The 288,358-nt window shown below is 40.3% G+C and overlaps 1 protein-coding gene across 1 annotated transcript; it reads right to left on the minus strand.

The window, feature by feature from the left end:
• Positions 1-100,461: 100,461 nt before the first annotated feature.
• MYRFL (myelin regulatory factor like) lies at positions 100,462-238,339 on the minus strand. Its single transcript, XM_010601363.3, has 24 exons — positions 237,382-238,339; positions 217,552-217,619; positions 217,186-217,450; positions 216,177-216,268; positions 209,079-209,229; positions 203,266-203,461; positions 177,153-177,229; positions 175,493-175,603; positions 173,460-173,550; positions 165,704-165,904; positions 154,438-154,546; positions 153,350-153,459; positions 126,786-126,949; positions 125,922-125,985; positions 120,509-120,594; positions 117,674-117,748; positions 117,538-117,590; positions 117,234-117,416; positions 108,688-108,750; positions 107,900-107,987; positions 104,303-104,377; positions 101,509-101,629; positions 100,710-100,784; positions 100,462-100,581 (listed from the first exon to the last, which is right to left on the minus strand). The coding sequence occupies exons 1-24, from the start codon at positions 237,489-237,491 to the stop codon at positions 100,495-100,497; spliced, it is 2,715 nt and encodes a 904-aa protein (XP_010599665.3). The 5' UTR covers positions 237,492-238,339; the 3' UTR covers positions 100,462-100,494.
• Between the last annotated feature and the right edge of the window lie 50,019 nt (positions 238,340-288,358).

Raw genomic sequence — 288,358 nt, forward strand, 5'->3', positions numbered from 1 at the left:
CTCAGAGCTGACAGTGTAGCCTTCAGATTCAGTGTATACCCTTAGTAGGAAATGGAGGCTCTTTTTGATCCTTGGGCCAAGGAGGAACTCCTCCCTTCCAATTAGCTTCAGATAATGTGTGAGCAAGGTGAGCCTGCTCCTCACTGTTATTCCTGCAGGAACTTGTTCTAACTGTGCTTCCCTCATTAGGCAGTTCAATTGCCTGTGGGTGGCCTAGTACAAACAGGAGTAAATAAAACACCTGTATGGGGCTTGGTCTACCACCTCAAACCAGTTTTCAGGCTGGCTATGTGACAAGTGATTGGAAGGTAGTAAGAATAGAAAAAAAGGAAAATATTTTTCTGCCAGCAGGAAATGAGGGCCTATGTATCTAACAAGATGAGAGAACGAGGCTTCTGATCCATAGACTGATGGGCTGGCTCTGCAGGGCCTCAGAGATGGGTATGTTATTGTGCGTGTGCCATGTGTCTATAAGCTGCACTGCACTGTCCATGTGTCTCTGCCTTATTGTGTCTTCAGCTTTTTGTCTTTACCTTTTCATGGGTAATGGGATGTACGTTCATCCACCTGTATTTTCCACCTCTCAGGTTTCTTAGGAAGTTGCTTTCCCACTGATAGTATGTGTTGTCAGCAGGTGGGGACCTATATAACTGTTGGAAATGGAAGAAACAGGATTGTGCCACAAAGTACTGTTTTTACGATATGAGGTGTTGCATCCTGGATGTGTGATTGTGCAAAATTTTTGTTTCGTTTGGCTTTTGAACAGCAAGGGAAGCCTTGTAAGTATATTTCTGGGCTCCTTTGCGTTATTTGGAAGTTGCATTTCTTAGGATGATTCCATGTTCATGTGAATACACCCGTCAAGGAATTTAGAAGGCAGTGCAGAGTGTGTGTAGAGAACTTCTGAGAGAATTCACACCCAGCTGATGATAATAGCAGCAGCCTCTGGTGAGGGCAGTGGGGCTGGGGTGTGAGGCAGGGGAGATACATGCGGACTTGTGCCTTTTACTCTATATACTTTTGCTTGAATTTTTACAAGGAGAATGCTTTTACATATTGCTTATGTACTCAATCCAGTAAAACAAAACAAACAGAAAAAAGAAAATCAGTGGGCCAGAGTGTAACAAATAGAGAACAGGAGTGTCCAGTTCATTACCAGCTTGATTCTGTTCTACTAATGTTGCAAGCACCATCTATGTGCCCAGCACTGTGCTAAAGACTGTGTAGACAAAGATGAAGAAGGAAAAGCCACTACCCTTAGAAACTTCACCAGACAGGCAGATGGGAAACAGTATAATGATGTAAGTGAAAGGGTAGCAACACAAAGCAGTATTATGGGATGCTTTGGGAAGGGACCTCTTAACCCACCCTAGGGAGATTTCTTTGAAGAGGTAACACAACTCTCCAAGTCTTGAATAAGAAAAATAAAGGCAAGAAGGGATTTAGAGTATGCATGAGATATCCACGAATTGTACCCTTGGTAAGTGGGATTATAAATCCCCTGTGGCTCACCCTCAAAAAAGTTGTTTTTACCCACCACAAACTTAACATCCTGCCTGGGGGGTTGGTCAAATATGGACAAGACTGCATCAGAGGGAACTGTCAAAAACTGGAGACACAATCAAAGCATTCAGTCTTAGCCTAAAGAGCTACGAGGCAGCACAGGCAGGTCCCAATGGCCAACTTGGAGACAGCTGCCTCCATCACTGGAAGTAATGCAGAAAGCAAGAGGCTTGCTTGGGGCAGCTCTGTCATTTACCACCCGCAGCAGCCTTTCCAGGCAGTACTTGGGCATTCACTAAGAGAGTTTACTATGTTATAAATTATTGAGGCTGAAAAGAACACAGAATCACATTGCCTAAATTCTGATGAATGAACCAGCTAATGCTTGTCTTCTCTGTCTTGTGCCCTAAACCTGTGGCCCTGTCCCACCTTCCTTGTTATTGTTTGTTGTTGTTCATTGCCATCAAGTGGGCCCCAAATCATGGTGACCCCATGTGCAACAGAATGAAATGTTGCCTGGTCCTATACCATCTTTACAATCGTTGGGTTACTCGAATCCATTGTTGCAATCACTGTGTGTTTTGAGTGCCTTCCAACCAAGGGGGCTGAGCTCATCTTCCAGCACTACATTGTTGTTGTATGCTGTGGAGTCGATTCCAGCTCATAGTGGCCCTGTGTGACAGAGTCAGACTGCTCCATAGGGTTTCCTAGCCTGTGATCTTTACAGGGGTGTATCATCAGGTCTTTTCTCCCAGGGAGCTGCTGGCAAGTTCAAATCACCAACTTTTCAGTTAGCAGGCAAGCATTTAACCATTGCATGACCAGGGTTCCTTCTACCACCATACTGGACCATATTCTGTCATGATCCATAGAGTTTTCACCGGCTAATTTTCAGAAGTAGATCTCCAGGCTTTTCTTCCTAGTCTGTCTCAGTCTGGAAGCTCCAGTGAAACCTGTCCACCATGGGTGACCCTACTGATACTTGAAATACTGGTGGTGTGGATTTCAGCATCACAGCAACTACAAACCACCACAGTATGACAAACTGACGGGCGGTGGTGTTATTATCTACCTTACTCCTTTCACTCACAAGTTCCCACTTGATGTCTTCTTCACACTACTTTCCAGTGGTCAGCACATCTCAAAGCCTGCCCCTAAACTGTACTTTCCAGCTTCTGTTTCAATAACAGACATTCCTTTGACTCAGAAACCAATCTCTGGCACTATAAGTTTTGACTTGTCTCAGCATAGCTGAGTCTTGGGGCCAGTCTGATAAACTCAGCCTGCTGATATGATGGTAAAGGATGGTGGCTTGATGAGTTACTCCCTCCAGGTAACACATTAATATTTTAACCAAGTCTCCTGGGCAAGCAGCCTCTTATCCCAAAGAGAATCATTAGGCTGAGTGAAATTTAATCACAGTTTGGCCCTCCCCAGCAATCCTGGTCAGAATTAATCCCCTTGGCTGTATACTTGCTGCATAAAGGTATCCCCTTGCCCAGTCCAGTTAGGCGCCTGCACCTGTCTCCACTCTAGTTTGTAAGCTCCTGAGGGCAACACTCAGCATGGAGCCTGCAGCGGTGGAGCTCAGTGAAAGTCTGCTTGAACTCTTCATCCAACAAATATTTATCGAGCTCTAACTGTGATCTCACAATGGCCTCTGGTCCCAAGAAATCAGTCACTGTGTGAAAAACCTCCTGCTTCCTGCTTTGGAAGGATTTACAACCAAAGGAAGAGAAAAGATGGTGCAGACATAAATTATATTTGAATAGAAAGATTTTTTTCTCTTAGTTTTCTATTTTATCATGAAACATTTTGAACAGTACAGATTATGATATAACAAATATCTCTACTCACACCACTAAAAAAAACTAGATTCAGTAAATGTTAAAAATTTTGGAATATTTATTTCATTGCTTTTTTTTTTTTTTTAGGAAATAGACTACAGATAAGCCTTTTAAACATCTCTTAATTCTATTCTCTTGCCTCTCTCCACAGAGATTACCACTTTTCTAAAGTTCTTGTGTCTCTTCTTTATATTTTATTCACTTGCTCCGTTTGTGTAAGCCATACATAGTATATAGGGTTGCTATGAGTCAGAATCAACTCAATGGCAATGGGTTTGGTTTGGTTTTTTGGTATTGGTGATGTGTCTTCAGAATTTACATCAACGCATTCATACTGTGGGTATTTTTTTGCCAAAAACTTTTTAGTCAATACCATGTTTTGAGATGTATCCATGTGGATACACAAAAATCTGGTTCAATTATTTTAACAGCTTTATGGTATTTATTTCTTAGATAAATCTCAGTTTATCCATTCATTCATTGATAAACATTTGGCTTGATTCTGATTTCTGCTATCTTCTAGAAGTGAAATTGCTAGGTCTTAGGGTATAGATATCTTCAATGAAAATAATTGGCAAATGATAATTTTCTTACAAACAGCTTTCTGATTTTTATAATTATTTATAAACAGATATTAGCAATATTATTTAAAGATTCTACTAAGGCATAATGCATCATTAATGATAACTTAATTTGCATCACATGTTCAAGTACTACATCATAATATTTCCCAATTGCTTTCATTCCTTTCAAATGACAGGGTCCCCTTATTTAGACAGCCTCTCTAGAGATCAACCCCTTCACCAGATCTTTTGTGTATCAACTTGAAATTATGTATTGTGAAGAATGCCTGGGATCTATGTAGTGAGATACACCGGCGATACCCGGGCAGGAATTATCTGGTGTGTCTGGTTATGACTAGTCCCCCCTGTGAAGAAGCTACATTAGACAAGGTGTGTCTATGAATTAATGTTTCTTATTTTTCCAAATTTTAGAAATTATACCTCCCAAAGCACTCTTGGGGTAGAGGTTACACCACTACTCCAAAATGACACCATTGCTCAAAAAAATTCTTTATAATTACTCAATTTTTACAATGTTAGTCTAATTGATATTTGCACTAAAAACAATTAAACACTTTTCAGAAGTCAGGTATTGTTTTAGGATTTTTAAATTCACTAAGTCCCTCAATCTTTACAATAAAAGCAAAAACCAAACCCACAGCTGTCAAGTCAATTCCAACTCATAGCAATGCTATAGGGCAGAGTAGAACTGCCCCATAGGGTTTCAAAGGCTATAAGGTCCTGGTGGTTTTGAACCTCCCACTTTTTGGTTAGCAGCCAATTGCTTTAACCACTGTTTTGTTTTGTTTTTTTACAGATGAGGACAAGGATGCTGGGAGGAGTTAAGTTATCTGCCCAAGACCACACAGCCAGGAAATTGCAGAGGCAGGATTTCAAACCAATTCTTGTCAGGCTCCATAGCCCAGAGTGCTACTCTAAGAGAGAAGACACATTTTCACCAAGAAATGATAATTCGAGCCTAATCCAGAAAAAACAAACCCAAATTGAGGGACATCCTTCAAAATAACTGAATATACTCTTCAAAAATATCAGTGTCCTGAGACAAAAGCTAAGGAAGTGCTCCAGATTAAGGAAGACTAAAGAGACATGACAATGAAATGCAATGTATCATCCTGAATTGGGGGAAAGAGTGCTATAAAAGTGTTACTGGAACAATTAGAAAAATTAAGCATAAAATACATTTCAGATGATAGTATTAAATCAACATTAAATTTCCTGAATTTAATTATGATCATGATTAGGAAGGAAAATATACTTGGTCTTAGGAGAAACATGCTGAAGTATTTAGGGGCAAGGTATCATGGTATCAGTAACTTACTCTCAATTGGCTATAAAAAAAAAAGTGTGTGTGCGTGTATGTGTGTATACATATATATACACATATATACATATACATATATACATATATATATATATACACACACACACACATACCTGGCCTTGGGAATAGGCAAGTACTTTTTAAGAATAACACAAAAGAATAAATAATAATAAAAAATACATTAATAAATTTACTTAAATTTGTATCAGAAATACTGTAAGCAAAATAAAACGTAAATGAGAATTGGGAAATATATTTGCAATATAAAACATATACTTGTCATTATTGTTGTCATAAATCTATAAAGTTGTTTTGAGCATCTTTGGATGTTAAAAGATAAGGACAGGATATTCATAAAAGAATAAATACAAATGATCCACATATACATGAAATAATTGGTATTATTAATATTCAAAGACATGCAAAATAACACTGGAAAAATTGAAGATTTTTTAAGTGATAACAGTGTTGGCAGCAGTGAAAAAAGTCAGATTCTCTTATAAATTATTAATATGAGTTCAAATTGGTATGAAGACAATTTTAACAATACGTAGCAAAGTCATAAATATGTTTATATCATTTGATCCAGGAATCCAACTTCTAGGTATTTGAGGAAATAATCAGAGATGAGTATAAGAAAATTCATAATGGTGTTATTTTAAAACAGTTAGGTCCTAATGCTTGCTGTTAACATAAAAAAGATTAAACTATGATTTATAAATATAAAATAATATAAATAATTAACTATGTCCTCAAAATTATATAAAAATGTGGGGAAATGACATATACACTTAAAGAAGAAAAAGCAAGATTACAAGAAACATTATAATGCCATTTTGTAAAAAGAAAACAGTTATATAGACAATCAAAAACTCACACCAAAACCTTTACCATCGAGTTGATTCTGACTCATGGTAACATTATAAGACAAAGTAATACTGCCCCATAGTATTTCCAAGGAGTAGCTGGTGGATTTGAACTGCCAACATTTTGGTTAGCAGTTGAGCTCTTAACCATGTTCCACCAGGGCTCCATATAGGCAATAAACCAAAAAAAAAAAAAGACTAGAGGAATTCTATTTCAAGCCAAACTAAGTTGAGCCAAGCCAAAGCAAACCAAACAAGCAAACAAACAAAGCATAGCATACTTGTAGTATAGCTTTTGAATATCAAAGATAAAGAGAAAATCCTAGTCTTCCAGAAAAAAGAAACCTACCAAGTAATCAGTATTGGATTGACAAGACTTATTTTCCTCCCTTCAAACGCAGAGGGATGAGTTAATCATACTCCTCACCCTATGGCAGTACCATCTTAGACCCGGGCAAGTAGGACCTCTGTTTTTCAGGGAACCCCTGCTTTGGAACACCTTTCTTAAAATTTTCTAGATTCCCTTACTGGGGCTGGTACTATCTGGAGTCACCTGTTGCTCCCTTTGGGACACTCTCCAACCTACCACATGGTGTTGACCAGATGTCCCAAAAGTTCATGCCTTTAAGGTTGTTTTCAGGCTTCAAAGGAGTCCTTAGGTGGTACAAATGGTTAACAGAGCTTGACTGGCAGTTCAGGTCCACTCATAGGTGCCTTGGAAGTAAACCCTGAAGATCTGCTTTTAAAAAATCAGCCATTGGAAACTCTACAGAGTACATTTTTACTCTGACACATATGGGGTTGCCATGAATCAGAATCCACTTGATAGTAAGTGGTACTGATCAGGCCTGCCCCAGGTTCCAGAAAGGGGATCATGTGAAATTTGGCCACCACAATAGTACTGTCGTGGTGATTTAGGATGACTCAAATTGTTATGGAGGTGGGGTCCTACAAAAAAATATATGCCTAGGGTCCTGTATACCACATATAGCATGCTATCATCTCTGGGACAAGACCCAGTTCTTATTTATTTCCTTTAATGTTCGTTCCGCATTCACTTTCTACTTCAACCTATAGGTAACAACTCTAATGAGTTTCATATATATCCTTTCATTTGTATATAGCTTTGTAAATTATATAATGTTTTGAAAAGGTGTTTGAATTTTAAATTTATACAGCAAAACCTATGAAAGCCAGAACTCTACAGGACTGCCTTCTTGTTCCAGGTTTTGCAAGTTGTCCACCTTTGACAGGGTACAGTCTTACCACTTTTCCATGGCTCATTTTAATGGAAAATATTTGAGTTTTCCTTCTCTGACAGGTTTCCGCCTTACACAGATTCTAGTTTTTTGCAGGTTTTACTGTATAAGTGGTATTGTACATGTGTGTGTATGTATAAAACCTTCCACATTTTAGCAGAAAGATAGGAGCTTCCCTTTGTAGCAAATGAGCAGAAAATAAGCTTTCAAGAATGCCTACACATCCAGACATTGGGAAAATTTTAAAACATTTAAAATTAACTCTGCAGTATTTAAAATCTAGGTGTTGTATTTTGAAAAATCTGAAGAGCATCTTTTTCCCTCTAAAATTTTTTTCTGCTTCTGTATCTTTTCTTTTCCCCTGGCCTCTCTCTACTCATTTTCCTCCCACAGCACCTCAAGTGTTGCTCACTTAGGCTGTGAAATGGCTGCTGTCTCTCCCCCTGGACTGGAAATTCTTCTCTGGGGCCCAGCACAGAGCCAAGGTCAAAATCCAAACCAAAACCAAACCTGTTGCCATCAAGTCAATTCCGACTCATAGCAACCCTATAAGACAGAGTAGAACTGCCCCACAGAGTTTCCAAGGAGCAGCTGGTAGATTCAAACTTTCAACCTCTTGGTTAGCAGATGTAGCTTTTAACTACTATGCTGCTGGAAAACCGAGTTCTCCCTGGCTCTTTCTGTGTCAGTTTTCTCCCTATTTTCTTTAACACTCTGCTCCCTGTAAATTGTCTAGAATATCGTCTCTCCAACCTCAGAGGACGAGTATAAGCGGACCACCACCAATATATAAATATATATAATGTATTTTAATTGCATTTCGTATTGCTGCTGTCAGTCTTCGAGTTGATTCTAACTCATGGCAACCCCATGTATGCAGAGTAGAAATTCCTCATAAATTTTCAAGGCTGTGAACTTTTGGAAACAGATCACCAAGACTGTCTTCTGAGGGGCATCTGGGTGGGTTTGAACCACCCGTCTTTCTGCTAGTAGTTGAGTGCTTGATCATTTGTGCTACCCGGGGACTCCATATTTCATATTATGTATATTGTATCCTATATTGTGTGTTGTTGTTTGGTGCCATCAAGTCATTTCCAACTCATAGCAACCTTATGTACAACAGAATGAAACATCGCCCAGTCCTGTGCCATCCTCACAATCATTGCTAAACTTGAGCCCATTGTTGCAGCCACCATGTCAACCCATCTTACTGAGGGTCTCCCCATTTTCACTGACCATCTGCTTTACCAAGCATGATGTCCTTCTCCCGGGACTGATCCCTCCTGAAAACATGTCCAAAGTACATGAGATGAAGTCTTCCATCCTTACTTCCAAGGAGCACCCTGGCTACACTGCTTCCAAGGCAGACCTGTTAGTTCTTCTGACAGTTCATGGTATATTCAATATTCTTCACCAACACCATAATTCAAAGGCATCAATTTTTCTTTGGTCTTCGTTATTCATTTTCCAGTTTTCACATGCATATGAGGCAATTGAAAACACCATGGCATGTGTCAGATGCACCTTAGTCCTTAAAGTGACATCTTTGCTCTTTAACACTTTAAACAGGTCTTCGGGTGAAGATTTGTCCAACGCAATGTGCACTTTGATTTCTTGACTGCTGCTTCTATGGGCATTGATTGTGAATCCAAGTAAAATGAAATCCTGGACAACTTGCATATTGGTCCAGTTGTGAGTATCTTTGTTTTCTTTACGTTGAAGTGCAATCCATACTGAAGGCTATAGTTAACCTACATAATTAAGTGCTTCAAGTCCTCCTCACCTTCAGCAAGCAAGGTTGTGTCATCTACATATCACAGGTTGTTAATGAGTCTTCCTACAATCCTGATGCTGTGTTCTTCTTCATAAAGCAAATATGATTATTTGCTCAGCATACTGATTTAATAAGTATGGTGAAAGGATACAACCCTGACCCACACCTCTCCTGACTTTAAACCATGCTGTATCCTCTTGTTCTGTTCACAACTGCTTCTTGGCTCCTCATGAACACAATTATATATTCTGAATCCCCATTCTTCACAATGGTGTCCATAATTTGTTACATTTCACAGAGTTGAATGCCTTTGTATAGCCAATAAAACACAGGGAAACATCTTTCTGGTATTCTCTGCTTTTAGCCAAGATTTATCTGACATCAGCAATGATATCCCTGCTACCACATCCTCTTCTGAATCCAGCTTGAATTTCTGGCAGTTCCTTGTTGATGTACTGCTGCAACTGCTTTTGAATGATCTTCAGCAAAATTTTACTTATGTGTGATATTAATGATATTGTTTGATAATTTCTGCATTCTGTTGGATCACCTTTCTTTGGAATGGGCAAAAATATGGATGTCTTCCAGTCAGTTGGCCAGGTAGCTGTCTGCCAGATTTCTTGGCATAGACAAGTGAGCACTTCCAGCCCTGCATTTGTTTGTTGAAACATCTCAGTTGGTATTCTGTCAACTCCTGGAAACTTGTTTTTTGCCAGTGCCTTGGGTGCAGCTTGGACTTTTTCCTTCAGTACTACTGGTTCTTGATCATATTCTACCTCCTGAAATGGTTGAACGTCACCCACTTCTTTTTGGTACAGTGACTGTGTATTCTTTCTACCTTCTTTTGATGCTTCCTGTGCCATTTAATATTTTCCCTGTAGAATCCTTCAGTATTGTAACTTGAGGCTTGAATTTTTTTCTGCAGTTCTTTTTGCTTGAGAAATGCCGAGCATGTTCTTTCCTTTGGTTTTCTAACTTCAGGTCTTTGCACATTTTGTTATAATACTTAACTTTGCCTTCTGGAGCTGCCCTTTGAAATCGTCTGTTCAGCTCTTTTACTTCATCATTTCTTTCTTTTGCTTTAGCTACTCTATGTTCAAGAGCAAGTTTCAGAGTCTCTTCTGACATCCATTTTGGCCTTTTCTTTCTTTCCCACCTTTTTAACAACCTCTTGCTTTCTACACGTATGATGTCCTTAATGTCATTCCACAACTGGTCTTCAGTATTAGCGTCTAGTGCATTAAATCTGTTCTTTAGATGGTCTGTAAATTCTGGTGGTATTTGCTCAAGGTTGTACTGTGGCTCTCGTGGACTTTTTCTAATTTTCTTCAGTTTCAACTTGAACTTACATATGAGCAATTGATGGTCCATTCTGCAGTCAGCCCCTGGCCTTCTTCTGACTGATGATACTGAGTTTTCTATCATCTCTTTCCATAGATGTAGTCAATTTTATTGCTGTGCATTCTGTCTGGTGGGATTCATGTGTATAGTCACCATTTATGTTGTTGAAAAAAGTATTTGCAATGAAGAAGTGGTCGGTCTTGTAAAATTCTATCATACAATCTCTTGTGTCATTTCTAGCACCAAGGCAATATTTTCCAACTGCTGTTCCTTCTTCTTTGTTTCCAACTTTGACATTCCAATGCCCAGTAATTATCAGTACACCCTGATTGTATATTTAATCAATTCAGACTGCACAAAAAGCTGGTAAAAATCTTCAATTTCTTCATCTTTGGCGTTAGTGGTCGGTGCATAAATTTAAATCAAAAGTTGTGTTAGCTGGTCTTCCTTGTAGGCATGTGGATATCATCCTATCGCTGACATCGTTGTACTTCAGGATAGATCTTGAAATGTTCTTTTTGACAATGAGTGCAGCGGCATTGCTCTTCAATTTGTCATACCCAGCATAGTAGACCATATGATTGTCTGATTCAAAATGGCCAATACCAGCCCATTTTAGCTCACTAATGCCTAGGATAGCTATGCTTATGTGTTCCATTTCATGTTTGACAATTTCCAGTTTTCCTAGATTCATACTTCATACCTTCCACATTCCTATTATTAATGGATGTTTGCAGCTATGTCTTCTCATTTTGAGTCATGCTGCATCAGTAAATGATGGTCCAGAAAGCTTTACTCCATCTAAGTCATTAAGTCAACTCTACTTTGAGGAGGCAGCTCTTCCGCAGTTGTACCATAAGTGCCTTCCAACCTGAGGAGCTTATCTTCTGGCATAATATCAGGCAATGTTCTACTGCTATTCATAAGGTTTTCACTGGCTAATTTTTTCAGAAGTAGACCATCAGGTACTTCTTCCTAGTCTGTATTAGTCTGGAAGCTCTGCTGAAACCTGTCCTCCATGAGTGACCCTACTGGTATTTGAAACACCCGTGGTATAACTTCCAGCATCACAACAACACACAAGCCACCACAGTATGACAAACTGACAGATGGGTGGGGTGTGTGTGTGTGTAGTATATCAAAATGTTACCAGTGATTATTTTTATGTGGTGGGATTATATATCAGGATGGGAGTCCTCCTTATAGTTCAAGATCAACTTCTCTACTCATATATTTGATCCACTTCCCTCCTAGATGTTAAGTCAATAATTGACCTCTCTGGTCAGCAGTTTGAATCCATCGTGTGCTCCTTAGAAACCCTATTGGGCAGTTCTACTCTGTCCTATAGGGTCGCTATATGAGTTGAAATCCACTCTGTGGTAATGGAGTTTGATCTTCTAGATATACATCCCCCCTTTGCTTTCTCTTTCTTCTCAACTTGTAAACATGACCAAATCCCTTCCAATTTAACTACCCCCACCCTCCATCTCCCACCACTTCTTCCGTTTGTCCTGCTTTTTATATCACTTTTTTCTTAATGCAAATGTATAAAGCAATAGGGTTCGTTATAAAAAATATGGAAAATATGTCAAAAAGCAGAGAAGAAATTAACATCTAGGACAGAACTGAATCAAGTTTATGAGTAGAAAAGTTAGCTTTGAACTATAGAAAGAAATCCTTATCCTCATATATAGTCCCACCATATAGAATGGTCACTGTTAACATTTTGATATAATACACACACAATATAGAATACAACATATATAAAATGAAATATAATTAAAATGTATTACATATATTTATATATTGCATTTATTTTAAAAGTAATTCATGCTTCTTATAAAAATTAAAATAGTATCCACAAGTATGAATTGCAATATAAAAATCTCTCTCTGGCTTATTCCAATTCCACCTTTTAAATATAAACACTATTAAAAGATTCTTGTATAGTCGTCTAGATATTTTTTAAAATTACTGTTAGAATTATATGTTCTGAAGTTTGTTTTTTTTAGTTTAATGGTAACTAGTGGAGATCTTTCCAAGTTGGCACCTATAGTATCTGTCCATTCTCTTAAACAGTTGAAGAATGGGAGTTCCAGAACACTTAATTGTGCTTATTTGGGAAACCCTGGTGGCGTAGTGGTTAAGTGCTACGGCTGCTAACTAAAGAGTCAGCAGTTCGAATCCACCAGGTGCTCATTGGAAACTCTATGGGGCAGTTGTACTCTGTCCTATAGGGTTGCTATGAGTTGGAATTGACTCGATGGCACTGGGTTTGGTTTTTTTGGTTATATGGAATTGAGCTCGTTAATTGTGCTCATGCTTTACCTGGATCAAGGCTGTCATATAACAGAACAAGAGGATACTGCTTGCTTTTAAAGTTGGAAAAATGATGCAGCGGGGTTGTGTACCCTTTTACTTTACTTATTCAACCTGTATGCTCAACAAAATAACCCAAGAAGCTAGACTATATGATGAAGAACAGGGCATCAGGATTGGAGGAAGGCTCATTAACAACCTACGATTTACAGATGACACGATCTTTCTTCCTGAAAATAAAGACAACTTGAAGTACTTATTGATGAAGATCAAAAACTATAACCTTTGGTATGGATTACACCTAAATATGAAGAAAACAAAAGTCTTTACAACTGGATTGATAAACATCATGATAAATGGAGAAAAAATTGAAGTTGTCAGTGATTTCTTTCTACTTACATCAACAGTTAACATCCATGGAAGCTAAAGTCAGAAAATCAAATGACATATTGCATAAGGCAAATATGCTGCAGAAGACCTCTTTAAAGTTTTTAAAAGCAAAGATGTCACTTTGATGACTAAAGTACACCTGATGCAAGCCATGTTCTTTTCAATTGCCTCATATGTATGCAAAAGCTGAAAAGTAAAAAAAGAAGACAGAAGAATTGATACATTTGAACTGTGGTGTTGGTAAAGAATATTGAATATACTAGGGGCTTCCAGAAGAAAGAACAAATCAGTCTTAGAAGAAATACAATCAAAATCCTTCTTAAAACCAAGAATGGCAAGATTTTGGCCTGCTTACTTTGGACAAGTCATCAGGAAAGACCAATCACTAGAAAAAGACATCACATTTGGTGGAGTCACCAAAAATGAGGGGAATCCTAAATAAGATGGATTGACACTATTGATGGATTGAGCCACAGAATGAACTTAAGCATACTACTGATCATGAAGATGACACTTTACCAGGCAGTGTTTCATTCTGTTATACATGAGATTGCTGTGAGTTGTAGCCAACTTGATGGCCCCTTGGTATTCTATTTAATGAGTGCAACATAATTTATCAGTTGCATATTGATATATCTCAGTGATGTCTAGTTGTCCCCCCCCCCCGACATAGAATGTAGTTAGGCTTTATGTTCATCTCAACTGAAAACATCTTTTTTATTTTAATAGGTGACCTTATCACATTTATAATTATTGTAATAAAACATTCGCTCTTATTTTGTCATTTTATATTTTCTGAATCTATTGTTTCCTTTGTTTTTCTACAGCCTTTTTTATTTTCTAATTTCTGGTAATAAGACTTTATGTTAACCTTTATAACTAACAATTTATATAAAGATATATTTCTTTAGTTACCAACTTTAGAGAAAAAATCTATTGACAGTATCAATTCCCCATTGTAAAATATGGTGAAATTAGTTGCTTAAACCTCCTTGTGCTCCAATCACCTGCTCCTTCCTTCAGATTTTTCTTGTTTACATAATTACTGTTACATTTTCAAGGATTATAACAGTCACATTATGTTCTGTAAAAATAATTCTAGCAATTGTCTAAGAGGCTCTCTCCAAAAGCTCAGATGGTTAGAGTTCCCTCCTTGGTCACCCCGTAGCACTTCTTGAGCATTTACTTATAACATTTGATTATCTTGTTATGGTCTGTCTCCTCTATAAAATGTATGTGCCTCAAGAAAAGATAACAGAAACAAAACTCAAACCAGTTGCCATTGAGTCAATTCAGACTCATGACAATCCCAGGTGTGTCTGAGTAGAACTGTGTTCCACAGGGTTTTCAAGCCTGTGACCTTTTGGAAGCAGATGCCAGGCTTGACTTCCAAGGTGCCTCTGGGTAGGTTTGAATTACCAACCTTTTGCATGCTCAACTGTTAGCACCACCCAGACTCCCAGGGAGAGAGAATGAGAACTTATTTCCCTTTGACCTCTCGTGTCTAGCCCAATGCCTGGCATATAAGACGAGCTCCATAAATATTTAATGAATTAATCTAAATTTCTAAAAAACAAAAAAGCATGTCCATGTGTGCTTATGTGTGTATCTGTGCCTATGTCTAAAAGTCAGGGTCTGAAACCTCCAGTGGTCATCTGATTACCTCTTTATTTTAGATAGAATTCTAATAATCTAGCCTGTTTTCTTGCCTGCAGTAAGAACAGAAAATGAGAACAAACAAGGAGTGAATGTGTTTCTAGAAAAGAACATTCCTAGCAGTGATAAATGAAAGCCTAGCAGAGATGAATGAAGTAAATTAGAAAAGGCATAAGGGTCTGGAGATGTTTACTATAATTGACTTCTATAAGGACAACATTGATTCACCAAAAGGATGATTAAATGGTACTCCATATACTCGGAGTAAGAAGGCAGAGAAATATGTAATGTTTTTAGACATTAAAAGAAAAATGTTGTGGAACATATAAGTGGGAACATTTAGATTTTGTTTTATGGACATGTCATCATGTCCAAAGTTTAGTAGATGAAAAACTGCTATATGTGCTTTTTATTAATTCTTTTTAGTGAACACTCATATGGTCTCTGCTTTTAATTTTAAAGCAGATCCATTAGAGCATTTTGTATTTCTCTCTTCTTAAAAAATCCCACCCAAAAAAGCAAATTACTTTTGTGGCCTTCGACCAAGTTTTGTCAGAAATAAAACATGACTTTCCTCAGGCACCTTTACAACCTCCCTGAGAAGTGAAAAGAGGCAGGCAATCTCCCTCCTTCTCCAAACACCACCCCCTCTCCCCTTGTAAACACTGCAGGCTGAGGTAGGTCAAAAATCAGGGCTTTCTATCCCTCAATCCTCTTCCCACAATGCTTACTTACTCCTTGCCTCCTGACCTCCTGAGGGGTGACATTCTGGGTACAAGCAGCCTTTGTTAGAATCCACATTCACAGGAAATAAACACCCAGGAGTCACTGGGGTAACAGACACAGAAGCACCAACACATGGGCGCAGAGCAGTTAATCAAAACAGCCTCACAGAGGAGCCCAGTGGAAGCCTCTAACTGGATTTCCAGGGCAGCACTGTGAAGTCCTGGCAAGGCATCACTTTCTCAGATCTTAGAAACAGCTGTTCTGGCAACCTAGTTCCTAATTCCTTTGGCCAGAGTCCTCACACAGAGCTCTCTGCTTCTGGCCTCCAAGTTTTCCAGCCATTCAAAGATCAAGCTGTGCTGTTCTCTAGCCACACCCAGGCCAGCCACCCTGGCTTTCTTCTTCACTGCCTCAGCTCAGCCCTCAGAGCCCCACTAGGGAAGTTGGGGGGCTGATGAGCTCGTTGGGTCCCACCTAGTTTGTCAGTGCTTGGCCTTACTTTGAGGAATTCAACTTCATTCTTCTTAGCAAATGTACCCTTCCTCCTTTGCCAGAGCCCTGTGCACTGACACTGAGGGAGCTGCTGGACCTGTGATCAGGCTTTGAGAGCACATGGAGTCAATGAAGGCCGTAATGGGAACAGTGAACAGTGGGAGAAGCCCCAAATTCTAAGCAGCCTTTTAAGATTAGAAATACAGTAGGGGCCTGTTCATTTTCTTATTTGGATGCTCTTGAGAACTAAGAACTGTGGAACTGTACCCTTATATCCTAATCCTTGTCCTCCAATAAATGTTTTTTAAAAATAAACAACTGAACCTAATTAAGCATATCACCAGTCTCTATACAGCTTCAGAGGCTTAGGGCATTTAGTATACTTTTTCATAGTTGTTAACTAGTTGCAACTGAATGGCTATAAATGTTCAGAGATTGGAAGAGATCTTTTGAAAATATGTTCTCCACATGCCCAGCATCTGTTTAATTAGGAAAGAGCTCATGGAAAGGGCAGAATGGCAAAAACAAGATATGAGGAGGGGGGACAAATGGGAAGAAATGGGATATGATGTTTGCTGCCACTAAAATTTGAATTGGCTGAGGCAGGACCAAGAAGGCAGAGTAGTCAGATGTTTCCAATGATCCCTCTTAAAATAAAGACCCAAAAAAACAAGTGAAATGCTTATATACATGACAAGCTGAGAGCCCTGAATATCAAAGGCAAAGTTAGAAAACAGACTGAGTGGCAGGGGGAAGGAGAGATGATTCAGAATTGGTGAGAATTTGCTGAACCTGACTTGGCAGGAACCCTCAGGCATGATCCCCTGGAGCAACCGTGGCGGGGCTGGTGGTAGCATTCCTGAAGTGGTTTCCTCAGGGAGAGACAGCAAGCCACACAGCCTACTCACACCTCTGGAACCAGAGAAGAATGGCACTGTCAGCAAAAGCTAAGTACTTCCATTTCTTTTACCGTGCCCTCACCCCCCAAGCCAGCTTCAGTGGCTGTCAATTTCCCTGGGCCTGAGACAGATTCTGCTGCATGTCCTGAGCCATTCTCCCAGCCTTAGAGAAGAAATAAATTAACAACTGGGGGACAAGATAATCTGCCAGCTCCACTAAGCTGGGGAACTCAGGACAGAAGCGGCTCCTATCCATGCACAAACAGTCTGCAGACTTTGAGTACCTTTCACCCCTGCATGGACCTGTGTAGGCCCATTTTAGGGGAATAAACCCTTGTTGGCAGACTGCAACAGTTTCAGCTGTGCCATGGAGAGGTGGGTTTTTGATGTTTAACACCGCTTTGCCTATTAAACATGGTCCTCACCTACCCACATCAGGGGCCTAAGATTGGTGGCTACACCCACATCACCTAGCAACCCAAAACATGGGTACAAGGATAAGTGGTACCTCCTAGTCCTTACACCTAAAAGCAATGGGTGCCCATGGTCTGGCTGCAGAGCTCACCTACCTGTGCACACTAGGAAACAGGGATGCACTTTCTTCACAGACACTGGGGTGATGGTTGTCAGCCCCCTGCCTTGTTCAGAGCATGACCCCCTGCTGCAACCAGATACCTATACCTACACCAAATACCCCTGCACCTCTAAGACTGTAGGACAGAGCCTGTACCACACATTTGATGACCAGCTACCTGGACACCTGAGCTGAATCTATACAAGAAAAGTGAAAGGACTCCTGGGCTCGTATACCTGGTAACAGCTCTAGACATCTGGTGAGAGGATGTTAGAGCTTCAAAGACAAAAATAATCAAGCTACCTCACTCAAGCAGCCTATTTGGACATATCAAAACAAAACAAAACAGGATGCTAGGATATAGTCAGCAAACAAAATGAATTAATACAATAACTTCTAGATGGTTTGGAGACAACAGTCAGTATCAAATCACATAAAGAAGTAGACCATGATCACTTCAACAAGCTCTCAAAACAAAGAATCCAAGGAATCTTCCAGATGAAGGTGTATTCCTGGAATTCCCAGATGTAGAATACAAAAGATTAATATACAGAACTCTTCAAGACATAAGGAATGACATCAGGCAAAACGCACAACAAGCCAAGGAACACACAGATAAAGCAGTTGAGGAAATTAAAAAGGTTATTCAAGAACATAATGAAAAATTTAATAGGCTGCAAGAATCCATAGATAACAATCAGAAATTCAGAAGATTAACAATAAAATTATAGAATTAGACAACACAATACAAAGTCAGAGGAGTAGAATTAAGGAAACGGAAGGCAGAATTAATGAGACTGAAGACAAAACACTTAGCACAAATATATTTGAAGAAAAATCAAATAAAAGAATTTAAAAAAATGAAAAACCATAAGAAACATGTGGGACTCTATCAAAAGAAATAGCCTACGAGTGACTGGAGTACCAAAACAAGGAGGGATAACAGAAAATACACAGAGAACTGTTGAAGATTGGTTGGCAGAAAACTTCCCTGATATTATGAAAGAAGAGAAAATATCTATCCAAGATGCTCATCGAACTCCACATAAGGTAGATCTCAGAAAGTCACCAAGACATAATCAAGTTTTCCAAAACCAAAGATAAAGAGAATTTTAAAAGTGGCCAGGGATAAATGACAAGTCACCTATAAAGGAAAGTCAATAAGAATAAGCTCAGAATACTCAGTAAAGACCATGCAAGCAAGAAGGCAATGGTATGACTTATATAAAGCATTGAGGGAACAAAATTGCCAGCCAAGAATCATATATCCAGCAAAACTGTCTCTCAAGTATGAAGGTGAAATTAGGACATTTCCATATAAAGAGAAGTTTAGGGAATTTGCAAAAACCAAACCAAACGCACAAGAAATACTAAAGGGAGTTCTCTGGTTAGAAAATCAATAATATCAGATATCAACCCAAGATTAGAACACTGGACAGAGCAATCAGATGTCAACCCAGGCAGGGAAAACACAAAAATAAATCAAGATATAAAAACACTCAAAATAGGGAAACAGTGATGTCATTATGTAAACAATGACAACATTAAAACAATAAAGATGGACAAAAAATATAGTCTTAGATCTTTCATATGGAGAAGTCAAGACAATATAAAGAAATAAAAGTTAGGTATAAACTTAGAAAAATAGGGGTAAATATTGAAGTAACCGCAAAGGAGACTAACAATCCGACTCATCAAAAGAAAATAAAAGAAAAAAATAAAGACTCGGAAAAAACAAAATCAATGACAATGAATAACAGGAAAAAACAGTATATAAAGATAAGCTACTCAGCACAAAAAATTAAGTGGGAAAAAGAAACTGTCAAAAACTCACAAAAAGAGACATCAAAATGGCAGCACTAAACTCACACCTATCTATAATTATGCTGAATCTAAATGGACTAAATGCACTCATAAAGAGACAGAGAGTGGCAGAAAGGATAAAAAAAACATGATCTGTCTATATGCTGCCTACAAGAGACACATCTTAGACTTAAAAACACAAACAAACTAAAACTCAAAGGACAGAAAAAACATACCAAGCAAACAACAATCAAAAAACAGGAATGGCAATATTAATTTCTGACAAAATATACTTTAAAGTTAAATCTACCACAAAGGATAAGGAAGGACCCTGTATAATGATTAAAAGGACAATATACCAGGAGGATATAACCATATTAAATATTTATGCACCCAATGACGGGGCTGCAAGATACATAAAACAAACTCTAACAGCATTGAAAAGTGAGACAGACAGCTCCACAATAATAGTAGGAGACTTCAACCCACCACTTTTGGTGAAGGACAGAACATCCAGAAAGAAGTTCAATAAAGACACAGAAGATCTAAATGCCACAATCAACCAACTGGACCTCACAGACATATATAGAACACTCCAGCCAACAGCAGTCAAGTATTCTTTCTTTTCCAGTGCACATGGAACATTCTTTAGAATAGACCAAATATTAGGTCATAAAGCAAGCCTTAAGAGAATCCAATTTTCAGACTGCAGCAGCTGTTAAAAATCTTCTATTTCTTCATCTTTGGTCCTAGTGGTTGGTGGGTAAATTTGAATAATAGTCATATTAACTGGTCTTCCTTGTAGGCATATGGATATTATCCTATCACTGACAGCGTTGTACTTCAGGATAGATCTTGAAATGTTCTTTTTGATGATGAATGCGACATTTTTATCAGCTGCTGCAGTCTGAAATAGATCAAACATGCAATCAAGAGGCATTGATAATTACTGGCAATTGGAATGCGAAAGTTGGAAACAAAGAGGAAGGATCAGTAGTTGGGAAATATGGCCTTGGTGACAGAAACAATGCAGGAGATTAAATGATAGAATTTTGCAAGACCAACGACTTCTTCATTGCAAATACCTTCTTTCACCAACTTAAACAGTGACTATACACACGGACCTCGCCAGATAGAACACACAGAAATCAAACTGACTACATCTGTGGAAAGAGACGATGGAAAAGCTCAATATCATCAGCCAGAACAAGGCCAGGGGCCAACTGTGGAACAGACTATCAATTGCTCATATGCAAGTTCAAGCTGAAACTGAAGAAAATCAGAGCAAGACCACAAGAGCCAAAATATGAATTTGAGTATATCCCACCTGAATTTAGAGACCATGTGAAGAATAGATTTGACGCATTGAACACTAGTGACCGAAGACGAGACGTTGTGGAATGACATCAAGGACATCATACGTTAAGAGAGCAAGAGATCAATGAAAAGACAGGAAAGAAAGAAAAGACCAAGATGGATGTCAGAGGAGACTCTGAAACTTGCTCTCGAACTTTGAGCAGCTAAAGCAAAAGGAAGAATGGATGAAATAAAAGAACTGAACAGAAGATTCCAAAGGGCGTCTCGAGAAGATAAAGTAAAGTATTATAATGACATGTGCAAAGAGCTGGAGATGGAAAACCAAAAGGGAATAACGCTCTCAGCATTTCTCAAGCTGAAAGAACTGAAGAAAAAATTCAAGCCTCGAGTTGCAATAGTGAAGGATTCCATGGGGAAAATATTGAACGACGCAGGAAGCATCAAAAGAAGATGGAAGGAATACACAGTCATTATGCCAAAAAGAATTAGTCGATATTCAACCATTTCAAGAGGTGGCATATGATCAAGAACCGATGGTACTGAAGGAAGAAGTCCAAGCTGCTCTGAAGGCATTGGCGAAAAACAAGGCTCCAGGAATTGATGGAATATCAATTAAGATGTTTCAACAAACAGCTCTGGAGGTGCTCACTTGTCTATGCCAAGAAATATGGGAGACAGCTTCCTGGCCAACTGACTGGAAGAGATCCATATTTATGCCTATTCCCAAGAAAGGTGATCCAACTGAATGTGGAAATTATAGAACAACAACATTAATATCACACACAAGCAAAATTTTGCTGAAGGTAATTCAAAAATGGCTGCAGCAGTATATCAACAGGGAACTGCCAGAAATTCAGGCTGGTTTCAGAAGAGGACGTGGAACCAGGGATATCATTGCTGATGTCAGATGGATCCTGGCTGAAAGCAGAGAATACCAGAAGGATGTTTACCTCTGTTTTATTGACTAAGGCATTCAACTGTGTGGATCATAACAAACTAGGGATAACATTGCGAAGAATGGGAATGCCAGAACACTTAATTGTGCTCATGGGGAACCTTTACATAGATCAAGAGTCAGTTGTTCAGATAGAACAAGGGGATACTGATTGGTTTAAAGTCAGGAAAGGTGTGCATCATTCTTTCACCATACCTATTCAATCTGTATGCTGAACAAATAATACAAGAAGCTGGACTATATGAAGAACGGGGCATCAAGATTGGAGGAAGACTCATCAACAACCTGCGTTATGCAGACGACACAACCTTGCTTGCTGAAAGTGAAGAGGACTTGGAGCACTTAATAATGAAGATCAAAGACCACGGGCTTCAGTATGGACTGCACCTCAACATAAAGAGAACAAAAATCCTCGCAACTGGACCAATGAGCAACATCATGATGAACGGAGAAGAGACTGAAGTTGTAAAGGATTTCATTTTACTTGGATCCACAATCAACACCCATGGAAGCAGCAGTCAAGAAATGAAAAGACACATTGCATTGGGCAAATCTGCTGCAAAGGACCTCTTCAAAGTGTTGAAGAGCAAAGATGTCACCCTGAAGACTAAGGCGTGCCTGACCCAAGCTATGGCATTTTCAATCGCATCATATGCATGTGAAAGCTGGACCATGAATAAGGAAGATCGAAGAAGAGCTGAGGCCTTTGAATTGTGGTGTTGGTGGAGAATATTGAATATACCGTGGACTGCCAAAAGAATAAACAAATCTGTCTTGGAAGAAGTGCAGCCAGAATGCTCCTTAGAGGCAAGGATGGCGAGACTGCATCTTATGTACTTTGGACATGTTGTCAGGAGGGATCAGTCCCTGGAGAAGGACATCATGCTTGGTAGAGTACAGGGTCAGCGGAAAAGAGGAACACCCTCAACGAGGTGGATTGACACAGTGGCTGCAAAAATGAGCTCAAGTACAACAACGACTGTAAGGATTGCTCAGGACAGGGCAGTGTTTCGTTCTGCTCTGCATAGGGTCACTATGAGTTGGAACTGACTCGACGGCACCTAACAACAACAAGAGAATCCAAAACATGGAAATTTTACAAAACATCTTCTCTGACCATAAGGCCATAAAAGTAAAAATCAATAACAGAAAAAGCGGGGTAAAGAAATCAAACACTTGGAAACTTAACAATACCTTGCTCAAAAAAGGCTGGGTTATAGAAAACGTTAAGGATGGAATAAAGAAATGCATAGAATTCAATGAGAATGAAAACCCTTCCTATCAGAACCTTTGGGACACAGTGAAAACAGTGCTCAGTGGTCAATTTATATTAATAAATACACACATACAAAAAGAAGCAAGGGCCAAAACCAAAGAATTATCCCTAAAAATTGAACAAATAGAAATAGAACAACAAAAGAAAACCTCAAGCACCAGAAGAAAGCAAATAATACAAATTGGAGGAGAATTAACTGAAATAGGGAACAAAAAAACAATTGAAAAAGTTAACAAGACCAAAAGCTGGTTATTTGACAAAATTTACAAAAGTGATAAACCACTGGCCAAACTGACAAAAGAAAAGCAGGAGAGGAATCAAATAATCTGAATAAGGAATCAGATGGGCAATGTCACAACAGACCCAAATGAAATTAAAAGAATCATATCAGATTACTATGAAAAATTGTACTCTAACAAATTTGAAAACCTAGAAGATATGGTCAAATTTCTAGTAACACACTACACACCTAAACTAACACAATCAGAGGTAGAAGAACTAAAAAGAAAAAAACAAAAGAAGAGATCAAAAAGTTAATTTAGAAACTCCCAATAAAAAAAAACCCTGGTCCAGACGGATTCACAACAGAGTTGTACCAAACATTCAGGGAAGAGTTAACACCACCACTACTAAAAGTATTTCAGAGTGCTGAAAATGATGGCATACTCCAAACTCATTCTATGAAGCCAGCATATCCCTGATACCAAAACCAGGTAAAGAAAGACACCACAAAAAAAGAAAATTAGAGACCTATATCCCTCATGAACTTATCCCTCATGAACTTAGATGCAAAAATCCTCAACAGAATTCTAGCCAATAGAATTAAACAATACATCAAAAAAATAATTCATCATGACCAAGTGGGATTCATACCAGGTATGCAGGGAAGCTTCGACATTAGAAAAACAATCTATGTAATCTATCATGTAAATAAAACAAAAGAGAAGAACCACATGATTTTATCAACTGATGCAGAAAAGGCATTTTTGACAAAGTCCAACACCCATTCATAATAAAATCTCTCAGCAGAGTAGGAATAGAAGGAAGATTCCTCAAAATAATAAAGGGCATTTATACAAAGCCAACAGCCAACATCATCCTAAATGGAGAGAGTCTGAGAGCATTCAGAATGGGAACCAGACAAGGATGCCCTTTATCACCGCTCTTATTCAACATTGTGCTGGAGGTGCTAGCCAGAGAAATTAGGCTAGATAAAGAAATAAAGGACTGGTAAGGAAGAAATAAAAATATCTCTATTTGCAGATAATATGATCTTATACACAGAAAACCCTCAAGAATCCTCAAGAAAACTACTGAAACTAAGAGTTCAGCAAAGAATCAGGATACAAGATAAATATATAAAAATCAGTTGGATTCCTCTACACCAACAAAGAAAACATCAAAGAGGAAATCACCAAATCAATACTATTTACAGTAGCCCCCAAGAAGATAAAATATTTAGGAATAAATCTAACCAGGGACATAAAAGACCTATACAAAGAAAATTACAAGACACTACTGCAAGAAACCAAAAGAGACCTACGTAAGTGGGAAAACATACTTTGCTCATGAATAGGAAGACTCAATATTGTTAAAATGTCTATTCTACCAAAAGCAATCTATAGATACAATGCAATTCCAATCCAAATTCCAAAGACATTTTTTAATAAGATGGAGAAACAAATCACCAACTTCATATGGAAGAGAAAGAGGCCCCTGATAAGTAAAGCATTACTGAAAAAGAAAAACAAAGTGGAGAGGCCTCACATTAACTGATTTTAGAACATATAATACCACCACAGTAGTCAAAACATCCTGGTACTGGTACTAAAACAGATACAAAGATCAATGGAACAGAATTGAGAACCCAGACATTAATCTATCCACATATGAGCAGCTGATATTTGACAAAGGCCCAAGGTCAGTTAAGTGGGGGAAAAGATAGTCTATTTAACAAATGGTGCTGGCATAACTGGATATCCATCTGCAAAAAAATGAAACAAGACCCATACCTCATGCCATACACAAAAACGAACTCAAAATGGATCAAAGACCTAAATATAAAATCTAAAAGAATAAAGATCATGGAAGAAAAAATAGGGACAACCCTAATAGCCTTCATACATGGTATAAACAGTCTACAAAACATTACTAACAATGCACAAATACCAGAAGAGAAACCAGATAACTGGGAGCTCCTAAAAATCAAACACCTATGCTCATCCGAAAACTTCGCCGAAAGAGTAAAAAGATTACCTACAGACTGGGAAAAAGTTTTTAGCTATGACATTTCCAATCAGTGCCTGATCTCTAAATTCTACATGATACTGCAAAAACTCAACTACAAAAAGACAACCCAATGAAAAAATGGGCAAAGGATATGAACAGGCACTTCACTAAAGACATTGAGGTAGTTAACAGATACATGAGGAGATGCTCAAGATCATTAGTCATTAGTCATTAGAGAAATGCAAATCAAAACTACAATGAGATACCATCTCACTCTGACAAAAAAAAAAATTTTTTTTTCACTCCAACAAGGCTAGCATTAATCCAAAAAACACAAAATATTAATGTTGGAGAGATTGTGGAGAGACTGGAACACTTAGACACTGCTGGTGGGCATGTAAAATGGTACAACCACTTTGGAAATTGATTTGGCACTTCCTTAGAAAGCTAGAAATAGAACTACCATATGATCCATCAATCCCAGTCCTTCAAATATATCCTAGAGAAATAAGAGCCTTTACACGAACAGATATATGTACACCCATGTTCATTGCAGCACTGTTTACAATAGCAAAAAGATGGAAGCAACCAATGTGCTCATCAACGGATGAATTGATAAATAAATACGGTATATTCACACAGTGGAATGCTACGCATCAATAAAGAACAATGATGAATTCGTGAAACATTTCATAGCATGGAGGAATCTGGAAGGCATTATGCTGAATGAAATTAGTAATTTGCAAAAGGACAAATATTGTATGAGACCACTATTATAAGAACTCAAGAAATAGCTTAAATGAAGAAAATATACTTTGATGGTTATGAGAGTGGAGAGGAAGGGGGGGAGGGGCTATTTGCTGATTATATAGTAGACAAGAACTATTTTAGGTGAAGAGAAAGACAGCACGCAATACAGAAGAGCTCAGCACAACTGGACTAAACCAAAAGCAAAGAAGTTTCATGCATAAAAGAAACGCATTGAAGGCCAGTGTAGCAGGTGCGGGGGTTTAGGGACCATGGTTTCAGGGGACATCTAGGTCAATTGGCATAATGAAATCTATTGAGAAAACATCCTGCATCCCATTTTGGTAAGTGGCGTCCAGGGTCTTAAACACTAGCAAGCGGCCATCTAAGATGCATCAATGGGTCTCAACCCACCTGGACCAAAGGAGAATGTAGAACTCTAAAGACACAAGGTAATTATGAACCCAAGAGACAGAAAGGGCCACATAAATCAAAGACTACATCATCCTGAGACCAGAAGAACTAGATCGTACCCGGCTATAACCAATAACTGCCCTGACAGAGGACACACAGAGAATCCCTGATGGAGCAGGGAAGCAGTGGGATGCAGACCTCAAATTCTCATAAAAAGACCAGACTTAATGATCTGACTGAGACTAAAGGAATCCTGGAAGTCATGGTCCCCAGACCTTCTGTTAGCCAAAGACTAGAACCATTCCCAAAGCCAACTCTTCAGACAGGGATTGGACTGGACTATAACATAGAAAATGATACTGGTGAAGAGTGAACTTCTTAGATCAAGTAGACACTTTAAACTATGTGGGCAGCTCCTGTCTGGAGAAGAAGTGAGAAGGCAGAGGGTGTCAGAAGCTGGCTGAATGGACATGGGAATACAGGGTGGAGAGGAGGAGTGTGCTGTCTTATCAGGGGGGGAGCAACTAGGAGGACATAGTAAGGTGAATATCAATTTTGTATGAGAGAGTGACTTGATTTGTAAACTTTCACTTAAAAAAAAAAGCACAATAAAAATTTTTAAAAATTAAAAAAAATTTTTTGAATTGGCCAAGAAAGCCCCATCCCTAGTAATTTCTTACCTGCTGTTATGGATTGAATTGTGTCCCTCCAAAAGTTATGTGGGAGTCCTAACCTTTACACCTGTGAGTGTGATCTTGTTTAGAAATAAGGTCTTTGAAAGTGTTATCAGTTAGATTAACATGAGGTCATACTGGTGTAGGGTGGGTCTTAATCCTATGACTGGTGTCTTTACAAAAGAAGAATAGATTCACAGAGAGAAGCAGACAGAGTTAGGATGGTCATGTGACAATGAAGGCAGATGTAGCCACAAGTCAAGGAATGCCAAGGATTGCCAGAAGCCACCAGAAGCTAGAAAGAAGCATGGAAAATTATCTCTTTTAAAGCCCTCAGAAGGAATTGACATGGCGATTTCCTGATTTCAACCTCTAGCAAACAGAACTGTGAGACAATAAAGCTCTGTTCTTATAAACCACCCTGCTTGTGGTTATTTGTTATGGCAGCCCTAGGAAACCAATGATATAGTTCCTTCCTGTCCAATGCTGTCACGTGGAGCCTTCTTCAAAACACAGTCACTGGGCAGGCATGGTGTCAGGCAGGCCATCCTTGTCACCACCTGGAGAATGCTTCTCTACAATAGAAGTGAATGAAGATAAGTGGATAAAAACCAAAGTGAGAGACTGGCATGGGAAAGGGCCTCCTGATAATCTCGTTGAAGGTCCTGAACCTAGTCGTGGCTACTATTTCTACTCTTAGATTTCCCATTTAGTCAACCCAGTTGGGTTAAAGCTCAGTTGAGTTGATTTTCTGTCACATACAACCAGAAAGAACAGAAGAACTTGGTTGCTTTTTGACTTTATGTATTTCTTAGCATTTATGTGAGCAGGTCCACAGAAAGAAAAGCTCATAAATCAAAAAGGCTGGGGAACAGTAATTTAGAGTGTAGAGAAACAGAATAAAAGGGTTGTGGGAGAGGGGGTCATTGTTTCCATAATATAATTTGTGTTATAAATAATGATACCAAATTATATTTACTGTAATCAGGACACTCTTCTGAGTGCTTTTATGTATTAATATACTTAACCCTCACAAAAATTCTAAAAGGGAGTTACTATTATTATTACCCCTATTTTGCAGATGAAGAAAACCAAGGCATAGAGAAGATAAGTAACTTGCCTAATGCTACACAACTAGTGAGCTACACAACTAGGAAATCTGGTTCCACAGCCTTAACCACTACACACATGACACTCTTTAAAAAGAAAAGGCATTGCTTGGAAGGACGGTTATGAATATTGTGCTTCCTTCAATCTATTGCTTTAGTCTCTCAGTGTCTTATTCCATTGGAAGAAGTAGCCACCCAAGAAAATAAAAGGTCATTAGGCAAAATCTCCCCCACGTATGTCTGTCAGTTTGTCATACCATGGGAGCTTACGCGTTGCTGTGATGCTGGAAACTATGCCACCAGTATTCAGATACCAGCAGGGTTACCCATGGAGGACAGGTTTCAGCTGAGCTTCCAGACTAAGACAGACTAGGAAGAAGGATCCGGCAGTCTACTTCTGAAAAGAATTAGCCAATGAAAACTTTATTTCTGATATAGTGCCAGAAGATGAGCCCCCAGGTTGGAAGGCACTCAAAAGACAACTGGGGAAGAGCTGCCTCCTCAAAGTAGAGTAGCTCTTAATGACATGGATGGAGTCAAGCTTTTGGGACCTTCATTAGCTGATGTGGCATGACTCAAAATGAGAAGAAACAGCTGCAAACATCCATTAATAATCATAACCTGTAATGTACAAAGTATGAATCTAGGAAAATTGGAAATCTTGAAAAATGAAATGGAACGCATAAACATCGATATCCTAGGCATTAGTGAGCTGAAATGGACTGGTATTGCCCATTTTGAATTGGAGAATCATATGGTCTACTATGCTGGGAATGACAACTTGAAGAGGAATGGCATTGCATTCATCATCAAAAAGAATATTTCAAGATCTATCCTGAAGTGCAATGCTGTCAGTGATAGGATAATATCCATATGCCTACAAAGAAGACCAGTTAATACAACTATTATTCAAATTTACACACCAACCACTAAAGCCACAGATGAAGAAATAGAAGATTTTTATCAGCTGCTGCAGTCTGAAATTGATCAAACATGCAATCAGGATGCTTTGATAATTACAGGAGATTGAAATGCAAAAGTTGGAAACAAAGAAAAAGGATCAGTAGTTGGAAAATATGGCTTTGGTGATAGAAACAATGCAGGAGATCGTATGATAGGATTTTGCAAGGCCAGTGACTTCTTCATTACAAATACCTTCATTCACCAACATAAATGGCGACTATACACATGGACCTCATCAGACGGAATACACAGGAATCAAATCAACTACATCTGTGGAAAGGGACAATGGAAAAGCTCAACATCATCAGTCAGAACAAGGCCGGGGACTGACTGTGGAACAGACCATCAGTTGCTCATATGCAAGTTCAAGTTGAAACTGAAGAAAATTAGAACAAGCCCATGAAAACCAAAGTATGACCTTGAGTATATCCCACCTGAATTTAGAGACTATCTCACGAATAGATTTGATGCACTGAACACTAATACCGAAGACCAGACAAGTTGTGGAGGGACATCACACATGAAGAAAGCAAGAAGCCATTAAAAAGACAGGAAAGAAAGGAAAGAGCAAAATGGATGTCAGAGGAGACTCTGAAACCTGCTCTTGCATGTTGAGGAGCTAGAGCAAAAGGAAGAAATAATGAAGTAAAAGAACTGAACAGAAGATTTCAAAAAGGACCTCTCGAGAAGACAAAGTAAAGTATTATAATGTCATGTGCAAAGAGCTGGAGATGGAAAACCAAAAGGGAAGCACGCTCAGCGTTTCTCAAGCTGAAAGAACTGAAGAAAAAACTTAAGCCTCGAGTAGCAGTAGTAAAGAATTCTATAGGGAAAATATTAAACAACGCAGGAAGCATCAAAAGAAGATGGAAGGAATGCACAGAGTCACTATACCAAAAAGAATTGGTCAACGTTCAACCATTTCAAGACGTAGCATATGATCAGGATCCAATGGTACTAAAGAAAGAAGTCCAAGCTGCACTGAGGGCACTGGAGGAAAACAAGGCTCAAGGAATTGACAGAATATTAATTGAGATGTTTCTACAAATGGATGTAGCAATAGAAGTGCTCACTCGTCTATGCCAAGAAATTTGGAAGACAGCTACCTGGCCAACCAACTGGAACAGATCCATATTTATGCGTATTACCAAGAAAGGTGATCCAACTGAATTGGGAAATTATAGAACAAAATCATTAATATCACATGCAAATAGAATTTTGCTGATGATCATTCAAAAGCAGCTGTAGCAGTATATCGACAGGGACCTGCTAGAAATTCAGGCTGGTTTCAGAAGAAGACGTGGAACCAGGGATATGGTTGCTGATGTCAGATTGATCCTGACTGAAAGCAGAGAATACCAGAAGGATGTTTACTTGTGTTTTATTGACTATGCAAAGGCATTCGACTATGTGGATCATAACAAATTATGGATAACACTGTGAAGAATGGGAATTCTAGAACACTTAATTGTGCTCATAAAGAACCTGTACATAGATCAAGAGGCAGCTGTTCAGACAGAACGAGGGGATACTGTGTGGTTTAAAGTCAGGAAAAGTGTGAGTCAGGGTTGTATCTTTCACCATACCTGTTCAATCTATATGCTGAGCAAATAATCCGAGAAGCTGGACTATACAAAGAAGAACGGGGATTAGGATTGGAGGAAGACTCATTAACAATCTGCATTATGCAGATGACACAACCTTCCTTGCTGAAAGTGAAGTGATCTTAAAGCACTTACTGATGAAGATCAAAGACCACAGTCTTCAGTATGGATTACACCTCAACATAAAGAAAATAAAAATCCTCACAACTGGACCAATAAGCAAAATCATGATAAATGGAGAAAAGATGGAAGTTGTCAAGGATTTCATTTTACTTGGATCCACAATCAACACCCATGGAAGCAGCAGTCAAGAAATCAAAAGATGCATTGAATTGGACAAATCTGCTGTAAAAGACCTCAAAATGTTGAAAAGCAAAGATGTCACCTTGAAGACTAAGGTACGCCTGACCCAAGCCATGGTATTTTCAATTGTATCATATACATGTGAAAGCTGGACAAAGAATGAGGAAGACAGAAGAAGAACTTATGCCTTTGAATTGTGGCGTTGTCGAAGAGTATTGAATATACCATGGACTGTCAAAAGAATGGACAAGTCTGTCTTGGAAGAAGTGCTACCAGAATGCTCCTTATAAGCAAGGATGGCAAGACTACATCTTGCATACTTTGGACTTGTTGTCAGGAGGGATCAGTCCCTGGAGAAGGACATCGTGCTTGGTAAAGTACAGGGTCAATGAAAAAGAGGAAGACCCTCAAAGAGATGGATTGACACAGTGGCTGCACCAATAGGCTGAAGTATAACAATCATTGTGGGCATGGCGCAGGACCTGGCAGTATTTCGTTCTGTTGTACATAGGGTCATTATGAGTCGGAACCAACTCGACAGCACCTAACGACATCAACAACAGGCAAAATTTGCTAATTAGATTTATTTGTCTGTGTTTTAAGAGAGAAAACTATAAACTGTTTCATTCATTCATGTAAAAATGTTAAGAATAAAGTTTGCAAAACTTGTCAAAAAAGAAAACACAAACAGAATCTACCCTTGGGTCTACATTTTGGCCACTTAATATGGAAAGAAATATGAGGGGAAAAAAGAAGGTAACATGAGAGCAGAAAGAGACCAAAACAGATGAAAAGATATAAAGAGACTGAGACAGCCAGGCAGACATTAAATAAATGAAAAAGAGAAGAATACATACTTTCAGAGTATGTGCTCTGACAAAAAGGTAAATTAAGAGGGCAGAGGAGAAGGCCACAGAAAAACAAAACACATAATCACAGAAACAGGTGGAGCTACACTGTCAGCTCCATCACCACATCAGCTCCAAGCACCACGTCTGTTTGTTTACTGCTGTTTTCACCAGAGCCAAGCACCGTGCCTGACATAGGGTAGATACCCAAGAAGTAGCTGTTGGCTGAATAAATCAAAAAGGAACATATAGAGGGCAACAAAGACGAAAGAAGCCTGGAGTCGTTACAGAATCGAGTAGACTTGATTCAGCCCCGGGCTTTGTATTTTCGGATTCATGGGATCTTGGGTAAGCTACTTATTATTAATTTTGCTATTTTTATGTCTCAGTTTCTTCAAATATAAAAATAAGGATATATTCTAGATATCCAAACCACCTTTCCATACTCCGCTTTTGGATGCTGAGGCTGTAACACTGATGATCACATTTCAGTTTTGCCAGCTGGCTCCCTAGCCAGGCCAATAGCAGGCCCTGGATAGAAATTGGAAGTCTGCAGAAGGAAAATGGGGCTTGTTCCTCTCTGTCTGCTTCCTGTTCTAAGATTCGTTATTCCTGCAAAGCTTCTCCACTCTGATAGCAGACATTCTTTTCTATAGGAGCCACTCAATCCAGTGTACAGGTTTTCCAGCATCTGCAGAACCAGCTTTATGGTGTCCCCCCTCAGAGACACCAGCACCAGCAGAGCAGGCTGAGACCCCTGCACTAGCAGAGATCTGAGGGGTTAAATGGCCCCTAAATTTTCATAATTCCAATCTTCTTCCTTTGTTCCCCCAGCCCTAGAGGTAGTAGCTGCTTCCTACAGTTGCTGCCTCCTTGGTACTTTGTAGTTCTCTTTTTACCCTTTTAGTTACCTACTTAAGGAGCCCAGGTGGCAAAATGGTTAAGCACTCAGCTGCTAACTAAAAGGTTGGTGGTTTGAACCTGCCCAGCCACTCCTCAGTAGAAAGACCTGGCGATGTGCTCCTGTAAAGATTACAGTCTAGGAAATCCCATGAAGCATCTACTCTTTCACATGGGAAGGTTATTAAGTCCAAATAGACTCATAGCACCTAACAACAGCAACCACAGTTACCTACTTATCAACTTTATACCTAGTTAATGATTCATTATATTCTCTTTCCTCCGTTTAAATAACTAGTATGGTTTCTGTCTCCTGATTGAAATAGGATAGTGACATCTACTTCACAGGATTGTGAGGATAATTGTGTAAAGTGCTTAGACTATTGCCTGGCTGTAGTCAGAGCTCAGTAATTGTTACCTTTATAATACAGCGAACCCTCTGAGAGCCGGAACTCCACAGTACTGCCTTGTTTTTTGAGTCTCGCGAGTTTTCCACCTTTGACAGGGTGAGTCTTACAACTTTTCTATTGTTCTCTATTATGAATCCTACCTTGTTTTAGTTTTGAGGTTTCCTTCTCCGACAGGCTTCCACCGTACACAGGTTCCAGCTTTCCCAAGTTTTACTGTTTATAAGGAGCCCTGGAGCCTTGGTGGTGCAGTGGTTAAGAGTTGGGCTGCTAACCAAAAGGTCAATAATTCATACCTGGCAGCTCTGTGGGGAAAAGACCTGGTGATCTACTCCTGTAAAGATTACAGCCTAGAAAACCCTATGGGGCAGGTTTACTCTATTATATGGGGTCACTGTGTGTCAAAGCTGACTCAATGACACCCAACAACAACAGCAACAACATGTGATATACAGAGACACAACAAAACATTTAAACAGTAATACTGGAGATAATACAGACAGGCTTTTAGGGAGCATGACTTTACGCCATCTGGAGATTTTGGAAGATGTGCTCTGCCTTTATAGCTGTCAGCCTAGGTAAGGTATCCAAGTCAGGTAGCATGTCACTGAATCTAAGACACCACTGATTGTCACACACACCATTCATTTTGTGTATCACTAAGAAATTAAAAAATCACTAGCAATTAAACTATGGCACATTATAGATTGTAAGGCTTATCCTGATATCAGATATATTAAAATGTGGGAGAAAATGTGTCTTAGAATTGAAATACAGTACTTACATTGAGCCACAGTGAATTTAAGGTAACCCTTGGATGGACAGATGTTGTTAACTGCTATCAAGTTGTCCCTGACTCATAGAGACCCCGTGCAAAGGAATGAAGGAAACACAGCACCATCTCATGATCAGCTGGGGACCCTGTTGTGATCCGTAGGGTTTTCATTGGCTGACTTTTGGAAGCAGATTGCCAGGCCTTTCTTCCTAATCTGTCCTACTCTGGATGTTCCACTGAAAGAAGTTCAGCATCATAGCAACATGCAAGCCCTCACTAACAGATGGGTGGTGGTTGCACATGAGGGCCATTGGCAGGAATGTGCACAGGTCTCCCTCATGGAAAGCCAGAATTCTACCACTGAACCACCACCACCCAGGATGGGTATATAGGCATTCTTATCCCTTGCTCTACAGTGACAAAGGTAAAAATACACTCTCAGAGGCACGTACACATTATGAAAGGTAAAGAAGGAAAGTATTTCCTGACCCCGTATGAAATCGGCTTATTCTAGGGTTACTGAGGAAACGAACAACTGAAAAATTGGCCCGAACCACATACATCTTTCATTTGGTTTAGTCTGCCTGTCTTAACCAACTGCTTACCTCCCTCACCCACAATGGCTTCCAGTTTTCTGAGCAGAATAACCTAACATGGAAACCACAGACAAATCAGAAGTTTGCTTTCCTTTCAAGCTGAGAAGGGATGGGAGCCTAGAGTGGGAAGTTTCCTTGCCTGTTAGCATGACTAGTGGTCTGAACTAAAATTATAGTGGGTTCAGCACACTCTGTGGGTTTTTATGCATCATGCTTATGCTTCAATCCAATTATGTTTTTGGTGTATGGTTACAATCAGAAAAACAAGGAATGTAAAAATAACACCTTATAAGTCAATGTGTTTCCTATCTAAACTAAGCTCTTGCTATGGCCCTGAACAACCCTGATCACCTTGGAAAAATAGTCTGGAATCAACTCCACGTCATACAAATTCAAGACTGCCTGGCTCTGTATCAAGCCATGGACCTCAAAAAAATGTTGGAGTTGATGGGACAGAGGGAAGGAGGGGAGAGAAATGAATGTGAGACTGATTGGCAGTTGATTTGGAGAAGAAAGAAGACTAAATGAAAAATCTTCAGAAGTTTTTCGGTGTCCAGGGTAGACTTTCTTTTTCTTTTACATTCTGGTCAGATAGAAAGAACTGCAGTCCTTCTCTTTCCTCACCTCCTTCTTCTGGTCTGACCTGAAGGTAGAAAACAGTAGCCAGGCCTCTTCTAAAGCTCTGTACACTCTGCCGATGACACTTTAACAGCCCATGGTACATTTCTCTATCTTAACTTTCAAGCTATTCCCTGAGATATATAAAGAGAAAAAGTCAGCTTCAACTTGTAAGAATGTTGAAAAGGGGGAAGGTGTGGACTGCATAACCAGGCAGGAAAGGGACTTTGTGGAATACTGTGGAAATGCTTGCTTCATGGAGACAAGAGTCTGTCTCAGAAATGCTAAACAAATTGCTGGAAAGAACACAGGGAGGAGGCCTCAGTCTCTTCTGAACAGCATGATGAGGGAGTTAGATTAATCGGGTGCTGTAAGACAAGTCCTGTTTAATGCACATTTACTATGTGACTAGCATTGTGCTAAGCAGTGGAGATGCAAAGATGAATAAAAGACAGTTTTAGCCCCCAGGAGCTCACAGTCTAATCAATGTGCAAACCAATACTTCCTGGAAGTAAAACCAGAGTTGAAAGGTCAGAGCTCAAAGGAGGCACAGAAGAAGGAGGGAATTAAGAGGCTAACACCTTTGCACTTGCTGTTTCCCCTGGCTGCAAGATACCCTCCTAGCTCACTCCATCAGCCATGCCTAGATAAGGCCAACATCAGGGGGACAAGGGAAGGATGGGTGAATCTGTAGGGTCTGTGGCATCCTGAGGCCCTCCAACTAAATACTAAATGACTCAGATCTCTTACCATATCACTCACCAACTTCTTCACTCCAGCACTTTCTCTCCCTACACGTGTCAGCTCTCCTCTGTGTTAAATCTCTCACGTGATCAGTAGTTCTGAATACCATGGATTCTGAGGTCAGTCTCTTGTAGAAACACAAGTCAGGCCCCTTCTATGGCAACTCAATAGTCAATCCCAGTCTCCCAGCTCAGTACAGACATGGCCGCAGGGAGTACAGCAGTGGTGAAGCTCTCAGTGGAGGTCAAGAGCAATGGTGTGCTGGAGCTGCCTTGGGTGGTTCACAAGAACCAGTAGTTATAAGTCTCAAGAATTTTGAGAGGCAGGTGGTGTCATGCTGGCAGCTTGAAATTGGCCACGTGGGCGTAGTCAAATGACAGAAACAAGCAAATACCATGAAAACTGTGACAGTGGGAACTCAACAGGACTGCCTTTTTTATTTTTTATTGTACTTTTAGATGAAGGTTTACAGAACAAACCAACTTCTTATTAAACAGTTACTACACTTATTTTTTTTTTTACACATATTGTTTTGTGACATCAGTTAACAACCCCACGACATGTTAGCACTCCCCCTCTCTACCTTGGGTTCCCTATTACCAGCTTTCCTGTCCCCTCCTGCCTTCCAGTTCCTATCCCTGAGGACTGCCTTGTTTTTCTGAGTCTTACAAGTTTTCCACCTTTAACAAGGTGCACGCAGTCTTACCACTTTCCTATCACTCCTTTTAGTAGAAAATATTTGCGTTTTCCTTCTATGACAGGTTTTCCCCTTACACAATTTCCAGCTTTCGCAGGCTTTACTGTGCAACAGATCAAGGTTTTGTTCCCTCCCAGAGGGCTGGTTGTTAGCATTTACCAGCACACCAATGTCAAAGATGGTCCTTTTGGGTTGCAGGGAACAGCTTTGACCAAACTGTTCCTTCCACAAAAACAAGACGAAGCATGAGGAAGTGACCAGAGAGCAGCACTCTCGCTGATCCTCAGAGTGGAGCAACGGTAACAGTCCCTTCATGCTCCAAGCTCAACACCTTTTGAAAGCTGGGCCGGCAAACTATTTCTCTAACAAGCCAGATGATAAATATTTTCAGCTTTGCAGGCCATGCGCTCTCTGTTGCATCTACTCAACTTTATCTTTTTACGGCAAAAGTGACCGTAAATAATACATAAACACTGGGCATGGCTAAGTTCCAATAACATTTTATTTATGGGCACTGGAATTTGAATTTCGTATAATTTTCACGTGTCACAAAACAGTATTCTCCTTTTGATTTACTTTCAGCCATTTATAAATGGCGCATGGTTACACAAAAATAGGCAGTGGGTTGGATTTGGCACACGGGCTGTAGTTTGCCAAACGTTGCCTTCAAGTATGATATGTTGAGTAGTGTCAAAGAAAGGAAATATCATTTTTATGTCTCAATTAATTAGTGTAGCACTCACCAAGTGCTACACTAAGCTTTATATGCATTAGTTCATCTAATTCTTATTAAAACCCTATTGTAAATACCATTATAGAGGCTTAGAGAAGAAAAATAACATGGCCAAGGTTGCCCAGTTTATAAATGACAGAACTATCTGGGGCTTGGACTTATTTTTGCCTGATTTAAAAGCCTGTGCTCATAGCCTAGAGGTCATTGCAGGCGTTGCAGTTGCAGAATTTTTGACTTACATGCAGGAAACCCAGAGTTCATTTCCCAGCCAATGAATCCATACACAGCCACCACCTGTCTGTCAGTGGAGGTTTATATGGGTTGCTATGATGCTGAACAAGTTTCAGTGGAGCTTCCAGACTAAGGCAGACTAGGAAGATAGGCTGGCACAGGACTGGGCAGCATTTTGTCGTGTGGTAGATAGGGTTGCCGTGAGTCAGATGCCAACTCAATGGCAGCTGACAACAACTCTTAGTCTATGCCACCCCAGGCTGAAAGCCTGGCTCTTTTTTGCAGGGAATAATCTGTAGCATTTGCCATCAATTTGTATGTTTATCCTGCCTCAGCCACCCTCTTTTTCCCTACTTTGTCTGCAGGATGAGGCAGCGACAAATATCATGACTCCCTGGCCTTAAATGTTACCCAGCAAACTTGTCCCAGAAGAACAATAAGATGGACAAAGTCACATTTGCAACTTTGTCTTTTTTTTTTTTTTTTTTAAGAACTCCATATAATATGGAAGTAGGTTTAGCAGCACTTACAATTTATTTCCAAAGATCAGGCTAAAAAGAGGCACCAGGCTCACCTGAGAATGGATGTAGAGTCTCTGGGCTAGACTTTGCCTTTGACTGACACAAAGGATGCTACCCTGTTCCAGCTAACACATGGCTTCTTTATACCTGGAGCTGGCAAGGCAAAGCTAGATCTGCCTCTCAACATTTTTTTATAAGGGACAGAAAACTAATTCTTGGGAGGACAAGTGATTTCTGGCAGGAAAAAAATATATATATATTTGGAAGATAAGTGTGTGTGTGTGCATGTATATATGTTTTAGAAAAGTAGTACCCAGAATATTCAGAAATGTAAAAAAAACATAAATTATAAGGTTTCATTATTCCTAGGAGAGATGAAATGTTATAATGGCTATGATTCTCTTAAAAGTACTTTAGTAAAAAAATAAAAACCCAATGAACCAAATACGAAATGTTAATATTGTTTGATCTAAGTGAGATATTTCATTAATAACAACAAAAAATTTAATGCCTAAAACAAAGAGGATGGTTGACAAAACTTGTTGTTATTGTTAATCATAATCAAGGCAATTCCAACTAATGGCAAAGACGTATGTGCAGAGTGGAACTGCTCTGCAGGGTTTGCAAGGCTATGACCTTTGGGAAGCAGACTGCCAAGCCTGTCTTCTTAGGCACCTCTGGGTGGGTTAAAGATAGGTGTTTTTTTAAAGAGGAACACAAATTATTTTGTCTAGCTTGAGTTCTAAGATAAATCAAAGGGATGGTAACCCAGGTGCGACTGGTTTGTGTCCTGACGATTATCTCCCAGGTTAGGTCGGCCCTGGCCACAAATAACCCTTCACTTGACCGTTAGCTTTACTCTGCTTTGAAATAAGCTGCATCTATCCTTGCCAGTTAAACTCAGAAATCTAGGCACATATCTAAAGGAAAATTTAATTCAACCTTGAAGACAAGGATATACTCTCACTGGCTTATGGAGAAAGCTGATTGATCATGTGAAGTGAGAAGCCAACTCTTGAAATACTGAAGTTCCGTGCCTGCTTAATAATGACCTCTTGGTCAAGTTACTGATAGAATCCAGTCTGCAAGAGAGGCACCAGATATCAGAATGGGAATGATCAAGAAAACTGATGGTATTCAGTGCTCACGAGGGCTTGGAGGTCCAGCACACGCACACACTCTTGGCGAAGGTGCAAATTGGTGCAACCTTCCTACAGGACAATTCGGCAATATGTCAAATGTGGCCTTTTTTAAAAGTCCTTAACTTAGAAGTCCCACCCTTGGAACCTGACCTAAGGAAGTAGTTGGATAAATGTGTCAAGATGAACAAACTAGATGCTAATTACTGTAGAGTTGACAGTATCGATACTTTTGAAATAATCTAAATATTTATCAATAGGAATTCAGTTAAATAATTATGGCATAGGTATACAATGAAAACCATGAAGACATTAACTGGATGACATAGAGCTACACTTACAGACATGGAAAGATAGACGGATATATCTTGCTAAGTAGGAGTAAGTATGTATCCTCTGATTCTATTTGTGAATGTGGGTATGTGTTTGCATAAAAAAGAAATCTGAGGTGCACAGGTTTAACAGAAATTATTTCTGGGTAGTGTCTACTTTAATCTTTGTATTTCCCTGAACTTTCTCAATTTTCGGGAATAAGCAGGTATTATTTTCTTAATTAGAATATAATTTTTTAAACGAACAAAAAGTCTCCAAGAATTGGCTATCTGGTTGTTCTGTCCCTTTAGTTTTGACCCTCCAGTTAATTCTGACACTGCATCTTTATGACACTTACGAGATTCCTTCTATTCAGAGGTTGAGATATTCAGGCTATTTTCATTTTATTGAGGTTCTTGACATTTTTTTCTTTTTAAAAGAAACATCTAAAGAGGGTTATAAAATTTGCAGTCTATAGTCTGTTATAACTGTTCGACTTTTAAAAAAATCAATGCTTTTTTCATCAAAAAGACATTCTATATAACTCTATATAACTAACAGTGTTCATGGAGAAAATTTTATTTGCACTGTACTGCAGACCGTGTGGTCCTGTAATGGGGCACAAGTTTAAAGTGGCCTGATGACATTCTTCCCTTTTGCCTGCGTCAGAGTGTCTCTGGGCCTGGATATATACTCATTTAGTGATCATATCAGAAGTCAAAATATTAGAAATCAAAATCTGATTTTGGGAATGTGTGTCATATGGCCCTCCTGGTCATGTTTGTCACAAGCTCTGCCTGTGTTCCTTGCTGGAATGTTTCAGTAAAATGCCATACTCCATTCCATCCAGCCCCCACAATTCTCTCGTTCCATCATCAGCTCAAGCCCCTTCAAGACTTGCTCAGACTATACTTCAGTTGCCGTCAAGTCAATTCCAACTCATAATGACCTCGTTTGTTACAGGTCCTAAAATGTATTCTGGGTGCTCCTCACAGCATGGCAACCCAATGGCTTTTACACTGGAAAGCCTGGGCTCTATCAATCCCATGCAAGAAGAATGGCAACCTATTGCAATACAGTAAGGGTCCAACTTCACAGCATTGGTGTTGTGGTTTCTGGGAGACAACTAGTTGCCTGAAGAGCCAAAGTTCTGGAATGAGTGACTCAAGAACTGGAGCAAGACTACAGTGTCAATGATGCAGAACTGCACTGTTGGGAACGTACCAAGGAAAATCAGACACCTGCTTGTGTTCAGGAAACTCCTGACATAGCCAAAGACCACAGCTGTACTAAAGTGGCATCAAGCTCCAAATTAAAGTGGGAGTCATGTCAACATTTCTACGTGACTAGGCGACCAGGCCTGCCCCAGATGCCACATTTGAATTATTGAGCAGGCTAGGCTTCAGCATTCACAGCAAGGCAGGGACAGATCACCCACAGTGATTTCCTGGAGCAGAACTAGCTGAGCCAACTGTGATGATGCTCCTTGTTTTGCCAAATGCCCCTGTAAGCCAGACAGAAGCAGACGCTGGAAGCTCAGAGTTTTCAAGCAGCTGCCATGGGGAAAACTGAATGAGGGTGACCATCTCAGAGGAAAAAACAGATTTAGAACACTCCAAAAGCACCTCTACAAGCCATGTGACCCAAAGGTGGCATCAGGGAATGACCACAGACAATTCTGGCAAGCATTGTCACAAACAGGGCAGATTCTCCAGAAAACATTTTTGTTTGCTTTTTTGAACCTTCTGTTCAGTGTCATCATTGGTTCATGCAAGGCCCCTCATTTTACTTATAAATTAATTCATTATATAAATTAATTTGTATTGATCCCATCACCACTCCTACTCTCCTTTTGCCACAAGCAATCATTTTAAAGGGTTCAGTGTGGATCTTTCTATTTCCACATATTTTTGCAAAACACGTAATGTTTGGAATACGTAGATTTTTAACTTATACAAATAGTTACATTAAACATCTCCTTCCATTTTCCATTTTCTCTACTAAGCACTAGTGTGCCTATATGCTGCTAGGTTCCATATTGCTATATCTACATCTAATACACTATTCCTCATTGCTGTATAATATCCAATGGTCTGCCTCTATATTTGAACCACTGACTTTTCAGTTAGCAATGGAGCACTTTAACCATTGCACTCCCAGGGCTCCTCAGTGATGGAGAGACACTCACAAATAATATTGCAGTTAACACTCTTGTATGTATCTTCTTGTGGACCTGTGTGAGAAGATTCCTGGAATCTAGGCCCAGGAGGTATATTGTTGGAGCATTGGATGTATCGTATACTAAATTTGACTAAATTCTGCAAGATTCGCTTTCCAGAATGGCTGCACTAATCCATACTCCCATTAGCACTGTGTAAAGATTCTTGTCTTCATATCCCTCGGGCAGGGGTAATTTACAAGTGGTAGGTCACAATATGGAGCTTCCTATTTTAGACTATGGACCTTTTGTGTCTTGCTCCTAGGCTGGAAGCCTGAGCTCACAGCACCTCAGGAACTCCTAGGAGGTGGTACTGAGGACACCTGTTTCTAGAACTTTCCAGAAAAAGATAAATTAATGTAAGCCACTGCCAGTCAGTCATTCAACAAATACTTATTGAGTGTCTACTAAGTGCAATGCTCTGTATTAATGGAGAAACACCCATGTGGTCTATGCCTTCTTCATATTTAGAAATTAGTGGGAAAGAATGACATTAATTCAAATTGTTACAAATAATAAATAATCAAGCATGCAACATTATGAGGGAGAACTTCAGGATGCTACGGGGAATCTTACCTCAACTTGAATGGAACAGGGACACAGAGTTTTGTCTGCTTGTTCAATACTGTACTCCAGCTTCTAGAAGAATGCCTGACACATATTGGCTCTCTTTAAATATTTGCTGAATGGATGACTAAAATAATAGAAATGTAGGGTTCAGGGAAAGGATTCCAGAGAATGTGATTTTTGACCTGAGCCCTGGAGGATGAGTAAGAACTAGCCAGAGCAGTGTTGTAGTGGTGGTGGTTGTACCCAGAGGTCTCCCAGGTAAGGAGTTGGGTATGGGTGTACAATGTCAGCATCAGCTAAACTCATCTGTGGAAATATGCTTACATGCAATCTCTAGTACATGAGCTCTAGGTTGTTGCCCCTGTTCTTAACAAAGATATAGGGGCCAAGTTCAGATCTATGAAACACAGTCGTAGATAATAAGAAACCCAGAGCCACGGAACAGAAGACAATATTGCTATAGAGTGAAATTGTAAAGTTTTTTGTAACATAGTGAAAAGAGAGCAAGTTTGGAGTCAGAAAGACCCAGATTTGAACCCTCCTGCTGTATCTGTAAGCAGCTAAGCAAACATATGCAACTTACCTAACCTCACAGTGCTTTAGTTTCCACATGAGTAAAAAATACAGAAGATAATAACAGCTTTATAGGGTTTTGAGAAAATTAAGTAAGATGTATGTATGAGAAATTATATAATAACAACATACAATGCACTATAAGGCATAGTGCAAGAAGATGAGCCCTTCAGGTTGGAAGGCACTCAAAATACAACTGGGAAAGAGCTGCCTCCTTAAAGTAGAGTCAACCTTAATGACATGGATGGAGTAACGCTTTCAGGGTCTTCATTTGCTGATGTGCCACAACTCAAAATGAAAAGAAAAAACTACAAACATCATTAATAATTGGAATGTGGAATGTAAGAAGTATGGATCAAGAAAAATTAGAGGTTGTAAAAAATGAAATGGAATGCTTGAAGATCGACATCCTTGGCATTAGTGAGCTGAAATGAATTAAATCATATTGTCTACTATGCCAGGAATGACAAATTAAAGAGGAACTGCATTGTATTCATTGTCAAAAAGAATATTTCAAGATCTATCCTGAAATACAATGCTGTCCCTGATAGGATAACATCCATACACCTACAAGAAAGACCAGTTAAAACACAACTATTATTCAAATATATGCACCAACCACTAATGCCAAAAAATGAAGAAATTGAGTATTCTTACTAACTTTTACATCTGAAATTGATCAAACATGCAATCAAGATACATTAATAATTAGTGGTGATAGGAATTAAAAAGCTAGAAACAAAGAAAAAGGATCAGTAGTTGGAAAATATGGCCTTGAAGACAGAAACAACACAGGAAGTCATATGATAGAATTTTGCAAGACCAACAACTTATTAATTGCAAATACTTTTTTCCAACAACATAAACTGCAACTATACATGTGAATCTTGCCAGGTGGAATACACAAGAATAAAATTAACTACATCTGTGGAAAGAGACATTGGAGAAGCTCAATATCATCCGTCAGAACAAGGCTAGGGGCTGACTGCAGAACATCAATTGCTCATATACAAGTTCATCTTGAAGCTGAAGAAAATTAAAACAAGTTCACAAGAGCTAAAGTATGACCTTGAGTATATCCCACCTGAATTTAGAGACCATATCAAAAATAAATTTAACACAATGAACACTAATGACCAAAGACCAGATGAGTTGTGGGATGACATCAGTGACATCATACATGAAGCAAAAGGTCATTAAAAATAGAGGAAAGAAAAGAACAAGATGGATGTCACAGGAGACTCGGAAACTTGCTCTAGAACGTAGAGTAGCTAAAGCAAACAGAAGAAATGATGAAGTAAAAGAACTGGACAGAAGATTTCAAAAGTCTGCTTGAGAAGACAAAACAAAGTATTATAATGACATGTGCAAAGACCTGGAGTTAGAAAACCAAAAGGGAAGAACATACTTAGAATTTCTCATACTGAAAGGACTGAAGAAAAAATTCAAGCCTGGAGTTACAATATTGATGGATTCTATGGGGAAAAAATTGAACAACATAGGAAGCACCAAAAGAAGATTGAAAAAATAGAGTCACTGTACCAAACAGAGTTGGTCAACTTTCAATCATTTCAGAAGGTAGCATGTGATCAAGAACCGATGGTACTGAAGGAAGAATTTCAAGTTGCTACTGAATACATGGGCAGAAAAACAAGGCTCCAGGAATTGACGGAATACCAATTGAGATGTATCAACACACAGATGCAACACTCATCTATGCCAAGAAATTTGGAAGACAGCTACCTGATCAACGGGCTAGAAGAGGTCCATATCCATGCCTATTCCAAAGAAACTGATCCACTGAAATGGAGAAATTATCGAACAGTATTATTAATATAACATGCAAGTTAAATCACTCTGAAGGAAATTCAAAAACGGTTTCAGCAGTACGTCGACAGGGAACTGCCAGAAATTCAACCCAAATTCAAGAAGATGTGGAAGGAGAGATCATTGCTGATGTCAGATGGATCTTAGCTGAAAGCAAGGAATACCAGAAAGATGTTCACCTGTGTTTTATTGACTATTCTAAGGTATTCGGCTCTGTGGTTCATAATAAATTGTGAAGAATGGGAATTCCAAAACACTTAATTATGCTTATGAGCAATCTGTACATAGAGCAAGAGGCAGTTGTTCAAACAGAACAAGGAGATACTGCGTGGTTTACAGTCAGGAAAGGTATGTGCCAGGGTTGTATCCTGTCACCAAATGTATTTAATCTGTATGCTGAGTAAATCTGAGAAGCTGGACTATATGAAGAAGGCAGCATCAAGATTGGTGGAAGACTCATTAACAACCTGCATTATGCAGATGACACAACCTTGCTTGCTGAAAGTGAAGAGGACTTTAAGTACTTACTGATGATCAAAGACTATAGCCTTCAATATAGAGTACACCTCAACATAAAGAAAGAAAAATCCTCACAACTGGACAAATAAGCAACATCATGATAAACTGAGAAAATACTGACATTGTCGAGGATTTCCTTTTACTAGATTCACAATTATCACCCTTGAAAGCAGCAGTCAAGAAATCTCATTTTTATTGCATTGGGCAAATCTGCTTCAAAAGACCTCTTTCAAGTGTTAAAAACCAAAGATATCACATCCTGAGGACTAAGGTACTCCTGACCCAAGCCGTGGTATTTTTGGTCACCTCATATGCATGCAATAGCTGGACAATGAATAAGGAAGACTGAAGAAGAATTGATGCACATGAATTTTGGTGCTGGTGAATAGTATTGAAAAAAAAAAATTTTTTTTTTTTTTAACATACCGTGAATTGCCAGAGGAATGGACAAGTCGTCTTGGAAGAAGTACAGATAGAATGCTTCTAGAATCAAGCATGGCAAGACTTCATCTCACATACTTTGGGCATATTATCAGGAGGGACCAGTCCTTAGAGAAGGACATTATGTTTGGTAAAGTAGAGGGTCAGTGAAAAAGAGGAAGACCCTCAGGGAGACGGATTGATACAGTGGCTACAACAATGGGCTCAAACATAGCAAAAATTGTTAGGATGACACAAGACTAGTGCTTAAAAAGCATTAGCTGTTACCGCATTTGCTGTTAGGTGCTGTCAAGTTGGTTCTGACTCATGGCTATGAGTCAGAATCGACTTGAAGGCAACAGAAGGAAACACTGCCTGGGCCTGCGCTAACCTAACAATTGTTATGCTTGAACCCATTGTTGCAGCCACTGTGTCAATCCGTCTCAATGAGTGTCTTCCTCTTTTTTCACTGACACTCTATTTTACCAAGCATGATGTCCTTCTCCAGGGACTGATCCCTCCTGCTAACATGTCCAAAGTATGTAAGATGAAGTCTCGCCATACTCACTTCTAATGAGCATTCTGGCTGTACTTCTTCCTAGACAGATTTGTTCGTTTTTCTGGCAGTCCATGGTATATTCAATATTCCTCACCAACACCATAATTCAAAGGCATCAATTCTTTTTTGGCCTTCCTTATTCATTGTCCAGCTTTCCCATGCATGTAAGGCAATTGAAAACACCATGGCTTGGGTCAGGTACACCTTCAAGGTGACATCTTTGCTTTTCAACACTTTAATGAGGTCTTTTGCAGCAGATTTGCCCAACGCAATGCATCTTTTGATTTCTTGATTTCTGCTTCCACAGGCATTGATTGTGGATCCAAGTAAAATGAAACCCTTGACTACTTCAGTCTTTTCTCCATTTTTCATGATGTTGCCAGTTGTGAGGATCTTTGTTTTCTTTATGTTGATGTGTAATCCATACTGAAGGCTGTAGTCTTTGATCTTCATCAATAAGTGCCTAAAGTCCTCTTCATTTTCAGGAAGCAAGGTTGTGTCGTTTGCATATCACAGGTTGTTAATGAGCCTTCCTCTAATCCTGATGTCAAGTTTTTCTTTGTATAGTACAGCTTTTCGGATTATTTGCCTAGCATACAGATTGAATAAGTTTGGTGAAGGATACAACCCTGATCCACACATTTCCTGACTTTAAACCACGCAGTATCCTCTTGTTCTGTTTGAATGACTACGTCTTGATCTATGTACAGGTTCCTCATGAGCACAATTAAGTGTCCTGGAATTCCCATCCTTCGCAATGCTATCCATAATTTGTTATGATCCACACAGTTGAATGCCTTTGCGTAGTCAATAAAACACAAGTAAACATCTTTCTGGTATTCTCTGCCTTCAGCGAAGATTCATCTGACATCAGCAACTATATCCCTTGTTCCATGTCCTCTTCTGAATTCGGTTTGAATTTCTGGCAGTTCCCTGTCAATGTACTGCCACAACCACTTCTGAATGATCTTTAGAAAGATTGTACTTGTGTGTGATATTAATGGTATTGTTCGATAATTTCCACAGTCTGTTGGTTCACCTTTCTTTGGAATGGTACAAATATGGATCTCTTCCAGTCAGTTGTCCAGGTAGCTGTCTTCCAAATTTCTTAGCCCTTCAAATGCTACATCCATTTGTTATCACATAGTTATCGCCATTTTACAGATGAGGAAACTGGTGCTTAGATTTAATAGCTTGCCCAAATTTACACAGCTAACATGTGGCAGAATCAGGATCAAACGCAAGCTTGGCCTTTGCACTCTATTTCGAGGTGGTACCTGGCACTCAGCAGGCCCTCAAAATACATGTGAGCCTCTCTCCCCCCACTTATCTCTTCCCAGCCACCTCTCATCCTCCCACTTTCCTCCTGTGAGGAGTGGTTAGCAATGAGGATCTCCACAAAGACCTTCAAGTGTGGACAGGTCTGTTAGTCATAGCACAGGGCGTTTACGTGTTCCCATGTGCCCCTGCATGAACATGCGCACCCACGTACACAGGCAAGCGTGTGCACATACACACACACACACACACACACAAACAGAACTTATAGTAATTTCCTTCAAATAAGGAAGGCAGGTTATAATTACTGCAACTGGTCCTAAACAGGCACAGCAGAATGTGTCCAGCTCACTGTTGAATGCTTTGAACCTTTATGACAAATGGTGGTGGATTTTATTAACCTTGTTTAAAACTGGAGGTCATTTAAAAGAAGAAACACTGAGTCACTTCCTCACCTTCCCTTGAAGAAATGGGAAAATTCCATCACAGTGCCTGACAACGACTACCTATGTAATTTCTAAGGGAATCCACAATTGCACAGACTCTAGTTTATTGAATTCTGGGTCGTCACTGGAATTTTATTTTAAACGAAATAAACTCAGGACATGAAGAAGCTCAAGCATTCTGAACAGAGGATAAATCATTCGAAACAGACATATGGGAGCCTGAAACATTCCTTTTTCCTATGTGTGTGTAATTTATTTTCCAAGGACAATTTCACCCAGATGAAATAATCTGTTTCTTGAGAGAGCCCAGGGATTCTCTTGGGGTTTCTTGAGGATCTGGTTAAAGGTACTGTGATTAAGTAATTCAGTGCAGATGAAGAACCAGAGTTTTCTCTCCACTTTTCCCAAACTCCTTTCCCTTCATCTCCTTCTCCTCCAGCAATTTGAGTTTTTAACTTGTTATCTCCTTGTTGCACATAGATGTTCAGGGCGTATACTAACAAGAGGTGGAAAGGATTTATTTCACAAGATATTTTAAGTACCTTGGGCTTTCAGCCAGGTACAGAAAGAACTTCTGACAGTACACAAATGTGCAGACCCAGGGAAGAAAAAGAATTCCTCGGTCAGTGTGGAGTTGTTCCTAACTAGATTTATGGAGATTTTACCTGCCAGTCAACTTTTCTGTACACGACTGCCCTCAGTTAAGGGCTCTGTGTTGGACTCTCTAACAAAGACTGATGTGAGGGAGGAATTGCTGAGATCACTCATACACACACACACACACAGAAAAGAAGATGGAGAAAAAAATGGAGACGATTTAGCTTGAGTGACAAACAAAAAATCAAACCCGTTGCTGTTGAGCCAATTCTGACTCATAGCAACTCTATAGGACAGGGCAGAACTGCCCCATATGGTTTCCAAGGAGTGGATGGTGGATTCGAACCGCCGACCTTTTGGTTAGCAGTTGTAGCTCTTAACCAGTTCATGTTAATTAGACAGTAGGCTGGACTTGCCACCACCACCTGTCAATTTGTCACAGTGTGTGGTGGCTTGTGTGTTTGTATGATGCTGGAAGCTATGCCACCAGTATTTCAAATACCAGCAGCGTCACCAATAGTGGACAGGTTTTAGTGGAGCTTCCAGATTAAGAAAGACTAAGAAGAAAGGCCTGGTGACCTACTTTCAAAAATCAGCCAATGAAAATTTTATGGGTCACAAGAGAATATTGTTTGATCTAATCGCAGCAGGCAGGACTTGAGGAAATGCCATGATGAATTATGGAAATAAATCTAAAATAAAATAAACACAAAGAAAATACAGAATCTCTTTCTCTGGGTAGGTATAAAAACTAAGCAGTTTGTGTTTTATCATGACTAAAGGTATATTTTCAACTGGGAATGATTAGAATAATTTGTAAAGCAAGTCCTTTCCATCTCTGGTTAGTACCCTCCCCATTCTCCTGAATTAGAATTTTACATATAATGAAAGGTGTGTTTGACTCTGTATGTGTGTGTGTGTATGTGTGTGTGTGTGTGTTTGGGAGAAGAGTACATTGATAAATGTGTTCTATGTGTCATATTGATTTTCTGGTAATTCAACACTAATTTCTGGCAAAGCATTTTGGGAAATTCCAGATTTATAAATGCCCTTCTGGAAGGTCACAGTCAAAATATATAGAAATCCAACTGTATTTTAAATAATTCCTAGATTTATTTTCAAGTCAAGATACAGAGCTCCTCCATTGCATTTTCTCATCTTTGAGCAAGTACCTTTCGTTAAATTTCTAATCTTTTAAGAATTTGACCTAATCCTCAAAATACTCGGAAAGAAAATGTGAGAAGTGTTACCACTACCATCCTACAGAGATTAAGTGGAATACACTTAACACACTAGCAGTGAAAGTCAACGTAAATGCAGTTTCATGACTTATAGTTTAGTGAGAAGACTTTAACCATGATCACTCTCTTGCCTCTAGAAATTAGAAAAAAGAAAGCTATTCTATTAGATTCTGTTTTCAAGAATTTTTAGTCAATTTAGTGAAGGAAAAAAAAAGACAATCCAATTGAATTGACGTTAAATAAGTAAAAATAACCTTAATTTAAGTCAGTTAGTTGGCATTGAGATAAGGAAAGTGATTCCTCCACCTGAAGAGCCTTTCTTTCCCCCAGCTCGATTTCTCCAATTCTGTGCCTTTTATTTCTGTTCATTTAGATTAAAGTTAACGGATATTAATAATGACAATGCTACTACTAAAAATAATATTCATGAACAAATTCATTAAATATGTTTCTACCTAGGCTCATTGTCTATGGAAATGTGTATATTATCATTCCCATTTTACAAATGAGAAAATAGGCTTGTTGTTGTTGTTATGTGCCACCAAATTGGCTCTGACTCGTAGTGACCCATGCACAACAGAATGAAACATTGCCCAGTCTGGCACCATCCTCACAATTGTTGCTGTGTTTGAGCCTACTGTTGCAGCTACTGTGTCAATCCATCTTATTAAAGATCTTCCTCTTTTTTGTTGACTGTCTACTTTACCAAGTGTCTTAGTCATCTAGCGCTGCAATAACAGAAATATCACAAGTGGATCGCTTTAACAAAGAAATATTTATTCTCTCACAATCTAAGAGGTTAGAAGTCCAAATTTAGGGGGCCAGTTCCAGGGAAAGGCATTCTCCCTCTGTTGGCTCTGAGGGAAAATCCTTGTCATCAATCTTCCCCAGTTGAGGAGTTTCTCAGTGCAGGGACCTCGGGTCCAAAGGATGTGCTATTCTCCTGGCTCTTATCTCTTGGTGGTGTAAGGTTCCCCTGTTTCTCTATTCACTTCTGTCTTTTGTATCTCAAAAGAGAATGATTTAAGACAAAACCTAATCTTGTAAATTGACTACTGCCTCATTAACGTAACTACTGTTAATCCCACTTCATTAGCATCATAGAGGTAGGGTTTATGACACATAGGAAAATCACCCCAGATGACAAAATGGTGGACAATCACATGATACTGTGAATCATGGCCTAGCCAAATTGATACACACATTTTTTGAGGGACACAATTCAATCCATGACACCAAGGATGTCCTTCTCCAGGGACTGGTCCCTCCTGATAACATGTCCAAAGTTCATAAGATGAAGTCTCTCCATCCTCACCCTAAGGAGCATTCTGGTTGTACTTTTTCCAAGACAGATTTGTTCATTCTTCTGGCAGTCCATGGTATATTCAATACCCTTCACCAAAACCATAATTCAAAGGCATCAATTCTTCAGTCTTCCTTATTCATTGTCCAGCTTTTGCATGTATACGAGGTGATTGAAAATACCATGGCTTGGGTGAGGCACACCTTAGTCCTCAAAGTGACATCTTTGCTTTTTAACACTTAAAGAGGTCTTTTACAGCAGATTTGCCCAATGTAATATATTGTTTGACTTCTTGACTGCTGCTTCCATGGCTTAGAGAGTGTTAAGTAAATTGCCTAACTCCATGATACTAATAAAAGTGGAAGAGCAAGGTCCAAATGTAGGATGGAGTAAAGTTCAAATTTTGATGGTAGACCAAAAGCTGACCATTTGCTAACCTTTCCCTAGTAATTGTGCTGTCTATTGAGGTCTGACCCCTCCCATGTCTTTCTTCGGAGGTGCCTCTGGGCAGACTTGAACCTCAACGTTTGGTTAGCAGCTAACCATATTAACCATTTGCACCACCCAGGGACTTCATTTCACTGACATATAAGGGATAAGAGAGCTGATAGAGGCTTATGGGAGAGATTTTTAGGGTCAGACTCAAAAGTGACCTACATCGTTTCCACCCACATTCTCTTGGCCCAAACTCAGTCACATGGTCCAACCTAACTGTAGAGGAAGCTGCTGGCTGTCATGTACTTTACCTTCTAGTAAAGTCTTTTCTGGTATTGAGATAGTCATTGAATTTAAATATAGGGGATTGTTGGCTAATGGTTGGCTTTTGAGTTTACCACACATATTTGAATCTTGCTTTGCAACTTTTACTAGCTATGTGACCTTGGACAATTTACATAACCTTTTCTTAGCCTACGTCCATCTAGCTGTGTGCCTAAACATAAAAAGAAACAGGGTTTGGTGCTGCACAGGTCTTGTCTTATGTGATGTTTTTCTTTATATATATAATGGCTGTCACCTAGGAAGTTGTTATGGATTGAACTGTGTCCCCCAAAATATCTGTCAACTTGGTCAGGACATGATTCCCAGTATCATGTGACTGTCCACCATTTTGTCATCTGATGTGATTTTCCTGTGTGTTGTAAATTCTGGCTGTATGATGTTAATGCAGTGGTGGGATTAGTGGCAGTTATGTTAATGAGACAGGGCTCAACCTACAGAATTAGGTTGTATCTTAAATCAGTCTCTTCTAAGATATAAAAGAGAGAAGCAAATGGAGAAACAGAAGGACCTCATACCACCAAGAAATAAGGGCCGGGAGAATAGCACATCCTTTGGACCTGGAGTCCCTGTGCTGAGAAGCTCCTTGACTGGGGAAGATTTATGACAAGGACCTCCTCTCAGAGCCAATAGAGGCAGAAAGCCTTTCCCTGGAGCTGGCACCCTTAATTCGAACTTCTAGCCTCCTAGACTGTGAGAGAGTAAATATCTCTTTGTTAAAGCCATCCACTTGTGGTATTTCTGTCACAGCAGCACTAGATAACTAAGAAAGAAGTATTCAATGAATATTTGCTGAATGAATAATATAAATGAGGTGAGTTCATTAGCATGGGGTGGATTCCTGTAACAAGCGGAAAGTTCTAAAGTGGGGCCAAGATGGCAGAGTAGTCAGATGCTTCCGGCGAACCCTCTTACAACAAAGACCCCAAAAAACAAGTGAAATGATTATATTTATGACAAGCTAGAAGCCCTGAACATCAAAACCAGCAGTTGGAGGGACAGATGGTTTAGAAGTGGAGAAGAGTTGCTGGAACCTGAATTGCTGGGATCCCTCAGGCACCATTCCCTGGAGCAGCTGCAGCGGGCTGCTGGTAGCATTTGGCTGCAGTTTCCTCAGGGAGAAACAGCCAGCCCCAGAGCCTGCTCACACCTCTGGAACCAGAGAAGAACAGTGCTCTTGGCAAAAGCTAAGTACTTGCGTATGTTTTACCATGCCCCCAGCCCCAAATCCCACTTCAGTGGCTGTCAATTTCCCTGGGCCTCAGATAGGTCTGTTGTGGATTCTGAGCCATTCTCCCAGCCTTTGAGAAATAATAAATACACAATTGGGGAAAAGATAATCTGCCAGCTACTAAACCTGGGGAACTCAGGACAGAACCAGCTTCTGTCCAGGCATAAACTGTCCATGGACTTTGAATATCTTTTCCCCCTGCATGGACCTGTGTGGGCCTATTTCAGGAGAATAGGCCCTTCTTGGCAGACTGCAACTGTTTCAGTTGTGCCATGAAGAGGTGAGTGTTCGATGTTTGACACTGCTTTGCCTATTAAACAAGGTCCTCACCTACCCACATCGGGGGCCTAAGGACTGGTGGCTCCACTCAGGTCACCCAGCCACCTGCAACAGGGGTCCAAGAATAACTGGTACTTCCCAGTCCTTACAACCAAAAGCATTGGGTGCCCATGGTCTGTCTGCAGAACCTACCCACCTGTGTGCTCTAGGAAACAGGGAGGTACTTTCCTCACAGACAACTGAGGGATGGTTGTCAGCCCCATGCCTTGTTCAGAGCATGACACCCTGCTGCAACCAGATAACGATACCTACACCAATCACTCCTGCCCCTCTAAGACTGTAAGACAGAGCCTGTAGCACACACCTGATGACCAACTACCTGGACATCTAAGCTGAATCCATACAAGAAAAGTGAATGTGCTTCTAGGCTCATATACCTGGTAACACCTCTAGCCATCTGGTGACAGGACATTAGAGCTTCAAACGTGGAAATAATCAAGCTAGCTCACTCAAGCAAGCAATTTGGGTATATCAAAACAAAACAAGGCAAGAAGCTAGGATACAGGAAGCAAACATAAAATAAACTAATACAATAACTTATAGATGGCACGAAGACAACAGTCAATATCAAATCACATAAAGAAGCTGACCATGATTGCTTCAACCAGCTCTCAAAACAAAGAATCAGGTGATCTTCTGGATGAAAGTGCCTTCCTGGAATTACTGGATGCAGAATACAAAAGATTAATATACAGAACTCTTCAAGACTTTGGGAAGGAGATCAGGCAATATGCAGAACAAGCCAAGGAACACACAGGTAAAGCAGTTGAAGAAATTAAAAAGGTTATTCAAGAACATAATGAAAAATTTAATAAGCTTCAAGAATCCATAGAAAGACAGCAATCAGAAATTCGGAAGATTAACAATAAAATTACAGAATTAGAAAATTCAACAGAAAGTCAGAGGAGCAGAATTGAGCAAGTGGAAGGCAGAATTGGTTAGACTGAAGATAAAGCACTTCACACTGATATATTTGAACAAAAATCAGATAGAAGAATTTAAAAAACTGAAGAAACCCTAAGAATCATGTGGAACTCTATGAAGAGAAATAACCTATGAGTGACTGGAGTACCAAAACAAGGAGGGATAACAGAAAATACAGACAGAGTTGTCAAAGATTTGTTGGCAGAAAACTTCCCTGATATCATGAAAGATGAGAAGATATCTATCCAAGATGCTCATCAAATTCCACATAAGGTAGATCTCAAAAGAAAGTAACCAAGACATATTATAATCAAACTTGACAAAATCAAAGATAAAGAGAGAATTTTAAGAGCAGCTAGGGATAAATGAAAAGTCACCTAAAAAGGAGAGTCAATAAGAAAAGCTTGGATTACTCAGCAGAAACCATACACGCAAGAAGGCAGTGGGATGACTTATATAAAGCACTGAAGGAAAAAAACTGCCAGCCAAGAATCATATATCCAGCAAAACTGTCTCTCAAATATGAAGGCGATATTAGGACATTTCCAGACAAACAGAAGTTTAGGGAATTTGTAAAAAGCAAACCAAAACTACAAGAAATACTAAAGGGAGTTTTCTGGTTAGAAAATCACCAATATCAGATATCATCCCAAGACTAGAACACTGGACAGAGGAATCAGATGTCAACTAACCTAGGGAAATCATAAAAATAAATCAAGATAAAACAAAGCTCAAAACAGAGAAACAACAATGTTATGATATAAAACAAGACAACATTAAAACAAGAAAGAGGGACTAAGAAATGTAGTCATAGATCTTTCATATGGAGAGGAAGAGAAGGTGATACAAAGAAATAAAAGCTCGGTTTAAACTTAGAAAAATAGGTAGTAAATATTAAGGTAGCCACAAAGGAGACTAACAATCCTACTCATCAAAATAAAACACAAGAAAAAAATAGAGACTCAGCAGAAATAGAACCAACAACAATGAATTAGAGGAAAAGACAATATATAAAATACTCAGAACAAAAAATTAAGTGGGAAAAAGAAATGTCAACAACATACAAAAAAGACATCAAAATGATGCACTAAATTCATACCTATCCATAATTATGCTGAATATAAATGGACTAAATGCACCAATAAAGAGACAGAGAGCGGCAGAATGGATAAAAAAATATGATCCATCTATATGCTGCTTACAAGAAGACGCACCTTAGACTTAGAGACACAAACTAAAACTCAAAGGACAGAAAAAAATATATCAAGCAAACAACAAAAAAGAGCAGGAGTGGCAATATTAATTTCTGAAAAAATAGACTTTAAAGTTAAATCCACCACAAAGGATAAGGAAGGACATGATATAATGATTAAATGGACAATATACCAGGAGGATATAACCATATTAAATATTTATGCACCCAATGACGGGGCTGCAAACAAACTCTAACACCATTGAAAAGTGAGAAAGACAGCTCCACAATTATAGTAGGAGACTTCAACACACCACTTTCAGTGAAGGACAAAACATCCAGAAAGAAGCTCAATAAAGACACAGAAGATCTAAATGCCACAATCAACTAATTTGACCTCATAGACATATACGGAACACTCCACCCAACAGCAGCCAAGCATACTTTCTTTTCCAGTGCACATGGAACATTCTCCAGAATAGACCACATATTAGGTCATAAAGCAAGCCCTAGCAGAATCCAAAACATTGAAATATTACAAAGCATCTTCTCTGACCACAAGGCCATAGTAGTAAAAATCAATAACAGAAAAAGCAGGGAAAAGAAATCAAACACTTGGAAACTGAACAATACCCTGCTCAAAAATGACCAGGTTATAGAAGACATCAAGAATGGAAAAAAGAAATTCATAGAATCCAATGAGAACGAAAACACTTCCTATCAGAACCTTTGGGACACAGCTAAAGCAGTGCTCAGAGGTCACTTTATATCAATAAAGGCACACATACAAAAAGAAGAAAGGGCCAAAATCAAAAAATTATCCGTACAACTTGAACAAATAAAAAGATAGCAACAAAATAAACCCTCAGGCACCAGAAGAAAAACATAATAAAAATTAGAGCAGAATTAAATGATAGAGAACAGGAAAACAATTGAAAGAGTTAACAAGACCAAAAGCTAGTTCTTTGAAGAAATTAACAAAGCTGATAAACCATTGGCCAAACTGATGAATGAAAAACAGGAGAGGAAGCAAATAACCCAAATGAGAAATGAGATGGGCTATATTATGACAGACACAACTGAAATTAAAAGGATCATATCAGATTACTATGAAAAATTGTACTCTAACAAATTTGACACCCCAGAAGAAATGGATGAATTTTTAGAAACACACTACCTACCTAAAATAACACAATCAGAGGTAGAACAACTAAGTAAACCTATAACAAAATAAGAGATTGAAAAGGTAATCAAAAAACTCCCAACAAACAAAAGCCCCGGCTCAGACAGCTTCACTGCAGAGTACTACCAAGCTTTCAGAGAAGAGTTCACACCACTACTACTAAAGGTATTTCAGAGCATAGAAAAGGATGGAATACTCCCAAACTCATTCTATGAAGCCAGCATATCCCTGATACCAAAACCAGGAAAAGCCTCCACAAAAAAGAAAATTACAGACCTATATTCCTCATGAACTTAGATGTAAAAATCCTCAACAGAATTCCAGCCAATAGAATTCAACAACGTATCAAAAAAATAATTCACCATGACCAAGTGGGATTCATACCAGGTATGCAGGGATGCTTCAACATTAGAAAAACAATCAGTGTAATCCATTATATAAATAAAACAAAAGACAAGAACCACATAATCTTATCAATTGATGCAGAAAAGGCATTTGACAAAGCTCAACATCCACTCATGATAAAAACTCTCAGCAAAACAGGAACAGAAGGAAAATTCCTCAGCATAATAAAGGGTATTTATACAAAGCCAACAGCCAACATCACCCTAAATGGAGAGAGTCTGAAAGCATTCCCCTTGAGATCAGAAACCAGACAAGGATGCCCTTTATCACCACTCTTATTCTACATTGTGCTGGAGATCCTAGCCAGAGCAATTAAGCTAGCTAAAGAAACAAAGGGCACCCAGCTTGGCAAGGAAGAAGTAAAAGTATCTCTGTTTTCAGATGACATGATCTTATACACAGAAAACCCTCAAGAATCCTCAAGAAAACTACTGAAACTAATAGAGGAGTTCAGCACGGTATCAGGATACAAGACAAATATACAAAAATCAGCTGGATTCCTCTACACCAACAAAAAGAACATCAAAGAGGAAATCACCAAATCAATACCATTTACAGTAGCCCCCAAGAAGATACTTAGGAATAAATCTTACCAGATACATAAAAGACCTACACAAAGAAAACTAAGATACTACTGCAAGAAACCAAAAGAGACCTACATAAGTGGAAAAACATACCTTGCTCATGGATAGGAAGACTTAACATTTAAGAAATGTCTATTCTACCAAAAGCAATCTATAGATACGATGCAATTCTGATCCAATTTCCAATGACATTCTTTAATGAGATGGAGAAACAAATCACCAATTTCATACGGAAGAGAAAGAGGCCCCAGATAAGTAAAGCATTACTGAAAAAGAAGAACAAAGTGGGAGGCCTCACTCTACCTGACTCTAGAACATATTATACTGCCACAGTAGTCAAAACAGCCTGGTACTTGTACAAAAACAGATACACAGACCAATGGAACAGAATTGAGAATCAAGACGTAAATCCATCCACATATGAGCAGCTGAAACTTGACAAAGGCCCAAAATCAGTTAAATGGGGAAAAGATAATCTGTTGAACAAATACTGCTGTCATAACTGGGTATCCATCTACAAAAAAGACAAAACCAGACCCATATATCACACCATGCGTAAAAACTAACTCAAAATGGATCAAAGACCTAAATATTAACTCTAAAATGATAAAGATAATGGAAGAAAAAATACGGACAATGCTAGGAGTCCTAATACATGGCATAAACAGTATACAAAACATTACTAACAATGCAGAAGAGAAACTAGGTAACTGGAAAAAAACAGGTAACTGGAAGCTCCTAAAAATCAAATACCTCTGCTCACCAAGAGAGTAAAAATATTACCTACAGACTGAGAAAAAGTTTTTAGCTGTGACATTTCTGATCAGCGCCTGATCTCTAAAATCTACAGGATACTGCAAAAACTCAACTACGAAAAGACAACCCAATTAAAGAATGGGCAAAGGATCTGAACAGGCACTTTCCTGAAGGAGACATTCAGGTAACTAACAGATACATGAGGAAATGCTCACCATCATTAGCCATTGTTGTTGCTGTTGTTGTCAGGTGCCGTCTAGTCTGTTCCAACTCATAGTAACCCTATGCACAACAGAAAGAAAAGCTGCCCAGCTCTGAGCCATCCTTACAATCGTTGTTATGCTTGAGCTCATTGTTGCAGCCACTGTGTCAATCCACCTCAATGATGAGGGTCTTCCTCTTTTCCGCTGACCCAGTACTCTGCCAAGCATGATGTCCTTCTCCAGGGACTGATCTCTCCTGACAACATGTCCAAAGCGTGTAAGATGCAGTCTCACCGTCCTTGCTTCTAAGGAGCATTCTGGTTGTACTTCTTCCAAGACAGATCTGTTCATTCTTTTGGCAGTCCATGGTATATTCAATACTCTTCGCCAACACCACAATTCAAAGGCGTCAACTCTTCTTCGGTCTTCCTTATTCATTGTCCTGCTTTCACATGCATATGATACAATTGAAAATACCATGGCTTGGGTCAGGTGCACCTTAGTCTTCAAGGTGACATCTTTGCTCTTCAAAACTTCAAAGAGGTCCTTTGCAGCAGATTTACCCAATGCAATGCGTCTTTTGATTTCTTGACTGCTGCTTCCATGGCTGTTGACTGTGGATCCAAGTAAAATGAAATACCGGTGGCATAGCTTCCAGAATCACAGCAACATGCAAGCTCCCACAGTATGATGAACTGACAGACATGTGGGGGCATTAGACATTAGAGAAATGCAAATAGAAACTACGGTGAGATTCCGTCTCACTCCAACAAGGCTGGCATTAATCCAAAATCACAAAATAATAAATGTTGGGGAGGTTGTGGAGAGACTGGAACACTTATATGCTGCTGGTGGGAATGAAAAATGGTACAACGACTTTGGAAATTGTTTTGGCACTTCCTAAAAAAGCTAGAAATATAATTACCCTATGATCCAGCAATCCCACTCCTTGGAATATATCCTAGAGAAATAAGAGCCTTTACATGAACAGATACATGCACACCCATGTTCATTGCAGCATTGTTTACAATAGCAAAAAGACAGAAGCAACTAAGGTGCCCATCAATAGATGAATGGACAAATAAATTATGGTATATTCACACAATGGAATACTACGCATCGATAAAGAACAGTGATGAATCTGTGAAACATTTCACAACATGGAGGAATCTGGAAGGAATTATGCTGAGTGAAATTAGTTGCAAAAGGACAAATGTTGTATGAGATCACTATTATAAGAACTCAAAAAAGAGTTTAAGAGAGAAGAAAATATTCTTTGATGGTTACAAAAGTGAGGAAGGAGGAGAGAGGGTTTTTCACTAATTTGATAGTAAAAAAACTAAGAACTATTTTAGGTGAAGGGAAAGACAACACACAATACAGGAGAGGTCAGCACAACTGGACTAAACCAAAAGCAAAGATGTTTCCTGAATAAACTGAATGCTTCGTAGGCCAGCGTAGCAGGGGCGGAGATTTGGGGACCATGGTTTAAGGGGACACCTAGGTCAATTGGAATAATAAAATCTATTAAGAAAACATCCTGATCCCACTTTGGAGAGTGGCGTCTGGGGTCTTAAACGGTAGAGGAAGCGGCCATCTGAAATACATCAATTGGTCTCAACCCACCTGGCACAAAGGAGAATGCAGAACACCAAAGACACAAGGGAATTATAAGCCCAAGAGACAGAAAGGGTCACATAAATCAGAGTACATCAGCCTGAGACGAGAAGAACTAGATGGTGCCTGGCTACAACCGATGACTGCCCTGACCGAGAACCCCTGAGGGAGCAGGAGAGCAGTGGGATGCAGACCTCAAATTCTCGTAAAAAGACCAGACTTAATGGTCTGACCGAGACTAGAAGGACCCCGGAGGTCATGGTCCCCAGACCTTCTATTAGCCCAAGACAGGAACCATTCCCAAAGCCAACTCTTCAAGTAGAGATTGGACTGGACTATGGGATAGAAAATGATACTGGTGAAGGGTAGCTTCTTGGATCAAGTAGACACATGAGACTATATGGACAGCTCCTGTCTGGAGAAGAGATGAGAGAGCAGAGGGGGTCAGAAGCTGGCTGAATGGACTTGAAAACAGAGTGGAGGGAAGGAGTGCGCTGTCTTTTTAGGGGGAGAGCAACTAGCACTATATATAGCAAGGTGTAAACAAGTTTTTGTATGAAAGACTGACTTGGTTTGTAAACTTCCACTTAAAGCACAATCAAAAAAAAAAAAAAAGAGGAAAGTTCTGATCTGAGTAGATTTGAAATGAGAGGAGGAGCATTGTGTGGAGAAAATAAGAAGGCAAGGAGTTGACTGGAATTGCTGATTGGCGTTTGTCCTTTCATCTAGTGACTAAGTGCATAATATGTGTACCATGTTGCTCTTCTTTTCTCCATTTCCTTGTAGTGAATTGCTTCCTTCCCTATTAGATTCCTTTCTGCTTATACTTGTCCTTTTCTCCAATGTGTCAAAGGCTTTCCAGATTCTGATTCTGCTCTTTCTATGGTGTCATCAACTGCCTTAAAAACACTTCCATCCTGCAAGTCATTAGTGGCTCAGTAGAGCATAATGAACTTCGGCTTGGCTTTAGGACAAAACAAATGCCACACAGACATACACTTCAATGACAGAGCTTGTATAAAATAAGCAGTCCCCTAAATGGGAAGACTGCAAATGCAGTTCTTACTATTATAGTAGCAGATATTCACCTCCATCCACAAACTTGAGTGTGCCAGAATTATTTCCTTCACATTTCCTCATTTCCTTTAAATCAACTTCATTATTTCTCTATGCTCCCATCCCACCTGGCTGGTGGAAAGTTTCTTTGAATCATTATTGGAACCTGTTTCTAATCTGTTGTAGAGAAAAACTTGAACACTGTTTCATGTTAAAACAGAGAAGTTTATTAAAGGTTTAAAACAATTGCAATTGGGGAACTATATAGCCCATTGAAAATGGAGCCAGATAGTCCTGGGGCAGTTTCGTTACATAAGTATTCTTATGGGGTAAAAAGAGGAATCAAACCATAGGGAGGGCAATTACAGGAAAATCAGTGAACATTGTAACAATCACACTCTGGTTACTGATTATTAATAGTATAGTTAGTGACTACAGCTAGTTTCACAGGATGCTTAGATCATGGTCACAAGACACACGTATTTTCTTTGTCTATCTTGCAGAAATATCTTGTTGGCAACAGCACCCAGACAGCACTCTTCCTGCGTACATGTGTTTTGAGGGGTGCAGATGGTCACTTGATTAAGACCCCTCAGGTCATATGGTTTCACATCCTGGTTTTGACCACCGAGGAAAAACAAGTTTTTTCTTCAAAAAACATAGCTGTTAGTCTAGAAATCCAGATTAAAACTCAATAGCATGGTCAGCATATTATGTCTCTGTCTCACTGACTGCAATAAAAGTTTTCTTTTCCTGAGACATATCCCAGGATGGGACCAGAAACCAGAAGAATTCATGGGACCCAGAATCAGGAGAAGGGCCTCTCATATCTAGTTTGTCCCAATTTCCCCTGAATTTCTTGTTGCCCAAATCAAACTACAAAGGCTCTTGGCTTCCCTGTCTTTCCTGTGGTAAAGACATCTTTATCTGCACTAAGTGCCTCAGTGGCCCAGTCTCCCATGCTATCTGAGATCTTGCCTGCTTGGAGGTGTTCAGGAAGCTCAGGTTGGGAGTTGCTGATGGTGAAGAATACAATCAATGACCACTAGTATGGCTTGGTGCCACTACTTTGGTTCACGCTAAGGCATCAGCAGTTTTACCCAAATTGATACACACCAGTACAAGTGTCCACATAGTGCCTGTCTACTGGCTGACCTCAGCTTAATTAACCTTGCTGAAGGATACTGTCATGGACTGAATTATGTCCCTCCAAAAATGAATATATCAATTTGGCTGGGCTATGATTCCCAGTATCGTGTGGTTGTCCCCCATTTTGTGATTGTAATTTTATGTTAAAGAGGATTGGGGTAGGACTGTATCATTCTTACTAAAGTCGCATCCCTGATCCAATGTAAATGGAGTTTCCCTAGGGTGTGGCCTACACCACCTTTTATCTTACAAGAGATAAAAGGCAAAGGAAGCAAGCAGAGATTTGGGGACCTCATACCACCAAGAAAGCAGTGCCAGGTGCAGAGTGCGTCCTTAGGACACAGGGTACCTGCATGGAGAAGCTCGTAGTCTTGGGGGAGATTGATGAGAAGTCCAACAGAGAGAGAAAGCCTTCCCCTGGAGCTGACACCCTGAATTTGGACTTTTAGTCACTTTACTGTGAGGAAATAAATTTCTCTTTGTTAAAGCCATCCACTTGTGGTATTTCTGTTATAGCAACACTAGATGACTAAGGCAGATACTTTAGGAAGAAAAATCCCATAGCACCTTAGAATCTAAATTCATATCCCAGTGAGAAGGAGTGTGCGTATAAAAAAAAAAAAATCAGTTGCCATCGAGTTGATTCCAACTCACAGCAACCCATGTGTGTCAGAGTAGAAGTGAGCTCTATAGGGTTTTCAATAGCTGACTTTTTTTAGAAGTAGATCGCCAGGCTGTTCTAAGGAAACTCTGGATGGATTTGAACTTTCAACCTTTCAGTTACCCACCAAGTACACCACTCAAGGACTCCGAGTATAAATTAGATGGTGTTAAAGCACAGCATAATGCTGATTAAGATGAGGTAAGCTTAGGCCCAATGGACAGCAATAAGCCTAAAAAACCTTTAACCCAATGCACAAACATGGATTCTTCCAGTCAACATTCCTACTTCCTTTTCCATTCTATTTCATGCATCTGTAATAAGAATTATAGTCCATTTTTAGCTATGTTACGTGAGTCCCTAGATGGTACAAACACTTAGGGGCTAGGCTGCTAATCAAAATTTGGCAGTTCAAACGCACCTAGAGGCAGCTCAGAATAAGACCTGGTGATCTACTTCCGTAAGATGGAAGCCATGAAAACACTATGGAGCACGGAATTGACTTGATAGAAACTGGTTTTGGTTTGGTAGTTCTATTACATTATTGTTATCTAACCATAGTTGTAAGCTCTAAACATGAAAGTAGCAAGAACAGACTTCAGAAATTTAAACCTTACTTAACCTATAATATAAATGTGGGCATTTCTTAAGGAATTAAATTCGGGCTTCTCAAGGATGTTGGATTTCACATCTTTACAGAATATTGTGTAAAAGCCTTTCACTAAGAAATTAGATTTTACATCCTGGATCATTTGATGTGATGGTTAATTTTATGTGTCAACTTGGCTAGGCAATGGTGCCCAGTTGTTTGGTCAAACTCTAGTCTAGATGTTAGTATGAAGGTATTTTGTTAATGTGATTAACATCCACAATCAGGAGATTCTAATTAAGGAGATTACCCTTGATAATGGGGGTAGGGCTAATTCAATCAGTTGAAGGCTGGAAGAACAAAAACTGAGTTTTCCAAGAGAAAAAGTATTCTGCTTCAAGACTGTAACATAGATATCCTGCTGGAATTTCCAGCCTACCTGGCCTATGAATTTTGGACTTGCCAGCTCCCACAATCACGTGAGCCAATTCATTAAAATAAATAAATGAATCTCTCTTTCTCTTTTTCACTCTCTCTCTCATAACAGTAACAGTAACAATAATACCTTGTGAATGTAGCAAAGCAACTATACACCAGCTGGTTTGATAATCAGCACAGCCCAGTGTGATACAGAGTAGATCATTAATCTCATTGTACAGAAGAGAACATGGAGAAGTTATACAATCTGCCCATATTAGGTGACAGAAGTGGGACCATAACCCAAGCCATTGTCCAAGATCCTTTAATCTTTTCTGTTCTCTGTTTATATGTATCTCGGCTCTAATAATTTTATTGTTTTTATTTTCCCATTAGCTCAAGCACAACATCTTAGATGAACATCTGGATTTAATATTATTCCCATAAACTCATAACAGTCCACCCATTTGAAAGAATGGTTTTTGTCAGCAGTTAAACCGTTGGGCTTCCTCTTGGGAGAGAAAAGGCAAAATGGTACAGATTTGGTATAGGATTTTTTTTTTTTTTTAGTATTAAGGAATAGGGGTTACTTTGCATTGTTCTGCAGGATGAATTATTTGAACTCAAGCTCGATCACTGGAGCAAACTTCATCTGCCTTCAAGCACCAGCCATTTACAGAATCCAGAAGAAAGGAGGAATCAGCTGCTGAGGTTGATTATGTCAAAACCCTGATCAAGTATCAACAGAATGGAGGCAGCTCATGAAGCCAGGAATCCAACATATTTGCAGAGCCAGATAAATATCTGGACTCCTGGTATGTGTCTTAGGCTGGGTTCTCTAGAGAAGCAAAATCAGTGAAGCATATATATATATAGAGAGAGAGAGAGAGAGAAATTTACATCAAGGAAATTGTTCATGCAGTTGTAGAGGTTGGAAAGTCCGAAGTCCATAAGTCAGGTGTCAGGTATCAGGTTGAAGGCTTCTCCTGACTCACATAGCTTGCAGGGGCTGATGAACTGAAGATCAGCGGGTAAGGTGCTGGCTCAAGTCCCAAGAACTAGAGTTCAGATGATGATGTGCTGAATACAGGATCCAGAAAGTTCAGGGATCCGGGGCAGAGCAAAAGCCAATGAACTTTGCCAGAAAGTCCATGTATGTTGGATGCTGGCCATACCCCCAAGGAAACTCTCTTTCAACTGATTGGCTGCTCATAGCAGGTCTCATCATGGAGAAGATTACATTATATCAGATCTTATCGTGGAGGTGATTACATCATTACATAACTGCCAAACCACTGAGAATCATGGCCCAGCCAAGTTGACCCACAACTTTAACCATCACAGTATGGGAGGGAGGCCAAGAGAATATCAGTCCTACATAGAGGGGGAAGGCAGATGGTCAATGTATGAATTCAAAGGTAGGTCTAAAAACAGGCCCAGTTCACAGGGGAATGAGACAACGGAATACAAAGATAGGCAGCACCCCAGGGAAATGGTTCAAGCCAAGCTCTGTTCTGAGTTGCTTATAACCTATTATGGGAGCTGTGACACAGCTTGTGAGTGTTGTAGCCAGGTCATGCTCCACAGCCCCCAGGTACTTAAGGGCCTAAGGCATAATAAATAAGGGCCATATTAAAAAAATTAAAACTGTTGCCATCCAATCAGTTCTGACTCATGGGAATCCCACTTGTATCAGAGTAGAACCATGCTCCACAGAGTTTTCAGTGGCTGATTTTTCAAAAGTAGATCATCAGACATTTTTTCTGAAGAGCCTCTGGGTGGACTGAAACTCCCAACATTTCAGATGGCAGCCAAGCCTGTTAACTGTTTTACCATCCAGGGACTTCAAAGGGACTCCATATGAGAAGTGCCAATTGAATGTTGCATGGGAGGAGAGGGAGGCAGGTGGGTAGACACCATTCCTTCTGGAAGAATAAAGAAAGCTTCAGGGAATAAGAAAGGCTTCAGAGAGAGGTGTATATGAACCGGGCTTTAGAGACTGGGTAATGTTTTGATAGATGAAAAATGAATGAGTGATAGCAAACCCTACCCAAAATGGTTTAGGCTTATATGTCAAAAAAATCTAGGGTTGGTCTGGTTTTCAACTCAGCTTGATCAGGGCTTTCCAAACAGCATCATCAGAATCTGGTTTCTCACTTTCCTTCTTAGCCCTGCTTTCAGCCATGTTGACTTCACCCTGGTAATAAGATGGTTGCAGCAGTCTACTGGCCAAGCAGTTTGTCTTCAGGACTACCTTCTTAACTACCCACTTCTTCCAGTGTAAAGGAGGTTAGACTCCTAAGATGAGGAGTTTTTTCTGTGGAAATAATAAAGCAATTGACTGTATGAATCTGTACCCTAATATTAAAATTCTGTATTCAGTAATCTGAATTCACCTTCATACTTGCCCCGGTTGCTGTCCAGTCATTCTCTGACTCATGGGGACTCCATGTGTTTCAGAGTAAAACTGTGCTCCATAGGGTTTTCCATGGCTGATGTTTTCAGAAGTAGATGGCCTTTCTTCTGAGCTGTTAACCATCTGTATCACCCAGAGACTCCATACTGGCCCAGTCTCAAGCTATTATAGGTATACGGGTAGGTGGGGACTGAACTCTTTTGACCAGGCATTAATCTACAAGTAGATACATTAACCCATAAGTGATTCCAGAAACCGATTCTCCAAGAGGAAACACACTTAGAGCCGTTCAAAGGAAACCAAAGGAAATGTCAGTGAACTCTGTAGGTGGTTCATTAGCGAGGCAAACCAAGTAACCTAGATTTTTGATAATCGTGCAGGCAAAACAATAGAGCTAATGGTTTGAGAGTTTAGATTTGATGAGTTAAAAAACCTGTGCAGAGGAGGATTCAGTAACTAGTTTCTACTTGCTCATTTTCCACGCTCTGCATACCTAATAATGCCAGATTAGTCAACCCCAAGGTTTTTTAATGACCCTAATTGTTCCTCTCCAATCGTGTAAGAGTTTTTGTCTCATCTGCAGAGAGAAGCATCAAGCTACCAAAATGTATTCATTCCACAAACACAGGGTCACTTAAATGCAAAAGGACTCTGCTAAGTGCTGGAAACACAGTCGCTGACCTCTGGTGGGATAAACCAACGAGGAATGAACGACTAGTCAAAATAGAACTACAATTAAGAGTAACTGGAGGGGTTTAATTCAGAATTTCAGAACAGGTCTCCCTTCTTACTATAATAAGAGGCTGTAATCTGGGGCTGTATGACAAATTCCTTTAAATAATAACCAAACTGAATGCATGGCCCGACTCCTGAACAAACCAGTTTTCCCTTTAATCTGACGATTAGAACTGAAATTTGTGTGTAATCTTGACTATTTTAGGATCTTTGCCACAATAGTGTCAGGATCTCTGCCCTTGTTGTATTCATCCTTGGAAAGTAACAGGGAGGGTAAGGGTTCAGAGTGCTGGTTCTGGGCTCAGGAGACCTCAGTTTTATTCCTGGTTCCACCACTTGTCAGCTGTGTAAATGTGGCAAGTGTCTTATCTCTAAGCCTCAGTTTACCTGAATATAAAAAAGAAGATTACAATAGTACCTAATTCATAGTATATTGTGTGAAGATTATTAAACAATACCACATATTCAAAAAGTTTACCTTATACCCTAGCATGGTGCATGCTCAATAAATGTTGGTGATTGGTGATTAGAAATATAAAACACTGAAAGTTACAAATATTATCTTGGATTCATTTCTGTCTGGCGCTACTTTTTCCTAAAGGTGATAGGAAATCTAAGTTGTCTTCAGCAGCCAAAGAGGAACTTAATTATTTTTATCATAATATTTTTCACGAGTAGTATTTATTAGGAGCTTTAGGGTTTTTTTTTTTGTTTTTTTTTAGGGTATGCCAAGCCTCTGATATGAGTCCTGGGACTGCATTCTTATAAAAGAGCTTAGACTCCTGAGTTCTACCATCATTATTTTACAGATGAGGAAACCAAAACTTGGAGATGTGAAATGCCTATATGATTAACCATTATGTTACACTACCTTCCTGGTGATGAAGCTTAAGACTAGAAAACCAAATCAAATCAAACCATTGCTATCAAGTCGATTTTGACTCACAGCAGCCCTATAGGACAGAGTGGAACTGCCCCATAGGGCTTCCAAGGCTGTAAACCTTTATAGAATCAGGCTGCCACATCTTTCTTCTGCAGAGCGGCTGGTGGTATTCAAACCACCGACCTTTGGTTAGTTGCTGAGTGCTTTAACCACTGTGCCACCAGAGCTCCTTGAAGACTAGAGTAGAAGAAAATATAGAGGAGGAGAAGGGAGAGAATCCATAGAAATAATCTTCTGTTGAATAATGCCTTGTGTTTCCAAACCAGACCAGTTGGTCTCAGCTAATTCCAACTTACAGCAACCCAGATGTGCAGAGTGGAACTGCACTCCATAGGGTTTGCGTGGCTGTGACCTTTTGGAAGTAGATCACAGGCCTTTCCCCTGGGAAGACTCTGGGTGTGTTCAAACTGACAACTTTTCAGTTAGTAGCCCAGCATTTAACCATTTATGCCACTCAGGGACTCCTGTCTTGTGTTTAGCAGGTACTTAAATATTTGCTGAATGAATGACTGACAGGAAACGAAACTGAATGAACATCTAAGGAGTTCGGTCTTTCTCCTGTCCACAGCTCTTTAGCCATTTCAGTATTATCAGGTCGAGGCCAACCAGAACATTTACAGATTAACATTTGCAAATGTTAATCCCTCCCCTCCCCCCACCCCCCCACCCCCGTACCCCCTCCCCCACCCCCCACCCCCATACCCCCTCCCCCCTCCCCATTTAACTTTAAGGCATCTTCTATCAGGTAATCATAAGAAATTGCTGTGTGTTACATTCTGTTTTACATTTTCCTCTTCCCCCTCCCCATGTGTAATCTAGATGATAGGCCAGCTGGCTGAGTAGATGAAAATCCTTTTCTGCTCTACTTTTAACGTAGCTCTGTGTCTTTATTTTAGTTAGCAGGGCTGAATGGCGTGTGCACACAGTGAAATCTCTCGGAACAAAATGCAATAGCTTTTGCAATCACTCTGCCCCAAAGCACATTTATAAGCAAGCAGGTTCCACTTTGTTCCTTTCAAATTCTCATTTCCATCAGCCAAGCATAGAGCTCTGAGAGATTAGATTATTTTTAAACTATTTAAATGTCATTTGCTGACACTATATGGTTATTTCCCAGGGCCAAATAGTTCAGGTTCATTCAGATTAAGGGCTTCCATTAGCAGTGAAGTAAAGTCTACTCTGTCCTTGACCCTGTGATTAAGACAGTTGAGGCCATGACCCTGGAGTACATTTCTGCGTGGGCTGGAATTCAGTCTGATTGCCTGAGGAACCTCTATAAATGTTAACAGAGAGCCCCAAAGTTGCTTTCAGCTCTCTAGAGAGCGATTTCATATAAGATATGGCTTTGCTTATAACCCACAGGTTTGAGTCACCTCCCCCCTTAAACTACAACTTGGATAACTAAATTCTGTTAGGAACTATTACTGTTTTAGAGAGCTGAGATAGAGAGAACATACCAAGAAGCAATATGGTCACTCCTACATGTCCTCGGATGGGGACATTGGTGGTTCAGTGGTATTCTCATGTTCCATGCAGGAAACCCAGGTTCAATTCCTAGCCAATGTACCTCACACACAGCCATGACCTGTCTGTCAGTGGAAGGCTGCATGTTGCTATGATGCCACATAGGTTTCAGTGTAGCTTCCAGACTAAGACTAGGAAGTAAGGCCTGGTGGACTACTTCTGAAAAGAGCCAATGAAAACCCTATGAATCATAATAGTCCAACAACAACAATAAACGTCCTCAGAGTGAGGAAAGGGTGATTAGGCTGGGAGTACCACCCTTACAACTGGGTAACTAGGGCCTTTATCTTGGACTCCACTCTGGCTTCCTCTGGCCAACGCTTCTCTCCAGATTAAGGAGTCCATAAAGCCAAGGAGATGCCTCCACCTGAGGTCAACCCCTCACTTTCAGACCATGTTCCCCAAGTGGCCTGGAGTGAGCACCAGGCCTTGCTTGGGTCTTGCTTTAGGTATTTAGTACTGCTATAGCAGAAATACCACAAGAAGATGACTTTAACAAAGAGAAATTTATTCTTTCACAGTCTAGGAGGCTAGAATTCTAAATTCAGGGTGCCAGCTACAGGGGAAGGCTTTCTCTCTCTGTTGGCTCTGGGAGAAACCCCTTGTCATCAATCTTCCCTTGGTCTAGATGCTTCTCAGTGCAGGAACCTGGGTCCAAAGGACTCACTATTCTAGGTGGTATGAGGTCCCCGTCTCTCTCTGTTCACTTCTCTTTTTTATATTTTATATTTTCAAAGAGATTGACTGAAGACATAACCTAATCTTATAGACTGAGTCCTGTCTCATTAATATAACTGCCCCCAATCCTACCTCACAGAATCCTCACCATAGAAGTTAGGATTTATAAGACATAGGAAAATCACATCAGATGACAAAATGATGGACAATCACATAATACTGAGAATCATGGCCAAGCCAAATTGACAGACACTTTGAGGGGACACAATCCAATTATAACAGGTCACTTACTTGGATCTGTCCTCCACAGCATAGCTGTGACACTATGAACACCCTTAGACCTAAGAGTTGTCCAAGCGGTAGCTGTTGAACATGCTGGGCTGGGACAAACCCTGGATGTGGCAGCTGGGGTGTCCTCATGTATGTACACAAGGCCTCTGACATGAAGGTTAGAGTCCGTGGTGGGAAGACAATAGGGGTAGGACAAAGGTCTGAGCCCTCCATTTGAACTTTTGACCTGGACTCTGCAAATGGCAGACAAGACCTGAAGAGTGGAGGGGGAGTAAGTTAATTGGATCACCTCAGATTCTCTGGTTAATTAATTTGATTTTGTTAGTATATTATAGCATGATAGCTCTCTGGTAGTCAGGCTTGTGCCCACCCAGCTCTTAAGCACGTGATGCACAGAGACTAGGGTATTTGCAATGAGAACTAAACCTGTCAAGCTGACTGGGACGTTCATGTCAGTTGATTAAATACTTGCTCCCTATAGGAAACTATGGGAAGTCAAATTATAATCAGAAGTTTTCTTGGCCAAATTATCATCAGTGCAAGGGTAGTTAAGAGCAAGGTCCATGCATCAGGTCAATATCCTGGGATATATACCTGTTATGTGAACCCAGTGCTTACAATGCAAGCTTACCAGAGAGTCTTCTCCCAAGAACAATACCAATCATTCACTGGCAATTTTTGCTTTTTAGATCCCGTGTAGACTAACCCTCCTTTTTTTAATGGATCACAAATTCTACCTTCAAGCATATTAATTTCATGGATCGGTCAAAATACTTCTTTTCTTTTTAGACAAGATTTGAATGCACATCTAGGCTTTGTTTTTCCTGCTTGGTATTCGTGTCTTTTAAGGTAGAAGTTTCAGAAAGAAAATAGCAGTTTATACTGTATTGGACTAAATACCAGCAATAAGCCTGGGAGAAAGACTAAGAGTCTCCCTTGGCCATGAGAAGACTGACAACTGTATAAATCTTTTCGAAGTTATTCCCATCCCTATCAGAAGCATGGCGCAGCGAAACTGAAAGAGGGAAACTTTCAGTTTTTATTGAAGTGACTTACTAGCTCTTTTCTTTTCTTGCACTTGACTGATGATTTGGAGTAACTTGCATGGCTATTGCCAATGTTTTGCCATAACCATGGTTTGAAAGCAAAAGTGAGCAGAGATGGTCTTCAAGCTTCCCATTCTCTCTTGCCTCCCAATGCCTTCACCCATTAGTACCTTTTCTATTTCTTTAACCATAAAGAAACAGAAGAAGAGCCATTCTAGAGTGATCTCACCCTTATAGGAATAAAAATAAAGTCTGGAAAAAGCATATACCATGTGATATCTCTTCATTCATCGCCATCTCAAAGTTTAAAATGTGTTCGGATGTGTGAGCCAAAGGTCTAAAGGCTTTGGCTGCTAACCAAAAGGTCAGCAGTTTGAATCCACAAGCTGCTCCTTGGAAACCCTGTGGGGCAATTCTACCCTGTCCTATGGTGTTGCTATGAATTGGAATCAACTCGACAGCAACAGAAATAGGTAAATAGAATTAGAGAGGGTTAAGTGAAAATCCAGAGAAGACTTACGTGTGTTTGTGTGTGTGGGTGCTCACACATATTTTGATTCCCTTTGTGCTTGGTACTTCTGGGATCTGTGATAGAGGCTGGAGTGTAACTACAGGCAGATGCTTGACTTTTCTCAACCAGTGACAAAGAAGAGGTGGACACAGCCCAAAGGGGCCTGGTGGGTAAATATGACATGGGCCAGTGAAGATTTGTGAGTTGAACAGCATGTTTCTGAATTAAGTCAATTTTAAAATTATCTATTAGGCTACACAAATATACACAGCATATTTATGAAGAGAAAATAAAGTCCCACTAGTGATTCTAAAGCTATCCCCTGGACTCGGTGTCCACATCTGCACTTTGGTAAGATTTTATAGCATGTGCCGTCTGAAGACCTCAGAGCACTCTTTCTAGGCAAGTCCATTTATATATGTCATTCCCTCTTCTTGTCATCTCTAAACCCTATTTCTGAATCATATGCTATGGTGGGGCTTTGCATTTTGTTGCCCATTGAGGTTGGACAGAAGCCAGAGGGAATCAATCTAGATGAACGTGCTGCCAAAAGAGACGCTTGTGATAGAGATACCTGTCAACCACAAAAAACCACAAGGCCAGGCAAATTCTGGTCATCAGCCTAACGAAATAAGGGGAGAGAGTATCCAATGAAAACCGTCCCAAGAGCTATGAGAAACAGCCCAGACCAACAAAAACAACAATAAACCCAGGAAATATAACCATACTTCTAGGCTAAGCAACGAATGATATTTGCATAGTCAGAGTAATGAAAACAGAGCATGGACTGTTACAAATCTTGATATAAATATATTGGAAAGTGGGGTAGGAGGTAGGAGAGCTTAATCTTTTTCTACTTTAAGGTCTAAAACTGATGAGTGATAGCAGCATATGACTCAGAAATATGGACCCAAATACAAGCATAAAGAACTAAAAGACTGAAAAATAACTACATCTGGAGAGCGGAATGAGTATGGATGACAGAATTGTGGCTTCTTTCATAAGCTTCTGAAGCTATATACAGGTATTACTCTGAAAAAAAAAAACTTTCTTTTTTTAATTGAACTTTGTCCAAGTCCACAAATCAATGCATTGGAAAGTCAGTTTCTGTAACTTCTCATTCACCCTGTAAAGGTAGAGGATCTCAGTATCTCCCAGCCCGCAATTTGAAGTCCTTCATTTGCTGCAATTCAGAAATGCTGTAACTGGGGCAGTGAATTCCCCTGGGCTAGGGCAAGAGTGAAGGCCTATTTTCAATACTTCTGGATTTTCTCCACACACAGGCTTCATACACAGGAGATATCACAGTACCGTGGAATGAAGAATTTGTGTGATAACATTGAAATAATTGGCAATGAGATAAACATTTGTAGTACAAGCCTTCATTTTTAAGGGAACGTATCCCTAAATTACCACCTATGACCATAAATTTGTGTTCTAAATGAAGATGAAATGTTAAGCAATTCTTGGTTAGTAAAGATGGGGAATAGCCCCTTGGGGGTTTATACAATTCCTCTCTTGCATTCTTTTGCACTTCTTTGTCGTTTATTTGCACATACCTGGCTTCACAGAAGCAATAAAAGATTTTTATTTCTGTGCTTAGTCACACACCAGATGCCTTACCTGAAACTTGAAGACTGAGAGGCTGCTCTAGACAAAAGTAAGCTCTGAGCCAGAGAGCTCTCTGAAGACAAAGGTTTTTAAAAGCCAGTTGAAATAGAGACTTGCATAATGTGGCAGGAGGGTCAGCTGCAAACCATTCCGTACACCTACAGCCCAGGGTAACCAAATTCTTTAGCCTCCTGGGGGAGAGAAATGCCAACGGCACTTAATTCAGCCAGATGAACTATGCTAATTCTAAAACGAACAGTGTCTGGGCAGGGCAGGGAAATTTCACCTGGGAGAACAATACTAAGCACTGTGGCTTTAAGAGCACATTTTGTTGAAATAGCGAATGTTTTGTTATATATATTTTTGCTACAATTTTTTAAAAAAAAGCTCTCCTGACCTGCATGCCCAGGCACTTAACCAGTTCTGCAGCCCCTGTGGCTCAGCTCAAGGCTCCTTGTCTTTCATTCCACACTCCCAGGCTCCGCCATAACAAGAAAGCAAATGCGGAAAGAAGATAGAATACTGCGGCCAGCGCCATCAATGGAGCCAAATGCAGTGCTAGTCATGGAACTGTTTGAAATATCAAAGAACTGTTACAGACCAGGAGTTCCTGGATGGTGCAAACGGTTAAGTGTTTGGCTACTAACCGAAATGTTGACTTTCCAGTCCTCCCAGAGGTATCGCAGAAGAAAGGCCTGGCAATCTACCTCCAAAAAAAAGAAAGAAAGAAAACCCTAAGGAGCACAGTTCTACTCTGACACATACAGGGTCACCATCATTCAGGGTTAACTCATTGGGAACTGGGTTATTACAGACCAAGAGTGGTAGTGAGTATGGTGGACATATACTCACACTCGTCATAATTGGATAGAAATCAGTGGGTCTGCATTGTTGTCTGCTCCATTACTTTCCATCTTATAAAATTAGTCTAGCCACCAACTAGTGTCTGCTACATAGCAAAAGCTCCATTGGTGGTGGTATTGGTTGCCCTCGAGTCAATTCCAACTCATAGAGACTACCTGTGTGCAGAGTACAGCTGCTCCATAGGGCTTTCAAGGATGTAAACTTTCAGAAGCAGATCACCAGGCCTGTTTTCGGAGGTGTCTCTAGGTGGGTTTAAACCACCAACTTTTTAGTTGGTAATAGAGTGCTTAACTGTTTGTGCTACCCAGCTGCCTGAAAGCTCCATAGTTGTTAATGAATGTTGAAACACTTAAGCTTTTGGGCCTCTGTGGCTCGATGTTAAAAATAAGGAAGTTGGGCTATATGAGACTAGCTAATATTTATTGAGCATTTACAGTATGCCGGGCACTGTTCTGAATAATGAAATCTCTTAGTTGTCAAGGAAACCCTGGTGGTGCTACCACTGCTAACCAAGAAGTCAGCAGTTTGAACCCGCCAGGCGCTCCTTGGAAACTCTATGGGGTAGTTCTACTTGGTCTTATAGGGTTGCTATGAGTCTGAATTGACTTGATGGCAGTGGGTTTTTAGTTGTCACAAAAATCTTATGATCTCCTTTTAACATAGAAGGAAGTCAAGGCACAGAGGGACTGAGCAACTTGCCCGAAGTCACACATTTGGTAAGAGGCAGAACCAGGATTCAAAACCCCACTACACTTCCTTTAACTTCTAGCTTATACTATCATTATTATTAATCTCATTTTGTTCACTATTACTATCAATGGGAAGACATTTAATCTTTTATTCCAATTCTCTCTATATTTCCTGTATTATTTTTCATAGATTGATCCTCTATGTATTCATCAGTACTGGAACCTTCAAACATCACTGAAAAGCCTGCATTTGTAATTCAAATATGTGGAAACAGAAATTTTATACTTACCTATGGATAGTATGAAAAGGAATTGTTGTTGTTAGGTGCTGTAAAGTTGATTTGTCCCTCATAGAGACAGACCTTGCATGACAGAGTAAAAATGCCCCATAGTGTTTCCTAGACTGTAATCTTTACAAAAGCAGATCACCAGGTCTTTCTTCCACAGAGCAGCTGGGTGGGTTCGAACCGCCAACCTTTACGCTAGCAGCCAAGCACTTAACTGTTATACCACCAAAAAAGCAAAACAAAACAAAACCTATTGCCATTGATTCTGACTCATAGCAACCCTATAAGACAGAGTAGAACTGCCCCATAGGGTTTCCAAGGAGCAGCTGGTAGATTCGAGCTGCCAACCTTTTGGTTAGCAGCTGAGCTCTTAACCACTACGCCACCAGGGCTCCATAAAAAGGAGAAGGAAAGCAAAACTGTTGGAGGACAGAATCAGAATCCAAAGCATGCTAACAAGCAAGATAAAGGGACAGATCTAACAAGGGACAAGAAATAGGAATAAACATAGCAGTGTGCTAATGAACTAGCTCTCTGAAAACAAAAGCCCTGACTTGTAACTCTTCCCTGAGTGACACCATGGGCCAAGAGCTGATGTATGCAGAGGAGACAGCAATAGTGTGGTGGGGGGGAATACAGGACGTGGATTCAGATGGCTGAGAAATCTTACTGGCTGTACAACCCATAGGCAAGTATATTTATTTGCTGAACCTGTCTCCTCTTCTGTAAAATGGGGATGTGTCAAGTATCTCACAGGCTTGTTGTGAGGACTGAAGGGGATTAAATAGGAAAGGATTTGGCAAACTCTGAAGTCTTGCTACTTAAAATAGGTCCACAGACCAGCAGCATAAGCATAACCTAGGAGTGCGTCAACCAAAAAATGAACAATGAATCCCATTGTCTTCAAGTCAGTTTTGACTCATAATGACCCTATAGGACAGAGTAGAACTGTCCCTTAGAATTTCCAAGGCTGTGATCTTTACAGAAGCAGACTGCTGCACCTTTCTCCCACAGAGCAGCTGGTAGGTTCCAACTGCCGACATTTTGGTTAGCAGCCGAGCACTTAACCACTGAGCCACCAGGAGTGTGTTAAATTAGGAAGGCCAAATTCTCAGGTCCCACCCCAGATCTGCTGAATCAGAATCTGCATTTCAGCAAGATGCCCAGGTGAGTTGGATGCACATTAAAGTTTGAGAGGCAAATGCAGCCTGTTGTGAACTGGAGCTCTGTTTGCCTTTGATATACCACCCATAGGTGCCTATGTAATACAACATGGCCAAATTTAAAGGACTGGGGCCTTTTGAGAGGTTCCCCTACCCCCGGTTCCCTGTGGCCTGATGAGTTCCCCAGGTGTGGGACTGAGCAGGTTATTCCTAGAGAATAGTTCCCTTTGCTCAGGAAAGAATCACTTGAGAGAGTCATTGCCTTATAAAATCCTCTGCCATTTTTGAAGTAGGAGAACCAATAAAATGCAAACCTAAGTTTATAAAACTGTCTCAGCCCTGGGAAAGATTGTTAAATTTGAGACTGAACATAAGTAGAAGTGAGAGTGGAGGTGAAGTACATTTTAATCTTTCCTGCTCAGAGGCCCTGAGAGTAACAGCTAAAGGATGCAACGCAGAGTGGGATGGCTTCTTGTCATAAATCTTTTACTAGCTCCTCGTTATGTAGGAAAGGAGCCCTGTTGGCACAGTGGTAAAGTCACCAACTGCTAACTGAGAGGCTGGCAATTCAAAACCCCTAGCAGCTCCACAGGAGAAAGATGTAGCAGTGTGCTTCCATAGAGATTTACAGCCTTGGAAACCCTATGGAGTCCCTACGAGTCAGAATCAACTGGACGGCAGTGGTGAGTGGGTTATGTACGAAGGAGTCCCTGAGTGGAGCAAACAATTAAGCACTCAACTGCTAAAGGGAAAGTTGATGGTTTGAACCCACCCAGGGGTGTCTGCTTTCCAAAAGGTCACAGCCTTGAAAACCCTATGGCGCGCAGTTCTACTCTAAAACACATGGGGTCTCGATGAGTCAGAACTGATTCTACACATCTGGTTTAGTTTTTTGTTGGTTATGTATGAGAGACACATAGTAGATGCTTCACAAATACCTGTTAAACTAGATTGAGCCATTCTGTTTCCTAACTGTTAAAAGGTCTTTAATGCAATTGTGAACCTGCTAGGACACCAAAAAAAAAAAAAAAAAAAAAAACCAAACCTGCTGTTGTCTAGTTGATTCTGACTCATTGCAACCTTATAGGACAGAGTAGAACTGTCGCATAAGGTTTCAATGCTGTAATCTTTATGGAAGTAGATTGCCACATCTTTCTCCCGTGGAGCAGCTGGTGGGCTGCTTAACCACTGTGCCACCAAGGCTCCTGTTAGGAGGACATCAGGTGTTGAAATTTTGAATTTAATTAAGGGTTCCTTGACTTTTGGCTGAGTATCTCCATTTTGTGTGTGTGGACAAACATACACACGCACACACACACAAGAGCCATTGTTCCTTCTTTTCACCATGGTTATCATTTTCTCCATCTTCCATTCCCTGCTCAAAAATTAACCATGTGAACACACATATTAATAACCTGGCAAAGTGCCATAGTGGAAATGGAATAATTCCATTTGCAAATCACTATTTACAAAAAAAAAAAAAAAAACTTTTATTTCAAAACTGTTTTAAGTGGATGTTCTACATTTGGTTTCTTTAACAAACATTCTGTTCCAGAAAATCTATGACTCAGACATGAATGAAAAACTAAAACATTAATGAAGCATTACTGCACAGACTTAAATAATTGTTCATTGCTCTGAAACTTAAAGGGTCAGAGATCTGTACTGTGCAGAAGTGGACCGGGGAGAGAAAATTTCCCAGCTGGAAAACATCTCCATTGGAGAATATCCCAGTTGGATTACATGTACTTTTTAAGTTTTTTGTTTGCTAGTTCGTTTCTTTCTTTTTGTACTTGCCACAAGAGAAAAAGAAAGCAAGCATATTGGAAGGGACAGTGCACCTTCTTCTTGAGAAGTTAGCTGCTGAGAACCAACTATCTAGGTTTAAGGCATAGAGAGTTTGTTTGGACCTTAGTCACCGAGATCTTCCCAAGTCCAGAAGCACATGAGCTGAAGTAGAGCACTTCTAAAAAAGCTCAATATTAGTTGGCTTTACTCTACCTCAGAGCTGTTGTCATTGGTAGGTGCTGTTGAGTCAATTTCAACTTATAGCAACACCATATGACAGAGTAGATCTGCCCCATAGGATTTCCAAGGCTGCTATCTTCGCAGAAGCAGATCACCAGGTCTTTCTCCCTCAGAGCTGCTAGGTCAATTCAAACCACCAGCCCTTCGGTTAGCAGTCAAGCTCTTAATCTTTACGCCACCAGGACTCCTTTCTCCACAGGTAGGATTATGTAAAGCAGTACTTGACCCCAAAAAAACCCAAACCCACTGCTGCCGAGTTGATTCCGACTCATAGCAACCCTATAGGACAGGGTAGAACTGCCCCATAGAGTTTCCAAGGAGCAGCTGGTGGATTCGAACTGCCGAGCCTTTGGTTAGCAGCTATAGCACTTAATCACTACGCACCAGGGTTTCCAGAAGTACTTGAAAGCAGTAGAAAGTCTGTCAGGAAGTGCCCATATGCTTACATGTATTTATTTGCATTTTATTCTAAAATCTCTATTCACTTAGTATTCAAGAGTGCCTGGGCATGGGGGGAAAACCTGGGGTCTTTTTAGATGAGAGATCAAGGGGCTCATCCTAGAGGAAGCAAATAGGGGCCCACAAGTCTGATTCTAGGACAAAAAGCAGCATCCTGAAAGGGAAGTGTTTATAATTTAGTAATTTCCAGCTTTCAGATCATCCCCTGATCCAAGCAATGTGAATTCAACCAAGGCTGAATCTTCAGGAGGGCACCTAAATAAATAAATAAATAAATCGCTGTCTCCATGGAGGACAAGGCACTGGTATCATTAGTTCCAGCAGCTCTGGAGGCAGTGGTGGCAGAGTCTTCAAAACAGGTTTTGCCAGAAGCTGCCTAAGCACGCAGTCTGATGGGCAGTGACTACAGCAGCTATTTGTGGCATCTGTGGTAGGTATTGGGCAACCCACTAAGTTTGGCAATAGTAGTGACAATAGATGACTCCTCAAGGAGACACAAAAGAGAAAAAGGGCAACAATCACATCATAACTAAGGAGGGGTGCACTAATGAGATTTCCTTCAGGGACCCTAGAGCTATTTAAGGTAGAATTTGAGAGGGGCGGGATTGGGGGTGGGTGAGTCCTGAACAGCAGGTTATATTAGAGACAAAGAAAGACCACCTACCCCGAGTCTGGTGGGACATGGAAAACAAAAGATAGAGTAGAAAAATCTAGTTTGTGGAAGCGTGAGGTATAAATCTGAAATCCATCTATCTGTACTTACAGAAGGCTCAGGCATGGGACCATAACAAGACATCACCATTCTGTTATACATAAGGTCACTATGAGTCAGACCTGACTCACAGCACCCAACAACAACAACCATTCAGCTGGCAGCAATTATTACTCAAACCCATCAATTAATCAAACTCACAGCCCCTTTAAAACCCAAAAACCAAACCCATTGTCATCAAGTTGATTCCTACTCATTAGTGAGTGTATAGAACATAGTAGAATGGCCCCATAGGTTTCCAAGACTGTAATCTTTACAGAAGCAGACTTCCATATCTTTCTCCCCAGGAGGGACCGGCGAGTTCGAACCATCAACCTTGCGGTTAGCAGCCAAGCACTTAACGGCTACACCACCAGAGCTCCTTTACGGTCATCTTAGCTACTGCCAAAACCTCTGCAGCTGCTGATGAGCCACATATGTGCACCACACGCAGCATCTATCATTCTCCAGCTATGTTTTCCTTGAACTTTTCTTAAGAGAATTCTCAAACTCTTGCTCACATTTTCACTAATGGATAGCAGTGCATTGTCCAAGACTCATAGTGTTTAGATTTTTTTTCCTTGACTTTCTCTTTCTGAATCACCACTAATGTTGTTGTCTTTAAAAACAATGAAATGCTATTAAAGAAATCCTTGAAAATTAAGACAAGATACAGTTGTGGTGCTCACGCAAGTGAGACCATATCATTCCACAGCAGACAGAAGGGTACTGAAGAAACAATTTGAGATCTGAAGTAAAAGGTCTCGGGTTTAAGATCCCATATTTGTCGCCCATTAGTCACACAGCCTCAGACAATCCATTTAACATAAATTTTTATGTAAAATAAGGATATTAATAATTTCTTCCTCTCAGAAATGTGAGGAGGAATGATATAGTGTTGTATGTACTGCAAATGCTCATAATTTCCTTCCTTACCATAATCCTTGTAAGAGAATCTGCCCAACCCAGCCTGAAAGGGTAGCCGTACATACCACACAAGCTTTTTACCAGGTCACAGCTGACAAAATCCCAGGTGGATATCTGGGCCAGGCTGGACCAATCAGATTCTCTCTCATGAGAATTTGGAAGTTGAGTGAGTCATTTAACTCTGGAGAACCAAGTTGGAAGTTGATGGAAACTTGAGGGCTAAGGCTGTAATTTTGGGGGTAGCAATGACGGGTGCAAGCAAATGGGTGAGCAGAGAAGCCGATCTGCAGGAAGAAGAATGAAGCAGCCTTACAGAGAGAAGGAGGCAAGATGCTGTGTGATCCCCCAATGAGAAAGGTGAGATGGTGTGAGGAGCCTCTGATGACTTTCCAGTTCCCATGAAGCTCAGCACGTGTCCTACTTTGGCGTGTAATTCTTCTGCATTCTTCTATGATAAACCCACTTGTTCCTTAGCTACTCGAGTAAGTTTTTGTTCCTTGTAACAAGAAAGACAGACACGGCTACAACAATGGGTTCAAACACAGCAACAATTGTGAGGATGATGCAGGACTGGGCAGTGTTTTATTCTGTTGTACATAGGGTCACTTTGAATCAGAAGAGGCTCAATGGCACTTAACAACAAGAAAACCATGAGTCCCAAGAATGGGATGCAATTGAAATCAGGGTTTCCATTCTGCTATGGGTCAGTGCTGTGAGTTTTCTTGAAATCTCTGCCAATCAAAATAAAATGAATAGAGGTTACATATTCAAGGCCCCTACCTTTTCTTCCTTAAAACTCATCAATATGTAGACCCCTTGGGAGTTTTTTTGGAGGGGGGAGTTAGATTTCTCATATTGTACACCAGGCCTTCGCTCGTGAGGTCCCAGGTGGGTGAGTTACGGAAAAGATCCCTGCCATTCCACCTTACCCCTCCAAAAAAGAAGCAACCTGAAACAATGCTTGAGATATAAATGGGGGTGGGGGGGCAGGAGGAAAAAGTAGGGCAGAAAGCGTACATGGTAGGGTGCTGGAATAGTGCAAGAATAAAATCTCTTAGATTTCATTGTGCAGATAAAATTCTATAATTTGGACTAAAACATCCTAGACTAAAACTGACTCTGGGAGAGAGACTTTCACAAAAACTGTACAGGAAGTCCTACACTGCCTTACTTCCCACTCTCTTCTCACCAATTGCAGTCACATGCCAACCATTTGCTATAATTAATTATTCCAGTCCATGTCTTGGACGCTGAATCAACTTTTCCAGGACCTTCTACCCCATCCTGTTTTTCACGTCTATTGCCACTGTTAATCTAGTTTACTCTTACAGTGCTCATAACCTAGAGAAGGTGGCCTCCTGAGATATTAATTTATTCACATATCCATAGCCAGCATTTATTAAAGGACTTGGGGTTTTATGGATGCTCAAAAAAAAAAGACAGACAGACAGAAAGAGACCAGATGAAAAGAGAAGGGAAGAAAAGGAAGGAGAGAAGGAAGGGAGAGAGCGAAGGAGGAAGGGAGGAAGGAAAAAAAGAAAGGAGGGAGAGATGGGGGAAGGAAGGAAAGAAAGAATGGAAAGAGGGAGGGAGAGAGGGAAGGAAGGAAGATTTTAAGATTGTAAACTGGAAAGCACCATGCAAATATGAACTGAGTTTTGTCTTTGATTTTCACCTAGGACTTAGCATCTTACAAGTAAAAAATGAATCCAGACTTTGATAAGGAGAAGCTTTATTTAGAAAGAAAAGGGGGAAAGAAACTGTTGTAATAGTGGGGGAGGGGGACTAGTACAACACGGAGAACACTCTGACCATAAGATCTGCAAGTGTCTCAAAGAGTTAGGGAAAAGGTATTTTCTCCTAACAAGGCTAGAAAAAAACAGGTGTGGGAAGTGGGATGAGCAGGTCTGGGATGAGGGATGAACAGATGATATCATTGGGTTGTAAATCAGAGTGTTATGACGCTGAGGGCAGCCTCTTCTCCAGGAGGGGCCATTAAACAGGGGTAGTATGTTGGTTCAGGCTGAGGGTGGGCCAAAGTTCAAGGATTTGGGGGAAGCACTTTGTTTCTGATTGATCAAAGAGGACAAGCAATTCAATTACTATTCATGAGGCCAAAAATGGGAACTGAGAGGGTCTGTGCCTGGCCTTATCATAAGTAAACAAGGGAGCATCTGTGAGTTTTATCTAAGCCATATGGCAAGGGCGGTTATTTGCAGAAAGCCATTCTTCTGAACACAAATGGTGGGGAGATTTCTTTAACCGTCACTATTTTCCACTATCAAAGAGTTCAAGTAAAATTCAACATTAACACATCCACTAGGGAAGAGGAACGAGTAAACAGCCCGGTCTTCCAGGCAAGAGCAGTTCCATGTGCCACCTTTAAAACCCCGAATATGACCAACACCTTCATAAATGAGGTATTAAGATCTGGAGTCAGTCAGTTGGGCATACTGTGTAGAAAATTTTCAACTGTTCTTGATAAGGGCTGGCATTTGTCAGCATTCTTTTGGTTTTGTGGCAGAATCCAAATTCAATCCAGCTAAAGAAAAACAGAAATTTATTAGCTCCTGCCAAGTCCATGGGGATATACCTGGCTAAGAATTCTGTATTCTCTTACCTCAGCTCCACTTTTCTTTGTGTTGGCTTCATTCTCAGGCAGGCATTCTATCATGATGGTCCCCAGCAGCTTCAGGCTTAATCCTACCAGTTTAATAACTCCCAGAGAGATTACGGGCAGTCCTCAGATTACGAACAAGTTCTGTTCCTAAATTTGTTTTTAAGTCAAATTTGCATGTAAATTAGAACAGTTAGGTACAGTTCATATCTAACATCAGTTAATCAAATGTTTATCTTATTGTTGTGAGGTGCCATTGGGTCAGTTCGGACTCATAGCCACCCTATATACAACAGAAGGAAACATTGCTTGGTCCTGTGCCATCTTCACAATCGTCATTATATTTGAGCCCATTGTTGCAGCCACTGTCTCAATCCATCTCATTGAGGGTCTCCCTCTTTTTTAATGACCCTCTACCAAGCATAATGTCCTTCTCCAGGGACTGGTCCCTCCTGACAACATGTCCAAAGTATGTGAGATGAAGTCTCGCCATCCTTGCTTCTAAGGAGCTTTCTGGCTGTACTTCTTCCAAGACAGATTTTTCTTAGTATATAGTATATAGTGTATCTTTCTATGTGTAACAAACATTAAAGAAACACTTCCAGATACACTAAAACATCTTTAACATAATAATACAGTAATAATAATAATAATGTTTTGATGCATGTTGAAAAGTAGCACCTGTTTGTTTTTATGAACCATTGTAAGTACCTTCTCCACAGTTGAAGAGATACCTACAAGGCAAACATTACCCAAAGTACGCAGAAGATTCTGTTCTGTAAAATCTTTGAGACCAATTAGATACTTGATTGTAGGCTCTGAAGGAAAACATCTAGGTTGTAGGACGGTGCTGCATTTCTGCTGGGTTTCAAACACTCAGCAGAGGGAGGGGGGGTTGGAGGCAGAGGTAGGATGGTGCTAGGCCAGACAGGTCATTCCCCCATCACCTCCTCACCAGACCTGTCAAAAACATACACCAGGTAGGAGGCCCCTGCTTAGGGGTGTAAGGGAGAAAGTACCGCACAGGATGTGCTAAGAAGGAGCAGGAGCTCAAGGGCGGAGAAGAGGATGCTTAGGGAAACCAAAGTCCAAAGTTCTCCACTGACTACAGGAAACTGTATAGACCATACAGAGGTCAGGAATCTAAGACTACTTCCACCCTACCCCGTTCCAGCCACCAAAACTGCTGTAATACTGAAATTCCACACATGTAAGACAGGGAAAACAGAAGCCCAGAGAGATACCGCGATGGCCCCAGGCTGCACAGCATGAAGGGTCCAGCGGGATGGGGTGGGGCGGAGCTGGGTAAGGGGGCACCCTGAGGCCTGGACTTGTGCCCAGCACGGCACACTGACCGGTTGTGCTCAGAGAACAAGTAGAGTGTGGTACCGGCATCCCAGCCACCACCTGCCATATGCAGGCCTGCCATTGTGGAGAGCAACAGAGGTGTTTGGGGCACAAGAATGGTAGGACTAGCGGTTTCCAGTCTCTGAGGGAGGCTCTCCGCTAGCTGCTGCGGACTGCGGCTGGGTGTGTATATACCTTGTCGTAGGGGCCTTCTGCCAGTAGCCACCCAAGGACCCGCTGCAGCACCTGTGCATGGGAGAAGTGCAGGCCTCAGTGTGGGAGCCCAGGGGCCAAGCACCAGTCAGTTTTATCCTAATAGGCTTAATGGGAATTGGTTCATACCTAAGGGTTGTAGGTTAAGTCAGAAGTTGGTAACCTGGAGGCTGCCTGTACATCTTTGCCTATAGTTCCAGTCACACTCCCAAGGATGGTTCTGATTGGCCTGACTCAGGATGTGCTAAGCTAATCTGAAAGCAGAGAATACCACAAAGATATTTTCCTGTGTTTTGCTGACCATGCAAAGGTATTGGACTCCATGGATCATAACAAATTTTAGATTACCTTTCGAAGATTGGGAATTCCGGAACACTTAATTGTGCTCATGCTGAACCTGTACATAGACCAAGAGGCAGTCGTTCAAACAGAACAAGCAGATACTGCATGGTTTAAAGTCAGGAAAGGTGTGCATCAGGGTTGTATCCTTTCACTATACCTACTCAGTCTGTACGCTGAACAAAGAATCTGAGAAGCTGGACTATATGAAGAAGAATGGGGCATCAGGATTGGAGGAAAACTCATTAACAGCCTGAGATATGCAGATGATACAACCTTGCTTGCTGAAAATGAAGAGGACTTAAAGTACTTACTGATGAAGATCAAAGACTATAGCCTTCAATATGGAATACACTTCAACATAAAACAAAAATCCTCACAACTGGACCAATAAGCAAAATCATGATAAACAGAGAAAAGTTTGAAGTTGTCAAAGATTTCATGTTACTTGGATCCACAGTTAACGCCCAAGGAAGCAGCAGTGAAGAAATCAAATGATGTATTGCATTTGGCAAATCTGTTGCAAAAGAACCTCTTTAAAGTGTTAAAAGGCAAAGATGTCACTTTGAGGACTAAGGTGCACCTGACCCAGGCCGTGATATTTTCAACTGCCTCACATGCATGCAAAAGCTAAATAATGAATAAGGAAAACCGAAGAATTGATGCCTTTAAATTACAGTGTTGGAGAAGAACACTGAATATACCACAGACTGCCAAACCCAAAACAAACAAGCCTATAGGACAGAGTACAACTGCCCCATAGGATTTCTTTCCCAGGAGCGGTTGGTGAATTTGAACTGCCAACTTTTTGTTTAACAGCCAAGCTCTTAGCCACTGCACCACCAGGGCTCAATAGACTGCCAGAAGAACAAGCAAATCTGTGTGCCCCTTGGAAGCAACAATGGCAAGACTTCGTCTCACATATGTTATCAGGAGGGAACAGTCCCTGGAAAGGACATCATGTTTAGTAAGGTAGAGTGAAAAAGAGGAAGACCTTCAATGAGATAGATTGACACAGTGGATACAACAATGGGTCCAAACAAAGCCACAATTGTGGGGATGGCGCACGACCAGGCAGTGTTTCGTTCTGTTGTACATAGGGTCGCTATGAGTCCGAACTGACTTGACCACACCTAACAACAACAACAACAAGCCAATCACTGTTGCTACGGGAATGCAATATTCTCATCGGCCGGGCATAGGTCTTGTGTTCTCTGGAGCGAAAAAGTGCTATCAAGCCTCATCTGATTCAAAAATGTTGAGAATGGGGCAGAATAGATTTCCAAAGGAAAATTGGGTGCTGTAACCAGAAGGGGAAAGGCGTGCTGACAGGACTTCCTCAAGGGATATTCCCAGCCCTTCCTGCTATGAGCATCTGTGACTTAAAAAATGACAAGCAAACTTTCTTTAGAAAGGAAAACTTTATTCTGAAAAGGGAAAAGTAACCAAAAGACTTGTGGGCATATACTGCATACAGCTGGCCCTCTCTCCCTGCACAAATATTTATCCAGCCCCTACCATGGAGAGGCAGTGGTACCTGTAGATGAATCAGTCACTGTCCTGAGGCTCGGCTTCCCCACCCACACCCTCATTGCCAGTTCATTGAGTCATCCCAGCCCAACCCAGTGTGTTTCATTTTTCTCACAGTTTCCTTGACTCTACTGGAACAGATGGCCAGCTCTTTAAGCTGAGGAAAAGAATGGGTGTTTCAGAAACAGGAGTGCCTTGCTGTAAGCAATGCCAGGAGAAGAAGAGTTGGCTAAGGCAGGTGGGGTAGTAATTATTCACTTTCAGTTCCTGGTGCACTTAAAATCAGATTCCTTTTTTTTTTTATTGTGCTTTAAGTGAAAATTTACAAATAAGTCAGTCTCTCATACAAAAATTTATATACACCTTGCTATATACTCCTAATTGTTCTCCCCCTAATGAGACAGCACACTTCTTCCCTTCACTCTATTTTCGTGTCCCTTCAGCCAGCTTCTAACTCCCTCTGCTCTCTCATCTCTCCTCCAGACAGGAGATGCCAACATAGTCCCATGTGTCTACTTGATACAAAAAGCTCATTCTCCACAAGTATCATTTTCTATTCCATAGTCCAGTTCAATCCCTGTTTGAAGAGTTGGTTTTGGGAATGGTTTCTATCTTGGGCTAACAGAAGGTCTGGGGACCATGACCTCCAGGGTCCTTCTAGTCTCGGTCAGACCATTAAGTCTGGTCTTTTTATGAGAATTTGGGGTCTGCATCCCACTGCTCTCCTGCTCCCTCAGGGGTTCCCTGTCAGGGCAGTCATCGGTTGTAGCCAGGCACCATCTAGTTCTTCTGGTCTCAGTCTGATGTAGACTCTGGTTTATGTGGCCCTTTCTGTCGTCTCTTGGGCTCATAATTACCTTGTGTCTTTAGTGTTCTTCATTCTCCTTTGCTCCAGATGGGTTGAGACCCATTGATGCATCTGAGATGGCTGCTTGCTAGTGTTTAAGACCCCAGAAGCCGCTCTCCAAAGTGGGATGCAGAATGTTTTCTTAATAGATTTTATTATGCCAATTGACTTAGATGTCCCCTGAAACCACGATCCCCAAACCTCACCCCCACCCCCTGCTATGCTGGCCTTCGAAGCATTCAGTTTATTCAGGAAACTTCTTTGCCTTTGGTTTAGTCCAGTTGTGCTGACCTCTCCTGTATTGTGTGTTGTCTTTCCCTTCACCTAAAATATTCTTATCTACTAAAAATCAGACTCTTTTTTACCAAAAAAAACAAAAGAGATCTATATGTAACTTCTACCTTTTTACATTTTTCTGTTTAAAGAACAAAAACAAAATGCCCCTACCAGACTTTGAGACCAAGATAGTTCAGATGTTTCCTCCTCTTGAAGCCTTCCCCTTCCCTCCCTTCCATCCTTTTTCTCATTTACCTGCAAGGCAGAATTAATCATCTCCTTTAGAGCCCTGGTTGCACCGTGGTTAAGAGCTTGGCTGCTAACCAAAAGATCGGCACTTCAAATCCACCAGGTGCTCCTTGGAAACCCAATGGGGCAGTTCTACTCTGTTCTATAGGATTGCTATGAGTCGGAATCGACTCAAGGCAATGAGTGTGGTTCCTGCGCTCTCAGAGCACAATGTCAATGCCACAGTTACAGAGCTTTTCATATTGTGTAATGGCTGTGTGATTATGTTTAGCTCACTAGGGTACGGATACCTAAAAAAAGATCAGGAATGACGTCATGCTTCGCGCATACCCTACCACTCTGTACAGAGTCTGGCACATAGTTCTCAGCAAATGTTTGTTAAGTGAGTGAGTCTGTATCAATCTTTACAGAGCTCAGGTTTTGGACATAAGAGAGATCATCTATATGCAGTGTTTTCTTAGAGGAAGAGGAGCCCTCCCTGAAGTAACTAAGGGCCTTTTTATTTCTAAACATAATCTTGGATAGCTTCTCTTCCATAGGCAATTCTGGATACAGCTCCTGAAAGCCAAGAATGTTCACATTGGAAGGAAATCTTTTCAGTAATTATGTAGAATGGTGGGACTGAGATCTGACAACTCTCTTTAGGGGAAATACCACAGCAGACTAACTATAGTAATAATGAATTCAATGTTTGGATAGCATATGAAACACTCATTAAATATATTACAGTTAATCCGCAGTTAATTTAGATACACATGCAGTTGTGCTGTACCAAATTCCATGTATCAGTATACATGTAAACAATGAATAATGAGCTGTAGCTGACTATCAGGGCTCTGGAATCATCTAACAAAAAAGAGGCTATCTGATTTTCTACTTTCTACTGGAAGTCATATAAAGGTGTTTAAATGTGCTTGGAGGAGAGAATAATAATATTCTAATATATTGGTGATTCGGTGGTAGTATTCTCACCCTCCATGCAGAAGACCTGGGTTCAGTTCCCAGCCATTGCACCTCATGTGCACCCACCACCCATCTGGGAAGCTTGCGTATTGCTATGATGCTGAACAGGTTTCAGCAGAGCTCACAGACTAAGACCGACTAAGAAGAAAGGCCTAGCAATCTACTTCCAAAAATCAGACAATGAAAACCTTATGGATTGCAACAGTCCACTCCACAACCAATCATGGAAACAGCCCAGGACTGGGAAGCATTTAGTTCCATTGTGCCTGGGGTCACTATGAATCAGGAGCTGATTTGAAGGCAGCTAATGACAGCATTATTCCAAATAGCGGCAGTAAAACAAACAAACAAATCATAAATGAATCATCATCATCAGAGCCCTGGAAGTACAGTGGGTAAAGCACGGGCTGCTAACCCAAAGGTCTGCTGTTTAACCCACCACGGCTCTTCAATCTGCTTCCACAAAGATTTACAGCCTTGGAAACCCTATGGGGCAGCTCTACTAGGTCCTATCAGGTCACTAGGAGTTGGAATCAACTCAACGATAGCGGGTTTGCTTTTGGTTTGGTATCATCATCATCATGGTAAAAGGGTGAGAGGAATTCAAATCTGTTTTAATACGCCACCTTAACATAAACCAGCAAAAAGGAGGGAAATGTTTCTATTTACTCACTTTTCACTTAATAAATGTTAATTGAGCATCTATTATGTGCTAGGCAATGTGTTTTCAAGCTAAGGAGGATGATGATGGAATGTAAGTAAATTACCCTAAGCATAATGGACCGAAAAAAAAAAAAAAAACCCACTGCCGTCAAGTCAATTCTGACTCATAGCGACCCTATAGGACAGAGTAGAACTGCCCCATAGAGTTTCCAAGGAGCGCCTGGTGGATTCGAACTGCCGACCCTTTGGTGAGCAGCTATAGCTCTTAACCACTATGCCACCAAGGTTTCCTAGTGGACTGAAGCTCATTAAAATAAGTGAGAATTTCCAATGTCTTACTTACTCATTCAAAATAATGTCTTCCCAGGGACCACATTTCATGCTTCTTTTATTCATACAGCACCTTCCACTTTAGAAAGAGATCCTACGTAAATGTCTCATTTGGTGTCACAATAACCCTGGGTGTAGGACAACTATTGTGAATTCAATTTTGCATGAAAGTGAAACCCAGAGAGGCTCAGTGAATGATCCAAGACAACACTGGTACAAGTGATTGAGACAGGACTAGGCCAAAGTCTCCAGGCTCTGAGTCTAGTTCTCTTCCCAGTCGTTATGTATTTAAACAGTAGGTCAGGCGGTACAGCTAAAATGGCTTGAGAACTCTCCTCTGGCAAAGACAGGTTGTCAAGAGTCTTTGTAAAATATGATCTCGTTTTATATCCGTGTGAGGTCATAAAGAAATTGAAGAATTGGTACTGTGATCTTCGACACCCATCCCTTCCCTCCAATTATATGTCTCAAGACTTGGCAAGACTTCCCATTCACAGAAACCAGCCAAGAAAAGATGGAGTTGTATGCTGGGCACTGTCGGTAAATGACAGGCCTCCACTGCTGTGCTTCTACAAGCTTTAAACAACCACTCACCAAATATGCACTAGATTCAAAATCCTTGGATGCTTCTTGAGAGCTCAGCTGGCTCTTTAGAATCAGACACAAAAATCAATGACACATGCCCTTGAAGAAATGAAAGCCAAAACACTTTTAGCTTTGCCAAGTGAAGATTTTACTGAAGTGTTCCTCAGAGTGAGGTTGATATTCAGCATTCTTAAGTGAGCCGCTAAGATCATGAGCAGTATAAATAGATACAGCTTAGTGGCTGGTGACAGGAGATCCCACCCATGTCTGTCCTTCTGCCCTTCCCCCAGCCCGTTTCATAACTAAATGGCCTCTAATAAACCCTATCAGCTTACAGGGCCTGAAGAAATATCACTTACCAGAGTCAGTAGTGTGTTAGTGCCTTTTTGGTGGTCAATATCTGAGTTGGTGGGTCTCTGGCAAATTCCAAAGAGTCATGAAGAAAAGAAAACATTCCCAAAGGGAAATAAGTAAACCAGTTGATCAAGTTAATTCCGACTCACGGCGACCCCGTGTGTGTGTAAAGTGATGTAGTATAGAGAAAAGGAACGAAATTTAGCACGAGAAAACCTGGCTCACATTTTGTCCTTACTTTAGCCTCTGTGCCTCAGTTTTCTTATCTGTATAATGGGGAAACATGAATAATTTTCCTTACTCCCAGCATCACAGTGTGTTGTGATAATCAAACGAGAGGAAGTCTATGAGAGTGCTTTGTAAACTACCCACAGAATTGCTTTTTGCTTTTCTTTTAAAGATCTTTGCAATTTCATGACTCAAATAATGTGTGGTTGGGAATCTGCCATTAATGTTGAAATTCAAAAATTGCGTATGAAAAATAAAAATAGATGAATTTTGGGTTTAAAAAATGCTGAAGGGTTGAAACCATGAATGCAATTGTTTAGTTGAATTTTTATAATTCAGCTGTTTCAAAACCTCTCCTGAATGCCTATTGGGAACTCATGAAAAAGTGCTGTAATTCTATATATTTACCTTACATGATTATTTTATAACACTCTATACTATTTGGGGGATAATTAAATTGATATAAGTAACCTGAAGTTAAAGAAAAAAACATTGCCATCAAGTTGATTCCAACTCATGGCAACCCCACAGAACAGAATAGAATTGCCCCCATGGGGTTTCCAAGGAGTGGCTGGTGGGTTCCAACTGCTGACCTTTTGATTAGCAGCCAAGTTCTTAACCACTGTGCCACCAGTGTTCCAAAGTTAAAACTGGTACCTATTTTTCAGGCTGGAACTTATCTTGAAATCATAAAATGGCACCTGGTGGCAGTATGTGATATTTCAGCCCAGCTTTTTTTTTTTTTTTTGCAGTTTCTAATTTGTTTTAAAATAGACTGTTTCCTAGAGCAGTCACAGGTTTACAGAAAAACTGTGCAGAAAGTAGGGAGTTCCCGTATACTACCCCTCCCCACTGCACACTGTTCCTCCTACTATTAATATCTCACATTCCTATGGCACATTTGTTACAACCGATGAACCAATACTGATACGTTATTATTAACTAAAGTTCATAGTTTATATTAGGTTTCACTCTTTGTGTTGTACAGTCGTATAGGTTTTGACAAATGCATAATGTCATGTGTCTACCACTACAGTATCATACAGGATAGTTTCACTGCCCTTAAAATGCTCGGCACTCTACTCATTCACCCGCCCCCCCCTTTCCCCTCCTCAGCTCCCGGAAACCACTGATCTTTTTACTCTTTCTATAGTTTGACATTTTCCAGACTTTCATATAGTTGGAATCACACAGTATATATCTTTTTCACACTGGCTTCTTTCACTTTGCAATATGCATTTGTATTTCCTCCACCTCTTTTCATAGCTTGATAGGGCATGTCTTTGGATCATTGAATAACACTCCATTGTATGGCTCTACCAGTTTTTTCTAATCCATTCACTATTGAAGGACAGCTTGATAGTTTCCAATTTGGGGCAAACCAAAACCAAACCAAACCTATTGCCGTCGAGTTGATACCAACGCATAGTGACCCTATAGGTGAGAGTAGAAATGCCCCATAGAGTTTCCAAGGAGGGCCTGGTGGATTTGAACTGCCCACCTTTTGGTTAGCAGCTATAGCACTTAATCACTTCGCCACCAGGGTTTCCGAATTTGGGGCAGTTGTGAATAAACTTGCTATAAGCACACATGCGCATATATGTGTAAACATACTTTAACTTTCTAAGAAATTACCCCACGCGTCTGTCAGTTTGCTGTACTGTGGGGGCTTGCGTGTTGCTGTGATGCTGGAAGCTATGCCTCCGGTATTCAAACACCAGCAGAGTCACCCATGGAGGACAGGTTTCAGCTGAGCTTCCAGACTAAGACAGACTAGGAAGAAGGACCCGGCAGTCTACTCCTGAAAACAATTAGCCTGTGAAAACCTTATGAATAGCAGCAGAACATTGTCTGATATAGTGCTGGAAGATGAGCCCCCCGGGTTGGAAGACACTCAAAAGATGACTGGGGAAGAGCTGCCTCCTCAAGATAGAGTCAACCTTAATGACGTGGATGGACTCAAGCTTTTGGAACCTTCGTTTGCTGATGTGGCACGACTCAAAATGAGAAGAAACAGTTGCAATCATACATTAATAATCGGAACGTGGGACATATGAAGTGTGAGTCTAGGAAAATTAGAAATCGTCAAAAATGAAATGGAATGCATAAAGATCCATATCCTAGGCATTAGTGAGCTGAAATGGGCTGGTATTGGCCATTTTGAATCAGACAATCGTATGGTCTACTATGCCGGGATTGACAACTTGAAGAGGAATGGCATTGCATTCATCACCGAAAAGAACATTTCAAGATCTATCCTTAAGTACAATGCTGTCAGTAATATGTTAATATCCATACACCTACAAGGAAGACCAGTTAACACAACTATTATTCAAATTTACGTGCCAACCACTAATGTCAATGTTGAAGAACTTGAAGATATTTACCAACTTCTGAAGTCTGAAATTGATCAAACATGCAATCAGGATGCACTGATAATTACTGCTGATTGGAATCCAAGGCTTGGAAACAAAGAAGAAGGATCGGTAGTTGGAATATATGGCCTTGGTGATAGAAATGATGATGGAGATCAAATAAGAGAATTCTGCAAGACCAACAACTTCTTCATTGCAAATACCTTTTTTCACCAACATAAACAGCGACTATACCTCGCCAGATGGAATACACAGGAATCAAATTGACTACATCTGTGGAAAGAGACGATGGAAACGCTCAATATCATCAGTCAGAACAAGGCTAGAGGCTGACTGCAGATCAGACCATCAACTACTCACATGCAAGTTCCAGTTGAAACTGAAAAAAACCTACGAGAGCCAAAGTACAACCTTGAGTATATCCCACCTGAATTTAGAGACCATCCCAAGAATAGATATGACACATTGTACACTAATGACCGAAGATCAGACAAGTTGTAAAATGACATCAAGGATATCATACATGAAGAAAGCAAGAGGCCATTAAAAAGACAGATAAGAAAGTAAAGACCAAAATGGATGTCAGAAGAGACTCTGAAACTTGATCTTAAATGTTGAGTAGCTAAAGCAAATGGCAGAAATGATGAAGTAAAAGAACTGAACAGAAGATTTCAAAGGGCAGCTTGAGAAGACAAAGTAAAGTATTATAATGACATGTGCAAAGACCTGGAGTTAGAAAACCAAAAGAGAAAAACATGCTCAGCATTTCTCAAGCTGAAAGAACTGAAGAAAAAAGTCAAGCCTCGAATTGCAATACTGAAGGATTCTACAGGGAAAATATTAAACGATACAGGAAGCATCAAAAGAAGTTGGAAGGAATACACAGAGTCATTTTACCAAAAAAGAATTGGTTGACATTCAGCCATTGCAGGAAGTAACATGTGATGGGGAACTGATAGTACTGAAGGAAGAAGTCCAAGCTGCACCGAAGGCATTGATGAAAAACAAGGCTCTGGGAATTGACGGATACCAATTGAGATGTTTCAACAAATGGATGCAGCACTGAAGTGGTTGCTCATCTATGCAAAGAAATTTGGAAGACAGCTACCTGGACAACTGACTGGAATAGATTCATATTTATGCCTATTCCCAGGAAAGTGATACATATGCAAGCAAAATTTTCCTGAAGATCATTCAAAAGCAGCTGCAGCAGTATATCAACAGGGAAGTGCCAGAAATTTAAGCCCGTTTCAGAAGAGGACTTCAAACCAGAGATATCATTGCTGATGTCAGATGACTCTTGGCTAAAAGCAGAGAATACCAGAAGGATGTTTACCCGTGTTTTATTGGCTATGCTAAGGCATTCGACTGTGTGGATCATAACAAATTACGGATAACATTTTGGAGAATGGGAATTCCAGAACACTTAATTGTGCTCATGAGGAATCTGTACATGGATCAAGAGGCAGTCGTTCAAACAGAACAAGCAGATACTGCATGGTTTAAAGTCAGAGAAGGTGTGCATCAGGGTTGTATTCTTTCACCACACCTATTCAATCTGTATGCTCAGCAGATAATCCGAGAAGCTGGACTATATGAAGAATGGGGCATCAGGATTGGAAGAAGACTCATTAACAATGCATTATGCAGATGACACAATCTTGCTTGCTGAAAGTGAAGAGGACTTGAAGCACTTACTGATGAAGATCAAAGACCACAGCCTTCAGTATGGATTACACCTCAGCATAAAGATAAAAATCCTCACAACTGGACCAATGAGCAACATCATGATAAACAGAGAAAAGTTTGCTGTTGTCAAGGATTTCATTTTACTTGGATCCACAATCAACGGCCATGGAAGCAGCAGTCAAGAAATCAAAAGACACATTGCATTGGGCAAATCTCCTGCAAGAGATCTCTTTAAAATGTTAAAAAGCATAGATGTCGCCTTGAGAACTAAGGTGTGCCTGACCCAAACCATGGTGTTTTCAATCTCCTCATATGCATGTGAAAGCTGGACAATGAATAAGGGAGACCAAAGAAGAAATGACACCTTTGAATTGTGGTGTTTGCAAAGAATTGTGAATATACCGTGGATTGCCAAAAGACGGAACAAATCTGTCTTGGAAGAAGTACAGACAGTATGCTCCTTGGCAGTCAGGATGGCGAGACTGCTTCTCGCATACTTTGGACATGTTATCGGGAGGCATCAGTCCCTGGAGAAGGACACCATGCTTGGAAAAGTAGAGGGTCAGTGAAAAAGAAGAAGACCCTCAACAAGATGAATTAACGTGGTGGCTGCAACAATGGGCTCAAACACAGCAACTATTGTGAGGATGGCACAGGACGGGGCACTGTTTCATTCTGTTGTGCATGGGGTCTCTATGAGACAGAACCACCTCCACGGCACCTAATGACATCAACAACCAGGCTGTCTTCTAAATTGGCTGTTCCATTCTGCATTCCTACCAGCAATGAATGAAGGTTCCTGTTGTTTCACATCTTTGGCAGCATTTGGTGTTGTCAGTGTTTTGGATTTTAGCCATTCTAACAGGCATATAGTGGTATCTTGTTGTTTTAATTTGCAATTCCTTAATAGCATATAATGTTGAGCATGTTTTCATATGCTTATTTGCCATCTGTATATCTTCTCTGGTGAGGTGTCTGTTTAGATCTTTTGCCCATTTTGTAATTGGGTTGTTTGTTTTCTTATGGTTGAGTCAGGCATTTTTTTTCATACTTTTTAAAAAATAAACTTTTTATTTTAGAATAGTTTCAGATTTACAGAAAAATTGCAAAAATAGTATAGAGAATTCTCATAAACCCCACATCCAGTCTTCCCTATTAGTAACATCTTACATTAAAAGCTCAGCTGCTAACTAAAAGGTCGGCAGTTCAAATCCATCAGGCACTCCTTGGAAACCCTATGAGGCAGTTCTACTCTTTCCTATAGGGTCACTATGAGTCGGAATCGAATTGATAGCAATAGGTTTGGTTTTTGGTTTGGTACATCCATTAGTATGGTATATTTGTCACAATTACCATTAACCATTAACTAACCATTAACTAAGCCACACTAATGAATGTACCAAACCAAAAACCAAACCCGCTGCTGTTGAGTCAATTCGGACTCATAGTGACCCTATAGGATGGAGTAGAACTGCCCCATGGTTTCCAAGGTTGCAGTCCTTATGGAAGCAGACTGCCACAACTTTCTCCCTCAGAACATCTGGTGGATTTGAACTGCCAACTGGTTAGCAGCCCAGCACTTAACTACTGCACTACTAGGGCTCCTTACCATTAACTAAAGTCCATGTTTTTTTCAGTTTTCTTTACTTTTTACCTAATGTCCTTTTTCCTTTCCAGGATACCACACTACATTTGCTCATCATGTCTCTTTAACCTGCTCTCAGCTGTAATAGTTTCTCATATTTTCCTTGTTTTTGATAACCTTGACAGTTTTGAGGAGTACTGATTAGGCATTTTGTAGTATGTCCCTAAATTGGTATCTGTCTGATATTTTTCTCATGGCTAGACAGGCTATGAGATTTTGGGAGAAAGACCTTGAGTTTGGGGATATTCCAGAAAGGCAGATAATCAATTCTCCAACATAAGGGTAAGTGTTTTGTCCTGAAGCAATGTGGTCCATAGTAGAGGGCGTGTCTCACAAGTAGGAAAATGCCGCAAACACAAAAAAATATTCCAGGAAAATCTGTTCTCCCAATAGGCTTAAATAATCTCAGCATGCCAAACATAGGTTGCCACAGGTCTGTTCACTCACTATCTTAAATCATTTCTCTCCGGAGGTCTTCAACACAATCTCTTGGAGAAGGTTTTCTGTGAGAAAAAGTCTTCTAGTTTTAGGGTTTTTTTTTTTTTAATGGATTTAATGGAAAAACAGTACTCATTTTACAGAAATCCCTTTCTAGGCAAAATCACTGAATTGCATTTGGCATCTGAACCCCCCATATAATCCTGAACCTAAGCACGTGAATAAGAAGACCATGGGATTTATGTACTGAAAAGACCCCTTATAAATCTGCTGCTAACAAACATTCCTTTACCAGTAGAAGAAGAGTCGAATTAATGGATTCTCTCTCACACACCAAAAACCTGGGATTCCATTAAACGTCCAAGTGGTAACTACAATATCTAGCCTCAGGTCATGCTAGGACAGGCTGGCACTACAACTCAGGAAAACCACATTTGAATTTGAATCTAAGAAAATGAAAAAAAAAAGGAAAACTAAACCCATTGCTGTCGAGTTGATTTTGACTCAGAGTGATGAAGGAATCCTGAAATACTCCACCTTAGAATTAACCACCTCGTTTCATTTTCTACAAAGGCTACACTGTCAGTAAAAGGGAAAACAATTTTCCAAATATAGAAAAAGTATAAACAGTATGTAATACACATGCATATGGGCTATTAGAACTTTGGCTTTTACAGTTGGCCAAAATGCCTCAATGTGAGTGTTTAGTTACACAATCTCCTTTATAATCCCATTACAATCTTTGCAATAATTCTGCTCTGTGCTGGTTTAACAATAAACCCAGAACCAAACCCAGTGCCATCGAGTCGATTCCGACTCATAGTGACCCTATAGGACAGAGTAGAACTGCCGCATAGTTTCCAAGGAGCACCTGGAGGGTTCGAACTGCCGACCCTTGGGTTAGCAGCCGTAGCACTTAACCACTACACCACCAGGGCTTCCTTAACAACAATTAAAAAAAAAAAAAAGCGCACATGTTTATTTAGAGCCTATCATGTGCTTGGGAAACCCTGGTGGTTAAGTGCTACGGCTGCTAGCCAAAGGGTTGGCAGTTCGAATCCGCCAGGTGCTCCTTGGAAACTCTACAGGGCAGTTCTACTCTGTCCTATAGGGTCGCTATGACTCGGAATCGACTCGACGGCACTGGGTTTGGTTTGGTTTTGGTATCACGTGCTTTACATATTTTATCTCATTTAACTCTGTCTGTTATATATACTCACTGCCCTCTTGTATAAGTGAGGAAATTTCAACTTAGAGAAGTTAGGTAACCTGCCTAAGGATACACAGATAAAATCAGGACTGTAACTCAAGGCTAGGACTGTCTAGACTGTCTAGCTGTAGAGTCTCAGCTCCTAAACACCAGGTTGTTTTGTTGTTCTGAGTTGCTGTTGAGTCAGTTCCAACTGCTGGCAACCCCATGTGTGCAGAGTAGAATTGCTCCATAGGGTTTTCAAGGCTGTGACCTTTTGGAAGCAGATTGCCAGGTCTAGTTTCTGAGGTGCCTCTGGGTGGGTTCAAATCACCAACCTTTGAACTAGTAGCGGAGTGCTTAACCATTTACTTCACCCAGAGATTTAACTACCTTGTGTTAATAAGTTTATTTCAAAATGCCTTCCATGACAGCAAAGATCATGACTTTACTTTTCTTAGTAGTTGGGGTCTCCCAATTAATTTCCATCCACCTGGCATATGTTTAATAAAATCTGAAAATAAGGAAGAGGTGGGTGTATTATTACTGCTAATTACTGCTGCCGAGGTAAAAAAATTCAATTTTCCCATCCTAATTGACTCACAGACCAACAGTAAGATAAGAGACAGCCAGATACCCAGCCAGCCTGTTACCTGCAACTAGAGTTAGAGTCGCTTGGCTCTCCAGGTGGAGGATTTCTGGCCATTCTGAGTTGGGAACGGTATACAAATCCACTCATAACCCAGGTAAAAGTATCTGAAGCTAATTCAGCAGTAAAGAATCGAGATGGGTCTTAATGCCCTATTAGAGGATCCCTCATATGTAGAAGGGGAAAAAACTCAAAAGCTAAAACAACTGGAAGGTCAAATGCAACTATTTAGGCTGGCTGAGCTACCTAAAAACCATGTCACCAGTTAGTACTTCCATCTTCATAAAAGGGCCTGTTCCACTGGTACAGAAAGTTTACTATCCATCAGGCATCACAAAGCAGTTGCAACTATTTCTTTTAAATCCATTTTACCAGCAAGCTACATTCTGCATTCTAGTATATGTGTGTATGTAATACAAATACACACACGCACACACAAACACACAGCAATAGTCTGCCTAAATGAGAAGTCAGCATCAGATACCACCTGCTCCTTCCCCCCAAACACACACTGTATCACACATTCTCAACTAAGCCCACGCTTAGTGGGTCCAAGTTGACCCAGCTAAAATGGGTCTCTTTACTTTTCTCAAAAGCTTTGAAATACATCAAGCAAAATAAAGTTGGAGCTGTCTATTGTGACCTCACACTTTCCTCAATACCAGAATCCATATTTTCAAATCCAAGAGAGCTGTTTTCTTCAGGAAATATCTTCTTTATAGTCATGGAAAAATCAAACACCACATTATCTCAAGTTCCAGCAAACACTTTATTCTCCTCATTAATGTCTCAAAACTGTTAGAAGCCAAAGCCTGAAAAAGTCCTTCAGCAATAAATGTGAATGTTTTACAAAAAGAAGAAAGAGACTTCAAGAGGATGTAAGTTTCTGTTAAATGTATTTGGAACGTTTTTCTTTGGTAGAGTTTCCAACCAAACTTGAATAAATTAGGTACAGCGTCGATAGAAGTAAAAGATGTAATCTGTAAAGAATACCCCAGCAAAATAAGGATCCGTTGAACAGTCAGCTAAATCCTGTCAGAACAGAAGAAAAGAGAAAGATTAATGTAGGCATTAACTGTAGTTAAAGTGTTATATATATAGTGGTCCATTTGTTTCTCACTGAAAAGAAAATGAAAAAAAAAGAAGGAAAGAAAGCTTACCGGTGCCGCTACACGAAAATGGTATGCGCTGTCAGAGAAAGGAGCTACAGGGAGGCTCCAAATGTGTTGATATCCCTAAATAATGATGAAAAAAAGGTCCATTTCATAACCACATATTATACTCAACTGGAAAGGATATAGGCTGAGAAAGCATTTCCTTGACTATAGGAAGGTATCTGGAATAACAGTGTTTGATAAGTGTGGTTATAACAGTCTGCAGCATCTTAAGGACACAAGAAAGATGCTGATCAAAACTCTGGGACCAAAGTCAGCCAGCAAGGGAAAACACTAGCATTTGGCTGAAGGTCAGCTTATTGTACTATGGTGGCTTGAGAGTTGCTATGTTGCTAAAAGCTACACCACCAATATTTCAAATCCCATTAGGGTCATCCATGGTGGTCAGGTTTCAGCAGAGCTTCTAAATTAAGACAGATTGGGAAGAAAGACCTGGTCATCTACCTTCAAAAATTAGCCAATGAAAACCTTATGGATCACAATAGAATACTGTTTCTTATAGCGCTGGAGACGAGCCCCCTAGGTTGGAAGGCACTCAAAATACACAGTGGCTGCAACAATGGACTCAAGCATACCAACAGCCATGAAGATGGTGCAGGATGAGGCAACATTTTGTTCTGTTATACATGGGGTCACTAGGAATCAGAGTGAACTAAATGGCAACTAATAACAACAGCATCCCTCTCTTAGAGGTAAGCATAAAGTTTACCATAACGCTAGACACATTTCCATGTAGAATAGGGGCACAAAGAGCCAAGAAACCAGAAAACCGTGGAAACATTACCTGTGTCATCTCCTGGGAGATTGCTCTGTAATTTTGGATCCCACTGGCTTCCCTTTTACTACGGAAACATATATTTCCAAGGGTGAATCTGCACTGGAAGACTATCAATGGCTCTGTTGTGCTTCAAGAGACAAAGGAAACAGGGCAAATGGAAAAGCAGTTACCAGCTCCTACTTTGTTACACCTCACTAAGAAGAGGAACTAAGGGGACCATGACTTGAAAATCCATTCAAACTTCATGGTAGGCATTTTATTACATACACTGACACCAATATGATGGCTCATGTCTCATTATTACAGAATGAAACCCCATTTCAGATGACTACTGAGATAGCACCTGCCAGTTTCTAAAACCAACCCTGATGTCTTAAATCATCTCAGCATCAGAACTTCTCATTGCCATACATTTTTGAAAATAGTTTTTGGATATAAGATTCTACCAACTCCTGGTCTGGAGTGATACTGTTTGAAACAGCAAGGCAAACAAACCCAGGTAGGGATTTGAGGGTGAGCTCTATTAGAGATCACTAGCCTGCAAAGATATCACAGAGTGGAAGGCCTATGAGAAAGGATGTTTCCCCTTCTCTGGAAGCCAGCCCATTAATTATCACCAAGAGGACGAGATCTATTTGTCTTTAAGGACAATCGTGTACACAACTCAAAATCTCAGTTGAGTATATATGTTATTTTGAAATCATCCATATTAAAAAAATGGCTCTTAAACTAAAAGGCTTAATTCAGTAGTTCAAGATGGCCTTCTGCCACTTCAGGGAAATACCATTTAAGCTTATTTCCCTCCCTCGAAGCTAACAGCAAATGATGAAATGCATTCAATGTTATTGAAGGACTGCTGGTGACTAGTACATTTAGCCTGCAAGAATAGTACATTTAGCTTTTGCTGTTCCTTGAAATACAGCAGGTTTTGAGTCATGAAATATTAGCTACTCAGAACAAACCTTTCCAGGGTAAGCAGTTGGGTCGAATGTCATTAGCTCCTCATGGACATAAAGTTGACAAGAGGAGTGTGAAGTCTGAGTGAAACAGAGGAAGAGACAGAGAGTGGGAAAAAATGATGCAGGAAGAATAACAAAATTGGAGAAGCAGAAGGAGAATGAGCAGGGCTGAGGGAAAGAGGAAGAAAAGGAAGGGAAGAAAAAAAGAAATGGGAAGGGGAAGAAAAGGAGAGACTAAAATCAAGAGACACAAAATAAATACTATAGGCACACAACAACAATTTTCCTGGTGAGAGGCTTATAGCATAATTTTTAAATTAGGTGTATTGAAAGTCTTAAAGTATCATAATTATTTAAAATATCTGATGAGAATAAATTAAAATTAGAGCTTTGCGATTTGGGTGCAAAGGTAGTCCTAATAATATCTACCATTTATCAAGTGTTTACTGTTATGGATTGAATGGTGTCCCCTAAAAGTGTGTGTCAACTTGGCTAGGCAGTGGTTCCCGGTATTGTGTGATTGTCCACCGTTTTGTCACCTGATGTGATTTTCCTGTGTGTTGTAAATCCTATCTCTCTGATGCTGATGAGGTGGGATTAGCAGCAGTTATGTTAATAAGGCTGGACTCAATCCACAAAATTAGATAGTGTCTTAAGCCAATCTCTTTTGAGATATAAAAAAAAGAAGCACAGAGATACATGGTGACCTCATACTACCAAGAAACAAGAGCTAGGAGAACAGTGCGTCCTCTGGACCCGGGGTCCCTGCACTGAGAAGCTCCTCAAACAGGGAAGCCTGAATGACAAAGACCTCCCCTCAGAACCGAAAGAAGGAGAAACTTCCCCCAGATCTGACACCCTAAATATCCACTTTTAGCCTCCTAAACTGTGAGAGAATAAATTTATGTTTGTTAAAGCCATCCACTTGTGGTATTTCTGTTATAGAAGTACTAGATGACTAAGACACCTACCATGTGCCAGGAATGGGCAAAATCGTCCTATACCTCATCTCATTTGGGAGGCAGGAGAGTGATGGTTAAAAGGATGGGCTGAGTTTTAAGCCCAACTCCATCACTTACTAGTTGTGAGATTTGGGACAAGTTTTTTGACCTCTCTAAACCCAAGTGTTCTCATCTGAAAAAATATACATTAGTGGGGAGGAGGAGGGAAAAACCAATCTCAGGGGGTTGTTTTAAGGATTATATGACCCAGTACACAGTATTAAAGTGTAGTATCTGGCATATGGTCTGTGCTAAACAAATGATAGCCATTAATTTCACTACTATTAACAATACTTATTATAGCAGCTCCGTATTTTATGGTATAATGTTATACTCATTTTATGGATAAGGAAAAGTAGCTCAGACAGAATAAGTGGCTACTCCAAAAGATCACATAATTAATAAGTGACAGAGACAGAATGTGAATTCTGGTCTGACCAATTTCAAATTCTGGCTCCTTTTATTTCCCCCTGGGAGAAAATGTGCTGTCTAGGTTAGCATTGTGGCCCAATTTCACCAAAATATGCAGTCTTCCGTCTAGGGACCAAGCTGTTATCCTTGCTCCTACCCCAGCTCAAAGGGAGACAATCAGGGAAGTCTGCAACTCATGAGCATCAGACTCAAGGTCATCCCCTTCTCAGGCCTGAGTGTACAGCCCAGAGCCTTCCCACTGCACTGAAGCGTGCCTGGAAGACAGCCCGCCTCTCAACTCAACCATCATCAGTTAACACGCACTGAGCGCTTTCTACTTCCTAACTTACTGATCAATTGTAGAGAAAATTCAGACTTACTCTTCAACAAATGATAAAAGCTGATTTTTTTTTACAGCTATGTACTTACTTGATTTCCAGAGAGAATTTGACATTAGTGGGTGTGTGCTTATTAACAGGAATATTGTAATTGTAATTTCCAGACCTAATTATGAAAAAATAAATAAAATTACAAATCAAAATATGTAGGAAAGGCTTCAAAGGGCTTTTTGCCATTCATTATATATAATGTCAGCTGTTAAATATTATATGAGAAATAATAGAGAACATCAAATTTAACACGGTATACCCATTTAAAAATAAATAAATAAATAAATAACAACAACCCGTTGCCATCAAGTCCATTCCAACTCATAGCAGCCCTACAGGACAGAGTAGAACTGCCCCATAGGATTTCCAAGGAGTGACTGGTGGATTTGAACTGCCGACCTTTTGGTTGGCAGCCGAACTCTTAACCACTGTGCCCCTAGGGCTCCTAACATGGTATAGTTTTATGTTTTTCAAAGACATACCTGCCAAATTTTACAAAGTGATCTCTTTCAGTTCTTAATATAAACAGTGCCACAAAGATCTATATTTTTTTAGGACACACAGACCAAATGATGGAAAATCAAATCTCAGGCCAAACATACAAAGCTAAACACGTAGGAAATAAAACTTCAGTTCCCCTTAAGGAGATACAGATTTCAGAAGACAAACGAGACAAAAGTCTCAAGCTAACAATCCCTCTGGAAAGAAGGATTGAAAACAATAAATACCAGCTTTTCTACCATAAATCATTCTCTTTAAAGCAGTATTAGCAGGAAATATCATGCACTTTCAAAATCGAATCAACTAAAATTGTTATAGTCCTAATGACTGTTTAGTTATGAAAAAATTACAAGACAGAAGTGATTATGCACAGATTTCCCCCCTTTTAAGAGAGATACTTGGGGAAAAAAAGAAAGAGTTCTTTTGATTCTTATTGCGAGGGAAACTCCAGCAAAAAGGCATATTGTATCTAATACAAGTTCTCCTTAGGATCTGGCCATCCTTCTGAATTACATGGAAAAAACAACTTAAAACTAGATAAATGGGGAAAGAGGGCCAGTCATTTTAGATTCTCTTTAATGTTAAAAATGTAAAAACAAGCTGTTAAAAATGGGAAAGCAAAAGTAAATAGAAAGATCTGCACTAGGGTCAGGAGAGATTTGTTCACCTGGGGGAAAGCTTAGATGAATGGAATGCATTTCCTACCTCCCAATACCTATACCTGTGTTGGAATCGACTCGACAGCAACGGGTTTGATTTTTGGTAATACCTACACACTTTGCAGCAACCCAACTCAGTAAATAGTATCCCCATCTTACGGATAGTGTCCCCTTCTACGTGGGGAGAATAAGCATCTTGCTGAAGTCCTGGGATTTGAACCTGAATCATCTGACTGTACTTTATTATGTCACTCTACCATAGTAATTAATGGTCTGTCTCAGCCACTTACTAGGTGGATGACTTCAGGCAAACTTTCTCAAGCTCACTGAATCTCAGGTTTCTTAACTACAAAATAGGGGCAAATAATACCAATCTTGCAAGGGTTTTATGAGAATTCAACGACTTTATAAAGGTAGAGATCACAAACTAATCATATATCAAAAACCAAAAAAAACATCCCTGTCGAGTCGATTCCAACGCATAGTGACCCTACAGAACAGAGTAGAACTGCCTCACATGGTTTCCAAGGAGTGGCTAATGGATTTGAACTGCCAACCTTTTGGTTAGCAGCTATAACTTGCTGTAGCTCTTAACCATTGCACCGCCAGTGCTCCATATAGCATCATACAGGTTATTTTATAACCCAGGACCATCAACTCGAAGCCTAAAAATAGTTATATCAAGTTGAAAAGGAAATAATCTGATAACCCAGAGGATTTGTGATACCAGTTCTAAAGACGGTGCTTAGCATCTTGCTTCTAACCTAGCCCAAACCTAAATCCATTGCCATCGAGTCGATTCTGACTCATAGCAACCCTATAGAACAGAGGAAAACTGCCCCATACGGTTTCCAAGGCGTGCCTGATAGATTCAAACTGCCGACCTTTTGGTTAGCAGCCATAGTTCTTAACCACTATACCACCAGGGTTTCCTTAAACCTAGCAGGCACTCCAAAAATAGTTATTTGATTAAAAAACCTCCCCATTCTTAATGCCTACAATTTTCACACTATGCTGGCTGAAGCTACTTGCGCTCCCTGCTTCGAGATGCATCGTTACCTCAGTGCAGGGGATACAACATACAATGGAGATGGTTGTTGCTTATAAGTTTTACAGTACCCAGATTTTTCCCTCCTAACTGAAAATCTAAGAAAAGCTATATTTTTTCAACAACTAAAATAATGATATCCCTTCTTATTAAATTATATAAATGTCAGCTCACTTATAACCTAGAGTCATTGGTAACAATGTCTTTCCTGTCTGTAAAATTACCTATCAGCTCTGTGCCTATGGTGCGTGCCCTCAGAGAGGCAGCCACACAGCTGCTCCCCAGGCCTTTTGCTTTGGCCTTATCTATAAAAATTTTTTTTTCTTTATAAACCATGAGACTGAAATCATTGGAGCTGTGGTTTATTGACATTTACTAAAACAAATCATCTTATGATTCCCTCTTCCATAATAATAAGCACACATTGATTTCACCAGAAGCATCATCGTTCCGGTTTCAAAAACCCAGAGCCCTACAACAGATACTAGTGATGGTTGCACAACATGACTGATGTAATTGGTGTCACTGAATCGTACATCCAAAAAATGTTGAACTGGCAAACGTTGTGTTATACACACACATACACACACTGTATATTTATGCAAATAACGTACACTGTCTGCATTTGTCTGCTGGCTGTGCCCTCCCCCTGCGAGGCACCCTTGCAAGTGCTGCCATACCAATTCTTTTCCACATGTTGCTATAAAAAAGTTAACAGAGCATGCTTATGAAAATACCTCGCAAGGAGGAAGGCACAGCTAGCAAACAAATGCAGAAGGTGTGTTATTTGCATAAAAAACATATATGTATATGTGTATGTATGTGTAAACATCCACTCGAGCAACATCTGACTGCATATATGTCCGTGGTCCCATAAGGTTATAATAAAAACAAAGAAAAAAAAACAAACCTGTTCGCATCGAGTTGATTCCGATTCATACATAACAACCCTATAAGACAGAGTAGAACTGCCCCAATAGGGTTTCCAAAGATTAGCTGGTAGATTCAAACTACTGAACTTTTGGTTAGCAGCCATAGCTGTTAACCACTACGCCACCAGAGCCCCAGCATTATAATAGAGTTTAGAAATCCTGATCATAGTAATAATACAGTAATAATAATAATGTTTTGATGCACGTAGCAAAGTAGCACCCATTTGTTATTACCATTGTATGTACCTTGAATTTTTAATATAACAGGCTTTACAGGGGTTGGTTCTTAACTACAGGTTATACTTAAATCAGATGCTTGTAACCCAAGGACTGCCTTATATAATATGGTGTTCACACAATGCCCAAATCACATAATGTAATATTTCACAGAACGTATCACGGATGTTAAGTGACACATGACTGTATTAAAGTAATTAAATCCCAGAGACCTGGATAAATTCTAGAAAGAACAGGAGCAGAATGGGAGGCTTACCCACCCGCACTGGAGGCTTCTACTACAATACCGATGATCTATCCTTTGCTGGATTTCCATAATCTGAATAGAACTGATGGTTGTATCAATCCCTGAATTGAGAAGAAAAAGAGAAAAGGAAGTAAACTCTTCGGGGCTGGGGGGGGGAGGTGGGAGGGAGTTGTGCTTCATCACAGTTATCAAACTGTAGAATGAGAAATAAGAGTTTCCTAGATAAATGGATTCCATTTTGCATTCAAACTGGAAAAAGGAGGAGGAGAAGAGGAGAAGCCTTTTTTGTTACAGAAAGTTTTAAGAAAACTAATAAAAATTCAGGTCCCAATAAACAACCACATAATATCCAAAAGAATTGCTGGACCATGAAAGTTCAACTAAATCGAACTTTAATGAAAATGGAGGATGTAGTGTGAAATCTAATCTAGACACAGAAAGCTTTTAAAAATCAGAAAACAAACTAAAAAAAACAGAACAGAAGATGAGGACAGGGGACTCAAAATAAATGATGACAAACCATGGAGATCAACCACAACTTGTCTGATAGCGAGTGGCGATTTCCAATGCCTCATTGTTAGTTTGGCTGGCATCAATTACAAAGCTTAACTTCATTGGTGTGCGTAAGTGTGTGCATGTGTATCTGTGTGCATGTGAGCACGTGTGTGTGTGTATGAATGTGTGTGTGCACAGAGCCTTTGTCCCTGTTTCTCACTCCAGTAATGCTTTTATACTTCATTATTACTCTACCTGGCCTCACACACTAGGCCCAAGTATACAGTCACTTCGACATAAACTTACGGTCACTTCCCCAGTCAGGGCTGGTCTGTGCATTTCTTGCCAGGGATGTTTTCCTTCTATCTTCTGAGGAGGAAAAAGTTTGTCAGTCTTTAAAGCTTATTCAGGATGAGAAGAACCCAATGTGGTACCCTAGTTTGTCACTCTGAGCTAATCATTTCCCCACCCTTTCTCTCTCCCATCTTTTGACTCATTCAATCCCTGCCCCTCATTACAGAAAAAAAAAAAAAAAAACCTGTTGCAATCGAGTCAATTCTGACTCATGATTCCGACTCATAGTGGCCCTTAAAGGACAGAGCAGAACTGCCCACACGGTTTCCAAGGAGGAGCATCTGGTGGATTCAAACTGCTGACTTTTCGGTTAGCAGCTGAACTCTTAACTACTGCACCTTCAGGGCTCCAAAAGCCATCCAAAATCATACCGCCGAGGCTAACAGCTTCCTCCCTTCTGACACTATAGCATTTATTATGGAAATGAACTATGTGGTGATCAACCAGTGATACACTTGTCACTATTCGAAGTGCATATTATCTGTGTAATTACTTCACCTTTCATGTATTTTGCCCTTTCTTGACAACTCCAGAGTAGGAACCCTCAATTAACCTTCTTTGAATCCTCTGTAGCTCCTGGCATAGTGTCTTACTCATATTACGGAAACCGTTTTACTTTGACTAATGATGGTTTTCTTATCTAGTTTGTGAATGAGAAGTATCCTTAACCCAAACTATTTGGAAAGAAATTCTCCCATCAAGTCTACGTGGGTTCTTTTCTAGGCACCTTAGTGTTACTATCTTAACATTATACATAGTAATGGAAAAAAAATGGAAATAAGGCATCAGAGAATCCGTGATGGGGGACTCTCTAACTCCTGAGGCAGCCCATTCTGTAGCTGGGCAGCTCTGAATACCAGGTTTTCCTTTTATTGAGCCAGTATTCACCTTCTTGTTGATCCCATTTTGATCCAGTTCTACCTCTTGAGTGAGTACAACAGGCCCCAAAGGCAACCTCTCTGCCCAACCCAAACCTTACTCATATAAAGCTGCTGAGGGGCAAAGAGATACTTACTAACCACATTTCTTTTCCGAAGTGAAAACAAAAGTCATTTAAAATATAGCATTTAGAAAGCAAGAAGGAGAAAGAAACAATAACATGCATGCCTGGGATCTGATTTCTGAACTATTCCTGGAGATCCAAGGGACAGGCAAGGAGACAGAACTGTCTATTTTAATAATTCCTTTAGAATTGAGTCCAAGTCCCACCAAGTACTGCTTAGTGTCAAGTGTATATTGGTCCCTGTTAGTTTCCCAACCCTGCCTGCTTCCATTGTATCCCTGCAGTTTGATGAACCCTGTTAAAATAGAGAATTTGGTTCAAGAATAGCAGAGAAAGTGGGTAAAAACTAAGAAAAATAAGAGCAAGACCATCTCTGTGGTAAAATAATGAAATAACATTTTCCACACAAACAAAGCTGGGGGTCTCTGAAGATTGGCAAAACTTATAAACTGAGTCTGAGTGCCTTCCTAATTGTTTAACAACCCGAATATGAAATGTTGGAGAAAACTCTATGGGGCCTACACATTCTTTCATTGAAGGATAATAATGATAATTACAACTACTACTCATTGATCACCTACTATTTATTAAACACTATTCTGAGGAGCCATGGTGGTGCAGTGGTTAAAGCACACACCTGCTAACCAAAAGGTTGGCAGTTTGAACCCACCAGATATTTTGCAGGAGAAAGACCTAGCTATCTGCTCCAGTAAAGATACAGCCTCGGAAACCCTATGGGACTGTGGACTCAATGGGAGCAGGTTTGGTTCTGTTTATTCTGAGTGCCTTACACCAGTCCTAGGAGGGAGGTCATCCTTACTTTAAAAACAAACAAACAAAAAAAACAAACCCATTGCTATCAAGTCAATTTCCAACTTACAGCGACCTCTAGGACAGAGTAGAACTGCCCCTTAGGGTTTCCAAGGAGTAGCTGGTGGACTTGAACCACTGACCTTTTGGTTAGCAACTTTAGCTGTTAAGCACTATGGCTGCCTAAGAAACTGAGGGGTAATTCTGTGAGTAAGGAATAGAAGAAGAATTCCAATCCAAACAATCTGATTCCAGGGTCCACACTTTCGCTTTCCTGGAAATGTATGAAATGTGATCCATGCAGGAAAAAAAGTGAGCTCAAAGTCTAAGGTGAGTCCCATCCACAACCAGCAGAATAAAGGAATTCAATCACTGGGGTGGGGCCAGAGCAGGCTGGTGGGGAAGGAAGATGGGGGAGTGGCTGTGCCCCTTATAATTCCACAGAGGCTTTTTAAAGTAGTTCTGAAAAATGTAACCATTCAAATGAGTGTTGTCAAAGCTATATAAATATATATATATATATATTCTTTTAAGTGGATAGTGACAGCAATCATTCAGTGAGTTGCTAAACAAACCTAACAAAAGAATTAAAAATTTTTTGCCATCTTTTTCTTTTTTTGCAGATTTAGATCTAGGTTCAAGTTTCTGTCTTAAATTTCAGTATGGAAAGCAAAAGCAGCAGTGCACATTACTTGGGGACAATCACTCTTAGTACCTCTGTCCTAGTTAGTGCTTTTCACAGTCAGGTGGCAGGGCTTGTTTACTTGACTGCTCACCTGGCTGTGAGCTCCTTGACTAAGGCGTCTTGTTCACTGTTGTATTCCCAGGTAACGCAGTACCAGGCTCACTGCAGGTGTTCAGTAAATATTTATGGAAGAGAAGCAGGGAAAGAGGAAGGAAGGGAAGAAGGAAGGTCAATCACATAACCTCTAGTAAAATGCTTCCTCTTATGTATGTGCTCAGGGTGAAAACTCCCAGTGTGTGCAGAAGGGAAGCTGGGCTCCTTCTACTTATTAGCAAATAGGAGGGAGTGGTATAGAATTTGAAGGCAGACAAGTTTCCTTAGCATCCTGCTTAATGTGATGCTTTCTGTTCAGGAGAGTGGGATCTTGACATATGAGGATTTTCTAGAAAATTGAGTATTTCTTTCCCTCAACAGTAAATATATGCGCTGCCTAAAAGGCTCCCAGATTTCTTGGATTCCAGCAATTCTAATAATTTTCAAGCTCCATGTCTCCTGCTATTAGTTTTGCTTATGATAGCTCCCACACAAGACTGTAAATTTACAGGGCAAAGGAGATACTTAAAAAAAAACCAGTGCCATCAATGTCAATTCCGACTCCTAGCAACCCTATAAGACAGAGTAGAACTGCCCCATAGGGTTTCCATGGAGCAGCTGGTGGACTCAAACCGCCAACCTTTTGGTTAGCAGCCTAGCTCTTAACCACTGCGCCACCAGGGCTCCACAAAGATGTTAAGAGAAGGGAAACCAGAACCTCTCTATCCTGTCTAGTTTCTTCCCCCACCTTTTGCTCTACTTTCCCTGTGAACTTGCAGGAAAGGGGCTCATTTTAAATTCTGGCTATAGAAGTACAGATTTGTCTCATTTTCACAGGACCATGTTTTCAGGTTCCTGGAGACACAGACCATAGACTAGGGTCGGTATGGGTCGGAATTGACTTGACAGCAGCGTTTTTTTTTTTTTTTTTTTTTTGAGACACGGAACCTTATAAATAGAGCTGAGTATCTGATGCAATAAAGTATTTTTTTAACGGTAATAAAATGGTGAGTTTGAGGATGTAAAATTAATCTTGAAGATTAGAATTATGAAAATGGCTTTTCAAAATCAGGTTTTGAGAACTAACAATTTTTAAATCTCCTATAAAATGCCCCCAATTTGTCACTGCTCTGAAGCAAGCCCATTTAATTCTGAAAGGCTGATTATTGGAAAACCATAAATTCTCTTGTGGTCATACAAGGGTAGCTCTCATTTTACAAATGCCTCTCAGCAATATTCACTACAAAGTTAATAACGCATTCCCAGTGGGTTTCATTGTAAAGTTGGGGGTATATTTCACAACTGGGGGGGAGGAGACTGTAAAAACTAAATTAGAAGATTCTGATGAGGAGAGCTCCGCAAAAATATCCAACCAAAACATATATTGTCATGGTAAAAGGTACATATCGCACTACTTGTAAAACTGTGTTGATGGCTAGGTTCCAATACAGGGTCTTGGCTAACTTTCTCTTCCCCTGATTAAACCAGACTAATGCCAAGAAGACGTCATTGAGTCCCACTAATCAGTGGCTGAGTCATTTAACATAGGGGACATTTTCTTTTGGCCATTTTGTTCTCCTGAGAGTTCTGGTTTTCAAAGTAAAATGAGCGTGAATTCCTGATGCCCTTTTGTTTTGTGACATATTTTTTTAAATCTTCACCAACTCACAATCTGAAGAATTCCATAGATTTTTGTCCTCCCACAGGTTCTTTACTTTTTAATACCTAAGTCTGCCGTGTACTTAAATCTTTATTGGTTCTATGGATTAAAATCTAATCCATCTCATTCAGTCAGTTGTTTAGAGTAAAATCTCAATATTCCATAATGTACTTTGTGATTAGTCTTACCCAAACTTTTTATTAAGTGTGGGGGAAAAAATAACCTTTCTGAAAGATACTTTACACAGATTTACAAGATCAACTTAGGCCCAAAAGAGAATAAGGACTTCTGCTCAGCATGTAATAAAAATTTAAAAAATACTTATTTTACCTGTAGTGTTACTCCTCGGGGAGAAGACATATAAACATGTTTGGGGCTTGATAAGCTATATTACTCTGTATCACACTGAGAGCTTTCCTAAGTTTTTTGTTTTTAATCCTTGAATTTCTTTTTTTATATTTATTCCTTATTTTTAAATTGGTCTATAATGACTCAGAAACATCGGGCTAAAATAGTTGCCTGGGTTTCCTGTCTTTTGGATTTAGGAACCCTGGTGTTATACATCATCATGAGTCAGAATCGACTCGACGCCAGTGGGTCGGTTGGTGTTATACAGTGCCCTGGACAGAGGGGAAGGGTGGATCAGCAGAATAAAAGTGCCTACCCTCAGACTCCCCCAGAAATACCCCACACTGAGTTGGAATAGACTTGACGGCACTGGTCTGGGTTTTTAGGGACCTCTCAATGGCTGGGAGCAGACCTGGGGGATGAAGGAGCTGTCATGGAGTGGAGAATTTCTGCATCTTCTAGAATTGATCCCTGGTACATGAACACCCCATGCTCAAATAAGTGAAGGCAGGATGGTAGAAGGAACCCAGATCCAACTTTGCTACTAACTCACTGCAGGAACCTAAACAAGGGCCTGGCCCCCATTTTATCGGATGTACAATGTTAGTATAAATAAGAGGTTCTCCTGACTTTGGAACCTTGGGTGACTGCATAAAGGAGTCTGTAGTATTCTCTCTGGACTTGAAAAGCAACATCCCTGTCATGGATTTGTACTATTTTTCAAATGATGCTGTTAATAAAAATAATTTACTTAAAACCTTAGTGGAATATATAGTTACATTCTCCCTTTATGTGTTTTCTATTAAACAATTGTAAAAGTGTGTTAATAATGGATTCTCAGGGTCAAGAAGTTGGGGTGCTACTGGTCTAGCAGCTCTCTGACATTTTATGACTTTAAATCCCCAATAATTTTCAGGCTTACTGAAGGTAAAAGTGAATAGAACATTTAAGTCCATTCCATTTTTTTCCACTTGAAAGAGGGACAAGGGAACTACTTTCTCAGTGTACAAGGGAGCCTGGTAAAGCAGAAGCTAAATTTCATTTTTAGCCAGAGAAGCTACTAGTTCTGTCTAGGTAGACATACTAGGCACCCTGGAGCAGATCTGCTTTCTTCAGGAGTCACTTCAGTACCTCTCATAGAAGCATAAGATCCACAGTCACTCATGTTCCAGAGAAGAGAGTCACAGACCTTAACATGATTTTTGATGAGGGTTGCCTTTCCCAATATTCCCTTGATGTGAAGAGCTGCTGGCACAGCAGTACATTTGCTCAAGGGTCAAGAAACCTCTTGAAGGGGAACCAGATTGGACCATGACCCCTTTCTATTCAGGATCCAACGTCATCAGCACATCTGTTTCAGGTGTGATGGTCTCTTCCAAGGGCTGGTTTCAGGAAAGGACTCCAAGTGTCCCTAAGTTGGACTCCCAAGGCAAGAAAAGGATTTATCAGCCTCCAGGTTCCATGGGCTTTTGCAAGGGATGAAGGCTTTGGGGGAAGTTTTGTGATACTACAAGATTTTTTCAGATTAAATAATATTAAGAGCATGATGTCAAACAAATTCTTCAAACTGAACCTATATTCTCACCCTGTAGTGAGTCATCTGTTCCCAACTTCAATCTAGAACTGCCTTCATGAGAAAAAGAGTACAAACATTGTTTCTTCCAGGTGTGGGGAAAAACTTCTCCATGCTTCAGCTTTCTCATTGGAAAAAATGGGGGTAAGAATAGTGCCTATCTTATGGCTTGTGAGGGTTAGATGACTTATTCACATAAACTACTTATGACAGTGCCTCACATATAGTAATACCCCATTACATGAAGATAATGATGTGATGATAATAGTACTGATGACTTATAAAAGGTATTTATTGAAGACTGGAATATGGAATAATATGAAAAGGAAATAGAAATTACATATCAGCCCCCAAAAACTTTTACTACTGACCATATTCTCTGTGTCAGTCATTAGGGCTGCTTACAAATATTCTGGTTCATTTTCTTACACCACATGTTAAGAGTCCACTTCTCCACTTATTTTAAAATTATACAGACCAGTGTGGCTTGCTTTGGCCAATAAAGCATGAGCAGAAATGACATGTATTATACACACAGGCAGAAGCTTTAAGAGCCAGTGTATCATTTGCCTCATTTGCTTACCACTGCTAGAGATTGTGGAAATATGTATTGAGATGGAGCCTCCATCAGTTGAATCCCGAATGACACGATGAGCAGAAGCCCTGTTTTGATCCATCTTTGATATACAGAGTGCGGGAGAAGTAAATTTTTACCACGTTAAGCCACTGTGGTTTGAGGGTTATTATCGTTACTACACCATTCTAACAGACAAGCTACATTGTCATGACTAGGTGCCATCGAATCAGTTCCGACTCACAACGACCCTATGTACAGCAGAATGAAACACTGCCCAGTCCTGTGCCATCCTCACAGTTATTGTTACGCTTGAGCGCGTTGTTGTAGCTGCTTTGTCAAACCATATTGTCAAGGATCTTCCTCTTTTTTGCTAACGCTCTACCAAGCATGATGTCCTTCTCCAGGGACTGGTTCCTCCTGAGAACATTTCCAAAGTACGAGAGATGAAGTCTCACCATCCTTGCTTCTCAGGAGCTCTGGCTGTACTTCTTTCAAGACAGATTTATTTGTTCTTCTGGCAGTCCATGGTATGTTCAATATTCTTCACCCACACCATAATTCAAAGGCATCAATTCTTCTTCAGTCTTCATTGTCCCGTTTTTGCACGCATATGATGTGATTGAAAACACCACGGCTTGGGCCAGGCGCACCTTAGTGTTCAAGGTGACATCTTGCTTTTTAACACTTTAGAGGTCTTTTGCAGCAGATTTGCCTAATGCAATGTGTTGCTATTTCTTGACTGTTATTTCCATGGGTGTTGACTGTGGATCCAAGTAAAACGAAATCCTTGACAACTTCAATCTTTTCTCTATTTATCATGCTGTTGCTTATTGGTCCAGTTGTGAGGATTTTTGTTTTCTTTACGTTGAGGTGACATCCATACTGAAGGCTGTGATCTGATCTTCATCAGTAAGTGCTTTAAGATCACTTCACTTTCAGCAAGCAAGGCTATGTCACCTGCATATTACAGGTCGTTAATTAGTCTTCCTTCAATCCCGTTGCCATACCAACATGCATTTATTGTTATTATTAGTATCATTATCATTATTATTTTAGACACTCATTAATATGTATGTAAGGGGCTTTCTGAAAACAATAATGAATTAGTATATAATTGAATATATTGTATTTGATCTTATACAGATAATTAAAATTTTAGGCCTTGATCAAGTTTCTGTAATTAATTTTCTACCAAAAAAATTCTGTTACTTACAAAAAAAAAAAATCTCTGTGTGGTGTGTGTGTGTGTGTGTGTGTGTGTGTCCCTAGGAGGAAGAGGAACATATTCTGAAAATGAAATGCCAACCCAGTGTTTTTCACTAACTTAAAGCTTACCTTGAGCTCCTCAAAGTTTCCGAAGTTGCTTACATCTCACCCTGATTAGTTGGGGCAGAGAGCCCAGATAGCACATCGTTTTTTAAGTTCTAAGCAAGCCAAAATATCTACCCACATGCACATAATTATTGTACTTGTACCAGTATTACTGTCTTTGTTGGCAACAGACAAATGAGACCCTTTTACTTGGTGAAAATTATAAGGATTTGAATCAACTGAAATTCATCACTGGACAGGGAACTCAATATTATAGATGATTACCAGTTGGTGTCTTTGTGTTCTTAAAGATTTTGTCACCCTAAATAGGAAAGCAGAACCATTATCTGGAATCATTAACAGACTATCCAGTAAACATGGACGTGGAAAAAAACTCAAGTTCAGATCCCTAGCTGATTTTCTTTGAACATCCTTTACCTGCCCATGGCCTCTGACGGAGTTCCTTCTCCTGCTCAGATTGTCTTTGCACAGGACTTGAAAAGGCTCTTCCGATTCCCCAGATGGGGCAGCAGTAAGTCTTCTGACATGGCAGGACCTCACAGAAAGTTATTTCCGGTACTTGGAGGTAGGGCTGTGTGGTTGCCAGGGACGTATTAAGTGCTGCAAGGCATTGGGCAGAGGGGAGGGAAGCAACAAGGTTAACCAGAAAGGCTGGTTTCTTCTGTTGACAATTCACATGAAACTAGGCTGAATTTGAGGGTGAGGAATGTGAAGGCCTTACCTGAGGGGGAGGCCGCAGGTGACAGAGCTGGCTCCTGAGAGCTTGTGATATTGCTGAAGGAAGAGAACAAGTGATTAATGAAGGAGGCCTTTTAAGCATCCTTCTCCCCAACGGAAAACAAGACCTGAACTCTCACCTTGGAAGGAGATTTGGGACACATTGATCTTGATCTTTCAAGCTAAGTATGTAAAGGGAGACTATTGTCAAGGCACTGTTTAAAAAAAAAAAAAAAGGCATTATGTGGCAGATTTGACTCCAGACATATCTCACACATAGGATGTGCTCTAACAGGCCACACGGATGGGAGAGAAGGGGGTGGGGAAATCATGGCTAATAGAAGAACCACGGAAACCAGCACAGTTATGCCTTCTGCCCTGGTGAGAGAAAGCCTTGAGCTTCCTGGAGCTCAGAGGCTCCTGGAGTACTCCAAGCTGATGGATTTTTCCACAGAGCAGCCCCCTGGCCCTGGCAAGTGTCTGTCACTAGTGGAAGATTACAAGGGGAAGCATGTGGATAGCTGGAGGCAGCCCTCTGCTCCTTGCAGGAAAAAGTCAGGGCAAAGTTCACATCCCACTGATGGAGGTCATCTGCACCGTCACATTCTGAGATGAAAGGATTAGTCAGCTGCTGATGCCAAACCCTTCGGCCACTTCTCTGACATCTTCCTGCTGCCTGTCCTTTCAGAGCACAATGCAACAAATTGGGCAGCGGAAGGAAAAGACATGCATAAAGGATCCTGTTCCACACTACGTGACTTCAAAAGAACAAGTGTATCTCCCCTCCTCCCCACTCAATTATCAAAACATGTATATCCAAAAGGAAGCTCTCCTTAAAGGTGCTGAGCTTTAGGAAGCTATTCCCAACAATGCTCACTAGTCCAAGCAGTTAGCATTCTCCTCGTTTGGGGGTGCCTCTCACAAGAAAGTCTGTCTGATGACTTTACAGTCACACTTTGTGCTGGACTTAAAACAGCGTTCATTACCTAACTTGATTTCTTGCCAGCTTGACTTCGCACCTTGTTCCACGTGATTTCATTGTCTATCAAAGGTGATGGATTTACCACTATTTCACACCTAGGCAGGGAACTCAATACTATAGATGGCTGCCAGTTTGTACATTTGTATTTGTGTTTTTAAAGATTTTGCCACCCCAAATAGGAGAGCAGAACCATTATCTGGAATCATTAAGTATACACAAAGAAATGTGTTGCATGTTTGAATTCCATTCATAAAGAAAGGATTGCCAAAGTGCTCTCAGCAATAACTTGTTACTGCCCAGCAGGCACAACCCCATCTAGGAAAAGTGGTGCTGAGCCCCAAAGATGTTGTCAGACAGAATTTGTAGTGTTGCCCTAGCAACTACTTGCTGTGGTTCAATCTCCCTTACGTTGTTCTCCAGGTCCTTCCACTCTCTACCTTACCATCATAAGTAATACTTAACTACTACTCCTCATTTGTCTCTGTTATCTACCTTAATACATAGCCCAGGGACTTGCCAGGGCCATAGAATGAAATAGATATCTGCTGTCTTCATTGAGGGAAAATTCTCTGGTTTTGGAGGATAGTGCAGCACCAGGCAGTGTTTCGTTCTCTTGTACATAGGGTCGCTATGAGTCAGAAGTGACTCGATGGCACCTAACAACAATGAAGGATACACCACAGGCCAGAAACAAGATAATAAGCCTAATACGTCCATGTATGGCATTGGACAGTCAACAATTTTAGGATTCATAAGATCTGATAAGCCCATTCAAAAGCAGCATCTTTACCTCAGAATTGGCCTTTCCCATTGGATTTTCCTGGACTCGGCATCTCTAGACAACACTAAGTATGCCTGCCAAAGGTAGGTGCTTGCACTCTCCTGAGTTGGGAACTCCATCAGGGAAAGACAAGTGCACTTAGAGTGAGAAAAGTATCAAGGCTTCTGTGAGAATTCTGTGTAGTGGTATGATACTTGGGTGAGTGTCCCACAGTGGGCAGTAGCAAGTCAAAAATGGAAATGCTAAAGAAAGACAAGAGTACAGAGAGACCGCCACTGTCTCCTATAGCTGGGAAGCTGCTTTAGATCAAGGAACCAGAAGCACCTTCGGAAAGTAGCTTGCTTTGTCTTTGAGAATGATTGTCTCCCCTGAGACAGGGCCCAGAAGCCAGTCTTTCTCACACCAACAAAGCAGTTTTTGAGGGATAAGTACATTTCTCACCATGTGAATGGTTAGATTACAAACAAGAAAGGAGTATTCAAATGTCTGGAGAGCACAGGCAAGAGCAGGAGGCCCAAAGCGGCACAGGTTGACCAGGACTCAAAGGCAGAGGGGGCATCACTGCAACAGCTGAAGCCTAAAGACCAGAGGCCAGAGAAAGATTCCTGCAACCTAGAAAGAGATTACTCCTACCACCCAGGGGAGGAAGGATGGCTGGACAAAAGTCACCTAATACTTCCACAGCAAACACTGTACTTGCTTAACTACTTAGTAAATTTGACTTCAGTTTTATCTTACTGTACATTTTAGGATAATGTCATAATACCTTTGGTGTAAGATCTTCACTGAAGAATCCAAAAGAATTCTAATAAATAGGGTAGAGGGAATTGCCTACTTACTCCATTCCCACAAGAAGACAGAAAGGAGACCAAAGAATTTGAGAAAGTTATTTGCAAGACTGAGAAAGACACACACACACAAGTGAAATGTACAGTGAACTGCTAAGAAGATATCAGTTGACTGAAGAAAATTCTCCATGTTTAAGAAAGCCTCCTTCATTCCATATTTAAGTGCAGAAAGTCTGTGTTTTTTCCTTCAAACTGAGTTCAAAAAGGGCTCTCTCATCTCTAAGCTAAATAGGTCAGTCCCTGGTTTAAAGGGCTTCTTCTCTTCAAAGTAAATAAAAGGTCAGGCCCCAGTTCATACGTGAGAAAAGCAAAGATAGGAAGAAAAAAGAAACTTGACATAGCATAATATTGAAGTTTTTCTTACCAAAATGCCATCACAGCAATTAGAGCTATAACCAAGGTCTGGAAAACCCAGTTAGGACACGACTGTTTTTTTCCTGAAAAATAAACCTACAAAAATGTTCAGTAATGAGCAGTGATAAATCAGAAACACTAACAGAAGAAAGAAGCCCGAAGAATTGCAGTGACCTTTCCTGCTCCCTTGGGATGGTGGGCGTGCTCTCCTCAAAGGACATTTCCCTCCTCCTCTCTGCTTCTCTGAAGATGACTTTTTTTCAAAGCCTACCTCAAGTCACTCCTTTTCCTTGATACTCCTGGCTATAATAGTCTCTCTTTTCTTCAAAATCCTGCAGGACAAATTGTCTATGCCACTTATTTGGCATTTGTTCTTGCAGTCTATGAGCTTATCACCCTACCAGCCCTAACAATGTCAGAACCCAAGTGTTCATCTTTTTTAAAAGGATTCTTTTGAAAATCAAAAGGTCCTCAAGACATGAAGGAATAAATTCCAGTGGAAGAATTTCAGGCTTTCTGATGAAGTGTGGGAAAGGTATTTGTGGCATGAAATCCTACTAAGCACTTGTTAAATCATATACATCAACATCCAATTCTACCACCCATTTATAAGGACAGTTCTGGGCCTATGTCTTATTTATTGTTGTATCCAGTCAATAAATATTTATTGACCACTACTATTTTTTTTTATTTACAACATTATAGGGGATATAAAAATAAGTAAATTACAGTCTCTAGCAAGTGCATGTGGCAAACCCTTAAGACTGATACAAACTGGTATAGAAACTTATACATGGGGTATGGGACAAGAGCTACATGATAGATCGGTGTGGAACCGGTGGGGAATCCAGCTGAAGAGATGGGCAGAGGTTTCCTGACCACTTGAATAAGGGGACACATGAAAGCAGCTCACATGTTTCACACACAGTGGGTGCTTGTTAACTACGTGGTTCCCTTGTAATGTATTAGGGAGTATTATGTTTGCTTCCTCTTAGGGGTACAGGGTAGAGCTATGCTTTTGGTCAGAAGGGTCTTGGAGGAGGATGGTACTTAAGAAATAGCTTTAAACTGATCTTTGGTTGAATTTCTTGGGCTGGATATCTGACTAAAGAAACAGTTCTTCAATGAAATATTGCGGGGAAAATTAACCACACCCTTTTAAGCAAGTACACAGAACCTTAGGGCTATTGTAATGGAGTCCTCCAGAAGTGCAGCTGGAAGCCACTCAATACCACGAAGTGAACCGTTTATACCATCCCTACAACTCACTGGAACTGTTCTGTAGAAGTCCTAAAAGTGGCTTCACAGAAAAGGAACTCAATAAAATTTGTTGAATTGTTTGGAATTCAATAATATAGTCACAGGAGAAGCACTTCTCCCTCCAACTTATCCCCCACAGCTGCCAGATTATTTTAAATCTCCACACTTTTGCTCAAAATCCTTCAACCTAGAATAGGGAAATGGCCTAACCAAGACCCAGAGTCAGACTTTGAGTTGAGCCCTGAACAAGTCACCTGAACATTAAACATTATTGATTCTAATTTTCATCATCAATAAAATAGGAATAATAAAATAATACCTGCCTACCTTTCACAGTTATTGGGTGTATCCAATTAACAGTTTAATGGTTCTCAAATTCAGGTATGCATGAAAATTACTATGTTGTAATTCTGTTATATAGAAAACCTAAATGCCCTGGGAAATTCTGATTCAATAGGTTTATTTGGGGTGGGGTGGGAGCTGGGAACCTGTAAGTGATAGGATACTGAAAAGTATTTATCAGTATACATTCCTTCCCCCTTCCTCTCCTTCTCCACATATTCAGTAAATTCTTACTTGAACTGTGAGGGCTTTTCTACCTCACTCCAACACCTACACATAGCAGATATCACTCACCTACCTCTTATAGGGTAGAGAGACGGAGGGAAAAAACAGGAATCCTATGGACTAGATGAGAGCTAGATCAGGAAACCTCAATGTTCCTTTACAACAAGCGTCATCTGGGCCAGTGTTGGGAGCTGTGTGGAAGTCCAGGCAGGGCCAAGCCATTCTTCTTACCATCTGATAAGGTCACTAACTGCCCACAGCCTGCTCTCTTACTCAAAAGCTCTCCCCACCCAACCAACCTTGGAGGCTCCTAGGAACAGAGGACACCTGGGGGTTGGTCATGGTATGTAAGGGAAAGTCAACATTAAGGAAATAGGAAGCAAAACATTCCTATTACTTGTACTTTATCAAGCTCCCTGATTCTGATATACACCACACCACAGTACGAGAACCACCGAAATAGAGGGTTTGAAAATAATAGTAACTTATACAGCACTTGAGAAGCCCTGGTGGCACAGTGGTTAAGCGCTTGGCTGCTAACCAAAAGATTGGCAGTTTGAACCCACCAGCAGAAGGAAGATGTGGCAGTCTGATTCTGTAAATACTTATAGCCTTGGAGCCCTACAAGACAATTCTACTCTGTCCTATAGTGTTGCTATGAGTCAGAATGGACTCAATGGCGGGGGGTTGAGGTTTTGGTTTGGTATAATTGTGAGGATGGCGCAGGACGAAGCAGTGTTTCATTCTGTTGTACATAGGGTCTCTATGAGTCGGAACCAACTTGAAGGCACCTAACAACAACAACAACATGCAGCACTTACATACCATGCACTCTTCTGAGTGCTTCACATATACTAATGTATTTAATCCTCAACAACCCTATGAGGCAAGTACCGTTATCATCCCTACTTTAGAGATGGAGAAAATGAGGCACAGAGAGATTAAGTTCCTTACCCAAAATCACATACCTAATAAGTCACAGAGCCAGGATTTGAACCAAAACAATTTGCTCAGGAGTCAATGTTCTTAACTACAATGCTATGCTGCCCCCTTTTTCTGTCTGTAAAAAAAGGAAACACTATACAATATATATATTACTATGATTAATCAAAAAGTCTTCACGGCTTACCAAATAAACTCCATAGCTTGGTGGTCCAGGAGAATCTGGGCCTAACCTATATTCTCAGCCTATCTTCCGCTATCCGCCCCACTCATTTCCCACCCAATCCTTCAATGAAGCCCGGTGAGGCTTCCAAACCTGTGCTTATGTCATTCATCTGAAACCTCTCCCGAAGCTGCCATGACTGTCTAGCCAATGGCTCCCCTAATACTCCTGCAGCACTCTGAGCCTCAGCAGCTCTAATCACATCCAGCTTCATACAACAGTTGTTTCCTTCTGCTCTGCGCCGGCTACCTTTTAATTCCTTTGGAGAAGGTACTACATCTGACTCATCTTTATCTGCCTCCTACAGGTCCAGAACAGTGACTACAAGAGGTCTCTGGATTGAATGAGTGTTCTTTAATACCCACGTAAATCCCCAACTCTGTCCACACCCCAGTCTCCCACCCCATTCACCACATGCCCAAGACACTGAACCACTTAGTGTTTTTAATTTAATTTGTAAGTCTTCAGGAATATTTTCAGTCTACGCTCTCCATACATGCATTTATTTTACAGATATTTCCTGAGTACCTACTCTGTGCTAGTCCCTGGAAATACAGAGTGAGGAAGGCCGACCCAGTATCTGCTCTAGTTAAGATGCTCAAGTACTGCAAAAGAGAATCTTTCGGCACAGCTACAGAGGTTGCAGGTGGCCTTACAGTACATATCAGGGCTGCCACTGACGCAGATACTATTCCCTCGATCCCACTGGGAACTCCTTAGTACAAAGGGCACCTTCACTACACAACATTTTTAGTCTTTCGTGTTTGTTGAGCACCCTATCTGCCAAGCACTGTGCTATCAGCAATCTTTGGAAGGTAAAAAAAAAAAAAAAAAAAATTGGCATGTAGTAGATAACATCAATATCTTCATTTTTCAGTGCAATTAAGTATCTTGTCCAAGTATACTTATGTTTATAGGTATACTGAGAAGCTTATCAGCAGCACTTTACTAGTTTTCAACACAGAAGAATTCTGAACTCTTTTTGAATCAAAGCCAACTGGGGTAGTGACCCAAACATCGGTCAGCCCTTAAAAAAAAAAAGCCCTTAACAGGGTATCAATTAAGATCATGATTGTCTTCACCTGGGAAGGGCCTCCTTGCTGGAACACTAGCGGGCCAGAGGGAGCGAGTGGCATATCACAGCTCAGGAGCCCTGGTGGTGCAGTGGTTAAAGCCCCAGCCAAAAGGTTGGTGATTCGAACCCACCAGCTGCTCTGCGGGAGAAAGATGTGGTACTCTGCTTCCCTTGGAAAACCTACGGGGCAGTTCTGCTCTGTCCTTCAGGGTCACTATGAGTTGGAGTTGACTCATTGGCAGTGCGTTATATACCGCAGCTAGCAAGAAAGTATTGCAGCTTCACCTCAATCCCTGTCTTCACTGACTGGCACTAACCTGCAATGGAGACGGGTCTCACTTTAAGTTAATAAATGATTAACCTTGACATTTGTGCTGCAAATGTTATCCTAATTGATAACTTGCCAACTCACAGCTATTTTTTAGTTACGTAGCAGTTATCGTACACTTTGGACATGTTATCAGAAGGGACTAGTCCCAGGAGAAGGACATCATGCTTGGTAAAGTAGCTGATCAGCAAAAAAGAGGAAGACCCTCAACAAAACGGATTGACACAGTGGCTGCAACAATAGGCTCAAGCATAACAATTGTGAGGATGGTGCAGGACCAGGGAGTGTTTCCTTCTGTTGTACATAGGGTCGCTAGGTGTGGGAACTGACTCGATGGCACCTAATGACAACAACAAAGTTATCTTTATTCATTAATAAAACTATCACATTTTAACCTTTGCAAGCAAGTGGATATCTCAATCTCCATATACGGTACTAAATATCAAAGGGAAAAAGGGATTTGAGGATTAGCTGAAGTCCCTCTGGGGTCTTCCGAAGCCAAAGACAAGGGATTCAGTAGAGTCAAGGCATGTACACAGACCTTGCAGCCCAGTGCCATAGGCATGAAGAGGCTGATGAGTTTCACCTGATGAGGACAATATAAACAAAAGCTGACAGAATAATATTTGTGAAATGGGTGTGTTCCATACTTATTTCAACCAACTCATAGAGACCCCATGGGTGTCACAGTTGAGCTGTGCTCCATAGGGTTTTCAATGACTGATTGTTCAGAAGTAGATCACCAGGCATTTCTTCCTAGGTACTTCTGGGTGGGTTCAAACTTCCAACGTTTTGCAACACCAAAAAAAAAAAAAAAAGCAACACCAAGGGACTCCTAAAAACCTGCTAGTATCTGTTAAAGAGACTGTATTTAAACACCTGAAATGCACAGGATATAAACTAGGGAATCTACCAACAAATAAAGGGAAAAATTATTCTTGATCCATTTCTCTAAAGATTCGTGTGTGTGTGTGTGTGTGTGTGTATAGAAAATATCATGTGTACATTATAATTTCAAGTCCATTTACCTTGTTGGGTGCTTTTGGAACGGCCCTTCTTGGGGAAGATACACTAGCAGCTCTGCTAAATTTGCTTTTTAAAAAGAGAGAGAAAATTGATTACAATTCAAATGCCTCTTCAGGCTTTATAGGACAAAGGCCCAGGCTGTCACTAAGGCAGCAGTATGGCTTTCTTTTGCATTACAGTGGTGTCATTTAAAAAAGGAAAAATCAAGGTAATTGACAGTTCATTTCATGGAAAAGAATTCTAGTAAGCATAAAAGAACGCATTAAACATTACATTTATCTTTTTCTCAAAACTAAACCCCAGGAAATATGCATTTATCTCTTTAAGTAATAATTTAAAAAGAAAAAATGGTTTTTTTCCCTGACAACTAAACATGGTTTTCTAAATTTATAAATGGTCACCTCTCCTCGTTAAAGGAGAAGCCACCCTTTTGCTAAAATTTTAACAATTGCTATTAAGCAGATGTCTCATGTTTTACGTAGCTAAAAAAAAAAAAAAAAACGGAAACCCTGCTAGTGTAGTGGTTTTGTGCTACGGCTGCTAATCGAAGAGTCGGCAGTCAAATCCGCCAGGCGCTCCTTGGAAACTCTCTGGGGCAGTTCTACTCTGTCCTATAGGGTCGCTGTGAGTCGGAATCGACTCGACAGCACCAGGTTTGGTTTTTTTTTTTTTTTTGGTTAGTAAAAAAAAGGAAAATTATCACGTAAGACAACTGTGTTCCAAAACATTCTAAAAAGGAGAATAAGAACTACATTATGAGAAAGTAACGGGTACTGCTTAATCAAAAAGATCATTTACGTTAATCTAGCTCTGAAAACATCCCACTCTGTCCTTTTCCCAAATCTTTATGGCAATCCTGAATATACCTGATTGAGCTTGCTTCACTGACCGAGGACTTCAAACTACTGAGCCGCTTTAGCCTGGCCAGCTTCCTGTTCCATATTTCTAACTCTTCTATTCTTTCTTCAAGGTTGTTGGTTAGTTTGCAGAGCTGCTTCACTGCACCTACATTTTCCATAAAGATCTGGTCCTAAAAGGGAAAATAATACAGACTGTAGAAATTTGTAGAAATTTACAATTTGAGACCGCCAGGGAACTGTCCATAGCCCATTCAAATCGGTTGGAACACACCATTAAAAATGCTTATATACACACACACACCCTCAAGTTCATTCAGGATAAATCTGGGGAGCTTTGAAACTTAAAGTGGGCTTGCTGAACTGCTGGCTGTGTTGTAAAACTGCTTATGTTCAATTTGCAATAAAATGAAAATATGTCCTTGTAACCCAAGACAGAGAATGGAGTTGAAGGGCATTGTCAAGCTTGGAATCTGAAGATTGATTTTCAATGGCCATTATGCTATATTTAAAACTCATAAAAAGAAAGTCAGAACAGACTTCTGAATGTTGATTTGTGTGTTCATCCCTAAATCCCCACATGACTCCAGCTCTCCCTGGTAAAATGCATATCAGACTGCTCAGGTGAAGGAGAGAGGAATGAAGACCTGGGCTTTTCTCTGGGCTCTGACACCTGCTAGATGTGAGACCCCAAGTAAAACATAACAACCTCTTTGGGCTTCCATTTCTTCATCTATAAATGAGAGGATAATTCCTGAGGAGCTTGTTTTTGCTTTAACATCCCACGTGCTATTGTGGACAATTTATATTTTAGCCTAATTTCCAAACAAGATACAAAAAATAAAACAACACTTAATATGTCCATGTTAGGAAGAGCAAGAAAGGCGGGGCCAACCAAAGCCAGAAAGATCTTGCCGCCCTCTCCCCACCTACACATTTACTGATAATATGAACATGTGCATCTATCCCCAAGCCTTAAAAGAAACCCCAAAAAGCTTTCATCAGCTCCCACCCCAAGCCCCCATGACCTCTCCTCCATTTCCCCCTCTCTGCTTATAAGCTCTTCAAAATCCCTGGCACTCTCTGGGCCTCATGTTGTTGTTGTCCGATGCCATCAAGTCAATTTTCGATTCGTAGCAACCTGATGTGACATAGTAGAATTGCCCCAAAGGATTTTCTAGCCTGTAGTCTTCAGGGGACCAGATCGTCAGTTCTTTCTCCCCCAGAGCCACTGGATGGGTTTGAACTGCCAACCTTTTGGTTAGCAGCCAAGTACTTAACAGTTGGGCCACCAGAGCTTTTTCTGGGCCTCGTACTGGTCCAGGGAGAGCTGAAGGCCAAAAGAGAAACACTGTCTGTTTTGTGATTGGGGGTCAAATTCAGGACTGTGTGTCTTGCGATTCTCATCAAGCAAACCAAAGCTTTAATGGTTTCAAACATCATAAAATCACTCAGAAAGGACCCGAAAGATGAAAATTGTGGATTTAAGGCTGAATTTATGTAATTTAAAAACAGATGTATCTCGTGAAACATTGGAAGACTTATTTAAAGTCTTAGAACAGCCACACAGACCTAATGATGCCCCCTGAGCATGCCGCACTCTCCTATGTCTGAGTCTTTATTCACATAGTTACCACTTATAAAAATGCCTTTCATCAAAGCCAATTCATACCCCGTTTTACCTAGGAAGACTTCCCAGAGGCCGCTGTTGTGGTAAGTGCCTGTCTTCCTGCTTAGACTGTGAATTTGAAGAGGGCAGTGATTATGTTGATTTATCTGTGTATCTTACCAACAGTAGTACATTGCTTTGCCCCTAGTAAACGCTTAAAAAGAACGTACTAACTGAATCAAAAGGTGTTATGAGTTAGCAGTTTAAGAAAGCAGAAAGCTTTTGTACAGTAAGGAGTTTTACTTTACCCAAAGAATTTGGTCTTTGTGCCGGGTTCATGGGAGATGCACTCTAAAACCTTGAATTTCCCCAGTGATTGAAGTGTCTTTGATGAAGCCTCCAGATCACACCTGAAGGTTTAATAAGTTAATGAGGTTGAGGCTGGCCAGGCCAGAAAGACCCACTGCATGATATCAGCCAACCTCAGGGGGGAGGGATGATTCAATCAATCATACCTACAAAATGAAGCCCCAATAAAGGCTCTGGACACAGAAGTTCCATGGGCTTCCTGATTGGTGATACACATCGGTGCACATGGGAGGTAACACGTCCCTTTTTGAGACATGGGAGCCCCATATCCAGAGCCCTCCTAGACCTCACATTATACATCTCTTCATTTGCATCCTTTATGGTATAATAAAAATGCAACAGTAAGTGCAGTGCTTTCCACGAGTTCTGTGAGCTGTTCTATCGAATTATCAAACCCAAAGGAATAACAGAAGCCAGCAGGTCAGAAGTGAGGTGTTCCCGGGGAACCCCAAGCTTGTTGCTGGCAACCTGAGGGAGCAGTGGAAAAACCCCAAATTTGTGGCCAGCAGGTCAGAAGTGAGGATATCATGGGGTCTTGCAATCTTGTGCTAGTATCTGAGTTCTTCCACAGACTTGGCGGTCTGAAGGGCTGTGTCTCTTAACTTGTGAGGTTTGACCTGGGTTTGGGTGGTTAGGGTCAGAGGAAGAAGTGCTGAATGTGCAGCTGGTGTCAGAACAGAAGTGGAACAGAGGGGAACAGAACTGATAGTGAATTGAATTGATGCCCATAGCTTTCGTTTGAGAAAGCCAAGTGACTAAAAGCTTGATCTCTGAGGTCTATGCTTACTATACAGAAACTTATAGTAAGGAAAAGGGGGGGGGGGGGCGGGGAACACTGTATTGGCTTCTCAAAAGTCAGCGGAAAACTCTAGATTTTTCCTGAAGTCTTGTCAGATATCCTTCAAAAATCTACCCAGAGAATGCAAACTGATAAAACCCTATGGAGTGGAATTTGGCAACATCTAGCAAAATTACATATATTTTTATCTTTGACTTGCCAGAACCCCTGGTGAAAATAAACACAATAATAACAAAAACAATACCCAGGCATATCCATAAACTACTCATTGAAGCACTACTTGTAACTGTAAAAGATTGAAATCAATCCAAATGTCCATCAACAGATTGTATGTTCACCTAGTGGCACACTAAACCCACTGCCATTGAGTCAATTCCAACTCGTAGTGACTCTATAGGACAGAGTAGAACTGCCCTGTAGAGTATTTAAGGAGCACCTGGCGGATTCGAACTGCTGACCTGTTGATTAACAGCCGTAGCACTTGACCACTATGCCACCAGGGTTTCCAGTGGCATACTGTGCAGCTGTAAATAGGAATGAGGAAGTCTAAGGTAAAGCATAAATAGAAAAAGCAGGTACAGAAAACTGTTTACAGTATGCTATCTTTTACCCAAGAAACACGGAGAATTCAAAAATATACACACTATTTTCTTATATTGGGAAAAAAAAAGGATAAACCGGAAACTAATTTTAAATGATTACACATAATAGGAAGGAACAAGGTGAGCAAAAGAGATAGAAGCTAGGCTACCTGAATGTACTTTGTTTTATAGTTTGGCCTCTGGAATAATGTAACTATTTTAAATAATGATTAAAAAAAAAAAAAAACTAAACCAAAATTAAAAAAAAATACCTAAAGATAAAAAGGAAATTTAAACAAGTGAACCTAATTGGTTATTGAGTTTCTGGTTTAACCTTGCAGACAGGATTTATTTTAAATGACTTTAAAAATTCAAAACACAGTAATTTAACTGCCCATCCCTAGGGGGATATATCATAAAGACCAAAATAAACAAATGAACAAACGAACCAAAAAACCTGCAAAGAAATTAAACTTTTCAATAATACTGTTAGCGATAATACATAATTATGTTCAACAGTGTTATGAACCAAGAACTTCAGCATTTAAGAAAAGTAGTATAAAGCAAAAAAAATTAAGTAAAGCTTAAGTTTGAATTAGAAATATTAATATGAATTATTGATGTACTTTATTCTTTTTTTTTTTTAATTTTGCTAGCTATGTCTAGCAAAATTCAAAAAAGAAAAAAATAAGCTATGTCCACTAAAAAAGACTGGAAAAAAATCCCAACCTACTATCAATGAGTAGCCCTCATTGTATTCTTTAAATATCATTCCACATTGAAAGGAACCAGGAATCCTGGGAGACCTAGTAATTCCAGGTTTGGGCAAGATTGTATGAGATAAACCTGGAATATCTTAGAATACCAGAAAACAAGAAAGCTCTCAAAGACTAATTTCATTGTGTCAAAATGACTCTGGAGCTAACTGAAGAAGGTCCCATTGGCCCAAGCAAGGTAGGACAATTTGAACACCAAAGGCTAATCACTGTAATATACCAAATAAGCAGTCCTTTTCTTTTAGAAAAAAATATTGAAGTATCTATGATGAGATGATATAATTTTGAAGTTTGTTTCAAAACTATCCAGTTGGTTGGGAGGAAAATGAGGGGGAGATGTGTAAGACTGGCATGTACTGATAAATGTGGAATCTGAGTGAGGCATACACACGGTTTCACAATACTACTCTAATTTTATAGATGTTTGAAATTTTTCATTAAAAATGTTAAAAAATAAATAAAGTAAACCACAAACCAAAACAAAAACATCTCCCTTCAGAAGTCCTTCTAAACTGTATAATTCTGGTACAAGTTTTCCTTTAACAACTAGATTCACTTTAATAAAAAATAAGGCAGAAATCAGGAAGGTAAGAACAACATTCTATGATTTTAAGTCAGTAAATGTTACATGATTATTTACAGTGTTTATACTTTAAGGAGCCTTCTGCTATAATTACAATTGTACTATTAATTGTGGATTAAATGGCTGGTTGATGTCCATGCAACAATCCAAACCAGAGTCCCTCCCCTGCCTGCCTTTCCCACAGGGAATATACCAACCAGTGCTGTCAGCTCTCCATCCTAAATCTCCTGAATCTACCCACTTCTCTCCGTCCTCATTGCTACTACCACAACCAATACTCTTCTTTTTCTTGGTAACTGGCTTTTTCTTGGTAATTGGCTTGATACATTAATTTACAATTTAGCCCAAACCAAAGCAAACCACAGAGAATGATGATAAATTCCCCCTCTAAACCACAATAAGTTCTTTCTTTGATGTGTTCCCAAAAGGACTTTTAATGCTGCCTCATGAAATGCGAGCAATAACCTCAATTGTCCAGTTATGTCAATAATGATAAAGAGCCAACTCTAATTCCTCCAACTCAATTTTGCTGGACCATACATCTTCCAGTAGATCCAATAGGCAAGAAGATGAGCTTTCCTATTTAAGAGGAAATAAAAGTGAAGAGGGAATTTACTGTCTTCCTGATTATAATTATGGCCCTAACTTTATGGATCCAGTAGAAAATTACCAAAAAATAAATTTCCAGGACATGTTATAAAGATTGACTCTTACTAAAATACTTACAGTTCTCACTGCTGTTCTCCAGCATCACTGTGAAATCAATAAAAATATGTTCAAAAATGTAGTTTAGAACTTTCTGAAAATGTCCTTTTCTGTACAAGTGATAACCAAGAATATACATTATAGTCACCTGAGGAATTTAAGTACACATGCCCTGGCCCCATGTAGAGAATAGGATTTATAAGGGCTGAGAAGGGCATAAGGCCAGGTCATTTTGAAGCTTCCCCATCTAACGTCCACCCTTGATTAAAAACTATTTTGTAATTGAACTTAATTTAAATACTAAATTCTGTCCAGCTATTATTAACAGCTTTAAATGGGGCTCACTCCCTCTGCTGAAGTGTAGCTTCACAAATTGTGTTTAAACTAGCTTGTCACTAAAAATTGCTGATAAGACTGTGGGGGAACTTTGGTGAGTGGCATCTGGGATCTTAAAAGCTTGCAAGTGGCCATCTAAGATGCATCAATTGGTCGCAATCCACCTGGAGCAAAGGAGAATGAAGAACACCAAAGACACAAGGTAAATATTAGCCCAAGAGACAGAAAGGGCCACATAAACCAGGTACTCCATCATCCAGAAAAACTAGATGGTGCCCCACTACCACCAATGACCACCCTGACAGGGAAAAAAACAGAGTCCCTGACGGAGTAGGAGAAAAGTGGGGTGCAGAAATCAAGTTCACATAAAAAGACCAGACTTAACATTCTGACTGAGACTAGAGGAATCCCAGGAGGCGTGAACCCCAAACTCTCTGTTAACTCAGAACTAAAATCATTCCCAAAGACAACCCTTCAGGCAAAGATTAGACTGGACACATAAAATGGTACTCATGAAGAGTATGCTTCTTATTTCAAGTAGATACATGAGACTAAACGGGCAGCTCCTGTCTGGAGACGGGATGAGAAGGCAGAAAAGGATAGGAGCTGGTTGAATGGACTTGAGAAACCCAAGTAGAAGGAGTGTGCTTTCACATTACAGGGATTGCAACAGGGTCACATAACAATATCTATATAAATTTTTGCATGAGAAACTAACTTGAGCTGTAAACTTTCACCTAAAGCACAATAAAAAGACTGTGGGAGGGAAAATGACAACTACTTCAAATCACCCAAGAAACTTTATCCCCTATTTGAAAGACTTGTTATGGAGTGAGGATACACACAGACAGCATAAGCATGTTTTCCGAATAGACCCTCAGAATAATTTGACAAGTATGTATGCACATGAAAAGAACAGGGAGGATTTATGAAATCAGAGCCATTATTTTAGCTTAGAATAGGTCCCTTACTTAAGCCTCCTCTTTCATTATAGCCCCTTTCACACTCTAATCTCTAACCATAATGAACCATTGGTTTACTGAACATATCAACATGCTTTCTCTGGTCTGTCTGGAACTAGCTGCACCTGAACTACCTATTCTCCCCTTTACACTCACCTTCCTTACATTTAGTATCATACTTGCTTATATTATAAACACCTTGACACCAAAGACAGCATCCACGTCTTGCCCACAGTTTGCTCTCCAGTGGAGAACAGTAACTTAGTACATGTTGATGAACGAACGAATGGTCTTACAGCGGTGGTTCATGCCATGAGTTATTCAAAGGTTACAGTATGGTTCAAACCCATCCAGTAGCTCTGTGGGAGAAAAGACCTGGTGATCTGCTCCTGTAAAAATTACAGCCTAGGAAGCCCTATGGGAAAATTCTACTCTGTCATATAAAGTGGCTCTGAGTTGGAATCAGCTCAATTTCACACAACAATAAATATTACTCTCTAATGAAATGAAGAGAGTGGCCTCCATTTTATTTTCCCATCTGAGCTTTCTGTCAGAGAGCCCAAAGAACTAAGATCTAAGTTCCCTTTCTACATTAGGAAATGCTCCTTGAAATGCAAGTAAACTAAACAAAGAAACACCAGTGCTTATCACCTTCAGCAGGCTGGTGGTTCTTTTTAATATAATCCTGAAAGGAACGATAAAGGCACATGTGGGTAATCACATCATTTGGGATCATAAATCATCAGTTTTATTATTTCGTGCTCGCCAGGAATCAATTAGCTTCTCACCATTCCGATATAGGGAGAAGGTGAAAGGCTCTTTACATTTAGTCATTTCCTGAAGAAGTTAAAAAAAAAAAAAAAAAGCTTGCGGAGTACAAACCAACAGTGGCAGACTCCTTATCATGCCTCTCAGATACGCGAGGGCACAATACCCCAGAAGGACTGTTATGGTGTAAGAAGACTTTTGGGGAAATTGAACTGACAGATGGAGTGATGGTGATGCTCCGTGAGCTGTGCTGGCTGCTTGATGGGCAATGCCCACCTGACAGGGTCAATGGCAAGGGGCTATGGCAGTGGTTCTCTACCAGGGCTATTTTGTCCCTCAGGGGACATTCGGCAGTGTCTGGAGACATTTTTGGTTGACACAATTATTGGAGATGCTACTGACATCTAGTGTGTAGAAGTCAGGGAGGTTGCTAAACATCCTACAAAGCATAGGACAATCCCCACAACAAAAAAATTAGTCATATGGTCTCAGAGAACATCCAGCTCAATTGGCATAACACAGTTTATAAAGAAAATGTTCTACATTCTACTTTGGTGAGTGGCGTCTGGAGTCTTAAAGGCTTGTGAGAGACCATCTAAGATACTCCACTGGTCTCACCACATCTGGAGCAAGGGAGAATGAGGAAAACCAAAGATACATGGGAAAGATTAGTCCAAAGGACTAATGGACCACAAGTATCACAGCTTCCACCAGGCTGACTCCAACACAACTAGATGGTGACTGGCTACCACCACTGACTGTTCTGACGGGAATCACAGCAGAAGGTCCTGGACAGACCTGGAGAAAAAGGTAGAACAAAATTCTAAATCACAAAAAAAAAAAAAACAGACTTACTGGTCTGACAGAGACTGGAGAAATCCCAAGACTATGGCTCCCAGATGCTCTTATAGCTCAGTTAACGAAGTCACTCCTGAGGTCCAACCTTTAGCCAAAGGTTAGACAGGCCCATAAAATAAAAGGAGACTAAATGGGCACACCGGCCCAGGGGCAAGGACTAGAAGGCAGGGAGGGGACAGGAAAGCTGGTAATAGGGAACCCAACGTTGAGAAGGGGAGAGTGTTGACATGTCATGGGGTTGACAAATAATGTCACAAAATAATATATGTATTGTTTAATGAGAAACTAGTTTGCTCTATAAACCTTCATCCAAAGAACAATTTTAAAAAAAGAGAAAAAATATATATTATCTGGTCCAAAATGCCAACAGTGCTAAGGTTGAGAAACCCTGGGCTATGGGAAGAAAGAATAAAACTAAAGGAGTGGTACTATGTGACAGCATAAAGGAGGCCGATATATGTTAAATCACTGATCTCATAAATATTAATTCCAGCACAAGGGTTGGACCATCAGTGGAGACAGAAAGGCAACGAAATTTATTCTCTGTCTTAATGGATTTATGGTCACAAGCTGGAAGCCCATAGGCAAAATTCACCAGCTGACTTTTCTGAAGTAGTTGCCAGTATTTAAAAATTAGGAGATTTCACACAAAATTCAGGATTTCTACCCCCTCCTGAAAAACAAAAATCTGACCACACTGGGTGTCTGTTACTGCACCATTCCTGCCTCGCAACAACCCCTGCAGAGCTGGGCTAGCTGGTGGCTGCCCACTTCAGGACATGCGCTCTTCAAGCCTCCACAGTCCTCAGTTCTCTGGTTATCTGGCACCAAGCTCAAGTGACTCATTTGAGGTAGCTCACTAGGCCTCAAAGATACATTGGTTTGGAACCCTTGATCTAGCTAGTTAGTGTGGGGTCATGTAGCAGATGATCCTAACTTGAGGTTTGTGAACAGATGGCACAGTTTATGAACCAACCTCCTGAGATGCACAATTATATCTGGATGTGCTAACGTGCATTTTTCCAAGGAGGAAGTTCATAGTTTTCATTAAATTCTCAAAAGAAAGAATGAAAAGAAGGAATGGAGACATTTTTGGTTGACAATTTTGGGAGGGAAGAAGAGAGGGAGAAAAGAATCTAGTGATTCAAAACAGGTTAAGAACAACTGGTTTGTAACAAGCAAGGAACCAAGCACTCCAATTAGATTTTATACGGATTATAGAAAATTAATTTTTATAACAAAAATAGATTTTTCTACACAGAATTTGTATCGTTAGATATATTGGAAACTGTTAAAATTTTCTCAACCACGTAATTAGATCAAGATTTTTGGCAAATAGCCTCAAATGAGAATCCAACTCAGTTGTTACACCATTTGTAATGCCACATGGAGTGTGTGAATTTAATGTCTTAGTTGTAGGACTGGAAAATTAGTCTGACTCTTTGGTTTAATGTCTTACTAGGTAGCTGAGGTCATTCAGCATTATTTAAAATGATAATCATGTGCTGACAATGGACGCCTTAATATGTACACTGAAAATTGCCATGTTTCTAAACCATAGCTTTTTATATAGGTTTTTGGCAACCAGATGAGTAATTCCAGCCAGATAAGCATATGAAAACCCCTGACTGATGTTATGTACAATCTGTTAAATTGTTCATATGGTAAAACTTAGAACTGTTGATTGCCTGTCCAACAGCCAGTCACCTCTTCTTCCCTGATGACTGAAGCTCCTATTCAAATTAAATATCCCTGTGCTTCATGGGTTCCTCCCCATTTCTAGGGAGGGAGTTAATTACCTGCGATATGCAGATGACACAACCTTGCTTGCTGGAAGTGAAGAGGATTTGAAGCACTCACTGATGAAGATCAAAGACTACATGTACGACACAACAGGCCACTGCCCAGTCCTGCATCATTCCAATAATTGGTTGCAGATTAGATTTGTGATCCATAGGGCTTTCACTGGCTGATTTTTAGAAGTAGATCACCAGGCCTTTCTTCTGGCTGTCTTAGTCTGTAAGCTCTGCTGAAATTGTTCAGCATCATAGCAACACCCAAGACTCCACTGACAGGTGAGTGGTGGCTACACATTAGGTATATTCGCCAAGAATCAAACCTGGGTCTCCACATGGAAAATAAGAACTCCAGCACCGCCCTACTTAACAGATTAAGTGTCTTAAAACAATGTGGAGACATCCATTCCAGCATGTTTCATGTAATTGAAATCACTTAAGCACGTGTCCATAGAAAGTATTTTCAAGCAATGGCAGAGGGAGACTAGTTGCCATCAAGTCAGGGGGTTGTAAACCTAAGCTCCATGAGATATATGCTTCAAGAGAGCTTGTAAACCCAGGGAAGAAGCCATCATTAAGAGCTGAGAACTGGACATTATCACCTGGTCAGAAAACTTAGACTTCTTGGACATGGGAGCCTAGTATTTAAGAAAATAGGCTTTGGAGTTAGACAGTGTTGAGTTTCAGCTCTGTCATTATCACAAGGCCATTTTAGTCAAATTAGTTAACCTCTCTAATCCGATTTCCTCATCCCATATTATCTAGGGAATGAAATAGTTCTGATTTTCAAAGAACTGATATAATGAATAAACAAGCTACAGCCCTTTTGGTCAAGATATCATATATGGTTCAAAAAATCTTCATGGCTTCTCTATCTACTTGCACATCTTCCCCAGATAGCTTACCACAGTGGCAGGTGTGGTGGTTCTTGGTGGAAAAGCTCTTTTGTAGAATTCTAGCTTTTTTCTTAAGGTCTGTATACACTGCTAAGACTTTCTTTTAAATTGGCCTTACAAGGTAATGCAAGGGACTCCACCAAATGTCATCATTGGCTCTATGCACCCTTTTTGTCAATATTGTCATATACTGGAAAAGTATTTATTAAGTAACTTATATCAGGAACTATGTTAAATGCTAGAAGTACAATAATAAGCAAGGCAGACAGAATCTTTCCCCCCACAGAGCTTACAGATATAATCATTGGACAAATAATATCTTAATTACAGTTGTGATAAGTCAGTGGAGATGAGGAAGAATGTTGAAGTACATGGAACACATTTCAAAAGATAGAGGTGGGAGGTTGGAAAAACAGGAAAAATATACATGTGACCTGCCAGTTGGGAAGATGATAGTTTCACAAAGGGATTAAGCATTCCCTTGGCCATGATGGGAAAAACTGAGATGCTTCCAAGACTGGAAGAAGCATCATCAGTAGCCAGCACACTGGTTTCTGCCACAGTTTAGATCCTTTCTGTGTTGGGAGGGAATATGCACAGGGAAGAGATGAAAGCTCATTCAGTATCCCTGCATCCCCCAAGGAACACTCAGGCTCTGGGGGGCAGAGTTTGCAAGCTCCTCAGTCCCTTACAGGTATGACAATAAATAAGGCTGTGACATAAGGGAGCAGCTAGGCAGTAGAGTTGATTCCTCTTCTCTTTGGGAACCAAAGCCTGTCCTCTGTCTTACAACACTAAGTAAGAGTAGGTAATCTTTTTTTTTTTTTTGTACTTTAGATGAAGGTTTACAGAACTAGTTTCTCATTAAACAGTTAGTATACATATTGTTTTATGACATTGGTTAACAACTCCACAACATGTCAACACTCTCCCTTCTCAACCTTGGGCTCCCTATTACCACCTTTCCTCTTCCCTCCTGCCTTCTAGTCCTTGCCCCTGGGCTGGTGTGCCCCTTTAGTCTTGTTTTGTTTTATGGGCCTGTCTAATCTTTGGATGAAGGGTGAGCCTCAGGAGTGACTTCCTTACTAAGCTGAAAGGGTGTCCGGGGGCCATACTCCCAGGGTTTCTCTAGTCTCTGTCAGGCCAGCAAGTCTGCTCTTTCTTTTTGAGTTAGAATTTTGTTCTACATTTTTCTCCAGCTCTGTCTGGGACCTCGTATTGTGATCCCTGTCAGGGCACTCAGTGGTGGTAGCCAGGCACCATCCAGTTGTACTGGGCTCACTGTGGTGGAGGCCATGGTAAATGTGGTCCATTAGTCCTTTGGATTAATCTTTCCCTTGTATCTTTAGTTTTCTTCATTCTTCCTTGCTCCTAAAGGGATGAGATGAGTGGAGTATCTCAGATGGCTGCTCACAGGCTTTTAAGACCCCAAATGCTACTCACCGAAGTAGAATGTAGAACATTTTCTTTATAAACTGTTCTGCCAGTTGAACTACATATTCCCCAAGACCATGGTCCCCACAGCCCTCAGCCCAGTAATTCGGTCCCTCAGGAAGTTTGGATGTGTCTATGGAGCTTCCATGACCTCAGCTTGGATAAGTTGTGCTGGCTTCCCCAGTATTGTGTACTGTCTTACCCCTCACGAAAGTTACCACTTATCTATTGCCTATTTAGTGCTTTTCAATCCCCACCGCTCCCCTCCCTCGTAAGCATAAAATATTGCTTGTTTTTGTGTATAAAACTTTTCAGGAGTTTTTACAGTAATGGTCTCATACCAGGAGTTTTTACAGTAATGGTCTCATACAATATTTGTCCTTTTGTGATTGACTTATTTCACTCAGCATAATGTCCTCCAGATTTATCCATGTTATGAGACACTTCACAGATTCATTGTTGTTCTTCATCGTTGCATAATATTCCATGGTGCGTATGTACCACAGTTTGATGATCCATTCGTCTGTTGATGGGCATCTAAGTTGTTTCCATCTTTTCGCTATTGTGAACAGTGCTGCAATAAACATGGGTGTGCATATGTCTATTCATGTGACAACTCTTCTTCTCGTCTGCCTTTCCCATGAATTTCTTTTTTTTCCTCATTCTTGTTTGCTTTTCAATTCAACTCTTGGATAGCTCTGAATATTAGAGATTTGAATTCCCTGTAAGGTAGTTCTAGTGTCTTTTTTTCTACTGGGAAGTCATCTGGTGTTTTATTTTGGATGCCTACTAGAACCATCTTATCTTTTTTTTATGTTTTGGTATTGTCTGCTGTCTTCAGGACATTCAGTAGTTACTTTCTTTGTTTATTGATTGTAGACCTGTTTGTCCCATCCTCCTTTTTTTTCTTTTTAATTTGGTTATGTCTGAGCAGGCAGACTGTGCATTCTTTGTTGTTTACTTGTCATGACACTTTTCACCTCCTTGGCCAATGGGCAGGGCCGGTCACTCAGCTATGGTGCAGCAGGGCAGGTCCAGCTGAAGGGGAGGGTCTGGGATGGGTTGTTTTTGGCACATACTAGGGCCAATAGCGTGGGCCAGGAATCAGTACTGGACAGGTTCCAGTAGGCAGTGCCTGTGCTGCTCGAAGATGTGATGTTCAGTGCACAGTGCAGGTAGGCAGGAAGGAGGGAGGAGTTTGTGATGTGTGGAGCTAATATGGGTATAAGAAAGAGGAGGTAGAGGAGAGAGAAACAGCGGCCAAAAGCAAACAAACAAACAAAAAGAGTGCTAAGGAAGTTTGCCATTGGAGTGGAGAGATGAGAATCCGAGAAACGGAGAAAAACAAAAAGAAAGAAAAAGGAAAATGAAAAAAATAGATAAAAATTTGGAAGAAAAAAAGATGGAAAACTAAAGCCTCCTGTGCCCCCTCCCCCAACCACCACCACCCCAGTGCAGCTGCAAAAACTGGGGAAGCGTCTCCCTGGCAATATAGCCAGGTATTCAGGAGACAGGAAAAGGAGGTAAGTATAGAGAGATGAGAACTGAGAAATGAAGAAAGACAGAAGGAAAAAAGAATAAAAGAAAGAAAGAAAAAGAAATATCCCCCAGGAATCCCAACTACACGGCTGCGCAGATTGGGGGAGTGGCTCCTAATCCGTACAATGCAGCCCAGCTAGAAGGGGCTCCCAAGCCACAAAAAGAAAAAGAAAACAAACAAAGTAAAACAGAACAAAGCAAAGGAAAACAAAGCAAAAAAAAAAAAAGCCTCAGGGATCCCATCAGTGGGATGCTGCAGGCCGGGGGAGTGGCTCCCAGTTGAGCAGCACTTCAGAGCCTTTCAAGAGGAAGCAAAGATGGCACAGGGAGCAAGGTGTTCAAGGAAAAGGAGGGGGAGGTGGCGGGGGGCACAGAACCAAAAGAAATGGAAAAAAACAACAACAGCAACAGAAAAATGGCACTCAGGTAACCGGCCAGGGTGGGTGCAGTGAATCCAAGCAGCCTCGGGTCAAAACAGTTGCCTCCGGGCCGAGTCTGCAGCCAGTGGGAAGCAGAGGAGGCGGCGGGGCGGGGGGGGGGGGGGGAGGGCGGGGAGGAGAAGGATGGGGGTTAGAAAGCATGTATCACTGGTTACCGGGTCCTCTGTCTCCTGCTGGGAACCTCGTGAAGCTGCTTCCCCATACTCCCTGTCCGCTGATCTCCGATGTGAGTGGGGCAAATCCAAGTGGCAGGGGCACTGCACTTCCCATCCCACCAAGCCACCGCTGCCAGCCAGGGAGCACGGAGGTAGAGCAGCAGAGAGAGGATGGGGATGGGAAAGGGTACACCTCTAGTTACTGGGTGCTCTGTCTCCTGCTGGTAGCTCTGTGAAGCTGCTTTCCCGTGCTCCCTTGTCTGCCAGTCTCCAATAGGAGCCCAAGATGCTGCGTTAGCCAATAGGGGACCTCCATGCTTATCTCTCCTCTGGCTCTGTTCTCTGTCAGTTTTTTATTCCATTCGGTGCTTAGCTGAGTTCTTTGTATCTTTATTTGACACTTCGGGATCCAGGACTGATGTTTGCCTCTGTTTTGCTTAGTTTCTTGGGTCTTTGCTGTGGAGGGAGGATGTGGTGCTTCTGTCTATGGTGCCATGTTGGCCAGAAGAGAGGAGTAACTAATCTCGATTGCAAAAAGGCCTTGAGAAGTTGAAATAGGCTCTCAACATGAAAATCTCTCCTGTGGCAAGTGTCACATCTGATTTTGCATGGACTGAAGTTTTATAATAAAATCATGGGAATAAAGTAGCTGTAATTGAGCATTGTAAAAATAATTGCCAAAGGGAGAAAAACTGTCTTTAGACAACAGGTGTGTCTGGCAATTGCTTGGGCTTTGGGCAGCTTTAGGTCTTTGTCCAAAAGTTTATTTTGTGGATAGCTTACCAGGCCCTGACATGGATTAAAAAAAAAAAAAAGAATCCTAAAATCAGAAAAGCAGGCTGCTGAGATAGTGTGAAAGCTCTGACTTAAAGCTGAATTTTCGACAGGTCTCTGGAGGAGACACGTCCCTCACTTGCATATTTCTCTTGCAAAGAGGACAGCTGTTGGGCTCATTTCCCTGGATGTTGTGTTTTGACCTTCTGCCTTACATGGGAAGTGTATGAGGCTTCATAAGTCTGTTTAAAATTATGTGTCTTATTGTTGTTCTTTGTTTATTTGCCTTAGAATTCTTGTTTAATTTTTTCTTAGGTTCAGTTTTCTGTGGAAGAGCCTTGAGTCCTTTAACTGCGACAAGTTTCCAGTTGAATTATTACATGTCACAGTTTGCCGTAATTCTTTGATTTTTTTGTCTTTTCTTTGTGATCTATGAGCTTTGTTTAGAAAAATGACTATGACTTGTGACTCCCCAGGGCCAACCTGGAGGTTGGCACATGTAGATGCTCAATATTTAATCAATTAGTAGAATCAATAGCTCTTTATCAAGCACTTATGATGTGCCAGACACCTCCTACGTGCAGGGGTACAGCAACTACATTAGACAGACAGGGTATCTGCCTTCATAGAGCATATATTCTAGTGGGGAGATTGAGCAATATCAAGTAATCTACAAACTAATAGTTTTAAGTTATAATTAGCTCTAGGAATAAAACAAACAAGGTATTAGATGGAAAATAATTGTCACTATTTTAAGTCATTGCTATCAATTTGGCATATTCATTTTAGTTTTGAGAGCACTGGGAAAGAATATAATAATAGAGTCAAGTGAAAATTTACATTATTATCCTGAAAAAGACAGGTAACCCCATGGAAAATTGGACCAACAATTCACAGAAGGGGAAATCCAAACAGCTAGCATAAGAAAGAGATGTTCAGCTTCATTACTAATCAGAGAAAAGCAAATTAAAATAATAAGAAGCCACTTTATCCCATTTGGAATTACAAAAATTAGAAAGTCTGATAATGCCAGGTGTAGGTGAGGGTGTGAGGAAACAGTAAGCTACATGTACTGCTGCTATGAATTAGAACAGAACAGAAATCTGGTATTATTTCATAAAATTAAGTATGTGTATATCCTATACCCCACTCCTGAGATACATCCTGGAGACAATCTCCTATGGATTTATAAGAAGGCCTGTGTGAGAACGTTCACCACTGCATAGTTTGTGGTCCACAGAGTTGGAGGGGTCTGTCACTTGAGGAATGAATACTTAAAAATCAGAGTAATGCCAAGGAATTCTGTGCATCAGTTAGAAGCTGTGAGTGAGATGTGCATATAAACAGCATGGTTGCATGTTTAAAAGAGTGTAGAGTGAAAGAAAAAGTAAGAATATAAGCATCACATGATACAATTCATATATATTTAAAACATACAAAAGACCACACTAACAGTATTCCGTAAAACCTGAACATCCAAGGATGTATATGAAATGCATACAGTAGCTGTCATTGCTGTGGGAGTTGAGTGGAAATGGGGATGGGGGCAAGTACAGTAAAGTTAACAAGCAGTAAAATGAGGAGTGTAAACATCAACTTCTAAGTTCCAATAATAAAAACAGAGGGAAAAATCTTCTGAAGAAAAAATGTGAGAGGGATGTGACATCATCAGAAACACCACTCTTGTATAAAGTGAATTTATTTACTCGTGAACACTTTAAGGAGCCCTGGTGGTACAGTGGTTAAGCACTCAGCTGCTAACAGAAAAGCTAGCAGCTAGAACCCATCAGCTGCTCCACAGGAGAAAGATGTGACAGTCTGCTTCCATAAAGATTACAGACTTGGAAACCCTATGGGGCAGTTCTACTCTGGCCTATAGGGTCACTATGAGTTGGAATCAACTTGAAGGAAATGAGGAACCAGTTTAAATAGCTTGGAGGCACAGTGATAGACTCTCAGTAGCTCAGACAGAGCTCAGTGGTCCAGGGGAGCTTTGTGGATATCGATGCAAGGAAGGGTATACCTATGGGAAGCATGTGACTCTGACCTAGGAATCAGACTTCATAGATAAAGTTATGATTAATTGAAAAGGGACTGAATTATACTTAAAGACTTCTTTAAATATTACTCCGAAATATTATCTTTGAAAACTCTGGCATAAATTCAGTCTTTTTAACAAAGTTAATTTTGGTAAAAACCACCAAAACCAAACCTGCTGCTGTCAGGTCGATTCCAACTCATGATGATGCTATAGGACAGAGTTTCCAAGGAGCACCTGGCAGATTCGAACTGCCAACCCTTTGGTTAGCAGCCATAGCACTTAACCTCTACTCGACCAGGGTAAAGAAAGTGTGAAATTCCAGGTACTAAACCAGTGAGGGGTTGAATTCGTCAGTGATTAAGAGCTTGGCTGCTAACCAAAAGGTTAGCAGTTTGAATCTACCAGGCGCTCCTTGGAAATCCTATGGGGCAGTTCTACTCTGCCCTATAAAGGGTCGCTATAAGTATGAATCGACTTAACAGCAACGGCTTGGTTTTGGTTTACACGAAATTCAAAGCATTAGCACTGCCTACTGGAAGAATATTTAAATTGCAAATTTAGCTGTACTGACTTCTTTTCCCAGCATTTTATTACTAAAAATTTCAAGCAAACAGTAAAGTTGGAAAAATTGTAGTGTAAATGTCCATATACCTGCTACTTAAATTCTACAGATAGTTTTTTGCTCTATTTCTTTTATCACTATCTACCCATCCATCCATCCATCCATCCCTCTCTTCATCCATCAATCCATCTTCTTTTAAATACATTAAAAAACACAAAGTAAATGAGGAATAACTTTTTTTAAAGAAGCTGTAACTACAAAAAAATAATTCACCAGATCTAATATTTCAAGGGAGCCAGAAATCTAAAACTTGTGTGGAAGTCTCCTACTTTTTTAAATATGTCCAACCAATTGAAAAAATTTTAAAACGCTATGAGAAAAAAAAAAGTTGGCAGGCCAGATTTGGCCCCCAACTTCCAATGTGTTACCTGTCTCCATCCCCTTTCTGTTAATAATTACTGCCTACATCCATGCCTACAGCTTCACCTCTATCCCAGCTTCTCTCTCAAGTTCCACATCTCCAGTTCCTCAAGTCACCTTCTGGACATTTTCATCTGAATGTTCAGCTGACATCTCACACTTAACACTGAACTCATCTCTTCCCCAGAAACCACTTCTCCTTCAGACTTCTCTACTTACGTTAATGGAATCACATCTCTTTCTTTCACTGAGATTCAAATGCTCGGGTATTAAAGTAAACATTCATTCTTTTGTTCAACAAATTCTTATTGGTTACCTACAATGTATCAGATATTGTACTAAGCATCACAGGATTGACAAGGCATGTTCTCTGACCCCAAGAAGCTCACAGTCTGTTGGCGGAGACAGCTAATAGAAAGATAATGACAACACAATGTCTTGTGATTCTAAAAGATTTATCACAATGTGATAAATCTTTTAGAAGATATGTAATCACAGGCAGTATGGAGACAGGATCAACCAAGGCATCACAGAATTCACTAATTCATTCAACCAATATTTACTGAATTCCTACAATACTCTAAGACCTGGGGTTAAAGCCACAGATAAAGTATTGGGGATATAGTTTTTAAAAATATAGATAAGGTTCCTGCTGTCACACAAGTTAATTGGGGAGATAGGCAGAGAACAAGAAGGCAAATAAACAAGACAATTTCAGTTAGGGACAAATACTCTCCAGTCTGCAGTTTGTTTATTGCAGAGAGACCCAGCAGAGGGAGCGGGTGGAGTCTGCATCAGCCAGGGGCTGGGGAGAGAACCTTTCTCTCATTAGTGTGAAGGCACTATACACCCTTGCAGTGATCCTGAATCTTACAAACAAAATAAACTGGAGTGATGTAAATACTATTCTAGATAGGGTGGTCAGGGAAGACCTTGGCATGAGATCGAAAGGATGAGATCCTTTAGAGGGAGAGTTTTTAGGGCAGAATCACTCAGTTGGACAGCTCTGAGGCAGAAACAAACTCAAATGCTTGAGAAACAGAACAAAAGATTGGTGTGGCATGTAAAATGGTACAGCCATTGTGGAAAACAGTCTGGAAGCTCCTCCAAAAATTAAAATCAAACTATCATATGACCCAAGCAATTCCACTCCTAGGTGTATACCCTAAAAAACCAAAACTAAACCCGTCGATTCCAACTCTCTCCTTCTTCCGAACACAAACAGGCACATGCACACCTATGTTCTTTGCAACACTATTCACAACAGTGAACGCTGGTGGAAACAACCCAAAGGCCCATCAATGGATGAATGGATAAACAAATATGGTACAAACATTCAATGGAATACTACTCAGCCATAAAGAGAAATGAAGTCCTGATGCATGCTTCGGCATGGATGGACTTCAAAGATATGCTGAGTGAAATAAGTCAATCACAAAAGGACAAATACTGTATGATCTCCCTTATATGAGAAGACAAGAATAAGTAAATACATAGAGACAAAAAAAAAAAAGCTGGTGTGATAGTGGTTAACAAACAAGAGGTGCCTTGTGTCATGGTAATGAGAGCAAAGGAAAACCCTGGAGAAGGAGGTTAAGCAGCTCGTGGAAATGCGCTTTTGTTGTTATTGGCATTTCTTCTGAAAGGATACACAGGAGCTTTCAGTGGTGAGAGGTAACAAAGGTTTCCAAGTTAAGGACACAGCATGTGCAAATACATAGTATTCTGAAAGGTCCCAGCTTACTCCGGAAATGGGAGATCACTGTTCAGTCTAACTACACTGTAGGCATTTTGGGATTGGGGGGTGGCGGTGGGAGGGGTGTGAGTGTTACAAAGTGTGTTAGAAGGAGAATATTTGATCCAGATTGTGGAGAGTTTTAACAGCCTGTAGCCAATGAAATGTCAAAAGTAGAAAGGGGAATAATGTAATCAGAGATTTGCTTTGTTTTGTTTTGGTTATGGCTTTAAAGAAGATAATTCTAATGGTGGCTAGCAGGCCCGTTAGGAGATTGTTATAATAATCTGGAAGAAAATTGGAAAAGATAAAGAAAATTAAAAAGGGTGCCAATATACAAGAGATATTGCCAAAATAAGAAAAACATGACTTGGTGCCTAATTGGATGTGGTAAATGAGAGAAAGGGAGGCTTGAGAGGCAACCTTTGACACCTTCCCTCCTCCTTTCCCTCCCTCACTCATAACAGTCCCCAGTGTTTTCCTTCCCTTGCCTCTCAAGTCTCTCCCCTTCCTTTTCATCCTGTGAACCCTTGCCTAGCCTCCAGATGGTCTCTCTCCTTCTTCCGAACTGATGTAGTACTTTATTTATATCTCCCATAGAACTTCTTACATGGAAACTTACCTTTATCACTTGTATACCTGTCTTATCAACCCTCTTAGATTGTAAGCAACTTGAAGACAGGAGCCAAGTATTACTTATCTTTGGATGATTGAAATAGACATTCTTGGCACATTATGATGAAGGAAAGATAGAATAAATTGATAGAAAGTAGCCACATGCTAAATTGTAGCAGGGTGGTTTACCGCATGCTTTTATAAGGGAGGGAGGGAGGAAGGGAGGGAGGGAAGGAGGAAGGAAGGAAGGAAGACAAGCTTGGCCAATTTCCAGTTATTCAGAAGATAAACTTCATCTATATATGGCTCAATTGTGAGTTCATTTAAGGTAGTTCGTACATTTTTTAGGTACATGCAGTGAAATGAGTTTCTTTTACATATGGTCTTTTTGACCCTGGGTTTATAATTCTGCTAAAAATGATTGGCTTGGCTACAGTCTTGCAAGGGATTGGTTAGTCTACTATGCAAATAGGGTGTGTAAAACCACCCAATAAGATTAAGTGACCTTGCAGGAATTGGTTGATTATTATGCAAATTGGGTTATTTGCAGTCTACCAGGGGATTGGTCAGTTTGTGGTCTGACTAGGAGAGGCATGCCTTGAAATTGAATATAAGGGCCAATAGGGGTTGAGGGGGGACCTCACTACCATCAAGAAGAGTCTGGAGCAGAGCACATCATTTGGACCCAGAATCACTGTACTGAGAACCTCCTAGATACAGGAGAGAGAGCTATAACACTGAAGACAGCACCAGATGGCAAGAAACGGGGGCATCCACAGCAGAGCCCAGTGGCAGAGAAATGGCCACAGCAGTACAATTGGTAAGAACCAGGAGACCTGCGTGAGGCACCTGCAGTGGGCTTGCTGACCCACAGAGAGAGCTGAGCACCTTCAGGAAGGAGGCTTTCTGGCAGAGTGGGGCACCTCTGGGTACTTGCCGGAGGAGCTAAAGAGCTGTAACCCTTTCCCGAGCGTGGTAGAGGCCCAGAGAAGACCCTATCAGCTGGCACAGCCAAAAGAAGGACCACCTGCCTGCAGACATGTCCGAGAGAAAGGCCTGCCTGCAGACGCAGCCAAGAAGCAGCTGAGAGCTGTCTTGGTTGGAAGTCCTGATTGAGGAACTGTATCCTGCCTCTTGAGTTGTATCCTGTTATTTCCAAGTTGATCCTATTCCTGAGTTGTTGCCTGTTATTTCCCTAATAAACCACATAATCGTGAGTATGGTCCGTGAGTTCTGTGTGGCCATTATAACAAACTATCGAACCCAGCAGAGAAGTAGAGAGTGCTGTGGGGGGCAGGGGGGCAGCTAGTGTCAGAAATGGTGAAAAAGTTGGAGAGGGGAGGTATATCTGACATCCACCTCATAGGAATGAGCTTTGTGCTCATCTTGATTTTCATCCCTCCTTTTGAATGTAGACAGGCCATGACGCTAGTAGATTCTAGTACATTTTTCTTACGCCAAGAACACCTAATAATAATGCTCAAAAAATATAACTATTTGCTCCCAAATAATCACAGAAACAAAGATGTAAAATAAAGAGATGAATAAGCCAAAAGGCCTAATTCAGGATTAGGCTACAGGGTCCACCCCCTGTGGCCCCAGCCTCCGAGCATCAGCCCTGAGCTCTCTAACTCTGCCTCCCATCCTGGAGCATTCTTCACTGAGGCACATGGAAGCCATGAGGAATTTATAAGAAGTGCAAGTTATCCCAAATAAGAGAAGTTTATCTTGCAATGTCATTTCTCCTGTTAAGAGCAGAAAGAAAAGCTGTTTTTACCCACTTTGAGGGACATCACTAATCTCAAACTTGGTTGATTGCATGAACAGCCTATAAAGGCCTAGCCATTCCTTTTTATATTTTGGAATAGTTTCAAAGTATATGTGCAAATAATATAGCAATCATGGAGAGCAACATTTCAACATTTTCATACATGTTTCTAGCTTGCATTGTAGCCTTAAGAAAAAAATTCTTTATTAAAAAGGGATACATGGATAGCAGTGAAATGGAGTAAAGAGTGGAGAGATTGTGTCCTACTCTGACCTCCACCAGTTACTATAGCCTATGATGCCTGAACTATGCTCTTGTTGTTATTAAACTGATTTGATTTTCAGTCTGCCCAACTGAAGTGAAAGCTCTAAGATATCCTTTGAAATTCAGGGTTACCTCCTTAAGTGACAGAATACAAAATTCAGGCAATTCCAGCAGAAATGGCCTGAAGCTAATTACCATATTTGTGATGGTGACAAAATGGAATCAACCTAATCTGTGCACTGGTGGACTGTCACTGTGACATGTCCAAAATACAGAAAATCCAAGGAAGCATGAGCCCAGTCACAGCCCTCAAATGTTCACGGGAAAAGAGAAAAAGGTCAAAGGAAAAAAATATGTCTTTAACTTAATTAATATAATTTAACCTTACTTCACTTAAACTAAAATAACTTACTCTGCTATAATGCACCATGATTCAAGTGTTAAGTGTTACGGATAAGAAGCAATGTTGCCTAACGAGATGATCAGGAGACTCAGGTTTGATCTGGGCTTCGGTGTCCTCAACTGTGAAAGAAGAGGGTTGGGCTAGATGTCCTTTAAGTTCTCTTTCAGCTTAAAAATTATATTACTTTATTTTCCAAAGTCACTGTTTTCATAGAATCCCAAAGTAAGAAGTCCTCACCTAGGAATTTCTGTAAGTATGGTGTTATAATGCTGTTTCGCATTCTCATTTCTTAGAAGTAACCAAGGCAATTATATCAGGAGTCACATGCAGTCCTGGAAGGTCAGGTTGATCTTCATTTTGAGAAGAGACAAGGCCCTTCTATGAGTTAGAGTCTTATTATTTAGAAATAAACTGTCATTTGAGATGATCTAGTTACTCACCTCCTTTGATAGGTGAAACAAATGAAGCCTAGAGAAATTAGGTAATCTGACCAAATTACCCAGCTCACTAATCTCTTGCTTGGTTGGCTGATGCTCTTCCTGAAATTTCATGCTGCTTTCTGGACTATGCAGTATATTTCAGATAAGAGCTAGAAATACTTTCAAGTAGTACTTAAGGAAAGTGGAATAAAAGACATGAAAGTGTTTTGAGCTTAAAGGCAGTTTCTGCTGAAGTGAATGAGAAGTCTCTTACAACAAAGACATGAGAAAGGAAGACTGAAACCCATCCTAGCAGAGCCTAGGAAGTCCTAGCAAATTTCCTCAAAGCACAACATCCCTAAACATAGTCATCAAAACCACCACACTGCCCAGGAGGGTAGGTGGGAGGCAAGAAAGCAAGAGGCTCCATATATATTTTGTTTGTTTTACAACTAGCAAAGAGCTCGGGATAACAGCAACCACCTTCCCTGTGTTCTTAATAAGAATTAAGAAGATTCCCAGTGGAGTACATATAATTTAGAAGAGGTATTTTTTATAGCATATCCCACAATGTGGAGGTTTAAACCAACAACTGAAATCTATCCTCAGAAACAAGCCAAAGAAGAAAACTGGCCTTCTCCTATGTCATCAGAGTGGGGAGATGGTCACCTGCTTTTGCTGTTACCCATTCTGTAAATGAGTGTGGCCTTGGTGACGCCTCCGTAGATTGTATCACTGCAAGGTCCTGTTACTAAGAGAATGGCAACTTTTCCGTTCTGGACTACTATCAGTTTTACTTATTTGTATACTGAATGCTGCCTTGGCATGGTTTTTTCCTCAGGTGATACATGAACCTGGCTGGCTAGAATAGGAATTCCACCCCCTACTTTCCCAGAACTCTAGGCTTGCCTTCCCAGAAATAAGCTTGAGCTAGGAGAAAAGGGTAAGGCCTTGGAAGTATGGTCACTAATAATCCCAACAATCCTCATTCAACTCAACTGCGGAATAGAAAGATACTGGGGGGTGGACCAGTTGCTGTTGAATCAATTCTACCTCATGGTGACCCCATGTGTATCACAGTAGAATTATGCCCTATAGGGTTTTCAATGGCTGATTTTTCAGAAGTAGATCACCAAGAATTTCTTCCAAGGCACCTCTGAGTGGTCTAGAACTGCCAATCTTTTGGTTAGCAGTTGAGCACATTAACTGTTAACACCACCCAAGGACTCCACTGGGGGGGTAAACCAAAACCAAACCCATTGCTGTTGAGTCAATTTCAACTCATAGCAACACTGGGGGGTAGGGAGGACTAACTATTATGCTAAACAGTGACACTTACAAGATCTTGGGCAGATGTTACCTACACAGCAAACACAGAAATCTTCTCCCTGAGTGTTCTAGAGGAGGGTCATAGCCAGAATGATGTACCTGGTACCACATAGGTGATTCCAAGAGCCTCCATCTTTGCAGTCTGGTGAGTCTGGTGGTTATGAATATGCTCCTTTCTCTCTCAACCCAGAAAACTTACGAAAATACAAATGAGTGAGAGTGACTTTATTACATGAATAACTCTGACTATGCCCTATTTTATTTTTAGGTAAGTTATTGGAAAACTTCAGTACTTTATTATTAAAAAATAAATGTCTCATGATATACCTCTCAAGTGAAGCGACAGCTTAGGTCTAGGAAAGAAACTAAAGAACTTCTTCTAATAAAGATGCGTTCCTGAAGATCAAAAGGAAATGAGCCAACTTCAGCTTTTCCAGCACAGGGCTGAGCTGGCCATCCAGACTCTGTTATCTAAGTATCTGTTGCCCATGGTTTTGGAGTTAGAAGACTATGGAGAGGCCCAGGATGAAAATGCACCCTCTGCCTTGTTTCTTCAAGTGTGGCTTGCTGACCAGCAGGACTGGCAATATTGGCCTCACCTGGAAGCTGGTTAGAAATGCAGACTCTTGGGTCTCCCCATAGTCTCCCCAAATCAGAATCTGCGTTTTAACAAAATCCTCGGGGACTTGTGTGCACTTTACGGTTTGAGACGCACTACCTCGCAAACTGACAAATTATAGTCTCCACTCAAACATCTCTCCCCACTTATCACAAAATACTTACGTCTGTTTGTCTCTCCTCCCTGCATCAAATATTATAATGGGACGTAAGGCAATCCAGCTGCAGGGGGAATTGGCAAATATCGCAAACGATGCAGTATTTCACGTAATTGGTGGAAATGCCATCGGAGAGCTACTCAAGTCACACACAGAGCGTCAGCAATCGAGGAACTGGCAGAGTTAGACCCCTGGCAGCGTTAGACCCATTAATGTTAACGTTAACGAGCGAAGGGAATGATGACATTACTTCAAAGGAGAAGGATTTGAATATCAAAGAATTAAAAAAAGGCCCTTGGGAAAAATGATGAGGCCCATGAACATCTTTGAAAAAAAATGACCCACTTGATAATAGCGCTGTGAAAGTGAAATGTACAATTTTGTCAAAAGACTACACTCAAAAAAATCAACACTTCATTTAATCCTTAATTATTCTAAGAAGTAGCACATTTTTAAAATTAACACTTAAATCACATTACCAAAGATAAAATAAATTTTCATAAGTTTTAATTCATTAGTTCCATTGTTAAAGATAAACGTAGAATCCAAACTTTTTGTCACTATTTATCAGGAACATTCGGTCCCTGTTTTAAGGGCATTTATCTTAAGTGGGCTTTCCCAGAGCCGGTTGTCCTCCAGCAATGAGAACTCACTGACCTCTAATTTTTATTTTTGCATATTCCTTTTTCTTATTCCTTTATGGGGCTTCTTTTTATGACCAATGTGAGATAACTGATTCCAACTTACTCCACAACTCCGTGAAGAATTCTTTTTAATGTCCCATTTCTCAGTCAGATGTTCCAGCCCAAGGGTTATCCATGAGGCTATAGCTAAAGCAGCAGATATTTATTCAGCATTTACCTTATCCACCATGAGGAAGTTCTCCAACTTCTCTCCATTTTCGCAGGTGACATCACCAACCTCTCTCACAGCTCTGGGCAGGATCTTTTGTACCTCCTGGGCAATCATTCCTACATACAAAACACTCCAACAGGTTTAATCAGGAAAAGGTCTTTCCAAAGAAAATTCTCTAAGGCCTACATCAGAATAGAATACAGACAGCCACTCAGGATATCTTTGGAAATAGATGTTTACTCTTCTAAGCTTTTCCTTTGATCTACAATGCATTTAAGGTAAAGGAGAAATTTTCAGCCAAGAACGAATATAGAATTAAAATAAAGGTGTCTTTTTCTCCACTTTTCTTTTAGGCTCTGAGCCAAGGGGCGAGTAAATACGTTAAAATCTCTGCACACAGGTCCCCGGGTGGCACAAAAGGTGAAGTGCTGGACTACTAGGTGAAAGGCTGGCAGATCAAACCCACCCAGAGGCATCTCAGGAGGCCTGGCGGTCTGCTCCTGAAAGGTCATAGCCTTGAAAACTATGTGAAACAGTTCTACTCTGCACACGTGGGGTAGTCAAGAGTCGGAACCCACTCGGAGGCAACTGACGACAACAACACAGAAGTAAGGGTGGGACATAGCTCGGGCTCCTTTCTTTTTCTGTAGGCGATTTGTGCCCCAGCATGTTCCTTCTTTCCCGAAATCCCTGGATTGCAGCATAAACACCATTTTGCTCACCCCTTCTCTGACCTAGAGCCATCTACCCTTCCACTTTCTCCGTGCCAGGAGCAACGCTACTCTTCAAACAGTTGTAGCCTCTATCTGCCCATGCACACTCCGTCCAAGAGAAAGAGGGCTCCAGTGAAAAAAAGTGTATATTCAAAATACTCCAGAAGTACTTTGGGGTGAGGGAGTAGAGGTGGGGGAATTAAGGAAAGATGACACAGGAATTCCTTAACCATTCCTTTTCCAGTGATCATGGATTTCACAAAGGACAAGATAGACCACCAGGTGTTGTCAAATGCCATAGCACACAGCTTCAAAATAAAGGAGAAATTAAAATTTCAATAGTTGACAATACAAAATCAAGAGGGAAATTAGTCTGTGTACCTGTTTGATGGACAGTGTTTATTCCCATGGCAGATGCAAATTCAGGTTTGTAGTCGTATTCAACAATCCTCATTTGGGCGATTCTTTTCAGCTGTTCATTTGTATCAACCTAATTTAATTAAAGAAGAGCAGATTTCATAGGCTTAGATATTTGCTAATCAAATCAATGCCCAGAGTGACCTAGAGGAATTAGGAATGTTGACAGTTGGACCATCCTTCTCTCTTGTTCACACTGTTTTAAAAGAAATGTATTTTTTTCTCCTGAGAGGAGCCTCAGTTTCAAGGTCCACTAACTAACAAACTGAGCCAGAGTCTTTGTGTCCAAATGACAGGACAAAAGCTCCATTACTTGCTACTCTTGCCTCACTTCTCTCCTCTGAGAAAGGAAGTTGCTCACTCTGGAAAGAAACAATTGTTGTTCAAGATTGCAAGATATCATTTCCAAATGAACACACCAGTTCACAGGCAAAACTTAACTTTGCAAATTGAAAACGCAATGCTTCCTTCAGATAACGGTCTTTGGGTTATGGATATATACCATTAAATTGCTTTTGTACATTTTGCTGGGGAAACTTTGTTTAAGATGACAGATTGCAAGCTAGGATTAGTCAGCTGCTGGTTCTTCAGAACTCAGACCTCCTCCTCTTACAAAATCTCCCTCCCAGAGACCACACCAGTCAGTGATGGCGTCCTCTTCTGAGCTTACTGCTCTTAATGGGCTGTTAAAGGCATTCCCAACTGTCACTGTAGATTCCTCAAAAACACTTCATTGGGTCACAGCAAAATGATTAAAATAAACGCAATCCATTGAATTTTTCTTAAAATGAAATCTATTTTATTCAAGGATTCTCCTTTGAGTTTGAGGATTTTAAAAATTATTTTTATGAGATGATGGTAAAAGCAGAAGATCAATTTTTTTTTTTAATGACCACATTTGACAAGGAAAAAGTTGGCAGCCCTATGTTGGTCCCAATTTTTCTTTTGGAACATAACTGGATTATAGAACCAGTGGTCTCTTGGCAATTAAAAATATACTGCCTGGGCATTCATCCATATGTTAGAGCAACCAAAACTACTTTTTCTTTTTAAACCCTGTCTTGGCCCATAACTCCTCCCTTAACCCACCCTGTATGAGATGGGGGTGAAGCTCCTCCACTGTTATTAAGGACTTTCAATCTTCCCTAGTTTGGCTGGTTGTGAAAAATTGTGGCTTGGCACTTAACTGGCCAAATAGAATAGTTTTACTTCACATAATTTTGAGCTTAATGCAGTCAAAGGTTATCAAAAGCTTGGTTTAATTCAGTCATTCACTGTTTTATTCAGTTAACATTTACCAATTACCTTCAATATTCCATGCACTACACTAAGTGTTGGGGATACAAAAATGATTGCCCTTTAAAAGTTTATGGGCTGTTTTGACTTCATGTACTTGGATGGGAGAAACTCTATTTTGTATATTCATTCAAAGAATGTGTTAGTAGTGTTTCCATCTTAGTTACATGTGATGTACTGTGTAAGCCTGGACAACTTTAAATTCATGTGTTTGCACTGGAGAATCTGTGTAGGGTTTTCTTAGGCAAAGAATATATTACGAACATTCGCATTCTTGCTACACATGTACTTTGAAAATTGAAATACTGTTTTGATTTCATTTACTTGAATGATAGAAACTCTTTATTATATTTTCATTCAAAGAAAGGTTTGGAAATTATTCTCAGTTGTCAACACGATGTATTTTAAAAATGTGCACAACTTTCTTGACGTTGTACACATGTATGGGAGAATCTTTGTAGTGCTTTCTCTTTAAAAGAATATATTGGGAAGTTCCCATCCTTGTTACACCAGATGTACTTGGAAAACTCTGTAAAGTTCGTGTGCTTGCATCTGAGAATCTGTGTGCAGTGTGTTTGTCACCAAAAAATGTTTTGGGAATTTTCCCACCTTTGTAATACAAGACAAGCTGGAAAACTAAACAAAAGTTTGTGGTATGGACAGGAAGAGACACACATCACACATGATTATATTACAATATGAGAAATGTAAGATGATGATAGAATTATGAACAAAGGAAGTAATTAATTCTTAAAATAAACCAGTTGCCATCAATTTCAACTCATGGCGGCCCCATGTATGTCAGAGTAGAACTGTGCTTCATAGGGTTTTCAATGGTTGTGACCTTCCAAAAGTGGATCACCAGGCCTTTCTTCTGAGGTGCTTCTGGATAGATGGAAACCACCAACCTTTCAGTCAGTAGCAGAGCACTTAATCATTTGCACCACCCAGGCTGTCACCTAATTCTGAGAGAACATAAAGGAAGAATTCCTAGAGATGGTATTCTGCTCCTTTCACTTCAGAACCAATGCTCATGGCATTCTCCTTGGCTAAAAACTCTACCATCCCACTCTCCTACCTTCTCCTCCCCCAATTTAAACATCCCTTCCTCAAAGATGTTATAGGGTCACTATGAGTCAGAATTGACTCGACGGCAGCGGGCTTGGTTTTTTTGGTTTTTCCTCAAAGCAGCATGTCTTGACCTCCAAGAATAAGAAGGGTCCCTCCTGTTTATGTGCTCATAGCACCTGCTTTTTACTGTCATAGCATTAATCACAATTATAACCAGACACCTAATTGTGTCACCTTTATCATCTTCCCCATAACCAATATCTAACACAGTTCCTAGCATGTAGTAGGTGCTCAACTAATGTTTCTTAAATAAAGTAATAACTTTAAAATAGGAAGCAGTAGGGAAAGATGTGGGGTAGGGTGGCAGGTGCGAAGGTTGGGACATGTCTGTCAATTTGTCGTACTGTGGAGGCTTGCATGTTCCTGCGATGCTGAAAGCTATGCCACCGGTATTCAAACACCAGCAGGGTCACCCATGGCAGACAGGTTTCAGCTGAGCTTACAGACTAACACAGACTAGGAAGAAGGACCCAGCAGTCTCCTCAAAAGATTTAGCCAGCGAAAACCTTATGAATAGCAGCAGAACATTGTTTGATATAGTGCTGGAAGACAAGCCCCTTGGGTTGGAAGGCACTCAAAATGCGACTGTGGAAGACCTCCCTCCTCAAAGTAGAGTTGACCTTAATGACATGGATGGAGTCAAGCTTTTGGAACCTTCATTTGCTGATGTGGCATGACTCAAAATGAGAAGAAACAGCTGCAAGCATCCATTAATAATCAGAACCTGGAATGTACAAAGTATAAATCTACGAAAATTGGAAGTCATCAAAAATGAAATGGAATGCATACACATTGATATCCCAGGCATTGGTGAGCTTAAGTAGACTGGTCCTGGCCATTGTGAATCAGATAATCATATGGTCTACTATACCAGGAACAACAACTTGAAGAGGAATGGTGTTACATTCATCCTCAAAAAGAATATTTCAAGATCTATCCTGAAGTACAATGCTGTCAGCGAAGTACAAGGAAGACCAGTTAATACAACTTCTATTCAAATTTATACACCAACCACTAAGGATAAAAGCTTATTATCACCAGTCAGAACAAGGCCAGGGGCCAGCTACGGAACTGACCATCAATTGCTCCTACGCAAGTTCAAGACAAAACTGAAGAAAATTAGAACAAGTCCATGAGAGCCAAAGTATGGCCTTGAGTATATCCCACCTGAATTCAGAGACCATCTCAAGAATAGATTTAATGCATTGAACACTAATGACGGAAGACCAGACCAGTTGTGGAACAGCATCGAGGGTATCATACGTGAAGAAACCAAGAGGTCATTAAAAAGACGGGAAAGAAAGAAAAGACCAAAATGGATGTCAGAAGAGACTCTGAAACTTGCTCTTGAACATCAAGTAGCTAAAACAAAAGGAAGAAACGATGAAGTAAAAGAGTTCAACAGAAGATTTTAAAGGGGGCCTTGAGAAGACAAAGAATTATAATGACATGTGCAAAGACCTGGAGATGGAAAATCAAAAGGGAAGAGCGTGCTCTGCATTTCCCAAACTGAAAGAACTGAAGAAAAAATTCAAGCCTTGAGTTGCAATACTGAAGGATTCTACAGGGAAAATATTAAACGATGTAGGAAGCATCAAAAGAAGATGGAAAGAATACACAGAGTCCCTATAGCAAAAAGAATCGGTCCATGTTCAACCATTTCAGGAGGTACCATATAAGCAGGAACCAATTATGCTGAAGAGAGAAGTCCAAGGTGCACTGAAGGCAGTGGCGAAAAACAAGGCTCCAGGAATTGACTGAATACCAACTAAGATGTGTCAACAATGGATGCAGTGCTGGAAGTACTCACTTGTCTATGCCAAGAAATTGGGAAGACAGCTACCACCTGTCCAACTGACTGGAGGAGATCCATATTTATGCCTATTCCCAAGAAAGGTGATCACCAAATGCAAAAATTATCAAACAGTATCATTATTACTACACACAAGTAAAATTTTGCTGAAGATCATTCACATGCAACTGCAGCAGTATATCAACAGGGAATGGCCAGAAATTCAAGCCAGATTCAGAAGAGGAGTCAGAACCAGGGATATCATTGCTGATGTCAGATGGATCCTGGCTGAAAGCAGAGAATACCAGAAAGATGTTTACCTGCATTTCATTGACTATGCAAAGGTATTCAAATGTGTGGATTATACCAAATTATGAATAACATTGCCAAGAATGGGAATTTCACAACAATTAATTCTGCTCGTGAGACTTATAGATCAAGAAGCAGTCATTCAAACAGAACAAGGGGATACTGCATGGTTTAAAGTCAGAAAAGGTGTGCATCAGTGTTGTATCCTTTCACCATACCTATTCATACCTGAGAAGCTGGACTATATAAAGGAGAATGGGGCATCAGGTTTGGAGGAAGACTCATTAACAACCTGCGTTATGCAGATGACACAACCTTGCTTGCTGAAAGTGAAGAGGACTTGAAGCACTTACTGATGAAGATCAAAGACCACAGCTTTCATATGGATTACACTTCAACATAAAGAAAACAAAAATCCTCACAACTAGGCCAATAAGCAACATCATGATAAACAAAGAAAAGATTGATGTTGTCAAGGATTTCAATTAACTTGGATCCACAATTAACACCCATGGAAACAGCAGTCAAGAAATCAAAAGACACATTGCATTGGGCAAATCTGCCACAAAGACCTCCTTAAAGTCTTGAAAAGCAAGGATGTCACCTTGAAGACTAAGGTGTGCCTGACCCAAGCCATGGTGTTTTCAGTCGCCTCCTATGCATGTGAAAGCTAGATGATGAATAAGGAAGACTGAAGAAGAATTGATGGCCTTGAATTGTGGTGTTGGAGAAGAATATTGAATACACCATGGACTGCCAAAAGAACAAGCAAATCTGACTTGGAAGAAGTACAACCAGAATGTTCCTTAGAAGAAAGAATGGCAAGACTACGTCTCATACTTCAGACATGTTGTCAGGAAGGATCAGTCCTTGGAGAAGGACATCATGCTTGGTAAAGTAGAGGGTCAGTGAAAAAGAGCAAGGCCCTCAGTGAGATGGATTGACACAGTGGCCGCAACAGTGGGCTTATGCGTAGCAATGATTGTGAGGATGGCACAGGAACAGGCAGTGTTTCATTCTGTTGCACATAGGGTCACTATGAGTCAGAAATCAACTGGATGGCCGCTAACAACAACAATAACAAGGCAAGGAAATTAGGAAGAGAGAACAGCATGAGTCAATTTCCAAGGCAGCAAGTCACCAGAATGACGTCTGCACAAAAAAAGCAGTTTGGCATTGCTAAACTATAAAGGTTAAGGCTACAGCAAGGAGGGCCTTGTAGGCCAGGCTATGAAGGATCATTTGCAATTCCCTATTGCCCTGTGCACATATCTATCATTGTGAACTCCTTCATTCATTTGACAAATATTTAATGAGCAGCTGCTATGTGCCAGACACTATCCCAGGTACTGGAGATTCAATGAGTGAATGAAATAAGATTCTTTATTTGGAGCTAAAGTTTAATAAAAGTTTCATCCACAAGGGTGAGGCCATAGCTTGGTCATCTTGGGGCCTGCATAGTGCCTGGAAAAGTGTCTGACATGCTTGCCACTCAAAATCTTTGATGAAGGAATGAAAGAGTGAAGGTAGTGGAATGGCAGGACAATCCTGAGACTAATTAAAGAAGGGGTCAACCAGGAGCCAGCCTGGATCATCCTTGCACTACCCAGAACACATCCAGTTACTCAATTCCTGGACCCTGGTGGTCTTGTACTCACTTCTTATTATCCCCTTTGTCCCTGCTCAGCCTGCTTAATCCCCCATCAGAGACCAAAGTGGAAGCAGTGTTGGTTTCTTTACTGTGGATGGAACACAGAAGAGAGGCCCTTACTTGGGCCATCCAGGTTGCAGAGAGGGAAAATGGTCCCTGGTGTCTAAGTTGAATCCTCAAATGCATTTTACCAAAGACATATTATTGCTAGACATAGCAATTAGGTTGTATAGTGCTATTACTATTGTACTTCAGGCAGATTTTTGGTTAAAGAAGCTTTTTGAGGGTTGGCTTGGGGACCTAAACACCTTATATGCTCTCTGATTTCTAATGCCGGCATGTAGACTTCCACGGCTAAAAATAAACTGCCTGTATTTCACGTTCCTTATGCGTACACTGGACCCCTAGTGCCACAGTAGTGAAGAGTTCAGATGCTAACCAGAAGGTTGGTAGTTCAAATCTACCAGTTGCTCCTTGGAAACACTATGGACAGTTCTATTCTGTCCTATAAGGTAGCTAGACTTTGGAATTGACTCGACGGCAACGGGTTTAGTCTTGATTTGATTTGATGTGTATATTTGACCTAAAGAAAACCCTTCAGGCAAGGAATGTGCCTTCTTTGTATCCACCTCTGGGAATCATACACAGGCCAGCACTTAACACTACAGAGTGCCTAGCTCATCAGTGTGAGTTGAGTAAGAAGCTAGAAACTGAATCCAAGTTTCTGATTTGATCTTGCCCATAGCAGTTTTGGAAGGTGTGGACCATGAATGCAAATGACCATCACAGTCATGCTGCCTCATGCCCAAGGTTTCTATATCATTAACTCAAGAACTGCGCCACAGAGGAGGTGTGCCAGCCTGTGGGACTCCAGTTGACTCAGGGAGCAAGATCTCCCAGATCTGTCCTTGGTCATGGCTCACAGCCCAGCCTTTCAGTCTTGCATCAGGAGCAGATTGAGTGACACCTGCTTGCTCAGAACTGACTGAGGAACTTCTGCATTTGGCTCATGGCCCTTCGAGAAAACTTTGTATGTTTGGCCTTCTTGAGCTCTTCACATGTCTACTTTCGTCTTTAGCACACCGCTGATGAGGTTGGGAGAAAAACAGAATAATCTTCGAGCATTTCATTTTAACTGATCTCTCCTCTGGCTTTTATTTTTAAGTTGCTTACTGTTTTCTTTTCAGCCTTCACCACAGAATTTGACTGGTACGTTCAACTCTCAACTTCCTCTTTCTTTTTTTTTTTGTATTGACATCAATGTTCTTCACATCACTTTGGTTTTCAGCATATAATTTTCATCTTAATTTTTCTCAGTTTCCATTGTAAGAGCTGCTTTACTTCTCCAGTCTGTATTTGCTTCAGTAAACATGATGCCACTGTCTGGGTAAGTTAAACTGCTTCTCACTTAGGCCAACCTCGTTTTGCCAGTTCTTTAGTTTCATAGGTTTCAATCATATGTTTCTTACCTCCTCTGTTTCTTGAATATGTGTCCAGATGAGCAGCAGGAATCTCCTCCACCAGGGCTCTCTACGCAGACTGCTCAATTGCTTAATTTCCACAAAATTACCTATGTTGCCTTGAATGAGGAGACGGTCCTAACCCTAACGCTAACCCTAACCCTAGTCAGAGCAAGGCTGTAGCCCATATTCATTTTCCCTAATTACAGTGTTTGGGGCAATATGCTTGGCCACTACATTTTGTACCAGTTCATCCATAACCAGTCAGCTGTGGTTACCATGCATCCTGAAAGAATGATAAATTGCCTCCTGTCCTATGCATGCAATCAACTCTACACAGGGGCAGCTTCCCAGAGCATTTGGAATAATGGTTCTCTTTTTAAAAGTTGAAAAAAAGTTAGGGAGAGGTGAAGATGAAGTTCACGTGTCTGCCAGTACCATCATTATCATTACCATCATCTGGCTTGTCTCTAGTAAATGGAGAATGGGGCAGACAAGATTTCTAGGGAGATATATTTCATAAATATGGATATATCTATTAGGAATATATTAATATGAAATAACCATAAATGAATTTAAAATCATTTATATTTTGTACAAGTTAATAATATCTATTTGCTTAGCATTGTGCAGTAAAAAAAAAAAAAAAAAAGCTTCACGTATACGAGTTGATCTTACCCACAGCAGTTCTGGGAAGTGTTGACTGTGAATGCAAATGACCTTCACAGTCATGCTGCCTCATGCTCCAGATTTCTGAATCATTAACTCAAGGACTGCCCTGCAGAGGAGGCATGCCAGTCTACGGGATCCCAGTTTGCTGGGGCAGCATAATCTCTTTTAAGAAAAACCCTTAACACAGACAAGGTGAATAGGAGCTTCTTCTGTTTACAGATGAGAACACAGAGGCACAGTGTCTCTGGGCCAAAGTTACTAGGTTACTGACTGCCAGTTGTTGTTGTTGGTTGCCATCAAGTCAATTACAACTCTCGGAGACCCCACATGTGCAGAACCGAACTGCTCCGTAGGTTTTTCAAAGCTTTGACCTGTCCGAAGTGGATCACCAGGGCTTTATTCTGAGGCACCTCTGAATGGATTCAAACTGCCAACCTTTCAGTTATTAGTCAAGCCCCACAGGGAACCTAGTGATTGCCAGAGTCAGGACTCAGACACTAGTCTCTTGATGCGTACTAAGACTCTCTTTATTCCATCATGCTGTTGTGAGCAGGGAGGGAATATAGAAACTTCAGATTTAGAGCCTGGACTGGGGTGACATTTCATTTATATAGAGATGGTGTCTTAGAAGAGATTTGAGAAGTTCCAGGGATTTTTTTTACTTGGACCCATAATCATTGCTCATGGAAGCAGTAGTCAAGAAATCAAACCACGTATCTCGTTGGGCAAATCTGCTGCAAAAGATCTCTTTAAAGTGTTAAAAAGCAAAGATGTCACTTTGGGGACTAAGGTGAACCTGACCCAAGCCATGATATTTTCAATTGCCTCATATGCATGCAAAAGCTGGAAGACCAAAGAAGAACTGATGCCTTTGAATTATGGTGTGGGCAAAGAATACTGAATATACTATGAACTGCCAGAAGAAACTCTGGTGGCATAGTGGTTAAGTGCTATGGCTGCTAACCAAAAGGTGGGCAGTTCGAATCCACCAGGGGATCCTTGGAAACTTGACGGGACAGTTCTATTCTCTCCTATAGGGTTGCTATGGGTTCGGTTTGGTTTTTTTGGCCAGAAGAATGAAAAAGTCAGTCTTGGAAGAGGTACAGCCAGAATGCTCCTTAGAATCAAGGATGACAAGACTTCATCTCATGTACTTTGGACATGTTATCAGGAGGGACCATTCCCTGGAGAAGGACATAGTGCTTGGTAAAGTAGAGGGTCAGCGAAAGAGAGGAACACCCTCAATGAGATGGATTGACACAGTGGCTACATGGCTGGGCTCAAGCATAGCAAAGGTTGTGAGGATGTCACAGGACCGAGCAGTGTTTTGTTCTGTTGTGCATGGAGTCACTACGAGAATTTGACAGCACCTAACAACAACAGGGAACCTTATTAAGAAAACATATTTTCTTCAAACCAAGGAGCAACATTTAAAGATGTTTGGTAAATGAAGTTCTGTAGAAAACCTCACAGTAGCAGGAGGGGTTGTGGAGGCTTTCTCTCAGTCATCATATTTCATTTACATTTAGAAAAAACTCGGTAGGGAGTTGTATAGCCAATTGCAAAGATAAGTTTGAGTTGGTGTGATCTGAAATGCAGACACTTTATCTGCCTCTAAAAGTCAAAGCCACAATATCTAGGGCTGTCATCTGGAAACGTGTGTGAGAACTTTCTAGCCCTAAAAGTTCCCATCCTACTAGTAGGTCACAGCTTCTAATATGAACTGCAGCTTCCCATCAGTATAAAAGTCTACAATTACAACCATTCTTTGGCATCCTCTCAGCAATGGAAGACATTCCTTGGCTGGTTTAGAAAAACCAGTGCAAATTTGCACTGAGAAAGAAATGCAGTCTGGATGAAGAGCCAATGATTAACAGATTAGTTGAAAAAAGAAAAAGGAAAGGAAGAGAAAAGAGGTTTTGAGAACACAATTCTGCTGCAACCTCGAAAATGCTTAAGGGAGGGAGAAGTAGTCTGAGTGAGAAGGTGGGGAGGTGGCAGAGCAGCCAATAGGAAACAGGATTAAATGGAGGAAGAGCTGTCACCAAGAGCGGCCTGGCTAAAGGATTGGAGTCTTAATCGCTGTCCCTTAGGTCTACATAGCAGTTGTAACTTTCCAAAACTATCCACACTTATTACCTCAACTGGTTAGAAAAAAAAAAAAAAACTCAGCAGAGTCAGGCAGGCAGGCATTGTTTCATTTTATAGATGAAGACACTGAGTTTTGGTGAAGTTAAGCATTTTATCCAGGATCACAATGCAGGGACAGCCCAAAGTGGAGGAGCAGTCCCCTGATTCTTAGGCCAGGTCCCTTCCACCAGGGGACACTGCCTCTCCACAAAGGAAAAAGGTCTTGATCCAGGCACCTGCGTAATAGGATTGGCCCATTAAGAGCTGAGGAGGATGAGTTCCTTGAACTGCTCATCAGAAAAAAGATGATGGATGGCGAAGAACATGCCCGGCAGGGCTGGTGCCAGGGACTCTGTGAGGAAGGGGCTGGAGAGGTCTAGAAGAAATATGAACAGGAACTTGTCTGAGACACTGCTCGAAAGAGGAACTGGGAGATTCCAATTCGGTAGATGGAAAGGAAAAGGCCAGCTCTGGCAGTTGACAAAGCGTGGAAGGAAGGGCAATGGCCTGTGGAAAATAACTCTGAGACTTCCTGCTTGAGGAGCCGATGATATACTGCCATTGCCCACGGCTCCTGTCAGGTAAATCCATTCTCTTGAGTAGGAATTACTTTACAGTTTCAGCAGAGATGCCTAACTGATTACACAGTCATAATTTTTAAACAGAGTGTCCATCTCACACCAACAGGTGACACATCAAGATGCCCTGTGCAGGTGTATTGGAGACCAGAGGTGCCAGCACAGCTGACTGAGGTGTCAGTGGAGGTGCCCCCTGCAGCCCCGTGCTCACCTCCTGGATATTCTGCTTCACCCGGCTGTCAGAGGGATGCATGATTGTCCCCATCACTTTCACATTGCCACAGACAACCAGGGCTTCATCTGGTGCCTCCGTGTTTATTCCTACTCGGCCATGACAGACAACAGATTCTGGAACTTGTCCCCGCTGCCATAATGCATCAATGTCATTTTCAAACTGCCCAGGGTTAGAGGCCTAGAAATATATAAATCAATATATTACAATTAAAGTTACAGTAGTGGGAATGGATGATCACTTTATTCTGCATAGCAAGGGAAAGCAGAATGTTATCCAAGTCTCTCATATAAGAATCATACACTGGAATGTTCTGACATATGCGAACAGCTCTGTGGTCTCAGGAGAGCCGGGGAGGCTCCCTAACTACTCTGCCTCCCCACCAGCCGGAGCTCTGTATGCCATGGTTTGGAGCATGGAATCTCTATTGCATACATCTGGAATTGAGAATATGGTCAACCATTCTGGATGAATGATAAGGCAGAAGGTGAAAACTCAAAATGACTATCTTTTAAGGAATAATAATAACAATTTAAAACCAGAACATTACATCAGACTACATTGCAAGTCTATTAAAGCTCAGATAAATAAGAATACCTTGCATTTATCTAGCCCTTTTATAGTTTCAAAACACTTTCATATTTATGACTTGATAGTTATCAAGCAAATGACAATACAAATATATTTAATATACTTCAGCTATTCCCTAAACATAGAAGGTGCTGAATAACAATAACAGCTACATTTGTTATGCATTAACCTCAATTCTTTGAGCTCCATACTATCTTGCTCATTTTATTGATACTGAGGCTCAGGAGGGATAAATAAATTGACTCCAAGGCTACAAATCTAGTAAGTGATGGCGCTGAAACTATACTTCCTCTGATTATTAAATAATGATTGTAGCTGTGTTTGTGGTGTTGCTTAGAAGTAGCCATGGCCAAATGCCGTCTTCAAAGAAAATCCAAGTAAAACCATTGGTCTACACAAACTTCTGGAGACTTTTACTCAAAATTCCTTACTGAAGAATTCTCAGTTATACCCCTTTTCTTCCCTCCACCCCCTTCCTGACAGCAGCTGAATATATTTCTAAGTATCTTTAAGTTGGGATCTCTAAATCCCCCAGAATCCTCACAACGAAATTAATTTGTCTGGTAAATTATGACATATTCCTCTAAATGTGATTTTTGTGGGTTTGAGGCAGGTTGTCACGCATTGAGATGAACAGTAGGAACTCTAATTACCTAAAAAGTTAGCGCTAGGACAACTTCACTTTTTGCCTTTATGGTATATGGGAGCCCCGGTGGTGCAGTGGTTAAGAGCTCAGGCTGCTAACCAAAAAGTCGGCAGTTCGAATCTACCAGCTCCTTGGAAACCATATGGGGCATTTCTACTCTGTCCTATTGGGTCGCTATGAATCGGAATCGACTTGACGGCAGTGGGGTTTGGGTTATGGTATATGAGACACCGCACGCTCAGCACCTCTTCTGCATAAACATCTCTGAAAGAATGCTCGAGAAACCTACGACAATGGTTTCCTCAAGGATGGGAACATGGAGATGGAGAAACTGGATGGAAGATTCACCATTCACTACATACTATATCTTTTGGTATTGTTTCAGTGTTTTTACCACATGCATGTGCTACCAATTTAAGAAATAATTAAAAGAAACTACAAAGAGTAGCTCTTAGTTTGGGTTCATTTCAGAACTTTCAGATGTTTTCAACTTCCTATTTTGCTCCCACCTGTCTGCACCCTGAGCTGCTTGAAGACACAACCACTGACATTTGATAGACAAAAGCAGTGAGAGAATGTAAAGTAACAACTTTGAACATTATTTTATGTGAATTCACCTGAATAAAGAGCTTTTCTGCAAAGTCCCTAAAGCCCCCCTGGGTGTAAATAGCAAATTGGCTTTGACTCAAATCCTTTTATAGCAAGCAATCAACTAAATCCAAAGGTACACCATATAAAACGTTGATATATTTTGCTTTGCTCTGAACATAATGAGCCACTTTGAGGAAACAAAACAGTACAGTGATGGATTTTTTTCCTTAATGAGCTTTGGGATAATTATTATCCTGTTGGTAACTTGTTGCAGGAACAGCAGACGTAAGTAGATTTGATTTTTTGGAATAATTACAACAATCTCACTTGGCTAATATCAGATAAAAACTCAATCCCTAGTCTTAAAAGCTAGCAAGTGGCCATCTAAGATACATCAATTGGTCTCAACCCACCTGGAGCAAAAGAGAAAGAAGAACACCAAGGACACAAGGTAATTACAAGCCCAAGAGACAGAAAGGGCCACACATACCAGAGACTACATCAGCCTGAGACCAGAAGGACTAGATGGTGCCTGGCTACAACAAATGACTGCCCTGACAGGGAACACACCAGAGAGCCCCTGAGGGAGCAGGAGAGCAGTCGGATGCAGACCCCAAATTCTCCTAAAAAGACCAGACTTAATGGTCTGACTGAGACTAGAAGGAACCCTGTGGTCATGGCCCCCAGACCTTCTGATAGCCCAGTACAGGAACCATTCCCAAAGCCAACTCTTCAGACAGGGATTGGACTAGACAGTGGGTTGGAGAGGGATGCTGGTGAGGAATGAGCTTCTTGGATCAGATGGACACTTGAGACTATGTTGGCATCTCCTGCCTGGAGAGGAGATGAGAGGGTAGGGGAGTTAGAAGCTGGCCAAAAGGACACAAAAAGAGAGAGTAGAGGGAGGTAGTGGGCTGTCTCATTAGGGGGAGAGCAATTGGGAGTATGTAGTAAGGTGTATATAAGTTTTTGTGTGAGAGACTGACTTGATTTGTAAATTTTCACTTAAAGCACAATAAAAATTAAAAAAAAAACAAAACTGAATTCCTAAAATATATTCATATCATTTTGGAAAGGGCCACAGATCTACAATGTTCCAAGTACGTAACACAATGAAAGGATTCTCATCACTAAGAGGAAATGTTATTATAAGATCTGTGAACTTACTACCCTTCTCTGGAATCCATAATCTTAATTATGTCAAAGCAAACTGTAATATACTACTTTTGGAATTATTAAGTTGGTGGCACAAAGAGTTATGCGCCTAATTGCTAACCAAAAGGTTGTTAGTTTGAAATCACTCAACAGCTCCTTGGGAGCCAGACCTGGTGATCTGCTTCCATAAAGATTACAGCCAAGAAAACCCTATGGGGCAGTCCTACTCTGTCACATGGGGCCACAATGAGTCAGAATCAACTTGATGGCACCTAACAACAACATTCACATGTAGCCCAATAGTGGCTGGTTATATCAAAACACAAAAGTGGATTACTTGAAATTTCTAAAATACTCTTATTATTTGTCTCATAGCCTCATATAGTTAGGGAAAACCTGAACGTTCTAGTCTAAGTTATGACACAAACTGGCTGTGTGGCCTTGGGGCAGTCACTTAACCTTTCTGTACCAGTTTCCTCTTCTGAAGAATAAAGATAATAATTTTTTTTTTACCCATCTCACAAGGCTATTGAGGAAATTAATTGAAATCATGTGCACTTTGCGAAAACTTTTGAGAAGTCTCTTATACATGTAAGGAAGTAAAACAATATAATAGTCTCAAATGCAGCCTCAACACTCTGTTAGGTACAGCAACGTCTTTCAACCTGTAATCATTTAGTCTGCTCTCCTCAGCAACACATCTGCTGTCTCTCTTTACTATACATGGGACTGGGCTTCAAAGCTGCATAATTCTATGACACTCCGTTCACAAAGGGGCCCTGGAGACACAAAGGTTAAGCGCTCAGTTGCTAGCCAGAAGGTTGGAGGGCCAGGAGAAAGACCCGGCGACCTGTTCCCTTAAAGATTACAGCCTAGAAAACTCCATGGGGCAGTTCTACTCTGTCAACATGCGGTTATGAGCTAAAATTGACTGTACCTAACAACAATTCACAAACAATACAATGCAAATGGTGCCCCCTGCAGGTGCTCGGAATAGGAAACAGCATTAGCAGTAATTTGAGGCTGACTCTGTTTAAGCTGGAATGTATTTGCTGTTGTTTGAACTTCTAAAGCAGCAGCTCAAGAGCACACAATAGGAGAGCTTGAGCTGAGGAAGGCAGCTCACAGGAAATCAGTTTTTGCTCCTTTCTGAAAAAGCTACAGAAAATGAGCCTAGAAATGCTCTCTGCCAATGCTACTTAATGTGTGGTCCTCAGACCAGCAGCAGTAGCATTACCTGTTAGCCTTTCAGAAATGCACATTCTCAGGCATTCCAGACTTACTGAATTTAAAAATATGGGGATGGGGCCTAGATATCTGTGCTTTAACAAGCTCTCCAGGGGATTCTGATTCACAGCAAAGTTTGAGAAGTACTTCTTTATGCCGTACACTCCTGGTTAGCAGTTACCCCTTCCATGATTGACAGGAAGCTCTGGAGCACAGAGCGAAACAGACATTGCTCCACAAACTGACTCCACTGGGTAAATAAAACTGTCTGAACTTTAGGAGAGGTTTGTGTGTTGAGGGGGGAGAGGGAGTTTTGTGGTCAGAAATGGAAAGCACCCATGAAAAGGGAGATGGTACCTGGGACAGCTCTATGCTAACCCCCATCTCTTGCTATCCTTGCATATGCATGATCTCCGCTGTCTTTCCTCGCCCCCTGAGGGTCGGTTTCCCACCTCACGGCAGTGTGGTTTGCAGAACAGTAAAAGAGAAGTTCTTGGGGATGTGCCCATTTCTATTCTTCTGGAAAAGAAACTGGAATAATTTATTAGGTTCTAAAATGAGGAAACCCTAGCAGGTCTTTGAAAGGCAAACAAAAGTAGTCATCTCTCCTGCTTGTAACACAGCACTCCCAACCAGGTTTAATTATGTGTTTAAGAAGGAAAATGGAGCTAAAGTAAAGCCTAGTAATTAACAAGTGGATGCTGAAACAACTCCACTGGGGATTGCTCCCAAAAACAAAGGCCTGGGGAATAAATCTGTTCTTTGGTCATAAACCTTAATTTCCATTAAATTGGTCGATTTACACTACAGGACCATAATATATTTCTAAAGCTGTTTTGATTGACAACTCAGATGAACAGTTACTTGGTCCTGCCCACCACTACCACTCTCTCTCCAAGGATAATTCAGACAAGTTTAGTCTCTGGAGCCCCTCCTGGAGGCCTGATACTCACCTAGGTAGAAACCTCATACAATCATCCTCACCAAATAGTAAAACGTTAATCTCTCTCTTTGGAGGAACAGATTCTTAGGCCACAAAATTAATCAAGATTTGCTAAATGCAGTTTGCAATTCTCCATCTAATATGGTCAGGTCTTGTAACATTTTAAGTGCCAAATGTTCTTCCCATCCTAGATTCTGGAGCTCTAACAGACCAGGACATGGTCAAAGAGGCCCTTTTACAGAAGGTGGACTAGTCTGCCCTCTGCCTAGCCCATGAGGCCGATAGCTGTGAGTGCCCTCTGGAATCTCAGGGGCAGGAGATGTGTTCTATACCTGTTCTTAAGGCTCACTGATTCAATAGTGCTGTTTCTTCAGTTCAGGTTTTCTTTTGGTTGGTTTAAACATCAAATGGTTAAATAGACTCAAAAGTTTACATTCATTTTCACTTCTGTGTTTTAAGGTGAAAATGCAATAATATCAGCAAGATATTTCACGTTTGGGGGCCCAAGGGTTTGTGTTATTACCATTATTATCATTCTCACTGATATTAGGGCAAACTTTGTATTACTCAGCACACGTGTAGAACAGGACATTATCTCTAACCCAGAAGTATGGCTAGGAAAAAGCTACCAAACCTGAAATATAATCTCTTTTTTAAATAAGAATTCAGTGAATAACACAACAACAAATCTATACTAAATATAATTTGTTTAGAATATATGTTTGGGAAATAGACATATTATATGAACATATTATATATGAACATATATAAAATGTTCATATACATGCCGAATATGAATTGCAGAATCCTTCAGCTCCTCTAAGTTATCATCATGAGCTAAAGTATCAATATGCTCTGGGATTAAGAGATGCCAGCTAATAAAGAGTTCTGGTTAACAGAACGCAGGGGGTAGAGAGTTCCCTTTAGTATTGTTGTGTGACCACACAACAGCCATTGCACGCCTGTTCAAGGGCGACCAGCAGGAAGTGGAGAGACCTTGCCACCAGGTAAATTATTCAGAGTATGCAGGCTACTAGCAAACTGTCTAATTCAAGTGTGAGCTACTCAGCTCAGCGGAGCACTTTCATGATATCCAGTTTATGCTAATCCTAAAAAGAACAGCGTTGTCTGTCTTTATTCCTTCCTATTGTTTTTTTATTAGAATTCAGAAATCAACAAGCAGCCTGGGTTTCCAGGTTTTACTTTGAATCGAATCTGTTAGTGAAGCAAAGCAATACCAGATTGCATTAGGCGAGATTTCTAAGATGATCCTGAACCCTGCTAAGGGATGGACCGGGCAGCTTTGCAATTGGCTTATGACCAATGGGGGGAGCCCCACCTCCGCTTGCCCCAGAGGAACCTCATTTGCCACAGGTTATATCAAGGCTCCCAAAATACAGCTTGGGGCATGCATCCTCCCAGGCCTATAGCCCAATCCTCCCGAAACATCTGTACACATAAGTGTTTTACTTCATTTTCATCATTACTTCACCTCCATTAAAACTTTGAGATGCAGTTTAAGGATTTCCACTAATAGGTGGCTTATTATTTTTAAGAGACCGAAAGAACTACACAGAGGGCCCTTTGTTTCAGAATAGCTTGAGGCAAGCAAAGAAAGAGTCTACTTCCCAAACAGGCAGATTTTCTCCCCGGGGTCTAAGGTTAACAGCCACACACCTGGGCAGGCCCATAATCAACAATTTTCCCTGTTGGAGTCTACATGTTCTCTCTGTCTCATTTCAAAGACCATGACAACACAGCCCCTCCCAGGGCTGCTAGGCCATGTGGTTACCTGTTACCTCATGCCCCTGGCATTCTGGGCAGCTGCCAGCCTGGCCTCACACAGCTGCAGCTGCAGCTGCCAACAGCTTCATGTTTTTGTGGCTGCCAAGGCTCGTGTCCACAGCTGTGGCCAATCATTCATTCAGCTAAATACACTGAACCATGACTCTTTAATAGGCAATGGCCCAGGTGCCCCTGGGGTCACCAATCACTTTTAGGCAGGGAAATGGCTTCCTGCCACCTTCCCCACCCTATGGGGTGCCCTGTAGGTTTTCAGGTCACGGAGAGCTGGGTTCGTAATCCAGGCTCCAGCATTATAAACTGCATGATCATGGATGAGTGAGTTAGCTTCTTGAGCCTCACTTCCTCTGGATGCAAAGAATAAAATGATGCTATATACCCGGTGCCTAGAACATAGTGTAGAAACCAGGGTTTCTCAACCTCAGCACTACCGATGTATTGGGTTGGGCAATTCTTTGTCATGGGGTCTGTCCTACATATTGTAGAGTATCTAGTGGCATCCCTGGCCTCTACTCACAACACACCGGCAGTAACCTCCCTCAGTTGTGACAATCAAAAGTGTCTTCAGATATTGCCAAAGGTCCACTGAGGGACAAAATCACCTTTGGTTGAGAACTACTGTGTAAAAACTAAAATAATGGGATCCACTATTACTATCATCATCTTCATCATCAATGAAGAAGAACTAGCATATTTCACACATGCCATTGAAAATATAAATTCCACCTACAGGAAAGAAAGGCATGTAGGATCCAGAGAAATCACAGAACTAAACTTACCCGCACAATGATCCTTTCAGAGATGTGGGCAGACAACAAATAGAACTGGTCTTGATTAGCAGCATATAGTCCAACCACCAACATGAAGTATCTAATTCAGGAACAGCAGAACAATGCAAACACATCAGGGACCAGAAGCATAATTTGTACAATCAAAGACCACCCACCAGTTATTTAATACTGAATTTACCTAGAAAGGTTTGTGAATGTAAAGGTTGCCTTTTCTTCTGCTCTAAGTTGCCCCTCTTGTAAAATGAGAGTAGTTGGTTCACTCGCTTATGTTCTGGGCCAGCCCTTTGCCTGGCTTGGGTTATTCGCAAATTGCTTTGCAGGCCCAAAAGCAGCAGGAATGCAGACTTCACTGGGGAGACATTGCGGTGGGAACTTGGCTCTGCCCATCCATGCTGACTTGATGCAAGCCTCACCCTGCTGTGTTTCAGGGCCCTCAGCACAGCACTGCTCACACAACACACACACACACACATACAACAGGAAGCCACCTTACAGATGCCTTTTTCCAGAGCCCCCAAGCCACACGTCCTAGACTTAATGGAGGGCAGCCCAGCACTTTGCCCAACCACACAGGACCCTTGCTGCCACATCTGCTATGGACCCTGTACCCTGCACCTTCCACATCCTTGGTCATGTCTTTAGCCAAAGACCTGAACCTTCCCCTCCAATTGTTTCCTAGACAATCTCCATCACTATCATTCATCACCATGATTTCAATTTCTTCTTCCCATGTAACACCTATAAGAAGTTTAGGCCATCTTGTGAAAGTCAAAACAAAAATGATCCCTATCAGAGAAACTTTTGCTTTAACAACTACATGAAAAAGCTCCAGCAACTTCCCCTATAACACCCTGTAGGTTCTCCAATCCCCAGAGAACAAGAGTTCTTCCATCTATCTAAAGTAAATCAATAATAGTGATATTTGTTACCATTATCATTATTATTGTCTACCATCTATTGTATTCCCAAACTATGTCACTCACGGACAGTTTACCTACATTATGTCATTTAGATCCTTAAAACAACCCTATTGAAGTAGGATATTGTTACTGTTTCCATTTTACAGAATAGAAAAGTGAGTCTCAGAGAGATTAAGTGACATGTCCAACTTCACCCAGCTAGTAATGGCAGAATCAAATATTCAAACTTAATTCTGCCCAACTCCAAAACCTATGTTCTAAACAAGTGTTTCTCAAACTTGTACCTGCATCAGAACCACTGGGGGGCATGTTAAAATACAAATGACTGGGCTGCACCCCTGAGTTTCCGATTCAGTATGTCTAGGATGAAGCCCGAAAATTTGCATTTCTGACAAGTTCCCAGGTGATGCCAACTCTTCTAGTTCTGAGACAATGCTTTGAGAACCACAGGTCTAAATATTAATGCAAATCTCTCTCTCTCTCTTTTTTTTTTTTTTTTAATCAAAATTGTTATAGGAGAGCTCCAGGCCTCAGAGCATAATACTGGCAACCAGCACACAGATGTGTGAAATTCAGTCAATCCTCAACCCTCAGATGGCAATGAGACATAAACAAATGGTGACAGTGGAGAATCTTGGAGGGAATCACAGCAAGCAGATTTAGGACTGGGCAGGAGAGTGGGCACTGCAGGGAGTGAAGGTGGAAGAAGAAAAGTGTCCAACGGACAGCAAGTGAGATATGTCAAAAAGCTGACAGGAATTCCTGGGTGGTGCAGATGGTTAATGTCCTAGGCTGCTAACCAGAAGGCTGGAGGTTTGAATCCACTGAGAGGCACGTTAGAAGAAAGACATGGAAATCTACTCCTGAAAAATGAACGATTGAAAACTTTATGGAGCACAGTTCTACTCTGACACACACGAGGCGCCATAAGTCAGAATTGAATTGCCGACAAAAATGTTTTTTTTTTCCATAAACTGACAGAGTCAGAGAAGAGAGGAAAGTGAGTCAGGGAGGCCAAGAAGATTAGAAGGGCGTCAGAAGGGCACTGCCCTCTCTATTAAACCTCCCGCCAACCTGGAGTAGACACAGTGATGCCAGTACCTCTGATCGGGATTTGGTTTTCCCTTCTTTCTCATGTTATTTGCTGTGGTTTCACTGAAGTGTAATCTTCCCAGTGTAACTTTGGTTACCTGGTCAGCCTGTAGGTCAATTCTAAAACAAACGGCAGAAACACCAAGAGATTGTAAGAAAACAGAGTCTTTGATCATATCTAACCTGTTCTTAGATTCTCAGGTATGTTCAATTCCCAGTTCTCATCACATTCCTGAGGACAGTTCATCTCAGTCACAGGTTACTAATAAACTATCCACAGCATGGTCAGGAATGGCTGCCAGGGAAGGCCACAGAATAACGCTCGAATGGTTAAGAAATGCTCATTCAGCAGAAGAGCGAGTCCAGACTTTCTGACTCATAAGTGTCTTATGTTCCATATACCACAAATGGGCTCTTTCACCACCACAAGGGGGAGAAAAGATATAATTTATATATGTCTCTCTGCCACTGCTACCGCAGCATCATCTCCTGACTAAAGGAATTTCTCTAGGTTTGCTGTGAACTCCTTCACATCTTCACACATTTGCCCTCTCCTGGAGACCACACACAGCCTGCCAGATTGAGATGTCCCAGGCAAGTTTAGAGCTGTGTTTGCCGAAGTGGCTTTTGTTTGAATGTCAGAAGGAGCTACACTCTGGTCTGGGCAGGCAGTCGGATAATCATCTTCCCAGTCCAAATGGAATTGACTCAGGGTCAAAACAGTGAGATGTTCCAACTGCATTAGATGCCATCAAGTCAATTCTGACTCATGGCAACCCCATATATGACAGAGTAGAACTGTGCTCCATAGGGTTTTCAATGGATGATTTTTCAGAAGGTCTCCAGACCTTTTTTCCAAGGTGTCTGTGGGTGGACCGGAATCTCCAACCTTTCAGTTAGCCGCCAAGTGAGTTAATCATTTATACCACCTCAATTGTACCCCTCATCCCTTGCCAGATCAGTCAAAAAGGAAATCCTACTCCAGGTCATTCTATGGAGAGAATGCTAGCTTTGGACCTCCGTATTTCTTTGTATAGTCCAAGTCATGTATGTTTTCTACCTTGTAGGAAACTATCAATGTAGCTTTAAAAAAGAAAAAATGAATTGTAAGTATAGCATGTATTCAAAAAAAACTCAAACCAAACCTGTTGCTGTTGAGTCAATTCCAACTCACAGTGACTCTATAGGACAGAGTAGAACTGCCCCGAAGAGTTGCCAAGGAACAGATGGTGGATTTGAACTGCTGACCTTTTTGGTTAGCAGCTAAATGCTTAACCACTGCACCACCAGGGCCCCAGCATGGATCCAGAGCCTTAAAATTAATTCAATCAGCATTGTACTGATTTAAATGAAAAAATAAAAGAAAAATCTACCCATGGTCTATCTGGAGGAACTAAAGTTGTTAGCAAGGTTGTTAACAAGGTTGTTAGTAATAAATTATTATAAAAATAATAATGATAAAAATGGACCTTTTTATAAAGAATTTTTTGTAATTACTTCAATGCATTTTACCAATTCTAATTTTGTTGGTAAACACATCTTCATGATACTAACATATTCTTACTAATTTAGTTTCTAATGCAGGTTTGGTTTAAATAAGCAAGATAAATTGGACAACAGGTCTTCTTCCTAAAACATTCACAAAGGCATTCAGAAAACAAATTCTTACTTAACAGGGTTGAAAATCTTTTTGCTTCTATCTGCTTGGGACTGTTCAACAGTAATTATTTGATTGGTGGCTTCTACCTGTACGGAACAACAAAAAAGAAAAATTCATTAATAAATAATGTTCAAGAACTTAAAAAGTTTTCCAAGATACCGTGGTAGGCACTGGGTGGGAGAGGCAGGTCACTGAAAAAACATATAAGGCAATGTACCTGCCTTAAAACAGTGTGCCATTGCTGAGAAAAGAAATAAATAGCTGTAAAATTAAACAATGGAAACACAAGACAACAGAGTATTTCAGATAAGCAATGTGTACAGAGAGGGCTATGAAATGATCAAAACATCAGAAGCCAGACCAGATTCAAGATGGCAGCCTACTCAGATTCACTATGCCTTCCCTTGATAGCGAAGATCCAAGAAACAAAGTGAAACAAACACAGAGGACAACCCTGGAACTCTGAGCATCAAATGAAAGGATATAGATCAAACACTGACTGGCAAAAGAAACTGAATGATAGCAATGAACGGGGAGAGATACAGAGTAGAGGTACCCTGCCAGACAGCCCGGCACAGTGGAGCCATTTTGAGACAAAGCCAGAAGCAACCCAGGTAAGAGGAGTATAATAGGAAGACAACATCACAGAACTCCCAAATAGGAGAAAGGAGACACAGAAGCTGAGTCGACATACCCAGAGTGAAGCAAGGCAAGCAGAACATGAACTGGAGCTAAGTAGGGAAAGCACAGAAGGAGAATGAGAGTTTCAGGGTTCCTGGCATACACAGAGCAGGGAGGGAGCCAGGCCCAGAGACAGGGTGACTCTCCAGCAACAATACCTAACCGGTAGAGTGGGTGGTGAGAATGGAGCAATAGATGAACACCACCTTTTTTTCTTTTCTCTCCCCTCCTCCACAGCTACCACTCCACCCCTCCTCACTGGAGAGGGTACCTACATGAACCCTAGTTGCCCACCCCACCCCCACCTCAAAGAGCACCAGTGTGACCCTGGCTGCCTGCCCCCACACCACCCCGACCTACAAGAGCACCTGCGCAACCACCAACCTACTACTCTTCCTCTCCTCTACTGCAAAGAGTACCTGTGTGACCCCCAGCTGCCTACCTTGCCCCTTCCCCACTGGAGGGAGCATCTGGGCTCCCCTCAGCCATCTGCTCAACCTCCTTTCCCACCAGAGAGAGCTCCTCATGACCCCCAGTCACTCACTTCACCCCTTTTCTGCTGGAGAGCACACCTGTGCAACCCCTGCTCTCCCATCCTGCCCCGCTCCCACCAGAAAGAGTGCCCACACTTCCCAACACCACCCATCCCACCCCTCCGCCACTGCAGAGAGTGCCTGCATGACCCCCAGTCACCTGCCCCCCCCATCAGGGAGAGCACCTGTGTGCCCCTCAGCTGACTGCTCTGCTCCTGCCCAACAGAGGGGGCACCTCAGTGTACCCTGAATACCTGCCTATCTCCTTGCCCATCGCCCACCCCCCTGGAAAACAACTGTGAGCATTCATTCCCATACCACTGAATAGCACTTGCCCAGTGTGCCCTCAGCCATCTCACACATACAGTGAACAGAGACAAGAGCTCGCCCAGCCTGCTGTTGCCCCATCCAACTGGGGGCAGGAAGTAAACTTCCTGACATTTGCTGACATACATCCAGCTCACCTGCACTGATAAATCAAAACAAAACAAAATGAAAAAAAAAAATCAAATTAAAACACCTTAATGCCTCAGAGACAGCAGACAGTATCAAATCACATAAAGAAACAAGACAAGATGGCTCAGTCAAATGACCAAAATAAAGGTGCAGAAAACCTTTTGGAGGAAGAGATCAAAATGGAACTGCCTGATAAGGAATTCAAAAGGCTTATCTATAAGGTCCTCAAGAGATCAAGGAAAGCATAGACAAAACCATAGATGAATTCAGGAAAACAATACAAGAACAAAAAGACAAATTAAATAGATAATTAGAAATCATACAAAAACAGCAACTAGAAATTCAGAAGATTAACAGTAAAATATCAGAAACATATAACTTTATGGGAGGACACGGAAGTAGAGTTGAAACAATGGATGATATAATTAGTGAAATAGAGAACAACAGAAAAAATAATGAAAAGAAGAAGAAGAAAGTCTAAGACTTATATGGGATACTATGAAGAGGAATAAATTATGTGTGATGGGAATCCCAGAACAGGAAGAGACAAAATAAATGAATAAAAAGCATCAAATTTTTGAAAATTTGTTGGAAGAAAACTTCTCCAAAAATGATGAAAGATGAGAAGATTTCCACCCAAAATCTCAACAAACCCTATGCAGGATAGACCCCAAAAGAAAGTCATCCAGACATATCATAATCAGACTTTCCGAATACAAAGATAAAGAATTCTGACAGTAGCTCAGGAAAAAACGAAATATCTCCTACAAGGGACTCCAATAAGGCTAAGTTCTGATTTCTTGGCAGAGGCCATGCAAGCGAGAAGAGCATGGGATGACATACATAAAACCCTGAAAGTAAAGGACTGCCAACCAAGAATCATATACCCAGCAAAATATAATGACAAAATTAGGATATTCCCAGATAAACAGAAATTAATGGAATTTGTAAAAAACCTTACAATAAATATTAAAGGGAGTCCTTCAGATAGAAAACCAATGACAACAGACAACAACCTGAGAATGAGCCACACTATGGCATCACCAAGATGCCAAACCAGGTAGAGAAATCTCAAAAGTAAAATAAAACTACAGAACCAAAAACAGGGAAACAGAGATGTCAATCTGAAATCGAGACAACTTTAAAACAAAAAGGGTGAATGAATGGTATAAATACAGAACTTCCATGTGGAGAAGAAGTCTAGGCAATATCTAAAAATAACAGACTGTTTTAAACATAGGATGATAAAAGTAAACCTCACAGTAATCACAAAGAAAATTAACAAACCTACCCACCAAAATAAAAAAGAATATTAAAAAGACTCAGTGTTTCAGTTATCTAGTGCTGCTATAACAGAAATACCACAAGTGAATGGCTTTAACAAAGAGAAGTTTATTCTCTCACAGTCCAGTTCGCTAGAAGTCCGAATTCAAGGCACCAGTTCCAGGGGAAAGCTTTCTCCCTCTGTGGGCTTTGGAGGAAAGTCCTTGTCATCAATCTTCACTGGTCTAGGAGCCTCTCTGCAAAGGAACCTCAGGTCCAAGGGATACACTCTACTCCCGGCGCTGTTTTCTTGGTGGTATGAGGTCCCCATGTCTCTCCATTCACTTCTGTCTTTTATATCTCAAAAGAGATTGGCTCAAGTTGTTGATTAATCTTGTAGATTGAGTCTACATAACTGCTGATAATTCCATCTCGTTGACATCATAGACACAGGATTTACAACACATAGGAAAATCACATCAGATGACAAAATGGTGGATAATCACACAATACTGGGAATCATTGTTGCTGTTGTTTGCTGCCGCCCAGTATGTTTGATTCATAGCAACCCTATGTACAACAGAATGAACCACTGCCAGGTCCCGCACCATCCTCACAATCATTGTTATGCTTGAGCTCATTGTTGCAGCCACTGTGTCAATCCATCATATTGAGGGTCTTCCTTTTTTTTCACTAACCCTCTACTTTACCAAGCATGATATCTTTCTCCAAGGACTGATCCCTTCTGATAACGTGTCCAAAGTATGTGAGACATAGTCTTGCCAGCCTTGCTTCAAAGGAGCATTTTGGTTGTACTTCTTCCAAGAAAGATGTGTTCATTCTTTTGGCAGTACATGATATATTTAATATTCTTCACCAACCCCTCAATTCAAAGGTGTCAATTCTTTGGTCTTCCTTTTCATAGCTCAGCTTTTGCATGCATACGAGGCAATTGAAAACACCATGGCTTGGGCCAGGCGCACCTTAGTCTTCAAGGTGACATTTTTGATTTTCAACACTTTCAAGAGGTCCTTTGTAGCAGATTTACCCAATGCAATGCATCTTTTGATTTCTTTACTGCTGCTTCCATTTGTGTTGATTGTGGGTCCAAGTAAAATGAAACCCTTCACAATTTCAATCTTTTCTCTGTTTATCATGATGTTGCTTATTTGTCCAATTGTGAGGATTTTTGTTTTCTTTATGTTGAGGTGTAATCCATCCTGAAGGCTGTGGTCTTTGATCTTCATCAGTAAGTGCTTCAAGCCCTCTTCGCTTTCAGCAAGCAAGGGAGTATCATCTGCATAATGCAGGTTGTTTATGAGTCTTTCTCCAATCCTGATGCCCCATTCTTCTTCATATAATCCAGCTTCTCGAATTATTTGCTAAGCATACAGACTGAATAAGTTTGGTGAAAAGATACAACCCTGATGCACACCTTTCCTGACTTTAAACCACACAGTATCCCCTTGTTCTGTTCAAATGACTGCCTCTTGATCTATGCACAGGTTCCTCATGAACACAATTTAGTGTTCTGGAATTCCCATTCTTCGCAATGTTATCCACAATTTGGTATGATACACACAGTCAAATGCCTTTGCATAGTCAATAAAACACAGATTAACATCTTTCTGGTATTCTCTGCTTTCATCCAGGATCCATCCGGCATCAGCAATGATATCCCTGATCACACCCTCTTCTGAATCCAGCTGGGAATCATGGCCTAGCCAAATTGATACAAATATCTTTGGGGGACATAATTCAATGCATGATACTCAATAAACACAAAATTGACAAAAACAAAGGAAATGAAAAGACAATGCATGAACAAAAAGAACTCAGCACAGAAAATTAAGTGGAACAAAGAAACTGTCAACACCACACACAAAAAAAAAGCATAACAAAATGACAGCAGTAAATTTATGTCAACCAATAATCACACTGAATGTAAACAGGTTAAATATACCAGTCAACAGACAGATAATGGCAGAATAAATTAAAAAAAAACATGGCCTATCAATATGTTGCCTAAATGAGACACACTTTAGACACAAAAACATAAAGACGTTAAAAATTAAAGGATGGAAAAAATACATCAAGCAAAGAGTAACAAAAAAAAGAGGAATAACAATATTAATCGCTGATAAAATAGACTTTAAATCAAACTCCATCACAAGAAACAAGAAAGGACATTATACGATGATTAAGGGATCAATCCACCAAGGGGCATAACCATAATAAATATCTATGCTCCCAATGACAGCTCTGAAATACATAAACTTCAACAGAAACAGAGAAATAGACAGTTCTACAATAATACTAGAAGAATTTAACGCATCACTTTTAATAACGGACAGAACAACTAGAAAGAAGCTCAACAAAGAGAGCGAAGGACTAAATAATACAGTCAATCAACTTGAATGCATAGACGTATACAAAGTATTCCACCCAGCAGCCCCACACTACACATTCTTCTCCAGCACACATGTATCATTTTCTAGAATAGAATATATTCTAGGCCACAAAGTAAAATTCAAAAAACTTGAAATGATACAAAGCTTCTTCTCAGATCACAATGCTATAAAGTCAGAAATCAGTAACAGGAATAACAAGATAAAAATCAAATACTTGGAAGCTGAACAACATCATGCTTAAAAGACACTAGGCAATAGAAGAAATTAAAAAAGAAATTTAGAAATTTCTAGATTCAAACGAGAATGAAAATACTACATACCAAAAGCTTTGGGACACTGCAAAAGCAGTGCTCAGAGGCCAATTTATAGCAATAATGTGCACATCAAAAAAGGAGGACCAAAATCAATACTTTAACCCTACAATTTGAACAAATAGAAAAAGAGCAGCAAAAAAGAAACCCATAACCACCAGAAGAAAGGAAATGATAAAGATTAGAGCAGGAATAAACATGGGTGTGTTTATATCAGTTCATGTAAAGGTTCTTGTTTCTCTAGGATATATTCCAAGGAGTGGGATTGCTGGGTCCTATGGTAGTTCTATCTCTAGTTTTTTAGGGAAGGGCCAAATTGATTTCCAAAGTGGTTGTACCATTTTACATTCCTACCAGCTGTATAGAAGTGTTCCAGTCTCTCCATAACCTCTCCAACATTTATTATTTTGTGTTTTTTGGATTAATGCTAGCTTTGTTGGGGTGAGATGGAATCTCATTGTACTTTTGATTTGCATTTCTCTAATGGCTAATGATCGTGAGCATTTCCTCATGTATCTGTTAGCTAACTGAATGTCTTCTTTAGTGAAGTGCCTGTTCATATCTTTGTCCATTTTTTAATTGGGTTATTTGCCTTTTTGTAGTTGAGTTTTTGCAGTATATGTAGATTTTAGAGATCAGACGCTGATCGGACATGTCATAGCTAAAAATTTTTTCCCACTCTGTAGGTAATCTTTTTACTCTTTTGGTGAAGTCTTTGGATGAGCACAGATGTGTGATTTTTAGAAGCTCCCAGTCATCTAGTTTCTCTTTTGCATCATTAGTAATGTTTTGTATACTGTTTATGCCATGTATTAGGGCTCCTAGCATTGTACCTATTTTTTCTTCCATGATTTTTATCATTTTAGATTTTATATTTAGGCCTTTGATCCATTTTGAGTTAGTTACTGTGCATGGTGTGAGGTATGGGTCCTGTTTCATTTTTTTGCAGATGGATATCCAGTTATGCCAGCACCATTTGTTAAAAAAAGACTGTCTTTTCCCCATTTTACTGACTTTGGGCCTTTGTCAAATATCAGCTGCTCATATGTGGATGGATTTATGTCTGGATTCTCAATTCTGTTCCATTGGTCTATGTATCTGTTTTTGTACCAGTACCAGGCTGTTTTGACTACTGTGGTGGTATAATAGGTTCTAAAATCAAGGGAGAGTGAGGCCTCCCACTTTGTTATTCTTTTTTATTAATGCTTTACTCATCCGGGCCTCTTTCCCTTCCATATGAAGTTGGTGATTTGTTTCTCCATCTCATTAAAAAATGTTGCAATTTGGATCAGAATTGCATTGTATCTATAGATTGCTTTTGGTAGAATACACATTTTTACAAGGGAGCAAGGTATGTTTTTCCACTTATGGAGGTCTCTTTTGGTTTCTTGCAGTAGTTATCTTATAGTTTTCTTTGTATAGGTCTTTTACATCTCTGGTAAGATTTATTCCTAAGTACTTTATCTTCTTGGAGGCTACTGTAAATGGTATTGATTTGGTGATTTCCTCTTCGATGTTCTTTTTATTGGTGTAGAGGAATCCAAATGATTTTTGTATGTTTAGCCTATATCCTGATACTCTGCTGAACTCTTCTATTAGTTTCAGTAGTTTTCTTGAGGGTTTTCTGTGTATGAGATCATGTCATCTGCAAATAGAGATACTTTTACTTCTTCTTTACCAGTCTGGATGCCCTTTATTTCTTTATCTAGCCTAATTGCTCTGGCTAGGGGACCTCCAGCCTAATTTTGAATAAGAGTGGTGATAAAGGGCATCCTTGTCTAGTTCCCAATCTTAAGGAGAATGTTTTCAGGCTCTCTCCATTTAGGAGGATGTTGGCAGTTGGCTTTCTATAAATGCCTTTTATTACATTGAGGAATTTTCTTTCTATTCTTATTTTGCTGAGAGTTTTTATGAATGTGTGTTGAACTTTGTTAAATGCCTTTTCTGTATCAAGTTTTAAGATCATGTGGTTCTTGTCTTTTGTTTTATTTATATGATGGATTACATTAATTTTTTTTCTAATGTTGAACCATCCCTGCATACCTGGTATGAATCCCACTTGGTCATGGCAAATTTTTTTTTTTTAAGCGTTATTGAATTCTATAGGCTAGAATTCTGTTGAGGATTTTTGCATCTAAGTTCATGAGGGATAGAGATCTGTAATTTTCTTTTTTTGTGGTGTCTTTACCTGCTTTTGGTATCAGGGATATGCTGGCTTCATAGAATGAGTTTGGGAGTATCCTGCCCTTTTCTATGCTCTAAAATACCTTTAGTAGTAGTGGCATTAACTCATCTCTGAAAGTTTCGTAGAACCCTGCACTGAAGCCATCTGGGACAGAGCTTTTTTTTGTCGGGAGTTTTTTTATTATCTTTTCAATTTCTTCTTTTGTTACGGGTTTATTTAGTTGTTCTACCTCTGTTTGTGTTAGTTTAGGTAGGTAGTGTGTTTGTAGAAATTCATCCATTTCTTCTAGGTTTTCAATTTGTTAGAGTACAATTTTTCCTAGTAATCTGATATGATTCTTTTCATTTCAGTTGGGTCTCTTGTAATATCGTCCATCTCATTTCTTATTCGGATTATTTGCTTCCTCTTCTTTTTTTTTTTTTTTTTGTCAATTTGTCCAGTGGTTTATCAATTTTGTTACTGTTTTCAAAGAACCAGCTTTTGGTCTTGTTAATTCTTTCAATTGTTTTCCTGTTTTCTATTTCCCTTAATTCTGCTCTAATTTTTATTATTTGCTTTCTTCTGGTGCCTGAGGGTTTCTTTTGTTGCTCCTTTCTATTTGTTCAAGTTATAGGAATAATTCTTTGATTTTGGCCCTTTTTTCTTTTTGGAAATGTGCATTTATTGATATAAACTGACCTTGGAGCATCGCTTTATCTGTGTCCCAAAGGTTCTGATATGAAATGTTTTCATTCTCATTGGTTTCTATGAATTTCTTTATTCCATCCTTGATGTCTTCTACAACCCAGTCGTTTTTGAGCAGGGTATTGTTCAGTTTCCAAGTGTTTGATTTCTTTTTCCCTGCTTTTTCTGTTATTGATTTCTACTTTTATGGCCTATGGTCAGAGAAGATGCTTTGTAATATTTCAATGTTTTGGATTCTGCTAAGGCTTGCTTTATGACCTAATATGTGGTCTATTCTGGAGAATGTTCCATGTGCAGTAGAAACGAAAGTATAGTTGGTTGCTGTTGGGTGGAGTGTTCTGTATATGTCTGTGAGGTCAAGTTGGTTGATTGTGGCATTTAGATCTTCCGTGTCTTTATTGAGCTTCTTTCTGGATGTCCTGTCCTTCACTGAAAGTGGTGTGTTGAAGTCTCTTACTATTATTGTGGAGCTGTCTATCTCACTTTTCAATGCTGTTAGAGTTTGTTTTATACATCTTGCAGCCCTGTCATTGGGTGCATAAACATTTAATATGGTTATATCCTCCCGGTATAGTGTCCCTTTAATCATTATATAGTGTCCTTCCTTATCCTTTGTGGTAGATTTAATGTTAAAGTCTTTTTTGTCAGAAATTAGTATTGCCACTCTTGCTCTTTTTTGATTGTTGTTTGCTTGATATATTTTTTTCCATCCTTTAAGTTTTAGCTTTTTTTTCTCTAAGGTGTGTCTCCTGTAGGCAGCATATAGATAGATCATTTTTTTTTTTAATCCATTCTGCCACACTCTGTCTCTTTATTGGTGCATTTAGTCCATTTATATTCACTGTAATTACGGGTAGGTATTTTTATGTTTAGTGCTGTCATTTTGATGTCTTTTTCTGTGTTGTTGACAGTTTCTTTTTCCCACTTAATTTTTTGTGCTGAATAGTTTATCTTTATATATTGTCTTTTCCTCTAATTCATTGTTGTTGATTCTATTTCTGCTGAGTCTCTATTTTTTTCTTGTATTTTATTTTGATGAGTAGGATTGTTAGTCTCCTTTGTGGCTACCATAATATTTACTACCTATTTTTCTAAGTTTAAACCTAACTTTTATTTCTTTGTATCACCTTGTCTTCCTCTCCGTATGAAAGACCTATGACTACATTTCTTAGTCCCTCTTTCTTGTTTTAATGTTGTCTTCTTTTACATAATAACATCACTGTTCCCCTGTTTTGAGCATTTTTTTTAATCTTGATTTATTTCTGTGATTTCCCTATCTGGGTTGATATCTGATTGTTCTGTCCAGTGTTCTAGTCTTTGGTTGATATCTGATATTATTGATTTTCTAACCAAAGAACTGCCTATAGTATTTCTTGTTGTTTTGGTTTTTACGAATTCCCTAAACTTTTATTTATCTGGAAATGTCCTAATTTCACCTTCATATTTGAAAGACAGTTTTGCTGGATATACGATTCTTGGCTGGCAATTTTTTTTCCTTCAATGCTTTACATAAGTCATCCCATTGCCTTCATGCCTGTATGGTTTCTGCTGAGTAGTCCGAACTTATTCTTATTGACTCTCCTTTGTAGGTGACTTTTCGTTTATCCCTAGCTGCTCTTAAAATTCTCTCTTTATCTTTGGTTTTAGGAAGTTTGATTATAATATGTCTTGGTGACTTTCTTTTAAGATCTACCTTATGTGGAGTTCGATGAGCATCTTGGATAGATATCTTCTCATCTTTCACAATATCAGGGAAGTTTTCTGCCAACAAATCTTCAACAATTCTCTCTGTATTTTCTGTTATCCTTCCCTGTTCTGGTACTCCAATCACTAGTAGGTTATTTCTCTTGATAGAGTCCCACATGATTCTTAGAATTTCTTCAGCTTTTTTAAATTCTTTTATCTGATTTTTCTTCAAATATATTGGTCCCAAGTGCTTTATGTTCCATCTCACCAATTTTGCCCTCCACTTGCTCATTTCTGCTGCTCTGACTTTCTAGGGAGTTGTATGATTCTGTAATTTTATTGTTAATCTTCTGAATTTCTGATTGCTGTCTCTCTATGGATTCTTGCAGCTTATTAAATTTTTCATCATGTTCTTGAATACCCTTTTTAATTTCCTTGACTGCTTTATCTGTGTGTTCCTTGGCTTGTTCTGAGTAATGCCTGATCTCCTTCCTGATCTCATTCCTCTTGGAGAGTTCTGCATATCAATCTTTTGTATTCTGCATCCAGTAATTCCAGGAAGGCACCTTCATCCAGAAGATTCCTTAAGTCTTTGTTTTGAGAGCTTGTTGAAGCAATCATGGTCTGCTTCTTTATGTGATCTGATATTGACTGTTGTCTCCAAGCCATCTGTAAGTTAGTGTATTAGTTTATTTTATGTTTGCTTACTGTATCCTAGCTTCTTGCTTTGTTTTGTTTTGATATGCCCAAATGGGTTGCTCGAGTGAGCTAGCTTGGTTATTTTCACCTTTGAAGCTCTGATGTCCTGTCGCCAGATGGCTATAGCTGTTATCAGGTATATCAGCCAGGAGTCCATTCACTTTTCTTGTATGGATTCTGCTCAAGAGTCCAGGTAGCTGGTCATCAAGTGTGTGCTACAGGTTCTGTCCTACAGTCTTAGAGTGGCAGAGGTGATTGGTGTAGGTACCAGTACCTCTTTGCTGCAGTGGGTCATGCTCTCAACAAGTCAGGGGGCTGACGACCATTCCCCAAGTGTCTGTGAGGAAAGCACATCCCTCTTCCCTAGAGCACACAGGTGGGTGGGTTCTGCAGCTGGACCATGGGCACCCAATGCTTTTGGTTGCAAGGACTGGGAGGTACCAATTATCCTTGGACCACTGTTGTGGGTGGCTAGGTGACCTAAGTGGACCCACCAGTCCTTAGGTCCCTGATGTGGGTAGGTGAAGACCCCGCTTAATAGGCAAAGCTGTGCCAAACATCAAACACCCACTTCTCCACCACACAGCTGAAATAGGCCCATACAGGTCCATGCAGGGGGGAAAGGTATTCAAAGTCCACAGACTATTTATGCCTGGACAGGGGCCACTTCTGTCCTGAGCTCCCCAAGTTAGTGGAGCTGATAAATTATCTTTTCCCCCAACTGTGAATTTATTTGTTCTCCAAGGTCAGGAGAATGCCTCAGAGCACTCAGCAGAGCCTATCTCAGGCCAGGGAAATCAACAGCCACTGAAACCAGCTTGGGGGTGGGGGGGGCACAGTAAAATATAAGCAAGTACTTAGACTTTGCCAAGAGCACCATTCTTCTCTGGTTCTGGAGGTGTGAGTAGACTGTGCAGCTGGCTGTTTCTCCCAGAGGAAACTGCAGCCAAATGCTACTACCAGCCCGCCATAGTTGCTCCCAGGAATGGCTCCTGAGGGGTCCCATCGATTCAGGTCTGGCAGCTCCTCTCTGCTTCTGAACCATCTCTCCCTCCACCTGTCACTCAGTCCGTTTTCTAACTTTGTGTTGGATGTTCAGGCTCCTAGCTTGTTATAAAAAAAATCGTTTCACTTGTTTTTTTGGGTCTTCGTTGTAAAAGGATCACCGGAAGCATCTGGCTATTCCACCATCTTGGCCTCGCCTCTCCCCTGTCTTTTTAATGACCTCTTGCTTTCTTCATGTACGATGTTCTTGATGTTATTCCACAGTTTATCTGGTCTTCTTTCATTAGTGTTCAATGCATCAAATCTATTCTTGAGATGGTCTCTAAATTCAGGTGCGTTATACTCCAGGTTGTACTTCGGATCTCATGGGCTTGTTCTAATTTTCTTCAGTTTCAACTTGAACTTGCATAAGAGTAATTGATGGTCTGATTCACAGTCTGCCCCGGCCTTGTTCTGACTGATGATGTTGAGCTTCTGCATTGTCTCTTCCCACAGATGTAGTCGATTTGATTTCTGTGTATTGCATCTGCCAAGGTCCACACGTACAATCGCCATTTATGTTGGTGAAAAACTGTATTTGCAATGAAGAAGTCATTTGTCTTCAATCATGCAATCTCTGGCATCGTTTCTATCACCAAGGCCATATTTTCCAACTACCAATCCTTCTTCTCTGTTTTCAAGTTTCAAATTCCAATCACCAGTAAATATCAGTGCATCCTGATTGCATGTTCGGTCAATTTCAGGCTGCAGAAGTTGGTAAAAACCTTCAATTTCTTCATCTTTGGTCTCAGTGCCTGGTGCGTAAATTTGAGTAATAGTCGTATTAGCTGGTCCTCCTTGTAGGCTTTTGGATATTATCCTATCACTGACAGTGTTGTACTTCAGGATAGATCTTGAAATGTTCTTTTTGATGATGAATGCAAAGCCATTCCTCTTCAAGTTGTAGTTCCCAGCATAGTAGACCATATGATTGCCTGATTCAAAATGACTAACATCACTCCATTTCAGCTCACTAACAACTTGGATATAGATCTTTATGTGTTCAATTTCATTTTCAATGATTTCCAATTCTCCTAGATTCATACTTTGTACATTGCAAGTTCCAAATATTAATGGATATTTGCAGTTGTTTCTTCTCATTTTCAGTCATGCCACATCAGCAAATGAAGGTCCCAAAAGCTTGACTCCACCCACATCATTAAGGTCAAATCTGCTTTGAGGAGGCAGCTCTTTTCCAGTCATATTTTGAGTGGCTACCAACCTGAGGGGCTCATCTTCTGGCGCTATATCAGACAATGTTCTGCTACTATTCATAAGGTTTTCACAGGCTAATTCTATTCAGTAGACTGCCACAGTATGACAAACTGGCAGATGCATGGTGGAGGGACAACACTAGGGGCCATAATTTATGGCATAAATAGAATATCAAACATAACTAAAAATGTACAAACTCCAGAAGATAAGCTAGATAACTGGAACCTCCTAAAAATTATATTACTTATGCTCATCAAAAGCCTTTTCTAAGAGAGTAAAATGAGAACCTACAGACTGGGAAACAATCTTTGGCAATGACATATCTGATAAAGTTTTAATCTCAAAAATATATGAAAAATTTCAACATCTCAACAATAAAAAGACAAGCAAAACGATCACAAAATGGGCAAAGAACATGAACAAACACTTCACAAAAGAAGACATTCATTCAGTCGGCCAACAAATACATGAAAAGATGCTTGCAATCATTAGTCATTGGAGAGATGCAAATTAAAACCATGATGGGATACCATCTCACCCCTGCAAGAATGGCACTGATCAAAAATTCAGACAACAATAAATGCTAGCAAGGTTGTGGGGAGATTGGCACTCTCATACACTGCTGGTGGAAATGCAAAATGGTATAATCACTATGGAAAATGATATGGCATTTCCTTAATAAGCTAGAAATGGAAATACAATATGATCCAGCAATCTCACTCCTAGACTATATCCTAGAGAAATGAGAGCCATGACACTAATAGACATACGCACACCCATGTTCATTTCAGCATTATTCACAATAGCAAAAAGATGGAAACAACCTAAGTGCCTATCAACAGATAAATGGATAAACAAATTATGGTACATACACACAGTGGAATACTATGCAACAATAAAGAATAATGAATCTGAAAAACATATCACAACATGGATGAATCTGGAGGGCATTATGCTGAGTAAAATAAGTCAATCACAAAAGGACAAATACTGTATGACACCACTATTATAACAACTTAAGAAAAGGTTTACACACAGAAACAATCTTTGATGATTATGAGGGAGGGGAGGGATGAGGACGGAAAATCAATAACTAAATAGTAGACAAATGTCAAATTTGGAAAAGGGGAAGACAAAATGCAATATAGAGGAAATCAGCACCACTTGACCAAGGCAAAGGAAGAGACTTGGAGGAACACACACACACAAAAAGAGGCAACCACAGTAAATACTAAAGCATATACAACCCTACAAGAACAGTAAAAACAAATAACTTACAAGCAGATATGTAGGCAGATACGAATGCTGAATAGGGAAAGGAGGGCATATAGGAGCATACCCACATACATATATAGGTTAGGCTGTGGATATTTTTACATACATATTTATATTTACAGTATGTATATTCATATAAGTAATACAGCACAAAGGTGGCACAGTCATAGAAGCACCTAGATGCATCCAAACACCTTAAGGGACTGAGTTACTGGGGCTGAAGGCTGGTGACCATGGTCTCAGGGGACATCTAGGTCAATTGGCATAACATATTTCATAAAGCAAATGCTCTACATCCTACTTTGATGAGTAGCGTCTGGTGTCTTAATAGCTTGCGAGTGGCCATCTAAGATACATCTATTGGTCCCATCCTGTCCAGAGTAAAGAAGAACGAGGAACACCAGAGATACAAGGAAAATATTAATCCAAAGGACTAATGGACCACATGAATCACAGCCTCCACCAGCCTGAGCCCAGAAGAACTAGATGGTACCTGGCTACCACCACTGACAGCTCTGACATGGGTCACAATAGAAGGTCCTGGACAGAACAGAAGAAAAATGTAGAACAAAATTCAAATTCACAAAAAAGACCACTTACTGGTCTGCAGAGACTGGAGGAACCCCTGAGACTATGGCCCCTGGACACCTTGCTAAACCAGAACTAAATCTACTCCCAAAGTTCACCTTTCAGCCAAAGATTAAAAAAAAAAAAAATTAGACAGGCCTATATAACAAACAGTAACACACATGAGGTGTGTGCTTCTTAGTTCAATCATGTATACAAGACCAAATGGACAACACCTGCTCAAAAGCTAAGACAAGAAGGCAGGAAAGGACAGGAAAACTAAACTAATGGAAACAGGTAACCCGGGGTGGAAAGGGGGAAAGTGCTGACACGTTCCGGGGATTGCAACCAATGTCATGAAACAATTTGTGTATAAACTTTTGAATGAGAAATTAATTTGCTCTGTAAACTTTCACCTAAAGCACAATAAAATAAAATAAAAAACCATCTGGAACAAGACAGCTCGAAGCATGCATGCATGCTTTCATTCATTCTATAAACACTTATGGAGTACCTACTATCCAGTCGGCACTGCTCAAGGCATTAAAGAAGTGAATGAAAATTTTAAAAATCTCTGCCCTTGTAGAACTTACATTCTAATAAAAAAAAATTTAAAGAAAACAATAAATAAATAGCCTCTAGGAAATCACATTTATTCAGTAATTGCTAAAATGTTTTCTTGTTATTCTTTAAATTGTAGCAAAGGCTTGATGAGACCAGCCCTCTGGGTGCTAACATTCTGACAATCTTTCTAGAAAGCAACTGGGCAATCTACATCAAGATCTTTAATAATGCTCAGTCACTCCTGAGGTTCACCTTTCAGCCAAAGATTAGACAGGCCCATAAAACAAAAAAAGACTAAATGGGCATACCAGCTCAGGGGCAAGGACGAGAAGGCAGGATGGGACAGGAAAGCTGGTAACAGGAAACCCAGGGTCGAAAAGGAGAGAGTGTTGATATGTCATGGGGTTAGCAACCAAAGTCACAAAACAATATCTGTATTAATCATTTAATGAGAAACTAATTTGCTCTGTAAACCTTCATCTAAAGTACAATTAGAAAAAGAAAAAAAAAAAGATCTTTAGTAATGTTCATATTGTTGGTGTTCAAATTCTCCTTCCAGAATTTATCCTTATGCAAAGATGGGTATACAAGGATCTTCTACTGCAGGATTATTAATTATAACAAAAAATTAGAAATAAATAAAATTTCCAATAAATCAGGAATTAATATGATACATTCATGTAATAGAAAACTATATTACCTTTGTGAATAATACTTTAATAGTATACTATAATGTTATTTTCATAATATAATATTACCAATTGACAATTAATAATAGAAGAAAAGCCAGGACAAATTAAGCTAAATGGTAGAGTCAGTAGGATTTCAAATAACAATACCAAATAAGAATTTTGTATCTTCTTCATATTTTTCAATTATGTTCCAAAATCTTCACAATGGACTTATATTACTTCCACAATCATAAAACATATTTTGTGTTGTTGTTGTTATGTTTGTTTTTATTTTTGTTTTGTTCAAGAACTCAGTTTGGAGCAAGAGTAGCTGATAAATCCAATAGCCAAACTCCATTTTAGGAGACTTAGTGCTTAACCCAGGTTAACCGTCTCAATAAAGTGCTTAACCCAGGTTAACCATCTCAATCAAGTGTGCAGGTAATAGGTGCTGTTCTCCCAAAGGAGCTGGATATAAGGCAGTCATTTAATAAATACCTGTTGACTGCTCAGAAGTCATACTACCTGTGTTCTAAACCCATTTACTATCGCGGATAAATTGTATAATGTTACTGTCCACTAACGGGTATAGGACTTCTTTTTGGAGCGATGAAAAAATGTTTTAAATTAGATAGTGGTAATGGTTGCACACTTTATAAATATACTAAAAGCCACTGAATTGCACACTTTAAAATGCTGAATTTATGGTATATGAATTATATCTTTTTTTTGAATTATATCTCAATAAAAAATGCATAACAAAAAAAGAAAGAAAACACATCTACACACCCAAATGCGAATTTACATACAATTTCAACATGTTTATGTATTTGCAGTCAGTAGCATAGTACTCAGAAACCAAAATTTAAAGGCAAACATGGGATGGCAAGATAGAGTCAATGGAGGAACAGCCCTGGAATGGGTGCTGCTATCTAATGTTGGCTTTTATGTGTCATATGGCAAGAGAGAGATGAAAGCGACACTCCCCAGATCTTCCTCTCAGGCCTCAGTCAGCAATGGGAGCCAGGAAATGCAACAACACTTTGTCCATCTTTGTGCCAGTGCCTTTACCCAGCTCACCTACTGGTTGTTGAATGTCTGATACAGTGTGCAACACTTAATATGTGTTCAATACCCATTTGCTGAACGAATGGTGCATTTCTGCTCAACTCCAACAATAACATTCTCTTGGAAAGCATAAAAATGATGGCATGTTAAAGCTGAAACGGGACCTTAGAGATTATCTAGTTTTACACTTACATTTTACAGATAAGAAGACTAAGGCCAAGAGAATTTAAAGGATTTGCTCAGAATCACATTTCTGGTTAGTGCAGAACCACGTCTAGAAAGTGAAAAGCCTGCCAGCTATAAGGTAAAGAAATTATACTTTGCTGTCTCCTTCTCACCATTGCCACCTGAAAGCATGAGTCTGAAACAGAATTCATTTTTTTTTTTAATAAGTTTTATTAAGCTTCAAGTGAACGTTTACAAATCCAATCAGTCTGTCACATATAAGTTTACATACATCTCACTCCCTACTCCCACTTGCTCTCCCCCTCTTGAGTCAGCCCTTTCAGTCTCTCCTTTCTTGACAATTTTGCCGGCTTCCCTCTCTCTCTATCCTCCCATCCCCCCTCCAGACAAGAGTTGCCAACACAATCTCAAGTGTCCACCTGATATAATTAGCTCACTCTTCATCAGCATCTCTCTCCCACCCGCTGACCAGTCCCTTTCATTTCTGATGAGTTGTCTTAGGGGATGGTTCCTGTCCTGTGTCAACTGAAGGTCTGGGGAGCATGGCCACTGGGATTCCTCCAGTCTTAGTCAGACCATTAAGTTTGGTCTTTTTATGAGAATTTGGGGTCTGCATCCCACTGATCTCCTGTTCCCTCAGGGGTCCTCTGCTGTGCTCCCTGTCAGGGCAGCCATCGATTGTGGCCGGGCACCAACTAGTTCTTCTGGTCTCAGGATGATGTAGGTCTCTGGTTCATGTGGCCCTTTCTGTCTCTTGGGCTCTTAGTTGTCGTGTGGCCTTGGTGTTCTTCCTTTTCCTTTGCTCCAGGTGGGTTGAGACCAATTGATGCATCTTAGATGGCCGCTTGTTAGCATTTAAGACCCCAGACGCCACATTTCAAAGTGGGATGCAGAATGATTTCATAATAGAATTATTTTGCCAATTGATTTAGAAGTCCCCTCAAACCATGTTCCCCAGACCCCCGCACTTGCTCCGCTGACCTTTGAAGCATTCATTTTATCCCGGAAACTTCTTTGCTTTTGGTCCAGTCCAATTGAGCTGACCTTCCATGTATTGAGTGTTGTCTTTCCCTTCACCTGAAGCAGTTCTTATCTACTGATTAATCAATAAAAAAAAACCCTCTCCCACCCTCCCTCCCTCCCCCCCTCGTAACCACAAAAGTATGTGTTCTTCTCAGGTTTACTATTTCTCAAGATCTTATAATAGTGGTCTTATACAATATTTGTCCTTTTGCCTCTGATTCATTTCGCTCAGCATAATGCCTTCCAGGTTCCTCCATGTTATAAAATGTTTCAGAGATTCGTCACTGTTCTTTATCGATGCGTAGTATTCCATTGTGTGAATATACCACAATTTATTTACCCATTCATCCATTGATGGACACCTTGGTTGCTTCCAACTTTTTGCTATTGTAAACAGAGCTGCAATAAATATGGGTGTGCATATATCTGTTTGTATGAAGGCTCTTGTATCTCTAGGGTATATTCCCAGGAGTGGGATTTCTGGGTTGTATGGTAGTTCTATTTCTAACTGTTTAAGATAACGCCAGATAGATTTCCAAAGTGGTTGTACCATTTTACATTCCCACCAGCAGTGTATGAGAGTTCCAATCTCTCTGCAGCCTCTCCAACATTTATTATTTTGTGTTTTTTGGATTAATGCCAGCCTTGCTGGTGTGAGATGGAATCTCATCGTAGTTTTAATTTGCATTTCTCTAATGGCTAATGATCGAGAGCATTTTCTCATGTATCTGTTGGCTGCCTGAATATCTTCTTTAGTGAAATGTGTGTTCATATCCTTTGCCCACTTCTTGATTGGGCTGTTTGTCCTTTTGTGGTTGAGTTTTGACAGAATCATGTAGATTTCAGAGATCAGGCGCTGGTCGGAGATGTCATAGCTGAAAATTCTTTCCCAATCTGAAGGTGGTCTTTTTACTCTTTTGGTGAAGTCTTTAGATGAGCATAGGTGTTTGATTTTTAGGAGCTCCCAGTTATCGGGTTTCTCTTCATCATTTTTGGTGATGTTTTGTATTCTGTTTATACCTTGTATTAGGGCTCCTAGGGTTGTCCCAATTTTTTCTTCCATGATCTTTATCGTTTTAGTCTTTATGTTTAGGTCTTTGATCCACTTGGAGTTAGTTTTTGTGCATGGTGTGAGGTATGGGTCCTGTTTCATTTTTTTGCAAATGGATATCCAGTTATGCCAGCACCATTTGTTAAAAAGGCTATCTTTTCCCCAATTAATTGACACTGGTCCTTTGTCAAATATCAGCTGCTCATACGTGGATGGATCTATGTCTGGGTTCTCAATTCTGTTCCATTGGTCTATGTGCCTGTTGTTGTACCAGTACCAGGCTGTTTTGACTACTGTGGCTGTATAATAGGTTCTGAAGTCAGGTAAAGTGAGGCCTCCCACTTTCTTCTTCTTTTTCAGTAATGCTTTGCTTATCCGGGGCTTCTTTCCCTTCCATATGAAATTGGTGATTTGTTTCTCTATCCCCTTAAAATATGACATTGGAATTTGGATTGGAAGTGCGTTAAATGTATAGATGGCTTTTGGTAGAATAGACATTTTTACTATGTTAAGGCTTCCTATCCATGAGCAAGGTATGTTTTTCCACTGAAGTATGTCCTTTTGAATTTCTTGTAGTAGAGCTTTGTAGTTTTCTTTGTACAGGTCTTTTACATCCTTGGTAAGATTTATTCCTAAGTATCTTATCTTCTTGGGGGCTACTGTGAATGGTATTGATTTGGTTATTTCCTCTTCGGTGTTCTTTTTGTTGATGTAGAGGAATCCAAGTGATTTTTGTATGTTTATTTTATAACCTGAGACTCTGCCAAACTCTTCTATTAGTTTCAGTAGTTTTCTGGAGGATTCCTTAGGGTTTTCTGTGTATATAATCATGTCATCTGCAAATAGTGATAACTTTACTTCTTCCTTGCCAATCTGGATACCTTTTATTTCTTTGTCTAGCCTAATTGCCCTGGCTAGGACTTCTAGCACGATGTTGAATAAGAGTGGTGATAAAGGGCATCCTTGTCTGGTTCCCGTTCTCAAGGGAAATGCTTTCAGGTTCTCTCCATTTAGAGTGATATTGGCTGTTGGCTTTGCATAGGTGCCCTTTATTATGTTGAGGAATTTTCCTTCAATTCCTATTTTGGTAAGAGTTTTTATCATAAATGGGTGTTGGACTTTGTCAAATGCCTTTTCTGCATCAATTGATAAGATCATGTGGTTTTTGTCTTTTGTTTTATTTATGTGATGGATTACATTAATGGTTTTTCTGATATTAAACCAGCCTTGCATACCTGGTATAAATCCCACTTGATCAGGGTGAATTATTTTTTTGATGTGTTGTTGGATTCTATTGGCTAGAATTTTGTTGAGGATTTTTGCATCAATGTTCATGAGGGATATAGGTCTATAATTTTCTTTTTTTGTAATGTCTTTACCTGGTTTTGGTATCAGGGAGATGGTGGCTTCATAGAATGAGTTGGGTAGTATTCCGTCATTTTCTATGCTTTGGAATACCTTCAGAAGTAGTGGTGTTAACTCTTCTCTGAAAGTTTGGTAGAACTCTGCAGTGAAGCCGTCCGGGCCAGGGCTTTTTTTTGTTGGGAGTTTTTTGATTACCGTTTCAATCTCTTTTTTTGTTATGGGTCTATTTAGTTGTTCTACTTCTGAATGTGTTAGTTTAGGTAGGTAGTGTTTTTCCAGGAATTCATCCATTTCTTCTAGGTTTTCAAATTTGTTAGAGTACAATTTTTCATAATAATCTGAAATGATTCTTTTAATTTCATTTGGTTCTGTTGTGATGTGGTCCTTCTCGTTTCTTATTCGGGTTTTTGTTTCCTTTCCTGTATTTCTTTAGTCAGTCTAGCCAATGGTTTATCAATTTTGTTAATTTTTTCAAAGAACCAGCTTTTGGCTTTGTTAATTCTTTCAATTGTTTTTCTGTTCTCTAATTCATTTAGTTCAGCTCTAATTTTTATTATTTGTTTTCTTCTGGTGCCTGATGGATTCTTTTGTTGCTCACTTTTTATTTGTTCAAGTTGTAGGGACAGTTCTCTGATTTTGGCTCTTTCTTCTTTTTATATGTGTGCATTTATCGATATAAATTGGCCTCTGAGCACTGCTTTTGCTGTGTCCCAGAGGTTTTGATAGGAAGTATTTTCATTCTCGTTGCTTTCTATGAATTTCCTTATTCCCTCCTTGATGTCTTCTATAACCCAGTCTTTTTCAGGAGGGTATTGTTCATTTTCCAAGTATTTGATTTCTTTTCCCTAGTTTTTCTGTTATTGATCTCTAGTTTTATTGCCTTGTGGTCTGAGAAGATGCTTTGTAATATTTCGATGTTTTGGACTCTGCAAAGGTTTGTTTTATGACCTAATATGTGGTCTATTCTAGAGAATGTTCCATGTGCGCTAGAAAAAAAAGTTTATTTTGCAGCAGTTGGGTGGAGAGTTCTGTATAAGTCAATGAGGTCAAGTTGGTTGATTGTTGTAATTAGATCTTCCGTGTCTCTGTTGAGCTTCTTACTGGATGTCCTGTCCTTCTCCGAAAGTGGTGTGTTGAAGTCTCCTACTATAATTGTGGAGGTATCTATCTTGCTTTTCAGTTCTGTTAAAATTTGATTTATGTATCTTGCAGCCCTGTCATTGGGTGCGTAAATATTTAATATGGTTATGTCTTCCTGATCAATTGTCCCTTTTATCATTATATTGTGTCCTTCTTTATCCTTTGTGGTGGATTTAAGTCTAAAGTCTATTTTGTCAGAAATTAATATTGCTACTCCTCTTCTTTTTTGCTTATTGTTTGCTTGATATACTTTTTTCCATCCTTTGAGTTTTAGTTTGTTTGTGTCTCTAAGTCTAAGGTGTGTCTCTTGTAGGCAGCATATAGATGGATCGTGTTTCTTTATCCAGTCTGTGACTCTCTGTCTCTTTATTGGTGCATTTAGTCCATTTACATTCAGGGTAATTATAGATAAATAAGTTTTTAGTGCTGTCATTTTGAGGCCTTTTTATGTATGTTGTTGACAATTTCATTTTTCCACATACTTTTTTGTGCTGAGGCGTTTTTCTTAGTAAATTGTGAGATCCTCATTTTCGTAGTGCTTGACTTTATGTTAGTTGAGTCGTTGCGTTTTTCTTGGCTTTTATCTTGAGTTATAGAGTTGTTATACCTTTTTGTGGTTACCTTATTATTTACCCCTATTTTTCTAAGTAAAAACCTAACTTGTATTGTTCTATATCGCCTTGTATCACTCTCCATATGGCAGTTCAATGCCTCCTGTATTTAGTCCCTCTTTTTGATTATTGTGATCTTTTACCTATTGACTTCCATGATTCCCTGTTATGTGTATTTTTTTTTTATTTAATCTTAATTTGTTTTTGTGATTTCCCTATTTGAGTTGATATCAGGACGTTCTGTTTTGTGACCTTGTGTTGTGCTGATATCTGATATTATTTGTTCTCTGACCAAACAATATCCTTTAGTATTTCTTGTAGCTTTGGTTTGGTTTTTGCAAATTCTCTAAACTTGTGTTTGTCTGTAAATATCTTAATTTCGCCTTCATATTTCAGAGAGAGTTTTGCTGGATATATGATCCTTGGCTGGCAGTTTTTCTCCTTCAGTGTTCTGTATATGTCGTCCCATTCCCTTCTTGCCTGCATGGTTTCTGCTGAGTAGTCTGAACTTATTCTTATTGATTCTCCCTTGAAGGAAACCTTTCTTTTCTCCCTGGCTGCTTTTAAAATTTTCTGTTTATCTTTGGTTTTGGTGAGTTTGATGATAATATGTCTTGGTGTTTTTCTTTTTGGATCAATCTTAAATGGGGTTCGATGAGCATCTTGGATAGATATCCTTTCGTCTTTCATGATGTCAGGGAAGTTTTCTGTCAGGAGTTCTTCAACTATTTTCTCTCTGTTTTCTGTCTCCCCTCCCTGTTCTGGGACTCCAATCATCTGCAGGTTATCCTTCTTGATAGAGTCCCACATAATTCTTAGGGTTTCTTCATTTTTTTTAATTCTTTTATCTGATTTTTTTTCAGCTATGTTGGTGTTGATTCCCTGGTCCTCCAGATGTCCCAGTCTGCACTCTAATTGCTCGAGTCTGCTCCTCTGACTTCCTATTGCGTTGTCTAATTCTGTAATTTTACTGTTAATCTTTTGGATTTCTACATGCTGTCTCTCTATGGATTCTTGCAACTTATTAATTTTTCCACTATGTTCTTGAATAATCTTTTTGAGTTCTTCAACAGTTTTATCAGTGTGTTCCTTGGCTTTTTCTGCAGTTATCCTAATTTCATTTGTGATATCTTTAAGCATTCTGTAAATTAGTTTTTTATATTCTGTATCTGATAATTCCAGGATTGTATCTTCATTTGGGAAAGATTTTGATTCTTTTGTTTGGGGGGTTGGAGAAGCTGTCATGGTCTGCTTCTTTAAGTGGTTTGATATGGATTGTTGTCTCCGAGCCATCACTGGGAAACTAGTTTTTCCAGAAAATCCGCTAAAAAAAAATGCAGTCAGACCCCTATCAGAGTTCTCCCTCTGGCTCAGGCTATTCAGATGTTAATGAAGCCGCCTGGGGAGGGTGGGGGAGGGAACAGAGAGATAGGAGAGTAGCACCTCAGAATATAGCCAGAGTTGCTTGTCTTGCTTGGAATGACTATTTTATCTGAGATTCCCGCGGGCGCGTCGCCTATGTGTGCTGGCTGTGTGGAGATTGCCCCCGGGGGGTCTGGCCCGCTGGAGTCACGGTCAGATCCTCCGCTTCCAGCCCCACGCCCAGCGTCAAGGCTCCCCTACTGGGACGGTGCACTCTCGACTCCAAAATCAGTCGCTGCCTCCCGGGGACTTCCCGTCCCTCCAGCCGCGTGGCCGTGCTGCTCCCGCGAACCAGGTGGGCCCCCTCCCGGGGTTAGTTCAGATGGGTGGAGCAGCTCCCCGTGCTTGTGCAGTGACCGAGTGTCCTGGCTGGGACGCTGTTCTCCCCGCTCCAATACCAGTCGCTGCCTCCCGGGGACTTCTCCTACCGGCTGCGTCCCACTCCGCCCGCGCGACCCGGCTGGGCCCCTTCCCGGGGTTGGTTCAGGGGGGTGGAGCAGCTCTCCGTGTTTATGCCGTACCTGCGTCCAGCCCAAATCCCGGCGAGACGGTTCCCCGGCTGGGACGCTGCTCTTCCTGCTCCAAGACCAGTCACTGCCTCCCGGGGACTTCTCCTACCGGCTGCGTCCCACGCCGCCCGCGGAACTGGCTGGTCTCCCTCCCGGGGTTAGTTCAGGGGGGTGGAGCAGCTCTCTGTGCTTGTGCTGTACCTGACTGGTACGCTGGCTCCAGGCTCTGGAAACAATCGCTGCTTCCCCGTATTAGTTTGTTCTCCGTCTCTAAATCTGTGTTTGTTGTTCAGGGTTCGTAGATTGTTATGTATGTGATCGATTCACTTGTTTTTCCGTGTCTTTGTTGTAAGAGGGATCCGAGGTAGCGTCTGCCTAGTCCGCCATCTTGGCTCCGCCCCAGCAGAATTCATTTTTATGAGGTGGTTGGAAATGAGTTAGAAATAGTTTCAGGAAGAGAGAATTTGTAATCACACTAATATTTACAGAGTTACCAAAACTCAGGAAAGTCTTGGCTACTAGTTCAACATCATTACCCGATATCTGAAAATCACTTGACCTCATCCTATGGAAAAATTTTCATTTGAATCTGGAAATATCCATTTTTATTTATAAAGTCACCCCACATTCAAGTAGCATCATCCAAGCACAGTAAACACTTAGACAGGAATGTACGTATATAGAAAAGTAATTGTTATTGCAAGGAAAAATATGGTATATTCAAAGATATTAAACTGTATTTTTTAGTACGTCTCAAAGACCAAGCAATCCCTAGAAAAGGACATCATGTCTGGTAGAGTGTCAGCAAAAATGAGGGAAACCCTCAATGAGATAGGCAAACACAACAGACACAACAACGAGTTAAAACATATTAAAGATCGTGAAGATGATGCAGGACCAGGCAACGCTTAGTTATGTTATACCTAAGGTTACCATGAGTTGGAGTAGGCTTGACAACATCTAAAAACAATGTGGTGGATTAAAGATGGCTTCAAATTTCTTTGACCCTCCTCTCATGGAGAGGTGGGTTCTACATTCCCTTCTCTTGAATCTGGGTGGTTTCTGTGGCTGAAGTGATGCTGTGCCAGTTTCTGAGACCAGGCTTACGAAATTGGCAGCTTCCACATCCTTTGTTATGGAACACTTGTTCTTAGAACCATCCACCATGGTATGAGGAAGCACAAGCTATCCCACAGAGAGTTCCATATGGAAAGGAGCCAAGGTCCCCAGCTACAGCCCTGTTTGAGCTCCTTGCCAGTGGCCAGCACAAACTTGCTGGCATGTGAGTGAGCCGTACTGGAAGTGGATCCAGCCCTATTTGAGCTGCCCCAGCTGATGCCTCATGAACATAAATGAGCCTTCATGGGCCAATTCCTGACCAAATTGCAGATTTGTGAGCCAAATAAATGATTGCTATTGTTTTAAATCACTATGCAGTAACAGATAATTGGAACACTTCATAAATACTGGCTGAATGAAATTGAACTAAATAAAAGACTTACCTTAACTCCAAAAGCTTTCAAGTAAAACATTTCTATTGGCTTTACGCCCATTTCGGTTTTGACAAATTTTGGACTTCCCCAAATTTGGATATGGATAGATATTTGAAAGTGATTCTTCTTTTGGCAAACAAAAGCTTCATCTGCTGGTGAAAAATTAAATCCTTTGTCGCTGATAACTCGATAGCCTACATCAGGTCTATGAAAAGAGGAATAAAAAAAGCAGCTGTACAAATATTTTCTACACATTTTCTTTCATTAACCATATTAATTGTATAAACATTTCAAGAAAATGTATTGTAGAAAGTACCTTTTGCTATATTTAATCTACCAATTTCTTGAGCTTTTACTAAGGAAATGAAAATGGTATTTCAAAACACAGCTGGCTCTTGTTTTTTATCTTCTCACAGGGGAGAAGTGCAATTCTTGCCAAACAGAAGCATTGTTTTCTCAGACTGCCTTACCCCTTTGTGCTTTCTAGGCTTTTAATTTGATGTCATAATATAATAGCAAGATGTAGGCTAGAGTTTGGAAAGTCACTATATTACTAAAATTTGGGAAATATCTGGGATATAATTATTCTCATTCCTCCTTTAAAAAAGTTAACCTCTACATCTAATCAGTAACATCACATTCAACAATAATAATTATTAATAATGTTAATAATAACAATAATCACTCATATGAATGGATATTTAGGTGGGGTCTGAAAAAAGTAGTAGACTGGCTAGAATTACCAGGAATAGCTTTAAACCAGGTAAGATTAACTAGAGCCAGTCATACTACTTATTAAAAACTTTTTTTCACTAGAGTGTGATCACTTCTTTTTATTTTCCCAATCCGTTAGTGGAGCCCTGGTGGTGTAGTGGTTAAGAGTTCGGCCGCTAATCAAAAAGTTGGCAGTTCAAATCCACCAGCTGCTCCTTGAAAACCCTGTGGGAGAGTTCTACTCTGTCCTATAGGATCGCTATGAGTAGGAATCGACTGGAGGGCAATGGGTTTTGGTTCAATCCGTTAGTAACACTGAAAACCTACTACGGTGGTTGTTTCTGTAGAAAGGAATAAGATGGTGATGGGGTGGCTAACCAGACTTTTGCTTTACCTGTAGTGTTGTATTATTTTCAATAACAACGTGTTGTGTATTACATGCTTAATACTATTAAAATGTTAACTAAAATATATTAAAGGCATAACAATAAGTAGAGAAGAGAATGCAAAAGTTGAAAATTTCTTTGGTATTTCCTATGCACGTTATAAGTATGGAAAGTAATTAATTCATTAAGGTTCCTATACATGGGTTCTTCCTTAGGAAAGAAGATTCTTCCCAGATTTAACACAAACAGAATGGGGCAATACTCATTCTTGTGCTAAATCTCTACCACTGTGTGGTTCTTTGCATCCGGGGATCTCAATTTGGATGGCTGCCTTTAAGATGAACAATATAGAGTTGCTAAATTTTCCTCTAATTCAGAGACAGAAAACATTAATGGGTCTTCTGGGAAGAGTGTTCATATTCTTTGCAAGTTAAGCACGTTCCCAATGGATCAAGTTACTGGGCAATTGATTACCCTCAAGTAGATGATCAGTCAAAGGCTCCAAAATAATAGTGCCCCCAAGCAGAAATCATACTGCCCACCAGCAGAAATCATACTGCCCACCAGCAGAAAAAGGAAAACCCATCAACTGAAGGATTTGATAAAGACAACATATTTTATGCCATCTGGGAACTTTATATTGACTCAGGTTTCCAGAACTAAACTGCTAATTTGCTCATTTAAAGGCTAGATAGACTGAATTGTATAGATTTTAGTACAGAGGGTAATAAACACTGTCTTGGTTAAGAAAAAAAGTAAATATCTTTTTGTGATGTTGCAAGTTTCTCTGTCAAAAATGCTGAAGAAGCTAAGATTTACAACGCAGATATGAGCATTACCCTGAAATTTAAGGACAGCTGTAAGCAGAAATTTAATCAAACAACAAGCATTCTACTGTTGAAGATTATTCTGAACCATACACACCAATCTCTGATTAAACAAATCTATTCCATTTATTGAAGAATGGCAAATCATCAAAAATGAAATGGAAGGCATAAACATTGATATCCTAGGCATTAGTGAGCTGAAGTGGACTGGTATTGGCCATTTTGAATCGGACAATCATGTAGTCTACTATGCTGGGAATGACAACTCATAGAGGAATGGTGTTGCATTCATCGTTAAAAACAACGTTTCAAGATGTACCCTGAAGTACAACGCTGTCAGTGATAGGATAATATCCATACACCTACAAGGAAGACCAGTTAATACAAATATTATTCAAATTTACACACCGACCAGTAGGGCCAAAGATGAATAGAACATTTTTACCAGCTGCTGCAGTCTGAAATTGATCGAACATGCAATCAAGATGCATTGATAATTACTGGTGATTGGAATGCGAAAGTTGGAAACAAAGAAGAAGGATCCGCAGTTGGAAAATATGGCCTTGGTGATGGAAACAATGCCGGAGATCGAATGATAGAATTTTGCAAGACCAACGATTTCTTCATTGCAAATACCTTCCTTCACCAACATAAACGGCAACTACACACATGGACCTCGCCAGATGGAACACACAGAAATCAAATTGACTACATCTGTGGAAAGAGACAATGGAAAAGCTCAATATCATCAGTCAGAACAAGGCCAGGGGCCGACTGTGGAACAGACCATCAATTGCTCATAGGCAAGTTCAAGCTGAAACTGAAGAAAATCAGAGCAAGTCCACGAGAGACAAAATACGACCTTGAGTATATCCCACCTGTCCATATACTGCTGCAGCCGTTTTGAATGCTCTTCAGCAGAATTTTGCTTGCGTGTTATATTAATGATATTGTTCTATAATTTCCACATTCGGTTGGATCACCTTTCTCGGGAATAGGCATAAATATGGATCACTTCCAGTCAGTTGGCCAGGAAGCTGTCTTCCATATTTCTTGGCATAGATGAGTGAGCACCTCCAGTGCTGCATCTGTTTGTTGAAACATCTCAATTGATATTCCATCAATTCATGGAGCCTTGTTTTTCGCCAATGCCTTCAGAGCAGCTTGGACTTCTTCCTTCAGTACCATCGGTTCCTGATCATATGCCACCTCTTGAAATGGTTGAATATGGACTAATTCTTTTTGGTATGACTCTGTGTATTCCTTCCACCTTCTTTTGATGCTTCTTGCATCATTTAATATTTTCCCCATGGAATCCTTCACTATTGCAACTAGAGGCTTGAAATTTTTCATCAGTTCTTTCACCTTGAGAAACGCCGAGCATGTTCTTTCCTTTTGGTTTTCCATCTCCAGCTCTTTGCACATGTCATCTAATACTTTACTTTGTCTTCTCGAGAGGCCGTTTAAAATATTCTGTTCAGTTCTTTTACTTCATGAATTCTTCCTTTTGCTTTAGCTGTTCAATGCTCAAGAGCAAGTTTCAGAGTCTCCTCTGACATCCACCTTGGTCTTTTCTTTCTTTCCTGTCTTTTCAGTGACCTCTTGCTTTCTTCATGGATGATGTCCTTGATGTCATTCCACAACTTGTCTGGTCTTCGGTCACTAGTGCTCAATGCGTCAAATCTGTTCTTCAGATGTCTCTAAATTCAGATGGGATATATTCAAGGTCATATTTTGTCTCTTGTGGACTTGCTCTGATTTTCTTCAGTTTCACCTTGAACTTGTCTATGAGCAAATGATGGTCTGTTCCACAGTCGGCCCCTGGCCTTGTTCTGACTGATGATATTGAGCTTTTCCATTGTCTCTTTCTACAGATGCAGTCAATTTGATTTCTGTGTGTTCCATCTGGCGAGGTCCATGTGTACAGTCGCTGTTTATGTTGGTGAAGGAAGGTATTTGCAATGAAGAAGTCGTTGGTCTTGCAAAATTCTATCATTCGATCTCCGGCATTGTTTCTATCACCAAGGCCATATTTTCCAAAAACGGCTGCAGCAGTATATTGACAGGGAACTGCCAGAAATTCAGGCCGGTTTCAGAAGAGGACACGGAACCAGGGATATCATTGCTGACGTCACATGGATCCTGGCTGAAAGCAGAGAATACCAGAAGGATGTTTACCTGTGTTTTATTGACTATGCAAAGGCATTCGACTTTGTGGATCATAACAAACTATGGATAACACTGCGAAAAATGGGAATTCTAGAACACTTAATTGTGCTCATGAGGAACCTTTACATAGATCAAGAGGCAGTTGTTTGGACAGAACAAGGGGATATTGATTGGCTTAAAGTCAGGAAAGGTGTGCATCAGAGTTGTATTCTTTCACCATTCCTATTTAATCTGTATGCTGAACAAATAATCCAAGAAGCTGGAGTATATGAAGAAGAACAGGGCATCAGGATGGGAGGAAGACTCATTAACAACCTGTGCGTTATGCAGATGACACAACCTTGCTTGCTGAAAGTGAAGAGGACTTGAAGAACTTACTAATGGACATCAAAGACCACAGCCTTCAGTATGGATTACACCTCAACATAAAGAAAACAAATATCCTCACAACTGGACCAATGAACAACATCATGATAAACAGAGAAAAGATTGAAGTTGTCAAGGATTTCATTTGACTTGGATCCACAATCAACACCCATGGAAGCAGCAGTCAAGAAATCAAAAGACGCATTGCATTGGGCAAATCTGCTGCAAAGGACCTCTTCAAAGTGTTGAAGAGCAAAGATGACACCCTGAAGACTAAGGTGCTCCTGACCCAAGCCATGGTATTTTCAGTCGCATCATATGCATGTGAAAGCTGGACAATGAATAAGGAAGACCAAAGAAGAATTGACGCCTTTGAATTGTGGTGTTAGCGAAGAATATTGAATATACCATGGACTGCCAAAAGAACGAACAAATCTGTCTTGGAAGAAGTGCAGCCAGAATGCTCCTTAGAAGCAAGGATGGTGAGACTGCATCTTACATACTTTGGACATGTTGTCAGGAGGGATCAGTCCTTGGAGAAGAACATCATGCTTGGCAGAGTACAGGGTCAGCGGAAAAGAGGAAAACCCTCAACGAGGTGGATTGACACAGTGGCTGCAACAATAAGCTTGAGCATAACAACGATTATAAGGATGGTGCAGGACCAGGCAGTGTTTCGTTCTGCTGTGCATAGGGTCGCTATGAGTCAGAACCGGCTCGATGGCAGCTAACAACAACAACAACAAAGATGAGCCCAAGAGACAGAAAGGGCCACATAAAGCAGCGACTCCATCAGCCTGAGACCAGAAAAACGAGATGGTGCCCAGCTACCACCCATCACTGCCCTGACAGGGAACACAACAGAGAATTCCTGATGGAGCAAGAAAACAGTGGGATGCAGATCTTGAATTCTCAAAAAAAAAAAAAAAAAAAAAAGACCAGCGTTAATGGTCTGACTGAGACTGGAGGGACCCTGGATGTCATGGTCCCCAGACCCTTTGTTAATCCAAGATTGGAACCATTCCTGAAGCCAACTCTCCAGACAGGGATTGGACTGGACTATAAGATAGATAATGATACTGGTAAAGAGTGGGCTTCTTGGCTCAAGCAGACACGTAAGACTATGTGAGCAACTTCTGACTGGAGGCAAGATGAGAAGGAAGAGGGGGACAGGAGCTTGTTGAATGGACACGGGGAATACAGGGTGGAGAGGAGGAATGTGCTGTCTCATTAGGAGGAGAACAGCTAAGAGTACACAGCAAGGTTTGTATAACTTTTTGTATGAGAGATCGACTTGATTTATAAAGTTTCACTTAAAGCATAATAAATTAATTAATTAATTTTTTAAAAAGTCACTTACAATTTTTCATATTGGCTGTTTAATAAGCTGTGCCAGGAGACACTTTGGTACGGCTGCCACTTCAGAGCAGGAGAGCACTGGTCCATGAGCATTGCACTCTGCCCCTCACTTTCATGGTCTTGTACTTCGCTGCTGTAACTCCTACTTGTCACTGCAAAGAAATAGGTGGGTTAGAGGTCTCTGCCAGGCCAGTTTTCGTAGACTCACAGACAGATGCATGGAACTTATGAATAGGCCATGTATGAGGGAGAATGAGGCATAAATGAGGCAGAATGACCACGTGGAAAGTGTCACGTCTGGGGAGGCAGGAGGCATGCTGCTAGCCTGTTTCCCCAGCTGCCAAAAGATGATTGGGCTCAGTCATCCCTAAGGACCTCTGGTGGGTATTTGCTGGAAACTTTGTCCTCTATTGTCTATCTATCCTATATCCTGCATAGCTTCTTCTCACTTCTAGTCTGTATGGTTCCAGTGATGTCCACTGCCAGCTCCAGGACAGTAGGCAACCCAGCTTGATCAATCAAAGTACAGCATTCAGAACTTGCATCAAGGTTGGACACATGGTCTAATCAGTCTAAGTAGAGCGAACCTCAGGATTTCAGGGAATGCGGTTCAAGGATGCTCACTCTGTTCCATTGGATTTGAACCTGTGGGAAACATCCCCAAGAATTGCTGGCACCATAATGGGATCATGAGGAGAAAGCCTGTCTAGAAATTATGCCAGCATTGCAGAAGGCAGACTTAAGAATGGAGGGCACCCAGTTCCTGATGATGTGACTTGAGTTCTGAGATCCAGCCCTAAGATCTTGGGTTACAGAAGCCAATAAATACTGCCCCCTCCTTTTTCTCTCTTGTTTAAGGTAATCTGAGGTACTTGGTGTCTTGTTTTTGTTTTAGTGAATTGCAACAAATACATACTAATTTTTTTCAGGCCTATTGCAGCCCCCCAGTTCTCACCTAGCTTTTTGAACTTAGATGAGTTATTCACTTAGTGTCTTATTTCCCTCCTCTGCAAAATAGAAATTAAAATCACGTGTTCTGCTGTCTTACAACATTACACAAGCAGAGAGCATAAGGTAACAGAAATGAAAGCATGTTCAGAAGTTAAAACCAAGATAAAGTCACAGGGAAGATCTTGTTAGTAGCAACATCAACCATATGAAATTCCCACTTGTGTAGGTCAAAAATGGTCAAATAATGACAATTTCACATGAACAACCTAACCATTTTCGCATAGTCCTGGTAATAACTGTTTGTCTTGAGTATGCCTCCCAAATTGTATAATTCCAACTCAGATAATTTTTATGTAAAATGCTATTCCTACTTTTGCTGTTTCCCTTTTAGCTCCTTTATTACCACTCATGCCTGACATAAGACACGAAAATGAACTGGTGGAGGTTCAGACGATCAGGTGCAGGCTGTAAGCAACAGTGCAGAAATATGACATTAGCTCCCGTGGAGTGTGCACTTAGCCCACATCTTAGAAAATTCAGGAGAAAATGGCTGGGCTTTCCTTGATTCATCCAACCTTTCCTTTCTTTATCCTTCCACTGAGAACTTCCCAAAACAAATAACAGAGCTGTTTGGGGTTTTCTTTTGATCCCTAATATCATGAAAAAGGTATTTTTCTTAGAGCATCACTATTAAATAACATGCAAGCAAAATATCTTTTTTTTTTTTTTTGTAGCATGACTTTTTGGAAAGATTTTTCAAAAATCTTGAAACATTTTCTTTCTCAGCTTAGAGTGCTGGAGGTGGGCAGTGTGAGGCACTTTTCTTGCCCTCACCCCTCCAAAGGAAAAAAAAAAACCCTTTCCATGGTTTTCCTGCTGGCACCAAATTCAGAGAAAAATGGAAAGTAGTTCTTTCATCTTTCATCTTTCCTTTCTGTTTCCTATAATGGAGAGAGGGGAAATGAAGGGTCAAGAGTCTGGAGTTTCGAGTCAGACAGAGCTGGGTTTGAATCCAACTCTGTACTTAATGGCTGTACAGTCTCAGGAAAATGATACAAGCTTTCTGAGCTCCAGTTTCCCCATTTGCAAAATGAGAGTAACAAAACAATACCTTCCAGGATTGCTGAAAGGACTCAATGGGTAACGTGTGCAAAACGCGGAGCAGTGTCTGCCACCAGTTAATGGTTTAAACAATGGTGCCTTTACTTGTTATTAATGTACTGTATTTGTTTCAACTCAGGTGACTCAGTTATTCCTAAGTTTTGGCAAATATTTCTGTTCTATGCCTCCATGGTAACTCTACCTGATTTGAAATAACTAACACTGTATGCCTGGCTGAATACCAGCTAACTCAGGCCCTTTCCCACTCAAGCATGACAGCAAGGTCAATGTGCCAGGGAAGCCGCCAAAAGCTGACTCCACTGCTCCAGATGCTGATGGGGAGGGTCAGCATTGGGCAGGGGACATTGTCCTCAAGGACAATTGCATTTCCTGCCTTTTCCCATACAGCAGCAAGAGTATAGGGGGGGGTCTACCCCAAAAAGAATGACATAGCTGGACTTCCCTGGGTACTGGTTATCGGGTTGTGAGACATGAGGGGACAAAATCTGGGACCACAAGCCCACACTGAATTCTAGGAACAAGCTTGAGCCCAATGCTGGAACTTAATATTATTATTGATAGTAATAATAATAATATCTACCACTATGGAGTGCTTTCTGTACCACAACTCCTTAAATCACCTACAAGGTAAGGATCCTTTTTTCAATTATCTTTTTTTTTTTAAGATGAAGTATAATATACATAAAGAAAAGTATATGAATACAACACAGTTTGACACTTTTTTATAAAAAAAGAATTCTGTGTAACTACCACTAGATCAAGAAATAGGTGGCCAAAGCAATGGCTTGTGCTCAACTACTAACCCAAAGATTGGTGGTTCAAATCCACCCAGATGTGATATGGAAGAAAGGCCTGGCAATCTGCCTTCATAAACATTACAGCCAAGAAAACCCTATGGAGCTCTTCTACTCTGTAACACAGGGGTTGCCATGAGTTGGAATCAACTTAATAACAATGGGTTTGGTTTTTGGTCTGAGGACCCCAGAAGGCACCCTCACCTTCACCCCCTTCCAATGACTGACTATTCCCTCTTGCCCAAGAATAACCACTATCCTGAAGTTTAACACCAGAGAGGAGTTTACAGAAATGAAATCATATGGTATGTTCTCTTATGTGCTGACATCTTTTGCCCAACATTAGGTTTATGAAAGTCATTATTATTGCAAATGACAGCATATTCATTTTTATTCCATTGCATGACTATACCACAATTTATCCTTCTGTTATTTTCATTTTTTAGTTATTATAAATCCTGCTGCTATGGACTTTCACGTGCATGGCTTTTGGTAGGCATATATAGATATGTTAGGTACGTTCCTGGGGGTAGAATCTCTGGGTCATGTTTTAGCAGATGCTGCCAAATAGACTCCTAAAGTATTATGAGTTAAAGATTCTTAATCTAATTTAACAAATGTGGAAACTGGGGTTCAAAGACCTGAAACAACCTGCCCGGTGTCACAGCTATCAAGTGGAAGAGATGGAATTCAAACCTTCCTTTTCCTTTCAGGTACTGAGGATTTCCTGAGAAGATCTAACAGCAGAGAAGCAGAAGTGCGAAAGCAGAAAGCTGCCCAAGCCCTAGCCTTTTGGAGAAAACTGAGAGCTAGCGTTTGACTACCTTTTAAAATAGTTTTTTCTTGTGCATTACTTTATAAAAAACCTTGGAGATGAGTAAAGTAGAAATTATGATTCCCACTTGAGAATCAAGAAAAGGAAGGCTTAGAAAGTCTCCAGTTACAGGCGAGATGAGACAGGCACTTTTTCTGACCCTGTGATGTGAATTTAGCCCCTTCATTTCTCACTGTGTTTCAAAAGGCCATGCCTATTGGGCTGGAAAATACTTTTCTAGTTGGAGTTCAGACCATGTGGGGCCAAAACCAAAAATCAAGCCAGTTGCCATGGAGTCAATTCCAATTCATCACAACCCAATGTGTTGCAGCGTAGAACTGTGCTCTACCATAGGGTTTTCAAAGGTGCGACTTTTTGGAAGCAGATCACTAGGATTTTCTTCCGAGGCACTTCAGGGTAAGTTCAAACTGCTAAGCTTTTGTTAGTAGTTTAGTGCTTAACTGTATGCACCACCCAGGGACTCCATGTGGGTCTAGGAACCCTTTTGAACTTGGGGTTCAGAAAGGTGTGGCCAGGAACCACCCAGCAGGAGCCTACCCACCTGCTGCTTTCTATCTAAGCAAAATTCCACATCTGCCCACACCAACCTAGTAATCCTACATTGTGAGCCTAATGGGGATCTTGCAACCCTGAGCCAAAGCACGCTGCTTGGGAGAAAACCCCAAAACCAAACCCATTGCCATTGAGTCGATTCCGACTCATAGTGACCCTATAGGTCAAGGTAGAACTGCCCCATAGATTTTCCAAGGAGCGCCTGGTGGATTTGAACTGCCAACCTTTTGGTTAGCAGCTGATCAATTTAGAATATTTTCTCCCATCAAAACCCAACAATCTTACTGTTGCCTACAAGACTGGCATGAGCTCCTCCTTCCTCCACCAATGTGCCATTTCCCCACAACCTTTGTGACAACCCCTGGCCTCTGTAACATCAAACGAGTTCTCCATTAGGAAAGCTTTTGCTGAAAATATAAGCTGTAATTAAAATGCAGTAACTGGAGTAACAAGTTTTTGCCTTTTGTCTTTTTTTTTGACCCTGGGGGCCTGCTCATTTTCATTCTGGAACTATTGTCTCGAATAGGACTTAAACAAGGAAGGGATTTAGGATTTCCTATCTGATGGGACATTTTGGTTACTCTTCTACGGCTGATCTCTGGAGACTGTGAAAAATCAATGCCTCCTCAGGGAACAGGAAGAATAAAGCCAGCAAAGGATGGAGCTCTAGCTCTACAATGGCTGGGATGATCCGAACAGCCATCTGGCTTGGTGAGGACAGTCTTGGAGGGTCTGAGTGACTTGCCAGGTATACCCTCAGTGAGACGGTGCACCTGTAGGAGACTGAACAGATGGTTCTCTCGTCTGGCTAGGAATTTACCCAGCCTTTTGTAAATTTTTTTTTTTTTTTTTTTTGTGTCTGCAAATCATAAAGAAGGTGCCAAGTGATTATAGAGATTCCTGAAGAAATTAGGGTAACCTGCATAGGACAGGGCATACAAAACCAGAAACCAAACCAATTGCTGTAGAGTCGATTCCAACTCATGGTGACCCTATAGGGCAGAGTAGAACTGCCCCATAGAGTTTCCAAGGAGTGCATGGCGGATTCGAACTGCCGACCTTTTTGGTTAGCAGCCATAACACTTAACCACTACACCACCAGGGTTTCCAGGAAAGGGCGTGGAGAGCTGTATATTACTGCAAAAAAGGAAAGAAAAAAAAAAAAAAAGTTGCCATCAAGTTGATTCCAACTTATAGCAACTCTATAGGACAGAGTAGAATTGCCCCATACAAGGGTTTCCAAGGAGCGGCTGGTGGATTTGAACTGACAACCTTTTGATTAGCAGCCAAACACTTAACCACTGTGCCACCAGGGCCCCAGCTATATTACTGAAAGGGAGCTTTAATCAGCATTCTGTGTTTCTAGGGTAGAAAAAGAAAAGTCAGGCAACTGCTGGCCATGGTGGATCTATGTAAGAGGAAAGGAGGTAGTAAGAGGCTTAGTAAAGGCTAGATGCCCAGTACAATTCTGACACAACATTCCTGGGTGGTGGCAATGTGTGAGATTTGGCTGAGGGGTGAAGTCATCCACTGAAGGATTACCCCAGCCCATGCTGGAGCTGAGGCCAGGCATCCCCCAAGGGGACCAGCAGGCTCTGTGAGGCCCAGAGGACCAGGTCTTATTATGTGGCTCTGAGGGGCAAAGGCCGCAACCGGCACTGGTTAGACTGCGTCTTTCCCCACTCAGCTGATAAAGCCACACTCCCCTCCTTTCGGGGCAGTGTAAACCTCAGCAGTTCATGGACTATAGTGTGGGGACTTGGGGGCAGGGGGCAGGCAAGAGGGATATCTTGGACTTCTTGCCAAGCTGACACATGGGGGTAGAAGAAATGTGACTTGGTGTCCTGAATTTGAAGCACTGCACACTGCCTACATTTGAACACTTATAGTGGCTAATAGAATTAACCTGGGATGTAATCTTTTCCACCAGTGTCACAGCATTTACCCTAGAACCAATTCGTCCTCAACCTGATGAGGTCTGTAAGCTCAAAACATGATGTGCCACATGTTACATAAGACAAAGAGCAAAGACTCATCTGACCACTGAGGCATCAGATGATTCTCATGAAAGATTTCTAAAATAATTTTACAGGATTGAAAAGATCTCCTGGGAACATGCGGGGTTGAAATGAAGGCTAAGAAAGCACAGCTTTCCGCCCTCCTGCTCTACTAGCGACATCCTTTCAAGCCTTGCTTCTCGGAGTTCAAACTAGCAGCATTGGGAAGACCTGCAAGTTTGTTAAATGCAGGCTCTCAGACCCCACCTGAGACTTACTGAATCTGAATCAGCATTTTAACAAGATCTTCATGCTATTCGTGTGCATATTAAAGTTGAAAAGCATTTCACCAAACAAAACAACAGACACATCAGTAGGCTCTTAAGGGTGCTGTCCATCTTGCCTTGGGCCCAGGGATGGAGTACCCAATAAGCAAGTTTCACTGCGGTGAAAAGCCAGGTAAAATTGTGCACTACAGATTAGTAAGTAAGCACAATTAAGCCTGTGGGTACCTTGTTTACTGTAAACCGGTGCATACCATGCTTACTGGTTAGTCCACCCCTGCCTGGTACCCAGCTCCCTGAGACACTCCTGAAAGGACTGGCATTTCACCTCCCCCAGAGAAAGAGAACAACGCCTCTTTCTGAGAGCACTTGTACAACCCACCTAAGACTGTCCGTGAAATGTTATATCAGCAGGGAGGAAATAAACTTTCAGAACCCATCATGGCTTTTCTATAACAGAAAAAATAATTGTGTAGGGCTGCCCAAAGGCCAGTTTGAAATGCCTTGATTTAATGGCTAAGGCTGTGCAGCCATTGACTCGGTTCACGGCCCACGCTTGCTTACTTGGTCTGGGGTGATGGGCCCACACTCGGCAGTCCCCGGAGTCTTCCAGCACCTGTGTGTGCTTCCTCTTCTTGGCTGGTGGCAAGGAGTCTCTAAAATCAAGAAGCCAAAGTGAATGTTAGGCTCTTTGCTCTCTGAGCTGCATACAATCAAATTTAATTTCCCAGGGCTCTCCTCTCTGCCTTCCTAAGCCTAATTCCAATTAATTAAAGTTCCTTGAACCTGATAGCCTGAAGTTTAGTTTTCCTCTATCCAACAGATCTGGGATTCATCTACTTGAAAAGTAAACTGACAACATTGTCAAAGGCAGAGGGCTCATCCAGACAGAGGAGATACAAAACTAAAATATCTGTATCCATTTTACACCTGAAAATTTTGTTCACGTGAAATTTTACCACAATTTTTGAACCCTGGTGGCATAGTGGTTAAGTGCTATGGCAGCTAACCAAAAGGTCAGCAGTTTGAATCCACCAGGCACTCCTTGGAAACTCTATGAGGCAGTTCTGCTCTGTCCTGCAGGGTCACTATGAATCAGAACCGACTCGATGGCAATGGGTTTTTTTGTTTTTTTACTCTTTTTGCCAACCTCTAGTTCTAGAATGAGGAATAGAAAGGAGGAAAGGAGACAAGGAAAAAAGAATTTTAATTAATGCTTAATTGACAGATTTTTTTCTGAGTGCTCATTCAAAAACTCCCCTGAGTAGACTAGCTAGCTAAGACTGTGCAAACAAACAGTGCTTCCTCCATCACCCAGAATCTCTCTCCATATTTCTGACATTTTAAGTTTTCATTGAATGTGGACCTAGTGGGTTTTAATTAACCTTGTCTAACGTCAAGAACATCAAGAACAAGAACATTGGGTTCTTGCCATATCTGATATGTGTCTTAACACTGCCATCTGCTGGAGAGTTCGCTGCTGTTCCTTCTTTCAACTATCACTGCCCAGGGGCTCTGGCTGCTCTGATGTTTTCTGCTATTGTCTTTCACATCTAAACAGCTTGCCCATTACCCAGGGTTGTGGCACAGAAGCTGCTGATGGTAAGAACAATTCATCCCCAGATGGGAGGACACGGATTGGTCCAGCAGAGTTGCAGGATGATTGATGCTTGGGTAGCAGTTGTGAAAGCCACTGTGGGTATGGTCAGAGTTGCTCATTTCAGATATGCTCTGTGGCGGTTGTGAAGGCACCATCCCAGGTGCAGCTGCAGCTGACGAGTGGAGAAAGGTAGCTGGAGTCCTCCCAGCTGTAGGCCTCAGAGTTCGGGAGCATGCACCTGGGGGAAGACACAAGTGAAAAGCGCCTCTCTTTCTCACCGCTCAGAATCCAAGAAGAAGAATAATGGTGCAAGATGTGCTGAAGGTGGGTCTCACTCACCTTTGATCTGTGGAGGAGAGCATGGGTCTGATGCACAGTAGGGTGGGGTATCTGGTAGCTGGCGTTGCCTGAGGATCAGAGACATGCTTTAATCTAGTCCATCGTTATATTATTTTTCTCACAAACAGGAGGCAGTCCTCAGTGTACAGCACCAGCACCCACAGTGATGGTTATCAGGTGCTCCCAAGAAGCCAAAAGGCCCTCAGACCATGCCCAGTGTCATATTGTGGGAAAGTAAGTAGACTTTTTGTCACACAGACCAGCTGGGTTTGAATCCCAATACTTCCATTTCCTAGTTGCATATCCATGGCCAAGTATTTAACCTCTCCAGGCCTCAGTTTCCTCACCTATGAAATGGGAATAATTATTACACCTACTTTATAGCATTGTTGTGAGAACTAAACAAGATACTGTATGAAATGCCTAAACATAGTCAGTGCTCAATAAATTTTATTTAATATTATTATTGCTTTTTAACATTCTCAAAGCAGTTAGACCAGAGAGATGGTTGCACATGTCGTCTGGGCTAAGGCAATGTAAGATGCCACCACTAAGGTAGTGGTTTTCCCTCTGTGCTCTGGGAAATCTTGAAACTCTTAAAAGGAGCTTCAGGGATTTTACAAAAACTTTTTAAATACCTGGAGAAAATTCAAAGTTTTTATCTGTTTTCCACACTGAAGTGCCAAAGTGTGAAAACCACTGTTCTAAAAAAAAGACCTGCAAGTGCCTTATAGCTCAGAAAGTCTGGGATCCTACATCATACACAAGTACCACCACCCCTCACACGTTTGATTCTGTTGCTCGGAGAGTAAGCTCTCTTGTTTTTCCTGGACTAAGGTTCCAAACTAATACAATGAAGAGAAAAGTCTGTCTTTATCATTCACTAAAAATGTTATGTTTTCTCCTCGAATTGGTCCTTTTTAATTTATTCACTTCCTATTAATCAGGGAAAAAACAACATACATTTATCTCCCTCCAAAAACTCCATCCAAATAAAAGTAAAGAAACAAAGAAGCATAAACACAAAAGGACAAAGAGTACGTAAGAGGAGACCACAGCAAATCAAATTTCAATAACATTATGGCAGGTAGAAATAGGGTGGATGCTAACTGAATTAGCAGAACGGGAAAAAAAAAAAATGTAACTGCCTGGAGATAGTGGAGGAGGCATAGGAGCCAACTAGAAGTAGTCCAATTTGAACAACAAAACTCCAGAAAAGCTCAAAACACTGGAGTCACCAGGAATTTCTGAATTCTGCAGTGAGGATTGGGCTAAAAACAAAAGGATTAGTAGAAAGTTTGATTAAGAAACAGTTAAAAAAAAAAAAAAAAAAAAACCCTTGCCATGGAGTCAATTCCAACTCATAGTGACCCTATAGGACATAGTAGAACTGCCCCATAGAGTTTCCAAGAAGTGCCTGGTGGATTTGAACTGCCGACCTTTAGGTTAACAGCTGTAGCAATTAACCACTACACCACCAGGGTTCCCAAGAAACAGCTGGACCCTAAAGTACACTTCCTCACTCCACAGAGTCAGGCAGCTACCTCCGTTACCCAACAGAAGTTGAAAAGATATTCTCTCTGGGGAAACTGAACCAGAGAGACTGTGGATACATGGTTACCCATCACGGCTGAGGTCATGGATGAGCTGCTGGACTAAAAATGAAATGATTAATTAAAAGTCTAAATGCTGAACTGTGAGATACTTCCTCAAGTCTGCTTTGCATGTATCCACACAAATTCCCCACAGGTAAGAAACTGAAAGATTATTCCATAGAAAAATGGAATGTCCTCAAGGGGAAAAATTATATTTTGAAGTCACTCAAAGAAACAGGCAGTCCCTGTCTGATCACTCATCCTTTGAGATTAATGGTTCGCACACAGAACTTCTTAAATAGGAACAAAGGACCATACAGTTTCAGAAAGCCTTTAACATTAAAGACAGAACAACCAACCAGAGAAATAAACAATGCAAAAGAATCACAGAGAGCTTTTCCACTTCTGATCTGACTGATAAACTCCTACTAAACCTGACCCTCCCACAGAAAAAAGTATAAACTCTGGAAAACAGAAAAAAAGATCAATGTTTAAAGCAAAAACTATAACATTATCTTTTGGGGTTTGTAATGCAGGAAGGTGTAATACAACAATTAGCATGAAGGATGGGGGTGGGGAGTAAATGCAATATACAGTTGCAGCTTTCTGTAATTTATGTAAAACCAAAAAACAAACCCATTGCCATCAAGTCAATTCTGACTCATAGAGACCCTATAGGACAGAGCAGAACTGCCCCATATGGTTTCCAAGGAGCAGCTGGTGGATTTGAACTGCCAGCCTTTGGGTTAGCAGCCGAATGCTTAACCACTTCACCACCAGGGCTCCATAATTTATGTAAAGTGGTACAATATTAACTCTAAGTACACTGAAAAATTAAATAATGCAAAGAAGTATAGCTAAAGTTAATAAATAAAATGGAATTGTAAAATCATTCAAAGAATACAAAAGAAACCAGGGAAGGAGTTACAGAGGAATAAGAAACAGAGGATACAAAAAGAAGACAAATAATAAAATTGTAAGACCTAAATACAACCATATCAATAACTACATTAAATGTTAATGGACTAAATACTCCAATTAAAAGCAGAGCTTGTCAGAATAGCTCTTTTAAAAGAAAGACTCAACTATAGAAAAAAAAGTAGACTTCAACATTGAAAGTTAAATGGCCTGGACAGAGCAGGAGAAAAATGTAGAACAAAAAATCAAATTCAAAAAAAAACAGATTTACTGGTCTGACAGAGACTGGAGCAACCCCAGAGACTACAGCACTAAGATACCCTTCTGACCTGGCACTGAAGCCATACCCAGAGACCATCTTCCTACCAAACAATAGGCAAGCCTATAAAATAAACAACACCTTGATGGCAACGGCTTTTTTTCAATGGCAAGAGGAATGTGCGCCTTAAAACAATCAGCTACACGAGATCAAAAGGGCAATATTTGCACAAAAGCAAAGATGAGAAGGCAGGAAGTAGTAGAAAATCAGGATGAAAGTAAACCGGAAACCCAGGACAGAAATGGGGAGGGTGCTGACACATTGTGTGGAGTGCAACCAATGTCATGGAACACTTAATGTACAAACTATCGAATGAGAATCTAACTTGCTCTGTAAATTTTCCCCTAATATACAAAAAAACAAATAAAAGAAAGTTAATGGGTGGAAAAACGTAACATGCAAATTATAAGCATAAGAAGGAAGTGGCTTTATGTACATCAGCTAAAATCGACCTCAAGATAGAGTATTACTACATATACAGATGGACATTGCATAATGATAAATGAATCATTTCATTAAGAAGGCATAAAAATCATTATTGTTTACCTGATAATGGCACTTCAAAATAAATGAAGGAGAAATTGACAGTACTAAAGGGAGAAATAGACAATTGCATAATCATAGTTGTGAATTTCAATACCCTTCTCACAGCAGTTGATAGAGCAAAATAGAACAAATTGATAGAACAAAAAAGTCAGTAAAGACAGATCATTTGAGGAAAGTCTAAGAACAAAAGGAGCTGTATTTTAATATCAAGAGAAATTTGCAGTTCTTTTCAGAGAATTTGAGGGAAGAATTCATGACAGCTAAGCCAACCATTAAAAACAAGGCAATGATTAACTTCAAGAAAAACACTGTAATTTGGATTGTTTCTGAGCTGCTAAACTCCCTGATCACAATCACCATAACAGGAATCCCAGCAATGCATGTGAATTTGGTTCTGGCCTTCATGCCCTGCATTTGTCTGTTACACCAAGGGATTTCCATAAAGTGGACCTAGGGAGCAAAAAACACCCTGGCTCACTTTTTGAGTAGCCATCTCTGTCTCTACCTTCTGTAGGAAATAGCTGCAAAAATCAAGAGATTATTACTGTACCCACTGCCCTCTAGTTGATTCCAACTCATAGCAACCCTATAGGACAGAGTAGAACTGCCCCATAGAGTTTCCAAGGAGCTCCTGGTGGATTTGAACTGTTGACCTCTTGGTTAGCAGCTGTAGCACTTAACCACTACACAACCAGGGTTTCCATAGCTACTGACAAAAAATAGAATAATCAAAAGCATGGCTACCAGTTGACGTAAATGCCTTCTACATCTTCCTTTCTGATACACAACTTGTTTCTGTCTTTTGGAGGGTGAATGAAGGAACACAGTTTCCTGGAGGTTGAATGCCATGCAATCCAAAAGACAGGGTACAAAACATACATTAGCCAGCAGTCAGCTGAGGTTCCAGGTACATCCATGATATCTGCATGCTGCCCTCAAAGCAGATAGTATCTTTCTCAGATTGCAACCAGTCTTAATCAAGTATTTACTGAGTGCCTTATGTGCTCCTATATGTAATAGACACTATGTTGGTGTTAGGTGCCATCGAGTCGGTTCCAACTCATAGCAACCCTATGTACAACAAAGAAACATTGCTCGGTCCTGTGCCATCCTCACAATCGTTGTCATGCTCGAGCCCATTGTTGTAGCCACTGTGTAAATCCGTCTTGTTGATGGTCTTCCTCTGTTTTGCTGACTCTCTACTTTACCAAGCATAATGTCCTTCTCCAGGGACTGATGCCTCCTGAAAACACGTCCAAAGTATGTGAGACATAGTCTTGCCATCTTCGCTTCTAAGGAGCGTTCCGGTTGTACTTCTTCCAAGATAGATTTGTTCATTCTTTTGCCAGTCCATGGAACATTCACTATTCTTCGCCAACAGCACAATTCAAGGCATCAATTCTTCTTCCATCTTCCTTATTCATTGTCCAGCCTTTGCATGCATATGAAGCGACTGGAAACACCATGGCTTGGGTAAAGTGCACTTTAGTCTTCAAGGTGACATCTTTGCTTTTCAACACTTTAAAGAGGTCTTTTGCAGCAAATTTGCCCAATGCAGTGCATCTTTTGATTTCTTGGCTGCTGCTTCCATGGGTGTTGGTTGTGGATCCAAGTAAAATGAAATCCTTGACAACATCAATCTTTTCTCCGTTTAGCATCATGTGGTTTATTGGTCCAATTGTAAGGATTTTTGTTTTCTTTATGTTGAGGTGTAATCCATACTGAAGGCTATGGTCTTTTATCTTCATCAGTAACTGCTTCAAGTCCTCTTCACTTTCAGCAAGCAAGGTTGTATCATCTGCATAACGCACAGATTGTTAATGAGTCTTCCTCCAATCCTGATATTCCGTTCTTATCATATAGTCCAACTTCTCAGATTATTTGCTTAGCATACAGATTGAACAGGTATGGTGAAAGGATACAACCCTGATGCACAACTTTCCTGACTTTAAACCACACAGTATCCCCTTGTTCTGTTCAAACAACTGCCTCTTGATCCATGTACAGGTTCCTCATGAGCACAATTAAGTGTTCTGGAATTCCCATTCTTCACAATGTTATCCATAATTTGTTACGATCCGCACAGTTGTATAGTCAATAAAACACAGGTAAGCATCTTCCTGGTATTCTCTGCTTTCAGCCAGGATCCATCTGATAACAGCAATGATGTCCCTGGTTCTACATCCTCTTCTGAATCCGGCTTGAATTCCTGGTAGTTCCCTGTCGATATACTGCTGCGAGTGGTTTTGAATGATTTTTAGCAAAATTTTACTTGCATGTGATATTAATGACATTGTTTGATAAGTTTCACATTTGGTGGGATCACCTTTCTTGGGAATAGGCATAAATATAGATCTCTTCCAGTCAATTGGCCAGGTAGCTGTCTTCCAAATTTCTTGGCATAGACAAGTGAGTATTTCCAGTGCTGCATCCATTTGTTGAAACATCTCAGTTGGTATTCCATCAGTTCCTGGAGCCTTGTTTTTCACCAATGCCTTCAGTGCGGCTTGGACTTCTTCCTTCAGTACCACTGGTTCCTGCTTACATGGTACCTCCTGACAGGGTTGAACATCAACCGATCCTTTTTGGTATAGTGAATCTGTGTATTCCTTCCATCTTCTTTTGATGCCTCCTGAATCCTTCAATATTACAACTTGAGGCTTGAATTTTTTCTTCAGTTCTTTCAGCTTGAGAAATGCCAAGCAAGTTCTTCCCTTTTGGTTTTCCAGGTCTTTGCACATGTCATTTTAATACTTTGTCTTCTGGAGCTGCCCTTTGAAATCTTCTGTTCAGCTCTTTTACTTCATCATTTCTTCCTTTTGCTTTAGCTACTTGATGTTCAAAAGCAAGTTTCAGAGCTTCTTCTGACATCCATTTTGGTCTTTTCTTTCTTTCTTGCCTTTTTAATAACCTCTTGCCTTCTCCGTGTATGATGTCCTTGAAGTCATTCCACAACACATCTGGTCGTCGGTCATTAGTGTTTAGCGCATCAAATCTATGCTTGAGATGGTCCCTAAATTCAGGTGGGGTATACTCAAAGTCATACTTTGGCTCTTGTAGACTTGTTCTAATTTTCTTCACTTTCAGCTTGAACTTGTATATGAGCAATTGATGTCTGTTCCACACTCGGCCCCTGGCCTTGTTCTGATGGATAATATTGAACTTTTCCATTGTCCTTTCCCACAGGTGTAGTTGATTTGATTCCTGTGTATTCCATCTGGTGAGCTCTGTGTGTGTAGTCACTGTTTATTTTGGCGAAAAAAGGTATTTGCAATGAAGAAGTCATTGGTCTTATAAAATTCTATCACGTGATCTCCAACATTGGTTCTATCACCAAGGCCATATTTTCCAACTACTGATGCTTCTTTTTTTCCAACTTTTGCATTGCAATCACCAGTAATTATCAATGCATTCTGACTGCATGTTCGATGAATTTCAGATTGTAGAAGTTGGTAAAAATCTTCAATTTCTTCATCTTTGGCCTTAGTGGTTGATGCATAAATTTAAATAATAGTCATATTAACTGTTTTTCCTTGTAGGTGTATGGATATTATCCTATCACTGACAGTGTTGTACTTCATGATAGATCTTGAAATATTCTTTTTGACGATGAATGCAATGCCATTCCTCTTCAAGTTGTCATTCCCGGCATAGTAGACCACATAATTCTCTGATTCAAAATGGCCGATACCAGCCCATTTCAGCTCACCAGTGCCTAGGATATCAATGTTTATGAGTTCCATTTTATTTTTGATAACTTCCAGTTTTCTTAGATTAATACATTCCACATTCTGAGTATTAATGGATGTTTGCAGCCATTTCTTCTCATTTTGAGCCATGCCACATCAGTAAATGAAGGTCCCAAAAGCTTGACTCCATCCACGTCATTAAGGTTAACTCTACTTTGAGGAGGCAGCTCTTACCCTGTCATCTTTTGAGTGCCTTCCAACCTGAGGGGCTCATCTTCCAGCACTATACCAATGTTCCGCTGCTATTCATAACGTTTTCTTGGCTAAATCTTTTCAAAAGTAGACTGCCAGGTCCTTCTTCCTAGTCTTTCTTAATCTGGGAGCTCAGCTGAAACTTGTCCACCACAGGTGACCCTGTTGGTATTTGAATACTGGTGGCAAAGCTTCCAGCATCACAGCAACACACAAGCCCCCACAGTAGGACAAAATGACAGACACAAGCAAAGAAATATAGCTAAGGTCAATAGATAAAATGGGTGTGATCTTCACGTGACTGTCCAGCTGTGACTATTCACAGTTCAACGGGCCAATTCGCAAATTTCTCCAATGACTCCCCTGGGTGCCTTCACAGAATACCAACCTTCCCTTCTCTAAAGCTCTATTGTACCTTATAGTGAGTATTGCTCAGCACAATGCCTGGCACAGAGTTGGTGCTTAATCAATATGAATTACTGCTTTTTTACACTTCATATGGCCATGCATAGGCTGTATATATATGGTGTTATGGATGGAATTGTGTCCCCGCAAAATGTGTGTCAACTTGGCTACGCCATGATTCCCAGTATTGTGTGATTGTCCACCATTTTGTCATTTGATATGATTTTCCTATGTGTTGTAATTCCTACCTCTATGATGTTAATGAGGCAAGATTAGAGGCAGTTATGTTAATGAGGCAGGACTCAATCTATAAGATTAGGTTGTGTCTTGAGTCAATCTCTTGAGATATAAAAGAGAGAAGCAAGCAGAGAGACAGGGGGACCTCATGCCACCAAGAATGAAGAACCAGAAGGGGACCATGTCCATTGGACCTGGGATCCCTGTGCTGAGAAGCTTCTCGACAAGTGGGAGATTTATGACAACGGCTTTCCCCCAGAACTGAAAGACAGGCACAGCCTTCCCCTGGAGCTGGCGCCCTGAATTTGAACTTCTAGCTCCCTAGATTCTGAGAGAATAAATTCCTCTTTGTTAAAGCCATCCATTTGTGATATTTCTTTTATGGCAGCAGTAGATAACTAATGTTGTTGTTGTTAGGTGCCGTCAAGTCGGTTCTGACTCATAGTAACCCTATGCATAACAGAACAAAACACTGCCCGGTCCTGCACCATCCTTACAATCGTTGTTATGCTTGAGCTCATTGTTGCAGCCACTGTGTCAGTCCACCTCGTTGAGGGTCATCCTCTTTTCAGCTGACCCTGTACTCTGCCAAGCATGATGTCCTTCTCAAGGGACTGATCCCTCCTGACAACATGTCCAAAGTATGTAAGATGCAGTCTCGCCATCCTTGTCTCTAAGGAACATTCTGGTCATACTTCTTCTAAGACAGATTTGTTCGTTATTTTGGCAGTCCGTGGTATATTCAATGTTTTTCACCAACACCACAATTCAAAGGCGTCAACTCTTCTTCGGTCTTCCTTATTCATTGTCCGGCTTTCGCATGCATATGATGTTATTGAAAATACCATGGCTTGGGTCAGGCGCACCTTCAGGGTGACATCTTTGCTCTTCAACACTTTGAAGAGGTCCTTTGCAGCAGATTTGCCCAATGCAATGTGTCTTTTGATTTCCTGATTGCTACTTCCATGGCTATTGATTGTGGATCCAAGTCAAATGAAATCCTTGACAACCTCAGCCTTTTCTCCATTTATCATGATGTTGCTCATTGGTCCAGTTGTGAGGAGTTTTGTTTTCTTTATGTTGAGGTGTAATCCATACTGAAGGCTGTGGTCTTTGATGTCCATTAGTAAGTGCTTCAAGTCCTCTTCACTTTCAGCAAGCAAGGTTGTGTCGTCTGCATAACGCAGGTTGTTAATGAGTCTTCCTCCAATGCTGATGCCCCACTCTTCTTCATATACTCCAGCTTCTTGGATTATTTGTTCAGCATACAGATTTAATAGGAATGGTGAAAGAATACAACCCTGATGCACACCTTTCCTGACTTTAAACCAATCAGTATCCCCTTGTTCTGCCCGAACAACTGCCTCTTGATCTATGTAAAGGTTCCTCGTGAGCACAATTAAGTGTTCTGGAATTCCCATTCTTCGCAGTGTTATCCATAGTTTGTTATGATCCACACAGTCGAACGCCTTTGCATAGTCAATAAAACACAGGTAAACATCCTTCTGGTATTCTCTGCTTTTAGCCAGGATCCATGTGACGTCAGCAATGATATCCCTGGTTTTGTGTCCTCTTCTGAAACCGGCCTGAATTTCTGGCAGTTCTCTGCAGCCATTTTTGAATGATCTTCAGCAAAATTTTGCTTGCGTGTTATATTAATGATATTGTTCTATAATTTCCACATTCAGTTGGATCACCTTTCTTGGGAAGAGGCATAAATATGGATCTCTTCCAGTCAGTTGGCCAGGAAGCTGTCTTCCATATTTCTTGGCATAGATGAGTGAGCACCTCCAGTGCTGCATCTGTTTGTTGAAACATCTCAATTGATATTCCATCAATTCCTGGAGCCTTGTTTTTCGCCAATGTCTTCAGAGCAGCTTGGACTTCTTCCTTCAGTACCATCGGTTCCTGATCATATGCCACCTCTTGAAATGGTGGAACATCGACTAATTCTTCCTGGTATAATGACTCTGTGTATTCCTTCCATCTTCTTTTGATGCTTCCTGTGTCATTTAATATTTTCCACATGGAATCCTTCAGTATTGCAACTTGAGGCTTGAATTTTTTCTTCAGTTCTTTCAGCTTGAGAAACGCCAAGCATTTGTTTCTCAAGAAGACAAAGACATACAGTAAATACATAGGTAAATTCATTTATCAAGAGAGGGCTTTCCTAGCCACCCAATCTACAATAGAAGCCTTCCTCCACTCTTAACTTTCTACCCCCTTATCTTACTTTACTCATATTTTTCTTCATCTTACTGAATGCCTTTATTCTATACGCCGTTGTGTTTCTCCTCCCACTAGAGTGACATGACAGCAGGGGAGTGCCACAGAGCGGCAGTACAAGTAGAGTACTAAGGATGACAGCATGAGAACAGTCTACCCCAGGAGCAGGCAATAAAGAAATGCATTATCTGTAGAGAATTTTAAAACAATAATTAAACCTACTAAAAGTCAGCCTGCTTTTTATTATCGCCATGCAGCACCAATTCTGAGAAAACACTTGGGTGCTCTGCCAAGGCAGACTACTACCACCCTGCCCCTGGTTGCCATTGGCAGGGGTTTCTCATCAGTTTTGTTCATTGTTGTACCCTATCACTCAATTATAAAAATGGCTGCTATTGAAGGTATTTTCTCCAATTCTTCATGGGCATGATTTATCCTCCTAGTTGGAGATTCACATTAAGACCGTGTCTCAATGCTGGTGTATGTAAGTGTGTGTGTTCTGTATAGTGTCCAAGTGATGTGCACACAGTACCCAAAAAAATTCAAATTCATTGCTGTCAAGCGATTCTGACTCATAGTGACCCTATAGGACAGAGGAGAACTATCCCATTTTTCGTTTAGCAACTGTAACTCTTAACCACTGCGCTACCAGGGCTCCAAGAACATGGTAGGCACTCAATAAATACTTGCTCAATCTTTGTTGAAGTACCTGCCACCAGGAAGCTGGGGTGGGAAAGGGCCTTGGCAGAAATGTCAGTGGATAAGTAGCCCAAGGAAACCACCTCATGACAGGTCAGAGAGAAACAAGCGAGCTGCCATCCCTCACCCCCAGCTCTATATTGGAAAACTGCAAGGCTCCTGACCCTTTTTCCTCCCCTCCTCTGCTGCTTTGGAAATAGATAACCTCTGTTGAAAATCTACTGTTGGCGAGGCACTGCTAATCCTTTGCATGTGTTGTCTCATCTAATCTCTTCAATCACCCTGTGAAAAGATACAATTATTGTCCCCATTCCACAGGCAATGAAACTGAGGCTTGATGAGGTGAAATAACTTACCCAAGGTTTTTCATTTGGCAACAGTCAAGCTGGAGTCAGAGTTTATGCATTAAAGAGCAGGGTGTTTTAAGTACAGAGCATCCTAATCAACTCAATTATTACAGGTTATTTCATTTTACACTAATATCCTTAGAAGTCTGGGTTATGTTTTCATCCAGCATTCCTGTTTAGCCTTTGCTACTTAAGTTTGAACTCAGAGGTCAAACTGGTCAATGAACTCGAACAAGTTTTAACAAGCTCTTCTGACAGAACTACTTGTACTCCCTCACTCCCTTTTACAACATCACAGTAAAGAGTTTCTCGGCCCCACTCTATTGGCAGCAGACCTGAAACATGCTGCTGGTAATTACTCCTAACTCATTTTGCCACTGAACCCCATTAAGCCAAGTCCTAAGTACAACCCAGATACTCAAGCTCATCCATCAGAGTAAAATAAAATGAAACTTGGAGTTGGCTCTTCACAGACCTAAGTGTGTTTCTAAAGCCCCCTCCTGAGAAGCCACCCATTCAAACATCCTGACAGGTGACATCAGTGCCCTCAGCTAGTTCTCTCTTAGCCCATACCCAGGGCCTCAACACCACTCTAGAGCTCATTATGATAGGTACCCCCACTGAACACACTCAAACCAAACTGTATTAATTATTCCACTTGAGACTTAGGAGGTAGTAGGGAAGGAGACCTACCTTTGGTGTGGTCTAAAGCTGGGCTTCTAAAACTATAATATGCATAATAATCTGCTTCGGACCTTGTTGAAAATTGCAGATTCTGATTCAGCGGGTCTGGGGTGGGGCCTGAGAGGCTACATTTCTAGCTCCCAGGTGATGCTCATACTGATGTCCCTCAGCCCACACTTTGAGTAAAGGAAGGAAGCAGGTAAGCTTCGGGGCATTTTTAAAGGAAATAAAGCGGGCCTTGAAGATTCACTCGTTTCTCTTCCAAAGTCTTTCGCTGTTCACACATACACACACACACAGAGACTTCTTATCCCTTTTTACCACAACATCCGAGAGTTTTATGCTGTCCCCAGATCTGCAGTATCCCTCCCTCCAAGCAGCATCCCATATCCTGGATGTTTCCTAGTATGGCCCATCACCACAGCTCACCTCACCTGTGTACCTAGTAGGTAACTGGCTACCAGCTGGGTAACCTACAAAATTAGAGGACTTCAGCCTGCCCCTCCTGGGCAGATAGCTGCCCTGGACTCTGCCACACAAGGAAATAAAGAATTAATGGCAACTTGCAGAAACTACATGCTGACAGGACTGGCTCCAGCTCAGCAAGCCATTAGATTCACAAGGCAAGATAAGAAAGTCCTGAGCTGCACATTTCAATACTCATACAGGGGCACTTGTCTCCCAAAAGGGATCCATGGCCAAATAAGTTTGAGAAACACTGCAGACTATTTTCCCTCCTCCTTCCTCCTGGTGGAGCCCTGGTGGCTCAGTGGTTAAGAGCTTGGCTAATCAAAAGGTCAGCAGTTTGAACTCAGAAACCCATGGGGCAGTTCTACTCTGTCTCATAGTGTGGCTATGAGTCGAATCGACTCAGCAGCAATAAGTTGGTGTACATTAGCACATCAAAGGCTCTGAGAAGTCCTACAGTAAAGAAGCTCATATAACTTTATTCAAGCCAGAGAGTAAAACATAAATATATATTTTCCCACTGCCATTGAGTTGATTCCGACTCATAGCGACCCTCTAGGACAGAGAACAACTGCCCCATAGAGTTTCCAAGGAGCACCTGGAAGATTCGAACTGCCGACCTCTTGGTTAGCAGTCATAGTACTTAACCACTACACCACCAGGGTTTCCATATATATATATATATACACACACATACTAAACTACCCAGTCCCATCGAGTCGATTCCAACTTATAGCAACCCTATTTTTTTTTATAGGACAGAGTAGAGCTGCCCCATAGAGCTTCCAAGGACCACCTGGTGGATTCGAACTGCTGACCTTTTGGTTAGCAGCCATAGCACTTAACCACTACACCACCAGGATTTCCACATATATACATACAATCATGGAACTTTGTTTTTCCCCACTGTATCTCATGGGATAAGTTTTCCATAGAACATTTATGGAAATCTGTTTTACAGGACCACAAATTCCATTTTTTAAATATATTTGAGGTCTGACAATCTGCTAATGAAACTAGTTCTCAGCAATTTTGCAGCCTAGCAGTCTCTTAGATCACTTAGGTAGAGAGTTGTCATTAACATTTTTTGAAAGCACAATTTGTGGGCAATATACTAGAGGGGGGAGTCCCTGGGTGGTGCAAATGGTTGACACTTTTGGCCTCTACCTAAAAAGTTTGAAGTTCAAGTCCACCCAGAGACACCTCAGAAGAAAGACCTGGCAATCTACTTCTGAAAAATCAGCCACTGAAAACCCTATGACACACATGGGGTCGCCATGAGTCAAATCAACTTGACAGGAACTGGTTATCAACAGAGGGGAAGTAACCCAGGTTTGAATCCCAACTCCACTACTTATCAGCTCTGTGACTGCAGGCAAGAAGCTCATACCCAGAGCTGCTGTGAGAAATGCCACTCATCTATATAAAGAATCTGGTATTTAGAAGTACTCAAAGCTTGGAGTATTTGAACAGGTTGTACAGATATAATAATCATTGAACCAGCTCAACATCCTTGCGGTCATGGACTTGAATGTTTCTGCTTGTTCTTTCCCAGATCTTTATTACAGCCCAACTTAATTGCATGCACCTAAGCAGTTTTTATCAAGTAATGACAGGTTAAGCAGTTTTTATCAAGTAATGACAGGTTATCTGATCATAGGACTTGTCTTTAACGAACGTGAACTCTGATAATCTTTGTAAACTATATGACTTGGCTCCATTCTGAATCACACCTTTAGTAGAGGATTTTAGACACATTTAATATATTTTCCTGAAATTCACATTCCCCTAAAATATCAATTAATCTAAAAGTAATGTGTAGGAGAAAGAACATGTATTCTGCAGCCAAGTAGAGCTCATCCCAGCTACGCCATTCACTGATTTATGGAGAGTTGTTTCACCTCTCTGCCCCTCAGCCTCCTTATCTGTAAATTGTGGATAACATTGTGCCTATTTGGCACAGTTGTTAAGAGAATGAAGTGTGTAAAATCAAATATGTAAGTAAATATGTAAAAGTGCAAAGAACAAAGCCTAACACTTAGTAAGTGCTCAACAACATTAACTTCCATCTCTTCCTAATTTCTGCACACCTGCAAACCCCACCCACCCCATCCTTGAAGGTAGAGCATGAATTCTATTGGGCAAACGGGGCCTGAATTGCAATAGCAATGGGGAAGCCTTTTGGTGGAGATCTCTGGTTCTGTAGGAAGGACAAATATGATGGAGACTAAAATCAAATGACAGATTTCAGACCTCCCTGGTAAGGAGAGAGTCCAACATATGACACTTTTGTTCACATTTCAAAACAACTAAAGGTTTTCCTGCTAGCTATGAAAGTGCTCCAGATAATGAAACAGAATCCTGGTGGAATCAGCTGTGCCAAAGACACTTAAGGAAGAGAGACTAGACAATTTCTAGTTGTTTCCAGGCCAGAAATGTAAGGATACATTCATTGCCCACCATTCCACGTGAATTCATGCTAGCTGCTTGGGTAGAGTAAGGGGACTGTGATGGCAAGCACAGGAGCAACTGGTGTCTGAGTTTGGCCCATGAAATGCCTGGAGCAGCACAGTCAACTCAGAGTGTAGGCTCAGAATATCTGGCAACATGCTAGCTACTGTGTGTGTGTGCATGTGTGTTTAACTAGCTTGCAAAATTTTGAGCCTTTCCTCTTCCCACAGTGATTTGGTGAAGATGATTTGTTGGCAAAGAGAAGTGAAAGGCAGGGGCCAGAAATATCTGCAAATAGGTTTCCTCATTGCTATTAAGATCTACATCTGCTATTACTCTCTGCCTTTGAGGGAGAAAGGGTTGAGGGGGAATGTTTGCAGGTATGCAGAATTGGGCTCAATAACACGGTGGAGATAACAAAGAAGAGTCACTGACCTTGAAGATAGATCAATAGAAATTATCCAATCTGAATAATGGAGAGAATAAAGACTGAAAGAAAAAATGAGCTGAGCCTCAGGAACCTGTGTACAATATCAAAAGGTCTAATATTTATATCATTGGCATCCCAGAAGGAGAAGAGAAAGACATTGGTGAAGAAAAATAAATGTAAGAAATAATGTCTGAAAACTTTTCAAATGCAGTAGAAAACATAAATTTACCAGTTCTAGAAGTTGAGCAAACCCCAAACAATGTAAACTCAAAGAAAACTATGCCCATGTCCAGACACATTATAATCAAACTGCCAAAAACCAAAGATAAAGGAAATACCTTGAAAGCAGCTGAAGAAAAATGACCTATTATATCATAGAGAACAACAATTCAAAAAGCTATTAATTTCTCATCAGAAACCATGGAGGTCAGAAGGCAGTGGATCGACATTTTTAAAGTACTGGGTAAAACCCAGCCAAACAACAACAACCTATTAACCCAGAATTCTATATCTAGCAAAAATACCCACGAAATCACAGCTTCTTCTATCCTGAGATCAGAAGAACAAGATGATGCCCAGCTACAACCCCGACCATTCTGACCAAGGACACAATAGAAGGTCCCAGATAAAACGGGAGAAAAATATAGAACAAAATTCCAATTTCTACAAAAGGCCAGACTTACTGGACCAATACAAACTAGTGAAGCCTCCAAAACTATCACCCTAAGATACCCTTTGAACCTGAAATTGAAGCTACTCTCAGAGGTCACATTTCAGCCTAATGATAGATTGGCTTATAAAATAAACAATAGCACCCATGAGTAATGTGTTCCCTTAAACAAACTATGTAAGACCACACAGTCAACATTTACCCAAAACCAAAGATGAGAAGGCAAGGAGGGGCAGGGACATTAGATCAATGGAAACAGAACAAACAGAATGGAAATAATGAGAATGGTGGCACGTTGTGAAAACTGTAACCAATGTCACAGGACAATTTGTATAAAAATTGTTAAAGGGGAACCTAATTTGCTGCATAAACTTTCATCTAAAACAATAAAATATTTTTTTAAAAAGCAACAGATACATTAAAATGGAGTATTAAAAATATTCAACCAGTCTAAAATAAGGCAGGAAAGGGAGAAAGAAGCACTAAAAAACATGGGACAAAGGTTTTTTTTTTTTTTTAAATAAGATGATAGACCTAAAGCCAAGCATATCAATAATTAAACATAAATTGTCTAAACAGAGACAGAGAATGTTGGATTGATTAGATGATGTTGTTCTTATTGTTGTTAGGTGCCATCAAGTCAGTTCCAACTCATAGCGACCCTATGTACAATAGAACGAAACACTGCCTAGCCCTGTGCTATCCTCACAATCATTGTTATGCTTGAGCTCATTGTTGCAGCTACTGTGTCAATCCACCTCGTTGAGGGTCTTCCTCTTTTTTGCTGACCCTGTACTCTACCAAGCATAATGTCCTCCAGGGACTGATCCCTCCTGACAACATGATTTACAATAGTTCAAAGAAAAGTATGAAGTACTTTGGTATCTGTGATGGCTAAGGTTGTATGTCAAAACTTGGCTGGGCTATGATTCTCAGTGGTTTGGAAGTTATGATGTAGTTTGGCAGTTGTAAGATGTTGTGATCACCTCCATGATGGGATCTACTTTGAGCAGCCAATTAGTTGAAAGGGAGTTTCCTTGGGCATGTAGCCTGCATCAAATATAAGTAGACACTCTAGCAAGGCTCATGGGCTTTTGTTTGTTCTGGATCCTGCAGCTGGCTCCTATTCGTCTGACCTCCAGTTCTTGGGATTTGAGATAGCAGCTTACCTGCAGTCTTGCCTGCTGATCTTGGGATTAGTCGATCTTCATAGCTTGTGAGCAAGAGCCCTGCTCTCTGACCTGCCGATCTTGGGTTCACCAGTGCCTGCGGCTATGTAAATCATAAGCCCCTATAGTGACCCACAGACTTGGGATGTTCCAGCCTCTACAACTGCATGAACCATTTCCTTGATACAAATTTCTATATATATTTATACACTTTACTGGTTTTGCTTTTCTAGAGAACCCAGCCTAGGACAGTATCCTAAACCAAACCAAGCCCACTGCTGTGGAGTCGATTTCAACTCATAGTGACCCTGTAGGAGAGAGTAGGGCTGCCCTATAGGGCTTCCAAGCTGTAATCTTTACGGAAGCAAACTGCCATATCTTCCTCCTGTGGAGCCATCGGCAGGTCCAAACTTCAGATCTTTCAATTAGCAGCAGCGTGCTTAACCACTGCACCACCAGGGCTCCTTACTTTGGTATAAATCTAACAAAATATATGCAGAATCTATATGCTGGCAATTATAAAACACTGATGAAAGCAAGACTAAATAAACAGAGACATATGCCACGTTCAGGGACTGGGAGACTCAGTTTAGTTAAGATGTCGATTCTCAAATTGATCTCTACATTTCATACAATCCTAATAAAAGTCCCAGAAAGATTTTCTAGATGTTTACAAGCTTATTCTAAAATTTTTATGGACAGGCAAAGGAACTAGAACATCCAAAACAATTCTGACAAAGAAGAACAAATGTGGAGGACTCACACTATCCAATTTAAAGACTTGTGATAAAAGTAGAGTAATGAAGATAGTGTGGTATTGATGAAATGATAGGCACATACGTCAATGGAACAGAAAAAAGATTCTAGAAATAGGACCACCCAAATATGATAATTGGTTATTAACAACAGTGCAAAGGAAATTCAATGGAGAAAGAATATTTGACAAACGATTCTGAAACAAATGGACCTCCATACACAAAGAATCTTGGCCTACATCTCACACCTTACTAAAAAATTAATTCAAAATGGATCATAGAGCTAAATGTAAAACTCTAAAAATTTTAGGGAAAAAAAGAGAAAATCTTTGGGAATTTGAATTAGGCAAATATTTCTCAGATATAACACCAAAAGCACACTTATTTAAGAAAAAAAATGATAAACTGAACTTAATCAGAATTTTAAACTTTTGCTGTAAGAAAGACACTGGTTAAAAAAAAAAATGAAAACACAAGCGACAGATTGGGAGAAAATATTCACAAATCATATATGCAGCAAAGTTCTTATATCCAGAATATTTCATGAATTCTCAAATTCCTAAAAATAAGAAAACAACACAATTTTTTTTAAATGGGCTAAAGATTTGAACACGCACTTCATCAAAGAAAACGTGTGAATGAAAAATAAGCACATGAAAAGATGCTCAACATTATTAGTTATTAGGAATATGCAAATTAAAATATATTGAGATACCACTACGAACCCATGAGAATGGCTATAATTAAAATTAAAAAAAAAAAAAAACTTTAAACTTAAGACTATAAAGAACTAGAGATGAAGAGGGGCAACTGATGGCTCATGTATTACTGGTGGTAATGCAAAACCTCAGCAATTTCTTATAGAGTTAAACTTATAATGTAACCCAGCAATCCCTATCCTAAGTATTTATGCTAAGAAATGAAAACTCTCGCGCACACAAAAACCTGTACATGAATATTTATAGAAACATTATTAATAATTGCCAAAAGCTGGAAATAAGCCAAAGTCCTTGAACAGGAGAATGGGTAAACAAACAGTTATATGCATTCAACAGAATGCTTCTTGGCCATAAAAAGGAATGAACTATTGATCAAAAATATTATGCTAAATGAAAAAAGCCAGACTCAAAATGTTACATACTCTATGGTTTCATTTATGTGACACTTGAGAAAGGCCAAAACTATAGGGATGGAGAACATCAGTGGTTACCAGGAGTTAGGGGTGGGAGGAGGATTTGCCCGCCTGGGCAGCTTGATGGAATGTTTTCAGGTAAGGGAACTGTTCTGTATCCTAACCCTGGTGTTCATTACACAATTTTATGAATTTGTCAAAACTCACAGAACTATATAAAAAAAAATTACTGTAAAAAATTAGAAAATAAATTTTAAAAAAGAAAGCTAGTGTCACTATATTAATATCAAATAATAAGAGCAGAAATTGATGAAACAGAAAACAAACAATTCAACCAAAAGCTGGCTCTTGAAAAGGGTAAAAAAACTGATAAACCTCTTGCCAAATTGATCAATAAAAAGAGAGAAAACACAAATTACCAGTATTGAGAATGACAAAAGAATCATCACTATAGATCCTACAGACATTAAAAGTATAATAAGGAAATATTATGAACAACTTTATGCCTTTGAATTCAATAACTTAGATGAAATGGAGAAATTGATTGAAAGACTGCCTAAGCTGATTACCAACAGATAACCTGAATAATCCCATATCTATTAAAGAAACTGATTCTGTGGTTTTCTTTAAAAAAAAAAAAAAAAAAAGCCTTCCCACAAAGAAAATTCTAAGTCCAGTTAGCTTCACCGGTGAGATCTGCCAAATACTTATAGAAGAAAAAATATAAATTCTATCCAAGCTTTTCTGGAAAAGAGAAAAGGAGGGACACACTCAAACTCACTTAATTATTTCATAATCTTTAAAACATCAAATGGAAAACAGTGTTCTCATTACTTACAAGGCCCCCAAATCAAAGTCATGGCCCATTAACTCTTCCAGCAAGCTGGTATCCACAGCTGTGTTCCCCAATGCACCGTTGGCCCCCTGAGCTGCAAAAGCAAATTCCATTTTTAAAAATCTTTAAACACTCTGGAAAGATATTTTGAACTACTTTGCTAATAACATTTAAAATTTGGATAAAGTGACTTTCTAAAGCAAATAACCAAATTACCAAAACTGACTCAAAAATAAAGCCTAAAATGACCAGTAGCCATGGAATAAATTGAGAAAGTTTTCACCCATGGCCATCACTCTACTCGTGCATAAAAGAACAAGGTCCAAATGGTACGATCTGTCATGCTTTTAAAACTTTAACAAAATGATAATTCCTCCACCATTTTCACAATTCTAGAGTACAGAGAAAGAAGAAAAGCCTCCAAATTGTTTTTATGAAGCCAGCATAAAACTGATACCAAAATATGACAGAGATGAAATGCATAAAGAAAACTACAGGCTAATATGATTTGTGAATATTATACCAAAATCCTGAATAAAATATTGTCAAACAGAATCAAGCATTAAGAGAAAAATTAATCATCAAGGAATGTGAAGATGATTTGATATTGGAATTCATATAGCAAAGGTAAAATAGTATTTGACCTTCTTGATTGAAGCCAAAAAAGCATTTAATATTCAACTTCTATTCTAAAGAATACATCCTTAAGATTATATATATTCACACCCATGCATACACATACATATATATTTGTTATATATGTGTGGTGATAGAAAACTCACATCAAATCACAGCCAAAATCGTGCTTAATGGTTAAAATAATTAGGACTATTTCCATTAAAGTTAGAAATAAGATAAGTATTCTCATTACCACCCCATTACACAATGCAATACTAAATGTTCTAGCATTCCACTTAATCAAGAAAACAAATACATGTCAGGCAAGTGGAAACAATGTTTTTATTTACATATGACACAAATTTTAAATTTATAAAACTGATGAATACCAACTGAAACTTATTATAAAAAATAGACAATTTCAATAAAGAGACCATCAGAGAAGCTATATACACTCAATAGATTTCTATACAAGTAATAGCTAGTTAGAAAAATTTAATGCAGGCAAGAGCCCATTTATAATAGAAATATAATTCCTAGGAATAAACTTAATAAAATAAAAAGGAAGAACTCTAAAATTCTACGATGCCACTAAAAGAAGCTTGAACGAATGAAGAGAATATTATGTTTGGAATAGGAGGAAGCAATAGTGTAACAATGTAAACACTCACTAAATTATTCTATTAATTTAATAATCAGCAATCAAAAGTTTCAAGTAGTTCTTTATAAGTAGCAAAATAATTCTAAGTTTATGTCAAAGAATAGTCTCCTAGTCCAGGGCAAGATTGATGAGAAGGACCTTCCTCCAAAGCCATCAGATAAAGGAAGCCTTCTCCTGGAGCTGATGCCCTAGGTTTAGACTTGTAGTCTACCGGACTGTGAGACAGTAATTTCTCTCTGTTAAAGCCATCCACTTGTGGTATTTCTGTTATAACAGCACTAGATAACCAGGGCACCCAATGACTCCTTCATTGTAGCTCCTGATCACCACTAGCTTCTAGCCAGTATCCTATATCTGGAAACTGATATCCAGGGGTTAAACTAAGGCCACAGTTTATTTGTGCTAAATACAGAGGGGAGCCAGTTTTGCTGAAGTCAATTGCTCTTGAAGCTACAATGGATAAACACATGCACTCAAACCCATCATTCAGAAGGCCTTGAAAGGCACTGTACAGTGAGGGTATTATCTACGGCAAATTCCAATCTCCATTCTGTGTGGCGAATTTTATTGGGTAAAAGAAAATGCTTTTCTAGAAGATTATAATAACCACAATACAGAATTCAAAACAACTGGTATTTTTTGTCTTTTGCCAACAGTGAGAAGCCAAAAGGTTATTCTTATTAAAACTGGAAATAGATGACAGATAATTTAATGAGGCCCTTACTGAATTGTGCTGCCCCCCCCATACTATTTAAACATAAAGTACTTCAGCTCTCTATCCCCACACCAATATCCCACATGTAATCCAGTGCCTTGTTTTCTTCCCATGTGGAGAGCAGGCTTAAGAGACACGTTGGGCCATGTCTGGACAAGTGTGGCTGTCATCATCAGTTCAGTCTATAATGAGGGGAGCAGGCCCAAGAGGTAAACAGACATTGTGAGGAAGACAGTCATATCAGGACAACCAGAGATACTGACAGACTTTATCAGGAAGAAACCCACATAACGTCACCAGATTTTATCAGCATCAACCAGATGAGCTCAAAGAGCTCCAACGAGTACGAAAGAAGCAACAGAAGGAGACAACGGTGCTCGGAGCCTTCCGAGAGCCACTTGGTCATATGTTGAGAACTCAGGAAGCAGTGGGCAGCGGCAGCTCGTCCCAGGCTTACTTCTAAGTTCAAGAGACGTTGTCCTCGGTCATACGTGAGAACTAGGAAGCAGTGGGCTGTGGCAGCTCACCCGGGCTTACTCCTAGTTCATGAGATGTTGAATGGAATGGTCACGGAGCAGTGGGCAGCGGAAGCTCATCCCAGGCTTACTCGTAGACCTTCCTGCTACCAGGCTCACGAGCCCACAGGGAGCTATATGTGTTCCAGAGACCATCGCTAACCATGGAGACTGAAGATCATCATCAACCGTCAAATGGCATCATTGAACTGCACCATCAAATTGCTGTCCTCACTTGCTGTAAGCTTGACCTGTTTCTTTCATTTCTCCCCGCTTTGGTGATCTGAGATCTCTGGCATCCAGGAGAGCCAAGGACCTGCTAATATGTGTTTGTGTTTAATGAATTGATGAAATTAATGTGAGACCTAAAGCAAACCATTTAATAAAGACATTGTGGAAAGACACAAATAGTGTAGTCTATAAGACTCTTCCTCAGGACATTCCCAGGAACAAGGTAACAAGGTATTTTCAAGTTCAGACCACTGCACTCACTATATGAGAGCCATTTTATGTTTAGCTTTTGGTTTACTACCTCATCATCATTAAAAATTTTTTTTTTTTTTTAAATCTTGAGCATCTCCCAAATGAGAAAATTTTCTGGGTGCCAGAAACAGGTCAGAGCGGGAAATGGAATAGAAGGAAAGGGAAGAGAATTGAAGAAAAGGGAAGAGAAGGGAGGGAAAGAAAGGGAAGGGAAATAAAATGAAAAGAGAGATCACCAACTACATTCTGTGGCATGAATTAAGAGATAAATGGGTGGAACATATTCCAAGTACCTCCTGGATTCATAGGAAGAAAAGATTGCTAAAGTCAAGACGGTCACATCATAGTGGAGTCAAGTCTTGACCTAGGCTTTGATGAAAGGATAGGATGAAGAAGAGTAGAACAACACATATTCATTCTTTTGTTCATTCAACAAATGTTTATGAAGCACCTCCTCTGTGTCAAGCACTGTACAAGGTGCTGGGAATGTAATGGTGAAGAAAAAAGACACAATCCCCTCAGGGTGACAGTATTCTAACGGGGAATGTGGGGGTGGGGCAATTGTAACCTAAGGGGGGATATGGGGGGGAAGGAAAATGGCCAGGGGAGAGGATATACATAATTTATGATAAATAAATAAACAAGACATTTTCAGATAGTGATAAAATAAAACAGGGTGGTATGACAGGCTGTGGGGAGGGAAAACTTTTGATTTGGAGGCCTCTCTGGGGAAGGAGCCAGCTATGCAAAGAGAAAGGGCAGAGCGTGCCGGGCAGGGCGTGCCAGGCAGAGCGTGCCGGGCAGAGCGTGCCAGGCAGAGTGACTAGCAAGGGCAAGAGCCCTGGGGCTGAACTTAGAATATTTGAGAAACAAATCATTCCAGCGTGGCTAGGAGCTGAGGTCAGAGCAATGAAAAGCCTTTGGAAAGTGAGGTGATGCTTTACATTTTTAAAAGATCACTGTGGTTAAGGAGCCTTGCTGACACAAATGGTTACGCACTCCATGGCTAACTGAAAGGTTGGCAATTCACTCACCCAGCCGCTTCGTGGGAGAAAGACCTGGCAATCTACTTCTGTAAAGACTACAGCCAAGAGAAGCCTATGGGACAGTTCTACTCTGTCACATCAGGTCACTGTGAGTCAAAATCTACTCAGTGGCACCTAACAACAACAACAATAAAGTGATAAAATAAATTAACAACAACAAAAAAGACCACTGGTTGCCTTGTGGGAAAGGATTACAAGGCGGCAAGAACACTATTGCAGTTGTCCAGGGACACTCGGGCAGTTTAGATTTCTTACTCTCAGCCAAGCAAAAGGATAAGCACTTGACCTGCATTATCTCATTTAATCTTCATAATAGCCCTGTGAAGTGGGCGTTAATATTACTTCAGTTTACAGATGAGGTAAATTGATAGTTAGGTTAAGTAGCTTGACCAGGGTCACACAGCCAGAGAGTGGCACATCAGGGATGTCCACCCAGGCTGACTCCAATTCTTGAGCATTCTCTCTCTGTTTTTTTATTGCTGTAAAAAAAGTACACACTATAACACTAAGCAAAAACCAAACCCATTGCCATCAAATAGATTCCGACTCATAGTGACTCTATAGGACAGAGTAGAACTGTCCCACAGAGTTTCCAAGGAGCACCTGGTGAATTCCAACTGCCAGCCTTTTGGTTAGCAGCCAGCTCTTAACCACTACACCACCAGGGTTTCCCACTATAACACAGCATTTGCCAATTCCAACATTTCTCTGGTGTACAAGTAAAAAAAAAAAAAATGAACCTGTTGCCATGGAGTTGATTTCGACTCATAACAACCCTATAGGACAGAGTGGAACTGCCCCATAGAGTTTCCAAGGAGCACCTGGTGGATTTGAACTGCCGACATTTTGGTTAGCAGCCACAGCACTTAACCATTATGCCACCAGAGTTTCTGGTGTACAATTTAGAGATATCAATTATATTAATCGTGTTGCTCAAGCACCACCCAATCGGAGCATTCTCTTCCAACTTCCAGACAAGGCCAGCCAACTGCACAGTGGGTGGACCTTCCTACTACCTCACTGGGCTTTGTCAAGCCGACTGCTGCGACTGCTGCGACTGCTGCGACAAGCAGATGGAGGGAGGGATCTGCTTAGTTTCCTGCTGACACCCCTGCTGGTGTCCTGTCTGCTTTACACAATCTCCCCTTCCTGTCCCAAATTCCCCAGGTAGAAATAGGAGGTGGCCTGTAGATTCTAAGGCCTGACTACCATGTGACTTGCTTTACACTGCCTGCCCTCCTCACCCCACCTTCAGGTACATATAGGAGGACCCACCGATGTGGCTTGTCCAGACACCGTGATGAACGAGGAAATGTGATCCTGCAGGAGCTGGCTTTCTCCAGGACTCCAGAATCACATGTGTGCTTTCCAAACCCAAAGGAAATTACTCAACAAGATAAATCCATAGTGTCAGGTAAAATTGTTTTCAGGGCATTTTACACACAAAGGGCAACTCTCAAATGGCTCTTAAAATAAATCTCATGCTTTTAAAAGTAATCACTTTGCTCTAAATGTCTTAAACACTTGTTTATTATACACAAGCCTGCAAAGAGAGCATCCTCTGGCAACCCATCCCCTGTCAGGGAGGCTCATTTTCAAACCTTAATTCCATACCTTTTCTCCACTTTTCTTTTGTGGCTGGAAGGGATGTATCAGTAGGCACTGGCTATGGGCCAGGCATCAAACCAAATGCTAGAGACACAAAGACAAAGGAGCCTCAGCAGGTAAGTGTCTTAGTTCTATAGTCAGGTTTGAGTTCAAATCCTGACTGAGATTCTTCCCAGCTGTGCAACCTTGAACAAATTACCTAGCCTCTCTGTCCCTCAGGTCCTTTATCTATAAAATGAGGCTAAGAAGAGCATCTACCTTATAGATTAAATAAGGATTAAATGAGATAATGTGAGGATTAAATGAAATAATGCATATAAAATGCTTAACATAATTCCCAGCTCAGTAAATGCTGCCCTTTGTCATTACCATCATTCTCATAGACCAGTGAGGAAGACTGACATAAAAACAGACCATAGCAATGCATTGGTGACAACAGAGATATGCACAGGGCATCATGGGACACCTAAATGACACAGCAGGAGCAAAGAGGTTCTGGGAAGAGCTTCCAGGAGGAGGAGTAGATAAGGCTGGAACTGTCAGAGGAGCAGATCCTGGGGCCTTGAACACTATGAGACTCTGACCTGGAGCAGTGGATGCAGGATCAAGGAAGTGGAAGAATATGTAGTGGTGTGCTGGAGCCAGTCTGTGCAGGCTTGTGAGAGTCAATTTCGCACATCTCTTCCCAGCTCCACATTTAGTAACAACACATTGGAGGCTTCAAATCAGCGATAGTGGAAGTATTTACACCATGGAAATTGACAAACACTACACAGCAGGGCTCCCCAACACAAGAGCTGGTTGATTACATTTACCAGCACACCACTGGATGTGAGCAGTATTAGGGAGAAGAATTCAGTGAACATTGTGAACAACTGAAAGGACTCTGGACAATTCCCCAGTCCCTGTCTTGGTGGCTGGGTGGATGTTTGTGCTGATGCCCTGAGACAGGAAATATTGAGAGAGCTGAGAGAAGTGCAAGGTAGGGAGCATGAGAGGAGTTCACCTGATCAAGATCATGTCAATTCTGTGTTTGCACTCTTAGAAATGAGCAACAGGACACTGCCCCCAAGGAAAACTCCACCTAATGACCTGGAATCCTGGAAATCTCCCCAGTCTTTCTCGCTCAGGTAGTCCTGTTACCCAGAAAGAATCTAATCAGTTCTTCTAAGCAGAGTCAACATGACTCACTATTAGAAATAGTGACAGAGTTAAAAGACTGTCTTTGGACTTTAACATAATATGAATCACATGAAATTTATGTGCCTGATACCCTCACAGATAAAATAAAATCAACCTTTATTCAACTTGAGTAAGTGAATAGCTCCAGCACATTTTGTAACAGGGTGGCAACACCCACGTGAGTTTTCTATAACTGCCACAGATGCAAAATTCCAGAACAGGTTGTTAAAATATGGCTCCCGAACTCTGAGAATGGGAGCAGGCATCAAGAAGCCTGCATGTGCCCACCAAGAACTACCCATGCAGAAGGACTTCCGTTTCCTTTCCTGATTGCTGCCTGTCACATCAGGAGACTATCAATGAAAATACGGGTCTTGATTTCAATGAGACACTTGACAAATTTCTAGTTCATTCATTCAACAAACAACAAATATTTAATGAGGTGTTGTACACTAAGCACTGGCTATTCTATACATACAGTGAGCAATGTACAGTCCCATCCTCCAGGTAGGGTAGGGGAACATAGATGAGTAAACAAGCAGTAATGATACAGTGTGAAAAGCAAGCCCATGGAAGCACATGGAAGTGGCTTCTAATCCAATTGGGTGGGGAAGAGGGGGCCAAGAATGGCTATATTTATAGCTAAGATGGAAAAAGATAGAGAATTACATTAGAATTAGGTGAACTTGTACTTGGAAGGACAACTGTACATCAAAATCCTAACGTGGAAGAAATTCTAAAATTCAGTATAAAATGGCTCTGCTCTTTCTCAGTAATGTTATTTGTGATTTGGATGAATATATTGTTGTTGCTGTTGTTAGGTGCCATCGAGTTGGGTCCAACAGAAAGAAACACTGCCCGGTCCTGCGCCATCCTCATGATCATTGTTATGCTTGAGCCCCTTGTTGCAGCCGCTATGTCAACCCATCTCATTGAGAATGTTCCCCTTTTCGCTGACCAAGCATGATGTCCTTCTACAGGGACTTGTTCCTCCTGATAATGTCCAAAGTATGTGAGACAACGTCTTGCCATTCTCGATTCTAAGGAGCATTCTGGCTGTACTTCTTCCAAGATGGATTTGTTCATTCTTTTGACAGTTCATGGTATATTCAATATTCTTTGTCGACACCGTAATTCAAAAGCGGCAATTCTTCTTCGGCTTTCCTCCTTCATTGTCCAGCTGTCATGTGCATATGAAGCGATTGAAAAGAACATGGCTTGGGGCAGGCACACCTTACTCTTTAAAGCAACATCTTTGCTTTTTAACACTTTAAAGAGATCTTTTGCAGGGGATTTGCCCAGTGCAATGCATCTTTTGATTTCTTGACTGCTGCTTCCATGGGTGTTGATTGTGGATCCAAGTAAAATGAAATCCTTGACAGTTTCAATCTTTTCTCTGTTTATGATGATGTTGCTTATTGGTCCAGTTGTGAGGATTTTTGTTTTCTTTATGTTGAGGTGTAATCTACACTGAAGCCCATAGTCTTTGATCTTCATCAGAAAGTGCTTGGAGTCCTCTTCACTTTCAGCAAGCAAGGTTGTGTCATTCGCAAGATGGCAGGTTGTTAATGTGTCTTCCTCCAATCCTGATGCCCCATTCTTCTTCATATAGTCCAGCTTCTCTGGTTACTTGCTTAGCATACAGACTGAATAAGTATGGAGAAAGGATACAACTCTGATGCACACCTTTCCTGACTTTAAACCACACAGTATCCTCTTGTGCTGTTCCAATGACTGCCTCTTGATCTATGTACAGGTTCCTCATGAGCCCAATGAAATGTTCTGGAATTCCCATTCTTTGCAATGTTATCCATAATTTGTTATGATCCACACAGTTGAATGCCTTGGCATAGTCAATAAAACACAGGTAAACATCTTTCTGGTATTCTCTGCTTTCAGCCAGGATCCATCTATTATCAGCAATGATATCCCTGGTTCCACATCCTCTTCTGAATCCAGCTTAAATTTCTGGCAGTTCCCTATTGACATATTGCTGCAGCTGCTTTTGAATGATCTTCAGAAAAATTCTACTTGCATATGATATTAATGATATTGTTCAATAATTTGTGCATTCACTTGGATCACCTTTCTTTGGAATAGGCATAAATATGAATCTCTTCCAGTCAGTTGGCTAGGTAGCTGTTTTCCAAATTTCTTGGCATGGACAAGTGAGCACTTCCAGCACCGCATCCATTTGTTGAAACATCTCAATTGGTATTCTGTTAATTCCTGGAGCCTTTTCGCCAATGCTTTCAGTGCAGCTTGGACTTCTTCCTTCAGTGCCATTGGTTCTTGATCATATGCTACCTCCTGAAATGAATGAATGTCAACCAATTCTTTTTGGTACAGTAATTCTGTTTATTCCTTCTATCTTCTTTTGATGCTTCCTTCAGAGTTCGGTATTTTGTCCATAGAATCCTTCAGTATCGCAACTTGAGGCTTGAATTTTTTCTTAAGTTCTTTCAGCTTGAGAAATGCCGAGCGTGTTCTTCCCTTTTGGTTTTCTAACTCCAGGTCTTTGCATGTGTCATTATAATACTTTACTTTGTCTTCTCAAGCTGCCCTTTGAAATCTTCTGTTCAGTTCTTTTATTTCATCATTTCTGCTGTTTGCTTTAGCTACTCGACATTCAAGATCAAGTTTCAGAGTCTCTTCTGGCATCCATTTTGGTCTTTACTTTCTTTCCTGTCTTTTTAATGACCTCTTGCTTTCTTCATGTATGATGTCCTTGATGTCATTCCATAGCTCCTCTGGTATTTGGTCAGTAATGTTCAGCACATCAAATCTATTCTTGAGATGGTCTCTAAATTCAGGTGGAATTTACTCAAGGTCATACTTTGACTCTTATGGACTTCTAATTTTCTTTAGCTTCAACTGGAACTCGCATATGAGTAACTGATGTCTGTTCCCCTGGCCTTGTTCTGATTGATGATATTGAGTTTTTCCATCCTCTCTTTCCACAGATGTAGTCTATTAGAGAAGGTAAACTGGTCAAGTATGCAGATGGCCTGATTGAGGCTAGGCAAGGTACAGCATAGTATGAAAGACTAACCATCTAATCTGACTGGCTTGATGGCAGAGTCTGACAAAATTAAATTTAGTAGGCTAAGCATACAGCTTTGCATTTACTTTTTTTATCATGTAAACACAAGATGAGAAGACTTGGCTTATGAGTGAATGGTGATAAAGACATAGATCTTTTAGTTGACTATATCATGATATAATAGTGGGCTATGATAATAGTCATTGAGTTCAGAACTAGGATGATGAGGTCCTTGTTTATATGTGCCCAGGTCAGATCTTGACATGGGCCGCACACCTTTAGAGACATGTTAGCAAATGGTAAGGTGTCTAGAGGAAATCCATCAGGATGCAAAAGAATTAAAAGCCATGCCATTTGAGAAGCGGCCAACACAGAATAATAATAATAACAATACTTGGTAACTTCACTGAGCACTTATTATGTATCACATACAGGGCTAAGAATTTTACATTTACCTTCTCATTTAATCCTCAAAACAATTAGATTATATCAAATAGGTACTATTAGTATCCCCATTTTCAGAAAACAGTCTTTGTGAACTTAAGTAACTTGCTCAAAGCCACGCAGTTGTTATTTCAGGGGGTTCAAATGTTTTCTACTACAATACATGTGTTTCTGAACAACCTTGCTCTTACAAAATAATAGAGAATAATTCACTCAAAATTAACAAAGACAATAACACTCCTGGGATGGTTAGTTTTTGTGTTGACTCAGCTGGGCTATAACGTTAATTTAGGTGTTCCTGTGAAGGTTATTTTGTAGATGTGGTTAACATCTATAATCAGTTGGCTTTAAGTAAAGAAAATTAGCCTTGATTATATGACTAGGCTCCATCCAATTACTGGAAGGCCTGGAGAAGGATTCTTGGAAAAGAAGAAACTTCTTCTGGTTTAGCTCAAGACTGGTTTAAATCAATTACAATCCATTTGAGGGGGCTGGGGTCAGAGCCTACTCTCTTTGGGCTCAAGGACTCTCCTCCTCTATTTGAACAGATACAGTTCACGGGAAAGAAGGTGGTGTACCAATGTTGAGCAGACAGCTAATGGTATCTTCCAGATATAGCTTTAAAAATGTTGTGAATCTAAGATTCTTCAGCATTAGCATTATCAAAATTCCATATAAATGTGTCCTGTGTTGCTTTCTCACAAACTCAAGTTCCACTCTGGGTAAATAATAAATGATGGTGGCATTTGCAAAGCTTCTCTGTGAATTACCTAAAAATAAGCATAGGCTTCAAAATAAGAGAGCGAAATTGTCAGTTCATTGCACTATGTAACCTCTATTTTGATAAGAGTATTACAAGGTCTTCAATAATAGATTCTACCACTCATCTGTTAGTTTGTTATACTGTGATGGCTGCCATGTTCCATTAATGCTGGAGGTTATGCCACTGGCATTTCAAATACCAGCAGAATCATCCATGATGAACAGTATTCGGTGGAGCTTCTAGACTAAAACAGACTATAAGGACGGGCTTGGTGATCTACTTCTGAAAATTAGCCAGTGAAAATCCTATACATTACAATAGAATATTTTCTGATACAGTGCTGGTAGATGAGCCTGTAGATTGAAAGGCACTCAAAATATACAGTGGCTGCAGCAATGGATTCGGCACGCCAACAATCACAAAGATGATGTAGGAATGGACAGTGTTTCATTCTGTTGCACGTGGGGTTGCCATGAGTTGGAGGCTATTCAAAAGCAACTAATAATAACAACAAATAGATTATCAAGCTCACACTTCTCCTTTCAAAACAATAATTTAAAATATAAATTAAGCAAGATCCTACGGCATCTCGGAGTTTGGGGATCCATTTTTCCAGGAGTTTTGGAACCTTATAGCTAAGCCTTCTCCCATCTCTACAATTTGAGGATTAAACTTTCCTACTTTGTGTATTTTCTCTTCAAAAGCACATACTAATGTTAATATTTACAGGAAAAAAGAAAAAACATGTCAGAAGATAAATAAAACACAAGCGACTGCATGTTAATCAATATTAACTTTGACCATAGGAGATAAATTTGAGAAACAGAAGCTGAGAAAATGTTTTAAAATGGTATAGGAACACACCAAGTAATCTCATCGATTTTCTGTCCAAGGTTTTGAAAAACTGTTATGCTTTTGGTTTATTAGAAAGTCTAATTTTGTGAAAGGCAAAGGAAAAAGGAAGAGAAAAAACAAAAGGAGGAGAAAGACCATCCCAAATAAAGGACAGCTAAAGAGGTCTACCCATCCACAGACTTTACATATGGGTTTGGCTCACCTGGAGTCTACAGTGTTGTATATTAACTCAGCACCCCGTGGACTGACCCTGCATGGCACAAACTCAGGAAAATGTGACAAGAAAGATGCCCAACCTGTGGACAGGAAGAGTGCTGGTCCTGCCTCCACAACATCCTGCCAAGCGAGGCACATATGGGGGGGAAGTGGCCAGCAGAGCACTGTCTGAGGGCTGTATTCAGCCAGTTGCAAGACAAAGACTCATGACCTCTTAGTTGTAAGAAATAAAGAAAGGAAATCCCGAAGCCTTGAAGTCCTGGAAAGGCTTGGAGTTATTTATTTATCGACTCAACAAGTATGTTTGAGTGGCGACTATGTGCCAGTTCCTAGGAACTGAGCTACAGGAATGAATGAGACATTGTTCTTTCCACCTGGTTATTCGTAGAAGACAGATACAGAAAAAGGCAGTTGATGCGGTTCTTTGAATAGAGAAGTACAAAGTACTGTGGAAATACACAGGGAGCCCCTGAGGGGATAGCATGAAAGCTGGGCCCTAAAAGGTGAACAGGTGAACAGATGAAGAGGGAAGGGAGTGTGTTCCAGAAGGAGGGAGCCTCATGTGACCTGAGGAAAGAAAATCAGGGTAGATTTGGAAATTGCAAGTCAGGTAGACCTGAGTTTAAATTCCATCTCTACTTAAATTTAAATTTCTACTTAAATTTCAACCTGTTTCCTCATCTGGAAACAGGAGATAGGTTTTAACACTTTTAAAGGTTGCTTGCAGATTAAAAGTGATATCATATATAACATATAGAATGCAAGTCAGGGGAGGAGGAGAATAAAATTTCAAGCAAGATACTCTAATCTGCTCCTGCATTGCTTCATATGCATGAATATAGAAATACCTATGCAAATAAAAATAGTTTTCCATACACGTGTTTATGAGTTTTTAAGGTATAAGTTGTATTGGAGTTCTTTATAAAAGAAATGAAATAGTAATATCTTCTTTAAATTCTATTTGGACTTCTAAACTTTTACTTACCGGTTATGCAAAAACAAAAACAACAGAAGTAATTAAAAGCTTTGAGATCTTTTAAAGAAGTAGAGAATTAGTTTTAGTTATGAGCCTAGAAGCCAGCTTCCCCAAACCCTGCCAATGCATGGCTGAATGACCAATTTGAGGTCAGTGGTTACAGAGGTCAGCAAATAATATTTTTCAGTTTCCATTTGACGCCACCCCAGACTTCCCCCAAGACAACTGACTGAAAAAAAAAAAAAAAAAAAACCTGGTACTTTTACAGAGGGAGAGTAACAGAACATAGATGAAATGAAAAAGTTCTCTCCTTCAAATGAATCAACAGTCTCCCAACTTTAGAACTTCTTACAGATTTACTGTGTAATTAGTACAAAGTGCTTTAGACTATCCGAGAACAGAACAATAATGGCAATGTATTCCTTTCAGCTTTGATCTAATCCCCAAACAAGGAATGCCAACTAAACCTTGGAAATATGGGAAATATGGTATTAAGTTTCACTGTTCTGTCTTTTCTAAAAAATGTTGATTTCAAGACCAACATGGAAAAGTTGAACCTTTTGCAATGAAAGGAAATACTCAGTACTTTGTCCTTTGTTGCTTGGCAACTAAGGGCTATAAATGGATTTTATGATTATAAAGACTCTGGAATTAATGTGAACATGTAAAAGTTGTAATAACTCCCTGGGGAGAGGAGTCTTTCTTTGGAAAAGAAATTTATGAATATTTGTATGTAGTTGATACGCACTCTTGTTTCAAAATAAGTGAAACGAGCAATGTAGCTTCTTTCATGCTTATAAACATCACAATAAAAATCAATAGTAACTACAATTTATTATGACATTTCATCATTTAATTCTCACAGCCCTAAGAAGTAGGTGTTATTATCCCCATTTTATAGATGGAGAAAACAGAAATTTAAAATGTAAAATAGATAAGAAATGGAAGAACCTGGATTGGAACCCACATTTCCTGAATGAAGGCCTATGCCCTAGCCAGCACACCACAGAGATTCCTAGGAAGGAAGTATGTTTCTCAGCTCCTAGTGTTTGAAGACACTGATAGCTTCAACCCTATGGGAAAGACACTAATTCCAATTATCAAGTCATATGATGCTCTCCTTAGAATACATTATTACCTATTGCTAGGTAACATTTGTTTCTTATGTTGCTATACCAGGGTATCATACTAGAGTGCCATCTTATAAGACTTTTGTCCTGAGTCTGCTTACCAAATGGGATGAGATTGAGTCAGTATTTCCTCCTACACTTCTGAGCAAACTCAGCTGCCTAAATGCCCTTTAAAGATAGATCCTGGATATGTACCAAGAAGCACTACAGACCAGTGTTGGGGTTCTTATACTTTTGCATTCCCCTTAGTGGCCTTGCCTTTTCATTTTCTGTAGCTGCCTGCACTATGAACATAAGCCATTGCCTTTTACCACTAGCACCTCATTGTATGGTGCTGGACTTAGATGTTGCCAAAAAGTAACAGATGGCACTAAAGAACCAACTGCTCACACTCCAGAAGCATTTTATCTACAGAAAGGAATTACATGCAAACTGTAAAAAAAAAAAAAAAAATCACTTGTTATTTTAACAGGAACCATAAGTTCCACAACTGCCTCTACAGATGTTTCCTTGCAACCTATACTAGAAGACAGTGTGTACGGGAGGTAGGAACACAGGCATTTAGACAGCCTTCTGTTCAAATCCAAGCTCTGATACATACCCACTGTGTGGCCTTGGATGCAGTTCATAACCTCTCTGAATTTCTGTTTTGTCATTTGTAAAATGGTGGTAACATTATCTACCTCCTCACTTTGCTGTATGAAATAAGAATTGATATAGCTGAGAGTCAGTGCAATGTCTAACATAAAGCCAAGCATTCATTAAATGGTAGTGGTTTTCTTATTCATCATGGGCTGCTTCAGGGCTTTTTTATAAGACTAAACATTTTTATTTAGCTATAGAATACTACTAATAAAACTTTATTGTGCAATAACTATGTGTCAGGTACTATACAAAGTAACTCACATACATTTAAGAAAAAAAAAAAAAGTTGCCATCGAGTCAAATCCAACTCATAGTGACCCTATAGGACAGAGTAGAACTGCCCCATAGAGTTTCCAAGGGTACCTGGTAGATTAGAACTGCCAACCTTTTGGTTAGCAGCCGTAGCACTTAACAAGTATGCCACCAGGGTTTCTCTTATTTTACGTATATAAAAAACCCAGTGCCATCTTATTTAATTCTTATTTCTCTCTTATTAAACCCCAAAAACCCATTGCCATCTAGTTGGTTCTGACTTACAGTGACCTATAGGACAGAGTAGAACTGCCCCATAGAGCTTCTGAGGAGCACCTGGTGGGCTCAAACTGCTGACCTTTTGGTTAGCAGCTGTAGCACTTAACCACTACGCCACCAGGGTTTTTTTTATTATGTAGGTATTATCCCCGTTTTATAGATGGAGGAAAAGGTCCCTAAGTGCAAACACTTCGCACTTGACTATTAACCTAAAGGTTGTCTATTCGAACCCACCCAGTTGTGCCATAGAAAAAAGGCCTAGTGATTTGCTTCCATAAAGATTACAGCCAAGGAAACCCTATGGAGCAGTTCTACTCTATAACATATAGGTTTACTACCAGTTGGAATCAACTCGAAGGCAATGAGTTTGCTTGTTTGTTTGTTTTTCTTTTTATAGATAAGAAAGCAATCCCAAGAGGCCCATTCATTTGCCAAGGCGGCATCTTTAGTACTCAGTAGAAGTAAGATCTGAACACAGGGCAGTTTGACTCTAACCAGCCTGCCACCCATCACCACATATGCAGGCTGGAATCGGGAGGGTGCCATGTAACCCCAATTCCCAGAGCTGATGTGGGTGACCTGTTAAATGCAGCCTCAGATGAGGAAGATGCTATAATCAGACCATCCCCAACATGGTTCCCACAACCTCAGGTCCATTACATTGACTATATTTCCTGCTTCCCGGATCTCTACTTTGCTCAGGACTACGGCTTCTAACCCTCCGCTTGACTTCTAAACTCTTCTAGTAACTTCCAAGTATTGATCCTGATTCTCAGCTCATGACCCAGTTTTAGTTTCCACCTGAACCTCTGACCTGTGGACATTGGTTTCAGATTCTCTCCCTCTCCAGTTGGCATCTCTGCCGTGTTTTGCACTGAGCACCACACCACCTCCATTACCCGCCTAGCAATAAAGAGTTCCTTTTAAGGGGGGCTAAAATTACCAAGGAGCCCTGGTGGCAAAGCAGTTAAGCACTCGGCTATTAGTCAAAAGGTCAGCAGTTCGAATCCACCAGCCACTCCTTGGAAACCCTATGGTCCAGTTCTGCTCTATCCTATAGGGCCACCATGAGTCGGAATCAACTCAATGGCAAGGGGTAAAGTTACCAAGATGGAGCCCTGGTGGTGCAGTGGTTAAAGCACTTGGCTGCTAACCATATGTTAGCAGTTCGAAACCACCGTTGACTCTGCAGGAGAAAGATGTGGCAGTCTACTTCTGTAAAAGATTTACAGCCTTGGAAACCCTATGGGATAGTTCTGCTCTGTCCTATAGAGTCACTATGAGTCGAAATTGACTCAATGGCAGTAGGTTTGGTTTTGGTTTTTAAAGTTACCATGAAGGAGCCCTGGTGGCACAGTGATTAACCATTCAGCTGCAAACCAAAAGGTCAGTGGTTCAAACCCACTAGCTGCTCCATGGGAGAAAAGACCTAGATATCTTATCCTGTGAAGATTTATAATCTAAGAAATCCTACGGGGCAGTGCTACTCTGTCACACAGGGTCGCTATGAGTCAGAATTGACTTGACAGCACACGACAACGAGGTTCAATACCAGATGATCACTATTACGGGTAACATATCTGAGAGTAATCTACATGAAAACATTGATGAGGAACAATATTCTAACTCACAAAAAAAGACCAGACTTACTGACCTGACAGAGACTGGAGAAACCCTGAGAGCATGCCTGGCAGACAGCCTTTAAGCTCAGTAATGAAGTCACTCCTGAGGTTCACCTTTCAGCCAAAGATTAGACAGGCCCATAAAACAAAGCAAAACTAAAGGAGCACATCAGCCCAGGATTAATGACTAGAAGGCAGGAAGGGACAGGAAAGCTGGTCATTGGTAACCCAAGGTCAAGAAGGGAGAATGTTGGCATGTTGGGTTGGTAACCAATGCCACAAAACAATACTGGTACTAATTGTTTAATGAGAAGCTAGTTTGTTCTGAAAACCTTCATCTAAAGTACAATAATAAAAAAGAAAAACATTGATGAGGAGCTGTGACTTCCTCCCCAGAACTGATTCTCATATTAAAATATCTGTAAAAGAAGGAAGCACAAACTGGGATACTTGGTATAATGCAGTAAAGGCCTCTGTTTTTCCACGAGAAGTTTTGGTCAAGAATCTCATTCATTTAACACATATTTAACATGTGTGTTTTCAGTAAATACTACATACCAGACAGTAAGCATGCAAATATGAATAAGACAAAGTCCAGTCCTCACCTGGAGGCATTCGCTTTCTTCTGTGGGAGTCAGATTTTGCCAATTTTTATGTAAGTCGGCAAAAAATTTATGTAAACACATGAATTAAACTTTGATGGGAAGAGTGCTATTGCAATGTAGACAAGGTACTAAAGAAACATGGAGAACTTAGCTTCTAATTTTGCCCAGGGAACTTTGTTAGATGAAAAAGTTAAAAAAAAAAAAAAAACCACTCCAGGCAGAAGGCACAGTAAAAGATCCAGTGCTAAGAAAGGGCATGCTATATTCAAGAAACCATGAAAAGCTCAGTATACAGACAGTGATAACAACATTAGTAGTAATAATAACAAATGCACAGTAATACAGTTACTATTCTAAACTCACGCATATTCAATCACTTAACCTTCCCAATAACCCTATTAGATAGGGACCAGTATTATCACGCTTGGTAAAGTGGTGAATCAGTGAAAAAGAGGAAGACCCTCAACAAGATGGATTGACACAGTGGCTACAACAATGGGCTCAAGCATAACAATTATGAGGATGGCGAAGGACCGGGCAGTGTTTCATTCTATTTTACATGGGGTCACCATGAGTCAGAACCAACTCGATGGCACCTAACAACAACAGTATTATCCCAATTTTATAGATACAGAACTGAGGCACAGGGAGGTTAAGTAACTTGCCCAAGATCACACAACTAGTAAGGGGTAGAATCAAGATTAGAACTCTGGCTCTGGAGCATATTCTTAACCACTATACCAAACTACCTCTCACAGATTTTGAGTATGGGGGAGTCCCCAGAGAGAAGGCTGTTACATTGGGATCATTACACTAAGGTCGAGTAATGGAGATTCAACAAAATTTTTAAGCAATGGCATTTGTATAAGCCACAGCAGGTGGTCAACACAGGAGAGAAGTTAGGAAGCTCTTGCAAAAGATAAGTGTCCAAACAAAAGGGAGATAGCAGCCAAGAGACATTTGAGGTTGAAGCAACAGAACATGGTAAACAATTAGCTATAGAGAGTGTAGGAGGAATCATCAACGGGACATCCCAGTATCTAGTTTGTGAGGTTTGTTGGAGAGTGAAGGGAATATAAGGGACAGTGAAGATTGGCATCATGGAAGGAAGGAAAATGAGTTCTATTTTGAATAAGAAAAGAACAACCAGGCACATACGAAAGCACAGTAAGCAGTCGTAAATATAGGTCTGAATGTTAGCAATATCGTTTAAGATATGCTGATCCGTGGGAATAAACGAGACCATTAGTGTAAGCGTCTGATGCTCAAATAGGAGTTTCAGAAACGAGACTCCATGGCAGACAAAGAGGAGGGTCAATTACTAAAAGAGACCAAGAGGAAACAGAGAGGATGGAAGAGATCCAGAAGAGAAGATGCCACGGAAGGGAATAGGAGAGATTTTCCATGAGTAAACAGTGAGTGATGGTCATGAATCCCAGAGTGAACTCCAGGAGGACTAGGGCTGAATGCTCTTAATTATGGAATCTAGCAATTAGGAGCAATTTCTGAAGAGTAAGTAGGAGCAGAAGTCAAATGAAATTGGATTGAGAAGTGAATGGGAAGCGAGGAATGAAGAGAATGGGTATTTCACAGTTTGGTGATGGTAGGAAAAGAAGACAGACGGGTGTTTGGAAGGAGCAGTAGAGTTGAAGAAGAGATAATAAATCTCTCTGCTGACACACTGATACCTTAATTTTGTTATTACCCTCTCCCCACAGCGGGCCTATTACTCTCCCCTTTTCCCTCATATTAACGTTTTAGATCAGTTTTTAAGGTAGCCCAGAATGTAAATTATTCCCAGAATCTTTTTGAAAGCAGCATAGGCATAAGATGACCAATAAATAAATGTTGACCCATTGCCAAAGAGCTCTGCCTATCAAACTGGGCACCAGCTTGACCCCTAGAAGTATCTCTTCAAGTGCCTCTGGCACTGGGTTTTCAGCAACAGCCCCTGGGGGTAGGAGGAAGTCCAGCACTAAGGAAATAATCACCTTTTCCTGGTCAGGTCAACTACTCAGGGAGAAGTTAACCTAGTTTTCTACACCTACTAGTAAAACTGAGAGCAGGCTTTTAAGGATTCACCCCCTTTTTGAAGTATTGTTGATATAAGTGTTTACTGATACTGTCATTCACAACTTGGAATATAAACATGAAGCAGTAATTTTTTCATCACTGCTTTTAATCATATTGCAACTCTCCCTTTCCCATCCCATCTCTTCTGAGTAGAATTCAAAAGTTTCTACACTCTTTGTGGAAACTTGACCCAGACAAGAATCTCCTACCCAATTCAGAGAGCACCCTCCCCCATGGTTGGCTGATCCAGCTCCAGCTCCTCCGGGAGGGGGCCAGTGAGAATAGCCTGTGAATACAGCAGTGGTTCATAACTTCTCCCAGGTTATGGACCTCACTGAGAAACTGATGAAAGCTATGGAGACTTTCCTTATATGTGTGTGCATACAAATATATATTTTCCACCCAGTTTTGGAGGATTTAATTTCTCCCTGAAGCTTATCCCAGGTTAAGGATCCTTGACTTACAGGTACATAAAAAACCCACTGCTGTCAAGTCGATTCTGACTCATCGCAACCCTATAGGACAGAGTAGAACTGCCCCATAGAGTTTCCAAGGATACATATAGTAAATAGAAATTTATATCAGGCAACAGTGTTAGCGAGGGTCAGCAGATTGATTTTTTTTTTTTTAATTCTTAGCAGGTAATCCTCACACTTGATAAAGCAGAGGGTCAGTGAAAAAGAAGAAGACCCTCGACAAGATGTATTGACACAGTGGCTGCAGCAATAGGCTTAAGGATAACAATGATTGTGAGGATGGCACGGGACTAGGCAGTGTTTTGTTCTGTTGTACATAGGGTTGCTATGAGTTGGAACTGACACAACGGCACCTAACAACAACAAACAGATAATTTGGCAATAACTACCAAAACCTAAAATTTTTAAAAACACTATGAGCCAACAATTCTATTTCTTGAAGAATTTACCCAAAGAAAATATTTAAGGAGGGGGGGTGGCACGGGGCGGGGAGTGTATTACAGTACCACTTATAACAAATAAAAATCTGGAAGGAGCTTAAATGTCTAATTACAGGAAATGGTTAAATCAAGAGGCATCTCAAATAGAGATTGTTAACCCAATCAAGAAGTGGGCAAAGGATATGAACATGCACTTCACTAAAGAAGATATTCAGGCAGCTAACAGATACATGAGAAAATGCTCTTGATCATTAGCCATTAGAGAAATGCAAATTAAAACTGCGATGAGATTCCATCTCACTCCAACAAGGCTAGCATTAATCCAAAAAAACACAAAATAATAAATGTTGGAGAGGCTGCAGAGAGATTGGAACTCTTATACACTGCTGGTGGGAATGTAAAATGGTACAACCACTTTGGAAATCTATCTGGCGTTACCTTAAACAGTTAGAAATAGAACTACCATACAATCCAAAAATCCCACTCCTCGGAATATACCCTAGAGAAATAAGAGCCTTCACACGAACAGATACATGCACACCCATGTTTATTGCAGCTCTGTTTACAATAGCAAAAAGCTGGAAGCAACCAAGGTGTCCATCAACAGATGAATGGTTAAATAAATTGTGGTATATTCACACAATGGAATACTACACATCGATAAAGAACAGTGACGAATCTGTGAAACATTTCATAACATGGAGGAACCTGGAAGGCATTATGCTGAGTGAAATTAGTCAGAGGCAAAAGGACAAATACTGTATAAGACCACTATTATAAGATCTTGAGAAATAGTATAAACTGAGAAGAACACATACTTTCGTGGTTATGGGGGAGGAGGGAGGGAGGGTGGGAGAGGGTTTTTTACTGATTAATTAGTAGATAGGAACTGCTTTAGGTGAAGGGAAGGACAATACTCAATACATGGAAGGTCAGCTCAACTGGACTGGACCAAAAGCAAAGAAGTTTCCGGGATAAACGGAATGCTTCAAAGGTCAGCAGAGCAAGGGCGGGGGTTTGGGGACCATGGTTTAAGGGGACTTCTAAGTCAATTGGCAAAATAATTCTATTATGAAAACATTCTGCATCCCACTTTGAAATGTGGCGTCTGGGGTCTTAAATGCTAACAAGTGGCCATCTAAGATGCATCAATTGGTCTCAACCAACCTGGATCAAAGGAGAATGAAGAACACCAAGGTCACACGATAACTAAGAGCCCAAGAGACAGAAAGGGCCACATGAACCAGAGACCTACATCATCCTGAGACCAGAAGAACTAGTTGGTGCCCGGCCACAACCGATGACTGCCCTGACAGGGAGCACAACAGAGAACCCATGAGGGGGCAGGAGATCAGTGGGATGCAGACCCCAAATTCTCACAAAAAGACCATACTTAATGGTCTAACTGAGATTAGAGGAATCCCGGCAGTCATGGTCCCCAAACCTTCTGTTGGCACAGGACAGGAACCATTCCCGAAGACAACTCATCAGACATGAAAGGGACTGGACAGTGGGTAGGAGAGAGATGCTGATGAAGAGTGAGCTATTTATATCAGGTGGACACTTGAGACTGTGTTGACTGTCTGGAGGGGGGATGGGAGGATAGAGAGAGTTGGAAGCTGGCAAAATTGTCACGAAAGGAGAGATTGGAAGGGCTGACTCATTAGGGGGAGAGCAAGTGGGAGTATGGAGTAAGGTGTATATAAACGTATATGTGACACTCTGACTTGATTTGTAAACGTTCACTTGAAGCTCAATAAAAGTTAATAAAAAAAAAAAAAATAGAGATTTTTTTTACGCCCACATGTTCCTCAGGGATGCAGATGGGATAAGTGTTCTCCTTGCTCTTTATTGCTATATCCAGGCCACTTTTCTTCTTCCCTTCTTCAAAAGCTTTAACTCATTTCAAGAATATGCCAAACAACTGGATCAACTCCCTGTAGTGGTATCTACCAGCCTTTTGGACACTATCCATTTTTCACTGAACACTTCAGCATCTGGCTCCCTCTTACTTCTCTCCAACACCATTCTTGTCATCATTGCTGGTTATTTTAACATCCACCTGAAATTACCCCAGCCTCTCAGGTTCTTAAACTCCTCACCTTCAAAAATCTTTTCTCCACTTCATCTCAGCTACCATCTCTGATGATCCTTTCCTAGATCTTGGCACCAACAACAATTGCATCACCTTTTGAAATTTTAATTTCAAGTATCATATTCTCCGACCAGCTTTTCCTTCCACTAACTAACACTTATACCCCTATTCTAATAACTCTTCACACCCACTGGGATCCTCCATTCATTGACCTAATTCCCACTTTTTCAAGCTCCTCACTCCACTCCCACCCCTTATTTCCTCCTTAACCAGCTTAGATACCAAGGCCCAACACACTAAGAACTCTCTTGCAACAACTTATAATTCCCTTTCTGTGTAACTCACTGGGAAAACCCCAACTTTAGTTAAATCCAATTCTTCACCCACTCCAAGCCTGTATATAAGTAGCTGAATATTGCTCAGAAAATCCTACAAATATAATGACTGACATCACTTAAAATTTATGACCACATATCTCAAACGGACACAGCACCAACTAGCTATCCCATTGTATTTCCCTAGAACATTTGCTCTTATACTCTCTGTAATGGGTTGAAAAGTGCCACCCACAAAAAAAAAAATATGTTCACTGAGAATCTGTGAATGTAACCTTATTCCATAAAGGATCTTGGCAGATGGTTAATTAAGAAGATCCAGATAAGATCATCCTGGACTAGGATGGACCCTAAATTCAATGACAAGTGTCCATATGGAGATGAGACAGGAAAAAAAGACACACAGAGAAGAAGGCAATGGGGAGAGACAGAGGCAGGGATTGGAGTAATAAGTCTACAAGGCAAGGAACATTGTTGGCAGCCACAGAAGCTAGGAGAGAGGCACAGAATGGATTCTGTCCTAGAGCCTTCCAAGTTAGCACAGCTCTGCAGACACCTTGATTTTGGACCTCTGACCTCCAAAATTTTGAGAGAATACATTTCTGTTGTTTTAACCCACAAAGCTTGGGGTAATTTGTTACAGTAGCTCTAGGGAACTAAACTACTCTCTAAGAGGATGATTCCATAATGTCTCTCTCTTCAAGCCTTCAAACAGTCCTCTATGATCACTCCTGCCATAAACTCCCTCTTTGCTCACCTCAAACTTCATCTATTTCAGGTTCCAACCCTGAAATCTACCTATCTGCTTCTGTTCCAGATATTCTGCTTCACCTCTTAACACAAGAGTATGTGTTCCTGCTACTTAAGGGCAAGCTCTCCCAGGTGCTCTGGATCCCATTCTTACTCACCTTCTCAAGAGTCACCTCCCACAATTATATCCCTCCCTCTTCGGCATCATGCATTTATCCCTCTCTACTGAATCATTTCCTTCAACAAACTGTGCATTAGTATCTCCCAACTTAAAGTAAAAAACAAAACAAATTATCAAATACAAACTCTTTCCTGCCTCTACATCCCACCTCTGCACCCCCACCCCAGCACACCCCACCCCCACAGCAGTTAGTAACCCATTTCTCTGCTCCTGGCAAAGTAAATCCTCTCAAAAGAATTTTCAATATGAGCCCTTCACCTTCCACTCTCTCTTTAGCCCCATTGGCTGGGCTTTCTTCCCCACTGCACTGAAACTACTTGGCAAGGTCACCCACATCCTTCTTTTTCCTAAATTCTGTGGTCAGTTATCAAGCAATTCAGAAACATTTAAAACAGAGCCAGACAAAATGCCCTTTATCACCACTCTTATTCAACATTGTGCTGGAAGTTCTAGCCAGAGCAATTGGGCTAGATAAAGAAATAAAGGGCATCCAGATTGGCAAGGAAGAAGTAAAAGTATCTCTATTTGCAGATGACATGATCTTACACACAGAAAAACCTAAGGAATCCTCAAGAAAACTACTCTAACAGAAGAGTTCAGCAGAGTATCAGAATACAAGATAAACATACAAAAATCGGTTGGATTCCTCTACACCAACAAAAAGAACATCGAAGAGGAAATCACCAAATCAATACCATTTACAGGAGCTCCCAAGAAGATAAAATACGTAGGAATAAATCTTACCAGAGATGTAAAAGACTTATACAGAGAAAACTACAAAACGCTTCTGCAAGAACCAAAAGAAACCCACATAAGTGGAAAAACATACCTTGCTCATGGATAGGAAGACTTAACATTGTAAAAATGTCTATTCTACCAAAAGTGATCTATACATTTAATGCAATTCCAATCCAAATTCCAATGACATTTTGTAATGAGATGGAGAAACAAATCACCAACTTCATATGGAAGGGAAAGAGGCCCCGGATAAGTAAAACATTACTGAAAAAGAAGAACAAAGTGGGAGGCCTCACTCTACCTGATTTTAGAACCTATTATACCACCACAGTAGTCAGAACAGCCTGGTACTGGTACAACAACAGATACATAGACCAATGGAACAGAATTGAGAATCCAGACATAAATCCATCCACATATAAGCAGCTGATATTTGACAAAGGCGCAGTGTCAGTTAATCGGGGAAAAGACAGTCTTTTTAACAAATGGTGCTGGCATAACTGGATATCCACCTGCAAAAAAAAAATGAAACAAGGCCCATACCTCACACCATATACAGTAACTAACTCAAAATGGATCAAAGGCCTAAATATAAAATCTAAAATGATAAAGATCATGAAAAAAAAACAGGGACAATGTTAGGAGCCCTAATACATGGCATTAACATTATACAAAACATTACTAACAATGCAGAAGAAAAACTAGATAACTGGGAGCCCCTAAAAACCAAACACCTATGTTCATCCAAAGACTTCACCAAAAGAGTGAAAAGATTACTTACAGACTGGGAAAAAGTTTTTAGCTATGACATTTCCGATCAGCACCTGATTTCTAAAATCTACATGATACTGCAAAAACTCAACTACAAAAAGATAAATAACCCAATTAAAAAATGGGCAAAAGATATGAACAGACACTTCACTACAGAAGACATTCAGGTAGCTAACAGATACATGAAGCAATGCTCAGGATCATTAGCCATTAGAGAAATGCAAACCAAAACTACAATGAGATTCCATCTCACTCCAACAAGGCTGGCATTAATCCAAAAAACACAAAATAAAAAATGTTGGAGAGGTTGTGGAGAGACTGGAACACTTATACACTGCTGGTGGGAATGTCAAATGGTACAACCACTTTGGAAATCCATTTGGTGCTTCCTTAAAAAGCTAGAAATAGAACTACCATATGATCCAGCAATCCCACTCCTTGGAATATATCCTAGAGAAATAAGAGCCTTTACACGAACAGATATATGCACACCCATGTTCATTGCAGCACTGTTTACAATAGCAAAAAGATGGAAGCAACCAAGGTGCCCATCAATAGATGAATGGATAAATAAATTATGGTATATTCACACAATGGAATACTACACATCGATAAAGAACAGTGAGCAATCTGTGAAACATTGCATAATGTGGAGGAATCTGGAAGGTATTACATTGAGCGAAATTAGTCAGTTGCAAAAGGACAAATATTGTATATGACCACAATTACAAGAACTCGAGAAAGAGTTTAAACAGAGAAGAAAATATTCTTTGATGGTTACGAGAGGTGGGAGGGAGAAAGAGAGGGAGCGGGTATTCACTAATTAGGTAGTAGATAAGAACTACTTTAGGTGAAGGGAAAGACAACTCACAATACAGGCAAGGTCAGCACAACTGGACTAAACCAAAAGCAAAGAAGTTTCCTGAATAAACTGAATGCTTCGAAGGCCAGTGTAGCAGCGGCGGGGGCTTGGGGACCATGGTTTCAGGGGACATCTAAGTCAATTGGCATAATAAAATCTATTAAGAAAACATTCTTCATCCCAATTTGGAAAGCAGCATCTGGGGTCTTAAACGCTGGCAAGCAGCCATCTAAGATGCATCAATTGGTCTCAGCCCACCTGGAGCAAAGGAGAATGAAGAATACCAATGACACAAGGTAATTACGAACCCGAGAGACAGAAAGGGCCACATAAACCAGAGACTACATCAGCCTGAGAACAGAAGAACTAGATGGTGCCTGGCTACAACCGATGACTGCCCTGACAGGGAACACAACAGAGAACCCCTGAAGGAGCAGGAGAACAGTGGGATGCAGACCCCAAATTCTCGTAAAAAACCGGACTTAATGGTCTGACTGAGACTAGAAGGACCCTGGTGGTCATGGCCCCCAGACCTTCTGTTATCCCAGGACAGGAACCATTCCCAAAGGCAACTCTTCAGACAAGGATTGGACTGACCAATGGGATAGAAAAAGATGCTGGTAAAGAATGAGCTTCTGGGATCAAGTAGACACTTGAGACTATGTTGTCATGTCTTATCTGGAAGGAAGATGAGAGGGAAGAGGGGATTAGAAGCTGGCAGAATGGACACAAAAAAGAGAGTGGAGGGAAGGAGCGAGCTGTCTCATTAAAAAAAAGGAGCAATTAGGAGCATATAGCAAGGTGTATATAAATTTTTGTGTGAGAGACTGACTTGATTTGTAAACTTTCATTTAAAGCACAATAAAAAAATTTTTTCTAAGTGCATAAAAAAAAAAACATTTGAGCATGCCCTCCCTGAAACTCTTTATCTCCTAGCTTAACACTATACTCTCCTGGTTTTCCTCTTACATCACTTTGTTAGTTTCTCTCACCTGGGTCCCTAAATGTTATCCCGTGGCCTTTTTCTCTATCTATACTCGCTTCTTGGTGATCTCATCTAGTCTGGGGCTTTAAACACCATCCATATGCTGATGATTCCCAAACCGACATATGAAGCCCTGACTGCCTTCTTTGGGTTCCAGATTTAAAAATCCAACTGCTTCTTCATCATTGCCACTTGGTTGTCTAAAAGGCACCTCAAACTTAAAATGTCCCAAATGAATTCTTGATTTTACACACACACACACACACACATTCTGCCCAGTCTTCCCTGAGTACACTGTATCACCATCCAGCAATTGTTCAGTTGTTCACCTAGGCATCGTCCTTGTTTCCTCTCTCTTCCTCACCCCCATTCCTACCCGGCTAGAAGTCTTTCCTGTTCTCCTGCTTAAAAAAAATCCACTGGTTTCCCATCATGCTGCAAGTAAAAATCCAGACTCTGTCGTTATCTCCCAACACCTTTCCCCTCACTCACTACACTCTAATCACCTTGACATCGCTGTCCTCCAACCACTCCAAGCTTAGGGTCTTCACACTGGTGCTCCCTTTGCCTGGAATGCTTTTCTCCCAAACTGATGCATGACTCGCTACCAGTCATTATTCAGGTCTCAGCTGAAATGTCACCTCCTAAGAAATCTTTCCTGATTGACTTAAATCAAGAAACCCGCTCTTCTTTCCTTCATCGGTCTCTCTCTACATCACTACCTGGTTTCATTTTCTTCGTAATTAATAACTCTCTGAAATTACCTTATTTATTTGCTTATATTTAGATAATCAGATTGGATTTTAATTATATAGCTTCCAAGACCTTGTGGAGTCTTCCATAAATCCAGTCCTAATTCCAAAGTTGATGAGATGACAACACCAATCACACCAAAGAAGGGTTTGTCAGGACTCCCTAGAGATGGCAATAACCCTGGCAGGTCTCAAATGCACAATGCGTGCAGGTCACTGAGGTCAGCACTGACCTGATTATGGTGCATTTAATATTCCAATTAAATCGCCTTCACCTTGGGAATTCTAGCACGAAAGAAAACAGATTTCTTCTCCATGGCACCAAGCCAATAGCCTCTTTGTTTTGGATGCTTCATGCCAAGACAACATAGTTTCTAACCACCTGTCAACACTGGATGGAAATGTTCAGATAGTCATAAATTCCTTGCATGATCTGGCTGGTTTTTCTCATCTTCGGCATGTTCTTGCTTGCAGGTTCCTGAAAAGCCCATGCTACAGTAAAACCTGCAAAAGTCAGGAACTGTGCAAGGCAGAAACCTGTCAGAGAAGGAAAATTCAAATATTTTCCACTAAAATGAGCAGTAGAATAGTGGTAAGATGGCACTTGGCAAAAACAGAAAACTTGTGAGACCCAGAAAAAGAGGGTAGTCCCATCAAGTTCAAGTTCCGGCTCTCATAGGTTTCACAAAAGTAGAAGCTTGCCTCATAGGTAAATAATGTGAGTTCCTCCCTCTGTAGACGCCTGATGCCTAAAACCAAGCCAAACCAAACCTATTGCCCTCGAGTCGATTCAGACTCATAGTGACCCTATAGGGCAGAGTAGAATTGCCCCATAGAGTTTCCATGGAGCGCCTGGTAGATACAAACTGTCATCCTTTGGTTAGCAGTCATAGATAGCTCTTCACAACTATGCTACCAGGGTTTTCTGATGCCTAAAGTCCCACCATGAAGAGATTAACCAAACCAACCCTTGGAGAAAGTAACCATTTTAACTTATTTGATCAAAACAGCTTCATGCTCTATTAAAACACCTGGAACAAAAGACTCTATAGAGGCATAAGGTGGCAGCAGGTCATTTGCCATTTGCATCTCCCACGCAAGTTCGTGTTTTATTGGGACAGAGGAAGAGGCCATAAAAATCACTGGCTCTTTGACAGGGTGAGAAAGTGACACCCCTAAAGTAAGACAGAGAATTGAGAAACTGGCCTGATGCTAAAGCTACTCTTTACCGCATTACAGCCTTGCCCAGAGCCGGCCCTGGCCCTAGGCGATTCTTCCTTCTACACTGGATTCAGCCTTTCGGATCTTCTGATTCTTCTCACAGGAATTCAGAAACGTGAGCTAATCAGAGCTGGTTTCATATTTTGGAGGAATACTGCATGAGGATCACTTAAGACATCTACCACTTTATCTCTGGTGATAATGGATTCTCAGGCTTTCCACCATTGAAGACACTTGGCCTCGCTGCCTCTGTTTGTTCTATACACTGGACCATTCTGCCCCTGGGCAAGTTTCCCTTCTTCCTACATGTGAACTTGCTGGATGTATTGAAACTAGTTAGGGTTCAATAAATGTTTGTTGAATGGAAAAGTCACCTTACATTGTTCTTTCATTCCTTTATTATATAAATATTACTGAGTGCCAGAAGGCAGAGGCGGACAGGAGCTGGTTGAGCGGACACGAGAAATACAGGGTCGAGAGACAAAGTGTGCTGTCACATTGTAGGGAGAGAAACTAGGGTCACATAACAATGTGTATGTAAGTTTTTGTATGAGAAATTGACTTGAATTGTAAACTTTCACTTAAAGCACAATTTTAAAAAGTGCTATCAATTAAAAAAAAAAAACATATATATATATTACCGAATGCCTATTATATGCCAGGTACCACACAGGCTTTTTCCAAGCTACATCTCTCTCCTACTCAACAATTCTTCTTAAGTCCCTTAAAGCCTTTCTTGATTAACCCTACTTTAGTTAAGCACTCAGTCACTGTTTTCCTGCTTCAGGACCTTCAGCGTTTTCCTCAACACTTCCATTATATTCCCATGCAGCTAGGGGACAGCAGATGTTTTCACCTTCTCAGCATACTCTCATTTGATAATAACCAAAACCAAACCCACTGCCATCAAGTCTATTCCAACTCACAGAGATCCTGTAGGACAGAGTAGAACTGCCCCAAGGCTGTAATCTTTACGGCAGCAGACTGCCACATCTTTCTCCCTTTCTCCCGCAGAGTGGAGGCGGGGGGGGGGGGGGGGGGGAGCGTTGAAACTGCTGACCTTTCAATAGCAGCTGAGCACTTAACCACTGCGCCACCAGGGCTCTTTTTTTGCTACCTGATTTTCCCCGGGAAACTGTCACTTCCCACAACATGCAGTCTTGGTACAGGTGTTACTCCAGGACCTTAGCCCACTTCCAGACAACGTGGGGGTGGCAGAGAGAGGGGGGAGGGAGCCCTTGTGACCCAAGCTAACCCAGACTTTTTCTAGAAAATGTAAATCTTAAGCAGAAAGACAAGGCAGAAATGGCTGAAGCTTGTTTATCTTGACAGTAGCTTCCTGAATGGACTGTGGCTCCTCTTGGATCGCAGGAGCTACCTGGTGCTTCCTGTCCTTCCATTGCTTTGGGTTTTACGAGCTACCCCACAGGCTTCAATAGGTCAGCCAGAGATTCAGTTGGCCAGCTTCCCTCTCTTGCTTTTGCTGTCATCTACTTAGTACTTGGTTCCTCCCACTCTGCTAAATCAGGGCAGAGATCTCCTCTTTTGCTTATATAGTAAACCACCAAGTGTTTGATATCCTACATCAGCACGTTACAAAAAATATGAGCTAAATAACTTCTTGATTGAAAAAAAAATTCTTCTTTACAGATTAAATACAATGAACAATAGCAGTGCTCCTCTCAAATCAGTTTTAATAAACTTTGGTCTAAAAATCTTGGAAATAAAGGATGAGTCCTCTGATATCAAGGTAGTTCGAAAGAAATATCTATAGGAAAAAAGATTAAGAATCTAAGGTCATGGTTACAAAAGATAAATGAAGTAAACTGAGGAAGGGAATTTGTTCTATTTTATCCTCTTATTCCTTTTAATCTGAGAATTATCACAAGAATTAAATGAAGTAATGGGTGTAAAGTGAATAGCACAGCGTTTGGAACATGGTAAATGCTCAGTAAGGCTGATTTTTCAGAAGCATATTGCCAGGCCTTTCTTTTGAGGCACCTCTGGGTGGACTTGAACTTCCAACATTTTGATTAGCAGCCGAGCATGTTAAACTTTTGCACTACCCAGGGACTCTAATTATAACATAACACATGCCAATTATGAAGCACTTAGGTAATAAAGAATAAAAAAAGAAAAGAAAAATCCTCATAATCCTACCACTCAGAGGTAACTACTCTTAATACTTACAGTACATTCATCCAGTTTTTTCCTATGTGTTTGTGTGTGCATGTATGCATATATATTCTCTTTACAAACCAGTTTTAATAAGCTTTGTTCTAGAAAAAAAGTATACATCTGATTTTATTATATATCAATTTGTAACATACTTTTTCTCTTAATATCATATTTTCCTTTATCATCATCATTTTTAATAGCTATAAAATATCCCATTATATGGAAGAGTCATAATTAATTTAACTAATCTATCACTATTAGAAATTTAAATTGTGAACCAGTTTTTAATCATAAATAAAATAATGTGTCTCTCTTCTGATAACATTCTCCTGCTGTGACAACAGCTTTGCCGACAAAGTTTAGCATTTCACTTGGTGCCTAGGTTTTCAAAGGATATTGAGATTCCCTAGCATACCCTACCTGCCTCTTCTGATTTAGCTAATAGGCATCAGTGACAAACAGGACTAGAATTAGAATTGCCAGCTGCCCAGAACCATGCTTTGTGCTTGTCATTTTTCTGAGACTCACCATAAAGATTCAGTACATATTTGAAAGTTTATAACAGAAACTAAGATCATCATGAGCTTTGACAGTCAAGGTCATTTAAGACGATATTGTCAATACAGATACCTTTTTAATACAAAAGTGTTTATAGAGAAAAATGTATAATTCAGGGCTTAGTTTCTTAGGCTGAAGAGTGGGAGAAAGAGGAAAATAGCTTTAGTGTGGGTAACAAATTGCCAAAACTTTTCTTGCTTTTAAACTTTGATTTTTATATGAGATTGTGTTTGATTAGAAACGGTAACCTATCAACAGGAGCATGAGACATAGCAACTGACTCTCCCCATCAGAAGATCGTAGCTAGTTTTGTTATCTTCATTCTAAGGAAGATTTTAAAAGGTCTAGATAAAGAAAATTACTGGAATTATTAGAAAAACTTCAAAACCCTACAAGCTACCATTTGAAGGCAGTGGTCGTTGGACGTGGCACAGAGTAGGTGCTCACTGTTTGCTGAATAGAGGCAGTAATGAAACATTGGCAACAGGCTGTGCGATTTGGGGGATGGGAGGTCATACAAGCTAGTGCCTCCATTTTTTTTTTTTTTTTTTTTTTGATTAAAAGCTCTACCACCTTCTTCATATTCATTTTTCCCCTTTTTCCACAGAGAACTGACTTCTCTTCCATCAAAGAAAAACTTCAAATGAAATGAGAAAATCTAAGAAAAATACTATAATAATAATCAGATTTTGCAACAAGTTATAGAGAGGGCTTGTAGAAACTATACCCTCAGAGATCTCTGCAAATAGTGCAACCAAGTAGAGTAGAGGGATCCTACTGGTATAATTGCTCTTCCAAAAAACAAAGGTAGGCCAGATTAACTACTGAGATCCTCTCCAACTCTGGAAGAAAATCAAGTAGAGCTTTTGCATTTTAGAAACTGAATTGGCGGTTTCTCTAAAACAAAGATGCAGTTGTAACTTCGGACTTGCTACCTACGGCTTGAATAAGGGTTTCAAATGTATGAACTAGCATGACCCGGGAGACAGAGCACTCAGCGGGATGAATCACAGGGCTGAGATAACAAACCAATTCTCTTGGTCTTATGTTCCTTCTTGCCAGTTCTGGCAAAAACTAAACCATGGAAACAACTGCCCTGTCTCAATTCCTTCTGATATTGACCTAGAATCTCACTATTTCTTTGGCATAATCTGTCACTGTTCAATGTTCAGCACTGTTTAGTGTTCAGTCAATTCCATTCAACCTTTAAATATCTGCTGTTTGTCAGGCACTTTAGGAAGCACAAGAAATAACAAAAGCTGACTGCTTTCTGGATACTGAAAATGAGCAAGTCTGCCCTCAATTCTCCCACCTGAGAAATACCTTAAAGTGTGTAAAAGCTATGGCCACATTTCCCTTCACGTAGAATTCTGAGCCTGACTAACCGATAAGAAACTGAAGCCACACTGATATGGAGCCTCCCAATGACACACCTAATAGGTGGCACAAAAGGACAAGTGCTTGCTAACATTTTCTGTAGATCCTCCATTAGGATATCAACCCCATTCAATGAGAAGCGATACTACCATTTCAGGTTTTCAGAAGGAAGAAAACTTGTGTAACTGTGACCCATAGTATGACTCTCCCTTAGGGAAAAAAAGATTTTCAACTTCAAAAACAAATTGTTATCCAGTTACACATTTTTTAAGTGTTGTGAAAATCGAAGATGGGAACAGGGGAGGGGGAGTTCTCTGCTGTTTTTGGCTATTTTGTATTTAATTATACTAAAAGAAAAAATGTTTTAAATAAAAGCTCACATTTTTTTTCAGCTCTATTCAATAATTTTAGAACTAAGACATGAAAATCTGTCATTTTTTTTTAATTAGAAGAAATAAAATCTAGCACAGGACAGGGACAAGTAATAGTAATGTAGATATGCAGACTCTTCGATTCTTTTCACTACCAACATATAAGACGGAAATCTGATTTTTTATCACTACCTATACCTATTATTTTCATTACAAATGCAGCAAATAAGCCTTTAATTCGTATTTCAGGAACACTGCTGCAGTATGATAGCATCTCTTCCAAGGCAAAGTTTAAGTGAATTCTAAAAAGGTGAAACAGTGATAGTCAGCAGGGCCATTTCTCCAAAGCAGTGACTGCATGTTGGAAACTGGCCTCTTACCTTCAAAGAACTGCTGCAAAGCCTCATTCTCGCCTACCATGTCCATGGTACTGTGGTCCTAGCAATGCTTCCTCATACAACAAGTTTATCAGATCTCAGGAAGTGCTGTCCTCTCAACTCGAAGACTATGAATGCTCTTGAAAAAGCTTCATTTTCTTTTTGCTGGAGTGCAGCCTATCTTCAGACATCCAGTTGTGCCCAGGAAGATGATTAAGTTCTTAAAACATGTCTATAAAATTAGGAAGATATGCAATCATGGAGAAAAAAAAACTTCATGAAGAGGGAAGTGAAGTGAATCCATCTGCCTTACCTAATGTAGGGAACTGTTTTTCCTCTGCGTTTCGTCTTTGTTTTAAGGACCTTTGTCCTTAGAGACACATGTAATTACACAAATGGGCAATAAATACAGTCTTATCTCTTATTTGTCGCTTTACACCAATATATTTGTATCTGTGCCTCCATCAGCCAGATCCATTTCGCCACAATCAAGCAAAAGAGTCTGTTTTTTTTTTTTTTTTTAACGTACAGAAAGGGGGGAAATCAATAAAATTCACCTGTATAGGAACCTAGAGTAGCAAATAATTTTTAAAAGCTTTGTGATAATGAAAGATAGACTTTGTTAAATATAACCAAATTTACTCACAATAAAAACTTACATTCTTGAACACCTAGTCTATTTCCACCAGAGTTTGCTTTTATTAAAATTATAGACCACAAAGTGTAAGAAGTCCTTCTAAAAAAGCAACAAATCTATATTTAAAAAATCAAAACACCAAACCTGTTGCCGTCAAGTTGATTCCAACTCACAGCAACCCTACAGGACAGAGTAGAACTGTCCCATAGATTTTCCAAGAAGCAGCTGGTGGATTCCAACTGCTGACCTTTTTGTTAGCAGATGAGCTCTTAACCACTGCGCCACCAGGGCTCCCAAATCTATATTACTGATTCAATAATTCTTACAACCATGTACATAATTCACTACTAATTGGCTTCACTCCTAAATATAAAGCTATATCTAAAAAATGTTTTGTTATCACTTGTTAGGTGCCATCCGGTTGAGTCCAACTCATAGCAACCCTATAGGACAGAGTAGAACTGTCCCATAGGGTTTCCCAGGCTATAGTCTTTAAGGGAGTAGATTGCCAGGTCTTTCCTCCCGTGAATTGGCTGGTGAGTTGGAACCACCAACCTTTCGATTAGCAGCTGAGTCCTTAAACATTGCACCACCAGGGCTGCCACCTATTAATTTATTTAAGAATAGCCTAAGGATAATAATTTAGGAAATTAAACTACTGAGTACCTTTCTTTTCTCTTTTTGCCCAAATTTGTTAAAGGTTTTAACCTACAGAAAAATTGTAAGATTAGTACCACGAAATACCCAGATTCACCAATTATTAATGTTTTACAGGACATGGAAGGAGTGATATCATTGCTAATGTCAGAGGGATCTTGACTGAAAGCAGAGCATTCTAGAAAGATGTTTACCTGTGTTTTATTGACTATGTAAAGGCATTCGACTGTGTGGATCATAACAAATTATAGATAACATTGTGAAGAATGGGAATTCCAGAACACTTAATTGTGCTCATGAGGAAACTGTACATAGATCAAGAGGCCATCATTCAGACAGAACAAGAGGATACTGCGTGGTTTAAAGTCAGGTAAGGTGTGTGTCAGGGTTGTATCCTTTCAACATACTTATTCAATTAGTATGCTGAGCAAATAATCCAAGAAGCTGGACTATATGAAGAAGCATGCAGCATGAGGATGGGAGGGAGACTCATTAACAACCTTCAACATGCAGATGACACAACCTGGTTTGTTGAAAGCGAAGAGGACTTGAAGCACTTACTGATGAAGATCAAAACCACAGCCTTCAGTACGGATTACACAACATAAAGAAAACAAAAATCCTTACAACTGGACCATAAGCAACATCATGATAAATGGAGAAAATATTGAAAATGTCAGGGATTTCATTTTACCTGGATCCATAATCAATGCTCATGGAAGCAGCAGTCAAGAAATCATATGACATGTTGCCCTGGGTAAATCTGCTGCAAAAAATACCTCCTTAAAGTGTTAAAAAGCAAAGATATCATTTTAAGGACTAAGTTGTGCCTGACTCAGCCATGGTATTTTCAATCACTTCATATGCATGCAAAAGCTGAACAGTAAATAAAGAAGACCAAAGAGCTGATGCCTTTGAATTATTGTGTTGGCAAAGAATTGAATATACCACGGACTGCTAGAAGAACGAACATATCTGCCTTGGAAGAAGTACAGCCAGAATGCTCCTTAGAAGCAAGGACAGCAAGACTTTGTCTGAAGTACTTTGGACAGAAGAGGGACCAGTCCCTGGAAAAGAACATCATGCTTGGTAAAGGAGAGGGTAAGTAAAAAAGAGGAAAACCCTCAATGAGATGGATCGACATAGTGGCTGCAACAATGGGCTCAAACATAACAACGCTTGTGAGGGTGGTGTAGGACCTGGCAGCGTTTAGTTCTGTTGCAGAGTGTCACTATGAGTTGGAACCTATGACTCGATGGCACCAAACAATGCAACAATATTTTGCACTTTTGCCTCTTCTCTTTTGATATGTAAACATACTTTTATTTTGGCTGAACTATTTGGAAGTAAATTGCTGACATCCTGACATTTCAGACCCGAATAATTCAGTATATGTCTTCTAATGATAAAGACATTCTCCAATATAATCATGATACCTTTCCTATAACTAAGAAATGAAATATTAAATTAATAGTATCATCATATGTAATTCCTACTATTGTCCTCAAAATATCTTCTTTTTTTTCCTCATCAAGAAAAAAAAAATCTTAGGTGAACAGAAGGACAACACATAATACAGGGGAAGTTAGCACAACTGGACTAAACCAAAAGCTAAGAAGTTTCCTGAACACAACCAAACACTTCAAGGGACAGAGCGGCAGGGGCGGTGGTTTGGGAACCATGGTTTCAGGGGACATCTACGTCACCTGGCAAAACAAAGTTTCTTAAGAAAACGTTCTGCCTCCCACTTTGACGAGTAGCTTCTGGGGTCTTTAAAAGCTTGCAAACGACCGTCTAAGATGCATCAATCGGTCCCACCCCACTTGGAGCAAAGGAGAATGAAGAACACCAAAGACACAAGGAAAATATTAGCCCAAGAGACAAAATGGCCACATAAACCAGAGACTCAATCAGCCTGAGACCAGAAGAACTAGATGGTTCCCAGTTATCACCAATGACCGCCCTGACAGGAAACACAACAGGAGCAGGAGAAAAGTGTGGAGCAGAACTCAAATTCATGTAAAAAGACCACACTTAATGGTCTAACTGAGACTGGAGGAACCCCTGAAGCCATGGCCCCCAGACTCTCTGTTAACCCAGAACTAAAACCATTCCCAAGGCCCACTCTTCCCAACAAAGATTAGACTGGACTATAAAACATAAAATAATACTCGTGAAGAGTGTGATTCTTAGTTCAAGAAGATACATGAGACCGAATGGGTGGCTCCTGTCCAGAAGCAGGAAGAGACAGGAACTGGTTGAATGGTCACCAGAAACTCGAGGTAGAAAGAGGGAGTGTGCTGTCACATTATAGGGATTGCAACTAATGTCACATAACAATATGTGTACAAATTTTTGTATGGGAAATTAACTCCAGCTATAAATTTTCACCTAAAGCACAATAAAAAAAAAAAAATGCTGTTGTTGTTGTTCGGTGCCACTGAGTCGGTTCTGACTCATAGCAACCCCATGCACAACAGAACAAAACACTGCCCGGTCCTGCGCCATCCTTGCAATCATTGTTATGCTTGAGCTCATTGTTGCAGCCACTGTGTCAATCCATCTCGTTGAGGGTCTTCCTCTTCTCTGCTGACCCTGTATTTTGCCAAGCATGATGTCCTTCTCCAGGGACTGATCCCTCCTGAAAACATGTCCAAAGTATGTAAGATGCAGTCTCGCCATCTTTGCCTCTAAGGAGCATTCTGGCTGTACTTCTTCTAAGACAGATTTATTCATTCTTTTAGCAGTCCGTGGCATATTCAATATTCTTTGCTAACACCACAGTTCAAAGGCATCAATTCTTCTTTGGTCTTCCTTATTCATTCTCCAGCTTTCACGTGCATATGATGTGACTGAAAATGCCATGGCTTGGGTCAGGCACACCTTAGCCTTCAAGGTGACACCTTTGCTTTTAAATACTTTAAAGAGGTCTTTTGCAGGGGATTTGCCCAATGCAATGCATCTTTTGATTTCTTGACTGTTGCTTCCATGGGTGTTGATTATGGATCCAAGTAAAATGAAATCCTTGACAACTTCAATCTTCTGTTTATCATGATGTTGCTTATTGGTCCAGTTGTGAGAATTTTTGTTTTCTTTATGTTGAGGTGTAATCTACACTGAAGGCTGTGGTCTTTGATCTTCATTAGTAAGTGCTTTGAGTCCTCTTCACTTTCAGCAAGCAAGGTTGTGTCATCTGCATAACGCAGGTGGGAATGAGTCTTCCTCCAATCCCGATGCCCCATTCTTCTTCATATAGTCCAGCGTCTCGGAAAAGAAAAGGTAAAAGGGGCCAATTCATTACAAAAATATAGCAATTGTAAAGTGTTCTTATCTAATAAGAGAGTTTCAAAATACATGAAGTGAAAATGGGCAAGATTAAAGAGGGGAAAAGATCAATCCACAATAATAGTTGATTTCACAGTCTCCTGCCATGAAAACCATAAGCAGATTCCCCGACATGGGGCCCCTTTTGCAGTTCTTCTCACAGTCCCCGTCATCCTTCAGATCACACTGCCTCTCAAAAGGGGCTCTTCTTCTGAGCTAAGGTGGGGCTCAAACAACACCTCACCTTACTCTTGGCTTATAGTGACCTAACAGGTCAGGAATGAAGGGACTGGCACCCTGCTCCCTTCTGATGTCAGGCTCCAGTGCCCACGACACCCTCCCCAGCTATAAGCTTTTAAATGCTTTCAGAGCCTTGTAATTAAAAAAAAAAAAAAAAATTTTTTTAAGAAAAAGAAATATTCATGCATTGCCTTTGGTTATGTCTTTTTAAAATATAGAGCAGTCCCCTTGCCATTTCGGCTTGTTTTTCATGACATGGACATTTTTTCTAAGTCTAGGTTCACAGTCTTGTAGAATGTCCCACATTCTAAATTTGTCTGATTACTTCATTACTATTAGGATTGGTATGTAGGTGAAGTGGTATACTTCTAAATAAAACATAAAGACCGCTCCTTGATATTGAGCACACTAATTTTAGATTGGGGGAAAAAAGAGGTTTAGAGTCATATTAAGAAGGTCACATTGAGCCTTGGGTCTATAAGGACAAGTCATCAAAGAAAATTGCATGAAGAAATAAATTTTTCAGCTTGTTTTAATTCAACTTGGGCTAAACTCTCTGCTTGGTGTGAAAATACCATGACGAGTAAGTAATGGTCCCACCCTTCATAGACCCAAATCTAGGGAATGAGAAAAATACAAGCAACTATATCTCAAGGCAGACTCTGCCAAGAGGTAAAGAAAATGTGCCCAGAGAACAGAGGAAGGAAAGATGAGTTTAATATGGGAGGATCTGGAAAAGCTTCATAAAGATCTTAGATTTGAAGAGACTTAAACAATGGGTATGTCTTTAAACAGATGAGCAATGGCTTTAAAGGGACACAGCACAGGTGCAGAGACTGTTATGTGGTGTGCCTAGTAGACAGAGAAAAGATTGAAAAATAGGTTGAAAAAAGATTGTAGTAGATTTTGAATGTAAGGCCCAAACTGAATTCTATTCTGTGCTTGTTGATTCTGAGTTTTTCTATTGATGGCTTCTATTTGGATGAGGGAGAGGCATGATATAATTAAATCTAACTCAGAAAGATAACTGTTAGAATGAATTGACTGGAACAGTCACCAAAGTTAGACCAATTAAAAAGCTATTGCAAGAATTAGGGCAGATTATCCAATAAGCAAGCTAAGCACAGTGCTTACCTTGCATACCAGATCATCTGTAGTCAAAAATTTCACATTTTTCCACCACATCAAAGATTCTGCTTTTAGGTATGGCTGGCATCTGCCTCTTTCCCAACCCCACAGCACCTTCCTATAGAATCAATGCCTATTTTCAAATTTACAATTCCTGACAGGGTGGATGACCCAGTAAACCAAGGTAAGCATAGGCTTACTTGTGTTTACTTACTAATCTGTAGTGAGTGGTTTCACTACAGACTTACTTGCTTATTGGATAATCCACTCCTGGCAAGAATCCAGATAGGAAGTAAGATAGTACAGAACAAAGAGAAGATGGCTACTGACTGGATATGAGAAGCAAGGAAGAAGTCAAAGGTGATTTTTAGAAGGATTTATATGCCTTTAAGTAAAATGTGAATTAAAATGTGAAAACGTGCAGCCCATGGCGAAATCTAGACTTTAAGGGAAGATTCTAGCCAAGTTTTGTGGAGGCTCTTGGAAGTAAGTCATTACACTATATTCACCGCCAAACGATGATTTTGGATTCTATCCAACAGCTCACCTGGAGACTTCAATTCTCATAAGAAATGAGTGATAAAAGTGAGAGGACCATTATAAGAAAAAAATTAGGTTCCATTTAATGGGTTCAGAAGTTCGAGTTGGGGTCCCAAGATCAAGTACTTACAGGACTGGGTAGATAACGAGTAAAATGGGCCCACATAAGCAAAAATCAATCACACATGCATACTGACAACTGGCAACTAACTTTTAGTCTTTGTGTTGTGGGGGACATTAGGGGGTGGTGGGGCATACCGCAAACCTGAGAGTTCATGTTCTGCTAAAGGGTGTAGCCATTCAGCCAGTATAGTCATTCAACTTCATCCAAGTATTGCCATTCAAGATCGTGGGCTCAGTATTGTCAAACTGGTCAATCTTATAGACAAGCTGTAAAGGCCAATTTCAATTTTAAATCTCATTTTTGAATGCTGGCAACTAACTTGTTTAAAAACAAACCAACAAAAAGCCCCAAACATTGTCATGGTTTAATAGCACACACGTTACAACCTCTGAGTTAGAAGCTAAAGTATTAACAACCAATGGGGTTAGAAGAAAGTAAAGAGAATTTAAAAGAAAGTTGTTAGAAAAACTTGAAAATACATCTGCATTAGTCAATACGCCCAGAAACTTTCAGCTGAGTGTACAATCCAGCTAGTGACAACTGAAATTTAAGTGCAAGTCCCTTCCTCTCAGTGAATAACAAATATTTAATCTTTTCCTTGATTATGGTCTTCTTTTGACATCTCTACCTTTTCTATCGATGTCCCCTGTGATAGTTAATGTTGTGTGTCAACTTGGCTAGGCTGGTTCTCAGTGGTTTGGCAGTTATGATGTAGTATGGCAGCTATATAATGATGCAATCACCTCCATGAGATCAGATATAATGTAACCACCTCCATGATGAGATCTGCTATGAGCAATTAGTTGAAAGGGAATTTCCTTAGGGATGCGGTCTGCATCCAACATATATGGACTTTCTGGCAAAGCTCGTTGGCTTTTGAGCTCCTCTGGATCCTGTATCCAGCTCATCATCATCTGACCTCCAGTTCTTGGGACTTCAGCCAGAAGCCTGCCGTCTTACCTGTCAATCTTGGATTCATCAGCCTCTGCAGCCCATGAGCCAGCAGCCTGCTGTCTAACCTGATTTTGGTGTCATCAGCCCTTACAGCCTATGTGAGTTAGGAGAAACCTCCAGCCTAACGCCTAACCCATGGACTGGGGACTTTCCAGCCTCTACAACCTCGTGAGACATTTCCTTGATATAAACCTGTCTTTCTCTTTATATATCTGTATATGCTACACTTGTTTTGCTTCTCTTGAGAACCCAGCTTAAGACATTCCCATTTTGGGGGGACCTCATACCACCAAGAAAGCAGCACCGGGAGCAGAGCGTGTCCTTTGGACCCAGTGTTCCTGCACAGAGAAGCTCCTAGTCCAGGACTGACAACAAGGACCTTTCTCCAGAGCCGACAGAGAGAAAGCCTTACCCTGGTACCCTGGAGCTGACACCCTGAATTTGGCCTTCTAGACTACTAGACTATGAGAAAATAAATTTCGCTTTGTTAAAGCCATCTGCATGTGGTATTTCTGTTATAGCAGCACTAGATGACTAAGATAGAATTTGGTACCAAGAGAGTGGGATGCTGCTCTAACAGATACCTAAAATGTGGAAGTGGTTTTGAAACTGTGAATGGATAGAGGAGCAGCAGTGGAAGAGGAGAACAGCAGCAGAACCAGGAGACTAGCACCAAACAGCACTGGAGTCTACCCACGGAGTGAGAGACCTGAGTGCCTGTGTGCAGGACGCTTCCTGGCGGAGTGGGGCGCCTCCACTTATTGTTGGAGCTACAGAGCTTTGGAACACTTGCCCCAGCAAGGCAGATGTGGCCATGAGGCCTGAGGAGCCGAGAGGTCAAGAAACCAGGAAGCAGAAGCGGAAGAGACAAGGAACAAAAGAAGCCGAGCTTCATCAGTCTCGAAAGGACCAATCTACTTGATCTTTGAATACTGTTGCTATGGCCATCTTCTCAACTATCCAAGAACTGAAAGAGAAAAATTTCACAGGACCTGGGTGGAAATTTTTAAGGAACACAATTTCAGTTTTTATCATACTTTCCAAACACATCCAAGTCCCAGTATGCCTGGTTCAAAAAAAGTACAGATCCAACAGGATTTGGATCAGATCTCAGGGTTCAATGGAAATTCATTTCATTCTCAAGATGAAATTGAATGTGAAAGCCAAAAAAGGCTGGAAGAAGAGGACTTGGATGTACTTACATTTGAGGATCTCCTTTGCTTTGCATATCAAATTTCCAAAAGGGGATGGAATTTCTGGAGTTCAAGTCATGTGTTCACTGAGACCTGGCAGCCAGGAATGTGCTGGTGACCCATGGAGAAGTGGTGAAGATAGGTGATTTTGGATTGGCTCAGGACATAATGAGTGACTCCAACTCTGTTGTCAGGGGCAATGTGAGGCTGCTAGCTCTTGTGTTGTTATCCTACTAATGTTTTGCAAGCCATCTTTTGTCACCATTACAGTAGATATCTGCCTTCGGTCACTATGCACACATTTATAGTAACATAAACTTCCTCACAGTAGTTTGCTTTCTTATGCTTAAAACATGTTCCTACAGCTTCAGGGAATATTCCATCTGTAACAAAACGTGACAGAAGCCCTGGGGGCGCAATGGTTAAGTGCTCAGCTGCTAACTGAAAGGTTGGCTGTTTGAACCCATACAGCAGTTCTATGGGAGAAAGACCTGGCGATCTGCTCCTGTAAAGATTACAGCCTAGAAAACCCCGTGGGGCAGTTTACTGTCACATGGGATTGCTATGAGTTGGAATCAACTCTATGGCAATGGGTTTTATGGGACTTAATAAAATGTGAACAAGATAGCATCACATCTATCCTTTGGACCAAGCAGAATACAGCAATTAGGGGCCTTTAAGTGTAATCCTCACTTTAAAAAATCTCATTACTTGTACTTATTTCACTTCCGTTAGCTATAAAAAAGTGACTGTTATGTTTCCAATTACAAGACTAGATACAAAAAATCATTTAAAAAAAAAAGACATCCCCACTTTGCAGAGATTTGATGGAGATTCTCTTTAATAGTAATCTAATTTAGCTACAATTTGATTTGTTTTGGCATTGATGTTTCCTTGAGAACCCCAATATATAAACAGGTAAAAGCTGAGCTGCTACCGTTAAATCTGGGAATATGGTCGAAGTTGGGGATATGGCTGAATCTGGGGATGTGGTGATGGGAGCCCCGTTTACCTCTTCAGACTGTCCCTGAGGCCTGTACCTCTAGAATTCTAGTACTCATACCACGGTCCTTCTCTAGAAGTACACCGTGTGGGCTTGTCCTTCCTTGAGAGGCTATCCTTTGAGAAGCAATTCTATTCTTCATTGACAAATTTGTGCCTGTTCTATGGTACTGAATTACTTTTAATTTTAAAAAGATTCATGAATTGTTTTTAAACTTTTTACTGTTATTTCTCTGCTAACCACCACCAATGTAAAAACTTACTGAAGATTTTCTGTCAAGTTTGAATTTTTTTTCTAAGTGTGATGGGATGGGACTACAGGACTTTTAAGCAGGGAAGTGACACTACCTGATTTTTGTTTTTTCAAAAGATCACTGGGCTGCTGTGTCGGTTGTAGGAGAGGAATAGGAGCAAAGACACCAGGTAAAGAGACTACTGCAGGCGTTCATCTGAAAGATAATGATGTCTTGGACAGAGTTGTAGTAGGGGACATGGAAGGAAGTAAGACTCAAGATGTTTTGGAGACAGAGTTGCTAGGACTTGCTGATGTACAGGAAGTATATGTGGGGGGGGGGTGACAAAAATGGAGGAACCAAGCCTTAGATTTTTTTCTTAAGCAACTTGGCAAGTTAGACAACATGGGCAAACATGTTAGGTTTGAGATGTCCATGAGACAACCAAGTAAAGGGACTGAGTAGGCAAACGGATACAAGAGTCTGGAGCTAAGTAAGAGAAAATGTCAGAGCTGAAGACGTAGAGTTATGAGCAATTATTATACGAATGGTTTTTAAAACTATGTACTAGAGTCTATTATGTGAGCACACCATCTTTAACCCTCCTACAGATGATCATTTGGGTTTTTTCCAGAAATTATATATGTACCACATATATATACACACACACACTTATTATATATGTATTTTGGGGCACTTTGTGTTAAGGATTTTCTTGAGTATATACCTGAAAGGGGAATTGCTGGGTCACAAGTATGCAAATATTCACCTTCTCAACTGAGTTGTTTTTAAACATGGATATACCAATTGACACTCCCATTAGCAATATGAGGGATCTTGTTAAATAATGTCCTAAGACTTGACTTTGTTGGGCTTAATTTATGCCAACTGAATGAATTTAAGCATCTCACTGTGGGCTTGATTTGCCTTCCTGTAATTAACAGGGATGAACACCTCCTAATGTTTATTGACCCGTAAGTGCTCCCAAATCTGTGAAGACCTGTTTCAGTCTTTTGCCCATCTTTCCATTGGGTAGTTTGGTGTTGATACTAGATTTCTGTATACATTCTTGATACTAGTCTTTTATTGATTACGTGTTGCAAATACCTTCTCACAATCGGTGGCTTGGCTTTATGTCTTGATGGACAGAAGTTCTAAATTAAGAATTTATAATATAGCACAACTTAATTTTTCCTTTCATGGTTAGTAATCTTTTAGAGTTTGTTTCTAGTTGAAGAACTTCTTAAAGCAAACAGGATTAGGAAGATATTCACCCAATTTTGTATGAAATGTTCTAAAGCTGTGCTTTTGGCATTTAAGTCCTTAAAACAGTCATTTTTTGTGTGTATCAAGTGAGAAGTGATCCCATTTCATATTTTCTTTTCATTTTTTTGTGAGCTTTTAATGACTATTTCTTCTTTGTACCATCGATCTACCAAGCTTCCTCTGTCATTTATGAAATTGGTGGGGCTGATCTTTATTCTGTTCCATTAAGCATTTTGTCTATTTCTGCACTAATACCACATTTTCGTAAATACCCCAGCCTCATAAAAAGTCCTTCTTTGTTGTTGTTAGGTGCCATTCAGTTCAAATTCACATCCACCCTATGTACAAGAGAATGAAACACTGCCCAGTCCTGCACCATTCCTTACAATTGTTATGCTTGAGCCCATTGTTGCAGCAACTGTGTCAACCCACCTTGCTGAGGGTCTTGCTCTTTTTTCATTGATGCTGTATTTTATCAGGCATGATTTCCTTCTCCAGGTACTGGTCCCTCCTGACAACATGTCCAAAGTACCTAAGACAAAGTCTCACCATCCTTGCTTCTAAGGAGCACTCTGGCTGTATTTCTTCCAAGACAGATGTGTTCATTCTCTGGCAGTCTGTGGTATATGCAATATTCTTCACCAGCACCATAAATCAAAGGCATCAATCCTTCGGTCTTCCTTATTCATTGTCCAGCTTTCACAAGCATATGAGGCAACTGAAAACACAATGGCTTGGGTCAGGTGCACCTTAGTCCTCAAAGTGACATCTTTGCTTTTTAACACTTTAAAGAAGTCTTTTGCAGCAGATTTGCCCAATGCAATAGGTTGTTTCTTTTCTTTTCTTTTCTTTTTTATTGTGCTTTAGGTGAAAGTTTACAGCTCAAGTTAATTTCTCATACAAAAATTTATACACAGAGGTGGGGCCAAGACAGCAGAGTAGTTAGACGCCTATGGTGGTCCTTCTTACAACAGAGACAGGAAAAACAAGTGAAGCCATTATATATGAAAATCCAGGAGCCCTGAACGTCAAAGGCAAAGTTGAGAAATTGGACTGAGCAGCAGGCAAAGGAAGAGACAGTTCAGAAACAGTGAGGAATGGCCAGACCTGACCCAGAGAGAACTGGCACCCTGTAGACTGGATTCGCTGTCATGAGTCCAATGAGACAAGCAGTGGCATTCAGGACACGTTTTCCACATCAGGAGAGATTGAGCAGCAGAAAGTTCACTCACACCTCCAAAATTGGCGAAAAGCAATGCTCTTGGCATAAGACGAGTACTTGCATCTAATCTACCGCGAGGTCCAAAAAAACATCCTTTTGGAAAAAAACTCTCTCCCATTTAACTGAACCCTCCCTGCTCTGCACTGGGTCCCGAGCTGGCTTCAGTGCTAGCCGCTTTCCCTGGGCTGGAAGAAAGACCTGTCATGCACCCTGAGCCATCGTTCTGGCCTTGAAGAAGGAACAGGCAAAAATAATCTGCCAGCTCCTCTAAGCTGGGGCTCACAGCGGAAAGAACTCCTTTGCCTAGGTGCAGGCATAAGCGATCCAAAGACTTTGAATGCCTTTCACCCCTGCACAGACCTGTGTGGGCCCATTTAAACAGCATAGGCCCTCAGCACAGTACAGCAGGGTATATATCTGAAGTCTAACTTCAACTGTTTCAGCTAAATGGTGGAGAGGCAGGTTCATGACCTTTGACACTGCTCTGCCTATTAAGCAGAGTCCTTACCTACATGAGGGCCCTGAGGACTAGTGGCCTCACCCATGACATCCAGCCACCCTCAAAAGGGGTCCAAGGTTAAGTGGTGCCTCCCAGTTCTTACAGCCAACAGCATTGGATGCCCACAGTCTGGCTGTAAAACCCACCCACCTAGGCACTCTAGGGAACAAGAACACACTTTCCTCAGACACTCAGGGACCAGTTGTCAGTCCCCTGCCTTGCTCAGCACATGACCCCCTACTGCAGCCAGGTGCCTGTGCCTACACCAATCACCCCTGCTAGTCTAAGGCTGTAGGTAACAGCCCGAACCACACACTTGGTGACCGACTACCTGGACACCTGAGCTGAATCCATACGAGAAAAGTAAAAGACTCTTGGACTCATATACCTAGTAAGAGTTCTAACTACCTGGTGACAGGATGTTAGTGCTTCAAAGACGTCAAGAATCAAACTAGCTCACTCGAGCAGCCTATTTGGGTGTATCAAAACAAAATAAGAAGCTAGAACACAATAAGTAAACATAAAATAAATGAATACAATAACTTATTGATGGCTTGGAGCCAAGTCAATATCAAATTACATAAATAGGCAGACCATGGTGGCTTCAACAAGCTCCCAAAACAAAGAATCAAGAAATCTTCCAGATCAGAGGCGCAGAACTGAGGAAATGGAAGCCAGAATTAGTGAGACTGAAGATGAAGTGCCTGATACCGACATATTTGAGGAAAAATCAGATAAAAGAATTTAAAAAAATGAAGAAACCCTAAGAATTATGTGGGACTCTATGAAGAGAAATAACCTATGTGTGACTACAGTACCAGAACGGGGAGCATAACAGAAAATACAGAGAGAAGTATTGGAGATGTGTTGGCTGAAAACTCTCCTAATATCATGAAAGATGAGAAGACACCTAAGATGCTCATCAAACCCCACACAAGATAGGACCCCAAAAGAAAGTCACCAAGACATATTATAATCAAATTTGCCAAAACCAAAGATAAAGAGAGATTTTTAAGAGCTGTTAGGGATAAACAAAAAGTTACCTACAAAGAAGACTCAATAAAAATAAGCTCAGACTACTCAGCAGAAACATGCAGGCAAGAAGGCAATGGAATGATATATATCAAGCCTTGAAGGAAAAAAGCTGTCAGCCAAGAATTACATATCCAGCAAAACTGTCTCTCAAATATGAAGCCAAAATTAGGGCATTCCCAGATAAAGAGAAGTTTAGGGAAACTGCAAAAATCAAACCAAAGTTACAAGAAATACTAAAGTGAGTCCTCTGGTTAGAAAATCAATATCAGATAACAACCCAAATCTAGAAGACAGGACAGGGTAACCAGGTTATCAACCCAAATAGGGAAATCACAAAAATAAACCAAAGCTAAAACATTCAAAACAGGGAAACAGAGATGTCCTTATGTAAAAGATGATAATATTGAACCAAATAAGAGGGACTGAAAAATGTAGTCATAGACCTTTCATATGAAGAGGAAGTCAAGTGATAAAAAGAAATAAAAAGTTTGGCTTAAACTTAGAAAAATAGGGGTAAATATTAAGGTAACCTACAAAGAAAACTAACAGCCCTACATATCAAAATGAAAAACAAGAAAAACATAAAGACTCAGCAAATACAAAAGCAACAATGAAAAAGAGGAAAAGACAACACATAAAGAAAAACTACTCAGCACAGAAAATTAAGCATAAAAAAAAGTCAACGACATGCAAAATAAGACATCAAAATGACAGCACTAAACTCATACCTATCCATAATTACGCTGCATGTTAATGGACTAGATGCACCAAAAAAGAGAGAGTGGCAGACTGGATTAAAAAAGCATGATCCATCTATATGCTGCCTATAAGACACACATCTTAAAGACACAAAAACTCAAAAGATGGGAAAAAAAAATCAAACAACAATAAAAATAAAAAAACAGGAGTGGCAATATTAATTTCTGACAAAATAGACTTAAAGTGAAATCCACCACAAAGGGTAAGGAAGGGCACTATACTAATAAGGGTCAATATACCAGGAGGATATGACCATAACAAGTAATTGCACACCTAATGACAAGTCTCCAAAATACAAAAAAACTCTAACAGCACTGAAAAGAGAGACAGCTCCACAATAATAGTAGGAGACTTCAATACACCACTTTCAGTGAAGGACTGAACATCCAGAAAGAAGCTCAATAAAAACAAAGAAGATCTAAATGCCACAATCAGCCAACTAGACCTCACAGACACATACAGAACATGCTACACAACAGCAGCCAAGTATATTTTCTTTTCCAACGCACATGGAACATTCTCCAGAATAGGCCACATATTAGGTCATAAAGCAAGCCTTAAATACAATCCAAAACATCAAAATATTACCAAGCATCTTTTCTGACCACAAAGCCATAGAAGTAGAAATCAGTATCAGAAAAAGCAGGGAAAAGGAATCAAACACATGGAAAATGAACAACACCTTGCTCAAAAACTACTGCATTATAGAAGAAATTAAGGATGGAACAAAGAAATTCACAGAACCCAATGAGAATGAAAACACTTCACACCAGAACCTTTGGGACACAGCAAAAGCAGTGCCCAGAAGTCAATTTACAGCAATAAATACACACATACAAAAATAAGGAAGGTCCAAAATCAAAGAATTATCCCTACAACTTGAATAGAAAGAAACAAGCAAAAGAAGCCTTCAGCTACCAGAAGAAAGCAAATAATAAAAATTAGAGCAGAATAAAATAAAATAGAGAACAGAAAAACAAAGAGTTAATAAGACCAAAAGATGGTTCTTTGAAAAGGTCAGCAAAATCGATAAACCACTGGCCGAACTGACAAAAGAAAAACAGGAGAGGAAGCAAATAACCCAAATAAGAAATGAGATGGGTGATACAACGAACCAAACTGAAATTGAAAGGATCATAACAGAATACTATAAAAAATTGTACTCTAACAGATTTGAAAAACTACAAGAAACGGACAAATTTCTAGAAACACTATCTACCTAAACTAACACAAACAGAGGTAGAACAACTAAATAAACCTGTAACAAAAAACAGATTGAAAAGGTAATTTAAAAACTCCCGATGAAAAAAAGCCCTGGCCCTGACGGCTTCACTGGGGAGTTCTACCAAACTTTCAGAGAAGACTTAACACCACTACTACTAAAGGTATTTCAGAGCACCGAAAAGGATGGAACACTCCCAAACTCATTCTATGAAGCCAGCATTACTCTGATACCAAAACCAGCTAAAGACACCACAAGAAAATAAAACTACAGACCAACATCCCTCATGAACTTAGACGCAAAAATCCTCGACAAAATCCTAGCCAATAGAATTCAACAACATATCAAAAAAAATAACTCACCATGACCAAGTGGGAATCATACCAGGTATGCAGGGATGGTTGGTTTAACATTAGAAAAACAATAAATGTAATCCATCACATAAATAAAAGAACCACATGATCTTACCTATTAATGCAGAAAAGGCATTTGACAAAGTCCAACACCCATTCATGATAAAAACTCTCAGCAAAATAGGAATAGAAGGCAAATTCATCAACATAATAAAGGACATTTATATAAAGCCAACAGCTAACATCACCCTAAATGGAGAGACTCTGAAAGCATTCCCCTTGAGAATGGGAACCAGAGAAGGATGCCCTTTATCATGACTCTTACTCAATATTGTGCTGGAGGTCCTAGCCAGAGCAATTAGGCTAGAAGAAGAATTAAAGGGCATCCACGTTG

The sequence above is a fragment of the Loxodonta africana genome, chromosome 4 (genome assembly GCF_030014295.1).
Source record: "Loxodonta africana isolate mLoxAfr1 chromosome 4, mLoxAfr1.hap2, whole genome shotgun sequence".
Classification (NCBI taxonomy): Eukaryota; Metazoa; Chordata; class Mammalia; order Proboscidea; family Elephantidae; genus Loxodonta; species Loxodonta africana.

Coding starts and splice junctions, on each gene's coding strand:
- MYRFL (XM_010601363.3), bottom strand. CDS start 237,491: ATGGAATTTGCTTTTGCAGCTCAGGGGGCCAACGGTGCATTGGGGAAC. Junction 209,230..216,176: donor GGCCCATCACCCCAGACCAA/GTAAGCAAGCGT, acceptor ATTTCTTTGCAG/TGACAAGTAGGAGTTACAGC. Junction 117,591..117,673: donor GTCCCAAATCTCCTTCCAAG/GTGAGAGTTCAG, acceptor CTCTTCCTTCAG/CAATATCACAAGCTCTCAGG.